This window comes from Balaenoptera acutorostrata, chromosome 7 (assembly GCF_949987535.1).
Source record: "Balaenoptera acutorostrata chromosome 7, mBalAcu1.1, whole genome shotgun sequence".
Classification (NCBI taxonomy): Eukaryota; Metazoa; Chordata; class Mammalia; order Artiodactyla; family Balaenopteridae; genus Balaenoptera; species Balaenoptera acutorostrata.
In genome coordinates this window covers 52,448,616-52,716,614 of record NC_080070.1, presented here as the reverse complement: position 1 = coordinate 52,716,614, position 267,999 = coordinate 52,448,616, and the positions used below count along the sequence as shown (strand labels likewise).

Genomic DNA, 267,999 nt, shown 5'->3' with positions numbered 1-267,999 from the left:
TAGTTGTGGAGCACGGGCTTAGGTGCTTCACAGCCTGTGGGATCTTCCCGGACCAGGGCTCGAACCCATGTCCCCTGCATTGGCAGGCAGATTCTTAACCACTGTGCCACCCAGGGAAGTCCCTCAGTATAGTTTTAAGTCATGTTATTTTAATACAAATGAAGTCAAGCACCTTTTGTTTAAAGCCTTTTTATATATCTTTTTCTTAACTGTTTGTGTCCTTAGCCCATTTTCTATTGTTTTTTTCCTTTATTCCTAGGATCTTTCAACAGAATAGAGAGATGAGCCAAAGTACAATATATGCTAGAAATTTAATACAATACAGTTTATCATGTGGCATTGGGAGACAATAAGCTGTTGTCTGATTCTCAAACTTCTAAAGTAACTGTCCAGCCAGGAAAGATTAAATAATATGTCCAGGGCCCACCAAAGGATCTAGAACCCAAGTTGCCTGGCACAGACAAGCACAATAATGTCTCAACTAGAAGTTAGACTTCAGATTCAAATTTCCAAAATGCTCCAACCTGGAAGTAGACGAAAATGGCCTCATGAGAGACCAAGCTCAAAACGCTCATGGCCTAAAACCCCACTGCACTTCACAGCTGTACCGAAGATCCTGGGCTCTCTCATTTGGGGCCTGAAAAATTCCATTAGCAAACAGTTCCTACTTGTCTGCCTATGTGGCGTCCCAGCTCGAAGCAGATTAGAACTCAGAGAGCCAAAGTGAAGGTGGTAAGGATATACAAGCTCGAATGAGACTCCTGGACAAAAGACATAAGAGGAAGAGACCAAGAAAGCAAGACAACAACACAAAGTCAGAAGAGTACATGGCCAACTGGGACCACTGGCTCCTGGGAACAAAGAGTAAAACAAACACTCGTAAACAAACACTCGTAAAAATAGTTGCCAAGGTAATGATAGCATAAGAAGATACTACAATCACTCGTGTCCATCCTCAACACTGATTCAGAGTGATGGAATGATCACATCTTTGAGTTGCAAAGGACCCGCTTCTTCCTAATACCCAATTCAGGATTCTTCTCTGGAGCAGCTCTAGTTGATCACTGGGCCTCTGCATGAATAGTTCTAGGAAAGAGACCTGAACATCGAAATCCACTAAAAGGGCAGGGGTGGGGGTGGGGGGGGCGGGGCGGCAACTGTATATCGAGTACCTGCTGTGTGCCAGGTACTGGGCTAAGTCCTTTCTACACATTTGCTCATTTAATCTCCACGACAACCCCTGAGTAGGCACTGTCCACATTTTACAGATGTGGAAACTAAAGTTCAAAGATGTTAAGTAACTTGCCCAAGATCACAAGAAAAAAAGCAGCAGCCCTGACATCCAAGAGCCTGCCTGGTACCATCAGCTAGCCCTGGGGTTGCTGGCACTGGCCTGGCGTTTTCCTGGTGAACATGAACGACACCACAGAACGTCGACAACTGGCAAGGGCACTCTGTGGTCATGATAAATCAAGACCAAAACAAGACCTCTCATAGTCTTATCTGACCACAGACAAAATATGAACACTGCCCAAACCACAAAAATGACCAAACACTCCCACCATCCCCACCAACCCTAAACACAAGTGACTGTGGTTCTCAGCCAACCACAGTTTTAGCCTCACTCCTTTCAGACAAGATTTATGAAGATACTCCAGAGAATCTCCCCCACTTTCTGACAGCATCCAATCCAGAGCAAAGTCCTATCTCCTTAAACTCTCCCCCAAATTGCCTACAAGCCCAAATTCTGTAACTCCTTTCTGCACTCAGTTACGGAGATGCCCAGGATTCCCCATGGAGCGAAGTCTCCCTCATTCAGCAAGCAATGACCCATCCCCTTCAACTCCACCTGTGTGGCCAGAGGTCTTTGACGAGAAGGCACTGAATGTCAAGTAGAGAGATAGTGCTGAGCCCAGATTCCAACCGAGGTCCACCTGCCTCCCAAGCCTAAGCCCTGGACCACCCTGCTCTGCTGACTCCCCAGTCAGGTTTTGTTTGTTTGTTTGTTTGAATTTGGACTACATATAATTTGTTTTATAAAGTAAGAAAATGTGCTCAAAAGGGTAAACTTCAGTTATGGTGGAAGCAAAAACCATGGCTGTAAAACACGTTATTTCTTCATTATCTAGGAAAATGAGACACCGCTGTTAGTACTTATCTCCTAACAACTTCAGCACATTTTTAATTTAGTTTTCTAAATAACAAAGTGAAATTGAGTCTATTAAATTAAAACAGGTGTCATCCTTCTGTATCTTCCCGTGCTTACAGCCCAGTACCTTCATTTTTATAATAAGAAGGCAAATTAAAGACAAGGTACTCCATCATTTCTTTCTAAAATAAAAATCTGAAATAAAAAACAAACGATGGTCACAAGACAGGCATGAGACTGAAAAAGGAGTCAGGGCAAGGCAGCAAAGGCTTTTAGGAAGTGGGGTGGATAACAGGAGACTGATTAAGAATAAAGAACCCTCTGGTCCCCTTGAGGGTTCAAAAAGAACAAAAAGAAAAGCACTTCTGAAAACCATAAGGCTTCCTCCTAAAGCAGGCGAGCTAAGGGCAGCAGATGGGGGCTTGGGCCGCATTTCTCAGATCTCTCTAATTGCCTGGGCTCATCTTCTCCCGGCTGTTTTCCTTTTTGAGAAGAGTTCATTGGCGGTGGCTTTGGAAAACGATTAATTTACTCTACATTTATTCAGCTGTTTCTCTGACCTAACAGCAATATTTCATTCCACTCCAACTAGACTGTCCATCTCTTAAAGGCATCTATCCCAAGGCATCTGTCCCTCTGAATGGTCCTCTGAACAGAGTAGACTCTCAATGAGAGGTGTTTTTGAACACTCTACAACCAGCGCCTTTCTAAGACCGCCCTCTGGTCTTTCCCGGTCAGGTGCAGATGGGAAGGGGTCTGGGATCCGCACGTTGAGGCCCCGTGAGCAGCGGTGATGTCATCCCACCCAGGCCGAGAACTCCCGAGGGGCTTGGCCTCCTCCACAAGCTCGGGGCCCAGTATCCCGTACCCCAGGGATGGGGACTTGGTCCGCCCCAGAGAGTGAATTCCACGCTGGCCCCCGCCTTCCTTCCACGCACATAAGCACCCCAGCGCCCGGCCACGGAGAGCCTAGCACACCCGTAGGAGAAACGGGAAGACAAAGAATGAAGTGGGGAGAGGGCGCAAAGGGTGGGGGGGAGGACAGTAGGTACCCGCTGCCCTAGCAACAGCCAGGGAAGGAAGTGGCAGTGGGAAGGGGGAGGAGAGGGGATGGGAAAGGGGTCGGGGGGACAGAGACGGGGGCTGGGAACGCGGACGAGGAGGGGACGCCATGGGGCCGGCGGTCCAGCTGCGGGCAGCCCACCCATTCGACCCCCATAGGACTAAGGGGCAGACGGGAGGGTGTCCCCTAGAGAAAGAGCCGCGCGGGCTCGGCTCCCCAAGGTCAGGGCCGGATCCGGAGCCGAGCCGAGCCGCCCGCACTTACCTCCCTGCAGCCTCGCGTCCCGCGCCCAGCGCCTGCCGAGTCTTAGGAGCCCCGCGAGTTGGGTTGGGCCGGGCCGGGGCGGGGGATCTCCAGGGAGGAGGGCGGGCGGCGGGACCTTTGCTTCGTCCCCGCCCCCTGGAGCCGGGCGGGGCGGCCGGAGGAGTGAGCTCGGAGAATTTGCGCTCAGGAGTATTGACTTCTTCAGCAGGGCCTGGAACGAGGCCCCCATATGCCCTGGGCATATCCTTAGGTTAGTTACCCCACCTCCTTATATTTTTGTCAGTAAAGTTGTCCCTAACTATTCAAATTAAAAGTAGAGCCAGTCCACCACCCTACAGGAAAACGCCCTAGTTCCTCACCTGCTTTATCTCCTTTGCACTAATCACCATCTGATAGACGATACACATCATACTTATTTCATGCATTATGTTTCTCTTCCCTAGAATGTCAGCTCCACGAGGGGAGGAGCTTTTGTCTGTTTTGTTCACTATACCCCGCACCTAGCATAGTACCCGATGGATGGTTGATAGTAAATAATTGTTGAGTTAATTAATGCATCCTCTTGTTTCTCCTACTGGACTGTAGGGGTCTCACTCATCTTTGCAGTACTTGGCACTGGGTCGGTCAACAATTAATTAATGGTTGTTGGATGAATGAGTGATTTGAAATGGTCAAGAGAGAAGGTGGTCCCCTTTTGGTCCCCTGCCTGGCCAAAGAGATTAGACAGTGGAAGAAAAAGAGAATCACTGTCTTGGCCCTGTCAAGAGACATTAATCTATGCTATTGGTTCTCTGTCCTCAAAATTATACAGTGATGACTCTGACTTGTTACACAGATTATTGTCTCCTGACCTTGGCCATTAACCTCAAGAACATCCTTATAAGCAGCATGTTCATGAAGTTCCTACCAATAAGCCCAGCCCTCTGTCTAGATAGGTACCACTTGTAACTCAGAGTACCTAAGATTTTTGGTGCAACAGTTACTCAATGGCTTCAAATTCTTCACTTTATTTTTTTGTCCTGTCCACTGGCTTTCAATTAAATGCTTGAGGAAGATAGTATAAGATCAGCAGCTAATATTTATGTAGCACTTTCTAATTACTGTCACCAAGCATGGTTCTAAGTACCTTACATGCATTGATGGATTCATTTACTTCTCAACAGCAACTGGTTGGAGGTCCAAGTTACAAATGAGTAAATTGAGGCAAAAGATGGGAAGCCCACCCAGCTGAAAAGAGATAGAGCCAAGATTTAAACCCAGATCATTTGACACTGTAACAGAGCAGGATCCTATGGGGCCTTCCCGGGATAGACCCCCCCCCTACCCCACATCGTCTGCTGTAGCTCCTCTCAGCAGTATTGAAGGAATAGTATCTGACGCACATTTCCTGAGTTGTTTTACAGATGCTTAAACCACCACCAAATGGAAGAAATTAACTACTTGATGACCATGACCAGACCTACTGGCAGCTAAGGATTGATAACGTTAACCCCTGTGACACCACCCTGTTACCTCACCATCACATACCCTGGAACACCCCTCCCTCACCTGGCCTTTAAAAATGCTTTGGTGAAACCCATCGGGGAGCTCGGGTGTTTTGAGCACTAGCTGTCCTGAACTCCTTGCTTTGTGCCCTGAAATAAACACTGCACTTTCCTTCACCACAACCCAATGTCAGTAGTTTGGCTTTACTGCGTGAGAGTGAGTGGATCCAAGTTTGGTTCGGTAACAACACCATCTGAGCTTTAAAACTACCAGACGGTACAGACTCTTCGGAAAATAAGAAGCACAATAAGAGTTACCCCACCAAGCAGTGTTTGACCATGTATGTGTTGGGAGAGAGCGATGAAATGTGTTTAGGAAAGTTCCCTCCATCCCCTTCCCCACGGCTACTTTTCCTGTCCCTGATGGGTGGGGTCAGGAGGATTCTGGCGCAGCCCAAACTGAGAGTCTCAACTTTTCTCTTGTATTTTTTGAACAGTTGTGCTTATTATTATTACTATTATTATTATTAAAGTATTTGAAGACTTCAGACAGACAAATGCAAGATGGGAATTTTAGCCCAACTAGGAAAAAAAAATGAATAAAAAGATAACATCCAACCCCAATGCTCTCACCCCATTGTAGATGTATCCCTTTAGGAAAATGGAGCTATGACAGAATTCTGCAGGAGATGAATTGGGGTGGTCATAGTGATGGAAGTGTTTGCTTTTAATAAGATTCCCTCTATGAACTAGGTTTCAACTTATAGAACCCGCTGAAACACATCTATGGGGTGTTGTGTATTTCCTACTCTTTTCCCAGACCCTTACTGAATAAGCAACTTGTAAAGGTCAGCAAAAATTGATAAAATTTATTACTGGGGTGTATTTCATAAATGAACACGCTAACAAACCAGCTGTGCACGGCTCTGCTGTTAACTACTTCCAAGTTCTTTGGGAGCCACTTTTGAAGAGACCTGCACTCTTTTAGATAAATAGCCTCCATGGTGGAGAAATAACACACAGGTTTTGGATCGGTTAGATGTGGGTCAAGTCCAGCCTACCACTTACCAGCTGAGTGACCTTGGGCAAATTTTTAACTTCCCATTTAAAAATTGCCTATAGTGAGATTAAAAGAGAAGATGTATGAAAAGCACTCAGCACATAGTAGACCCTAAATAAAAGTTCATTTCCTTTCCTTCACTAATTACTTTTTGGTTAATGTCACTTTTAAGTTGAGCCTAAAAATTTTCACCTATGTATAATTTTGTCTTTTACCATATTGACTGCTTCCCAGAGGAACATCGCTACTAACATAACTTAAAATAAAATTTGGCATACATTGATATATATTTTTAAACCAATTTAATTTACTTCCCTGAATCCCAAAAGTGTTTTTTTTTTTTTTTTTTTGCAACTGGAGACTGCATTGCCAATGCGTATTACCGGTTACCACTCTAAAATAAAAAGCTTAAGGAAGGTTAAATATGGCCCAGAATTAACAGCCCATTTCTTTCAATGTCCCAACCATCTCTTATTCAATTGCAAGGTACAGATACAGACAGAAGAACTGAAATTTACTTGTTGGCCAGCAAATGATCAACCAAAATTGTCCAAATTTAAAGTCTCAAGGCAAATATGATTGGACAAATAAGGAAATAAAGTAATTTGTTGTTCAGTTATTATTTACTGCACTACAAACTACCCTAAAACTTAGTGGCTTGAAACAACAATCATCTTATTACATTTCACGATTTTGTGGGTCAGGGCTCAGCTCAATGATTCTTCAGTATCATGTGGCATTGACTGGGATCACTCAGCAGAATTTAGCTAGTGAATAGCCTAGTCTGGAAGGTCCAGGATGGATGACTGCACCCACATGTCTAACGCCTTGGCAGGGAGGGCTGGAAGGCAGTGCTCAGCTGGGATTATCAACCACACCCCTTACATGTGGCCTCTTTATCGTGGTGATCTAGGGGAAGTCTTACTTGGAGGCTCAGGGCTCCAAAAGCAAGTATTCCAAGAAACAAAACAGAAGCTATGTCTTATGACTTAGCCCCTGAAAACCCAGAACGTAACTTCCACAGCATTCTATTGTTGAAGCAAGCCCAGATTCAAAGACAGGGGAATTATACTCTACCTCTTAATGGGAGAAAGAGTGAAGAGTTTCCAGACATCTTCATTCTACTATACTTGTTTTTATGAAAGAGAATGCCATTAAATAATAATAATAAACAAATAATAATAAAGTTAGTTTAAAAAAAAACCAACTCCTATATTTTCTGTTCATTGTTCATGTAGAAACACATACCATTGTCAGCATAAAGGAGATTTGCAATGAAGACCAACAGTCATCCACCAGAGGTCAGGTTTCTAGAAACATTCAGGAATAACATTATTGCTGCACAAGTTTTTCTCACCCCATTATCATTATTCTAAAAGATTACTCAGCGTCCAAGTTTGCTATCCCCAGCATAGAGAAAGGCAAAGTCCGTGCATCTGACATTTTGTTAATTTAACAAATATTTATTAAGGACCTACTATGTGCCAAGCACTACATTAGAAACTGGGGATATACTGGTGAGTGAGGGAAACGTGGTCCATGCCCTCATGGAGCGTGGGAGACTATCTGGGAAGGCAGACAGATAAACACTAAGGAGGAAGTGTGGGAAGTTCCATGGTCGGATGCCACGGGAAGGCTTGGCTAGAGCATGTAACGTGGTGGAGGAGGAAAGGTAGCCGGGTCAAGGAAAGGCAACGGGTCAGGGTAAGCGAACTGCCAAAACAGATAAAACCCCACATTACAATGGCTCAAACATCACAGCAGTTCATTTTTTCTCAGTGAACAACCTAAGGTAGTTCCTGAGTGTGGGAAAAGGGGATGGAGGAGGGTAGTCTCTGTTCCTTCAGGAACCAGCCTGGAGAGGCTCTGCCATTTGCAATTCAAGGCTGCCAAGTGTGCCAGGCATGGGCATCTCCAGAAGGCTGAGAAGGAAAGAACCTGGAGGCTCCCTCGTGGGAGAGTTTCATGGGCCTGGCACTTTGCCTGTGTACCTTCCTCTGCCTAGAAATCAGTCCTGCTCATCACAAGGGAGGCAGGAGGATGTAGTCCTGGTGCCCAGGAAGAAAGAGGAAACGGGTTTCTGAGAGCAGTAGTGGGCTCAGCTTCAAAATGCTTTTAGAGGACAAATAGGCATTGGACAAATAGGTATAGGACAAGCTCAAAGCTTTTATAAAAGAATCCCAATTAGGGCAACCCAGACAGCTGAACTGTTTTTAGTTTAAATCATTTATTTTTGGATTATATAACGCATACTATGAAAAAATTAAAACTTTTAAAATCCTGTGCCGGGTTTAAAGGATATCTAAGAAAACATGGAGAAACTGATGCTAGAGTGGGGGAGGGGTACTTTATCTTTAACAATTATTACTGATACAACTTCTTCGCTGAGTTTTAACTGGAGGGGGAGAGTGGGAATTGAATACACATTTGCTATTTGGTGAGGTCCTTAAAAAGGCTAATTGCAATGGAAAAAACAATTTGGCAAGAAAAAATTATCTTGGCACCTGATTCAATCTTGACTGATTGCCAGAAGCACCAGTGCAGTAAATTTGTCAGTCTGAATGATGAGAAAACGGCTTCAGAAGTTCAGCCCCTGCCACTCCTGGGCACCTTTGACACCATGAAAGATTTTACATTCTTTCAAACTGCTGGTAGAAGTGGATTTTTTTTTTCTAATAGCATACTTTGAAATCTTCAAGCTTCTCTTTTTTTTTCCAGATGACCTGCACCTGTCACCTCAATGCAAGGCTGGGTTTCTCTGAGGAATCTAGACAGCCAGTAGGAAATGGATACACAAGGACTTCAGAATTCAAGTAGGCTTGCTTTCTGAAAGTAAATCCATCTTTCTCTGCTAATGTTCACATATTAAAAGCAATAAAAACATCAACACTGTGATGGTTAATTTTATGTGTCAACTTGACTGGGTTAAGGGATGCCCAGATAGCTGGTAAAACATTGTTCTGCATGTGTGTGTGAGGGTTTTCTGGAAATAATTAGCATTTGAATCTTTAGACTGAGTAAAGAAGATCACCCTCACCAATGCGGGTGGGCATCATCCAATCTCTTGAGGGCCTGAATAGAACATGAAGGTAGAGGAAGGGAAATTTGCTCTCTTTACCTGAGTTGGGACATCTATCTTCTCCTGTCCTCGGACATTGGTGCTCCTGGTTCTCCAACCTTCAGACTCAGACTGAACTATACCACTGGCTTCCCCGGTTTTCCAGATCATAGATGGCAGATCTTCGGACCCTCAGTCTCCATTATCATGTGAGCCAATTCTTATAATAAATCTTCTCATATAAAGATATAATCTATATATCTATATATAGAACCAAACAGAATCAATAGGCTATATCTCTGTATATCTATATAGGTATACAGAAAATTTTTCCCAGAAAATTTTATGTCTATATGGATATATCTGTATATCCGTATAGATATATCCTATTGGTTTTGTTCTCTGGAGAACCCTGACTAGTACACACACTGAAAACCAACCAAACAGGCAAATCCCAGAGTCACTTAGGTGGCTGATTAAGACTTGGCAGTTTCATGATTTTGGAGCTGGCACAAGCACTAAGTTTGGGTCCCATCTCTGCCTCTTACTTGCACTTACTACTCCTCCAAGCCTCAGTTTTCTCATCTGTAAAGTGGAGATGATAACACCTAACTCACATGATGACTGTGATTCATCTGGCACCCAGTAGATACTTGAAATGGTAGCTGTCATAATTTTCAGGTTCCTTGGAATTCCATTCCATTTTACAAACATCACTGAGTGCCCACTATGTACCTGAATAAAGGCATTCTCTGCCCTTAGAAAGCTCACAACTACTAGAGGAGTGACCTGCTGAAAAAGTTTAAAAAGAGCCCAGTAATTCTGACTTGGGAGGGAAAATTGTCGGGAAATGTGTCCTGGAAAGACTAGCCTTTGATCAAGGACCTTGTGGCAAAGGATCCAGAAAAGAACAACAAACATCTTTGAAATCTCTCTAGATTCCATTTCTCATTGCTCTCTCCTCACCAAAAAAAAGCCCTGCCCACATAGGGCAATGCCAAACATTCCCCCCAGCTATGAAATAAGCCTCACATTCTAGAATCAGAAATATGCTTGAAATGTAGATATCCCTAAAGGAAGTCACAGGTGGAGGAGACAAACAATCATGTTAAAGCATAAATGTTGATATCCTTTCTGGAGAGCAGTGTTTGATCAGGCAGTTGAAAGATACATGGGAGGTTTACAAAAAGGAAACCACTATTTTGCAACTTTGCTACTTTTAGTTTAGTTAGAAGAGCTGGCAGCAGGTTCTGATATCTATAATTGCTACATTTTTTTTGAATGCTTACTTTGTGTCCAGCATGGTCCTTAATAAACATTATTTCATCGACTCTTTGTACAACTCTATAAAGTATTATTATCCCTATTTTACAGATGGAAAACAAAACAAAACAAAACAAAACAATCCTCAAGAGTCAGCCTACAAGTCTGGCACAATTGATACTAGGATTTAAGGTCTCAGGTCTCAATCCAAGCCTTAACTTTTGATTACTGCCTGACAGGTGAATTTTGGGAGAAGTCAAACATTTAAACACAATCCTGAAAGTTCAACTTTTCACCTTCATGTTAATTAATATTCACTCACTCAAAATAGTTATTTCTTCTGTTCTTGAAAGCTGTCTGGAATAGTGATTCCTAAAACAACCCCTGCAATCCAATGTAATGATTTCTAGTACCCTGATATTAAAATATATTATTTTTATGCCTTCTAGAAATCTCTTTTTCTAAGAAAGTGAGGAAGTTTGCTTGGGCTGGATTTTCAAGGGAGGACGAAATTGTAGGGACCTCCTTTTGTTTCTACTAAAGCTTTTGTCATTTCTTCTAAAATTGCCACAAAACAGTCATTACAAGGCTAAGAAATCTGAGATAAAATTACATTTAAAATCTTTTACTAGCCATAATATGCACAAGAACCTAAAACATTTTCTCAGATCACAATTTAGAGGCTGATTTCCTCTTTTATGTCTTGTCTGACAATTCTCCACTATTAGGGAGTCCAGAAAAAATGCTTTTGATGGCTCTCAGGCATGTTTATATAATACTTTATTAAATGCCATCTGCTTTTGCTTTATTAATGTTTTATTAAGGACCATCTGGCTGTTGCTAGATCATATAGACTCTCCAGTGAGTCAGTTCTCACCTCTCAATAAATTATCAAGAGTCATCATTAGCATAAGAGAGATGAAACTGGGTAGTGGAAAGAGGAGGAAACCAGGACACCTATGTCCCAAGGCTGCCCCCAACTGGTTTTGTGGTCAGCATGGTCCCTCGACCTGTCTGGGCCCATGTGTTTCACCTGGAAATCAAAGGTTGCACTCAATCTCTGAGATGACTTCAAACTTTAAAATTCTAGGTCAGAAGCTCAAATGCAGTGCTATGGGCCAAAAACCCCAGGAGCATGGGGGAGGGCATGTAAATACCTTCCTGGCTACAGCCTGGACCTAATGGACAAAGAACTGGTAAGATTTAGGACAGGTGGGAGAGGCACCAGCATATCCTCAGCCAGGTGGAGACTTCTGTAAGGTCTGGGGCAGGAGTGGGGGACCTGAGAAGGGAAAGACAGGCTGAGAGCAGATTGGGGAGGGCTTTTCCTGATGATGGGAAATTGTCGATTACATCTTTTCTCCACATCATTTTTTTCCCTTCTTGTCCTCAGCAATCTATAGTCCTTGGAGCCAGCCATTCAAATAGGTCTAGGCAAACAGATTGGTCTCTTTAGTGCTTTAAACATTACGCTTAAAGCAAGAGTTTCCCAAATGGTGCAGCATGCAGTTGACAAGAGGACCTAGAAATTGAAGCCTTCAGCCCTGGAGATGTGCACTCACTGGCTGGTTCTTGTATGAATACTTTTATTTTCTTATTTTTTAAAAAACTTTATTGGAGTAGAGTTGATTTACAGTGTTGTATTAGTTTCTGCTGTATAGCAAAGTGAATCAGTTATACATGAATACTTTTATTTTCTACGTGTGCCATGATATGACAAAGATTGGGAGTGCTACTCTAAAGCAATCTTATCCACCAAATTAATTTGCTTAGCTAATGTTACTTATCAGCAGTTCAAACATAAACAGCATTTATATTAAATTGTTTTTATATACTAATATATAAAACATATATATTTAATGATATTAAATATAATTATGTATATTTAATATATATTAAATTCATATTGCTATAGCCTTAATGTATCACCCCAACATTCATACATTGAAACCTAATCCCTGAGTGTGATGGTATTTGGTGGTGGGGCTGTTGGGAGGTGATTAGGTCCTGAGGGCAGAGCCCTCATGAATGGAGTTAGTGCCCTTTTAAAAGAGGTCCCAGAGATCTCCCTTCCCCTTCTTGTGAAGACACAGCAAAAAGAAGTCCACCATCTATGAGTCAGGAAGTGGGTTCCTCCTGAGGCCGCACTCCTTCTCAGATGTGACTCGAACCCAGCTTCACCTCAGGTTGGGACTTGAACCCACAACCCCTGACTTAGGAGGGGACTTGAACCAACTGTCTTTTAATTGAAACCATTCACCTGGTGTCAGGACTTACTGAAGCTCAGGTTCTTTTATCTCGATGAAGAAAGAATTCAGTGTGAGGCAAAGAGTGAGTTTATTAGCATAGGATGCTTGCGACAGATACAAGCGGGCAGGAGAGGGAGCACAGCCAGAGAACAAAGAGGGCTACATTTTTATAATCAAAAAAACGTGGGGGGCTTCCCTGGTGGCGCAGTGGTTGGGAGTCTGCCTGCTAATGCAGGGGACACGGGTTCGAGCCCTGGTCCGGGAAGATCCCACATGCTGCAGAGCAACTGGGCCGGTGAGCCACAATTGCTGAGCCTGCGCGTCTGGAGCCTGTGCTCCGCAACAAGAGAGGCCGCGATAGTAAGAGGCCCGCGCACAGCGATGAAGAGTGGCCCCCGCTTGCCACAACTAGAGGAAGCTCTCGCACAGAAACGAAGACCCAACACAGCCAAAAATAAATAAATAAATAATTTAAAAAAAAACAAAAAACGTGGGGAGGGGAGAAGACCACCTTCTTCCTCATTCTTGGGCAGACATCAAGGCTTACATCATTAGTCCCTACTTTAACCCTAGATCGTCAAACTGGGACTGTCATGGTGCTATTTAAATCATATGGATATTAGCAAAAGGGTGGTGACATATTCTAAAATATGGTAATTCATCTCAGGTTTCGGTATAATGTCCCCTTTCACCTAGTTTCTTTCCCCTTTCACCTATATTCCTGTCTTGGCTACATGCAGAAATGCTACTCTTCAAGGACAATTAACTCCCTGACTTCATGTAACAAGATGTAGACCCCATATCTATTTTCTTGCACTTTAACTACATATGTAGATTGTTGCTTGGTTACTGGGTTCTTTTCTTGAAATGACAATTAATAGGGAAATAAAGAAAATACACGTGCTGTCTGCAGTCTGGCACTTAAGGAGCTTGAAAATCACTACTGCATCCTAACAAGTAAAAAGCTGAACAAAGTGAAAAATCAACAACTCTTCTTAGACTTGCTAGAGAGGTGAGGCCACAGAGCAAAATGCTATCTTGGAGAGACAGACATGCAGGTACAAAGAATCACAACTTACCAGAGCAGAAACCTCTGCAGGAACCAGTGCTGAGGTAGGAAAACCTGAACTGTAATTGACAAATTGCTGGAGGCTCAGAGGGGGATGAATCTAAAAGTTAAAAACTTTCTGCACTGGTGAGTTTTACCTCTAGGACCTCTACAAGGTTCTCACAGTTAATATCGGAGGAAAATCTCCTCTTGCATCCAGAAGGGGGAGGGAAAAAGTACTCATTTTGAAATTTACCACTGCATCCATTTCTTCTTAATAAGGTCTGTCTTCAAGAGAAACTATTTCACCAAAGCCTAAACCTATTGAGATTTTATCAAGACACTGACCTGGAGGAAGGGAAATACCCAACTTCAGCCCACTCTAGCCGCCCTGTCCTACCCAAGGGAGGAGAAAGAAACTGACATACACTTGTGCAATCCCAAGTCCAGAGGGTCACTAAGGGTCTGAGATCCAATCACAGTCTCCCAAGGCAAAGGAAATAAAAGTAAAAATAAACAAATGGGACCTAATCAAACATACGCTTTTGCACAGTGAAGGAAACCATAAATAAAATGAAAGGACAACCTACGGAATAGGAGCAAATATTTGCAAACGATGTGACTGATAAGAGCTTCATTTCTAAAATATACAAACAGTTCATACAGCTCAAACAATACAATCAAAAAATGGGCAGAAGACCTAAATAGACATTTCTCCAAAGAGGACATACAGATGGCCAACAGGCACATGAAAAGGTGCTCAACATTGCTAATTATTAGAGAAATGCAAATCAAAACTACAATGAGGTATCGCCTCACACTGGTCAGAGTGGCCATCATCAAAAAGCCTACAAATAATAAATGCTGGAGAGGGTGTGGAGAAAAGCAAACCCTCTTGCACTGTTGGTGGGAATGTAAATTGGTGCAGCCACTATGGAGAACAGTATGGAGGTTCCTTAAAAAACTAAAAATAGAGTTACCATATGATCCAGCAATCCAACTCCTGGGCATATACATGGAGAAAACTCTAATTTGAAAAGATACATATACCCCAATGTTCATAGCAGCACTATTTCCAATAGCCAAGACATGGAAGCCGCCTAAGTGTCTACCAACAGATAAATGGGTAAAGAAGCTGTGGTATATATACAATGGAATATTACTTGGCCATAACAAGGAATGAAATAATGCCATTCGTAGCAACATGGATGGACCTAGAGATTGTCATACTAACTGAAGTAAGTCAGACAAAGACAAATATCACGATATTACTTATATGTGGAATTTTAAAAAATGATACAAATGAACTTATTTACAAAACAGACACAGACTCACAGACATAGAAAACAAATTTATGGTTGCCAAAGGGGAAATGGAGGGGAGGAATAAATTAGGAGTTTGGGATTAACAGATACACATTACTATATACAAAACAGACAAACAACAAGGACCTACTGTACAGCACAGGGAACTATATTTAATATCTTGTAATCACCTATACTAGAAAAGAATCTGAAAAAGAATATATACATATATCCAATATATATATATCCAAATCACTTTGCTATACACCTGAAACTAACATAATATTGTAAATCAACTCTACTTTAAAATTTTTTTAATTAAATAAAAGACTGAGATCTAATCATAGGTCTATAGAACTCTCTCCTTCCCTGACACCTTACTACCACATCACTGAAGGCCTAGTTACTGTAGTTTCTTTACCCAAGACATACATCATGCACAGCTTTCAACAAAAAATTATAAGGCATACTAAAAAACAAAAACACAATTTGAAAAGACAGAGTAAGCATCAGAACCAGACTCAAATATGGCAGAGATGTTGGTATTATCAGACCTGGAATTTAAAACAACTGTAATTAATATGCTAAGGGTTCTAATGGGTAAAAGTAGACAACATGCAAGAACATGGATAATTGTGATATAAAAAAAAAAAATTTTGGTCTTGTCCCTGGCTCCTGGCACAGAACTTGTAAAACTCTTGGAATCTCCTGGGTGATGATGGTGTCTTTGGTGTGTTAATAAAATGACTTTTGGCTGAGGGACGCCTAGATAGCTTCAGAATGGGGGCTGGGCACCAGAAAGACCAAACCATGTGATCAGAGGGCTGGAAATTTCAGTCCCATCCCTGACCTCTGGCAAGGGGAAGGGACTAGAGCTTATGTTCAATCACCAATGACCAATAGTTTTAAACAATCATGCTTACGTAATGGAACCTCTGTAAAATCCCAATAAACAACAGGGTTTGGAGAGCTTCCAAACACATTGAGGTGCTAGGCAAGTGGTGCACCCAGAGAGGGCATGGAAGCTTGGTGCCCCTCACCTCATACCTTGCCCTATGCATCTCTTCCATTTGGCTGTTCCTGGGTGGTGTTCTTTATAATAAACTGGTAATAGTAAGTAAAGTGCTTTCCTGATTTCTGTGAGTTATTCTAGAAAATTATCAAACCTGAGGAGGGAGTTGTAGGACTCTTCAAATTTGTAGCCAAGTCAAACAAAACTGTGGGTAACCTGGGAACCTGATACTTGTGATGGGTGTCTGAAGTGGAGACAATATTGTGGGACTGAGCCCTTAACCTGTGGGGTCAGTGCTAAATCCAGGAGTTGGTGTCAGAGTTGAACTGAATTACTGGGCACCCAGTTGGTGTCAGAGAATTGGAGAACTGGTTGGCATTAGAAAACACTCCTGAAAGAACCTGAGAGTAGTGTAAGCAGAGAGATGGAAATTCTAAGAAAGAATGAGAAAGAAGTACTAGAGATCAAAAACGTTGTAATAAAAATTAAGAATGCCTTTGATGGACTAATTAGTAGACTGGACATGACTGAGGTAAGAATCTCTGAGCTTGAGGATATGTCAATAGAAACTTCCAAAGCTGAAAAGCAAAGAGAAAAAAGACTGAAAAAGAGAGAACTAAATATTCAAGAACTGTGGGACAATGAAAAAAGATACCAGAAGGAGAAGAAAGAGAGAAAGGGCCAGAAGAAATATTTGAAACAATAATGACTGAAATTTTCCCAAAATTAATGTCACATATAAAACCACAGATCCAGGAAGCTCAGAGGACACCAAGGCAGATAAATGCCAAAGAAACTATACCTAGGCATGTCATATTCAAACAGCAGAAAATCAAAGAGAAAGGAAGAAATCTTGAAAGATGAGAATATAAAGCATGTTAGATAGTGGTAAATGCTAAGGAGAAAAAATAAAGAAGGGGCTAAGGAATTGTACTGGGTGGGGGGTGGAGGGGACTGGGGTTGGGGGGCAGGGCGAAGTTTGGAATTTTCCATAGACTGACCAGGGAAAGAATCCCTGGAAAGGGGAGCTTACAGTCAAATTACTGTGAGCTCTTGAATTCATGGTGGACACATTAATAATGCCTTTCTTTATTTGGAGACTGTAACAGGCTCCCTGGTGCAGTAGAAAGGGTATATAACTAGGCTGGCATCCTGTTCTGCCACCCACTGACTGTGTGAGCATGGGCAGGTTACCTGACTGTCTGGGCCTCTGTTTCACATCTACAGCTGAGCTTCTTCCTAAAGGACCTAGATCTGCAGGGACCCCCCTGTCCCCAGCTCAGGATGGCTGCCTCGTGCCTATCTTCAGGTCTCAGCTTAAACTTCACTTTCTCTTGGCAGCATTCCCCAACCCACAGGTTTAGTAAGGTCTCTCTTATTTAGTCTCATATCTTCCTTCACAATAGTTTTCTCAATTAATTAGTTGGTTGTGTAACTATTTAATGTCTGTTTTTCCTGCTGGGATGCAAGCTCTGTAAGAGGGAGAGCCATGCCTGTCTTTGTTCACTGTTACATCCCTAGCACTTCTCACAATGCCTAGCACAGAGTAGGTACTCTGCAAGTATCTATTGACTGCACAAATGAATAAATGAACAGTCGAGTGGTTATGAATTAGAGATAATTCTAGGTTAAGTAATTGGCACAGTGCCTGGCATATATTTGGTGCCTAGTAAATGATAGCTGTTGATTTCATGGACATATTTCTCATCAGATGTTAGTAGTTTCTACGACTAACTTGGTTTTATGTCTTTGCAAAGGCTGTTGGGATTTTAGGGATGGGTTTCCAAATAGTTCAGTAATTTTTCAGAAATACAATCACTAGAACTTAGAGAAGGTTTTTGTTTTGTCTTTTTCATTCTTTGGGGTTTTTTTTCCCCCCTCTGGCCAGTTGCTTCTCCTTCTATATGGTAATGCCTCTTTTACCTATGAAAGAAGCTATGAGATGAGACTTGAACTTCAAAGATGAAGAATCTAATTGCCGGGACTTGGATTATTTCAAGCAATGAAACACCCAATAACTTTTAAGGACCTGTTGGAATGGGGCGGGCAGACATACCAGGTGCTGGCTAGGTTATGGGATTGCATTGTCATGGAACACCAAGCTTTTCACCTGAACTGCCTTCCTGGTCTGAGAGGCTGTAGGTGGAAATGGTGTACAAGATAGCACTCAGCAACAGCATATGCTTTTCTTTCTCCCACCTTCACTCCTGACAGGTCTGTCCTTGGTCTCCTGGAAACTCATCCATGACAATAAAATTTTTTTTCCTTCTACAGGCATACCTTGGAGATACTGCAAGTTCAGTTCCAGATCACGCAATAAAGTGAATATTGCAATAATGTTAGTGACACAAACTTTTTGGTTTCCCAATTTGTATAAAAGTTATGTTTACACTATACTGTAGTCTATTAAGTGTGCAGTAGCATTATGCCTAAAAAATGTATACACCTTAATTAAAAAATACTTTCCTGCTAAAAAAAAATGCTAACTACCATTTGAACTTTCAAGAAGTCATAATCTTCTTGCTGGTGGAGGGTCCTGCCTCGATGTTGATGGCTCCTGACTGATCAGGGTGGATGGTTGGTGGAGGGTCCTGCCTCGATGTTGATGGCTCCTGACTGATCAGGGTGGATGGTTGCTGAAGGCTGGGGCGATTGTGGCAGTTTCTTAAAGTAAGACAACAATGAAGTTAGCTGCACCGATTTTCTCTTCCTTTCATGAACCATTTCTCTGTAGCATGCAATGCTGCCTGATAGCATTTTACCCACAGTGGAATTTCTTTCAAAACTGGAGTCAATCCTCTCAAACTCTGCCACTGTTTTATCAGCTAAGTTAATGCACTATTCTAAATCCTTTGTTGTCACTTCAACAATATTCACAGTATTTTCATCAGGCGTAGATTCCTTCTTAAGAAACCACTTTTTTTTTGCTCATGCATAAGAAAATAGCTCCTCATCTGTTAAAGCTGTATCACAAGATTGCAGCAATTCAGTCACATCTCCAGGCTCCACTTCTAATTCTAGTTCTCTTGCTGTTTCCATCACATCTGCAGTTACTTTCTCCACTAAAGCCTTGAACCCCTAAAAGTTATCCATGAGGCTTGGAATCAACTTCTTCCAAACTCTTGTTAATGTTGATATTTTGGCCTCTTCCCGTGAATCACAAATGTTCTTAAATGGCATCTAGAATGATATACTCTTTCCAGAAGGTTTCAATTTACTTTGCCCAGATTCATCAGAGGAATCACTATCTATGGCAGCTATAGCCTTATGAAATGTATTTCTTAATGAAACTCGAAAGTTGAAATTACTCCTTGAGCCATGGGCTGCAGAATGGATGATGTGTTAGCAGGCACGAAAACAACATTAATCTCATTGTACATCTCCATCAGAGCTCTTGGGTGACCAGGTGCATTGTCAATGAGCAGTACTATTTTGAAAGGAATCTTTTTTTTTTTTTTTTTCTGAGCAATAGGTCTCAACACTGGGCTGAAAATATTCAGTAAACCAGGTTGTAAACAGACGTGCTGTCATCCAGGCTTTGTTCTTCCATTTACAGAGCACAGGCAGAGTAGATTTAGCATAATTCGTAAGGGCCCTAGGATTTTTGACATGATAAATGAGCACTGGCTTCAACTTAAAGTCACCAGCTGCATGATCCTCTAATAAGAGCATCAGCCTGCCTGTCCTTTGAAGCTGTGAAGGCAGGCACTGACTTTTCCTCTCCAGCTATGAAAGTCCTAGATGATTATCTTCCTCCAATAGAAGGCTGTTTTGTCTACATTGAAAATCTGTTTAGTGCAGCCACCTTCATTAATTACCTTAGCTAGATCTTCTAAATAATTTGCTGCAGCTTCTACATCAACACTTGCTGCTTCTCCTTGCGCTTCTATGTTATGGAGACAGCCTTTTTCCTTAAGCTTCATGAATCAACCTCTGCTATCTTCAGACTTTCTTCTGCAGCTTCCTCACTCTCTCAATCTTCATAGAATTGATGAGAGTTAGGACCTTGCTCTGGATTAGGCTTTGGTTTAAGGGAATGTTGTGGCTCGTTTGATCTTCTATCCAGACCACCGAAACTTTCTTCAGCAATAAGGCTGTTTCACTTGCTTATCATTCGTGCGGCCACTGGAGTTGCATTTTTAATTTCTTCAAGAAGTTTTCCTTTGCATTCACAACTAGCTGTTTGGTGCAAGAGGCCTAGCTTTCAGCCTATCTTGACGTTCGCTCGACATGCCTTCCTCACTAAATTTAGTCATTTCTAGCTTTTGATGTAAAGTGAGAGACATGTGACTCTACTTTCACTTAAACACTGAGAGGCCATTGTAGGGTTATTAACTGGCCTAATTTCAGTATTGCTGTGTCTCAGGGAAAAGGGAGGTCCAAGGAGAGGGAGAGAGATGGGGAAATGGTCGGTCGATGGACACACATTTATCAAGTTTGCCATCTTATATGGGTGCAGTTTGCAGCACCCCAAAACTATTTTAATAGTAACATCAAAGATCACTGATAGCAGATGAGCATAACAAATATAATAATAATGAAAAAGTTTGAAATCTTGCCAGAATTACCAAAATGTCACACAGAGACACAAAGTGAGCAAATTCTGTTGGAAAAATAGTGTCAATAGACTTGCTTGAGGCAGGGTTGCCGCAAACCTTCAATTTGTAAAAAGCACAATATCTGTGAAGTGCAATAAAGCGAAGTACAATAAAACAAGGTGTGCCTGTATTTTCTTCTTAAACTCAATTCCACTCAGGCACTTATACACTCTTGGGTATAAACAAATTCAGCATTTAGTCTTATGTTACTGTTTAAATCATTTGAGCTATAATTCTGTTTTACGATTTAGACATCTCAAGTTATATAGCCAGTACCTGAAGCAAATTGAAAAGAAATTAAGTTGGATAGCTTAAGATAAAATGCCATTATTCTTCTTTCATATTTTAGTGCAAATCATAAGTCCACAGATCCGTGGCCTTCATTTTAATATAGTTTATGACTAATTCATTTTAATTGTTCATAGTTGATGGCAATTCATATTGTTCTTCCATTTGCTGATCTGTAATCGGTTCTTATTTTCATATATTTTATGGAGACTCTCACCTTTAGATATACTATGCAGATCTAAAGAATTTTTAAGACCAATTAACCATCATAATTGTTGTCATTTGTCACCAAGCTCCCTCTCTTGCCCACCTTTATAAGAGCCTTTCTGTGTCTTCTAAAATAGTGATGGCACAGGTCCTTGGGTTTTGCAGAGCCAGAGAGCTAGCATATCTGTATATATAGATGAAAATATCCCTTGGAAGAAACTCTTTCTAGGAGCCAGCACTCTCCATCCCTTTGTCAGCTATGGAAAGCTCTGTGGCTATCTACTTCCTGGCGTACCAGAAGACTCAAATGCCATAACCACGTCTTCCCTTGTTCCCAGTACAGCCAGGTCCTTGCTTTTTTTCATGGCTTCTAATCCCTTTTTATCTTGAATTTCCCCATGTTTACATAGATGTGTGTCTCTCAGATCCACAAATCCTTTGGAAAGTATGTGGGGTCTAGGTTACAACAAGTCATCCTGCTTTCTTTAGGAGGGGAAAGATCTGTCTTTCTGAGACACTCTTGCCTGGGACTAATCTGAGTTCTGAGGGACTGGCAGGGCCCGTTCATCCTCCATCTCCTCCATCACTCCACCATGACTGCTGCAAAGAAGCCATCTCTCCCTGTTACTTCCCGGTGACACCACTCATTTGCACTTAACACAAACAGGATCATGGTCACCTGCTTGACATTTTTTCTTTTACAATGTGTATTTCACCTTGAGCCCTCAAACTAGAACCAAGACCACCCCCAAAGATTTCATGCATTTCCCAGGACTTAAATCTCATGCTCACCTGTAGCTTTAAGAGCCCAGGTCTGCAAACTCACTATGCTCATCTGGTCCATCCTCTCTTTGGAGGTGATGCAACTATGGAATCCAGTCTCTGCCTTTCATTTACACAAATACTACCCACACAGGCATATGTGTGTGGAAGATGTTCCCGAACGCTTGGGAAAACAAAGTGTTTATAAGAAAGCAAAACAAGTGACTAAAAATTATATAATAGGTGGCCCTGGGATTTTGCCATCTCTGTGGTTTGTCTTCTGCCAAGCCACACTCTTGGATTGTCATTTATCACCCCCAGTGTTTTATCAAATTAGTTTTCCCAATGAAGACAAGTTATTTTCCTAAGTGGAAATCCGATACCAGGTTTTATGGTGATTTTTTTCTCATCCTGTTACAAAATATGACATGGACACAATATTTTCTAACTCTCTAGTAAGTCTAAGAAGGCAAAGACCTTCGTTTAGATTTCTTAATAACTCAGGAGAAGGGAAGAGGATGAATGTTGACCATCTGTTGTGTGTTGTGTTGAGATGAAATAATTTACTTAAAAATCACATTGCTTAGAATGCAAAATCAACACAAATTTGTGAAACAACCAGAATTCCCTGATATTTCAAGCTCACAAAGGGCTACTAGGGACTCCTTGACGTTGCTGCCTCCAATTGCGGCCTACCTGCCCCGACCTGCCTCTTGGAATCTTTGCTAAGGATGCATGGTGGTAAGGAAGAGTGGCTGGTCATGGTGATTAATTTCACCATGGTCATGGTGCTGGTTATGGTGATTAATTTCATGTGACTAAGAGAGTGTTCATCATGGTGGTACTGAGAAAAGTGAAGTCTCAGAAATGGGAAGATGGAAAGGCTTGAGTCAGACTTTAATGAGCCGTGAGCCAGCGCCTGCGTATACTTGTTGCTTAACTTTTTGTTATCAAAAATGTCAAACCTATACCAAATAAGATAGAGTAGTATAATACACGTCCCTGTATCCATCATCCAGCTTCAATAACTATCAACTCATGGGAAATCTTGTTTCATCTGTATCTACTCCTTGCCCCACAACCACCATCATTTCATTTTAAAGCAAATCGCAGGTTTTATTTGATAACCAGGTCTTCACCACCACACTAGGATTTGCTTTTATGTCATGTAAAATTTCAGTTAAAATTTAAACATGAATAAATCACCTTAATTGAAACCTCCTAGATCCGATATAAACTGCTATTCTATTACACAAATGAACCTGATGAGATGGCCTCACTTTATCATTTCTTAGGTCACTATTTTCACCTCCTGCTGCAAAGATCATTTATTTCCCAAACCAATCTGATGCAAATTGTGTCCTTTTATTTCTGAAAAGACCAGAGATTCATTTGTATGTGTGATATAGAAATGTGTATAATGGAAATAATGCTAAAAAGTTAAAAATTATATGCCAAAATATTAGCACTATTTTCTTGGGGTGGTACGATCTCAGGAAGTTTCCATTTTATTCTTTCCTTTTAGCTTATAATTACTTATTTTCTGTTGGTAAAAGTAATGTATTAGGGCTTCCCTGGTGGCACAGTGGTTAAGAATCTGCCTGCCAATGCAGGGGACACGGGTTCGACCCCTGGCCTGGGAAGATCCCACATGCTGCGGAGCAACTAAGCCCATGCGCCACAACTACTGAGCCTGTGTGCCACAACTACTGAATCCCGTGCGCCTAGAGCCTGTGCTCTGCAACAAGCCACGACAATAAGAAGCCCACGCATCGCAACGAAGAGTAGCCCCTGCTTGCCGCAACTAGAGAACGCCCACACACAGCAACGAAAACCCAACACAGCCAAAATAAATTTATTTAAAAAAAAAAAAAAAGTAATGTATTACTTTTATGACTAAAAAATGAACAAAAACATCCACCATGAGTATAAATTTCAAAGAAACTTTTATGGAAAATAACACATTTGCCTTCCCTACACAGGTTGAACTCTTGAGAATAAATGGGAAAATGGAAAAAACATTTTCACCAGTCAACAAAATTTGGACACCCTGAAATTGCCCACATAGGCAGAGCCTCGAAATCTGGCCCTGCATATTAGCGGAACCAAACCCATACCCATGACTGCACCCAGGCTTTTAGGGTTGCTTCAGGGAGCAGGAAGCAGTGTAGGAAGTGTAGCTGAGGAATTGAACAGCTGGAAGTCTGGTGGTTTTAGATGGCTCTTAGGGACAGAGGGTAGGATATCTGAGACTAGGGCCCTCCTGGGAAAACAGACATGCAGAGAGTCACTGACTCCTCTTGGGGCCATCGCTGCAGGTGACTTCATGGAGAAGCGAGGCCATAGCTTGCCTGTGAGCCTGAACTCCTCTGCTTCCAAGAAGCTTCCCCTCCCTCTCCTGAACGCCCCCCCCCCCCATAATCAGATCAGTTCAAGTGTCCTTTGTTATGAGAGTAGTGTCTCTTAGTGTGACTAAAGGGGATTAAATCCTAATGAGCTATATTTATTGTTCTCATTTAGTTTGCCTTAAAGGAAAAAGTTTATGAAACTAAACTCCATTTTCTAATTCTTCTGCAAGGAACATATATTGTGTGATTTTAAAAAAAGAAAAACAAATCTACTTTGCCCTTGAATCTACTCCAGCTTCCCTTATGACCTCCATAAAGGCTTCCTCTAAAAGGCTGAGTATCAAAAAAAGGGGCAGAGTCGGGGGAGAGAGAGAGGAAAGAGAGAATGTGTGTATGCGTGTGTGGATGTGTGTGCGTGGATGTGTGTACACGTGTATATTTATGTTTGTGTGTGTTTACGAAGGGGTGTTAGCATGGACTAGTCAGTAGGTTTCAAAAGTCACCTCCCATTCGGAAAGGGAACGAGAGATCCAAGGAGAGGGACCAGGTTAGAGCTAGGAGGCAGTTAGGTCTCGGCCTCCCCTGAAGCCCCCCATTATGAGAGGTTGGAACCCAGACACAGGCAGCCCCACCATGGGCTCTAGAAGCCTGGCTGAGGAGCTCCAGACCTCAGCGTCAGACCTCAGGCTGAGCAACAACAAAAATGTGGTCACCAGCCTCTTTAGACCAAATGTATTTGTATTAATTAGGAGATAGGATAGGGTGATGTAAACAAAGAAAAGGGTTTGGGTTTTGTTTTTTGTTTTTTGCTAACAAGAGTTCAAGTAGATGGTCCAGAGCTGGTGTAGCAACTCGACCGTGCAGGGCGAGCAATTGTCCGGTTTGTCCAGGACTGGTTCCTGGTTTGTGCGATTTTCAGTGCTAAAATCCAGACAGTTCTGGGCAAACCAACACAAGCTGGTGACCCTAGGTGTTGGGTCCCAAGGTCTACTGACCTTGTTGGCTTGCCAACACGCAGTTTCCATCTTGAGGTGTAAGAAAGCTGCTCCCGTTTCCATCATTCCATCCATATGCAGCCAGCAGGGAAGGGAGACCAGGATGGGGAGGGTACATTCCTTTCATTTTAAAGGCATATCCCAGAAGCTGCACATTACACGCTGCTCGTGACATTTCAGTAAGGATACAGTCACACGGCCACACCTAGCATGAGTCTGGGAAATGTCATTCACTGGCTAAGCACGTGCCCAGCCAAAGCTTCTATGATTTTGGAGTAATACGAGAATTAATTAATACAGGCGGGACAGCTGGCAAGCTGCCGTAGTACTGAACAGATAATACTTCACGATACTCCCCAGACTCCACAATCCCTAGTTTCTACCTGGTTCTTTCTGCATAAATTGTCACACTGGTACAATGTGACCCTCCACCTAGGCCTCCACCAGGGGGACTAGGGCTGGACCTATGACTCCAGTGCAGTCAACTAACAGTGTTGTCAGCAGTTGATGACATGGCTAACACGACAGCCTTACCCACTGGGATGTGACACTTTTCTAGAAAAACTGAAATGTAGATACATTAAGTTGTCAGTTGCAGAAGCTGAAAGATATCCAGAGAGAAATTAAGCAGCAGAAACTATGAACAAACAGAAGCCACGACAGAGAAAATATCATCTGATAACAAAGTTGTTGGTAACTGCAGAATGGCAGACAGAGCGGCAGAGAGGTACACAGGAGGGGGATTAACCTGTCCTTGTGCCGGAAAAGATAATCTTATTGATAGAAGTAGGTGGGATTCTGAATAATCTTCTAGTTCCATAAATATTTATCAGTTTCTGGAGGCCCAGCAGTAAGGCTGCTCCAACATTCCCTGTGACACCTTAATTTCAGTTCCCACGTTGGGGAAGTGATAAGTGGTATGTTGTGTTTGTGTGTGTCTGTGTCAGAGGGGTACCATTAGTGTGCATTCAGCTGAAAAAAAAACTAAACTAAAATGGCCTAACGAATAAGGACACCTGTCATCACACATATCAAGATGTGCACAGGTAGAGCAGTTTCAGGGTGGCTAATTCTGAGACTCAGTGACGTCATCTACAGCCCAGCCTCTGTTTGCCATTTCTCACTGCCATCCTCAGCCCCCTGGTATTGCCCTCAGACTTGCCTCTTCCTGGTTTCAGGTTGACTGTAGAAACAATCCACACAACAGCTCAAGGCTGGAAAGGAGATGGCCTTCTCCTCAGTCCCTTTGTGAGACTGTGGAAAACATTTCTCAGGCTGCCAGCAGATTTCTTCCCACATCTCATCCCAAGCCCATTCCTAAGTCAGTCATTGGCAGGAGGAGGAACTGCCATATTGGTTTAGTCTGATTGAGATGCTGGGGCCAGGGAAGGGGCGTGGTCTCCCTTCAAACACAAGGTTGTCCATATCTGAACAGAATCAAAGTGCTGTTTGTAAGTAAGAAGGAGGCTAATGTGGTGGCTTTGGGAAGCAAACTACAGTGTCCACTACAAGAGGGTTGAGAGGTCAGCTGGCTCTTCTGGCTGGACTCATGGGGCGCCTCACACCTTGTGAAATCACATTTAAGGCCTCAGTGTTACAGGTTAGAAACTGAATTTTGCCACCTGACACATTCTGGAGTACTGATCCACCCTAACCAAAGGTCAATTTACAAATCAGGATTTCAGTTTATTGATTAGTAGTGCAAGATGCACAAATGTCTCTCCAATGGCTGGAAAGCTCATGTTTACCACCCAGCACATAGCAGCTAAGTAGCCAAATTAATATCCGAAAAGTTTCTTGGTTGTACATAACATCAAAGCAAAGGATGCAGAGGGTTTTGTGCCTTTCTCTGTCTGTGCCACACGCTTTCAGACTTCTTTTCCATTACACATGACCTTCTCCTTGGCTGGAATACCCTTGTTGTCCTTCTCTGCCTAAAAATGCCCAGTCAAACCAAGTCCAACGTCACATCTTCTGTGAAATCCTCCCTGACCCCCTTCCCAATAGAACCAACTCCCTTTAATAAGTTTCTATACGTGGTAAATATTCATTGTAGGTTATTTCCTTTCTCACCATAGTATTATTCTTAGTCATCTTTCTCCCGAGTCGACGGCACCTAGTAATACCTAGAAGAGTGGTTCTCAGACCTTTGTGCATATAAGAATCACCGAATCAACATAAGACTTTTGTTATTAAAAAAATCATATTCTCCATCGACAGAGGAATGGATAAAGAAGATGTGGTATATATATACAATGGAATAGTACTCAGCCATTAAAAAGAATGAAATAATGCCATTTGCAGCAACATGGATGGACCTACAGATTATCATACTAAGTGAAGTAAGTCATACAGAGAAAGACAAATATATCACTCAGTGTGGAATCTAATTTTAAAAAATGATACAAATGAACTTATTTACAAAACAGAAACAGACTTACAATATCGAAAGCAAACTTATGGTTACCAAAGGGGAAATATGGTGGGGAGGGATAAATTAGGAGCTTGGGATTGACATATACACACTACTATACATAAAATAGATAACCAACAAGGACCTACTGTATAGCACAGGGAACTATACTCAATATTCTGTAATAACCTGTATGGGTAAAGAATCTGAAAAAGAATGAATATATGTATAACTGAATCATTTTGTTGTACACCTGAAACACAACATTGTAAATCAACTATACTCCAATAAAATTTTAAAATCAATCAACTAATAAAAACACAGAGAAAAAAAGCTTAACAAAAATTTATATTCTCAGGGAGTGTGACTCAGTAGGTCATGGATGGGGGCAGGAATACACATATTAAGATGCACCTCAGTGATCTGGTAGCACGGGGTTTAGGCCACATTTGGGGAAGCACTGGCCTAGGCCATGATCTTTCTTGCAACTATTGTTCTAGTGACGGGAAATGGCTATGTTCCAGGAAGAAGACCTCTTTCTCAAGTATACTGAATGGGTGGTAACAAAAATCTTCCTCTCCAAGGAAATTAACAAAATCCCCAGGACTTTCTGCCCAAGTCAGTACATATGATGGGCGGGTCCTGGACAGGGAGTTAGGGGTGTAGAGCCCAGCTCCAGGAAGCCTTCTAAAAGGTGGAGATACTTGAGCTGAGGCTTGAGGGGGGAGAAGGTGTGAGTTCGGTAGATGTGGTGGGAGAGACGTTTCTCTAAGAGGAACAGAGTGTGCAAAGGCTTGGGGATCTGAGACTACAGGCAACTCAGTAAAACATGGGAGAAGAGGGCATCCGGGGAAGTGAGGAGAAGTGAGGTGTAGAGTAGTCACGGGCCAGTACATTTATTATTCATTTACAGCACCGTATAAAATAGTAAAAAACAACCATTTATTGAGCCCTTATTCTCCACTAGGCACCATAATAAGCAATTTACATATTATGTACAGCTTAGTGCTGTGTGTCTCACACTATTTGGTCTCAAGATTAAATACGCTCTTAAAAACTGTATGCTCTTTAAAAAACTTCATGCTCTTAAAAATTATAGAGAACCCCAGAGAGCTTTTATTTATGTAGGTTATATCTACTGATATTTACTGTATTAGAAGTTCTAACTGAGAAATATGAATTCATGAAAAGTATGGAAAATAAACCATTATATGTTAACATAAAAATATACTTTTAAAGAAATACAACCAGAGTCTCCAAAACAAAAAAATTAGAGGGAAGAATAGCACTGCTTTATATTTTTGCAAATATCACTACTGTCTGGCTTAAAAGAAGACAGCTGACTTCTCATGTCTGCTTCTGCATTAACCTTGCACACTCACGTCATGTAGCTTCTGGAAAATCCCACTGTACACTCAAGAGAGAAAGTGAAAAAGGCAAAGAGTATCTTAACATTATTATGAAATTATTTCAGACCTTGCCCAGGGGCTCCCAGACCACTTTCTGAGAACTGCTGGTTTAGAGGCTGAGAGCATCTGAATCCTGGCTTTATCGCGTTCGAGATTGTGACTGTGAGCAAGTTCCTCAGCCTAGGTCTCCACTTTCTTCTTGGTGATGCGGGGACATTGAGGGAGCCTTGGGGACAGTGGTTAGCACAGTGTGAGCCAGCAGTAAATGGCAGCAACCGGTGATCCACATGACATTGCTTGGGGCAGAACTCCAGTGCAGAACTGAGGAAACAGCAGAGCCAGGGTTCAAACCCAAGTCTCTGTCTCCAAAGGCTGGGCTTGTGACCACAGTGTTACATACACACAATGCTGAGGTGTTCTGAGCAGAGACGTATTGTAATGAGATTAACGTTGTGAGCAGAGCTTAGAAAAATCACTCTGGTTGGGGCTTAGAGGATGGATGGGGAGGAGTTGGGACTGCGGACAGAGGCTCCATTCGGCCAGGCAGGAACCATCGAGGGTCTGGCTGGAGACAGGGCTGTGGGTAAGAAGGAGGAACTTCTCAGGTGTACTGGGCAGGCCTCAGGTCCCACGGACGTGGGGATGAGGGAGGCGGAGGAGTGTAAAATCTCTCCTGCATTTTTCGCTGGAGGCATCCCAGTAACTATGTGTGGCCACGTGTTCAGAGTGTTGTCAACCAGGGAAGCCTCAGTGTCCAGCACTGGTCACATAGGCATGGAACATCCAAGTGGCTGACCACAGTTACTTAGTTTCCAGCCCTTCCAGAGGTCAAACTGATACAGTGTGGCCCAAAGTCCCCACCATGACCACATTTTTACTATAAACTATCTGGCATGGCCCAAGGTCCCAGGTATATAAAAACACTCTTATCAGGAAGGATATTCCAAGGGCTTAGAGGGTATCTCCCAAAAGACGGTCAAGGTCCAGCCTTTTCTGTGTTCAAATTGCAAGGTTTGAACAACCCAAGCCTGCTGCATTACCCTCTACTGCGCTCGTATCCAGCTGCCTACATAAGAGGACTCTCAAAAAAATCACCACCTAATTTTTTCACCAGGGCACCCAAATCTGCTCTGCCCATAGTCTTCCTTATCTCAGTTCATGGTAACTTCATCCTTCTAGTGGCTCAAGCCACAGACCTTAAAGTCATCCTCGACTTCGCTCCTCCCACATCCCAAATCCAACTCTTTGGCCAATCTTGTTGATTCTACCTTCAAAGTACTTCCAATTTCTTTCTGCTTCCCTCCACTACTTCCACTCTGGTCCGAACCTCCACCATCTCTCTCTGGATGAGTCCAATAACCTCCAAACTGGGCTCCTTGTTTTTGCCTGTGACTCCTACAATCTCCACCAGGCAGCCAGATGACCCTTTAAAATCATAAATCAAATCATGTCGTTCCTCTGCTCAAAACCCTTTATTGACTTTTAATCCCATTCAGTAAAAACCAAAGTCCTATGACCCCAAGTACCTCCCTGCCCTAATTTTGATTTGCCATCCTCTCCCCCACTCACACTTCTCCACCTGCACTGGCTTCCTTGCCTCAAACGCACCAGGCTCAACGCTGCTTCAGACTTGTATTTGCTATTGAAATATTCATCTTCCCTGACCACAGACCTTGAGGATTTTCCTCCACAGCACTTTCACATCTGTCACACCACACATCTGTTTATGAGCTCATTGTCTCCACCCCTGGCCCCCACCCTCTGTCCCAATAGACTCTAAGCTCCACAAGAACAGAAACTTAATTTTTAAAATCTCCCCTGTATTCCCTGTATTGTTGGCTTGATGAATGTGTAGGCAAAGGACCATACCAATAGGCTTTGATGCCTGTTGTTCACTCTTGGATCATTTTGATTTCACAAAACATGATTCAGAAGCTGACAGTACTTTCTAAGTAAGCAATGTAATTCTTCCACATGGTCAAATATTTCCCATTTTCAGGATAGAATAGAAAAGAATAATTTAGGGCAGGTTCTGCAATCTGTAGGTAAACTCCGTGAGGGCAGGGATTAGGTCTGGCATGTGTTTGGTGCTCATGAATATTTATTGATTGACCAAAGAACATTTCTGCCTAGTCTTGAGATCACAACATGGCAGCACAGAGAGAAATTTAATAGCAATCTGTTCATTTGATGTTGGGGCCAAGTGAGATTTGCGGAGGATAAGTGACCTACGCAAGTTCTCACCATTAACTACAATTAGGTTCCCAAGTCCCATCCCAGGGTTCCTTTCCTGTCCAATGAGCTCCCTGTGTCAGCTTCAAAGACCTAAGGAAACCTTTGGGACTAAAATTAGAGAACAAGTTCCTGGAAAGGAAAAGGGTGTTGGGATCATATATCTCATTCTGTAGCAGAAGAAGCTGGGTTTTGAAACACATCAGACACGCACTCATATTCCCACTCTATTAAGGAGTTGGGAGAGTTTGGTCAAATTGCTTAACTTCCAGTCCTCAGTGAACACTTCTTTTAGATGGGGATTGCCTAAATGGGGTTGTGGTGAGGCTTTGGTAGTGAGTTTGCAAAATTATCACACACTATAACTCAGAAGTGAGAGAAATGCAATTCTTTCATCTTGTCAGTAACTGATCTGGTCTTCCTCACGAGCCCTTCACCTACTGGTTAGCAAGAAAAAAATTAACTCGACGGGAGGAACCAAGATGGTGGAGTAGAAGGCCGTGCTTTCACTCCCTCTTGCGAGAACACCAGATTCACAACTGGCTGGTGGACAATCATTGACAGCAAGACACTGGAACTCACCAAAAAAGATACCACACATCCAAAGACAAAGGAGAAGCCACAATGAGACGGTAGGAGGGGCACAATCAGAGTAAAATCAAATACCATAACTGGTGGGTGGGTGACTCACAGACTGGCGAACACTTATACCACAGAAGTCCACCCACTGCAGTGAAGGTTCTGAGCCGCATGTCAGGCTTCCCAACCTGGGGATCCGGCAACGGGAAGAGGAATTCATAGAGAATCAGACTTTGAAGCCTAGTGGGAATTGATTGCAGGACTTCGACAGGACTGGGGGAAACACAGACCCCACTCTTGGAGGGTGCACACAAAATAGTGTGTGCATCAGGACCCAGGGGAAGGAGCAGTGACCCCGGGGGAGACTGAACCAGACCTACCTGCTAGTGTTGGAAGGTTTCCGGCAGAGGCGGGGGTGGGGTGGGGTGGTGGCTCTGTTTCACCGTGGGAACAAGGACACTGGCAGCAGAAGTTCTGGGAAGTTCTCCTTGGCGTGAGCCCTCCCAGAGTCTGTCATTAGCCCCACCAAAGAGCCCAGGTAGGCTCCAGTGTAGGGCTGCCTCAGGCAAAACAACCAACAGGGAGGGAACCCAGCCCCACCCACCAACAGTCAAGTGGATTAAAGTTTTACTGAGCTCTGACCACCAGAGCAACAGTCAACTCTACCCACCACCAGAGCCTCCCATCAAGCCTCTTAGATAGCCTCAACCACCAGAGGGCAGACAGCAGAAGCAAGAAAAACTATAATCCTGCAACCAGTGGAACAAAAACCACATTCACAGAAAGATAGACAAGATGAAAAGGCAGAGGGCTATATACCAGATGAAGGAACAAGGTAAAACCCCAGAAAAACAACTAAATGAAGTGGACATAGGCAACCTTCCAGAAAAAGAATTCAGAATAATGATAGTGAAGATGATCCAGGACCTCGGAAAAAGAATGGAGGCAAAGATCGAGAGGATGCAAGAAAAGTTTAACAAAGACCTAGAAGAATTAAAGAACAAACAAACAGAGATGAACAATACAAAAACTGAAATGAAAACTCCACTAGAAGGAATCAATAGCAGAATAACTGAGGCAGAAGAACGGATAAGTGACCTGCAAGACAGAATGGTGGAATTCACTGCTGCGGAACAAACTAAAGAAAAAAGAATGAAAAGAAATGAAGACAGCCTAAGAGAAATCTGGGACAGTAAACGCAACAACATTCGCATTATAGGGGTCCCAGAAGGAGAAGAGAGAGAGAAAGGACCCGATAAAATATTTGAAGAGATTATAGTCGAAAATGTCCCTAACATGGGAAAGGAAATAGCCACCCAAGTCCAGGAAGCGCAGAGAGTCCCGTACAGGATAAACCCAAGGAGAAACACGCTGAGACACATAGTAATCAAAGTGGCAAAAATTAAAGACAAAGAAAAATTATTGAAAGCAGCAAGGGAAAAACGACAAATAACATACAGGGGAACTCCCATAAGGTTAACAGCTGATTTCTCAGCAGAAACGCTACAAGCCAGAAGGGAGTGGCATGATATACTTAAAGTGATGAAAGGGAAGAACCTACAACCAAGATTACTCTACCCGGCAAGGATCTCATTTAGATTTGATGGAGAAATCAAAAGCTTTACAGACAAGCAAAAGCTAAGAGAATTCAGCACCACCAAACCAGCTCTACAACAAATGCTAAAGGAACTTCTCTAAGTGGGAAACACAAGAGAAGAAAAGGACCTACAAAAACAAACCAAAAACAATTAAGAAAATGGTCATAGGAACATACATATCGAAAATTACCTTAAACGTGAATGGATTAAATGCTCCAACCAAAAGACACAGGCTTGCTGAATGGACACAAAAACAAGACCCATATACATGCTGTCTACAAGAGATCCACTTCAGACCTAGGGACACATACTGACTGAAAGTGAGGGGATGGAAAAAGATATTCCATGCAAATGGAAATCAAAAGAAAGCTGGAGTAGCTATACTCATATCAGATAAAATAGACTTTAAAATAAAGAATGTTACAAGACACAAGGAAGGACACTACATAATGATCAAGGGATCAATCCAAGAAGAAGATATAACAATTATAAATATATATGCACCTAACATAGGAACATCTCAATACATAAGGCAACTGCTAACAGCTATAAAAGAGGAAATCGACAGTAACACAATAATAGTGGGGGACTTTAACACCTCACTTACACCAATGGACAGATCATCCAAAATGAAAATAAATAAGGAAACAGAAGCTTTAAATGACACAATAGACCAGATAGATTTAATTGATATTTATAGGACATTCCATCCAAAAACAGCAGATTACACATTCTTCTCAAGTGCGCACGGAACATCCCCCGGGATAGATCACATCTTGGGTCACAAATCAAGCCTCAGTAAATTTAAGAAAACTGAAATCATATCAAGCATGTTTTCTGACCACAATGCTATGAGATTAGAAATAAATTACAGGGAAAAAAACATAAAAAACCACAAACACATGGAGGCTAAACAATACGTTACTAAATAACCAAGAGATCACTGAAGAAATCAAAGAGGAAATAAAAAAATACCTAGAGACAAATGACAATGAAAACACGATGATCCAAAACCTATGGGATGCAGCAAAAGCAGTTCTAAGAGGGAAGTTTATAGCTATACAAGCCTACCTCAAGAAACAAGAAAAATCTCAAGTAAACAATCTAACCTTACACCTAAAGGAACCAGAGAAAGAAGAACAAACAAAACCCAAAGTTAGCAGAAGGAAAGAAATCATAAAGATCAGAGCGGAAATAAATGAAATACAAACAAAGAAAACAGTATCAAAGATCAATAAAACTAAAAGCTGGTTCTTTGAGAAGATAAACAAAATTGATAAACCATTAGCCAGACTCATCAAGAAAAAGAGGGAGAGGACTCAAATCAATAAAATTAGAAATGACAAAGGAGACGTTACAACAGACACCACAGAAATACAAAGCATCCTAAGAGACTACTACAAGCAACTCTATGCCAATAAAATGGACAACCTGGAAGAAATGGACAAATTCTTAGAAAGGTATAACCTTCCAAGACTGAACCAGGAAGAAACAGAAAATATGAACAGACCAATCACAAGTAATGAAATTGAAACTGTGATTAAAAATCTTCCAACAAACAAAAGTCCAGGACCAGATGGCTTCACAGGTGAATTCTGTCAAACATTTAGAGAAGAGCTAACACCCATCCTTCTCAAACTCTTCCAAAAAATTGCACAGGAAGGAACACTCCCAAACTCATTCTATGAGGCCACCATCACCCTGATACCAAAACCAGACAAAGATACTACAAAAAAAGAAAATTACAGACCAATATCACTGATGAATATAGATGCAAAAATCCTCAACGAAATACTAGCAAACAGAATCCAACAACACATTAAAAGGATCATACACCATGATCAAGTGGGATTTATCCCAGGGATGCAAGGATTCTTCAATATACGCAGAACAACCAATGTGATACACCATATTAACAAATTGAAGACTAAAAACCATATGATCATCTCAACAGATGCAGAAAAAGGTTATGACAAAATTCAACACCCATTTATGATAAAAACTCTCCAGAAAGTGGGCATAGAGGGAACCTACCTCAACATAATAAAGGCCATATACGACAAACCCACAGCAAACATCATTGTCAATGGTGAAAAACTGAAAGCATTTCCTCTAAGATCAGGAACGAGACAAGGATGTCCACTCTCACCACTATTATTCAACATAGTTCTGGAAGTCCTAGCCACGGAAATCAGAGAAGAAAAAGAAATAAAAGGAATACAAATTGGAAAAGAAGAAGTAAAACTGTCACTGTTTGCAGATGACATGATACTATACATAGAGAATCCTAAAGATGCCACCAGAAAACTACTAGAGCTAATCAATGAATTTGGTAAAGCTGCAGGATACAAAATTAATGCACAGAAATCTCTTGCATTCCTATACACTAATGATGAAAAATCTGAAAGAGAAATTATGGAAACACTCCCATTTTACCATTGCAACAAAAAGAATAAAATACCTAGGAATAAACCTACCTAGGGAAACAAAAGACCTGTATGCAGAAAACTATAAGACACTGATGAAAGAAATTAAAGATGATACAAACAGATGGAGAGATATACCATGTTCTTGGACTGGAAGAATCAACATTGTGAAAATGACTATACTACCCAAAGCAATCTACAGATTCAATGCAATCCCTATCAAATTACCAATGGCGTTTTTTACGGAACTAGAACAAATCATCTTAAAATGTGTATGGAGACACAAAAGACCCCGAATAGCCAAAGCAGTCTTGAGGGAAAAAAACGGAGCTGGAGGAATCAGACTCCCTGACTTCAGACTATACTACAAAGCTACACTAATCAAGATAATATGGTACTGGCACTAAAACAGAAACATAGATCAATGGAACAAGATAGAAAGCCCAGAGATAAACCCACGCTCCTATGGTCAACTAATCTATGACAAAGGAGACAAAGATATACAATGGAGAAAAGACAGTCTCTTCAATAAGTGGTGCTGGGAAAACTGGACAACTACATGTAAAAGAATGAAATTAGAACACTTCCTAACACCATACACAAAAATAAATTCAAAATGAATTAGAGACCTAAATGTAAGACCAGACACTATAAAACTCTTAGAGGAAAACATAGGAAGAACACTGTTTGACATAAATCACAGCAAGATCTTTTTTGATCCACCTCCTAGAGTCATGGAAATAAAACCAAAAATAAACAAATGGGAGCTAATGAAACTTCAAAGCTTTTGCACAGCAAAGGAAACCATAAAGAAGACGAAAAGACAACCCTCAGAATGGGAGAAAATATTTGCAAACGAATCAACGGACAAAGGATTAATCTCCAAAATATATAAACAGCTCATTCAGCTCAATATTAAAGAAACAAACAACCCAATCCAAAAATGGGCAGAAGACCTAAATAGACATTTCTCCAAAGAAGACATACAGATGGCCAAGAAGCACATGAAAAGATGCTCAACATCACTAATTATTAGAGAAATGCAAATCAAAACTACAGTGAGGTATCACCTCACACCAGTTAGAATGGGCATCATCAGAAAATCTACAAACAACAAATGCTGGAGAGGGTGTGGAGAAAAGGGAACCCTCTTGCACTGTTGGTGGGAATGTAAATTGATACAGCCACTATGGAGAACAGTATGGAGGTTCCTTAAAAAACTAAAAATAGATTTACCATATGATCCAGCAATCCCACTACTGGGCATATACCCGAGAAAACGATAATTCAAAAAGACACATGCACCCCAATGTTCATTGCAGCACTATTTACAATAGCCAGGTCATGGAAGCAACCTAAATGCCCATCGACAGATGAATGGTTAAAGAAGATGTGGTACACATATACAATGGAATATTACTCAGCCATAAAAAGGAACGAAATTGAGTCATTTGCTGAGACTTGGATGGATCTAGATACTGTCATACAGAGTGAAGTAAGTCAAAAAGAGAAAAACAAATATCGTATATTAACGCATGTATGTGGAACCTAGAAAAATGGTACAGATGAGCCGGCTTGCAGGGCAGAAGTTGAGACACAGAGGTAGAGAACAAACGTATGGACACCAAGTGGGGAAAGCGGCGGGGGCGTGGGGATGGTGGTGTGCTGAACTGGGCGATTGGGATTGACATGTATACATTGATGTGTATAAAATTGATGACTAATAACAACCTGCAGTATAAACAAACAAATAAACAAAACAACTAATACTAAACTTTCATTGGGTTATTTGTATGGAAATATGTTAACATAAATGTTTCAGACATTACATGAAATTTCTAAAAATCTTATATATTCTGGTATAATGTTATAAGTCATAATTCTAGTTATTACTTTAAAATGTATATCTCAGAAATAACTAAATTTCCTTGTCAATTGCATTATTATGAACTTTCATCAAATCTTCAACCGTGGTCATTTTTAAGTCTTTTGTCATTTACAGACAGTTCTGGGTGTACTCTGATGCTTTTGCAAATATGTTCCTATAAAAGGGTTTCATACAGATGGCCTACAGATACAGATGGCCTACAGACACATGAAAGAATGCTCAACATCATTAATCATTAGAGAAATGCAAATCAAAACTACAATGAGATATCATCTCACACCGGTCAGAATGGCCATCATCAAAAAATCTAGAAACAATAAATGCTGGAGAGGGTGTGGAGGAAAGGGAACACTCTTGCACTGTTGGTGGGAATGTAAATTGATACAGCCACTATGGAGAACAGTATGGAGGTTCCTTAAAAAACTACAAATAGAACTACCATATGACCCAGCAATCCCACTACTGGGCATATACCCTGAGAAAACCATAGGTCAAAAAGAGTCATGTACCAAAATGTTCATTGCAGCTCTATTTACAATAGCCAGGACATGGAAGCAACCTAAATGTCCATCGACAGATGAATGGATAAAGAAGATGTGGCACATATATACAATGGAATATTACTCAGCCATAAAAAGAAATGAAATGGAGGTATTTGTAATGAGGTGGATGGAGTTAGAGTCTGTCATACAGAGTGAAGTAAGTCAGAAAGAGAAAAACAAATACAGTATGCTAACACATATATACGGAATCTGAGGGAAAAAAAAAAAAAAGGCCATGAAGAACCTAGTGGCAAGACGGGAATGAAGACATAGACCTACTAGAGAATGGACTTGAGGATATGGGGAGGGGGTGGGGTGAGATGTGACAGGGTAAGAGAGTGTCATGGACATATATACACTACCAAATGTAAAATAGATAACTAGTGGGAAGCAGCTGCATAGCATAGGGAGATCAGCTCGGTGCTTTGTGACCACCTAGAGGGGTGGGATGGGGAGGGTGGGAGGGAGGGAGATGCAAGAGGGAAGAGAAATGGGAACATGTTGTATAGGTATAACTGATTCACTTTGTTATAAAGCAGAAGCTAACACACCATTGTAAGGCAATTATACTTCAATAAAGATGTTTAAAACAAACAAAAAAAAGGGTTTCATCTTCAAGGAATTCATGGAAAAGACTCTGACAGGTACAGGTTTCTGGTAACTGACTGTACTGCTGAACTGAATGAATAAGCATTTTCAGAACTCTAATGAAAAACTGATGAACTCATAAAAGTGCTAACAAAAGATCAAGATGAAAAAAAAAATTAATTACATGGGACTGAGTGAACTGATGAGGATGATTATACTTTTTGTGACTTTCTGTTAAAAAAAAAATCCCACAAGGATTCAGAGGCAAAAAATATACAAGTCAATTTTCAATGCAAAGTAAAGGAGCTGTTACAGTGGAGGATTACTGGACTGAATGTCAATATTATGACATAGTTATGAGTGTGTTTCGTGTTCGGTAATTGCAATCATTGTTGCTTTTGTTGTGGTCATCCATTTACAATGCTTGGTGCCAGTTTATTTACCTCTTGTAAAAATAAAATCCAGTGTGTGTGTGTGGGAAAAAAAAAGAATGAGGTAGTTAAAAAAAAAAATTGCATGTGTATGTGGGGGATTTATAGAGGTAATTTGCTTTCATTTAATAGCTAAGAAGATCGTGTATCAAACTTAAGTGGTTTCTGTGTATCTATAGTTATGGCAACTTTGGAATTAATCAGATCTAGCTCTATGATCCATATTGGAGTTTGGCCCTATTACCCTGGGGCCACATTACCCTGCTGCCTGACTTTGTAAATAAAGTTTTATTTGAACTCAGCAACACCCATTAGTTTACATAACAATGGAGTTGAGTAATAGCCACTGAGGTTGTATGACAGGAAAAGCAGAAAGTACTATGAATTTTACAGAAAAAAACTATGTTGATTCCTGATCTACATAATCTCTTTCAAGAACGCTTACATTATAGAGTTGTTCTAATGATGAACAAATATTGAGATATGTGAAGAAGTATTCTCTTGGAACACAGTTGGCATTCAGTAATTAGTAACATTGATATCAATAGGCATGGGATAGAGGATGTTGCTAAAAAGGCCCAAATAATGAGAGTTCAGTGATCTTGGGTCTCTTCTGTGGACCAGCAACCCTCATCATCTGTGTTAGAGATGCATTTCCTATACCATCCTTCCAAGATTTGGTGGATTATAAACTAACCTAACAACATGATATATGCTCTATTATCTATGAGTCATAAATATTATTTTATCTTTAAATGGGTAACATATTTTTAATTTAGGGTAACTGCTGGGCTATTGCATTAAAGTGATACTTTCTAATTAATATTTGAATTTTATTTAAACATCACTTTGTCAATCACACTGAGTTTATGGTATCTCCAATTTGTACCTCTTTCACAGGGCCACTACCAAAATTATCCTGACATTCTGTCACTAAGGATAACCTACATTTACAGTAAAATATATACCTGTAAAATGTATCAATGAAATTATAAGCAGTCAGTCGGGTGTACCAGTACAGACTCCCTGGTCTTCTGAGTGCTCAATGTTTTGCATTAGTTGTAATATTGGCTTGCAATATTAGAACAACAATATAACAGAGCTTGTGGACTGAGCCTCAAAATAAGTGCCCATTTCTGTATAGATGTGCCAAGTGATTAGCTACATTGTATGATTTGAGGGACATCAGGCGGCCATCCTGCAAAAAATAACATTAGAAATATATAACAGTCTATCAATCATTAATAAGTGAATTACTTTTGTGTATGGCTTACTCTTTATGAAATGTAAAAATCCAGACATGGCAGTGAAAATAATCTAACCTGAATAAGCTTAATAAATGCCTTCCAATGAGGCAAAAAGCAGAGAAAAGAGTCTTGGGCAATGGGGTAAAAAGTGGATATGTTTTATAAAAGGATATTTGGAGCACTGGAGAGATCCTTGTAATCTTAGAAATGCTGACCTAATTGACATATTACATGTTTGGGGGTTTCTAAGAGCCCTGGAGAGTTGAAGGCCATGTTACTTCAGCAGGGACACAGTCACAGGAGGGGAAGGAACTGAGCAGAGAGAGAACAGAAGTCAAATGTCACAAGAAAATCAACTTTGGTGAAGATGGACGTGCAAACAATTTGTTGAACTTTGTTCATACTTTTCTAGAAAATAATATTTTAAATTAATTTTATTCCCCAAATTTTCCTCGATCAGAAAGTTTTGGTTAAAAGCAAAGTATTCTTGGGCTTCCCTGGTGGCGCAGTGGTTGAGAATCTGCCTGCTAATGCAGGGGACACGGGTTCGAGCCCTGGTCTGGGAAGATCCCACATGCCACGGAGCAGCTGGGCCCGTGAGCCACAATTGCTGAGCCTGCGCGTCTGGAGCCTGTGCCCCGCGACGGGAGGGGCCGCGATAGAGAAAGGCCCGCGCACCGCGATGAAGAGCGGTCCCCGCACCGCGATGAAGAGTGGCCCCCGCTTGCCGCAACTGGAGAAAGCCCTCGCACGAACCGAAGACCCAACACAGCCAAAAATAAATAAATAAATAAATAAGAAAATCCTTTAAAAAAAAAAAAAAAAAAAAGCAAAGTATTCCAAAATCACCAAAATTCCCTTTCAGACATGCCACAAGCACAAAAACAAACATATTTTTTAAAACTTTTATCTTCTTTTGATGCATAAAAATACTGGATCTATGCCAAAAGTGGTGACAGTCTTAGAACTTGTGGAATTTTGTCATAGAAAAATTCTTTTTCTAAGTGCTACATTCTACTTTTCATTACTTTATGTGATTCCAGGCCTCAATCAATCCTAATTTGAGTTCTGCAGGATGTCTGAGGATCGAATGAGGTCTTATTTTGTAATGCCTTACAACCCTAAGAATGGTGATAACAATGACATTAATAAGAATCATTTCAATATATCTTATTTCCTCACTCTCTCTTTATGGTGAATATTTTTCAAATTAACAAGAGTTTTGTTATAAAGAGAAGTGAGAGTCAGGTGTTCAAGGCCAAAAGGAATGCTGCTTTGGTCAGGCAAGAAGGGAATTGGTTTGACTTTGCTCCAAGCAGGCAATTAAGGGATGATGAATTAGAATCCCCTCAAAGCAGGAACCTTACTACTCTCAGATATGTCATGCACTCCGAAGTGTAAAATGCCTGATCATAAATAATAATGTCACGAATTGTGTGGGAAAAAAAAAAACCCTGAAAACAAATACTGTTGCTATGTGTAAGTGGCATCACTTATTGAAAAAAATGAACTCATCTCATATTTTCTCACTGCGGTTGTAAGCACATAATTTTACTCGTAAAATACTAAAGTACAAGTGGAGGGACATGACATGATACTAAGACAGTATCTGTTGCTTTATCCAAAACTTCTAATAGACTCCAAACATCCTTGTTGTCTGAGATATGGATCACAGTAACTTACTGAAAAATCAAACTGACTGCACTAATATTAAACTCAAAAAAAGCCTAGCTGAAATTTGTACAAGTAGGATATGAATATATGTTATATTTGATATTCATTATGGTCGTAAGTATCTGAGAACATATATAAGTACAGTATGCATGCCATACATATTGACTAAATCAATAAATAAATGATTAATGTTTACAACAGATACAACTATTTAAAAAATTAGTAATTTTGTTCAAATTGCTATAATTAATAAAAATATTTTAATGTGAAAAAAAAATTAACTCAAGGTCCAATGTTGTTTAGTCTAAATAGGTACAGAATCTCAGTATGGGATGATGAAAAAAATTCTGGAGATGGAGAGTGGTGATGGTCGCACAACAATGTGAATGCACGTAATGCCACTGACCTGCACACCCAAAAATGTACAAACTTCCAGTTATGAGATAAATAAGTATGGGAATGTAACATACAACATGATGACTAGAGCGAATGCTGCTGTATGGTATATTTGAAAGTTGTTAAGAGAGTAGATCGTAAGAGTTATCATAAGGAAAAAAAACATTTTTTTTTCTTTTTGGCATCTATATGAGAAGATGGATGTCAACTAAACTTAGGGTGGTGATCATGTCACAATATATGTAAGTCAATTATGCTGTACACCTTCAGCTTACACAATGCCGTACATCAAACATAGCTCAATAAAATTTTTTTTACCACAATAAAAAATTAGAAAAAAAACTTAATCTAATCTGATAATTTAGAAAGTCTGCTCTGGTAATTCTCAGTCACTTCTGGAGACATGGTGAACCTCTTAGATTTCCCAGGCTTGGCCTCCGTTTCCCTCACTACACTGTGTTTGGATGTATGGGGAGGGGACACAGGAGGTGGAGGCTTATGTGACCCTGCCGCAGAGGTAGAAGAGTGGGGTCCTCGGGCGTGATTTCCTCGGCCCCCTTGGATGCCTGGGCGCTGCCTGCCTCTTCTCCCCACCCTTGTCTCACGGCTCCAGGCTGAGGAAACACCAGGTATTGTGACACATCAAAACATTTCACTGTGACGCTGGTTGGGAAGCGGTACCGTGGTCTAACTGGCCGCGAGTCACCCATGCCTCCTCTCCCCCCTCCCCCAGACTTCCCTGGCCACCAAGCCCTCTCCTTCCTTCACTGGCTCTGTGATCCGGCCCTCCTCTCAGGCCACGTCTGCAGTGTGGTTGAGCCCCGTCACCTCTCCCCTCATCACGTGGGCATCCTCTTACCACATCCAAGAGCCTTCTTATACACTGCAGTTTCTCACTGACCCACTGGCTCCCAGCAGACTGGAAGCTTCTCAAGGAGGAAGGCCATATATTGCCCGTGTCTGGGACCATTCCTGGCTCAGTCAATACTTTTCAAAGAAAACATCCATCACAGCAGCCGCTCCTCGCTCCCTGTCTGCAGGCCCTTGTTAGAGCAGCGGTCCCCACCCTTTTTGGCACCAGGGACTGGTTTCGTAGAAGACAATTTTTCCACGGACGGTTGAGGGGTGGAATGGTCCAGGCGGTCATGCGGGCGATGGGGAGCGGCAGAGGAAGCTTCCCACGCTCACCTCCTGCCATACGGCCGGTTCCTAACAGGCCAAGGAAGGTACTGGTCCGGGACCTGGGGGTTGGGGACCCCTGTGTTAAAGTACCCACGAGTGTCAAGGCCCCTAACTTTACATCTCAAATAAAGTGCAAAAGCAATGAGCGAAATGTCATGAAAAGAAACACATAGTTCTTTCCAACATGCCACTTTCTAAGTCCTAGAACAATCATGAAATTAGAAAGTGGTGTTCCTGCTCTGTGGTGAGCAAATGCTGGTCAACATACTGTGTGAGGCTGTCTGGGTCTGAACCACCCAGAGGGGGGGGTGGGGTGGGGTGGTGTGGTGTGGTGTGGTGTGGTGTGGTGTGTGTGTGTGTGTGTGTGTGTGTGTGAAACCCCCCAGGACATCAGCCAAATTTGAGAATCGCTGCTTAAGCTGACATGTTTTTCCCAGTCTGATACCTGTTTAAAGTATGGCATTTAATAAAGAAGAGAGGCTGCCCTTAACTCATTAAAAGTGTTACAACAACAATAATGTCATGGAGAACCAGTTTTTAAAAAGCACAGTTAATTGTAATTCATCCTTGGTAAAATAACTGGGAGCCCAAATAAATTCTATCCTCTCTAAAAAAAATTGGCTCTGAAGCCTATTTACTTACTGAAAATTCCTCTGAAAGCTCAGACGTGAAGATGCCGGTGAATATGAGGTCCAGGTGCTTGTTTCTCTGTTGGCCCGGGGCCGCCTCCTGCATTTCGGGGCTCCAGCCGCCTCCTGCATTTCGGGGCTTGTACCCACTTGAGCTCAGTCACCAGGGAGAATGGCGGCCAGAGGAGACCGAGGTTGGGAGATCTCTTCCTGACGCTGGACTGGATTTTCTGGCAGAGGCTGAATGTCCCTCCACTACAGCTCCTGACCACCCTTCCCTCCTCAGAGCTCCAGCTCCTGCAGGGGCGGTTACAACTTCCAGCTGTTGCTAATATGCCTTAATCCTGCTAATAGCCCTGCAAGTAGCCCTTCATTTAAATCTCCTGAGCTATGGAGTTGGATTCACTTTCCTGCAGGGACTCCAACTAATTAGTCCATAATAAGAAACTCCTGGCTGGTGTCAACTCGGACCATGATGTCCTGATTTGCTGGTCACTGATGGACATTATATTAGTGCAGGTATTCCATCAGTATGACTAGAAAATAATACGACTGAGTTCCTAAACTAAAGGCCGAAAACCTGTACCTTCAAATTTCATTGCCTCCTCAAAGTCGACACCTTAGGATGCTTTAATATCTATTCCAATAATGGCCAACACGTTAAAATGGTCTGAGGTTGCCCTTTAAGATTTCCTTTAGTGTTCATATTATTTGGAATAATGTCAATCCTTCTTTGATGGCAGATTTGATACAGATCAACAGGCAATATCATATACATATATGGAAATTAGCAATAATTTCACGATGTTTATATGCAAATGTCACTAATTGCCCTCAAAATGTCTTTTATAGCTTGTTTTTCTTTTCTTTTAAGCCAGGAGCCAATCAAGGTTCATGAATTGCTTTTGGTTGTCTCTTTAGCGCTTTGGGGGAGGCAGAGATGTGACCTTATGTGTGTATCTGCGATCCAGTGCGTGCGTAACACCATAAATATATGAACTGACTCGAATGGGACTTCAGGGAAGGTTAAGTGTTTGGGGCATTGCAAAGGACACAAGTTGGGTGTGGGAGGAGATGAGTCAGCCATTCGTAAGGGCCATTAAATCAGTGTGACTAGTCGGCATTTTCCTTTTTCATGTTAGGACACACAGAAAACAATATTTCCAAAGCACGCTGGGTTGAACAGACGGGGCTTCTTTGGGGGCTGTCTGGGGCTCTAGCTGCCTCAGGTCCCCTGTCCCAAAGGCTGGGGGACCTACATTTGCAGTACACCTTGGAAAGTTCAGACCAAAAGTATGGCAACTTTTGCCAGAGTTTCCAGGCTTCTTTATGTCCTGGGGTATTTTTTATTTCCAACCCCATCACTTGAGCTAATCTTGTGTGTTTCTCCCTCAGCAAAGTCTCAGCTAGAGTCTTGCTCTGTCCGTTCAGCAGTCACATATGCCCATTAACCTGGAAACACAATGACAGGAGCAGCCTTTTTCCATGTTATTTATTCACAGTCAACTAGCTTCACGAGGGGGAAAACAAATTAGTCAGAGCTTTTGGGGGAGGCATAAGGGGATGGGTGGAAGGCTGGGATTTTAAACAGAAAATAATCTTATAAATGGTTAGATGAAAGATTTACAAATATCCATTAAAAAAAATAGTATCCTCTGAGGGTAAGAGAGGAAGATAAAATCATCATGAATAAAATAAATTAACAACTCCTGATCATTGCATTCCTCAAAACCAAAGTCTCTGAAAATGGTTTGCATTTCAGACTGCTGCAATTTGCAGATACTTATGTGATATATATATTTCCAACACAGAAAAATAAAGACAAACACTAAGCAACAGATGAATACAATGTAGGGAAAATTGAGCACATGAAAATAGCTATGATTTGGTAGCAAAAATAGAGGTATGCCAATGTTAATATCAAAATTAAAGACATTCAAATAAATTATGCCAATACATTGGAACTATTATTCCTAAGATCATAAGAACAACTGCTTATTGCTCCTACTCATAACTAAAAGCTCTGAGGAAATTCTATGATAGCTGGAAGGCATCACTTACAGAGTATGCAGTAGACCTACAACAAGTTTCAACAGCCAAATAAAAACTGTATACTTTATCATTTTTCTTTTAGGGTCGACGTTGTTAATAGTAGGATAAGACCACTCATCATAAATCTGGAGAACACAGATGAAGGATCGTGCTCGCGAAGCCCAAGCCAATGATTTACTGGAAGTAGTTAAAAGTAGAATGTGAGAAAAGCAGCAGCCCAAATGAAGCAAGTAGTTTTTTTTTAAAGTTGGTTTGTCTACTTTTCTCTCCCAGAGAACCCCACAGGAAGCACATGAGGCCATGGGGGCCTTCTGGGCATTCTGTGGGGACCTGATACATAACGGACAGTTGTCCTAAAGTGAACTCCATGTGTTTAATTAGTACCAGAACCAGCCCGGCTTCTGGGAGGTGAATGGCATGGAGGAGCTGCACTGAGACTTTGATTATTGAGTCTGACTCCAAGAAATGCCAGCCTAGGCTGTGGGGCCTGGGGAGGGAGTGACCTGCTGCCGGGCTTACCCTGGAGACTGTGGTTCCTTCCTGAAGCATGTCCCGCAGCTTCGGGGAACTGGCAGGGGCAACAGAACACCGGAAGTGTAACGTGGCCCACTGTACAAGGTCCCATTTCCAAGAACAGCTGTGCAGTTCACCATACATTTGGGATGGGATGATAAGGAATAAAATGGAGGTTACAACATGTACCTCAAGTGATGCACTGATTGGCATTATGCAATCGGGAGATTCAAAATCCAAAGTCAATTCTACCTCAGTTCTTCCCAAACAATGCCATGTTTCTGTTTTCTTCATCCTAAGAATATAAAATGTCCTTGAGATACAAATTAGGCGAGAGGATGCTTTCCAGCATAGAGACTGAAGGAAAAAAGAAGCCATTTCCCCCTCAAGGGAATTTGAGGATTATAATAGGATGCATCACCAAGCTGCTTAAATTTCAGAAAAGCCCTTTATAGACGTTGGTACTAATAGACTTTAAAATTTGCATACATATTAAAATTCAGCCCCACTCCCATCTCAAATAAGATGACTACAAAGGTGATATTTGGTCCCTTGATCCTCGTGATTACAAAATGAAACCTAAGATCAACTGAAATAACAGCATCGGGACAATTAAAGACTTTCCAAAGACTGCATGACAAAGCTACATCCATTCAGGCTGCATGTTTTCTTTCTGTTGTTGTTTTGAGCCAACCCCTGGAGCAGGCCTACAACAATCAGTATTACTCAAGTTCTACATTTACCTTCACACTGTGAAAACTAGATTTGTTTTCCCCTGGAGTATCCTTAAAATCTACAGCCTGCTTCTTCCCGTCTGTGAGCAGAATTTAGATACACACGCTTGAAAAGAAAAGAACAAAGCACATAACCAAAGAATCTGATTGGGTCAGTTAACTGCTTAGAAATGGAAATGATATTCGAACTGTGTTCATCTTGACATCTTGATACAATGGATTGGATGAAAGCAATATTTAATGAGTCATGTATTGTTTTAAAATGCTAGTCACTTGCAGATTCCAAAAGGTTACTGACCCACTTTAAATAACTCTCCATTTTGAAAGTGCAATACTCTCCAACTAGTTATTTGGTGTGACACTGAAAAATCATGCATTCTTTTTTCCATTATTTATTCTACTTTTCACTCATAGCATTCTCTGAAATTATTTAAATATCTAGAAATGTTTTCTGGAGAGATCCTTTTACCACACCATTTTACTTGATATTAACATAAAATCTTCATGGACTTTAGAGGAAAAGGCTTCAAACTTAGGCTTTGGTTTAAAGTAATCTGGGCAGAAGTTAGAATTGCTTTGATCACACAATTCAACTACTGCACAAATTCTATTATAGTCATTGGAAATAACACATTTAAAAAGGCAAAGTTTCTCCTTTAGTTGTTATACTCTGTATTATTCAAGACTGCTGCAAAACTCACAAAAGAGTGATATGAGTAAGAAGGAAGCGTAGGAAAGCAATAAGAAGACACTTAAAGCTTTACCAGGACACAACACAAAGGAAGAACATCAATTCTCTACATTTGTCTATAAGGCAGGTGGTCAAACTTTTCATACAAGATCTAAAATACGGTGCTTATTGAGAGGTAGAAAATACCAAAACAGTATTTAAGAAAAACATGTTGAATTATTTAAAACAATCAGTTACTTTGCTAAACTTTTGGAAAGTCAAACTGCCATGTTGAACGCACCTATGTTTTACACTAAATTGGGACATTCCATAGTCAACAGAGATGTGGTCAAACAGGGGAGGAGGCTAGCGGGGGGGTGGGAAGCAGAAAACAGTTTCTTAACTTGTAATGGATTCAGCTCTCACTAAGGAGAAATTTCCTACTATCCGCCTGGGATTTCATTTTGATATTTAATTAATAGGGGTTTCTCAGATTATCAACAATTTTTCTGAGTAACGGTACAATTTTGCACATAAGGCAATGAAACTATAGGGAGGGATGAGTTTGAATGCTTCCTCTTCGAGAAGCTGCCATATCCATCTTATATAAAAACATACATCCCACTAATTGTATACCATTCCCCCAAGCACTAAAACGCAAATGCAAATATTCTTCAGACTCCAGTACCAGCAGAACTGTTCTGTGTGAGCAATTCAAAAGCTGTCTGAGGCAAAAAGATATTTGAGCTACCAAATTAAACCTGGGTAGCTTGCACACAGGTGAGTAACCCTCCGTATTCTTTCTTAACGCACCTGGGAAAGATGGATTCTTTTTCCAACATAATTTTATAAGGCATAAATTTAATTAGAATTTTCCTAACCTTTGGAAAATTAGTGTTAAAGCTTCTTTTTTAACCCACATGTTAACATTCAATCTTTCATTTTTATTAAATAGTTTAGATATAAAAAGAAATATCAAGGTGTTCTACATTCATATAAACAATTGTGATAACATTTGAAATTGTAAAGAAACCTATGGAAGAAAATATATACTTAAATACAGCACTAAGCTAAGAAGCACAAGTGATCGTTCTAGATAATGTTGTTTAAATATACAGACACAGGTTTGTGGCTTCAGAAAGCAAACGCGGGAGAAGTACAAAGATGTATCGTTCTTTCCTCTTTTACCACAAGACAGGATGGTCCAGTTTGGAAAAACCAAGATCTTTCCTAAGTTCCAAATAGGTGCCACTGCTCACCCAAGAGTCATCGCTGGATTTCCTGTGAAAGTGAAAGAATTTGCTGAAGGCTCGTGACAAGACTGTCATAGTCTCTGTCTCCTTTTCACCCCGTTCCTCCCCCGCCCGCCCCTCCCCAGCTTATCACTGGCACCTGCACCCGCTGTCCCTGTGGTCCAGTACTGGACCAGCGAGGCAGCAGGAAGCCTGGAAACCGTTTTGCTAGTTCTGACTTTGACTTCTCCAACTTAGAGGCTGTGAGGAATGGGTGCTTCTGAGAGAAGTGGGTGACGGCAGAGTCTGTCCTACAGAGAACAGGGCTGGGATGACAGCCACCAGCTGGGGTATGGCCATGTAAAAGTTACAAATCAATCACGTTGTTCAAATCAAGTGATCAATTCACAGTAAAAAGGAAAGGATTTGTAAGGAATTGGAATCACAGCCTGGAGTGAATAGCCTTGGTTCACTATTCTATGCATAGATAATATACTAACGTAGATCCAAATTCAAAAGGTACCAAAGAGTGGAGAGCTGAACGTTTTCTTCCTACCCCCAACCTCCCAGTTCTCTTCAGAGACAATGATCTTAGCAGCTTCACTCAGAGAAATTCCACGTGTGTGAGCATACACGCATGCACACTCACACTCCTCTATTTTTCATTCAGTGGTAGCCCTGGATGGTCTCCCACCCCTTGAGGTTTTTTTTTTTTTTTTTTAATAAATTTATTTATTTATTTATTTTTGGTGCATTGGGTCTTCATTGCTGCACGCGGGCTTTCTCTAGTTGCGTTGAGCAAGGGCTACTCTTCGATGCGGTGCACGGGCTTCTCACTGCGGTGGCTTCTCTTGCTGCAGAGCATGGGCTCTAGGCCCATGGGCTTCAGTAGTTGTGGCACGCGGGCTCAGTAGTTGTGGCTCGCGGGCTCTGGAGTGCAGGCTTGGTAGTTGTGGCGCACGGGCTTAGCTGCTCCGCGGCATGTGGGATCTTCCCGGACCAGGGCTTGAACCCGTGTCCCCTGCATTGACAGGCAGATTCTTAACCACTGCGCCACCAGGGAAGCCCACCCCTTGAGTTTTTGACATAACATATATATTAGAGATCCTTTTCCATTGTCACAATAAGGTCAGCAAACTACAGCCCAAGGGCCAAATCCAGCCTTCGGCCTATCTCTGTAATACCATTTTACTGGAACACATCATGCCCATTCATTTAAGTAGTGTCTATGGCTGCTTTCACACTGCACAGCAGGGTTGAGTCATTACTACTGAGGCCTCATGGCCTGCAAAGCTAACAATATTCACCATTTGCCCTTTGCGGGAGAAGTTTGGTGACTCCGGCAAAAAGGGCTTCCTTTTTTTCTTTTTAAACAGGTGCATGATAGTCCATTGTGGGGATGGACCACGATTTAACAAGTACCCCACTGGTGGGCATGAGGATGTTGTTTTCAACCTCTAGCTATTATAAACAAAACACATGTTATTTTGTATGTGCACGAGATTAGTTATATTAAACATTCCTATAAATTGAACTTCTGAGTCAAAGAGTATGCGCACTTGTAAGGTTGACTGATATTGTCATGTGTTTCAGAAACAAAAGTGAGGAGTGCCTATTTTTCCACATTCTCAGGAACATAGATTTTTATCACAATTGTTTTTCTCTTCCAATAAAGGAATGTGTTTACAATAAATCAATCTGCCTATCAGATACTTTACTATGAAACAAAGATGACTATCGCTGCCAGAGCTGTAGTTTCCACTTGAAATTTCCAGTGATGTTTTCGTGGCTCCTCAGTGAGTGTCAACGGAAACGTCCAAGTCCCCTCTGTCACCTCTGCCAGCTTCTAATTGGAACAGTTCCCGGACTGCTACTGCTGAACAATTCCCACCTTTTCCCACAGTTTTACTTGCCACATCTAATACTCTGATAATTTTATAGACAATCAAAAGGAAAAAGAACTGCAGCTGTGTTCGGTCCTTGTCCGTTCCAGACATAATTCTTATATGGTTGCAGTGACAGCCCAGATAACATTTTATAGTTTGCATTTACATGTTAGTTCATTTCCCACAGAGCTCCACAGACTGTGTGAAGTCATTTTTGAGGTTTTTACATCAGATCAAGTTGATAAATCTCCTTATCTAGTTCTGGAGACAGTTTGGTTATCCACAATTTTTAACGATCCTAAAAATACTGTAATGAACCTCTTTAACAGATATTACCAAAATCAAATGATCAGTCTGTTAGTCTATCCATTTACCTATCCCTTGCCTTTATCAAAAAAAAAATAATTTAAGGTGTCTTATTTTTTAAATGTTTAAATGAAGTTAGGAATATTCTGGGATAAAACTCTGGCCTACTGATCTTCAATCACTCATATTCTGAGTTTGTGAAATGATCAAAATCCACATCAACTTGAGGGGAAAGGACATAATACTTTGGGGATAAAACATAACTTGTTGCTATTTTGCTGTTTGGGAAATATATAATTTTATTGATGCAGCTGATAGATTCGTTGCTAAATCCTCCTAAAAGTGTTTCTGTTGTCCATTAAAAAATAATAACAACCAAAAAATCCCTGCAAACAACAACAAAATCCTGAAAAGAAGACTGGGGGGAATAGGTAGGGCAGGAGCTGGCTGCTTTTCTACCTGTGATTGTTCCATTGCTGATTTAAAAAAAAATGAACAAACTAAAAACCCCTAAAACCATATCAAGCCCTGGCCTGTAGTCAAGAGAGCCAGGCCCCAGTCTGGGACATTCCACTGGGTCTTTCCTCAGATCACCCATGTCCCCTGGGCCTTCGTTTCTTTGCAGTTAAAATAAAAGAGGGGGTGAAGGGCGGATGATCTCCGACGCCCCTTCCAAATCTTTCAGTCTGTTCTTGAGACCCTCCTAGCAAGCTATTTTTAAAATAATACTAAACGTTCCAAATCCAAGCCCCAGTATATTGGAACTTTTGCAATTCAAGAATTAGATTACTTGGAAGTTCTAGTTTGGTGAAGAACGGGGTGATAGCTAATTATCTCCATCACTGTGTAGAATCTACCCGTTTGGGGGACCAACCTTAGACATGGCTTGCATAAGCTGGCCTGGTACTGGGAGCTGGGTTTGGTTGGTCTCGTTGCTTCTCCCACAAGCACTTACTGAGCACCTCTCTGCAAAGTCCTGGGAGAGGCCCTGGGAGAGACCAAGGAACGCAAAAAAGGAGGGCTGAGCGGGGCAGCCTGGGGGCAGTGTCCCCACAAAGTCGGGCCGTCACAGAGGAGGGACGTCACCACTCTGAAGCAGGAAAAGGGCCGAGAACACTCTCTCGTGGGGAGGGGACACCCCAGTCTGTTCTCTTCACGCCAGAAGCATCAGGCGTCGCCAGTGCCTGCCAACAATGACCCGCACGACCCACACACACCTGAAAAACCGCGGCTGGTGCTCCACCTTATTTTCTTCCAAGACCCGCCGCCTTTCTCTCTGCAGCTGTTCAATCCTCTGCTTTTGTATTTCGGCCTCTTCTAAGCTCCCTTCTTCTAGAAACCTGAGGCATCGAGGACAAAGATAAAGGAATAGGAACACCAAGGAAATGTAACAATCATTACTATTAGAACTGCATGTGTGCAAGACTGGATATTCAGAATACTCTCCTATACATAAGCCCCCTCCTCAACCCTTAAAACATTATTTGGAGGTAATGAGGGACAATACTGTGTTCTGAATTGGTGATACAGACATGGTTCAAAAAATTATATCTGTGAAAAGGAATCTGGGGCAAAATCTCCTTCTCATTCCCGTCTGCAGTTCTACCTGTTTCCTCTCCATCCCCCCCACGTTCACACCCCCCACCGCAGGTAATCCACCGTTACCAGTTTCTTGTGCATCCTTCTAGAGATTCCTGATTCGTATATAAACACACATTAATATATATTCTTACCCCTCCCTCCCTTTTAAGAACATAAATGGAAGCAGGAGACACATACTGTCTATACTTTAGTATCTTGTTTTGTTTTCCTTTTTACTTAACCATATATCTTGGAGCTCATTCTTGGTAGTACACAGACCTTTTCACTTTTAATAGATATATAATATTCAATTGTGTGGATATACCTGCATTTATTTAAACAATTCCCTATTGATAGACATTTGGGATGTTCCCAATTTTTTACTGTTAAAATTAATGCTGCAGTGAAGGACTGTATATATCTATCATTTTGCACATGTGTTAGTATATCTCTAAGGAGACGGTTCTAGAAGTGGAATTGCTGGGTTAAAGGGTGAGTTTGTAATATATTTATTACCAAACTGCCCTTTATGGGGATTATAGCAATTTACATTTCCACCAGCAATGTTACTGTAGTGCCTCTTCCCCGTAGCCTCAGAGTGCATCAAACTTTTGAGTTTTTGCCATCTGATAGGTAAAGAGATGGTATGACAGCGTGGTTTTAAAATTTTGCAGGTTTTTTTGAGTAAGACTGAGCATCTTTTCATATGTTTAAGGGCTACCTGCATTTCCTATTTTGTGAACTGTTCATTTCCCTATGTCTATTTTTTTTTTTAATGGATTGATCTTGATTTCTAGAACCAATTCATGAAGTAAGCTGCAAGTATAGATTTCTCAGTCATTAATCTTTTGACTCTGGGTATACATTTTATTTACTTTACCATGAAGAAAGGTGCTGGGTTTTTTAAAATAAAGTCAAATTTTATCAATTTTATTTTATTTTTTGCCTTCTTGGTTTTGAGTCTTAATTAGAAAGGCCTTAGGAGAGAGATTATTCTTTCTGTTTTACAGAGTTGGAAACTGAGGCTGAGAAAGGTTAAAAGACTTAGCGTATGCGACACAGCTTGTCAGCAGCAAACCTAGGATCAGAAGTTAGATTTCAGTGCACCAAAATAATTTAAATTCGAGGGGTGGGGAGCTGGATGCTTTTACTCTTTCAAATACAGAGTAAGTTTTTCTTATTGCTGTATGCAGTGAAACTCTTTAAAAAAAAACTTTTTTTTTTTTTTTGTATTTCAATAGAAATGGGGTTCTACTGACGAACAAAGGTCATGCCACACACAGATCTAAGCTGGGCTCCGTTCCTTCCACAAGATGGCTTAAAGTCTCCCTAGATCTCTGCTCTTGATGACAGAATCTCTCTCTCTTAGGCTCCTTTGGTGGCCTGGGAGATGTTACCAAGACTTTTTACAAAGAGTTTCACATCTCTAGAGATAAAGATCTGAAAAAAATCCTTACCTTTGGTCTGGCCTGAATCGAGTGTCAGTAGGTGGTAATAAAGACTTTAACAATGGATCCATTTCATTCAATTCCAGGGCAAACTGTGTGAAGCCATAATATTGCTCATAGCCTTTTGGCATGGGATCTAAAAGAAAAAGAAATCATTCATCTCTAACTCGCACTGCATTCACATCACATCTTAATTCCTTCACCTTTTTCATCTCAGACCAGCTACAATTTTTCTCTCTCAGCTCTAAACTCTTCCATTTCTATTAAAATATTCTGGCTCACAAAGAGGTGCTGAATTTTTCTCTATAAATTTTCTTCTCTATAAGCTTCCTTCTACCTACAAGGAGAAGGTCTTCTTTGTGTGGTCCTATAGCAAATTTATTAAATACCAAGAAGTTTCTATAGAATTTAAGTTATAAAAATAATTTGTTACTAAAATAAACATGCTAAAAAGAACTCTAGGTCCATTTTTCCTGACTAACAAGACTTTCACTCTAGAGAACCCGTTTTTCATTTAAGAGATGTCAAATTCTCCTGAAACTCTGTCTAGTACCTAGAATAGTGTTGGACCCATACCAAGAGGTCAATAAATATTATTCTGTACTTCCAATCCTGCTCTTCTTTTCACCAATGCTTGGCCCCTCCAAATCTTACATATTTTAATTTTAAACCACCTCAGCAGAAGCCAGGAATAGAGATGGGATTATAATGGCGGAAACACTGCCAACTGGAACCAAAGGGGACGGAGAAAACGGGACTGAATGAAGCAAGGCTGCCGGACTACTGTTATTTTACAGATGGAACCAGAGAGCTACGCAGCTGCAAACATGCATTGCCTTCAAGAAAAGGGAGGAATGACTCTGAAGGTGATTCAGAGATCATCAGGCTGCCACTCCCACCACAGGCCCAGACTACACAGACTCAGGGGGCAAGGCCGCTTCTACCCCTCAAATGGCAGGGCCGCTGTGCAGCTTCCACATGCCCGGCGGCCACCAGCCAGAGCCTTGGGGGGCTTGGGAGCCAGGCAGAGTCCCAGTGGGCCCAGAGGGTGGGGCATCGAGCCAATGAGGATGATCTCCAGTTTTTAGATCAACGGCCTTTGCCGTGCTAGGTCTTGGACTCACTTAGGCCCCGTCATCCCTTTCTTCTTTCCTCTTTCTCCCTTTGGAATGGGAACGTCTATCCTATGCCCATCCCACCACTGTGTTTTGGAAACACATTTTGGTTTCACAGGCTCACAGCTGGAGAGGATGAATCATACCTCAAATCTCACCCGTACCTGATTTAGATGATATTTGGATGAGACTTTGGACTTTAGAGTTGATGCAGGAATGAGTCAAGACTTCTGGGGCTGCTGGGGTGGAATACACACACTTTGCACGTAAGAAGGACATGATTTGGGGAGGCCAGGGGCGGAATGTTATGGACTGGATGTTTATGTTCTCTCAAAATTCATATGTTAAAGCCCCACCCCCAGAGTGGCTGCCTTTGGAGATGAGGCCTCTGGAGTAACGAAGGTTAAATGGGGTCAGAAGGGTGGGCCCTGATCTGGCAGCCAAGCCACGAAGAAGACTCCCACCAGGATCCGAATTTGCCAGCACCCAGCCTCCAGAACTGTGAGCAAATGAATTTCTGCTGTTTAAGCCACACAGTCTGTGGTGTTTGTCACAGCAGCCCAAGCAGATTAATGCAGGTGTATTGCCCTAACTTTAATTAATTGTTAACTTTAATTTAACTGTTAAGTGCATAGCACATATCCTAATGCTTTAAGCCATTATGAAGGTTTGACTTCCTTCCCCCTTTTCCCTCAGCTGCTTCAAGCACTTAGTATCACTGTGCACTCCCTAGGGGATGAATCCAGCGAAAAGTCAAGCTAAAAATACCCAAATTTACGTATTGGATAAATCAAGTGTAGACTAAGCCAATCCACTCGTAGCCTTAGCTCTAGCTGTCCACATATACAAATGCTTTCCACGAACTTTTCTGAAGACCCATTTTCTGAAGCTTCAGAAGTCCACTTTGTCTAATTCTAATTCTCTGTGGATCCTAAGCATAAAAATAATAGCCAACTTCCTACTCTGCCTTCAAAAATCCATCCCAGTCTCCCAATCACCAGAGTGGAGACAGTGGTTTTTCTTGCAGACAGGCCAGGGATGCTCATAGCCAAGGCAGAGACATAAAGTCAATGAATAACAACAATAGCAACAAGAATAACAGCTTACACACTGTTGTCAAGGTACTACTTTAATAACACCCAGGGCAGATGGTAGCTCTCATCTGTGATACATTCTTTAAGCAAAGGAGAGCAAGTGTCTCATTCATAAAATGCCATGCGTGCCTCTGAACCTCTGAAGCTAGGAAGGCGGCCATGGTGCCAAGTCATTCTAGCTTCGTGGCAACCTCTGCGACAGTGGAAGATACGGCTGCTACCCGTTGAAAGAGACATTGTTGCTTGCCCACTCTACAATCATCTCCCTTTCTTACTTGCTAATGGCAAACTCATCTGTTTGGATGTCACTGTACACTCCCTTAGGGGATGAATCTAAACTCATCTGAATCTCTCCTGCCGACCCAGTTGCCCAGGATCGGTTAAGGGATGGGTTTGGACCCACTTCAGGTTGATGAGATATAAAGACACATTTGCTGCAGGATCCTAGGAAATATTTCATTCCTGAGAAAAGACAGTTACAACAGAAGAAATCTCTTCTGTCCTCCCTTCTCCCCTGCTTAGTGAGCTGTCACAGGGGGATATGATATTGAATCGAGGCAACCATTTTGCATCCATGGGAAGAAACATCACCGCCATATTGGAAGTGGCAGATGGGTCCTCAATGACCTGTGTTCTTGACACAGGTAACCTGCCTGTGTAACAACCCTGGGGCCACCCCCTGCCATTTGTTGTTAAGTGCATAGCACATATCCTAATGCTTTAAGCCATTATGAAGGTTTGACTTCCTTCCCCCTTCTCCCCCCAGCTGCTTCAAGCACTTAGCATCCTTCTAGAATTACAGGAGAGACTGGAGTGGCTTATGGTATTGGGAGAGTTTAGGGGACTCCTAACTCTTGTACGTCATTCTACTTTTCCAGTAAGAATTTTCCCTTTATCTTTACTCTTGAACGACTTCTTGTACCTCACTGGTATTCCTTCATAGTGCCCAGTATAGGTGAAGGAATGATGTGTGTTGACTGGAAGACAGAGTGACCACGGATTAGCAATGGCTTTGTTCTGGGATTAAGAACCCAGGACCTATCAACCCAACAGAGGTACTGTTAAGCATGAGGATGAGTCTGAGATATAACTAGGTGAATGAAAGATGGGCCAGTAGCTCCAGCATAGTTCAAAGCAGGTAGAGGCTAGATACACCGAATGGACACTGACGCCCACCCACGTGCGGTTCCTCTGGCCACGTCCCGCCTCCTTTTGCTTGGGGCTGATTAACCCAGATACTAACTCGCTCTCCAGATACAAGTGGATGAGGAAGAGCCACCGCAGTAGATGCTCTCATGCCATTTCCCAAACAGCCGATGCACTGCTTTTCCACGCTTGTCAAATACTGTACCTTCAATCTCATGGGCATTAGTGCTCCAGTATTTTGCCTAGGAGTCAAATGAGAGTCATCTGTTTAGTGTTTTGGGGTCAATTTATTACAGATATTAAGAGAAAACAAAAGAGGAGAGAAAAAGTACCATAAGAATGATTCTATGCTACATATATGGTTTGCTGGTTCTGTTTTTTTTTAATCATACTTTTAATTATTTAATGAAAAGTAAAAAGCTAGCACTTTATTTACAGTTTGTAACTCAACCACCAACATTTGTGTAAGACACAATTTTTTTCGACTTTCACTACATGCACAGTAGAAAGGAAAGGCTCATTTCTCACACATCCACCTAGTAGGGGCTGGCCCTTAGCACCCCCCTCCGGAACAGTTATTTCCTGGCTGTCACTGTGGCTCTGACTACTGCAGTTTAAAAGAAATGTAACTCATGTAATTTTTTCTCTGAAGGAACTAGACAATCCTTTGTAAACCAACGTATTTTTTTAACCGAGTTTGTAAACCAATCAATTTTCAGTTCCTCCTATTAGTTTCCCCCCCCAAACCAGATCTGTTCACCTAACTTACAGGAAACTTATACAACCCGTATTCCCACTATGAATTGGTCCTGGTCTGAGACCAGCTCATCTTGGCTCAGCCTTGTGCGTTTTACATATACAGTACCACATTGCAGCCAGCAGAGGGAGCTCTAACTCCCTAGTGTTGATTTTTAAAATTCTCCCAATTACCTGGCTGCCCTAAAAAATCTCTGCAAAAGACCAGAAGGCATTACTCCATAAATCAAAAAATCCTACTACTATTTTCAGCCAAAACAGAATCCACATTTGGAAACCAATAAACTTGAGTGACATTTCCAGGCCACATCTGGTGGACTGGTTTCCCCATTCCAACCAAGTCTGTGGTAAACATGGGAGGAAGGGCAGAGCACAGCAGTATCCCAGAGCTGAATCAGAAAGGTAACAGTGAGTTCTCTAGTCATGTAAAGATGGGGGACAGGGAAACAAACACTGTCCAGGCCCTTCAGTTTATTCTAAAGCAGGAGTCAGATTTCCTCTTTAGAGATATTTGCCAACAAGTCCAATGATGGGAAACCACAGAGGGAGGCAGTCATGTTCCACAGGCAACGGCTGCCTCTGCTTTCAGATTCTCTTTCAACACCAGAGGCACGTCCAGCGTTCTAATTCTGTTCATCTCTCATCGCTATGAAAATTTGTTCCCTGGTCCTCAGTGGACGAGTACCAAGTGGTTGGTAGAAATGGGAGTGGAGCACACTTCCTTGGGGAAAATTCTGAGAACAAGGCAGCTCTCACCTGGATATCTATCTATCTATCTATCTATCTATCTCTCTATCTATCTATCTCCCAGTTATATATGTCCCTGCTCCAGGTTGCCTTTGCTTCTTTTTGTAGAGAGCTTAGATGAAGCTTTCACGGCAGGGTCATTTGTATTTTACGCCAAGTAACTACCAGCTTATGTCTATCTACAACCCAGTTTGACTTATAGGATATAATAAAGACCCCCATCCACCTCTCCATAACGTCCCCCACCTGCTACAGGTGGTACAGAGAGGTACCGTGTGAAATTCCACAGTTAGGACCTAATATCTTGGCTTATGACTTTGATCTTAATTAAATGCAAATATTCCTTGAGGAGGGTAGCACTTTAAGGCCATTTTGTATACATGAGATTTTTAAGGACAAGAGGGAATTTCAGGGGGAAGAGAAGTTGGGGAGAAGGGCTCAAATCAAGGAAGTTGGACAGTTGAAAAGGTAAGCAGAGTATTCCAGGCTCTCTGCCCCAGGAGAATCTGTGAATGTTCATGAGCCTCTGCTGTGTGCCGGGCACCACTGCCAGGCATTGGCCACAGCAGTGGGCAAGACAGACCAGGCTTCTGCTTTTCTGGAGTCAGGAATGGCAAGGAGGGTGTGGGGAACAGAAAATAAGCAAGTAAAGCAACAGCGAGCAAGCTAACTGCAGATGGTAATGAACACTCTGAAGAAAACAGGGTATGATAGAGGGTGACTAACAAGGTGGATGGAAGGATCTGGGGAGAGGGGCCCGAGCAGAAGGAAATGGAGAGAGAAAAAGAAGGACAGTGCAGCTCGAGGATGGTGAGCAAGAAAGGGAAAGAGGGGTGGCAGGAGCTGAGGTTGGAGAGGAATGAGGGTGGGGTGTGTGTGTGTGTGTGTGTGTGAGTGAGTGAGTGAGTGAGGGGTGGTGGGGGTGAGGAGTGCAGACTCTGTAGGGTCTCATGGGCCATTGGAAGGATGCAGGCTTTTGCTCTGAGAAAGAGGGAAGTTGTCAGAGGAGTTTGGTCAAACATGGCGTGACCTGCATTTTTAAAAATTGTGGTAAAACGTATATAACATAATATTTACTGTTTTAACCATTTCTAAGTGTATAATTGAGTGGCTTTAAGTACATTCACAATGTTGTGTAACCATTGCCTTATATATCTCCAGAACTTTTCATCTTCCCAGACTGAAACTCTGTACCCATTAAATAATGACTCTCCATTCTGTCCAGTCCCCAGCCCTTGGCAACCACCATTCTACTTTGTCTTTATGGATTTGGCTGCTCCAGGTACCTTATATAAATGGAATCATATCTGTCCATTTGTGTCTGGCTTATTTCACTTAGCATAATGTGTTCAAGGCTCATCCGTACCGTAACACGATGACATGTTTCAACAGGGTCCCTCTGGCTGCCACACTGAAGATAGACCATAGGGGAGTAATGGTGGAAGGAAGGAGGCCAGGGGGGGCCATGGCCCTGGTCCAGGTGAGAGAGGTGGGGCTGGGACCAGGGAGCACCTGGCATTGCTTGTCTACTGGCACAAAAGTGAAGGTGAAAAATTTCCCAAGACACCCTGTGCCCTCAGGTCCAGCTCTGCCGAGGCCTGTCCGGGGCCAGAGCTACCAGGCCACCCAGGTTACCTTTATAAAGTTCACTTTGCAGTGGCAGGAATCATCATTCAGGTTCTTGATAACAATCTCTCCATAGTGCTCGATCCACCTCTGCCCACTTAAGATGTTATGGACGCAAGAGGTCACTTTGTTCCACTCAAAATGATCTCCAAAACTAAAGGAAGAAAAAGTGAAAGTAACAACTACCAGAGCAGCCAGCAGCAAATGCAAACAAGCACTGCTATTTAAAAAACGAGTCCTGTAATGAATTACTCATTCCTTCATTAATGGAACCAACACTGATTGAGCCGTGCTGGGCAGTCTAAGAGCTTTCACCCTCTCAGGAGGCTGGGAGGTGGGTGAAGGTCAGACCCTGGAGGCTCCCAGAGGCTCCACGAGAAGCTGGGGGTCTCCTGGAACAACCCACTCTGTCCTTTGCCAGAGGAGACGTGTCGAAATTCACCAAACTATGAAAGGAGAGTGGCAAGGGGAGGGTAGAGGGGTTTTCCACAGTGTGCTCTCTACACACATACATATGTGTGCACACACGAATGTGTACATACAGGCACACACGTGTACATATATACTTATGTATATACACGTGTAGGTGTGTATATTTAGGCACATATGTATACAGGCAGATCTCGCTTTATTGCGTTTTTTACAAGTTGAAGGTCTGTGGCAACCCTGTGTAGAGCAAGTCCATTGGCAGCATTCTTCCAACAGCATTTGCTCCCTTCATGTCTATGAAGTATATAAAACATAACTTTCATAAGCAATGGGAAACCAAAAAATTCATGTGGCTCACTATATTGTAATATTTGCTTTATTGCAGTGGTCTAGAACCAAACCCGCAATATCTCTGAGGTGTGTCTGTATACATACACACACACATATATATTTTACATATTAATCTTAAGATACATATATCTTAAATCTTTTACAATGAGAAGGTATTCAGATTTGATTTATGGAGTTAAATAATAATTATGAGGATAATGGTAACAAGACCAAACACTTAAATGACACATAATATGTGCCAATTACTATTTTAAGTGCTTTCCATATCTGCTTAACCTTCGCAACAGTCTTATGAAGTAGATGGTTTATTATCCCTGTTTCATAGATGAGGGAACTGGTGATCAGAAAGGTTAAGTAACCTGCCCAAGGATTTGCAACTAGTAAGTAGTGGTGTAAGCACGAGTCCCAGTAGCCCAGAGGCCATAATGATTACCATTTTGCTTTATGAATAAGTATCAATAATTCCTGAAGATCAAGGCCATAGCTTTCTTTAAAAATTTTTTTGACAGTGAGGCAGGACAACAGTGTTCAAGAAATATTATCATTCTTAATTGTGTTAGAAAGTAGAAATGTATTTTTTAAAGCCCCTACTTGGGAACTTTGGTGTCCAGGAAGCATTTCCATTAGAGAGAACAAAAATGTGAGACTGTCAAAATGAAGAACATTTGAAGCTACTGTCAAACACATTAACAGAAAGAAACACACTCAGCACCATGGGGGCCAATGGGCATCCTGCTCCTAATCCTTGGCCCTAAATTCTATAAAGCTCCTAACCACAGAAGGAGAACTTACGCTGGCAGAGTCACATGGGTTGTGCCAATGGGAACAATTTCCATGGATTTGCCCCAGAATTTGTTCTTCCATCTCATGTCTGAAATGAAGTAATACCAAATATTACATATTTAGCAGGAGAGCTAGGTAGATCAAAGTGTTCTTAGGCTGGATAAATGATCAATCACAATATAGGACAATCTCTTCATAATAAAATTCATTATTATTCAATATAAGTAGCAACTGAGTACCTGGAACAGAATCAGAGAAACTAAAATTATAAAGTCCCTCCCTTGGAAGAACTCACAGTGGGAAAGGCATACAGAAGTGAAAACAAGTAAGGCCCCCCAGAGAGGCACGGGCCATAACTGGGTATGTTGTAAGGTGAAATGGAACCAGAGAAGAAGGAAAGCCCAACATGCTTGGGGAAGGCATCAGAAGAGGCTTGTCTAAAGGGGCTGCTTAAACTGGGCTTGAAGAATAAACAGTTCACTAGGCAGAGAAAAAGCAGTTTAAGGCAGAAGACACGAGAAGACACAAGAGAACAGGGTGTGGTTCTGTCCTCTGGGTCTCAGACTGTTTAGAGAGAAGAGTAGAAAAACAGCTTGAGTGCAAAACACAGCGGGCTCTACAAGCTTGGCTAAGGAGTCTGATTTGGGTGCACTGGAGGAAATAAGGTTTCGTTTAGACAGAGAATTGAAGTGATTAGATACAGACTTTGCCAAGATAATTGGCAGCAGTATGCAGAATGGAACAGGAGCAGGAGAGATGAGAAGCAGGTGACCTGTATGCTCAAGGGATAAATGAGGATGAAGTGAACCAGGACAGTGGTGGTAGGAATGGAGTAGAAGGGAATGATCCTGGAACCATTAAAGAAGCAGAGATAGAACTGGGTGACAAATTAGATGCAGATTGTGAAAGACGGGGAGAATTTGTGGATGATTTCAGATTCTTCCAACTTGCATGAATGGTAGTGCCATCAGGGAGACAGGGAATAGAAAAAGAAGGGCAGAGGCAGACAATCCCTCTGGCTGCTGGGTGACAATACACAGACCATAGGGGAGCAAACGTGAATGCAGGGAGGCCAGGAGGGGGTCATGGCTGTGGTCCAGAAGAGAGGTGGGCTGGGACCAGGAAGCTCCTGGGCACATATTACATGATTCTATTTATATGACATGTCTGGACTAGGCAAATCTATAGGGACAGAAAGAAGATCAGTGGTTGCCTAAGGATGGAAGAGCTTGACAGAAATTGGAAGGTGGGGGGTGGGGAGCCATTAAAAGGTGGGAAAAGAGGTTTCTTTTTGGAGTGATGAAAATGTTCTAAAATTGATTGTAGTGATGATTGTACAGCTCTGTGAATATATGAAAAACCACTGACTTGTACCTTTTAATTAGGTGAGTTGTATAGCATATAAATTATATCTCAATAAGCTGTTACCCCCCAAAAGATAATTGGTTGTTTAAAGCAAATTAGTAACAATGTATGACAGGGTTTATAACATATGTAAGTAAAATGTTTGTCCACAATAGCAAAGGTTGGGGAAGGGGAAATAGAAGTACACTTCTGTAAGCTTCTTTTGCTATATGTTAAGTAGCATAATACCACTTGAAAAAGAGACTGTGATATGTTAAAGATATATAATATGAATCCTAAAGTAACAACTAAAAAATGGAACAAAGAAGTACAGCTAATAAGGCAACAAAGGATATACAATGGAATCACAGAAAATAATTAATCCAAAAGAACGTAAAAAAAAGAAGAAAAGGGGAACAAAGAACAGATGCAACAAACAGAAAACAAATAACAAGAGGCCAGATTTAAATCCAACTATGTTGATAATCACAATAAATGTAAGTGATCTAAACAACCTAATTAAAAGGCAGAAAAATGTCAAAGTGGATTAAAAAAAGCAAGATTTGGCAGTCGTGGGCTTATGGAGACATGGGATTGCCCAGGAAGAAGCTGATGAAGAAGAAGCAAAGGGAGTGGAGGAGAAAACTGATTGATGTAAGGAGCACACAGGAAGTACTTGAAGAAGACCCCTCCCATTACCTAATACCTAACTTAAAAAAATAATAATAAAGTGTTAACAAGGTCAATGACACAGCAATTAGGAGGTTAGAGATCTTATGGGAATTATTTCCAGAGGGTTTTGGTGAAAGAGAAGTCTCCAGTCAAGCTGCAATTTTAAACTTTAGTAGCGAAGACTCAGAAAGGAAACCATGGTACTTGTAACCTAAACTGGTAATATTGTGTCCAGAGAGAGAAGCTGGATGGCTCCGAACTGGAATGGGGGAAGGAAATTTTTTCACAAAATACTCTTTCTTATCTTTTAAATTTTATAGATGCATTAAAAAAAAGGCAGTGTGGCAAATCAGGTGTTAACCAGTTAGCAGAGAAAAATCTTTAAAAAAACTAGCAAGTGCTCATTGTTCAAAAACCTGGGATGCTCAAATTTTCTTTCTATAGCACCTTCTGACTTTGGAATAAATAATTTAACAAAATTAATTAATCCATTTAGGAAATATTTGCAGCCTTATTTATTCTTCAGAGCAAGCCATCCCTTCCCAAATTCAAAATATAATAAACTGAATACAGGAACAACCCCAAACTGAAAAAAAAAGTCAGTAACGTAAAATTTCAGAAATAAAATTTAAAGCTTTCAAAAGCAAAAGAACCCTCTGCTGTCTAGAATCTGATAAATAACTGTAAATATTTAACGTCTTGAAATACATGAGGCATTTCAAATGGCCGTGGAACGCGATAAAGGAAAAATTATAGCAATAAACAATGGTGGTGGCCCAGATAAAGACTGAGGATTTTTAAAGAAGAGAACAACTAAATTATCCTCCAGAATCTTGAATTATGAAGTCGACAAATGGCAGTTATTGTTCAGAGGTGAGAGGCAAGAACATCAAGTGGTACAGTTTCTTCCAATAAGGCCCAAGTCCAGGGCCCACTTTTGATCTTAACAAGCATTTACAGTAGGTTCCTGAATAAAATAAATTATACCATTACACAAAATGATAGACGTCAAATATATTAGGACATTACCTTGCCAGAAAACAAAATTTCCAGACTCAGCATGACATGCAGAAATAGGTGGATGGTGGCTGACCTGATGGAAACAAAGGCGAAGAAACAAAAAATTAACTTTTGTGTCTCATGAAATCCATTCTTTCTCCCTTACACTGAGATGTAATACAATTGCAGCGTCTAACTGAATGGAAACTTGTTTAGTTTCCCTTCAGTAAGTCTGTCCTCAAGAGGGTGCTCCTGACATAGTCAGCTCTGTCTTGCTCAAATTTGTCAGGAAAAAGCCTGTGAATGGAAGCCTCCAGAAGCCTGGGGAAAAAGCAGCCAAGTGGTGAGTGATGAGGGTAGACACGTGTTTTGAAAGGCATGAAAACAAAAGCAGAGATGCAAGGGCTGCCCACTTATAAATCATCTAATCTGACATTAGCTACCAAGGTCAAAATCAATGCTATTCTGAAAGTACCCACAAATGTTTTAATTAAGATGTCAAATAGTAGAACCTTTTAAATGTTACGTAAATATTCCTAAGCAACACACAAATGCTCTTCGGCTCAGCAGATTTTACTCTTTTGAAAACTCTGCATCACATAGTCCAGCCACTTTCTAAATCACTGACAAGAAGATGAATCCAAGATAGTTTTTTTAAAAAAAGAATGTTTTTATAAAAAAAGAGCTAAACAATTATGGAAGAAATGTTAGTCAATTGCTAAGAAAAAAATTTTGTTCATTTTTGTTCCTTCTTTGTTCATAAAAATATCTTGAGTAAATATGCAATTACATTCTAGAAAAGAGAGTCCTGTGTAACAGAGACTGTAGCTCATTTCCCTGCCTTTTATCACTGAGGTCATTACTTCTGTTTTATTCACTAATGAAGAAGCTAAAGAGAAAATGACTCCTTAGTTAATTTCCTCATCATCTCAGTAACATGCAAGGCACGAGAGCAGTATATGTGCTGTTATCATAATTCAGTATTAGTAAAACCAGAGTAATGCTGCTAGCGGTGTTTCCAGAAATTTCTCTGACTTAGCTGGTTCTTAGCAAAGGTATCTTACATTTAGGGCATTTGAGCCAAAGCCATCATATTACATACGAGGAGACTGAAACTAGAAAGACTAAGTAACAGTAACGTTTCCCGAACACACTGATAGGGAAGAAGTAGAGGTAAAGCCCAGCATTTTTGGTTTACAGATGGTTTTCAAAAAAGTTTCAAAAAAAAAAAAAATCCGTAAGCAGCCACACCCTGTTTTCAAACATATCTTATCGAGAACTCAATATACTCAGAGCCCGGCTTGAGGTGAACAGGTGTGGCAGGAAGTGAGGATGACCAATCCACAACCACTCGCCTTGCTCTGGACCCTGGACTGCAGTGAGGAACACGGTTTAAGAACCACTTCTGTGGCCCTCCTCCAGGTGGAGAACGGCAGGGACAGGACAATCGTGAGTCACGCCACACACACGTTCAACTGATGGGAGTGCAATGGTGCCAGCTTGGCTCGGAGAAAAGTAGGGACAAAGATGTCAACAGGGCAGGCATCTTTCAGATCTTGATGAACATAAATCCCACATCCAGTATGAGGTGGAAGGTGCACATTTACCGTCCCTTGATGGTCTTAATTCTCAGAGGCCTCTTGAGAATGTGAGCCCCCATCCCATGCCTATGGGCTTTTCAGCTCAAACACAGAATTAGAAACCTCACTCCTAAAATGCAACTCTCTGCTTTCCTTCATCGTCTTCTTTTTCAATCCAACCCCCTGAAGATACTTCATATCACAAACCGCTACACCCCTGTTTTCCCTTCTTTTCCCACTAGCTCTCAACAAAAACAGTGGAGTTAACTTTTAAACCTCAGGATCATAAAAAACTAAACTAGGGCAAGACAATACCAACCCCTCACTTCTTCACTCCACCTGCCCTATCCAGCCCCAGTGGAGGGGAGAGGAGCTATGGAATGTTCCCCTGCCCCATAATGTGGGCATATTTTAAAGTAGATTATTATAAAGTAGATCATATTCATTCCCACAGAAATTATGTAGTAAAAAATGTAAAGATCACAGCCTTTATCAAGAATTTGGCATTCTATAAGTCTGGCTAAATATAAACATCAAAGCAAAATATAATACATAAAAACTATAAATTCTTCTGTAATAATTTAAAATCCCATAATACAAGGATAAATATACTGTTCATATGAATTATAAAAGAAAGCCTATCATACCATAAAGTATACATATGTCCCATAAAATGCTTATTTGACCTTTTAAAATGATTGTGTCAGATTAATGAATCAATGTTTAGCAAAGCGCCTTTAGATGGGGTCCAAGGGATGTTTTCTGAATGCATTAATCTCAACATTGAAATATCAGTGATTTGGCTTATTTCTTTCTGGCTTAAAAAGGCCTTTGGGAGTGATTTATTTGGCGCACATGGCTTTTCAGAAGTTTACAAAGCTTTCCAGGGAAATTAAATTGATGCTTTATTTTTCTTTGATATATTTCCTCACAACAGGTTATTTATTCACGAAACACTTCTGAAGCCTCTGCCATGTGCTGCATGAGTGTCAGAGAGTGAGGGAGAGCTTCTGGAGTCCCACAGATCTAGAACCTAACTGTGCAATAGCATCTACTGGCTGTATGACCTTGAGTGTGTTTTAAAACCCTCTGGGCCCCAATTACCTCATCTGTAAAATAGGGCTAGTACCACTGACTTTGCAAACCCAAAAAGACAACACATGGAAAGTGCCAGGATCATATGCTGGTATGGAGTAAGCAGAGATTAAATTTTAACTTTTTGTCATGAGTAGTATTTCCACTTAGCTCTCACGGTCACCTTGTGCCTTCATTACCCTTATTTTATAAATTAGGAAACGGGTTCTTTCCAGTGAAGAGCCTGCCCAACGTTACACAGTTAATCAGTGATGAGGGTAGTGTTTTAAACCCAGGTCCTCTGACTTCAAATCCAATGCTGTTTCCTGCGAAGCCTCTGCTGCTCCTCAATGGCTGCTCTCAAAGTTGGGCTCTGGTCCCTCCCCAGAGCCTCGGCACACCATTAAGGTCCCATCTCATGGATACTTGGAGAAGGAATCTTCTGAGTCTGACCTTTCCAACCTCTCTCTCATTTATTTCTTTGTAAAATGAGGTCTGAGAATCCCTCTGGCTTCAAAATGCTATCATTCTAACATCTGTTTTCTTTGAATCCTAGCATCAGAGGCGGCAGTGGATGCCAGCCAACTGGAGAAGATTCTATTAAGTCTTTGATTAATTTTAATACCCATGGAAAGGGGTAATTCACAGTTAACCATTTAATCTTTGTTGATGGTAATCTCTCTAAAATCTACTGGAATAGAGAATAATGTGCACAATCGAACCTGTGTTTGCTAGTATGGGATTTGGTTGAGTTTCTCTTCTCATTACATTGTAACCCAGGCATAGAAAGGCACTAGATTTTGAGTCTGAACTGATTCAGCCCCGCAGTAGACACTGTCTGTTAGCCTGCTAGCTAAAGCCACTTTAGACTAGTTTTTTTAGTATCTCTCTCTATCACTTCCTCTCCATTCCAATCAAATAAGAGCAATTTCTGACTGGTAAGGATTCTCAAACATTCAGGAAATTAGTTTACATGGTTTTTATTGTGCAAATATTTGTATGTATCTTTTTTCCTACAATCCCAAAGTCAATGAGTTCCCATGGTAGTTAAGAATTCTTGTAATTTATTTGTGTATCTGAGGTCTTTCTTCACCCTGACCTAATCATTTTTGATTTATGCTTTGAGAATGCACTTTATATGAGGTGGGTGGTAAGGAGAGGAGAATACGGGTCAAGAGTGCATTTCAATATGTGTGTAATTTGTAGGTTTTTCTTCTTCAGATTTAGAAAAATAAACCCTTAAATACATCAATTCTGCAGCGGTCCAGAGACATAACTATAGAGTCCTCCTAGTTCTGGACGCGTCTCTAACCATGAAGCGCTGCTTGTGGAAAAGAGAACAAGTGGCAGGTCAAAAATCACCCATGGAGGGGACCAAGGCATTCATCAAACATTTGCTGATTGCCTGTGATGTGTCAGGCACTGTCTTAGTCATTGTGGATACAATGAGAAACAAAAGAAACAAAAATCTTTACCCTCCTGGAGTTTACATTTTAGTGCAGAAGTGGGTGAGACAGACTATTAAACAAATAAGCACATAATTTGTCAGTAGTAACACATGAAGGAGAATAAAGCAAGGATGAGGATGGAGGATGGGGGATGGTGAGTGGAAGGATCATATCAGACAGGGTGGTAGGGGCAGGACTCTGTGATAGAAACCTCTGAGGCTAAGAGAAATAAGGCAGTTAACCACACGGATAGCTGGGGGAAGTATGTCCAGGTCAGAGGACACAGGCACTACCCAGGGCTGGCAAATGCCCGATATGTTTTAGGAGAAGCAAAAAGGCCAGCATGGCTAAAGCTGAATGAGTCAAAGTGGGAGGAGGCATGACATCTGGGGGTGGCATCTTGGAGGGCTTTGTGGGCCACAGCCAGGACTTGGGATTTGATTCCAAGTGACTGGGGAAATCGTTAGAGCAATCACTCTGGCTGCTGAGTGCAGAACTGGCTATGGAAACAAGAGACCAGTTGATGAGTCTGTCGCCACAAGCCCAGTCACTGATGCCGATGGCTTGGGCTTGGTGGTCAGCACCAGTGGGGTGGCAGTGAAAATGGCTGGTTTTGGAAGGAAGATCCTAGGATTTGCTGATGAATAGGATGTGGATTATAAGAGAAAGCTATTAAGGAGGATGCCAAGGATACTGGCCTGATTTGGGGGAGAATACAGCTGCCAATTATTTTCTCTTCCCCTAAGTTCAGAGTTAAGCACTTATTTGATAAATACACGGTTTCTTTAAAAGAAAACAAAAACCAAAAACTACATTAAGTAATGACTTGACCTAGAAATGCAGAAGCACTGGTTTAGTCACCTTATAGTTGATTTATTGCTTATTTTATTTGAACAGCTTGAATTTCCCCTGATAATGTCTTTAAACAAGCTGCCACTTTAATCAGAAGTAAATAACCCTGCCTACTAGTAGATAAAAGAACTATTCAGACGGGTGATGTGGGTGTGCACGGGGGGAAGTGATAAGTATGGTATTTTTAAATCCAGCCAAGAATGTTTGTTCAGAGTTCTGATGAGTAACAGAAAAGGAAGAAGGGCTGAGCCCATGAAGCAGAAGAAAAAAGACTTCATTTGACTCTCTTACATTTTAGTGACTCAGTAACTCTGCTCAGCTTTTCTGTCAGAAACTCAACAGTAGTGGCTGGGTGGGTAAATGGTGAAAATGGCTTGAACAGTGACCTGACAACTGAAGCTCCAGGTAATTAGGAAAAGCCACTTTTAGACAATAGCTTAACTGCTTATCCTTTATAGATACCAACTTTTGTACTTTTGTTCCCAAAGGTACAGAACACAGAAGCAGAGCAAACTGAAATGAGTTTTCTCACCCGTCCAGTCCCTGATGAAGCTCCACCCAGGCTGCCCGAGAACCAAGGAGGAAGAACCTGCAGGCAGGATCCTAGGTCCCTGACAAGGGAAAGGAAGTCCTTTCCTTCTGGATTCCCTTGGAAAAAAAAGGGAACTCCTCCCCTGAGAAGGTGGAACAGTCAGAGGTTAGCACATATGCTGGGAATGTTTATGATGGATTCCTGAATGTTCCTTGTTCACAAAGGCCACTGCCCAGCCCACAATGGGAGTTGAGAACAAAGTCCTACGTGAGTTTGGAGGATGAAAGGTTTACGTGACAATGAGAGGCAAAACCCCATAGTCTGAACAGTGTACAAAAGGCTGTTTTCACATCGGCAGCTGATGACTCCGGCAGCTCTGAGCGCTAAACCCACACAAGAGACACCAAAACAAGGTGAGGGAGAGAGGATGCTGGAATAGAAACCGAGGGTGCAGCTGAGGGCCACTGGAAGGCACTGATGGGCCTAGGCGTCGGTTTCCTCACCTGTAACTGAACCTCACCCCACGTGCCACACAGCGGTATTGCGAAGATCAAATAAGGTCCTGCACAAGTTTGAAAAGCATAAAGCACCCTGCAAGCATAATACTAGTTAATTGTTAGGAGGAAAACTTGAACAGCAAATGCTTTCTCTCGTTTCTGACTTCACGAGTCATTTTGCTCCTGCATTTTTGGGTCTTCTAGGTGAGAAACAAGGTAAAGGGGGCAAGCTTCCACGTAGCTGAACTCTGTGCAGTAGCACTTACTTCAACTTCCTGAATCACCGACGACTCCAAACATCCCCATACCCACCAAAACCACAAGCCATAAAACCTAAGGGCTTGGAGTAAAGGGATAGACATCACTTTCCAAATCACCTGACTCTGCTGTCTAGAAAACTCAGTAGAAAAGCTGAGTTATCTTTGTTTCTTTCCAGGTCCTTTCACTTGGAGAGAGGATTTCCATCAATGTCCTCCTTAGAATAAAATTCCACCCCAAAATCTTAATTCGGGGTCCTGTCCAGTTTATTATATTAGTCATTCAGCAAGCTCTACTCATTGTAGAGAGATACACGAAAGCAAAGAAGCCCCAAACTCTGAAAGCAGAAATCCATCACCTACACCTAATGGACAAAGGTAGAGTCATGCTGTCTCCATAACAGAACGTCTCCTGGGTCAGAAGCAGGAGAAGCCAGACTGGCAGGTACCAGCATGAAACAGAATAAATGCTCTGGCACTCTCTTTAGATGTGTTAAATCAGAAAGCCTTCATGCACAACGGGTCGCCAGGTCAGCATAACCAACAAGGGCGAGAGAGGGAGTGGGGGAGGCTGAATTGATGTTTCTCCTGCTGGCCGGGAAAGGAGGGCCCTGGTCAAAACCCTTTTCACTTCTGCGGCAGTGGACAGCCTGCCACATTGAATTAAATAGCCACCTCTCCTTCTCACCGTACACTTACCTGATGACTACAATTTTCGCTTCCTAAGTAGTCTATGGGGAAAGCATCACTGGTCAGGCTGACCAAAGCCATCTGGTCCCCATGGCAGGTCTATTTTTCATGCTAAAGGCATATAGTAGCATTCTGGTTTACACATGTCTCTTATAACCTTAGCTAGTGTGATTCTGTCCCTGAGAGGCTCATCCATTCTCAGGTATATTTAAAGAATCAACTATCTAGCCCATAAGGCTAAATTCAAGACCGATGAAATGGCTCCCTCACGATCAGGACTAGTGGTATCCCCACGGTGAAGCCGGCTGTGAGGACTCCTGGGTGCCTCGTGGCTGGCTTTGTGTCAGAAGACTCACCAGTGACGTTATGCCACCTTCAAACCACTTGAATCAGTAGAGTAGATATCGCATATCTTATTTCAACACTCCTCTAAATGTTCTTAACACTGTGTATTAAAAAGCACTTTAAGAGTTGCCTCTAAATATAAGAGCAACAACCAGGTACTGAATGTGCTTTATAAATCAATGTGTTATTTCACTTAGCCTTCCTGCAACCTACGATCTAAGCATGATCATTCCTATTTTACAGATAATGAAACAACTGAGTTTCAGAAAGTTTAAGTAGCTCATACAAGGCCACACACAAAGTGGTGGGGTTAGGATTTTAAAGCAGGTCCATATTACACCCAGCACGCCCTATGCTACTAACAACGACCAGATCTCTCTCTTGCTTATTTCCTTGGGATCCATTTCATGGAACTAAAGACTAGGTTATGTAATGCTCTTTCCGTCTCTGTGCACATGCGCCCAGGAGCTCTGCTTTCTCTCTCCCTGTCACCACAGTGGAACCACGTGCAGATCCTGAATCAGCCCTGCCCCATCAAGGGCTTGTGGGATTGAAGCTCAGCTTTACACAAGCTCACGTTACTACTCTTTTCTTCTACCTATTCATCCTGTCCTGATTGTCTGCTGTAGTTTGGAGCTATTTTTGGCCTTTGTTTTTTCACATGAGTGCATGTAATACCATGGAAACCAAATTATATTTTCATTTATTCACATCCCATTTTAGATTTAGTACTTAAATAACCCAGTTGAATTTGAATCAGATTATCTTACCCTTTAACTACTGATTTAACCCCCTACCGCCCCACTATCAGTGTTCAACTTCTCGTTTTAGCTGTTAACTGGAAAGCGATTGAAAATGTGCTTTGGGATTATCGTATAGTCATTTTCCTTTGAGTTTCAGAGAACGCTGCTCATAATTCACAGTTAAGACAACCATCGTCTTCCTAAGTCTCTCAGCCACACCACCCTCCCCTTCCTACTCCCATAATACCAGTCCACTGATAAAGAAGGCAGCAAGATAACAGAAGGCAAATAATGTTTTAGCAACCCATCCCTTTTTCCTCAGTTTTCTAAGAATTGAGAGGGGAGAAATGTATTAATGATGTTTCATGTTCCCAGGCTGACATTTAGGGATATACAGACGGTAGACACATTCAGGTGCTGCCTTAACCAGATGGGAGAGAAATGGTCTTTATTTTCAGGCAGGATGCACTCTATTTTAGCTAAACAATTCCTTACTGACAGAGGTTTTCGATGTCCCCAACATTCCACTATGGCAAACCATGCTGTCATACGTCCGTAACAACAAACCTTCATATAACACTTTATACTTCAAGTATAAGTGCTCTAAGTGCTAGTGAGAGGGAGAGCTGAGATTTGAATCTAGGCTGGCTGACTCCAGAGATACTGTTCTTGAATATTATTCTCTGCTAACTCAGGTGGGAAGGGTCTTGTGGAACTTCCTCAGGGAACTCAGGCTGCGTAGGCATAAGGTATGTCCATCCACTGGATGAGGGACAGACGTTCTTGTCTGCCCCCAGCTCCCACCCACTGCAGTATCCCAGCACCTGGAACAGTGACAGGCAGGTGGTATAGTCTCGAGAAATATTTATGGATGGAATGAATAAATACATGAATGAATGATTACTCTTAAATCAAAATCAAGAATAACGTGTTTATTTGGTGCTGCCTCTTCTGATTGGGGTGCTCCTGCTCTAGAAGGACGATTCAGCAAGCTAGGGTGCACACTTTAAATCTCTAAGCTGCAGTTGGGCAAATGCTTCGTGCTTTAAAAGTCCCTCCCCACACACTTATACCACAGAAGTCCACCCACTGGAGTGAAGGTTCTGAGCCCCACGTCAGGCTTCCAAACCTGGGGATCGAGCAACGGGAGGAGGAATTCCCAGAGAATCAGACTTTGAAGGCTAGTGGGATTTGATTGCAGGACTTCAACAGAACTGGGGGAAACAGAGACTCCACTCTTGGAGGGCACACACAAAGTAGTGTGCGCATCGGGACGAGGGAAAGGAGCAGTGACCCCATAGGAGACTGAACCAGACCTACCTGCTGGTGTTGGAGGGTCTCCTGCAGAGGCAGGGGGTGGCTCTGTCTCACCGTGAGGACAAGGACACTGGCACCAGAAGTTCTGGGAAGTACTCCTTGGCGTGAGCCCTCCCAGAGTCTGCCATTAGCCCCACCAAAGAGCCCAGGTAGGCTCCAGTGTTGGGTTGCCTCAGGGCAAACAACCAACAGGGAGAGAACCCAGCCCCACCCATGAGCAGTCAAGCTGATTAAAGGTTTACTAAGCTCTGCCCAGCAGAGCAACAGCCAGCTCTACCCACCACCAGTCCCTCCCATGAGGAAACTTGCACAAGCCTCTTAGATAGCCTCATCCATCAGAGGGCAGACAGCAGAAGCAAGAAGAACTAAAATCCTACAGCCTGTGGAAAAAAAAAAAACACATTCACAGAAAGATAGACAAGATGAAAAGGCAGAAGGCTATGTACTAGATGAAGGAAGAAGATAAAACCCCAGAAAAACAACTAAATGAAGTGGAGATAGGTAACCTTCCAGAAAAAGAATTCAGAATAATGATAGTGAAGATGATCCAGGACCTCGGAAAAAGAATGGAGGCCAAGATCGAGAAGATGCAAGAAATGTTTAACAAAGACTTAGAAGAGGGCTTCCCTGGTGGCGCAGTGGTTGAGAATCTGCCTGCCAATGCAGGGGACACGGGTTTGAGCCCTGGTCTGGGAAGATCCCACATGCCACGGAGCAGCTGGGCCCGTGAGCCACAGTTACTGAGCCTGTGCGTCTGGAGCCTGTGCTCCGCAACAAGAGAGGCCGTGATGGTGAGAGGCCCGCGCACCGCGATGAAGAGTGGTCCCCACTTGCCGCAACTAGAGAGAGCCCTCGCACAGAAACGAAGACTCAACACAGTCATAAATAAATAAATAAATAAAAGAACGTGAATTTCTAAAAAAAAAAAGATTGCTATAAAGTAAACTACTTAGACTCTTAAAAAAAAAAAAGACTTAGAAGAATTAAAGAACAAACAAACAGAGATTAACAATACAATAAGTGAAATGAAAAATACACTAGAAGGAATCAATAGCAGAATAACTGAGGCAGAAGAACGGATAAGTGACCTGGAAGACAGAACGGTGGAATTCACTGCTGCAGAACAGAATAAAGAGAAAAGAATGAAAAGAAATGAAGGCAGCCTAAGAGACCTCTGGGACAACATTAAGTGCAACAACATTTGCATTATAGGGGTCCCAGAAGGAGAAGAGAGAGAGAAAGCACCCAAGAAAATATTTGAAGAGACTATAGTCGAAAACTTCCCTGAAATGGGAAAGGAAATAGCCACCCAAGTCCAGGAAGCGCAGAGAGTCCCATACAGGATAAACCCAAGGAGAAACACGCCGAGACACATGGTACCCAATTGGCAAAAATTAAAGACAAAGAAAAATTATTGACAGCAGCAAGGGAAAAACGACAAATAACATACAAGGGAACTCCCCTAAGGTTAACAGCTGATTTCTCAGCAGAAATTCTACAAGCCAGAAGGGAGTGGCATGATATACTTAAAGTGATGAAAGGGAAGACCCTACAACCAAGATTACTCTACCCGGCAAGGATCTCATTCAGATTCCATGGAGAAATCAAAAGCTTTACAGACAAGCAAGAGCTAAGAGAATTCAGCACCACCAAACCAGCTCTACAACAAATGCTAAAGGAACTTCTCTAAGTGCGAAACACAAGAGAAGAAAAGGACCTACAAAAACAAACCCAAAACAATTAAGAAAATGGTCATAGGAACATACATATCGATAATTACCTTAAATGGGAATGGATTAAACGCTCCAACCAAAAGACACAGGCTTGCTGATGGATACAAAAACAAGACCCATATATATGCTGCCTACAAGAGACCCACTTCAGACCTAGGGACAGATACAGACTGAAAGTGAGGGGACGGAAAAAGATATTCCATGCAAATGGAAATCTAAAGAAAGCTGGAGTAGCAATACTCATATCAGATAAAATAGACTTTAAAATAAAGAATGTTACAAGAGACAAGGATGGACACTACATAATGATCAAGGGATCATTCCAAGAAGAAGATATAACAATTATAAATATATATGCACCAACATGGAGTACCTCAATACATAAGGTAACTGCTAACAGCTATAAAAGAGGAAATCGACAGTAACACAATAATAGTGGGGGACTTTAACACCTCACTTACACCAATGGACAGATCAACCAAACAGAAAATTAATAAGGAAACACAAGCTTTAAATGACACAGTAGACCAGATAGATTTAATTGACATTTATAGGACATCCCATCCAAAAACAGCAGATTACACTTTCTTCTCAAGTGCGCACGGAACATTCTCCAGGATAGATCACATCTTGGATCACAAATCAAGCCTCAGTAAATTTAAGAAAATTGAAATCATATCAAGCATCTTTTCTGACCACAACACTATGAGATTAGAAATCAATTACACAGGAAAAAATGTAAAAAACACAAACACATGGAGGCTAAACAATACGTTACTAAATAACCAAGAGATCACTGAGGAAATCAAAGAGGAAATCAAGAAATACCTAGAGACAAATGACAATGAAAACATGACAATCCAAAACCTATGGGATGCAGCAAAAGCAGTTCTAAGAGGGAAGTTTATAGCTATACAAGCCTACCTCAGGAAACAAGAAAAATCTCAAATAAACAATCTAACCTTACACCTAAAAGAACCACAGAAAGAAGAACAAACAAAACCCACAGTTAGCAGAAGGAAAGAAATCATAAAGATCAGAGCAGAAATAAACGAAATAGAAACAAAGAAAACAATAGCAAAGATCAATAAAACTAAAAGCTGGTTCTTTGAGAAGATAAACAAAATTGATAAACCATTAGCCAGACCCATCAAGAAAAAGAGAGAGAGGACTCAAATCAATAAAATTAGAAATGAAAAAGGAGAAGTTACAACAGACACCGCAGAAATACAAAGCATCCTAAGAGACGACTACAAGCAACACTATGCCAATAAATTGGACAACCTGGAAGAAATGGACAAATTCTTAGAAAGGTATAACCTTGCAAGACTGAACAAGGAAGAAATAGAAAATATGAACAGACCAATCACAAGCAATGAAATTGAAACTGTGATTAAAAATCTTCCAACAAACAAAAGTCCAGGACCAGATGGCTTCACAGGTGAATTCTATCAAACATTCAGAGAAGAACTAACACCCATCCTTCTCAAACTCTTCCAAAAAATTGCAGAGGAAGGAACACTCCCAAACTCATTCTATGAGGCCATCATCACCCTGATACCAAAACCAGACAAAGATACTACAAAAAAAGAAAATTACAGACCAATATCACTGATAAATATACATGCAAAAATCCTCAACAAAATACTAGCAAACAGAATCCAACAACACATGAAAATGATCATACACCATGATCAAGTGGGATTTATCCCAGGGATGCAAGGATTCTTCAGTATATGCAAATCAATCAATGTGATACACCATATGAACAAATTGAAGAATAAAAACCATATGATCATCTCAGTAGATGCAGAAAAAGCTTTTGACAAAATTCAACACCCATTTATGATAAAAACTCTCCAGAAAGTGGGCATAGAGGGAACCTACCTCAACATAATAAAGGCCATATACGACAAACCCACAGCAAACATCATTCTCAATGGTGAAAAACTGAAAGCATTTCCTCGAAGATCAGGAACAAGGCAAGGATGTCCACTCTCACCACTATTATTCAACAGAGTTTTGGAACTCCTAGCCACGGCAATCAGAGCAGAAAAAGAAATAAAAGGAATACGAATTGGAAAAGAAGAAGTAAAACTGTCACTGTTTGCAGATGACATGATACTATACATAGAGAATCCTAAAGATGCCAGCAGAAAACTACTAGAGCTAATCACTGAATTTGGTAAAGTTGCAGGATACAAAATTAATGCACAGAAATCTCTTGCATTTCTATACACTAACGATGAAAAATCTGAAAGAGAAATTAAGGAAACACTCCCATTTACCACTGCAACAAAAAGAATAAAATATCTAGGAATAAACCTACCTAGGGAGACAAAAGACCTGTATGCAGAAAACTATAAGACACTGATGAAAGAAATTAAAGATGATATCAACAGATAGAGAGATATACCATGTTCTTGGATTGGAAGAATCAATATTATGAAAATGACTATACTACCCAAAGCAATCTACAGATTCAATGCAATCCCTATCAAATTACCAATGGCATTTTTTACGGAACTAGAACAAAAAAATCTTAAAATTTGTATGGAGACACAAAAGACCCCGAATAGCCAAAGCAGTCTTGAGGGAAAAAAGTGGAGCTGGAGGAATCAGACTCCCTGACTTCAGACTATGCTACAAAGCTACACTAATCAAGATAATATGGTACTGGTACAAAAACAGAAATATAGATCAATGGAACAAGATAGAAAGCCCAGAGATAAACCCACACACCTATGGTCAACTAATCTATGACAAAGGAGGCAAGGATATACAATAGAGAAAAGACAGTCTTTTCAATAAGTGGTGCTGGGAAAACTGGACAGCTACATGTAAAAGAATGAAATTAGAACAGTTCCTAACACCATACACAAAAATAAACTCAAAATGGATTAGAGATCTAAACGTAAGACCAGACACTATAAAACTCTTAGAGGAAAACATAGGAAGAATGCTCTTTGACATAAGTCACAGCAAGATCTTTTTTGATCCACCTCCTAGAGTAATGGAAATAAAAACAAAAATAAACAAATGGGACCTAATGAAACTTAAAAGCTTTTGCACAGCAAAGGAAACCATAAACAAGACGAAAAGGCAACCCTCAGAATGGGAGAAAATATTTGTAAATGAATCAATAGACAAAGGATTAATCTCCAAAATATATAAACACCTCTTGCAGCTCAATATTAAAGAAACAAACAACCCAATCCAAAAACAGGCAGAAGACCTAAATAGACATTTCTCCAAAGAAGACATACAGATGGCCAAGAAGCACATGAAAAGCTGCTCAACATCACTAATTATTAGAGAAATGCAAGTCAAAACTACAATGAGGTATCACCTCACACCAGTTAGAATGGGCATCATCAGAAAATCTACAAACAACAAATGCTGGAGAGGGTGTGGAGAAAAGGGAACCCTCTTGCACTGTTGGTGGGAATGTAAATTGATACAGCCACTATGGAGAACAGTATGGAGGTTCCTTAGAGAACTAAAACTAGAACTACCATGTGACCCAGCAATCCCACTCCTGGGCATATACCCTGAGAAAACCGTAATTCAAAAAGACACATGCACCCCAATGTTCACTGCAGCACTATTTACAATAGCCAGTTCGTGGAAGCAACCTAAATGCCCATCGACAGGTGAATGGATAAAGAAGATGTGGTACATATATACAATGGAATATTATTCAGCCATAAAAAGGAACGAAATTGGGTCATTTGTAGAGACGTGGATGGATCTAGCGACTGTCATACAGAGTGACGTAAGTCAGAAAGAGAAAAACAAATATTGTATATTAGTGCATACATGTGGAACCTAGAAAAATGGTACAGATGAACCGGTTTGCAGGGCAGAAATTGAGACACAGATGTAGAGAACAAACGTATGGACACCAAGGGTGGAAACCGGTGGGGGGTATGGTGGTGGGATGAATTGGGCGATTGGGATTGACATGTATACACTGATGTGTATAAAATGGATGACTAATAACAACCTGCTGTGTAAAAAATAAAATGAAATAAAATTCAAAAAAAAACAAGTCCCTCTCCACTACGACTTTCAACAGGAAGGGCTCTGACTATGCATATGGCCACACGAGCCTCAGCCTGGCTAGTGCATTTTTGCCCACGGGTGGCGGAGAGGTTTCAGTAGAAGGAAACTGATCCCTCTGTTTATGTGTAAAGGCACTGTAATTATCTCAGTTGCTTTGAAGCCAGTGAAAGGTGGAATATAAATATTTCAAAAGCACATTTAATGGGAGGCATAAGCAACTTCTCCCAATAAACAAAAAGGGTGTATACCCACCTGTTCTGAAAAAAACTGGAAGCCCTTGTCCTCACGAATACACTCGTATGTTTCTCCAAGAACTGGATTAAAGGGCTTGCTCCCAGCGCGGAAGTAGCTAGATGCGTATGCGGACACGGCGAAGGCTGCCACGTACACCTAGCGAGAGCGGAGAGAACCTGGTTATTTCTCCATCACCAAGAAATTTATGTTTTACGAACAAAGACATAAACAAAATAAAACCTCTCTTTCTCTCTTTACAGTTTATCTCGAAAAGCCAAAGATTTGTCCCTGGTTTAAAGACACCCAAACCGACTCTGGTTTCAAGTTGTAGGTTTAAATCGTGTTCATTTTGGCCCAGGCACAAGTGGACTAGGCCTTTTCAGATTGTCCATTTGGTCTGATGCCTGCAAGCGGGTAGAGGCTTTCAAGATGGTGAATCAGTCCCTCTAAACCAGCCACTATCTGAGAATCCTGAGGTCATGCTAAGGCTTTTGAGGAGGAGAGGGATGAAGAGTATTAAAAAAGCTAAACTTCCCTCAAAATTCAGGAATAAGCCACAGGGAACTCTGCTCAATACTCTGTAATAACCTAAATGGGAAAAGAGCTTAAAAAAGAATTGATACATGTATTATATGTATAACTGGAATCACTTTGCTGTACACCTGAAACTAACACAACATTGTTAATCAACTCTACTCCAATATAAAAAATAAAAATTCAGGAATAAGCATCCTAAGTTTAATCATTCAAAATTTGATATTGTAGAAACCAAAAAACCCCTTCATTTTGACCAAAGAAATCTGTGGGAGTCATTTCCTGAGCCTGGGACAGAGCACAGTACCTTTTAAGAAGTTCTGCTTTTCTGGGGGCTTCCCTGGTGGCGCAGTGGTTGAGAATCTGCCTGCCAATGCGGGGGACGCGGGTTCAAGCCCTGGTCTGGGAGGATCCCACATGCCGCGGAGCAACTAGGCCCGTGAGCCACAACTACTAAGCCTGCGCGTCTGGAGCCTGTGCTCCGCAACAAGAGAGGCCGCGATAGTGAAGAGGCCCACACACCGCAATGAAGAGTGGCCCCCGCTCGCCGCAACTAGAGAAAGCCCTCGCACAGAAACGAAGACCCAACACAGCCATAAATTAATTAATTAATTAATTTTAAAAAAAAAGAAAAAATACAGCCATAAAAAAAAAAAAAAAAAGAAGTTCTGCTTTTCTGGGAGGAAAAATGAAAACTCAAAAAGGAAAAGGAAGGAAAACTATAGGTGAACACGAAATGAGCAAAACCCTTTAATGGCCCTGGCTGTGAGGGTCTCAGCCTTTTCCAGTTCCCCTTTCAGGGCACCAAAGAGCCACAGTACAGGCACACCTCGTTTTATTGTGCTTTACTTCACTATGCTTTGCAGAAACTTCTTTTTTTATAAATTGAAGGTTTGTGGCAACCCTGCATCAAGTAAGTCTATTGGCACCATTTTTCCAAGAGCATTTGCTCACTTCGTGTCTCTGTGTCCCATTTTGATACTTCTCACATTATTTCAAACTTTTTCATTATTATTATACTTGTTATGGTGATCTGTGATCAGTGATGTTACTACCACCACTCAATGAAGGCTCTGGTGCATTGATGGTTAGCATTTTTTAGCAATAATGTATTTTTTAAGTTAAGGTGTATACCTTGTTTTTTTAAGATATAATGCTATTGTACACTTAATAGACTATAGTATAAACATAACTTTTATACGCACTGGGAAACCAAAAAATTCATGTGACCCAATTTATTGTAATATTTGCTTTATCGCAGTGGTCTGGAACCAAATTCGCAATATCTCTGAGATGTGTCTGTATCCTTTTTGGTCTTTTGAGGGGCAAGGGGCAAAAAAATTAAACCTAAGTAGCAATAGCAAATTTTCCTTTCTAATACAGGATAATAATCTCAATATTTCCTCTTCTCAGCTCATTTCATTAAGTTTCTTATATTGGAAAAAAAAAGCTGTGTGCCTTTCATAAATGTTTAGTCACATAACTTTCAACAGCCTTTTGCAAACTGGTCCCACCTTACCACCTCACACTAAAGCTGCTCACTCTAGAGCAGCTGGAGAGCTTATAAAAATCAATTTGCTGTGCTCAATTCAGTCTGTTCTTGAAACCTGGGTATCTGTTCCTCTGTTTCCTCAGATGCCTGTTGCCTGATAAACAGCAAGGTCACACGTCTACATGGAATGCTGAATCAACCTTGAATCACCTCCACAATTTAACATATAACACATTTATAAAAGAACCTGGTATCATTCATGATGTAGGGGGAGAAAGGAGGGAGGGAGCAGGCAAAATGAAGCATCCTCCTTGTGGGCTGACAATATGAGAGAGAATCTCTGCAGGGGTAGAGTTGACCTTCATACTCAGAGCAGTAAACACAATCCATGGGCTAGGTTCGTTCTCAATTCTTTCCTGAACTTTCCCTTCCTAATGTACTGGTGCCTTTCCTCAAACTTCTTCTCAAGGTCAATGACACCACTCAATCAGCTGACATCCTAAGGGTCTCTAAATTGCTACAAGAATGAAACACCTTTTAAGAATGCTTTCATCTTCAGAGCTAATCATTTTCTTTAAAGAAAAGCACTGCCCACGAATGATAACTTTTAACACTTGCCTTGGCAGCTATTTGCCTCCCTTTGTTCACAGAAATTCTCTGGGGAAGAGTAACAAAGAAGACAAAAAATAAACAGCTTGTTTTTCTCTCCTACTCTGATTATCATTAGTATCAAGAAAGAAAATCTCTTTGATGGGAGAAGTCCCAGGAGACAGTATGGGATGAGACGGGATGTCTCTTTCAACCAGTAGTTAAGATTTTCCCTTAATCCTCAAATCACTGAAGAAATTGAAGTTTTAATGAGGGTTTAAACTGCAGAACGTGTACAATTTAGAAAACAACTGCGTCCTCCAACAGTGAGACGGTGATGTATAGCTGGGTCCCTGAGGCTGGGGGCGTGCTGTCTCACTTAGCCAATCAGCAGATGCCTAGGGCAGAGATGCTGCATTTGGGGGAAGACACTCATGTCCCAGCATCCCACACAAACAATGACCTTTCTGTTGAGCAGGTAACATACCAGGAGGCAAAAAGAGGAAGAGACACTCAGTTTTGAAGAACAAATAGCCACAGTCACAGAAAGGGCTGATTTGGCCACAGTCTTGCCACTAAGGTACCCCTAACCCCATCCCCACAAGACAGGGGAAGGATGAGAAATACTTGGAGACCCCGTCATCAGAAGCCCCATCACTTGATTAGAATTGATACTGAGTAGAGAACAGAAGGTTAATCTTTCTAGGGTGAGGTTTTTTTTTAAAAAACTTATTCTATAAAATAAGAAGTGTGTGCGTGGGATCAACTATACTCCGATAAAAATTAATTCAAAAAAAAAGAAGTGCGGGGGGGAGAAGAATCTTTCTGATGTGAAACCTGTGAGTGAATGATATTTTCTAAAAATTTAGGGGCTGATAAGACAGTTCCAAAAATAAACAAAAACATTCTCAAAGGAAATTTACCCTGGATGAAACAAAACAAAACAAAACAACCAGCTCCAAAAATTAAGTTCTATCCACTCAGGGTAGTAAAAATAAATACTCAGACAGCCCTCAAGACATGTCTTCCAGCCAGGCAATAGCAGAACAATCCCATGGGAAGGTCCTGGAGAAAGAGGAAACCACAAAGCAGAACTACCCCCAGGCCGCAGCTGTCACGGGGAAGCTGCACCCAGTGGCAATTCCTGACCAGGTGACTGAAAACAGCCAGGCAGAGGGGAAGCGGAGGTGGCTGGGAAATGAACCGATCTGACGGGCAATCCAGACGGGAGCCGGAGGCACAGGAACCCTGGCTGTGCCCGTCTTGTCTCTGCCGGGCCCTGTGAGTGGCCGCCGCGCCTGCGGTGAAGGGGCGGCTTGCGCGCTCACCATCCTCTCCAGGGCACTGGGCGTCCGGGCGGCCTTGTCCAGGAGCTCGCTGTACTCCAGCTCCTCACACAGCCTCTGCAGCGTGTTGAGGGGCTCATTGAGCTCCACCGGCATGGCCACCTTAGACAGGTCCTTCCCGATGTTAGTTCTCAGGATGTTCCACAAGCTGAGGTTACCGGACTTGGGGCACGGGGCCGGCAAGCACGTTCTTCTTTTGGACTTGGCTTCCCCTCCGCTTGGGAGAACGGGCCCTGAAAGGGAAATAAGTCTGGTTGCCTTACAAGGATTTTCATTTTATTTTACTATTAAAAAGGAAAAAAAAAATCCACCTTACTGAGCAAGTACGCCATGATACTATTAATCTCAGTTATCCAGATTATGGCTGAAGTCAGAAAATAAAAAGAATTCTGAGCAGCTAAATGAAGTACCAAAAATTATAAGCACTAAAACTCGTGGACCTTATTCATGGGGAGGTCTTCATACTCCTAATCAAAGGCTAGTTCCTCGTAGCTTATATGCACTTAGAATAAAACTGGAAACTGGATTGCTATGCCCAGAGCAGGTTACTTTTAAACTCTTTATAAAAGCACTTCAAGTTCTGATAAAAACTTTTAAAGTCTTTTAAAAAAATCGTTTCCAGGGCTTCCCTGCTGGCGCAGTGGTTGAGAATCTGCCTGCCGGTGCAGGGGACACGGGTTCGAGCCCTGGTCTGGTAAGATCCCACATGCCGCGGAGCAGCTGGGCCCGTGAGCCACAACTACTGAGCCTGCGCGTCTGGAGCCTGTGCTCCGCAACAAGAGAGGCCGCGACAGTGAGAGGCCCGCGCACCGCGATGAAGAGTGGCCCCCGCTTGCCGCAACTAGAGAAAGCCCTCGCACAGAAACGAAGACCCAACACAGCCAAAAATAAATAAATAAATAAAGCCAGAAAACCTCTTAAAAAAAAAATCGTTTCCAATTCTGGTAAAACAATTGTGTTTATTATAGGAAAATTATAAAGGAAACAAAAGTCATCCATTATCCCACTACCCAGAAATAGTAGCCATTTATATTTTGGAGTATTTTCATTTAGTGTTTTCTCCATATAGCTGACAATGTCTGTATAGTTGAATGCTTTGCTTAATCAGTTAACATAAATATTTTTCCATGCTATTCAAAATTCTTCTAAAATACCATTTTTAATGACTGTAAAACAATTCCATGCTATGGATAAGCCATAATTTATTGAATCATTCATCTGTTGTTGGACTTTTAGATTTGTTTCAATGTTTTGCTAAAAAAAAGTAGTGAATATTCATATTCTTAGATATTTAATTATATCTGATTATTTTCTTAGAATATACAGAAGTGGGAATCATATACTGATTCATATGATCATACTGCTCTTCAAAAAGGCTGTAACAGTTTCCCATTTATCAGCAAGCATATACCAGTGTCCATGTTCTGAGACCATTCCAGGCTTGTCAGCATTCGTTCTGAATTCTTGGCAAATCATTAGGTGGACAGCGCTACCTCCTTGTTTTAACCTACATTAAAAAAATTCCTAGTGTGGTCTGGAATGCTTTCATGAACACTTCTTCTTTTCTGAATTGTCCACTTTCCTATTTACATATTAAGACATAATCTTTTGTTTTTGTATTTGTTTTACAATTTAATCCCCATTTGACATTTATCTTTACATTTGGTCTATGCAGTTTTTTAATGAATGAAACATTTACATCTTAGGTTTTTACACCTATCAATCTTTTCCTTTGTGACAACTTCCATTACCTCATGCTCTGGAATTCTTTTCCCACCCCAACATAGCCTATTTTCAAATGAAATCTTTTGCATTACATCAACATATGAGAAAGTGGTATTTTATTATAAAGCCGATCACTCTGAATAACGAGGTTGCTTTGATGAACAGGAGAATATGAAAGTGAGGTCATACTTTGAAGTCTCATGTTAAGCTAAGCAACCAATTAAATTCTGAATTTGTTTTAATTGCTCAACACGGGCAAAAATCAAGTAAGTAGCTGCAAATGATGACAGTCTTTAAAAACAGCATTCCATGTAATCTCAAAATACTTTCTTTGATTACACTAAATTTTGAAAGAATACTATACTACTACTACTACTACTAATGGCTAATACATACATAGCTTTTACTCTGTGACAGCCTTTCAAGAATTTTACATGTATTATCTCACTTATCCTTTGCAACAACCTCTTGAGATAAAAAGAATTATTATCCCCATTTTACAGATGAAGAAACTGAGGAATTAAGAGAATTCCTCAGAGAAATTAAGTAACTTGCCCTAGAACACATAACCAGTGAGTGGCAGGGCTGGAGTTAACCAAGGAAATCTGGTCCCTGAAGCTATATTCCTAACCACTGAACCTCCACACAGCACCCATCACAGTGACAGATCCTATTATGTGCCTACTGATTTGGGTTGGGGGTAAACTAATAGGAAACATTCTAAATACCTACCATTTACTAAGGGCTCAGAGAAATTCTAGTGTGGTAATTTATCAAGACCTGGATAAATCCTATTTCCTTATGTAGGCAATACTGTGTCCTAAGATGCAAAGTTTATTTCTACATGCAATCTTCTCAGTAGAGTACTGATGTGTAGAAATCTAATCTTCCAAATACTGCCAAAGAAGAAAGCTAGGTTTGGCCCAGTGTTTGTTCAAGCTAAGAAAATGTTGGTCAGTAATCTAGCAAAATGGCTGTGGAATAAGATAGAGAGAACCAGCCTTCACCTCTTACATGCTTTCCCTGGCTGGTGTCAACTCAGCACAGATGTGGTCTTAGGTTCGGGGGCAAGTCCTCTGTTCCCAACTTTGACCTCTGAACCTCTATCCCTCTGTTCCTCTTGGCCCCCTCCCTAAGGCCTCAAACAGAAGGAGGACTTCAGCATTTGTTCGTCTTCTTCATCCACAATAAGAGTTCCCATTTACTGTGTGTGTGTGTTGTTTGCCAAGGGAATAAGTGATGCCTCCTCACTTCTCTTTCAATTCGCCTCCTTGTTTTTCTACAAAAACAAGTAGCACATGAACTTGCTCCTATATTACTGGTCTTTGCCTTTAAATCACTGGTTCTCAGACTTTTCCACCAAAGGGTTAATCTCTCCAGAAACAATTCAAGAAAGATACAGAGCATAATAAGCTTCTGACTTCTAGCAGGTGTGATGCTGAAAGGATATTCTTTCAGAGAACAGTAAATTTACCTGCCTTTTCTGTAGTCCCCCAAAGAGTAGGCTCTTTGACATTGAGATAACAACTCATCATCATTGTATTTCACATACACACTGAGCTGGCAAGCACTGGTACATCAAAAAGGAACTGACACGGTCCTTGTCTTCCATGTAGATATAAAAATATGTGGTGTTCTGGCATAGATAAATCTAGAGACCCCAAGCACACTGAGTACCAAGACTGGGAGTATTTGATGCTGCAGGACTCATATAGAGACCTGTCCAATGGGCAGATTCTTCTTAAGGATAGGTCATCTTCCTAAACAGGCTTCAGTCTGCTTACTGAACTCCTAAATCAGAGCTGTTTGGAGATAGCAGACATTCCAGGTACCTGCCACGGTTCCAACTAACATTTCCTGGGCATCATTTTCAGTCTTGGGATCAACCAGTAATAAAGGGACATCTCAGGGTACCTTAAGCCCTACCCCCACAGGGGGAGCAGTTTGTTACTCTCAAATGTGTTATCTTGAAGAATCGGAAGCTAAATTACCGCTTAGACCAGACCTTTTACAACATAAGTGCTACTGAATTCCTAAACTATGAAAACCACTAGAAACCTAAAGGAAAAAAGCTATATTCTAATATGTTTGCAGAGAGATTGTTGAACCAAGTAAGGAACATCTGTAGTATTAATTTTTGATATTTATATGATAATTGGTATAACCTTACTTTATAAAATAGAAATTTGCACTAGCCAACAAATGTATTTGAATGAATAAATTTTTCACATGTGAGTGCCATGTCCCACCTAGATTATAAAACTTTGAGGGTGGGGACCACGTCTTAAGTTTCTGATGTAGAACCTGCTAAGTTCTCTGTTTGCAGCAGGTACTCTATGTATGCTTATCAGTATTCTGTAAAGATCCAAACACGCAGATCAAACAATTTAAATCTTACCCAAAGTCTGTCTCTCATTATCTAAATCATTACTGAGATTATCTAAGGAAAGGTTGTCACTTATGTCACTGACATATGAATCATCTTCAGAAATCTATGGGAAAGAAGAAATAATACACATTAGAGTAGACAAGCCAGATTTCATAAAGCCTTTACTTCAAATGATCAAATATCTTAGACCCCACATTATAAACCTATAGAAATAATTTTGGATGCCGTTTTCTTAAAGGCCCATACACCAGTCTGCCTAGGGGATGTTCACGGAAAATATGTTATTAAAATTCTTATACATTCCTGATTCATTCTCACAAGGAAAACACACGTAAACTCCAGATTTTAGTTATTATAAAAATTCTTATTAATTCAGACTGCTTTTTCAGAATTTGTTAGCGTTTGACTAGAATGAGTTACAAATTGTCTTTTAACTATTTGTGAATAAAAGTATTTTCTATGGAAATTAATAGATAAAAAATATTAGTACTTCTATCCTGAAGGGGTAAAATTATCAGTACTCATACTCAGAACATAATTATAAATTAATTGTAACAACCATATTATAATAACTATAATAACCATAATTATACTATAAATTACTATAGAGCAAATTCAATGATGAGAAAATATACAAGGTACTAACTTCTGACCCTGTAGTGGAAATAATACATTATCAAACAGCTAATAGTCAAAATCATTAACCTACAATTGAAAAGAGGTAAAACAAATCAAGTAACAGAAACCAGGATGTGACCAACACCTACTTTCATAATCTTTTTTCCCTAAGATCTTGTATCTTTTTATGCTTTTTGGGGTATGACTTATAAGATCCTCAGAATGTAATGATAAAAAGGAGCCACTGAGTTTAGTGTTTCTAAATATGGGTATTTACTGAACGGGTAAAGCAGCAAAAGAGATTTTGGAGGCACCTAACTGAAAACAGTGGTCAAACCTCATTTTCTGAAGAGCTTGGAGACAACAGAACTTCCTGTGCATCAAAAAACTCTGAAAGAGAGTCAGTGATGGAGAGCCTGCTTTCGTTGGAAAGCTGATGGACCAGAGCTCGATTGTCATCTCTGGAGTTTTCCTATTTGAAACACAAAACCAAAAATGCATATATTTAGAAACAGTCTCAAGAGAAGCAAAATAAACAACTGATTTTGCTGCACAATACACACGGTCACAGGCCCAGGCAAACAAGCAGCTCAAAGCAGAGGGCAGGTTCAAAGTTGAGGAGAAGCAAACCTCACAGAAAACACGGTGAAAAGCCTAGGTCTCCCCCAAATGGGCACCTTGTTTACAGGCACTATCACGGCTCAGGCACACACAACAAACCTCAAAGCAAAAAAAAGACTGTGCAGGTCAGTTTTTATTCCACTTAAGACGGGAAAAATTCCAACACTCTCTGAATCATATCCTCTTATTCTCTACCACTGCAGGATGTTTCTTTTCATCCTAAAATTTCCTCTGAATTGTACTCAATGCATGTCCTTGCATGGCTGGTTCAGAGCAACACAGCTTTCTTCTGCCTCAGTTCTCTCGCAGAGGCCTGTGTGCTGCTCCTGAGGCACCCCCTGACAAATAAACAGTGTGTTTCGGTCCAGAAGTGCCCCTTGTGGTAGATCATTCATTATTCATGGATGAATGAGATAAATTCTCTTTGTCCGTCTCTCTCCAACCACACTGACTGCAAGGGAAGGAAGTCCCCAATCCCCTTTACAAGCCTCTCTGCAAACAACACAATAGAATATCGGGATTTTTCTCCTCTTGCTGGCCCTCCATCCCTTGAGTCACTGAGTCTGGACTTTTCCTCTGGAAAGGACCTAAATACTTTGGGAATATGTTTTGTATGGTATTTGCAAGTGAAAATTCAATTTAACTCAAGAAATTGAGCAACTGCACTGTGCCGGTCATGGCGGGATACGATGATGAATAAGCCAAGGTTTTTGGCCCGAGTAAGTGGGGTAGAGGACACACCCAACACACATGAGCCCAAGACTATGGAACACAAAGCGCTACAGAAGCGGACAGGAAGGAGAGGTTGGTTCTGTTAGGGGGGCTTTGGTTGGGGAGGGCTTCACAGAAGAGGTGATGCCTGACTAGACCTTGAGGAACGAGAACATACTGAGGACGACATGATTTGATTCCTTTGAATCAGAGAAGACTGTCACCTGAACTTCCTGACAGCTCACATTTCTCACGGGGCTGATAAAGGAGCTGCTTATATATCCTTATGTATCTGATAAATGAGTCCCTCTAGAATAATTTGGGAAATAAAAGTTAACGCATGTTATGTCTTTCCCAGAAGCTTTATGAGTTCAGGACACACGCCTCAGTCTCATAAAATGGAGATGCTATAACAGGAGGACCCCAGCAGATGTTCATAATTAATAAAGGTCAAATGGTCTCTTTATGGAATGTTTACTTCAGGAACACATTTAAATGTGTATCCCTTTCTCTTCTAGCCAAGGTATTCATTGAAAGATCCTACCCATTTTATTATCCCTACAGCCTTTTGAAAAGCAGGCTTCTTCTCCATGCTAACAAACAAGATAGATCACTTTAAGATCTATAAATAAGCATCACATCTGTCACCTTTAAAGGAAAGGTCTCTCTCCTCAAAAGAGGAGACATGGTAATGAATAACCGAGCTCCCTTAATGTTCACTGAAACAACAGAACAGTCCTGTGTCTTTGCTGTCACTGCCACATAAGACTCTAATGATTTATTTACTTGTTCTCCTCATTAATTTATTAATAGTCACTCTGGCTCTTTCTGTATTTCTTCTTCCTAGGCTGATGGGTCAGAAGGATTTCTTGCCTGATCAACGCTGAAAATAGCACGCCTGGCCCCAGCCCTTTCTGCTGTTCCATTACTCCAGCAACTTCCTATTGATAGTCACCGAAAACTAAACAGGACTGCAGGAGCCTCCAGCCCTCAGCCCAGTGTCCTGCACAGCCCAGGACCTCATGTATTAAAATATTAATCTAGTCACTTCAATTCAATCATATCCCCTCAAGTTTGTAAGGCATAAGTGGTTGTTCATCTTTTTTTACATTACAAAAAAATAAATAGAGAAAAAGGAGGGAAGGGAACACACATAATCCCATCACACTAAATAAATCAACCGCTATAGGCATTTTGATACATTTCTCGCCAATCCTTTTTATACATATAGCTTTGCTTTGTTTTGAAATAACTGTCATCTATCTATCTATCTAATTTTATAAATTTCCTCCAAACAACATTGCACGGTAACTTCAGTGACATGGACATATATACACTACCAAATGTAAAAGAGATAGCTAGTGGGAAGCAGCCGCATAGCACAGGGAGATCAGCTCAGTGCTTTGTGACCACCTAGAGGGGTGGGATAGGGAGGGTGGGAGGGAGACGCAAGAGGGAGGAGATATGGGGATATATGTATATGTATAGCTTGTTCACTTTGTTATAAAGCAGAAACTAACACACCATTGCAAAGCAATTATACTCCAGTAAAGATATTAAAAAAAATAAGATTAAGTTAACACTTGTTCTGATGATAAAGGTAATACGTGCTCAAAATAGAAAATACAGAAAGATGTAAATAAAATAAATATCACTTAAAATCCATCACCCAGATGTGGCCCCTATTAACCTGTCAGTGTATTTTTTGTATTAAAATATTTGTATATAGATTTTTTTTTTTTAGTTTGAAAAACTGGGATCACACTGTACGTAGTCTTTATTTAGTCTGCCACATTCACTTAGCATTATATTGTGAACTTCTCCCTAGGCTGCTAAAATTTCTCTGAGACAATGAACTTTACTTGATAGATTTACTATATATGCGTGTCACAGAGTAACCATTTCATTTATTGGAAATTAAGGGTGTTTCCAAATTTGTAAAGATGGTGAACACGTTTGCAAATATGTCTTTGCTCGTATGTCATTATTTCTTAGAATCAGTTCTCAGAAGTAATTATTAAAAATGTTTAAGGCAAAATGTATATTACCTAATTACATCAAGTAAGAGAAGCTTTATTTTCTCTTTATCTTTACTGCTACAGAATACTATAATTAAAAAAATTTTTTTTACTCTAATTGTTTTAATTTGCATTTCTTCATTAAGAATTAGGTTGAACATTTTTTTCCTTTTTAAAAAAACTAGCTCTATATGTATAAATGAATCGTTGTGCTGTACACCGAAACTAACATGATATTATAAATCAACTATACTTCAATTAAAAAAACAAAAAAACTAGTTGTAGAGATGGGGGAGGCTAGGTCAGGATGCATGGGACCTCCCTCTGCATTTCTTTGCACCTTCCTGTGAATTGATAAATATCACAAAATAAGAAGTTAAAAAAAAAAAAAACAATTTGTATTTGGTATTTTTTCGTGAATTGTGTCTTTTTTCCCATTTATTTGTTGAGGACTTAAGTTGCCTGCTCTTACTCATTAATTATTTACATATTAAAGACACTACCACCTATTTAGCATTATCTAAGTCTGTCATTTTCACTGAAAATATTTTTTCCTAGTCGATTATTTGCCTTCTTATTTTTTGAAACAGACCAATTTTTTTCCTTTAAAAAAAAATTCCAAAATCTAGTCAACATTTCTTGTAATTTTTTCTATTGCTTCCACATTTAGGAAGTCCTCCCTACTCTAGCCATTTGTTAAACATTTAAATCAATATTCTTCCGTTTGAATTTAATTCATTAGTGATTCATTTTAGTGTGCAATGGAAAGATTTATTTATTTATTTTTAATTTTTTGGCTCCGAGGGCCTAAAAACAGAGCACCCTGGGCTGACCCCAGTGTGGGAACTGTCATTCCCACAGTGTTTGAGGAGCCTGTGAGCTACCCAAGGAAAGGACACTGGAGTCGAGCTTTCAGGCTCTGGGGCGGCCATTTCCACTCACTCTCTTATTTCCTGAGGGCAACAATGGCTTTTCCCTTACTGGGAAAGTCAGCCTTTCCTTTTCACACTCTGTGAAAAGCAGGATAAAACAACGGAAAACAGAAAATCACTGAAAGAGGAACTAGATCAGTGAGACAAGTGAATCATCAATTCAAGACTCTAGCAGGTTGTTTTGGAAGGTGTGAGCTCGAGGGATGTTATCACTCCTCTTCGAAGACAATGTACAGCATTTAAGCCTTCAGGTGCATTACTTGTGAGATCAATTTAAAAACATGCATTTTAAAAGACCTGTGATTTTGGTTTCCTTTCCCAAATGCAAATAGCCCCAAGGGTACGCATTGAATATAAATTCACAGAACCATAAATGAAGGGTCAATTCGCCATTTATCTATTTAATGGCTTGTTAAATAAACTAATGTAATTAGGTGATAATTTCAAAGGTAAGTGCTGCCTGGAAACGGGCACCAAACCCCACAGAACGCCATGGCGTTTGGCAGCAAGCCACCCTGAGTGACGGCTGGCCTCAGTGACTGAGCCCTGCTACAGCAAACCTGCAGATTCAGAGACAGCCCTCCTGGTAAGCATGTTTCTTTGCCCAGGCCTGAAATGAAGGCCCCTTTAGGTAATGTTTAGGTGCTCAGTCTTGCAGGGGACTAAGTTTGGGTCTGGGTTAAAGGACAGATGTATATGTACAACCGATTCACTTTGCTGTACACCTGAAACTAACACAACTTTGTAAATCAACTCTAATAAAAATTCTAAAAATAAATAAGGTGATTGAAAAGATCTCTTGGGGGCAGGAAAGATGCAGAATTTCATGGTCAACCACTGACATGTATCTCAGAAGTAATAAGAGGCCCTCCAGCCCTGTGGAGAGAGGGTACCACCCTCATTAGAAGAGGGTCCCATCAGCTCAGGACACAGCCTGTGCTTCACGTGAAAGTGGATGCCTAGGCCTTTCAGTCTGATTGATTCCAGCATCTAATCTTCCCATCGCCCGACACAACAACTTTCCAAGGAGTAAAGGAATTGTGTCAGGGTTTTGTTTTCTTTGAGGACAGAAAAAGGAGGACGAATTAAGACTAAACATTAGAAACTCCTTTAAAAAATTTACAATGCCCACCTCTTGTACCTGATCTTCCTTTTTTTTTTTTTTTTAAATGCACTCAGTCGAATACATTTGTTAATGAAAAATTTAGCACAATGGAGGCAGGCACATAAACACAAGAGATTGCTAAAAACAATTTTGACCTTCACTACCCTTTTCTACTGACTTTTTCAAGTAATCCACTTGTATTTTTCTGAACTTTCTCATTTTAAACACAGTCAAAGAATATTTTGGATAAACATCCCAAGTCTTGAGAACAGACATTTTTAACATACTATGAACTGACCAAGACACTCAACTGTAATATTTCTCCCCCTCTGAGGGTAATCACAGGAAAGGGAGAGGGAAACAGCCACAAAGAAATAGGAGAGTGGTTCTCAGAGAGGGAGCAAAAAGAAGCTGGCTGGGAACTGGGATGCTATAGGTCGGAGAACGTCAGGTGTTTTCAGAAGTAACAGGAGAAAACATTTGTCTCTCTACAGTCCCCACTCCGGTAATATCAAGAGAAAAGGGTGATCCTTAGGAGGAAAATGGGGTAAAGAAATACCAAGGGAGGAAGAGTTCTAGGTGGAAAAAGCAGTTCAGAAATGCAGCTAGCAGCATACTTTCAAGGAAGCCTTGGGAATACTCAGCCGCCCGTGGTGAGGGGAGGACCACTCCCAGGGGCAGCAGAGAGGCCTGCGGGGACGAGGCGCGGCGACATTACCAGACGAGAATCTTACCCACCTCTGCCAGACCATCACCCGACTTGGCAGCAACTGGGAGGTCGAGGACCAGAGACTCAGCATGGATTCTGCATAAGCGTTCTTTAAGGTCTGTGTTTTGTGCTAGGGCCTGGAACACGTTAAAAATAGTGGGGCTCTGTTAATGAATGGATGTTTCAGAAAAGCACGGCAGTGGGCCCAGTGTGGCGGAGCCCTTGGGGGCACTTCCTTGACTATTTTTCTTGAATGTTATCCAACAGGATACTCCTGAGATGCCTGGCAGATACAAGATATTAAACACTGGAAACGGAGGCCCTTCTCGAATCTCATTTCCAGGGATGGAAGTGGGGTTAGTAAGGCTTTCCTTTCGGTGGAGAAGGAAATCACAAACACCTACAGCTCTTATTACTCGAGGTTTCTCAGCCCCTCCTCCTTCCCAGCTGCCTTTAGAGTCTGACTAGCTCCCTCTAAAGATTCCAAGCTTCCCTCTCTCATCTTCAATAAAAATGCTGCTCTCACCCCTTATGATTGGACATAGTTTAATGTTATTTAATTATCATACTAGTTGAATTGGATCTTAGGAAGTGTGCTGAGAAGATTTTGTGGAGGACTAATTTTACTATTTTACAATATAGGTATTGATTGCTTTATATTCATTCTTCATGACTAAGATAGTTATTTAAAAAAAAAAAAAAAGCTTACTTACCTGGGTAAGGGCTAAGGACCAGGGCCCTGGGAAGGGGGTTGTGAGATGTGAGCTCATCTCAGCCCGCCCAGATCTCTTATTTCTCCCTGGACAGGTGTGATTCCCTAGCCCATCCTCCCAACTAGGAAAGTAAAGGAAGGTGTTTCTTTCATGCTGGTATCCCCTGTGCTTCATGACCAACTGTTCTCCAAATGATCTGTTTTTAGAAAGGGACAACTTCACCTGATTCACCCACACACACTCCCACAATCAGCTCCCCAGGTGCTTGTACACAGATCCATCCTGTCTGTCTGTCTTCCTGACTCTCTTCTGAGAAGCTCAGAGCCTTCCCCATCCATCAGGGCCCACAGGGTCTAGCTGCTGAGAGCATAGAATGATGTCTATATTTAAACCACTGCCTGGATCTCAGACAAGAATTTTGGCTTTATATTTTAGTACTCACAGATGGAAAGGGTTATCGGGAAATTCTCAAGGGTCATTTAGGAAACACCGAGTAAATGTTGCTTAAATCACACAACTACATCTAATAACCTCTATGGGGCACTCACTTTGGCCAATATGTTGCTGGCGTCTTAGTATAAGTGGCTAGAATCTATACCACTGGCTAGAATCTCCATATGGTCTGAAAAATGTGCTATTTTAGTAGCTTCTCTTTCCTTTGTAAGCCACAGGCAGAAGAAAGAAAAACACAAAGATTGCACATACAGCACAAACATATTCATTCTGATAGCCCTGAGATAACTCTAAAGTTCTTATTTTTAAAAAACAAGTCTTGAATCTAATCAGGAATCCAAGACAAAAAGGAAAGGATCAATCCGTTTTATCTTAAGTTTCTAAAATCCTTACCATGGGTGAGGGAGAGCTCCTTAGAGAAGGTAATGACTCTGGACTAGGATACCATGGCCAGGTGGGTCTCATGGCCTCTACCAGACCAGCAGATTAACAAAATGAGGCCAGACCTCCAGAGGAGGAGGGCAGGGGACAGGAAGACCACAGTGAAAAGGACTTGGGGGAGCCCATCAGAGGTACCTTCTAAGTGCACTAAAGGCCAACCTACTGGGAACAATAAGAAATGCTTTTACCACTAAAAAATAAACTTAAAAAAAGAAAAAAACCACCCTGCTTCCCTCAAACCAAAGCAGCACCCAGTGTGTGGCTGGCTGTCCAATACAATCCAAAAGGGGCATTTCTATCTCTGGGTCTACAACATTAAGACTCTAAACATGGAGTAAATCTACGTTATTTTTTATTTCTTTCAAAGATAACATACTGGAAATATTCAACTGAGCGAATATTCCTTAAGTATCTTACGATGACAGTATGTACCACTGGTAATGTATTTACCATTAACGTTACACCAAAAGCATTGCTTTACTTTTCTCAGTAATATGATGAGTAGAAAACATGGGTGGGTATTTTCTAGTTCTCTCACTGCCTGAATTGGCTTCTGAAAACAAAATCCTAAAATTCATCTCCCCTACCTGACCCTACATAGAAAGTTCAGTACTGCTTCAGGTGGTAATTTCACATGTGTGCACACACTCTCTCTCTTTTCACAATAAGGGTTCCACATACAAGCAAAGAGTAGGAGCAAATGAGTATGTTCTTTTAAAAGTTCTCCAGCTTTTTGACAGATACAGAGATAACAGCCAGACATTGTCAGCTATTCAAAACAGAGTTCTAGGATATTGCACTTCAATGGAGTCCAGCTCTTCTGAGGAATAAACTGGAATCGATGAAAAAAAAGGAGAGAGAGTGAATGACAGGACGGCTTACTGAAAGACATCTGAGGCTTGGCAGTGATTTTTCTGTTGTTATAAAGGCACAATGATTGCCTGACACTCCTCATGACTCATCTCTTTGTGCCCATGGGGGGAGCATGGGAGCTGAACGTTTGTACTATCAAATCAAATCACTTTTCTGTCTTTGAAAGAGACGTGGTATAAACAGGTAGATAGGATCAATGCTGGGCAGCAGAGAAGAGTGTGAATTCAACATTTCACTCTGTTGCCTGTACCTGTCAATTTGGAAAGTCAATCTAAGCTTGTGAAGTCTTAGGTATGGAAATCTGCAAACTGTCAGACTTTGTGAGCATTAACAAACAAATGTCTGTAAAACAAACATATAATGGGAGATTCCCTGGTGGCTCAGTGGTTAAGAATCCGCCTGCCAATGCAGGGGAGACCGGTTCAAGCCCTGGTCGGGGAAGATCCCACATGCCGCAGAGCAACTAAGCCCTGTGCCACAACTGCTGAGCTCTAGAGCCCGCAAGCCACAACTACTGAAGCCCGTGCACCTAGAGCCCATGCTCCGCAACGAGAGAAGCCACCGCAATGGGAAGCCCGCGCACCGCAATGAAGAGTAGCCCCCGCTCGCCGCAACTGGAGAGAAGCCCACGCGCAGCAACAAAGACCCAGCACAGCCAAAAATAAATAAGTAAATAAATAAATTTAAAACAAAAACGAAAACATATAACAAAAGCTTTACAGAAACAGAAAACTCAAGATAAATAGGAGGAAACCAAACAGAGTATCTAATGCTCAGTGAAATATTAGCAACTAAGATTTCGAGTAGGCTCAGCTTTGGTGTTTAGAATAAGCAGATCTGATGAAAGGTTAGAATGTAATTTGGATAATGTGTTTGGTTTTCTCATGAATTTTCAACACAACCTTGGAAATCATGAATTTTCAATATAACCATGGCAATGGAAAATATAAAAAGTTCAGGAGCCTGGACACACTGTCAGGCATTTCCATGACACAGATGTGTAACTTACAGATGACAGGGCGTGCTTCAGACCAAGGACCTGGGCAGAGGCGGAGACGGAGACATCCTGCTCCATCAGCTGCTTCAGTTTCTCTCTCTCCGTTAATATGGTATTAAAAGCTGACCTTAAAGTGAAGTAGACTATAAAGATATAATCATTACAAAAAGGAATAAAAGAAGAGTCATAATTAAAAACAAGATATAGAGAGATGTATTTCTTATAAAAGAACTTAGAAAAGCAACAGCCATGAATATTTTGCGTCCAGCAAATGTGTACCTATATTGACTTTAAAAAATACATCTGAAATGTAATACCAAGAGTGAATCCTAATGTAAACCATGCACTCAGGGTGATAATGATGTTTCAATGTAGGTTTATTGATGGTTAACTAATGGACCACTGTGGTGGGATGTTGATAATGGGGGAGGTTATGTATGTATGTCTGGGTGAGTGGGTATGGGAACACTATACTTCTTGTTCAATTTGCTATGAACCTAAAACTACTCTAAAGAATAAGGTCTATTAAAAATTTGAAAATCACACATATTTGTCAATTCCAAAGTCCCTATCTACTATAAAATTCCATGATTTTATGACCTGTCACCAAGATATTCTGACACTTGAAAGGACTATACTTCTCAATTATCAACATTTAGTTTTGTTTGTATCTCCAAAGACTGGAAATGTTTGAAAACAGAACTTATTGGTTGTCAGAAGGAAAATGGTAACGATGCAGAGGAGAAACTAGACAGCACCTTAACTAGGTGTCCAAAATTAATCACTAGTGAGAGTCAGATGGACTTCGTGTACCTTGGGACTTTGTGTGATACCCTGAAAAAGACACGCTATTGTTTTTGTTGTACACAAGCCAGAGATAGGCCATCTGAATCTGCTCAGGAGGAAACATCAGACAACCCCAAAATGAGGACCATCCTATGTTTTCAAATTGGCCTGTATTCTTCAAAAGTGTCAATTTCATCAGAGAGAAAGACAGACTCAGGAACTGTTCCTAATTATAGGAGACTGAGGAGGCAGGATAACTAAATGCACTCTATGACCACGGACTAGAGCCTGTACTGAAGGGGAAAAGAGCTATTAAGGGATGTTATTTGGATAATTGACAACATTTGAATATGGAAGGCAGAATAGGTAAAAGTACTGCTTCAATGCTAAAATTCCTGAATTTCATAACTAAACTATGGTTAAGTAACAGAATATCCCTATTCTTAGGAAATATACACTATAGCATAAAGACATAAAAAAGACATGATGTTTGATTCCTATTCTCACAGGGATGAGAAAAAATAAATGCACACACATCTGCACGTGTATATATATATATGTCTGTGTGTGTGTGTGTGTGTAGAAAGAAAGAGATAAATGCAGCACAATATTAAAAATGGTGAATTTGGGTAAAAGACAAATGAGAGTTCTTTGTATTATTCTTGCAACTTGTCTATAAGTTTAAAATTATTTCCAAAAAGGTGTTACCTACCCTCTTCTTTGTTAGTCCTTCCAGCTGCCTGACCCAGAATTCCCCACCTCTCAACGTGGCATTCCACAATTGGTTCACTTTAGTGAGCGTTCAGGTACAATGAGAGCTCAGTGTTATTAGGCACTCAGGTGCCTGAACTGAAGTTTTAAAAACCCTTATTAGGTACAGCAAAAAATTCACCAAGTTTTGATCACATAATGTACAAGTTGCCTCCTAGGGATAAGGCAATTGTCATCCGAATTACTGATCATGGAAATCACGTGTGAATATTTCCAATCTCCTTTATTCTATTTTGTTTTAGAAAGGCAGGAAGAAGGAAGAGGCTGAGACATACTTCTACTCCAATGGCCTGGCATAATACTGAACTGCCTGGCGCTGCACTTTTTGAGGTATTGTTATTCCAGAGTGGCCGATTCAGTATCACAGAAACTAAATATGCATGACTGAATTACTCCCTTCATTCCACAGCCACGCAGACAACTGAACCTCTCTCGGTAGGCTGTCCCTAACTTGTCTGAGGTTGTGGTGTTAAGCCATAGACTTAGAGCATCTTCACAAAACCACAGGACAAATAAGTAATTTGTTTAAATGCACACACAAATTATGGTGCTTCTGTTGACAGAAGACAGGGGTCAAGGGTCAATAGGTACTGAATTTTCTAATAGTGTCTGTGGAACATGCTTAGCTCTTTGATTTAAACAATTCAATTGAGCACAATAACAGAGCCACCAATAGTGTGAGTTCCCACATCAGCCCTGGATTCTTCCCAGCTCCATCACTTACTCACTGCAGGACTTCAGGCAAGTATATTATGCACCTGGGCCCCAGTTTCCTCACTTGTAAATAGGGATAATAATAGCATTTACTTCAAAAGATCGTTACGGGGATTAAATCAGATAATGTAGGTAAAGCACTTAACGCAATGCATCGCATATAATAAATAATAAATGCTACTGCAATAATAATAGTGGTGGTGATGAAAGAAACATATGAGGCTGAAAGTGGTGATGACTGCAGTCTTTTGAAATATGGGCAGCAGTTTTAGGATACTTGAGTCTCTTGCTGGAGCATCATTTATAAATAAACGCACACAGGGTAGAAGTTCTATGAATGAGAGATTGACCAGAATCTACTGAGCAGTAGAAGCAGTGGAAGCGCTCACCCGAAAAGCAACAAGCCCTGCGGTTAACTCACTCACTGCATTTTAGGTCCTATTAGATAGGCACCCCTACCCCTTGCAACTCCACAGGATACCCATGCCCATCTGAGTGGGTCGCTGAGGAAACACCTCGTCACTGTCATTTTTTGGTAAGTTTACTTAGTATTTTACTACAATTCTTTTCTTAATTGAGGTATAACTGACATACAACATTATACTGGTTTCAGGTATACAACATAATGATTCAATACTTGTATACATTTAGAAATGATCACCACAATAAGTGTAGTTAACATCTGTCACTTTACATAGTTACAAAAAAATTTTTTTTCATTATCATGTTTATTGCTCTAAATTAAACAGATATGGCACTCAGCTGGCTGCCACTTTACCAAATCAATTCCCTTGGCTTTCAGATGGCCTGCAGGAAAGCAAGGCATTCAACCAAACTAGAAGATTACTATTACTATTTGTAAATGAAGATTTCTCTCACTGCAAAGATTTTCCACAGGTTGCAGGAGATGTATCCCTAAAACCTCACTTTTCTCCCTTCCAAGGCAGAATGTGAATATCCACTTCCATCTGGAGTACCCTGACCCCAGTCCTATACTAGTCCTTGCTTTCCCATCCTAAATCTGCTCACCAAATATGGTAATTTTTGCTTGTATTACTAATAGACCACTCTCTCACAAAATCTCCTTGTAACAAGAAGCAGCAGCATGATTTCCGTTCAGTGGAAAACAATTAATCATAGAAGATAATTACAGAATTTGAGAGGCCGAAGAGTCAGGACAACTATTTTAGGACACTTAACAAATGAGGCAACTGAGGCCCAGAGAAGTTAATCAATGAGGTGAAAGTCCCACAGCTAGTCATAACAGAGGTGGCCTAGTTGAATGCAAGTTTTCTGACTTAGCTTGTATAGAGGGTTAGCTCCAAAAAGGCTTATTATTTACAATGTTTGCTGACATATGTTTCCAGGAACTTTAGTTCCAGAGTGATAATAGCTGACAGCAGTTTGGGGAAGAGGGAGGAGATTTTCCCTAACAACGTTGAAAATTTAAAAATCAGTAAGTTAAACAAAGCTAACAGGCTTCTCTGCTGCAGGACTTCTCAGGGCCTTTAATATTTACTGCTTCTTGTGTAAGTGCAAAGCAGACTATAGTCAGCAGTGTTTTCCAAACATTTTAAATCATGGAATTCTTCTGTTTTTTAAAGTGTTGTATGGGCAAAGTGTTCCATGAAACACATTTTGGGATATGTAAAAGCTAATATATGTAAGGCAAATTACTTATGACTTTTAGACTTTAGTACATTTTGTTCTCTGTTTGCTTATATGTATGTCAACATAGACACAAAGCCAGACACATGAACCAATGAGAATTAGTTCAGTGATACACCATAAAAATCAAATTTATAGTCTAAAATATATAACAAAGACTTTTTAGGATGGGTGTATATTAGTTGCCTACCATTTGATCCAACTTCTACGAGACAGGGAGAATTCAGATGCATTTAACAAGCTGAAGAAAAAGTAGATAATATAAGACTATTTACAACAACAGTGGAATTCTTGCCTTGAGCTCAGCTGCTCTGAAGTCAATAGAGCAATAGATCTATTGGTCAACAGATTAGTGATGCAGTTAAGAAAGTACAATAAAAACTGTCAGTAACAAAATCAGGCTTACAAAGGAAGAAAAGTCAAGATGCTTCAAAAGTTTGAATGAAAGTGAGAAAGCAGGCAAGGTCACAGGACACAGGGAGAACCTGAGAACTGTCTTCATTTCATGAGGCCTCTGAGTTACAGCCTCTGTAAAAGGGACTCCCCGACATCTTGCAGTCTCTGCAAGTACGCTCTAAAACCACAGGAATGAAACAAAGCTTGCTGGGCTCCCTGGGGAATTCACTGTTCGCAAGCCCGTGGGGCGCAGGCTATAGTTGAATAGGTGTTCCTGGACTTTTCTCCGAGCACAAATCTTGACCTAGTCTAGGTATGCGGCAGCCCTGCAGCCAGCTGGTTTTCACAAAGCCCGAAAGGCAGAACAGCTGGCTGAGGCCCGTTATAAACCTTGCACAAGGTCAGGCCCTCTGCAGGAGGACAGGATCAGGGGATGAACTCAATATAGCAAACTCTGTCCTTCTGAGGAAGCAGCTTCTTCAAGGCAGGTAAAATCAGGATAGTTCCCTTCTGCAGGAAGGCACTATCTTCTCATTTTTAAAAAGACAGTGCATATTATTAAAAAGTAATGGCACTGTATAGGAATTTCCTCCCACAAAACCTAAAATGAAACAACCTAATTACAAGTGGGTACCTTTAATACTAGAGAACCACACTGGGGTGTGTGAAGATCTTTAAAGGGGTGGGGCAGGTAATTCTTCCCATTTTACAGATGAGTTGTACTGCCAAACATGGACAAGGTTCTAACGGTCACTTGGACAAGAGTTGGAGGTAAGAATCTGTAAAGAGAATACAATGGTTTCCTCATAACCAACGTGCTTTATGTTAAGTCTGTAGGGTTAGGGAAAAGAGCCAAAGGAATCAGTGATGTAAAGGAAGGAAAATGCAGGGTGACGAGAGAAGAGCAAAATAGGAAACGTCCTCTCTCCTCCCACTTCAAGTACTGCCCTCCCATTTAAAAATTTTTAACTCATTTTCTCCTTTAAAAAATGATAAATCTGTGATACTTTTTTTAAAAAAGCAGAATAAGTACTCCCAGTCTCCATCACTAAAATGCTGGTATGTATCCTCTCAGACTTTTTTAATATGCCTATATATGCCAGATTTATATAGTTTATTTATTTATTTATTTTAAATTTTATTTATTTATTTATTTATGGCTGTGTTGGGTCTTCGTTTCTGTGCGAGGGCCCTCTCCAGTTGCGGCAAGCGGGGGCCACTCTTCATCGCGGTGTGCGGGCCTCTCACTGTCGCGGCCTCTCTTGTTGCGGAGCACAGGCTCCAGACGCGCAGGCTCAGTAGCCGTGGCTCACGGGCCTAGTTGCTCCGCGGCATGTGGGATCTTCCCAGACCAGGGCTCGAACCCGTGTCCCCTGCATTGGCAGGCAGATTCCCAACCACTGCGCCACCAGGGAAGCCCTATATAGTTTATTTTTTCCCAAAAAAAAAAAATGGGATCATACCTTATATTTTTTGCTCAATATGTTGTGTCAATCTTCCAATACCTATAAAAATAAAAATAACCCTGGCTACCCCATCTGTAAGGGCAGTGAGACACCCGGTGAGGAGCACAGACTCCGGGGTCAGGCAGGTTAGGATTCAAGTCTCAGGTTGGCTACTTTCTACCATGTGACCCTCACGAAGTTCTCTGGCTTCTCTAAGCCTCAGGTTTCTTACGTGTGCACAGATAAGAGGTTACAGTCATACGTACTCTGCGGGTTGCTGCTAGAATTCAATGAAATACTGCATGTTAAGTGCTTATTAGCAAATACCTGACATGACACTGTGTTCGATATAAGGTAGGTATTATTATTGTAGCTGTTGAGTATTCTAGTATATGATTACATTGCATTTTAAAAATCCAATCCCTCTACTGTCAGGCATTTAGGTTATTTCTAATTTTTCTTTTTTAACTTTCTATTGTGAAATTTTTATAGACTCACAGGAAGTTACAAGAACAGTACAGAGAAGCCCTGGGTGCCTTACATCCCGTTTCCCATGGTGGTAACATCTTACATAACTTTGGTACAACATCAAACCTGGGAAATTAACATTGGTATAACCTACAGCTCTTATTCAGATTTCACCGGTTTGACAGGCTCTCACTTGTGAATATGTGTACACGTATGGTGGTCAATGCAATTTTATTGTATGTCTAGATTCATGGACCCACCATTAGAATCAGGATATAGAGCTTTCCATCACTACCAAGATTCCTCTTACTACCCCTTTATAATCATACTTTCCCTCCTCCTTGTCCCTGACCCCTGGCAACCACTAATCATTTCTCCATCTCTATGCTTGTATCACTACAAAAGTGTTAGTAAGTTCAATCATACACTATGACACCTTTTGAGATTGGCTATTTTAGGTCAATATGATGCCCTTGAGATCCCCTCCACTGTGGCGTGTATCCACAGTTCATTCCTTTTTACTGCTGGGTAGTGTTCCACCGCATGGATGCACCACCTTTTGTTTAACCATTCATCTGTTGAAGGACATTTGGGTTGTTCCAGTCTTTGGCTGATACAAATAAACCTGCTCTGAACAGTTGTGTATAGGATTTTGTGTGGACTTAAGTTTACATTTCTCTGGGATAAATGCCCAGGAATGTGAATGTTGGGTTGTATGGTAAGTACATGTTTGGTTTTATATAAAGCTGCCAAACTCTTGTCCAGAGTGAGTGTACCATCTTGCATTGCCACCAGCAATGGAAGAGAGATCCAGTTTCTCTGGATCCTTACCAGCTGTCAGTTTTTTAAAAAATTTTAGCTATTCTAATAGGTGCATTTTAATGTCTCACCATGCTTTTTTTTTTTTTAATTAATTAATTAATTAATTTATGGCTGTGTTGGGTCTTCGTTTCTGTGCGAGGGCTTTCTCTAGTTGTGGCAAGCGGGGACCACTCTTCATCGCGGTGTGCAGGCCTCTCACTATCGTGGCCTCTCTTGTTGCGGAGCACAGGCTCCAGATGCGCAGGCTCAGTAACTGTGGCTCACGGGTCCAATTGCTCCGCGGCATGTGGGATCTTCCCAGACCAGGGCTCGAACCCGTGTCCCCTGCATTGGCCACTGCGCCACCAGGGAAGCCCCTCACCATGCTTTTGATTTGCATTTTCCTAATGATGTTGAAAATCTATTTCTAATTTTTGATATGATAAACAATGCTACGATGGATATCTTTGGATAATTTTTAAATTAATTGCTATGAATGAATTCTTCAAAGTGGAATTGCTGGATAGGCAGACTTTTTAAAAAGTTGAAACATGATGTCACATGCCCTCCAGAGAAGTACCAATTTACACTCTCATCTGCAGCATATAAATTGCTCAGCCTTTAAAGTATACTTAAGGCTCTCACTTTCTCCCCTACAGAGTTAAAAAGAAACTTCTTGCCAATACACTCTGTACTACCAGGGAAATAAAATAAAAATTAGATTGCCCGAAATCCTAATAGAGCAGAAAACGAACCAACTAAGATTCCCCTCTCCAAGGACATCCCACATTCAGACAAACATTTAACATTTTCATCAAACACATTAGGAAGAAGGAAAACTCATTTACCTTTATGGGCAATATGACACAGATCTTCTTGCATTTTAGAAAACTCTGATGAGGTTTCAGAGCCATCGGAATAATTTTTTTCTTCTCCAAAATCTAGTGTTGACAAATTAGGATTGGAGGAATGCAGTCTTACTGGGCCAGAAAAAGGTTTTGGGACCTGAAGTGACACCAAAGGGAGATATTTCTTTTTAGATACGAATCGCTTAGAATATTTACTTGTTTCTAGGACTGGAAAGTACTAAGAAGAAGAACATTCTATAGAAAAGTCTTTCTATTGAGTGATAACATATGAAAACTCAGGAAAACACTTGTCACAGAAACTTTCACTGGCTTCTTGCAAAATAAAAATGGGTGAGAAATCACATTTTCCTTTGGAGGTGATCACAGCATTAAAGCTACAGGTTGAAAATGACAACTAAAGCAGCCGGACTGTTTCTCGTTTATATTCATTTCCTTCCTCCTGGCAATAATCACCCAGGATCTAGGTTGCTAATAGTTAATGGGGTAGATTTAAAAATGTTTTCTTTACTTGCACCTGGTGCTTCTACGAAACAAACCTCCTTCTCACATGTTTATACACAAATCACTCTTTGCTTTCAAAGTATTTAAGTTCAACTCGTAAAGTGCTGTGAACCAGAGTTATTAATATATAAGAGTATAACAGTTTCTGTAAGTTTCTGATTTATTTTGACCCTGACAATGCTGCAATTTAATATGCAATGGCTGAGCTGCAAATCATGGCTTCTGGCTTAGCCGCGCATTGGGAAAAGTCAGCGGCTAGCATTATGCAGTGAACTTCTGATGTGGGATTGGAAGGTTGGAGACAAGAGGCAAGAGAGAGTCTAGTCTGTACAATGTCCTGCTCCCAGAGACTCCAGCCAGTGGGCTCAGAGGGATGGTGAGTCCACTGAGTTGCAGCAGAAGAGGTGAGTCAGAGCACACGACCACAGCAGCCACAAATCAAGGCACACACCGAAGCAGGGAAGAGAGCAGGCAGGCTAAGCATTAAAGAAGGGGAAACCAAAACCCTTTACCCAATATTCATTACATGCTTATTCTAGTATTCAGAAAATCTTCCAGAAAATCTAAGTGACTGAATTCCTCTCTCTGCACAGGGTATTTGAGAGAATAACTACAGAATAGTCACTTGTCTATTCTTCTCTTTGAGTCCAAGGAGTCCCCAGCATGTGTCCATGAGGAAACCAGCCCGTGGAGGGAAGCAAGGGTTACCTGCAGCGTTCCTTTAGCGTCTTTGCCAACAGCTCTGGACCGCCATCTCCTATGTGATCTTTTTTCCTTTTTGGGACTTTCAAAAGCTCCACCCTTTGTTTCAAAACAGGAAAGAGAGCACAGACAGTAAGGTCTACCAAACCAATAGGGAAAGACACACACCAAAGCGACCACCTCCATCCCCTTGAATCTGGCTGAAGCAACCAACAAGACAACGTCCCTGTTAGTGAAAGGCTGGGAGGAGAGAGGAAAGCGGAAGAGTGCCAGAATGAAACAGAAGCGGGATCTGGCTAACCTGGATGACGTTGATAGCCGGAGCCGAATATGTCCGATGCAGGACATCCATGCTTTGCAGGAGCTGGCTCATCTCCACCAGGCAGGCTTGACAGTGTGCCAGGTCTGTGGGAGAAAAGCAAGAGGAGGAGTCAAACACACTTATCTTGCATTCAAGCGTCCCTATGCTAGTGCCAGCTACTTTTCTCATTTATCTCTACTTGCTTTTACATCTTACAAGGATAGGAAACTTCACTTCCCTTCTTACAGGAGAGGCAGTCGACCATTGTGGTTAAGGGCAAACATCTGGAGAACCACGTTGCCGCAGTTTGAATGTGCTTAACGAACTGTGAATCTTGGGCAAATTACATAACTTCTCTGTGTCTCAGTTTCCTCATCTGGAAAATGGGGGTAATTATATACCTATCTCACAGGATAGTTGAGTTAAAAATGAGTTGATAAATGTAGAGTACTGTTAGAGTACCCAGCGTATGGTAAGCACTAAATCAATCAGTCTTCGTCATCATCACCATCACCACCACCATCATTGTTACTTCTAATCTTTCAGGAACAGGCTGTCACTATCCGATTGTAGGGACCCAACACAAGTTAAATGAATGAAATTAAAATGAAGGGTGCACTGGTCTCTAAGGATAACGTTGTCAATCATGGACCTGCAAGAGGACCATGATGGTCCTCTGCAGATTGACCTGAGAGGACCTACGAGCATCCTCAGTCCAGTTCCTGGGTCACTAACTCAAAAGCTAGTCCTCAATGTGCTGTGCACTGGATGACGGTGGCTGTTTCTTCTGAGAAATCAAGGTCCAAAAGCCTAAAGATGGCGGCTCTCAAACTTTGGTATCATCAGAATCACCTGGAGAACTTGTTAAATCAGATTGCTGGGCTCCACCCCCCAGTTTCTGATTCAGTCTATCTGAGTTGAAGCTGAGAATTCATATTTCTAATAGGTTCCCAGGCCAGGCCAATGCTGCTGGTCCAGAGAAAACACTTCAGGGAGTACTGTCCCAAAATGTCACTCAGTGAAGCTCATATTTATTGGGACGGCAACACTTATATGGCTCCAGGTGTGATAATATCTGCCTTCAACAGGCAAAAATGCAATTTTCAGGCATCTTTCTCTGATAGTGATTCTCAATTGTGGCTACACTTTAAAAATCAACTGGTGAAATTTTTAAAATCACCTATGTCCAAGTCCCATCCCCAGGCAATTAAATTAGAACGCCCCCAATCCCACTGGTGACTTATTTTTTTTTAGTTCCTTGGGTGATTCTTAGCTAATTAAGGTTGCGAACACAGAGCTTCCATACGGTAAGTGTTCTCAACCCTGGCTCCTTATCAGAATCACTTGAGGAACTGCGGGAAAACTAGTGATGCCAGGGCCCCATCCCACAGTAATTTAGAAAGATTCTTTGGGACAGGGGCCTGGGCATGTGTATCCTGCATTTTAAAAGCTCTCTTGGCGATTCTAATGTGCAGCCAGGGTGGAGAACACCTGTTTGGTGGGGATCTCCATTTGGTTCACCCACTCACCTCTGGAACAGTGATTTAAATTCTTGGATGTGCATCAGAAGCATTTTTGGCACTTAAAAAAATATAGCGAACTGTGCAGACCCCATCCCTGGATCCTGTGATTTAGTAGGCCATATGGAAATCAGGCATCAGTGCTTAAAGAACAGAAAAGGAAACCTGTCTGCACGCACACCCAGGGGAAGACATAAAACTCTAAAGGAAAGTGCTTTTTGTTGATCACGAGTGCAGACTTCATAAGCAAAATATGACAGGGGATGTAGACCAGTGATGGGGGAGGATACAAATTCACCTGGGGTCTGAATACCAAACCAGTGTAATCTGAGAGCAGAGGTTTTGACAGAAAGCAGAGGTTTCGAGTCACTCTACCTTTAGAGCATTTTTCCATGTCCTCTGAAGACTGTAACCATAATGGAACTCGAGTCTCACCACCACAAGAAAATGATAAATTGCTTCCGGTTTGAAACGAATTCTGCTTTGATATACTGCTACGCTGTTCCACAGATGACAAAAGCACATTACAAATGAAAACAGAGCTCGGTGGGAACACTTTAGGGTAAAGGATAATCAAGTGGGCTCGTAGCTAATGAAAGCCATCTGCCCATAGTAAGGAAGAAGCTTCTAGCAAAGCACTCCGCTGGAGACCCTGAGACCTCCAGCTATTACCCGCGTGGCCACACCATGCTACGGGCCCCTGATTTCTCCTCCTGTCAAATGATAACCACACTGAAATAATGACACAAATGTAGGGAAAGATTTTGCAATTCTGTATGACTGTAAGTGTACCTCTTGCATGTTACAACCAGAAAGCCAACTGAAGTCAAACTGGTCAAGAGAAAGCTGGAGCTTTCAGGGATATTAAATCCCTCCGTACATGCTGTTCTCCAGTTACACTCTCAGCATTAATAGATGCCCTTCTGGCCCTCGTTCTGACTGAGTGGACACACAGACTAATGAAATCCCAGCTCAAGCTTACCCTGCTCCTCCCTACAAACCCTTCCTTCCTCAGACACAGCCCCCGAAAGCAGACTCCCGCCGCACAAGCCACCTGCCTTCAGATTCATTATCGGCAAATCATTACCTTCTTACTCGAAATGGTGTCCAAGACCCCAGAACCAGAGTCTGTGACAGTAGATCCTGGGAAAAAGTGATTAACTTCGTGTGGAAACATGGCGATTTCATTCTGACGATACATTCTGTGGTGGCGAAGTTTGGATACCCACTCATCAAAGACTTCCTCTGACTTTACCTAGATTATGTTGGGTTGAAAGGAGACGAGAATGTCAATCACTCTAAGGAACAATTAGTCATCACACTAAGGTCACTTCTAGCACCTCTTCATGCTGTCATGTGTAGAAATGTGGAAATACCAGTTTATTGACTTCATTTACATTTCTGTAGTCTATGGAACAAGCTGGAGAAGGAGATGGAGAGTAAAAATGGTCTTCATAAACTCTACATTTAGGCATTCTATGAAAGACTCCAATTGTTATGTTATTATTAGGAAATATTAAAGAACAAATAAGCTGAAATTTATATTTATCCATCTCTTAAAGCAGTTCCAAGTTCTCTTGTCCCAGTTTCTCCTAACCCTACTGAAAATATTAGCACCATTTTAAAAAAAAACTCTTTTATAATTCAGACTTTTCAGATCAATCTTCTCTGAACTGGAATGAATTCCAGTAAATTCTTCCTAAAATACTTAATCTTGTTAATCTTCTCGGACAAAGAATATGTTGCTGAGCAATATATGTTAATGAATGTGAAGGTTACTTAAAAGAACATTTCTCCCACTCTTAGAAAACAAAAATCTGAAAAAGTTTTATCAGTGATTTCCAGGATTTTTCAAACACACATACACAAACTTTTAGCCATTCTCTACAGGAGTGACTATCAATGTATAATTTCTATGAAGAGTAATGTTTGTATCTAGTAACTTTTATTATAAAGTATTTCAAATGTGCATAAAAGTACTAAAAAGAATATAACAAGCACCTATGCACCATAGATATTTCTTAATAGTCAATATTTGTGTGTGTATGATGGTATATTAATATTTTCAAAATGAAAAATGGTATCTATATACGAGAACACAGAGACTCATGAAGTGGCAATTTAAAAGACCCCAAAAGGATGTTAACTTCCAAGAAGAAAAATCCAGGTCAATCCAGTTAAAATCTTTACTAATGCTGCTACTGAGAGCAAGGATGTGGAAATAAATGTCAGCAACATCCTTCATTTAGCAAGTGTTCGGTTGGCGTTTATGTTTGTTATGTTGAGTCTGTCATACAGAGTGAAGTAAGTCAGAAAGAGAAAAACAAATACCATATGCTAACACATATATATGGAATCTAAGAAAAAAAAAAAGGTCATGAAGAACCTAGGGGTAAGACGGGAATAAAGACACAGACCTACGAGAGAATGGACTTGAGGATATGGGGAGGGGGAAGGGTAAGCTGGGACAAAGTGAGAGAGTGGCATGCACATATATACACTACCAAATGTAAAATAGATAGCTAGTGGGAAGCAGCTGCATAGCACAGGGAGATCAGCTCAATGCTTTGTGACCACCTAGAGGGGTGGGATAGGGAGGGTGGGAGGGAGGGAGATGCAAGAGGGAAGAGATACGGGAACATATGTATATGTATAACTGATTCACTTTGTTATAGAGCAGAAACTAACACACCATTGTAAAGCAATTATACTCCAATAAAGATGTTAAAAAAAAAAAAAAAGAAGTACACACAAGACTTAAAACCCCTCCAGGTGCTACTGGATGTGTCGTTTACAGGTAGAAGCAACACCAACAGACTCACATCTATTTGTCTCCTTTAAATTATGTTCTTGAAATGTACTTCATTTCCCAGATGTTGTTAACTGACTGCCCAGGACAGTCAAATCCGTATTATTCCCCAAGCCTAAGCCCCTATGCCTGTGGCTGTAGGTAATTGCGTACAGCAGGGCTTCTCACCCTCGGCACATTGACAGGGTGGGCTGGAGACGTCTTTGCCGTGGGGGCAATCAAGCCCATGTATGTGCTAAGCATGTATTTGCCCAAGTACCACGACGAGCTATGGGGAGGACAGGGACACATTAAGATGGGGAGTTCATAATCTCATGCTTTTATTTTCCCAAAGCACAGCCCCCATTCCCAATATTCCAAGTAATTTGTCCAAGTAAGAAAAGACTCAACATTTTCTCAATTAATTTCTAACACTCGGGTACCACCTAATAGTTATATGTAATACATAAACGTATTGAGCTTACTGTGGGTCAGGCATTACGTCAAGTTTTCTACATGCAGCCCTACAAGATGAGCACTGGAACTCCCACTGTTGGGGTGGGAGGGCGGTGAGAAAACTGAGACTTTCAGAGATTAAATAATTTGTCAAAGGCTGAAAGCTAGTAAGTAGCGGCAGTCAAGATCTGAACCAGATCTTTATCTCCAAAGCTCTTGATTCATGCTTTTAACTATCTATACCACCTGCAGGAGAAGGGGCAGAAGAGGGTAGTTAAGCAGCTTTCAGAGATACTATTTGGAGACCCATCCTTTAGAGGAAAAATTTTTGACATCATTGTGGAGAAGGGGCAGAAGAGGGTAGTTAAGCAGCTTTCAGAGATACTATCTGGAGACCCATCCTTTAGAGGAAAAATTTTGGACATCATTGTGGTATGAGAATTTTAATGGAATCCCTATAAAATTAGTCAAAGTTATAAGATGGGGCCTCTCAGACTAAAGATCATATTTTATTTCAGGAAACATTTTAACCTATGGTAAATGGTTCTTCACTAAAGATGGTACTGCCTGGGGGTAGAGGGGGTTTGTATTTGGAAACATGAAGTTTTTTGTTTTTTTGTTACTGATGTCACAATCACAAGGGAGGGGGGGGATTTAGGGGATAAGAGACAAGGAGGCTAAATGTTCTGCAGTGTAAGAGACAGTCCTACACAATGAAGAACTGTCCCATCCAGATATCAATAGATATATCCTTAGAAATACTTTCATAATGAAGATCTTCTACATGTTGGCTGGATGTTTTGAAATTCAAAAGGCATCACCAACGGTACTATAACTGACAATCCCTTCACAACATAAAGGAACTCTGTGCAACAGGAGACAGCATCTGGGAAGCAGTGTCACCTTCAGGTGGTAAATGTGCTCCTCGGTGTCCAGATCTATGCACTTTGACGACTTCTTCACAGACATCACCGAGAGCCCGACATCAATGCAGCCATGCAGCTTCTCTCTCTCTATCTGCAGAGGCACAAAGGGGGCTCCTTGAGAACTACGCTGTTAAAAACCATCGGAACATCCTTAACACTCTTTCCCTCTACCCACCCCCTTCCACACCCACTAACAGTAAACACAATAACTACGCTTCTCCAGTACTTAGGGTGAACTAGCACGGAGCTCAGTGCTATACACACATCATCCTATTTAACCTGTGAGGGAGGAAACATCTCCCCTTTTACAGACAGGAGACTGAATTGCAGAGGGTTAATTAAGTAACAAGCAGTTTGCACATTGCTAAGTGAGGAAGCAGGAAGGTGAAGAAACTAGAAAGTTAGCCCCATGACTCCTATGACAGTGAATTCACCTGTTAACTTCACCGCCTCCTGCAGAAATAGTTTCCGGTGTCTAAATTCATTTGGAAGTGACTTAAGAGGAGTAAGTTTGTTTTCTACATCTGTGACTCCATTTGTTTGGTAAATAGGTTCATTTGTACCATTTTTTAGATTTCACATATAAGCGATATCATATGATAGTTGTCTTTGTCTGACTTACTTCACTCAATATGACAATCTCTAGGTCCATCCATGTAGCTGCAAATCGCATTATTTCATTCTTTTTGATGGCTGAGTAATATGGTTACCAAAGGGGAAGGGGGGGATAAACTGGGAGACTGGGATTGACATATACACACTACTATATAAAATAGATGACTAATAAGAACCTACTGTATAGCACAGGGAACTCTACTCAATACTCTGTAATGACCTGTATGGGAATGGAATCTAAAAAAGAGTGGATATATGTATAACTGATTCACTTTGCTGTACAGCAGAAACTAACACATTATAAATCAACTATAATCCAATAAAAATTAATTTAAAAATTTCTTTAAAAGCTGAAGAAACCAAAAAAAAAAATTAAAAATAAAAATAAAAAGAGGGGTAAGGAAGCTAATACAGGCCACGGCCACTGTGGGTCAGGCACTACGGCACGTTTCTGCATTCGCCCCAACAAGGTGAGCACCGTGAGAGAGGCGAAGAGAGGAAGACGGGAGGAGAGAAGTGCTGGGTGAGAGAGGAACCCCTACGAGGGCAGGACCAGCAGTCATTCCGAGTCCTCAAGGGCTGTCTGCCTGGTGTCCACACACAGGGGAACCTCCCGTCACCTCCACCAAGGGCCTTCTCCAGTAAACCCCTCAGTCCCCATAATAGTGGGAGGGACACGCTCTCTGTTTCGTTCCTGTTATCTCACTGTGAAGAGGTCTCCCCCACCCAGAGAACACCACAGCACAACCCTAAGACCAGAACCCATGCCTGGATACCCGGTAGGGTGTTGATAGGGGCTCCTGCACCTCTACTTGGTGGGTGAACTGAGCCCACCCAGAACCCAGAGCAGCGACAGTGGGCAGCAGGCACCTCTGTTCCCTGAGAGGGAACCGCCACCCCTCCCTGATTTCCAGTTTAGGGAAATGCAATTCCCAAATATGCACAATCTCATCCATGAGCTGACAACCACTAGCCCTTTAGAATTCTTCAACAGCATACTGGATTAACAAGACGACTTACATCACTTTGGTTCTTGGCATATTTCAAGATTCCTTTGTCCAGATAGAAGAATCTCTGTGGGGAATAAAGAAGAATTCATTAAGACATTTCCGGGACTTCCCTGGTGGTGCAGTGGTTAAGAATCCACCTGCCAATGCAGGGGACACGGTTTTGATCCCTGGTCTGGGAAGATCCCACATGCTGCGGAGCAACTAAGCCCGTGCGCCACAACTACTGAAGCCTGCGAGCCTAGAGCCCGTGCTCTGCAACAAGAGAAGCCACTACAATGAGAAGCCCGCGCACCGCAACAAAGAGTAGCCCTCGCTTGCCGCAACTAGAGAAAGCCCGCGCGAAGCAACAAAGCCCCAACGCAGCCAAAAAGAAATTAAAAAAAAAAGACATTCCATTTAAACATCCTTCTCTTGGTCTCCATGCTCAACTTCAAATTAAATATAAGTGCCTAAGAACCGGGTTCTGAGTGGGGAGCGTAGGTGCAAACGAAGGTGCGTCCCAGGCCAGTTCTTACCTTGTGCCAGCCTTTCAAGGGCCATTTCCTTTTTTTCAGCAAAAATCCTTTCTGAATTGGTGGCTCCTGGGTGTAATTCATCTCTCCCCTCAGTCCTTCCACCACTTCCCAGCTGTCCTGTTCCAACAAAAGAGTTCAGGCTCAATGGCTATCTTTAAAAAAAATAGTAATGTTAAGAAGCACTCGATCCCATCAGTAAATCCATTCAAGATGATGAGATTGGCTGGGTGTGTGGGGGAGAAGAAATTCAAATTTAATTTATGTACAGTTCTTTGACTTTACAGATTTAATGCTATAATTTAGTGGCATCAAATTTTTTGTTGTTGTTGTTTTTGAAAAGCTCTCTCTCAGAAGGGAATGTCTCTTGTCTTTTTTGGTGCTTGAACCTTGACAACCACAGCTAAAGGTAAAGACTTTCCTGTAAGTTCTATTTTTGTTCCCTTTGACATCATCAGTCATTTTCACTCACCACTGGACTTCAGTCTGAATTTGAACCCAAAGCTACAGACATCAGGATGGAGGCTGGGCAGGAGGGGTAGGGGTGGCTGGGAAAATTGGCTGAAAAGTGTGAGATTGCATGCAAATTGGTAAACACAACACGTTGGTCGAAATGATGATTTAGTCACACTACCTCCAAATTCTAGGTATTTAAATGTTGGAAATCTTGAAGCATCAAAAAGGTGGTTCTGCAACAAGTATTTTCATCCTCTTACCCCAGAAGTTTTGTTTTCTCCTCTTTTCTTTTGTTTCACAAACTTTGGTGGGGGGAGGGTGCAATTATTGCTCTACTAAGCTGTTTGCAATTTTGAGGTACAAGTAGTTATTACTATAAATCTTCCACTGTTAGCTATTTGGGTTATTTCAAGTAATTGACTAGAAAAGAATTTTAAAAGGAATACTAAAGAAAAACACTAAAAATTTACTTTTTAAATGCTTGAAAATGCACATACCATTGCAAAATTACCCCCGGATAGACCAAAACTGGCAACACTTCAGTGGTTTTTATTATTATTATTTTTACATTTTTTGTCGGGATATAACATACATGAAATGCGCAAATCTTAAGACTGTAACTTGAAGAATTTATATACCTATACCTACCATCCAGATCAGAGAGAAAACATTTCCAACACAGGATAACTAAGTTTTGACAAACATGTCTTTCCCCTCCTCAGGTTTACCGAGATATTACTGGCAAATAACATACGTAAGTTTAAGATGTACAATGTGATGATTTGATACACCTCTATTCCCTCACAGAATATACTATTTTTTTGTGTGTGATGATAACATTTAAGATCTACTCTCTTACCAGCTTTCAAGTATATAACATTGTTAATTATAGTCACCATGCTATACGTTAGATCCCCAGAGCTTATTCATCTTACAGCTGGGAATTTGTACCATTCGACCAACATCTCTCCATTTCCCCCACCTCCTGCCCCTGGTAGCCACTATTCTACTCTCTCCTTCTATGAGTTTGGCTTCTTTAGATTCTGAATATAAGTGATAACATACAGTATTTATCTTTCCCTGTCTGATTTGTTTCACTTAGCATAATATCCTCAAGATCCATCCATGTTGTCACAAAACGCAGGATTTCTTTTTTATGGCTGAATAATATTCCATTGTGTATATGTATATATATGGAATATATGGAATCTGACATTTCCAGGGGATACATATACATCTTACATTTTCTTTATCCATTCACCCATCCAATGGGCACTTAGATTGTTTCCATGTTGTGGCTATTGTAGATAATGCTACAATGAAAACTGGGGTGCGGATATCTCAAGAGACAAACATGTCATCTGGGCCAAATTTCATGTTGAATAACTTGCTCTTAGTCAAATCTCCAGCCTGCAGTAAGTGGTACAGGCAGAGGCCAGAGGGGCTGGGAGATGGACCTTAATAACCTGGGAGCAGAAGCAGTTAGACCCAAGTCCCAGGAAACAGACGGCCTAACGGGGAGGGCATAGAACCACAGCGAGTCCTGGGAGCTCTGACGCGGTGTCTGCATTGTCCTCAACTTCAATACATGGAAAACACCTGGTAGCAAGACCATTTTCCTACCTTAGTGGCTGAACGCTTTGTATAACCATCCTGACAGATCTGCCTTATGTCTGATTGCACCTTACTCTCAACAAGGCTTAAGGTACATCCCGGAGTTTTCAAACATAGCACTGGTTGAAATCTGGAGTTGTAAAAGTTGAATTCTTCAATGGAAAAACCAAAGCTTAGATTCATCTCTTAAATAAGAGGACTTTTTCAAAAAGGTAAAAATGTCAAATGAGATTCTTTGTAGCAGTTATTACCAATTATTCAGTCACTTAATTACATCCAGACAATAAATGGAGAATGCATAATATTAAGGGATGGGAAGCCGCACACACACAAAAATTCTGCTCACATTTATTTCAGCTCAAAAAAACCAGTCCTCAAAAAGTGTCTTGCTTGTCAAGACTTTAACAAATCGTTAAAATCATCAAGTTAAAAATTTCACCTCCTCCAGGAAGCCTTCTTCACAGGAAAGTACTATTTCATCCCTAGAGACTCCATCAGTATTTCACCTCACCTTCTGCTTATGATTGTATATGTGAGGTTTTATCATCCCTGGACTGGATAATAGACTCCTTGAGGCTCTAAAGTGTCTGTTCACTTCTGATTTCCTCAATGTGCCTAACCTGTTATCCTGTGAATAGTATGCATCTGATTAACACATGGATAAACTTGGTCCTGGATAAGGCTGCAAACAGATTTATGTTCTTGGAATATCATTCACTGGCTTGCATTTGAAGTATGCCCAATATCTTTGGGCTAAATGACTATTTACAAATCAAATACAGCACATTCACACTTGTGAAAGAAGGTGTATGCGTGTTATCACTGTTAAATGAAAATCTAAGGCTCAAAATCTTCTAAAAAGTACTCTAAGAAAATCAAGCCCTTTTGATTTGTTTAAGACTCCCAAGCAAAAGGCAAGAGGCAGAGTGCTAATACTAGACCATAGTGCACATCTGCTGAAGACATTCAATTGTGCAAAATGCAAGTGCCAAGAGGGATTAGACGTTATTGCGTACTTTACAAAACTGAAAAACAAATGGAATGAGATCACACCTATAGTTTAAAGGATAACAAGGCTTAAATTTCAAAAATGTTTCAAGGATTCATGTTAGAACTAGATTTCTCCTGAACTCCTGAGACACAGTATATGCCTACCGATGAGCCAATGTGGAGGGCAGGGGATTAGACTGGGTTTCTTGGCTCTTAAGGTAAATAAGTCAAACAGGGTTTGCACTTATTACTACAAAATATCATCTTTTTTCCCTCAATTTATCTTCTATCTGGGCTCAGAACTTGAAACTCTTACGAGGTTGGAAGAGCCAGATTTGAAGAATTTAAGAAAGTGAAGGCTCTCCTTGACTGAGGAAGAAAGCACTGCGGCCAACTCCTTGTCTGGCTCAACATCCAAATCCTCTCCCTCCCAACTTCCTTATCTGTCACCGTCCTTGAGTCATGAGGCTGAAAGCTAAGAGCCAGCATCCAGCCAGTGGTTCTCAGTGGGTACTCTTCTCTCAGGCTGTGAAACCTTGGGGGCACTTTTAGTTGTCACAGTGATGGGGTTGGGGGTTGGTCTCTGGCATCTAATGGCTGGGGACCAGGAATGTTAGATGTCCTGAAATGTCTCAGTCTTGCACAATAAAGAAGTTGCCCCAGGCTTCCCTGGTGGTGCAGTGGTTGAGAACCTGCCTGCCAATGCAGGGGACACGGGTTCGAGCCCTGGTCTGGGAAGATCCCACATGCCGCGGAGCGACTAGGCCCGTGAGCCACAATTGCTGAGCCTGCGCGTCTGGAGCCTGTGCTCCGCAACAAGAGAGGCCGCGATAGCGAGAGGCCCGCGCACCGCGATGAGGAGTGGCCCCCGCTTGCCGCAACTAGAGAAAGCCCTCGCACAGAAATGAAGACCCAACACAGCCAAAAATAAATAAATAAATTAATTAATTAAAAAATAAAAATAAAAAAATAAAGAAGTTGCCCCATATCCGCAAGATTTTCCAAAGTGCCAAGAGACATTTTCATAGGTGAAACCCGTTTATAATTATTCAAGCACAGAACTTAACTCTGTTTCATTTACTTACCGAAGTATTTTTGCATGGTTTTTAACACACTCTGAATTCTTGGGAATGCAACTACTGAATAATTGAGATAAGATTGTACTTCCTCCTGTTTGGGTCTTTAGCAAGAGTCACCCACCATTTTGCAGAATCATGTCACTGAAGCCCGTGCCACTTGCGGTATGTGAGTTATTAACACATCTCTATGGGTCTGCATTAGTAGCCGTCACCCCACATATAGGTGTATCTGACCACTTCATTATGTCTTCTGGTATAGTCATGTCTGGGCTTTTACATATTATAATGTATACTTTAACCACTTCTCTGAAGTTTCCTTTATTCACAGTACAGTGTTATGTTGATATTTTCAAAATTATGTGGGCAATTATATTAAATTAATAATGAATTTCATTTGAGGAGAGTAAAGGCTTCACTGAAATACTGGTCACAAAAAGGGGACATTGGTATGATGGGGTTAAGAGCCACTGCTGATCCTGACACCAATTCTGTGAGAAGGAATGCCAGACCAGGACACAATATAGTGAAATCACTTTGAAACTGTAAGGGCTTGATTATTATAAGTCAGTCCTGTTGGTTTCATCTTCAAAATGTGTATCTTCCCTGTCCCTTCTCCTCTGTTTCCCCGCCACCACCCACCGATCTCATCAAACCTGATTTCCCAAGACTCCCCACTTCTACAATCATTTATGGGACCTCACTAGGTCCTACTCTCCATGCAGTGTAAAAATGAATACAACATAATATTTGTCACTTCCACTGCTGTGGTTTACTTGTATATTTCCAAGCTCCCAGAATCTTCTCTTGTTCTTTTCCACCCGTACAAACGCTTCAAGATTTTAGTTCAGTTTTCTCTTTCCATGAAATTCCTAAGTTACCCAAACGACATCAATCATGTATTCCTGTAAATGATAGCAGTATTGCTGTCCATTACCAGGTAATTTAGTATTTTATTATTTTTTTTTCCATTTTTATCCCCAGTGCTTTGATCTTCTGTCCCCAAACAGTTGTAGAGGGGCCATCTTTTTAAGTTGTTTAGAACCCCAGCAACGAACTGAGTATATAGTAGGAAAGAAAAGAATTCTCCTGGGTTTATTCATTGTTGGGGTCTCAAACAAAGAACATAGATTAAGGTCTCAAACCAAGTAAATGGCACTGAGTGGTTGGTCAACAAGGAGATATTAAAATGTATCCACACTTCTAGACAGCCTGCCATTCAAAACACAAAAGAATAGTGCCTCAGGAAACACTATCCAGTGGGGTAGATTGAAACAATATATAAATACAAAAATATAAACAAAAAGATAAAATGATTGAATACTTTCTAGCCCCATGAAAGCAGGAACCTTTTCTGTCTTGTTCACTACTTAATAGTGCATAGTATATGAAAGTGGTTAAGAATAAATCCTGGGCTCCCCTGGTGGCGCAGTGGTTGAGAATCTGCCTGCCAATGCAGGGGACATGGGTTCGAGCCCTGGTCCGGGAAGATCCCACATGCCGCGGAGCAACTAAGCCCGTGCACCATAACTACTGAGCCTGCGCTCTAGAGCCTTCGAGCCACAGCTACTGAAGCCCGCGCACCTAGAGCCCGTGCTCCGCAACAAGAGAAGCCACCGCAGTGAGAGGCCTGCGCACGGCAATGAAGAGGAGCCCCTGCTCGCCGCAACTAGAGAAAACCCGCGAGTAGCAACGAAGACACAACACAGCCAAAAATAAATAATAATCAAAATAAATAAATTTAAAAAAAAAAGAATAAATCCTAAGAGTTCTCATCACATGGAAGAAAAAATTTTTTTCTATTTCTCTAATTTTGAATCTATCTGAGATGACATGTTCACTAAACTTATTGTGATGATCATTTCATGATGTATATAAGTCAAATCATTATGCTGTACACCTTAAACTTACACAGTGCTGTATGTCAATTATATCTCAATAAAACTGGAGGGAAAAAAATGGTCCATGGTAGATATGAATAAATATGTTGACCAAACTAATGAAGCAATTACAATAGCTAACATTATTAATAATGTTATTACTTATTATCTATCAGGAAGTGTTCTAAACACCATGTGTACATTGTTGCGCTTAATCTTTTCACAATCTTGCAAGGTTGGATTTATTAGTATCCTTTTTTAAATGTCTTTATTGCACCTTCATTTTTTTTTTTACATTTTTAAAACTAATCGACTATTTTTAGAGCAGTTTTAGGTTTATAGGAAAACTGAAATTACAAAAAGTTCCATACACTTCCTCTCTCGCCACACACAGTTTTCTCTGTTATTAACATCTTGCACTGATGTGGCACATTTTTAAAAAAATAGATGAACCAATATGATACATTATTAACTAAAGTCCATAGTTTACACTAGGGAGTCACTCTTTGTGGTATACAGTTCTATGAGTTTTGCCAAATGCATAATGTCATATATCCACCATTTCAATAACATACAAAATAGTTTCACTTCCCTAAAAATACTCCTCCCTTAACTTTCATCCCCTCTCAGTCTTCCTGGAAACCAGTATTTTTGGAATGTGGAAACCAAGGAAGAGAGAATAGGTAACTTTCCCCATGCTATAAAGTCACCTGACTACAAAATCGATATTTTCAATCATTCTGCTACATATTATAGCACATTGTATATTCTACTGTAATTTAAATATGTACATTCTGATGATGAACAAAGAGTAATGCCATGGGGCAGGGGGACGGTGGTGGGTAAGTCCAAGATCCGAAGCCATGTGAAGGAGTCAAGAAGCCCTGCCCTATAGACAGAGAGAAGCAAGGCTGGGATCCTGAGCAGAGCTGCCACGTCTCCCATCCTGCATTCCCCTGAACTGGGGTGGGAAATCAGCCTGTGCATTTTAATGCTGCCAAGTCTTTGCTCATTCGCTGTCTTACATCTGGAACATCTGCCCCACCTACTTCTCAGCCTGGTGAATTCTCACTTAGCCCCACACCACCTCCTCCTCGGGGCAGAAATTCTCTCCCTCCTCAGCACTTGCAGACATCACTTGCACTCTCTGTCTCCCTAGCTAGAAGGTGGGTACCGTGAGGACAGAGACTGGGGCTTATTTCTTATCACCTCACTACCTGTGACATAGGGGCCCTAAATAAATATTTGCTGAACGAATGAGGCTATAAAAAGGGCCTCACAGAGCCCTTGGGGTCAGGGACTTTAATAATATGTGCTGGATTGGAGTGAACTGGTACTCAGGACAGAAAAAAGCAGAGATGCCGCTTTCTCTTGGCTAAAGGCACCGGGTGGCAGGAAGTGGTTTCTACTGGGCTTCACATACCAGTGACCCAGGAGGAGGACATGCACCCTGAGCTGAGCGCCCTGAGAAACACAGTGCAGGTGGACCTGGGCCCAGGGGAGATCAGGCCCTGCTGACTTAGCCCAACACAGCTGGGCTGATATCTGCCCTGGGGGCGTCAGGCTTAAAGCTCCCCATGAATATCAGGTGGAGAGAGAAATATGACAGGGTAGGGGGAAGCGGCTTCTTAAGGTCTTTGCTTGAGTTTAACGGAAGACAGTCTGGCACTGTCATCTGGCATTAAATTCAGTCTGTTTCACTGAACATCTAAAAGTGCCAAATATAGAAAGCTGCTTTGTGGTGGGAAAGGCAACTAAGGATTTATTCATGCTCATGAGCTGGCAAAGTTCATTTCCATATTGCTGAGTGCACAAATTGAAGGCACTTCCCTCCAGCACAGCTGTTTCCACAGCATACATCTCCTCTGCACCTTTCAAATGCTGGGTTCTCAGTCACTGCCTTGCAGTGATGTCAGAAATAGAAAACGATTTAAAACTTTAAATTCTTCCTGCAGCTGAAAAGTGTTGAGAAAGGAAGCTTTGTGGTTGCTTCTGTCTGCCATGACTGGAAAGTGGGTTGTTCTGATTATTTATTTAGTCTGTTTATCAGGTTTTTAAAAATCACAAGGCAATCCCCAGCATTAAATCACATGGAACACAATTTAACATGACTTTAAAGGCATGGGTAATCTTCTAAAGCCTCAGGATCATCAATATCATCTTTTATGACTGTATCATGAACACATGGAAATGCTTGCCAACAGATTTCCAGTTAATATAACGATAGCTTTAACTGATGTCAGACCAATTCTGGACTTATATTTCAATCACTGACACTTGGAGTTGTTGCTTCTTGTCAATTGTTTCTTCCTCCACTAAGAGTTTTTGAACACCAACAAACCTGATAGAAAGAAAAATTAAAAGAATAGAGTTGGGGTGGGGTGGATATGCAATCTAACGCAGTGCTTCTCAACTGTAACGTACCAATCACTGAAGATCTTGTCAAAACACAGAGTTCAGGTTCGTAGGGCTGGGGCGAGGCCTGAGCTCCTGCACCTGTACAGGTGAGGCCGCTGCTTTTGCTGGACCACAGAACCACTACAAGCAGCCACACTCTAGGAGACCAGCCTGCCTTGAAGAACTGGGATTTGACTCAGTAGGCTCTGAGGGTAAAACCAGGGCCAATGGGTGAGAATTATAAGGCCCTGGATTCCAACTCTGCATAAAGGATCATGGTCTGATAATACTTAGTGCTATGAAAAATAACAGAAACGACAAGGGCTGTGAAAGAGTACGTTCCCTAGTCACTGGGGAGCTCTGTCAGAGGCTGGCATAGGTGCTGCAGAGGGATTCCTAGACTAGGAAGGAGGTCAGGATAAATGAACTTGAGACCCCTTCTAAATCTTATATCATAACCTCATGTCTATTAACTGGGTATAAAGTCTCAGTTATGCGAGGTAAGTTCTAGAGATTTGCTTACGACATTGTGCCAACAGTTAACAATACTATTGTACTGTGCACTTAAAATTTGTTAAGATAGTAGATCTCATGTTAAGTGTTACCATAATAAAAATAAATAAAATGAAATAAAAGAAAAGAAAATATTGGCTGATAAAGTCTTCCAAAAAACAAATTAAAAATGAGTAGTATTAACTTCAGTCTAGTAACTTCAGGTTCAATCCCTGACCTTAGGATCTAAGTGAGAAGATGAAGGAAAAAAAAGGAAGACTGAGCCGTGAAGAGCCTGCTCAGACTCTGAAAGCTCCGTGGGGAGCAGCACGTGACCTGCCAACAGCCACTGTCTTGCCTCTCCCTTCACACACACAGCCGCAGTTCACCAACCCACACCGGGGTGGAAAGGTGAACACTCAGATGACTGAGGCCCCCAAATGTCTTAAGTCTTAATCACTTGGGTAGTCCCAGACCAAAACCCTGGAGACTTAACAACTTAGATAATAGAGAATATGCAATTGGTCTTTGGGGTAAACCCTTGAGAAAACACCGGAGGCGAGGATAAGAAAAGGAGAGTCATTGGCAGCAGTAGACACTGACAACGGGGAGAAAAAGCATGTGAGTTATCAGGTCTGTCGGTGACTCCACCTGAGGCCATTCCTATCTTGGGTACCAAATAAGAGAAAACTGCTTTCCAATTGGGTTGACCACAGGTGGATTCATAATTAAAAGAGTATTAACAAAAAACTTTAATGCACATATAATGATGATTTCTATCCTGTTTATCACTCACTTAGCATTTATGGCTATAATTACATTGGTACTTTTTAAGATCCTCAAATAAATCTGTGGGTTATTAATATTTGTTAAATATCCCCCAATTGTATACAAGACCTTCAAGACTATGGACTGCATCTTCTATGCACTTTTCTCTCTGTAATGCTCTGCTCTGTAAATAAGAGCCTCTGAAGAGCTGTAGCTACTGTTAAAGATGGAGACACCCAACCCCATAGATGTCATTCTGCTCTGGCCATGCAGCCCATCAGCGTGGTGGCCATGTTTTTATAGTTGCTATTGTGGTAGTGATTATAGTGATACAAGTAACAACTACTATTTGGTGGATAACTTCTATGTGCCTCACAATGATTCTGTAATGAAGGTATTATTATTCTCATTTTACAGACGAGGAAAATGAAGCTCCAAAGTAGTTTGCCCAGGATCACAAACTACTGAGTGGTGGACCCCATCTGTGGACTGGAGACCACACACAGAACTTCTCTGGTCAACATCAACTCTGGACAAGACGACCTACAAGTGTATTAGAGTCCATCCAAGGCCACTTACTCCCCTTCCCCAGGACTACTTTCTCCCCAAGCAGAGTCTGTCTCTGACAGCACGTTCTGGCACTTAGCATGCATGTGTGTTAGCCAATGATGACAGGACAGCTCTCTCCACCCAAGGGACTCAAGAGTCTCTTCTGAGTTTTTTTTCCAGGGAATACAGTAATGATTTGTTTTATCCCATAGAGTCATGAAATATTTCTTTTAAACACCAGAGTTTGAGAGAGAATGTGGAAGTTACCCAGCTCTTTCATTTTAGAGATGAGGAATCTAAGAGAAACGATCTTAGTAGGGCCACAACAAGGAGTGAAGGACTTCTGAGGACCAGAACCCAGTCCTTTGACCCCAACTCAGTACCCTTTCCACTACCCCTTCCTAAGAATTACCATGTTTCCATAGTGGCAGACGGCCTTGTGTAGGAGATCCTGGGCTAACTCACCATATGGACACACACCATGGGATAACAGGGAAAATCTCTAATACAGACTCTTATGTGAGTGGGACTAGACCAGAGGCACGACGGTGGGGAGACTTCCACTTGGTTTTATACCTTCCAGCACTGTTCAGTGTTTTATCTTTACTACCTTTAAATTTTAAAAAATCATACCTCTTTTGGCATATCATAGAGCTCTGCCCTCTGGCGTCTGAGCCCTGGTGAGAATCACTGACTCTCCGTATTCAGATATAACACTTTTGTAGTCCAAGCACAGGGCAACCACAGCTCCTCAAGAAAACCCACCCCACCCCCTTGCTGGATGGTGCTAGCGGACGACAGTACTCTCTCTCACAGTGCTCTCAAAGCTATTTTTTCAGAGCTAATTGAAATTTACAATTCAAGTAGAGGTACATTCTGGCTAATTAATGCATATATGATTGAAAAATCATAGGAGAAGGTGGCAGAAGTTTAGCACAATGAACGTCCAAATCATCAGTGACTTTCTTTCACCTCTCTATAAGAATAACTGGTTCTCATCATGAGAACCTAGCAACAGGTTAAGATCCCGGAGAGCCTCATGAATCAAAAAAGGAATGGCTTTTGTGTTATGTAGGCTATATTCTAGTTATAACTGAGCTTCTATCTAACGGGGTAGTCTCTAACTCAAAGGTCTAAGGCTTAGCACCAGGTAGGTACTGGAGATGCAAAGATGTGAAACCAAATGCTGGCCTTCAAAAAGTTAACGTACATTAAAAATAGAGACACGGGTTTCCCTGGTGGCGCAGTGGTTGAGAATCTGCCTGCCAATGCAGGGGACACGGGTTCGAGCCCTGGTCTGGGAAGATCCCACATGCCGCGGAGCAATTGGGCCCGTGAGCCACAACTACTGAGCCTGCGCGTCTGGAGCTTGTGCTCCGCAACGAGAGGGGTCGCGAGAGTGAGTGGCCCGCGCACCGCGATGAAGAGTGGCCCCCACTTGCCGCAACTAGAGAAAGCCCTCGCACAGAAACGAAGACCCAACACAACCAAAATAAATAAATAAATAAATAGCGTTCCCTTTAAAAAATAAAAATAAATAAAAAATAAAAAGTAACAATAAGTTTAAAAAAAAAAAATTCAAATATAAAAAAAAAAAAAAAATAGAGACACCACTCGGTTGAAAACTTGTAAATGCCGAATGGGAGTCTCACAAAAACCTGCTACAGACTCCTGTTCCGGGGTAGGCACAACCTCACATAGGGCTAGATCCACCTTAGCGAAATGACTTGAGCTGGGATATGAAGAAAAACTGACACAGCGTGAGAAGCAGGGTTTCTGAGGCTACCCTGACAAATTACCACGACGTTGGTGACTTAAAGCAACAGAAATTTATCCTCTAACAGTTCTGGAGGCCAGAAGTCCAAAATTAAGGCGTTAGCAGGGCTATGCTCCCTCCAGAGACTCTAAGGGAGAATGTGTTTGTCTTAACTTGGGTTGCTGTAACAAAATACCACAGACTGGGAGGGTAGTCCAAGATAAAGGTGCTGGTAGATTCGGTTCCTGGTGAGAACCCGCTCCCTGACCCGTAAACAGCTGCCTTCTCGCTGTCTGCTCTTCCTCCACGCCTAAGAGCAAGAAGCTCTGTCGTCTGCCCTCTTCTCATCAGGGCATTAATCCCAGGATGAAGGCACCACCCTCATGACCTCATCTGAACCTAACTACCCCACAGAGGCCCCACCTCTAAATGTCATCATATTGGGGGTCAGGGCTTCAACATATGAACTGGGGTGGGGCGGGCACAGACACAAACATTCAGTCTACAATAGCATTCCTCGCCCCTTCCGGTTTCTGGTGGCCTTGGCGTTCCTTGGCTTGTATTCCCATCACCCAGATCTCTGCCTCCGTCTTCACACACATCACCTTCTCCTCCATGTCTGTCTTCTCTCTGTGTGTTTCTTATAAGGACACCGGTCACTGAACTTGGGGCTGACCCGGATAATCCAGGATGTTCTCCTCATCTCAAGATTCTTAAATTAATTACATCTTTTACCGAATAAGGTAACCTTCACAGGTTCCTAGGACTAGGATGTAGACATATCTTTGGGGGTGGGGGACCATTCAGCCTACTACACAGGGCAAGAGGGACCACTAGGCCAGAGACTGCCAGGAAAGTGACTCATCTGGAGTGAGAAGAGAGAGGAGGTGATTTTGGTTGTGGTGGGAGCTTGTGTAGAGGTGCAGAGGGAGACACAGCTGGACTCGATGGTAGGGCCAGGGTGTAGAGGACCTTAGAGAGATGTCAGATTATTCCAGGGAAGTCTCCCGTTTTGCCTCTGTCCTACTTACACTGTCACTTCTCGGCCTTCAGTATCAATATTTTAATAGCATCACATCACTGAAGTAGACTCAGACTTTCTCCTCCCTGGGAAAGAACTGTTGAGTCACTTTGGTTCACATTTGCATCTATAGCTCCTAGAAAAACATCTAATAGCTGCAAAGCTAGTAAGCTGTGCTCTCAACAAAAGCATCTGAATCAGTTCTGCCTTCCTGTATCCTGCACTACGGCCAATGCCAAGTGAATAAATACACTGATTCTCTTAAGGTATCCATGTAGTTTCTATCAAACTAGTGTTTCTAAAACCCACCAAAATATATTTGCTACGTGTGTTATTCTGGAATTGCAAAACAGTTTGGATGGTTCAGTAACTTCCAGAAGTGTTTTAAGAGTTTGGTTTCTTGTGCTCTTCAGAGTGTGGAAGGCAGCTGTCATTTGTAGACATGCAAAGTGACAAGGAAACCCTGACAATTCAAATACATCATTTTAGCTGAAGTTTTCATTTCTTCCTGTATCAGATGTTTGTTTTTTTCTTTACAAGACTTACTCAGAGTAGAAATATATTGAGAATTGAGTGTTGGGTCTTTGCCCTTCCTACTTTCAGTGCATAATGTCACAACCATAGGTGTGACCAAAAGGTAGGCAGTAAGGAGATGTAAAAGGCTCAGAAAGGGGGGGATCTGAAAAACGAAGATGGAACTGTATAGTTAATTATTTTTCTCTGTTGGAGCCACCAGAAAAATAACAGCTCTGGACAAACAGACCTGGGGGATCCTTATGGCTGCTTCCCTCATCTGTGTTACTCTTGCCCCTGCATTCACAGAGTGTTGGCTTCTGGAGGTTTGTTTAAACAACAATCATTTGTACATAGGGCACGTGGAACTTGAATTAACTTCTAAAGAAGCTTTCTAGCATCTAAAGAAACCTAGTGTTCTTCAAATAGATGGCTGCCTGACCCCCTACCACTTCTTAGCCATGTGACTCTAAACCGGCAGTTAATTGGGCCCTGTTTTCTTTCTACAGCGTAGAAAAAATACAGACCTCGTTGGATTGTTTTGAGACTCCAAAGGAGAGTAGGAAAGGATCTCACGAGCTGTAAAGGTGCTATCAGATGCTTGTTAACTTCTAGAGTCCCTTGCTGACCCTTTTCAGAGCAGCCTAGACAGAAGCCAAGCCGTCTGCCTCTGCGTAGTGCCACCAGCCTCACAGCTGAAAGGATGAAACAGGGAATCAGTCACCATGTGGTACTGCTTGAGGGCTCCTGGGACTCCTGCTTCTGGAAGGTGAATGGTTTATGTGCCAAACACTTACATAACACTACGTGCTGGCTCTCTTCTAACTGAAGCAACTGTCACAACCTTATGTGACACAAGGCACAAGGGGATTAAGGACCTTGCCCAAGGTCAAACAGCTTACAAACAGCCCAAGATTTAAACTCAGGCTATCTGGCTCTCAAGCAACTTCATGCTCGTTGCCTTTTATTTCCTGTGACCATCATAGAGCCATGTGACACAGTCATGCCATTCCCAAGCCACTCTTCCTTGACGGGTCTTTCTTGTGGTGTTTATTCAGCCCATACTTACAAAAGGCAGCTGGTAAATCTCAGTGTCTAAAGACACAATGAATTAAAAGAAATAAATGGAACTACATATTTTCAATACCCAGAGAGCTGAAATTATAAACACCTGAACATTATAGCTTTAATTCACTCTTCTTGGCAAATTCTCTCCCATTCAACTCCTGTGTCTTAAGGGTTCTGGCAGCAAGCCCAGCCACCCTGGGCTCCCTGGAGTACAGCATAATCTAAGAGCCTGCATAAATAAATTCTCATCAGGTGACCCTGGGAGAGCTCAAAGGCCACCTCAGATGGCCCCAGGGACAAGAGGGTGACAAGAATAAATTGCATAATTGTATGGAGACTTACATAGCAATAGATCTCTCCATTTCAAATCCCCTGCAATAATGAGAGAAGCACTTGTTAATTATTTTGGAAGGATTCAGTTCCAGATTTCTGACTTACACAGCAAATTAAAAAAAAAAAAAAAACGGAAGCCATGCTCTCTTTACAACCCACAGTCTTCCCAATCAGAGTTGATTTCTTATTTTTAGTGATGTGTTCAGCTGTCCTATCCTTAGTAGCTTCACATCCCCCTGCTCATGGTCTCTTAGTAATAGGTTCTCAATGGATATTGGTTGAAGAAATAAAAATTAGGGCATACAGAACTCTTTCAAAAAAGACAAAACCTATTCATTCATCTCTAGCACAATCTGGCTTCTGAAATGTGTTACTTTGAAAGTTCTAGGAAGGAAATGTAAGGGGCAGTGGGAAAAAGACAAGAGGAAATTACTCATATTTTACAGGTTTTGAAATAGCAATTCTCTCTCCCACTTAGACATCCCTTAACCTACTTAATATATGTATAGAGCTTTGTGAATTGCACAAAGCTAGCTTTCTACCTAGCAACCGCATGTTTATTCATTCATTCATTTAATCCACACTTATCGAATGTCTACCATGTGCAGCATAGGTACTCTGTATTTATTATTTCATTTAGTTTTCAAAAGGAAGCAAAATTATCTACATTTCACAGCTGAAGAACCAAGACTCAGAGGTTTTCTGTAACATGGCAAGGTCATCCTGCTAGCAAAAAGCAGAGCCAGTGTGAATACAGGTCAGTTAAAACAAAGATAGTCTTTACTTCTGTTCCATACTTTCCAACAGAGCAGTTTGTCTGGAGACCCCAGGTTTAGAAAGTATTTAGGGATTTCATCATTTGCCAGGAAAAACTCAATGGAGAGGTCTTTGTTCATTTTTTGAAATCCTCATATGTCTGTCACCAGCGTGAGGGAGCTGGGGAATTTGTGGCTTTTTGCTCCCATTCCCCACATGTACCTGCCCATGCATTTCAACCTGCCCTCGATAGAGGGATATTTGCTGCTGGTGTGCAGTAAATTCAGCCTGGTAATTTGCATCTGCCATGTGCAAAGCCCCGTGCCAGTGCTGTGAGAGCTCAAAAGATGTGTAAGTAGGACCCAGAACTCAAAGAACCACACACTCTTTCAAACCAATGAATTAATCAAAAGAGAGGAGAGAACAGGGCTGTGTTAGGCATGGCATTAGCCAAACTGAAGGTTCCCAAACAGAACTTTTGTGAAAGCCTCTCTCAACTCCTGTCTGGTGCCTGGCAGAACTGGGGTACCCTCTTCCTCTGTTCCTATTTTCTCATGAACGGACTTAAACCAGACTTTCATGCCCACCACTTCAAGGAAGCAACTCGGCAATGTCACCAATGACCTCCACAACCAACGGTCATTCTCAACTTCACTTTATTTGACCTATCAAGCAGCCACTTAAAACTAAACTATTGCAATTCACATAGACTGCATATATGTTGGAAATGATCTACAGAGAGCATATATTATTTTTTATAAAAATTATTTTTAAAGGGCTAAAGCAATAAATGAAGATTCTTTTCAAGAAAATCGCAAAATTCAAAAGGGCAGAACAGTTTCATATGATTTAATCTAGCTAAAGGGGATAGCTGAGCCAAAGCCTGGGGTGGGGAAGAACAGTGAAGCAAAGACTGACTTAGAACACTACAAGGAATGGGGTGTGACGAAGACAGTCAGAAGGGACCAACAACCTATTCTCTGTGTAAGCTGGGTTCCTTTAGTTGGAGATTTCCTGCAAGGAGAATAGATTCCTATCCAGTAAAGGTGCTATATCTAAAGGATGGTCTATTTCAAAGAGATCTACTTCTCGTGCAGAGAATCAGAGTTCTTGAAACAAGGACATCTCACTTCTGGCTCCAGAATTCACCAAAGTAAAGGGAGCTCATCAGTAATTGTTTCTTAAATTTACAGAGGACCTTTCTCCAATGAGCTTCAATGGCTTTTAGCCAGTGAAAATACTAAATTTTCTCTCACGACATCCCTGCAAAGGAAGCAGAAGATGGAGAACTGAGGTGAACTTCACTTGCCAGAAGCTCCTCCAACAGCAGAATATAAAGACTGTAGCAGCTTTCTCTTGATTTCAGCCCTCTAATATCACTAAGGGGTGACAAATGTGGCACCCATGCTGCCACTCACCCTGTGTATGCCCATGAGCCATTACTGAAAACATGGCACTCTTTCCCACTGAACCCAGACTCAACTGCAGAATCCTTCTCAACACAATGCTCTAAGCAGCTACTACCAATAGATAGGTGAATGCATGGGGAAAGGACACACAAGGACACTCATGCAAGGACAAAACCCAGCAGAACAGAATGGGATAATAATTTAACGCCTGGGACTCCCCTGGTGGTGCAGTGGATAAGACTCCGCACCCCCAATGCAGGGGGTCCGGGTTCAATCCCTGGTCAGGGAACTAGATCCCACATGCATTCTGCAACTAAGAGTTTGTACGTCACAACTAAGGAGCCCACGTGCCGCAACTAAGGAGCCAGTGAGCCGCAACTAAGGAGCACACGTGCCACAACTAAGGAGATGCAAGCCGCAACTAAGATCTCACAAACCAAATAAACAAACAAACAAACAAATAAATAAACGAATTTAACACTTTTTCCACTTGCTTTAGGTACAGGTCATGTTGTATGTTCAAGATATCAAATGTAGCTCATATATTAAACATTCTGTTACATTCTTCCCTAAAAGTACTTTGTTAATATGTATAAAGATACATTTTATTTTAAAGTATACATTCATATATACATTGTATAGTTTTGTGGACCTCTGTACAACACTAACGAGGTATGGGTAGGTACACGTATGATGCCTGCAAAAGTTTCTGGGGGCAAAAAGTAGAACTACTCACTATGAAAATTTAGGTTTTCCACATATAGGAATGAAATTCAAATTAATGTTAACTATAATAATAAAAATAAACGTTAATATTAACTCAGCACCTACTATGAGTCTGGCCCTACATTAAATGCTTTAGTTCTAATCCTCACAATAATCATATGAGAAAAGAACTATTATTATTCCAATTTTATTGATGAGAAAACTGAGGCTTAGAGAGTTTAAGGTTACAGAATTAATTATTGAGTGGAACCAAGGTTGGAGAGTTCAAGTTCTAATCACTAGGCATACCTTCCTTCTAAAATTATCTTGATAAAATTATGTTTAAAGGCTGTTTCCACATTGACAAAATGAGGCATAGTATATTTAGAATTTCAAAAGCCCTAGTATTTAAGTTAAAAGATGACAGCACCCTTCTCCTTGGGTTTTCAAGGCTGTAAGTTGTAAACTTTGTCTTAGGTTCAATTTGTAGAAATGAAAAACACAGATCACACTTAACACCTAGGTCTCATCATTGTGTCCATTAAGGAAGCAAGCTCTTCTAACACAGATATTTGGAAAGGGGAGTATCCACACATAAATGAGGGCTTCTTGAGATTTACATGAGGAGGCTCTGGGATAGGAAAAACAAGTTCAAGTTCAGTTCAAGAAACAAGGACAAGGGCAAATTCAGTGGGAGGAACTGAAAGAAAGCCAGTGTGGCTACAGTACAGAGAACCAATGTCACCTGGCAATGGTGGATGAGAATTTAAACGAAAATGACTCCAGAAGACCAAGTCTTTCAGCCAAGGTTATACTGCAAGTTTATGCATTTAGTGCCCCTTCCCTGTCACCTCACGAGCTCCAAACAGCAAAAATATATAAAAATATAAACATGTAGGGTTTTTTTTTTGATATGTCTGTGTGATTTGGAAAACAAACAAAACAAAACAAGATTCAATATCTCATGGATAAGACACAAAACAGAAATGCAAAGGATACTGCAGACAGAGGCGTCCAGGAGTCCTACTTCAGTGGGCTAATGAAGCTACAACCATCCCCAGGAAAAGGCTGGGACCTGAGCTAGCTTATTGTTGGAAATCAGAGAATGTGGAGGGGGAAGCCCCACACCATGATGAAAGGAGGCTTTAAAAATCTGCCTATCCAGAGAGCTGGTAGGACGCAGACAGTCTCACAACCAGGACCTGGCCATGCTGCACGCTGGTCTGGTGGTGGCTCTTATATACTCCTGGTTGATGTGGAACAGAGGCGCCAGCTGCAAATATCAGACTTGGCTCTGGGCTGGGGTCATCAGAGGTAGGAAGTAGGTAATAGAAAATCACAGGTGAGTGCAGAGAAAGGACACAGGGAAAGCAAGTTCAAGATGGCGCCCTAAACTGTAATTCCAAAGTATGTGAGAAAAACTAGCATTAAGGAAGATGGCCAATAAACTTAACATCAGACTTATCTCCTCCAGATGGAATGAATAGAACAACCTAAACATGACTTTAATCTGGAGCTTTAAAAACAAGTAGGTTGGGCTTCCCTGGTGGCGCAGTGGTTGAGAGTCTGCCTGCCAATGCAGGGGACACGCGTTCGAGCCCTGGTCTGGGAGGATCCCACATGCCGCGGAGCAGCTGGGCCCGTGAGCCACAACTACTGAGCCTGCGCGTCTGGAGCCTGTGCTCCGCAACAAGAGAGGCCGCGATGGTGAGAGGCCCGCGCACCGCGATGAGGAGTGGCCCCCGCTTGCCGCAACTAGAGAAAGCCCGCGCACAGAAACGAAGACCCAACACAGCCAAAAATAAATAAATAAATAAATAAATTTTTAAAAGAAGACTACTATCTTAAAAAAAAACAAAAAACAAAAAAACCCAAGCACTCTCTAATGCCAAAAAAAAAAAAAAAAAGGAGGTTTTTGCACAGATTATCTTCATCGGTTATATGTGAACATTCCTCAAATTAAATAAATTATATAAATCTTGAAGTTTTAAATGGTGAACTTGTACTTTCCAGAAAAGTGACTGGAAACACAGCATGGTCGCTACATTTAGCACCCAAGAGACCCCTGGATATGGCTGTGTTCCCTAAGAGCCATGAAGTAAGAACTTCCAAGGTCCCTGTACCTCTGTGGCACCTTCAGAAACTAAAAGACAGTCTTGGGACAGTGTGTGATGTGGGATGGACATGGATTGCCAAGGCGGACAACACAGAGGGAAAAGCTGAGCCAGTCCTGCGACCGAACACCTTTCTTTGATAGAAGGATGGGAAAGTGGATTGAATAAGAAAATGGTTCCTGAAAATTAAACTTGGCCTTATAACTAGACTCAGGCTAAAGCGGGAATGAACTTATTAAATTCTCCATCTTCTCTGGCACAGAGGGAAAATAAGTGTTTATGTGCATAAAGCAACATTACATGCAAATTAAAGTGAGAGATCCTAAATATAAAAGATGACCAATTGACGAATGAACGGCTGAATGACCAACGCGTTCTAAGTCAGAAAAAAGTGAGGCCTCAAGCATATTCCTCTTACTCTTTATGATGTAACCTCAAAAATAAAAGTTCTGTGAAAACCAAATCAATCAATTTCAAATGACACATCAAAAAAAAGTTTCTATGGTATTCAGTCCTAGAGTTTCATTCATTGCACTGCTCCAGTTGCTATGGTGTTATAAGCACTGGCTGTTTGAATGAATCACGTGTTCTCCCTTTATCCAAGGAGGACATGGCAATAGATGTTACTAAATGCAAAGGGCTGGGGGAAGATCACATACTCGGCTCTAACCCCAACCAGATTTTTGGCTTAGGGAGAGAAACACTCCCGTGGAAAGCTGACAAAGTGGGTGAGATTAGCTACCCTCATGAAACTAGAACTCCCACGGAGCCATGATACGTTAGCCAAGGAGTAACCTTAGTCATTTTTTTTTAATCCCAGAAGGAAGTGATAACAGTGATGAAAAAATTATTCTTCCTAACCCCTCAGGGGAGATCTTGGAGAGCTCCCCAAACGCCCCTATGGCAAGATCTAATTTGTCTAGAATTATAGATTCTAATGCCACGAAGCAGTACTGAGAGGTGGCAAGCTCCCTGTCCCAGGCAACGTTGGAAGGGAAAGACCCGTGGTGATGCGTCATAAATGTGTGGACGTGCCTGAGGCGGGAGGCTGCTTGGCTGTTGCTTCCAACCTGGAACCAAGGACTCAGAGCCAACTTAGGCCAGTGCGTCCCATGGAGGAAAGGCAATGCCAACACAGCCAGCTGACACTCAAAAGGCTCCAAGACCACTTCGGTTGTAAACCCACAGCTTTTGGGCAGCCCACTCTCTTTTGACTTAACTGAAGGTGAAAGAATTATAATAATTAATGTGCATTTACTGCCATGGATCTAAAACGAGCAAATTCTGCTAACAGAGATTTTTTAGAAAGGAAATCAAGGAGCAACATATAATTAGCTGATAGTTATTTAGGAGTTAACTATTCAGTCCTTTGTTTCACTTCTTTCTTCTTCCTACTTAATTCCTTTTGACCACTTCTCTGTTGACTTGCTTCCCTTGCCCGTTAGAGAAGTAAAGCAGGTGAGACCCAAAGTTATAACGGGGCATTCTGTGGTTGGAAGCTGTCATAAAAGGTTTGGTAAAGTGAAGGAAGAAGAGGGAGGGAGGATATTATAATAACTGGAAAAGTGATTGTTAGCTTTTTTGTTTTGGTTAGTAGGGTATAAAGGAAAGTGTGGGCTCTGGAGTCAAACAGAACGAGCTTTGGTTTCTTGTCTCTGCCACTTAATAGACTAGCTATGTGTCCTTGGGCAGATAACTCAGTTGGTCTGACTCAGCTTCCTCACGGAGAAAATAGGAATATCAATATCTGTGTTGGAGGACAGTTGCAACAATTTGAGTAAAATAATCCAAAGAGACAAATACATTTCTTCCCATCCAGTAGGCTCTCGAGCTGCATTATTAAAATTATCTAAAATTTACTCTTCTTAGATAATTAAGATATGACTAAAAGCAAATGCTCTTAAACTGAGAAGCAGGAGTTCCCAAGTAAATGTACAGATTTTAATGTGCAAACTTCTTGATTTAAATTTGCATCTTAAAATTTGCATTAAACTTTACCTGTCGACTTCCCTGCTTGGAAGAGCAACTACTTGTGCTCCTTGAAGGTGAGACCAATTTTGGGGACACCCCAAGGCTCTTCTCATCACTCATCATGAACAGTAGGTCCTTGGCCTTGATGTAGTCAAAATGCCATAGAAGACAGTGGAACAGAGAGTATGGAAGTCAGACACAAGCAGGTGGCTCAGCTTTTATCCAATATGTTTTAAAAGCATTTTGGATGACCCAGAGGAAATCCCTAAAACAAAGAGAAAAGAATTAGAGAGAAGGTACAAGGCATCAGACATCATCTATAATTAGCACTGATCCCACAAGTGGTTTATCTACACTACAGATTACAGAGCCACGATGGTTACTCACATCAGGGGCTGTGAAGGAAAAGACGCATTATGCCTATCTCTTATTGGAAATTATGTATAGGCGGTTTTTCGTGTAACTTTGCAATATAATAGGCTTAAGAACGTGAGTAAGAAAATTTTGAGTCCAGACACATACAAAAATCTGTACTATAAAAACCATCCCAAACCACGAGATACCACTTCATACCAACCCTGATAGATACAATCAAAAAACTGAAAAATAACAAGTGTTGGAAGAAACTGCAACCTTCAGGCATCGCTGCTAGGAATGCAAAATGGTGTAGCCGTAGTTGAAAACAGTTTGGCAGTTTTTAAAAAGTTAAACATAGAATTACCATATGATTCAGCAACTCCACTCCTAGGTATATACCCGAAAGAACTGAAAACAAGTATTCTAACAAAAACTTGTACAAGAATGTTCACCGCTATGCTGTTTATTCACAAGAGTCAAAGGCAGAAACAACCCAAATGTCCATCAACTGATGCATGGATAAACTACATATGGTATATGCTATGGTCTGGATGTTTACACCTCCCCCCTAACCGCCACCTCCACCCAAATTCATATGTTGAAATCCTAATGCCCAATGAGATAGTATTAGGAGGTGGGGCCTTTGGGAGATGTTAGGTCCCGAGGGCAGAGCCCTCATGAATGGCATTACTGCCCTTATGAAAGAGACCCCAGAGCTTCCTGGCCCCTCCCACCACGGGAGGGTACTGTGATAAGCCTGCCACCCGAAGAGGGCCCTCTGACCATGCTGGCATACTCATCTTGGACTTCTAGCCTCCAGAACTGTGAGGAATAAATTTCTGTTGCTTATAAGCCACCCAGACTGTGATATTTTGTTATAGCAGCCCAAACAGACTAAAACAGCATATTCACACAGTGGATTATTATTCACTTCTGTTATACATGCTATAACATAAATGAACCTTGAAAACATTATGCTAAATGAAAGAAGCCAGACACAAAAAAACCACATAGTGTATGTTTCTATTTATATGAAATATCCAGAGTGGGCAAATCCATAGAGACAGAAGGCCAATTAGTGGTTGCCAGGGGCTGGGAGATTTGAGGAATAGAGTCTAGCTATGGGGTTTCCTTTAATGGTGATTAAAATGTTCTGGAACTAGATAATGGTGATGGTTGTACAGCATTGTGAATGTACTAAATGTCACTGAATTGTACACTTGAAAGTGGTTAAAAAGTTAATTTTATGTTATGCATTTTACTACAATTAAAAAAAAATCCCGGGCTTCCCTGGTGGCACAGTGGTTGAGAATCTGCCTGCCAATGCAGGGGACACGGGTTCGAGCCCTGGTCTGGGAAGATCCCACATGCCGCGGAGCAACTGGGCCCGTGAGCCACAACTACTGAGCCTGCGCGTCTGGAGCCTGTGCTCCGCAACGAGAGAGGCCGCGATAGTGAGAGGCCCGCACACAGCGATGAAGAGTGGCCCCCGCTTGCCGCAACTGGAGAAAGCCCTCACATAGAAACGAAGACCCAACACAGCCATAAATAAATAAATTAAATTAAAAAAAAAATCCCTTTCTGGTTTTTTGGGGGATAGAGGTTGGTAATTTGTTCTACCAAAGGTTTCTGGAGACATCTTATAAAAAAAAAACTATAACATGATGTGACAAAAACTATGGGGGAAAGCAGAATTTTCCATACCATCTATTAGCATATTAGTAATTAAATCAATGATCATTTGTTGAGTCCATACTACTTACTGCCAAGCACTATAATATGGGTTTCCCACACACAGTGTCTCATTTAATCAAAGTCTGATGGGATGGGTATTATCTGCATTTTACAGAGGAAACAGCCAAGTTTCTGAGAAGTTAAGTCAGTTGTCCAGTCATGCAGCTGGCAAGAGACTGAATCCAGGCTAGGTCCCAGGCCTTTAATCTTGGTGCTGGAAATTAGCATGCCTTGATGGCCAGGTCTGGTGATAACAGCTACTGCCCCATCTCTGGGACCTAAGAGAACTGAGGAGCTGAACTAGGAAGACTCAGGAGGGAGCACATCATAAGCCAGCTTTGAAGAGGCAATGCCGCATTCCCTCCACAGCACAGTGCGGATCTCCAAGGTGGCGAGGATCTCTGGCGGGGAAGGGGATTGACCAGGGCATTGGCAGAGACCCCTTTATGAAACTGAGTCTCTCTGCTGACTTTAGGATTAACCTCTCTATCCAAAACTTTATTCCCTTTCTTGTTTTGCAGCTGTGCCTCCTCAGCAGCGAGGAGCAGCAAAGTAACAAAGCAAGAGCCCATGGCGCCTTCTCAGGACAGACCCCGCTCCCCATGTCCTCTGCCTGGCTCTTGTTTATACAGAAAAGCTTAGTCTCCCAGGCCTCCGCTGAGTCTCAAAAGGCTGGCTCAAGAGTTAGTGATTAGGAAATGTGAAGATGTAGAAACAAAGAATAGCTGCTGTGCCAGGAAACTGGTAATAATTTAGACCATAAATCAGCAGTCCCTGAACTCCCGGTTCCTTGAAAGATACAAAGGCCTGACACACAGTCCTGAGTTGCTTCTACAGGAAGCAGACCCTCACCAGATGAAAACTGCTGACCTCAAGCACAGAGACCCCAGGCCTGTTGAAACTGGAAGATTGATGGTGCTCAAAACTTCACCTTGATGCCAACCAACCCGAGGATTGTGCACGAGCTGGTCATGCACCCTGCAGCCCCCTCACTCACACTGTCTTTAAGACCTCTGTCTCCTAACTGGCAACTTGGAGACGGTCTTAAGACATTAGTCCACCACCTTCCCAGATTGCTGGCCTCCTGAATAAAGCAACTTTTCCATTTCCACCAACCCTTATCTCTTGAGTATTGGCCTTTCGAGCAGCGAGCAGCCGAACTTGGTACCTGCCTCATCCGGTTACATTTACAAGTAGTTGGCTGGGCTGCCACCCTTGTAGCTCTTTAGGGGTGAACCACTGCCTTTACCCACAGCCCTGAGTTAAGGGTGACTAACATGTTTAGGTTTTGCCTTCAGACTTTTATTTGACACACTAAGTAAATTCTACAACTTTCCCAAGCACGTTAACAACAATAAGAAAAAATGTTTTTATATCTAATTCATTTGGTTCTTAGTGTTCACATAGTCTAATTTTAAAAGAAGGATGTTATACAGCTGTCCAGGAAGCAGCTAGTTAAATATTATATCAAACTTTTGGTTAATTATTAAGTACTCAAGTCTCCTATGCCTTTCACTAACACTTCTTAAATAATGAGCATGTTAAGGCCATAAACTAAAACCAAGACAATGCAGAGAAATAACAAAATCTCAGAAAATAAAATTAAGGAACCTGTAGGCATAGAACTCAATTCCCACGTTGCTTTCATAGAACCACCCCCCTCCGCCACACACACACACAAATCTCTGTATTCATTATGTACTGAATCCAACAATAAATAAGACTAAAAGCAAACCAACACCAGCATCTTCATAAAGTTAGCTTTACTTATGAGACATGACTAATTGTACCTGAAATTAGAAGCAAATGCAGTCTAGTTAAAAACTGCCAAGAGAGGCTGTTAAGCTATATTAATAGTTTGTTTAATAGCAGTGTTGGCTGTTGCTGTTTAAGAAAGAGAAAAAAAGAAACACCTGATGGAAACCCCAAATGATGAAATGTCTGTGGGGACAACCATTGCTATGACAATTGGTTCCACAGTGGATGAGGAATATCAACAAAGGGACTCTGCTTGTGTGTGGAAGTTTTTTGTTTTGTTTTGTTTCAAGGCTGAGATTCTGACAATGAGAGCATGGGTTGAGAGGTGGTGTGTGACATGTGCAAAAGGGACAAAAAAGAGCATTTGGGCCATAAAGTAAGAGTCATGGGAATTCTGAAACTGTGTCAGAACAGAAACACCATAATCCTCTCCTAGAGGCAGTTGATTAAAAGAATGATCGTTATCTTTTAACCCTGCCAAATTTCACTTCACAGGCAACGGATATGAAGGCCAGGGCTGTGAACAGGCTAAATCCATACTCATTTAAATTGGTACTTTGAGTTAAGGCCTCTGAAGGTACCACCTGCTGTGACCCTCACCCCTGTCTCTTCTTCTTCTTCTTCTGGGAAAAGAAAGGGTGAGAATCTACAGCCCTTCCCACATCCATCCCCAGGTAAGTTTAAGATTATGCCTACGGAAATATATCTGTTTCATCCCCCAGAACCTTCCGGCCTAGCTTCATCAGAAATTCAGTCAAAATTACCAGGGGCAGCTTAAAGGGCAAAAGAAGTCAAATTCTAGGGAAAGGATATGATTAAAACAGAGCAGAATAAAGAATAAAGAATGAAGGCAGCAGTAGCCCAAGACTAAGGTACTGGAGAGGTAAGGCAGTCACGTGGAATGAGGCAGCTATTGTGTCCAACCTAGGGGACCCTGCAGGCTGGCCTGGGGGCGTCACCATAGGAAAGACCTTCACAGGAGTCCTCAGAGGACCCTGACAAAGGGGAATCACATGAAAGTCTGGTGTCCTCTACTCCAATTAGCTGACTAAGTAAAATGGCAAAGAGAAAGCCCTGCAGGGAGACAGACACTGGCCAGGGGCCAGGCCATGGATCCAGGGGTGTAGGAGATGATGAAGCAGGTACACATGAAAGACCCTTGGTGCTTTCACCCCTCCCAGTGACCCTTCCACGGACAACCTCTAACTAAAGAGGATTACTGCTTCGAACAAAATACAATAGTTTCGCTGCTCACAGACTGTGAACAACCTAAGGACAATAATTTATTTCCTCCCTTATTTTTCACTGAGGCATAACTTACATACAGTAAAGTGAACAACTCTTTTTTTTTTTTTTGGTAACATCTTTATTGGAGTATAATTGCTTTACAATGGTGTGTTAGTGTCTGCTTTACAACAAAGTGAATCAGTTATACATAAACATAAATCCCCCATATCTCTTCCCTCTTGCATCTCCCTCCCTCCAATCCTCCCTATCCCACCCCTCTAGGTGGTCACAAAGCACCAAGCTGATCTCCCTGTACTATGCGGCTGCTTCCCACTAGCTATCTATTTGACATTTGGTAGTGTATATATGTCCATGCCACTTTCTAACTTTGTCCCCTTACCATTCTCCCTCCACGTATCCTCAAGTCCATTCTCTAGTAGGGCTGCGTCTTTATTCCCATCTTGCCCCTAGGTTCTTCAAGACCTTTTTTGTTTGTTTGTTTAGATTCCATATATATGTATTAGCAGACGGTATTAGTTTTTCTCTTTCTGACTTACTTCACTCTGTATGACAGACTCTAGGTCCATCCACCTCACTACAAATAACTCAATTTCGTTTCTTTTTATGGCTGAGTAATATTCCGTTGTACATATGTGCCACATCTTCTTTATCCATTCATCTGTCAATGGACACATAGGTTGCTTCCATGTCCTGGCTATTGTAAATACAGCTGCAATGAACATTGTGGAACATGACTCTTTTTGAATTATGGTTTCTCAGGGTATATGCCCAGTAGTGGGATTGCTGGGTCGTATGGTAGTTCTATTTGTAGTTTTTTAAGGAACCTCCATACTGTTCTCCATAGTGGCTGTATCCATTTACATTCCCACCAAGAGTGCAAGAGGGTTCCCTTTTCTCCACACCCTCTCCAGCATTTATTGTTTGTAGATTTTTTGATGACGGCCATTCTGACTGGTGTGAGGTGATATCTCATTGTAGTTTTTTTTTTTTTTTTTTTTAAATTTTATAGCTACTTTATTTATTTATTTATTTATTTTTGGCTGTGTTGGGTCTTCGGTTCGTGCGAGGGCTTTCTCCAGTCGCGGCAAGTGGGGGCCACTCTTCATCGCGGTGCGGGGACCGCTCTTCATCGCGGTGCGCGGGCCTTTCACTATCGCGGCCCCTCCCGTTGCGGGGCACAGGCTCCAGACGCGCAGGCTCAGCAGTTGTGGCTCACGGGCCCAGGTGCTCCGCGGCATGTGGGATCCTCCCAGACCAGGGCTCGAACCCGTGTCCCCTGCATCAGCAGGCAGACTCTCAACCACTGCGCCACCAGGGAAGCCCTCTCATTGTAGTTTTGATTTGCATTTCTCTAATGATTAATGATGTTGAGCATTCTTTCATGTGCCTCTTGGCCATCTGTATGTCTTCTTTGGAGAAATGTCTATTTAGGTCTTCTGCCCATTTTTGGAGTGGGTTGTTTCTTTTTTTGATATTGAGCCGTATGAGCTGCTTATAAATTTTAGAGATTAATCCTTTGTCAGTTGCTTCATTTGCAAATATTTCCTCCCATTCTGAGGGTTGTCTTTTCGTCTTGTTTATGGTTTCCTTTGCTGTGCAAAACCTTTTGAGTTTCATTAGGTCCCATTTGTTTAGTTTTGTTTTTATTTCCATTTCTCTAGGAAGTGGGTCAAAAGGATCTTGCTGTGATTTATGTCATAGAGTGTTCTGCCTATGTTTTCCTCTAAGAGTTTGATAGTGTCTAGCCTTACATTTAGGTCTTTAATCCAATGTGAGGTTATTTTTGTGTATGGTGTTAGGGAGTGTTCTCATTTCATTCTTTTACATGTAGCTGTCCAGTTTTCCCAGCACCACTTTTTGAAGAGGCTGTCTTTTCTCCATTGTATATTCTTGCCTCCTTTATCAAAGATAAGTTGACTATATGTTTCTGGGTTTATCTCTGGGCTTTCTGTCCTGTTCCATTGATCTATATTTCTGTTTTTGTACCAGTACCACACTGTCTTGATTACTGTAGCTTTGTAGTATAGTCTGAAATCAGGGAGCCTGATTCCTCCAGCTCCGTTTTTCTTTCTCAAGATTGCTTTGGCTACTCAGGGTGTTTTGTGTTTCCATACAAATTGTGAAATTTTTTGTTCTAGTTCTGTGAAAAATGCCAGTGGTAGTTTGATAGGGATTGCATTGAATCTGTAGACTGCTTTGGGTAGTATAGTCATTTTCACAATGTTGATTCTTCCAATCCAAGAACATGGTATATCTCTCTATCTATTTGTATCATCTTTAATTTCTTTCATCAGGGTCTTATTATTTTCTGCATACAGCTCTTTTGTCTCCTTAGGTAGGTTTATTCCTAGGTATTTTATTCTTTTTGTTGCAATGGTAAATGGCAGTGTTTTCTTAATTTCACTTTCAGATTTTTCATCATTAGTGTATAGGAATGCAAGAGATTTCTGTGCATTAATTTTGTATTCTGCTACTTTACCAAAATTCATTGATTAGCTCTAGAAGTTTTCTTGTAGTATCTTTAGGATTCTCTATGTATAGTATCATATCATCTGCAAACAGTGACAGCTTTACTTCTTCTTTTCCACTTTGGATTCCTTTTATTTCTTTTTCTTCTCTGATTGCTGTGGCTAAAACTTCCAAAACTATGTTGAATAATAGTGGTGACAGTGGGCAACTTTGTCTTGTTTCTGATCTTAGTGGAAATGGTTTCAGTTTTTCACCACTGAGGACGATGTTGGCTGTTGGGTTTGTCATATATGGCCTTTATTATGTTGAGGTAAGTTCGCTCTATGCCTACTTTCTGGAGGGTTTTTATTGTAAATGGCTGTTGAATTTTGTTGAAAGCTTTCTTTGCATCTATTGAGATGATCATATGGTTTTTCTCCTTCAATTTGTTAATATGGTGTATCACATTGATTGATTTGCGTATATTGAAGAATCCTTGCATTCCTGGGATAAACCCCACTTGATCATGGTGTATGATCCTTTTAATGTGCTGTTGGATTCTGTTTGCTAGTATTTTGTTGAGGATTTTTGCATCTATGTTCGTCATGATATTGGTCTGTAGTTTTCTTTTTTTGTGACATCTTTGTTTGGTTTTGGTATCAGGGTGATGGTGGCCTCGTAGAATGAGTTTGGGAGTGTTCCTCCCTCTGCTATATTTTGGAAGAATTTGAGAAGGATAGGTGTTAGCTCTTCTCTAAATGTTTGATAGAATTCGCCTGTGAAGCCATCTGGTCCTGGGCTTTTGTTTGTTGGAAGATTTTTAATCACAGTTACAATTTCAGTGCTTGTGATTGGTCTGTTCCTATTTTCTGTTTCTTCCTGGTTTAGTCTCGGAAGGTTGTGCATTTCTAAGAACTTGTCCATTTCTTCCAGGTTGTCCATTTTATTGGTGTATAGTTGCTTGTAGTAATCTCTCATGATCGTTTGTATTTCTGCAGTGTCAGTTGTTACTTCTCCTTTTTCATTTCTAATTCTATTGATTTGAGTCTTCTTCCTTTTTTTCTTGATGAGTCTGGCTAATGGTTTATCAATTTTGTTTATCTTCTCAAAGAACCAGCTTTTAGTTTTATTGATCTTTGCTATCATTTCCTTCATTTCTTTTTCATTTATTTCTGATCTGATCTTTATGATTTCTTTCCTTCTGCTAACTTTGGGTTTCTTTTTGTTCTTCTTTCTCTAATTGCTTTAGGTGTAAGGTTAGGTTGTTTATTTGAGTTGTTTCTTGTTTCTTGAGGTAGGATTGTACTGGTATAAAGTTCCCTCTTAGAACTGCTTTTGCTGCATCCCATAGGTTTTGAGTCGTCGTGTTTTCATTGTCATTTGTTTCTACGTATTTTTTGATTTCGTCAGTGATCTTGGTTATTAAGTAGTGTATTGTTTAGCCTCCATGTGTTTGTATTTTTTATAGATTTTTTCCCATAATTGATATCTAGTCTCATAGCCTTGTGGTCCAAAAAGATACTTGATAGGATTTCAATTTTCTTAAATTTACCAAGGCTTGATTTGTGACCCAAGATATGATCTATCCTGGAGAATGTTCCATGAGCACTTGAGAAAAATGTGTATTCTGTTGTTTTTGGATGGAAATGTCCTACAAATATCAATTAAGTCCATCTTAAATGTATCATTTAAAGCTTGTGTTTCCTTATTTATTTTCATTTTGGATGATCTGTCCATTGGTGAAAGTGGGGTGTTAAAGTCCCCTACTATGATTGTGTTACTGTCGATTTCCCCTTTTATGGCTGTTAGTATTTGCCTTATGTATTGAGGTGCTCCTATGTTGGGTGCATAAATATTTACAATTGTTATATCTTCTTCTTGGATTGATCCCTTGATCATTATGTAGTGTCCTTCTTTGTCTCTTGTAATAGTCTTTGTTTTAAAGTGTATTTTGTCTGATATGAGAATTGCTACTCTAGCTTTCTTTTGATTTCCATTGGCATGGAATATCTTTTTCCATCCCCTCACTTTCAGTCTGTATGTGTCCCTAGGTCTGAAGTGGGTCTCTTGTAGACAGCATATATACGGGTCTTGGTTTTGCATCCATTCAGCCAGTCTATGTCTTTCGGTTGGAGCATTTAATCAATTTACATTCAAGATGATTATCGATATGTATGTTCCTATTACCATTTTCTTAACTGTTTTGGGTTTGTTTTTGTAGGTCTTTTCCTTCTCTTGTGTTTCCTGCCTAGAGAAGTTCCTTTACCATTTGTTGTAAAGCTGGTTTAGTGGTGCTGAATTCTCTTAGCTTTTGCTTGTCTGTAAAGTTTTTAATTTCTCCATCAAATCTGACTGAGATCCTTGCTGGGCAGAGTAATCTTGGTTGTAGGTTCTTCCCCTTCATCACTTTAAATACGTCTTGCCACTCCCTTCTGGCTTGCAGAGTTTCTGCTAAAAGATCAGCTGTTAACCTTATGGGGATTCCCTTGTATGTTATTTTTTGCTTTTCCCTTGCTGCTTTTAATATTTTTTCTTTGTATTTAATTGTTGATAGTTTGATTAATATGTGCCTTGGCGTGTTTCTCCTTGGCTTTATCCTGTATGGGACTCTCTGTGCTTCCTGGACTTGACTAACTATTTCCTTTCCCATATTAGGGAAGTTTTCAACTATAATCTCTTCAAATATTTTCTCAGTCCCTTTCTTTTTCTCTTCTTCTTCTGGGATCCCTATAATTCGAATGTTGGTCAGTTTAATATTGTCCCAGAGGTCTCTGAGTCTGTCCTCAATTCTTTTCATTCTTTTTTCTTTATTCTGCTCTGCAGTAGTTATTTCCACTATTTTATCTTCCAGGTCACTTATCCGTTCTGTTATTCTGCTACTGATCCCTTCTAGAGAATTTTTAATTTCATTTATTGTGTTGTTCATCATTGTTTGTTTGCTCTTTAGTTCTTCTAGGTCCTTGTTAAACGTTTCTTTTATTTTCTCCATTCTATTTCCACGATTTTGGATCATCTTTACTCTCATTATTCTGAATTCTTTTTCAGGTAGACTGCCTATTTCCTCTTCATTTGTTAGGTCTGGTGGGTTTTTACCTTGCTCCTTCATCTGCTGTGTGTTTCTCTGTCTTCTCATTTTGCTTAACTTACTGTCTTTGGGGTCTCCTTTTCGCAGACTGCAGGTTCGTAGCTCCCGTTGTTTTTGGTGTCTGCCCCCAGTGGCTAAGGTTGGTTCAGTGGGTTGTGTAGGCTTCCTGGTTGAGGGGACTAGTGCCTGTGTTCTGGTGGATGAGGCTGGATCTTGTCTTTCTGGTGGGCATATCCACGTCTGGTGTTGTGTTTTAGGGTGTCTGTGACCTTATTATGATATTAGGTAGCCTCTCTGCTTATGGGTGGGGTTGTGCTCCTGTCTTGCTAGTTGTTTGGCATAGGGTGTCCAGCACTGTAGCTTGCTGGTCATTGAGTGGAGCTGGGTCTTGGCGTTGAGATGGAGATCTCTGGGAGATTTTCGCCGTTTGATATTACGTGGAGCTGGGAGGTCTCTTGTGGACCAACGTCCTGAACTTGGCTCTCCCACCTCAGAGGCACAGCCCTGACGCCTGGCTGGAGCACCAAGAGCCTATCATCCACATGGCTCAGAATAAAAGGGAGAAAAAAAGAAAGAAAGAAAGAAAAAGATAAAATAAAATGAAATGAAATGAAATAAAATAAAATAAAATAAAGTTATTAAAATAAAAAATAAAAATTATTAAAAAAAATTTTTAAGTAATAAAAAAAAGAAAGAAAGAAGAGAGCAACCAAACCCAAAAACAAATCCACCAATGATAACAAGCGCTAAAAACTATACTAAAAAAAAGAAAAAAAGACAACAAAATGTAGACAGAACCCTAGGACAAAGGGTAAAAGCAAAGCTATACAGACAAAATCACAGAGAAGCATAAACATATACACTCACAAAAAGAGAAAAAGGGAAAAATATATATATATATCGTTGCTCCCAAAGTCCACCTCCTCAGTTTGGAATGATTCGTTGTCTATTCAGGTATTCCACAGATGCAGGTACATCAGGTTGACTGTGGAGCTTTAATCCACTGCTTCTGAGGCTGCTGGGAGAAGTTTTCCCTTTCTCTTCTTTGTTCGCACAGCTCCTGGGGTTCAGCTTTGGATTTGGACCCGCCTCTGCATGTAGGTCACCTGAGGGCGTCTGTTCTTTGCTCACACAGGACGGGGTTAAAGGAGCAGCTGCTTCGGGGGCTCTGGCTCACTCAGGCCGGCGGAGGGAGGGGTACAATGCGGGTCGAGCCTGCGGCAGCAGAGGCCAGCGTGACGTTGCACCAGCCTGAGGCGCGCCGTGCGTTCTCCCGGGGAAGTTGTCCCTGGATCACGGGAGCCTGGCCGTAGCGGGCTGCACAGGCTCCCGGGAGGGGAGGTGTGGATAGTGACCTGTGCTTGCTCACAGGCTTCTTGGTGGCGGCAGCAGCAGCCTTAGCGTTTCATGCCCGTCTCTGGGGTCTGCGCTGATAGCCGCGGCTCACGCCCGTCTCTGGAGCTCGTTTAGGCGGTGCTCTGAATCCCCTCTCCTCGCGCACCAGGAAACAAAGAGGCAAGAAAAAGTCTCTTGCCTGTTCGGCAGCTACAGACCTTTTCCCGGACTCCCTCCTGGCTAGCTGTGGCGCACTAGCCCCTTCAGGCTGTGTTCACGTCGCCAACCCCAGTCCTCTCCCCGGGATCCGACCGAAGCCCGAGCCTCAGCTCCCAGCCTCCGCCCGCCCCGGCGGGTGAGCAGACAAGCCTCTCGGGCTGGTGAGTGCTGGTCGGCACCAATCCTCTGTGTGGGAATCTCTCCGCTTTGCCCTCTGCACCCCTGTGGCTGTGCTCTCCTCCATGGCTCCGAAGCTTCCCCCCTCTGCCACAGGCAGTCTCTGCCCGCGAAGGGGCTTCCTAGTGTATGGAAACCTTTCCTCCTTCACAGCTCCTTCCAGAGGTGCAGGTCCCGTCCCTATTCTTTTGTCTCTGTTTTTTCTTTTTTCTTTTGCCCTACCCAGGTATGTGGGGAGTTTCTTGACCTTGGGGAGGTCTGAGGTCTTCTGTCAGCGTTCAGTAGGTGTTCTGTAGGAGTTGTTCCACATGTAGATGTATTTCTGATGTATGTGTGGGGAGGAAGGTGATCTCCACGCCTTAGTCTTCCGCCATCTTGAAGCTCCCCCAAGTGAACAAATCTTAAGTGTACAGACAATTCTATGAAAGTTTACCTTTTACATTTGCAAATACTGACATAACCACCATGTGGATTAAGAAATAGAGCAGTTGCAGGCTCCCCGGAAGGTTCCTCCACCCCCTTGGCCACTGATCTGCCTGGTGGAGGGCTGGTCCTTCTGCTCCTGCAAGTACTTGCCAATGTGCCCCAGGGACAGAGAGCTGGGACCTCCCTGAGCTTTCAGGAACAGAAAGTATTACTGCTCTTGCACTTTCTGTCTAATACAAGTGTTTGTTGCACAGCAGAACTCACTCTGGGACCTGCTCTCACTTAACAAACCACCAAGTAGCCAAATCCAACAGGGATAAGAAGCTTGATGCATTTAGGTCAATTCAAAAATGCTCTTATTGGGCCTCTGAGATGAGCTGGGTCCTCTCTCACCACTGTCACCCACCTGGAGAAACAGTAGGGTCAGGCCCAGGTGAAAATGGGGTTCTAGTTACAAGTCCAATGGGCATAAGACATGCAAACATATGCCATCCTGAGGCTCAATTAGGGAAGAGAGAACTCCTATTTCTACCAAGAATGGGGAAGAATAAAAGACCAAGGCACTGCCAAACATTTGGCAACAAAGGCTATTTTAAGACCTACTTTAGAAATTTTCACTAAGAAAAGAATACACCGTTTGGGAAAAGACACAAAGAAGACATACACATCAAGACCTATGTGCCTTCATGAAAAGATGGTCAACATCACTAATTATTTGAGAAATGCAAATCAAAACTACAATGAGGTACCAGCTCACACTGGTCAGAATGGCCATCATTAAAAAGTTACAAATAACAAATGCTGGAGAGGGTGTGGAGCAAAGGGAACCTTCCTACACCGTTAGTGGGACTGTAAACTGATGCAGCCACTATGGAAAACAGTATGGAGGTTCCTCAAAAAACTAAAAATAGAACTACCATATGATCCAGCAATCCCACTCCTGGGCATATATCCAGACAAAACTATAATTCAAAAATATACATGTACACCTGTTCATTACAGCACTATTCACAATAGCCAAGGCATGGAAAGAACCTAAATGTCCATAAACAGTGGAATGGATAAAGAAGATGTGGTACATATGTACAATGGAATATTACTCAGCCAACAAAAAAGAATGAAATAATGCCATTTGCAGCTACATGGATGCAACTAGAGATTGTCATACTAAGTGAAGTAAGTCAGAAAGACAAACATCATATGATATCACTTTTATATGGAGTCTAAAATATGGCACAAATGAACGTATCTACGCAACAGAAACAGACTCACAGACGTAGAGAACAGACATGGTTGCCAAGGTGGTGGGGGAGGGATGAACTGGGAGTTTGGGGTTAGCAGATACAAACTATTACATGTAGAATGGATGGACGACAAGGTCCTACTGTATAGCACAGGGACCTACCTATGTTCAATACCCTGGGATAAACCATAATGGAAAAGAATATAAAAAAGAATGTATATATGTGTATAACTGAGTCACTTTGCTGCACATCAGAAATTAACACAACATTGTAAATCAACTATAATTCAATTTAAAAAAATTTTTTTAAAAGACCTATGTGCCTTGGAAGGAGCAAGACTTAGGTTCGAACTGGCGCTCCTTAATTACAAACTGTGCACTTTGACCAATGTATTAACCTCTCCGATCTTCAGGGTTTTTTTGTTTTTGTTTTTGTTTTTTATGTAGGAAATGGGGAATTGTGAGGATTAAATGAGAAAATGAGGATAAAAGTCCTGCCTTAAAGGGAGTAGACACTCAACAGGTCTTACTTCCATTTCCTCCTCTCCCGGCTTCCTGAAAGTGGCGTATGCACCAAAGATAAGATCCTCTACTCCTCTTGCAACCAAAAACAAATAAGCACTCTACAGAATTTTGAAACATTTTTGTCTTTCAATATATTAACATTTCCCCAAATCCATAACACAAGTGTGAACAGATTTTTTAATTGTCAAAGCAGCATGCTTATTACTTTGGGACAAGACATAAATGCAGGAAGATTAAAACCATATAATTCACTGCCATTGGCTGCCCAAAAATGCAACTTAATATTAACTTGTAGGTTTGAAACAGCAGCATATAACATAGCTATTTATTGATCTGTTAGGCCTGGGGGTCTGCACTCACACACTCAGTCATGTTTTGCTTGAGAAACAGGTTTTGCTTCCAGCCTTGGAAACAACTCACATGAAGACCAGAGAGCATACAGTTCCCGTTAATTTAAAATTTCCCAGTAAGATATGTCAACTAAAGAAGGTCCCTTGTCACCCAGTTCAAGGATTAGCCACTGCAGTCATTGACCTTCAACACACGCTGAAAGGATTTCGGAACAGAATTAGGAATGAGTCACTCTGTGCTCTGGGAAAACTGGCAGAACAGGCCTTCAGATAGTTAGATATTTTATGCACTCAGTTTCTTGCATCTTCCCATAATTAGAAAAGTACTAAAACCATTAACTAAGACATATGTTCCTCGTGACTGGCAGCAACTTTCTACCAAGATGTGTGCTTAACTGCATGTACCCCTTCTCCAAAATCACATACCTACTGACCTGTCCCCCTAGCTCTTCAAAGCAGTTCCTCAGAGCTATCTGAGAGGCTGTATCTCAGGCTACAGTCCTCAGTAAGCCCCCAAATAAAACTGAAAGTCTTGGCTTTCATGGTGTGCATTTTTAATTCAGTCAACAAATATATAGGTAAATTATGTACTGAGGGGCTTCCCCGGTGGCACAGTGGTTAAGAATCCGCTTGCCAATGCAGGGGGCAAGGGTTCGAGCCCTGGTCAGGAAGCTCCCACATGCTGCGGAGCAACTAAGCCCATGCACCACAACTACTGAGCCTGCGCTCTAGAGCCTGTGAGCCACAACTACTGAAGCCTTCGTGCCTAGAGCCTGTGCTCTGCAACAAGAGAAGCCACCGCGATGAGAAGCCCGTGCACCGCAACGAAGAGTAGCCCCCGCTCACCGCAACTAGAGAAAGCCCACGCACAGCAACCAAGACCCAACGCAGCCAAAAATAAAATAAATAAATTTATTTTTTAAAAAATTATGTACTGAATTAACACCAAAATATGTATAATGTAATACCCATTTCTGGTCTTCTGGTCTTCTTTGATAAAAGAAAATTATTCAAATCCTGGATATACATCTTTTTGGAAATGATGCCCTCTGAAACACCTTGATTTCCAAAATGTTACATGATCAAAAGTAGAGCTTTGGTTATTTGGCTATAAGCTCCAAAATGATCAGAGGTTTCTGGAAGCTAGTTCTAACCATGATGCCCTTGGACAGCTGGTCCTGGCCCTCTGTGTGAAATGCTGGCCAATCTGCGTTAATGATCTGCACGCTGGCCTGATCCAGGGGCTCTGACATCTGACTGTTCCTGGGGGATGAGTACTGAGGCTCAGAGGTAAAGGATTGTTCACCCCCTCTCCCCTAAGGGCAAACATAAACTATTTGTTGTTGTATTCTCTCCCCTCTGGGAAGACAGGGGTCAAGAGGCCTAAAGATTCAAATGCTTACTGTCACACTGAAACAGAATATCCATTTCTACCCCTTCATGATCCATGCAAAGGGTGTTATATGCCCTTTGCAATCCATTTCTTCAGAGAGGAACAAGTTATTGCTCAGAGTTCAATCCAGCAACAGAAATGTATGGGAACACAGATTTGAAGTGTGGCAGCTTCCGTGAGACAAAAAACTTGACAGTGACACCAGATTGTAAGGTTTGCTCAAACCACTTATTTGCCACCACTGAATAAACAGAATGAAAAGCCCAAAAATACTAGTCAGTCATTGCACAGAATCATAGAACCTAAGAGTGAATTCTAGCCCAACTTCTCATCCAAAGCAAGAATCCCTTTGGTAAATTGCTAGGTCATCCCTGCTTGACCATTTCCTATGACAGAAACAGGGCAACCCATGTCATTTTTTGTTAAAGATGGTTTTTCACTTAGAGTTGAACTCTGTCTCACTAGGACACATGGGTCCTAGATCTGCCCTCCGTCACTACAAAGAACAAGATGAACCACTTCTTCCACCATAACCTGCATCAGAACTACCATCACTGCCACCTCCCACCCAGCAAATCTTTTCTTCTCCAGACCAGTCACATTTTTCATCAGCCATTTCTTATTTGATCCTCATGATCACAGACATCCAACTCTGATTACACTTCAATTTGTCTATACTTCCCTGAAAACAGTGCCCAGATCTAAAGACAAGCTCCAGGTGTGGTCTGGGGATAGCAGGAAAGAAGGAAGTAATCCACTTCCTTGCCTTATACACACTGCAGCTGTTAATATTGCCTCAGTTTGTCCTAGCTTTGGGGACACACACACCTCTTCCTAGCACTCACTGCCCTTACATCTAGGACTCTGATGTGGTAGGAATTGTGGAGAAGCTGCGTTTCCTTCTTTCTGAGCAGGACTCCTTTACTTCCTTTAGCTGAAATTCAGGACTTGATGCTCCTCTATTATTATTGAATTACCTCATATTAGTTTTGACCCATGATTCCAGCCTGTCAAGATATTTCTGGGGAGTGACTGTCATTCTATGTGTCTGGCTGACTTTTCCTTTGTTTGTGTCATTCAGAGACTGCATAGGCATGTGAATTCTGTCCTCACCCAAGTAAATCATACAGAGAGATTTACTAAGAAGAGTGTCAAGGGCACTGAGGTTTTCTCCATAGCTCGATGATAATTTGTTCATTAATTAGCATTTCTGGGACCAAATCTGCCAACCCACTGCAAATCCCCGTAACCATACAGTCATGTCTAATTTCTCAAAGTGTCCAGATCCACCTTCTTCAAAGTCTCATGGATCCTTGTTTCAAAGGCAGATTTTGGAAGCTCCAAAACCTTCTTTTATTATCCTAGGCCTGTGGTTTTCAAAAAGTGGTCCTCAGACCAGCAGCATCAACATCACCTGGGAGCTTGTTAGAAATGCAAATTCTCAGACCCCACCACAGACCTGCAGAGTCCGGAACTGAGGGTGGGGCCCAGTAATCCATCTTTAACAAGTTCTTCAGGTGATCTGATGCACAGGTTTAAGGACCACTGCCATAGGTGAATACTTTATCTGGGCATAGAACCTTGAGGCAACTGGTATACCTTCCATCAGGGAAATGGAGTAGACCCTGAGCTCTTTTCTAAGGAAGAGTCTGTCCCACTTCTTAGCTTCTCCTTTAAGCCACGGATGGCAAACGCCAGATACATGGGCTTCCAGTCCCCGCTCCTATGCTTAATTATCACAGCAAGTTTTCTCTAACAGCTTTCCAGAAAACTAGAAGACAGTTGGCTGGACAGATCCTAACCTGCCAAGGTCCACATGGGTGTGGTGGGGCAGGTGGAGGTCCAGGCATCCCCTCCTCCTGATCAGGAGCCTGGATTTCACAAGACATTTACAAGAGTCACCACCTACGAATCTATCCTTGATTCTCAACGCAAAGCATCAACCCTCCAGGCTCTTACCAAACATTATAACCTTGAACATTGTACTGTCCAGACTTTATAAAGCAAGGGATCTCAACTCCGACTGAACATTAGAATTATGTGGGGAACTTTCTAAAATGCTGATGACCAAGCCCAGATCTATCACGTTGGAACCCGAGGTGGGGTCAGGATTTGATAGTCCTAAAACCTCCACAGGTGATTCTGATGTGGAAAAAGGGTTGAGAGCCACCAGCAAATGATCTAGAAATATAAGATATATGTACACCTAGCCCAAGTCAGATGGACGAGCTGGTGGAACTGCACTGTTCTCATCTAGGAAGAACCGCTTTCCCCGCACTGTCCTCTGGACTTAATGCCCTTGACCTACAGTGAAAGAGATTTCGTGTGTATGTGTGTGTGTATGTGTGTGTGTGTGTAAATAACCAACCCACCAACCCACCTGAGGATACTGGGAAATTCTGTAGAGTAGTGTGATAATTAAGACTATAAGCTCTGGATTCAAACGGCCTGGGTTCAAAGCCAGCCTTACTAGGTGGCTTTAGGCAAGTTTTCAGCTTCTCTAATCCTCAGTGTTTCATCTGACAGATGGCAATAATTAAAGGACTGCCCCAAAGGGGTTGTTGAGGTGATTCAATGAGCTAATCATATAAAAGCATAGAAAAGGTGACCGGGCAGTCATCTCTAGATGAGTTGGTACAGAATATTGTGGTCACTGTCCTGCCAACATCACAGTGGCTGCTTTTCCCTTTTAATCAGAAAAATAAAAAGGATATATACAAATATCCATTTTCCTACCACCCCAAATTAATAGGTCTCCATCCTTATTTATATAAATATATCTATCATTTTTCTGACTTTTAAAAAATTTTGCATAATAAATAGTATCATACCATACATTTCTTTCTGCAACTGGCTTATTTTCACTCAAAATTATTACACACACATACATACATATACACTAGTTCATTCCTACCACATAGTTCCATGGTATGACTCTACCTTGTTTAAAGTATTCTTCCTTTAGGTTGTTTCTGATTCTTTGTGCTTAAAAACAGTGCTGCAGGATCTGCTTCTTGTGACGCTGTGGCCTGATTTTCTAAAATAAGTGGAACTGCCGTATCATGAGGTAGAACTAGTTTTAGTTTCACCAGATATTCCAAACTGCTCCTCCAAATGGCCAAACCAATCAATTCATACAAGACAAAGGTTGCTTTACAGGACCTTTATAAGCAAATATTCAGGTCTCAGTATCAGAGTGCCTCTCCTAAGTGACTGGCTTGTTCTTGGCTTTTAGACACTGAGAATTTGTATATGAGAACATATCTCGTTTTGTCTGGGGCACTAGGATGGATGAGTCAGATTCCTGGCGGCACTGCTGGTAAACTTCAGTGGCAGAAGATGAGCCTTTCCGTGTGCCTGGCTTACCTTTATTGTCCCTGCGCTTCAATTCTCTCAACTACCCACTATTTCCCGTGTAGTGTGTGTATTCTTGGAAACCACTTCAAAGACTTGGTGAAATAAGACGATGTTTAAATAAATTATCTTTTTTTTAAGCTAGAAAGTTGTACAAGTTGCTGCTGGGCTGTTGGCAAGATGTCTGACAGCGGGTAGTTTTCTACTTAGCTTCCTACTGTAGGCTGCCTTCCATTGTATCTACTTGGGTGAGCCCTAGCCTCCAACTGCCTCAAACATCCTTAGAACAAGCGAGAGGGAGGGAGGGACAGACACAAATACTAACCCCAGCACACAGAATCAGAAAGCAGCATGTCAGTGAAGAAAGGAGACGGAAGATTGGGAGAGACCCCCAAGGAGCTTACTAGTAGCCTTTCAGAAGTTTACAGACGGACAATTCAGAGCTGGCAGGATTTCTAGGAGGCAGCGCTTGCAGGCAGATGTGGAGAAGGAGGTACAGGTGATTTCCAAATGATTGTTATGAAAATTCCATGTTCCACACCTAAACAAATCCTACTCTTCACCAGAAGAGAAGCTATTGACTTAGACCTTAATTTTCCACCTTGTTCACAAGGATATCACAAGACAGATTCCTTATCAAATACTTCAAACAGACTTTTCAGAAGTCTGACATCCTTAAAAAATGGGAAGAGCTTGCTATGCATAAACACTCTCGTCTTGCAATACTGGCTGGCTGCCTTGATGCCCAGGGCTTGGCTCCAAAGCTGAGCCCCTACTCTTGGTCACATGGGCTCCGCTTTGAGCACTTACACCCACGACCCACAGCACAGATGTCCCTCGAGACAGTGGCTTTTGCTGCTGGCTCGACTTCATCAGGCTGTGTCCTCCTCACCAGCTACCATATTCTCACTAAACATTCTGTATCCCATTGGTGGTTCCCAATGTTGAAGATCTCACCTATTCTTCCCCCCCACCAGCCCTCCTGAGACAAGTTCCCAAGCTGGGGATGACTCTCCCCCAATCCTCAGGTGTCAACTAGTAGAAATAAGATCTACTGTGTCTGTGGTATTTTTATGATCTAGTAACCTAAACACAAGGGGAAACCAGAGAAATTCAGCATGTTTTGTCTTAAGTGAACCCAGACTGGCTCCTTTTCTAATGTGAACTGTTCACCTCTTTAGTAACAGTACATTCAAGAATTTTGCAGTGGATGGACAGAACTCACCTATATGGAGTGTGATTTTTTTACCCCTGGATGCTTGTCAGAATGTCCTTAGGGGTGGCATAAGGTCCTTATACCACTGTTATCATGAACTTTGGGGGTGGGATCTGGCAGCAATTTTTAAGTGCTCCCCAATAGATTTCAATGTGCACCCAGGGTTGAGAATCACTGGTCTAGAGTTTTCTGAAATTTCCTTTCTCTTTCTAATCATCTTGACAGCATCTGCCTGTCCTTAGGCTTGTGATCTCTTTCATCTGGCACAGTTTACTCTCAGAGGTCCTGTGCAGACTAAAGTAATTCAGTCCCCTGGTGTGTTCTGGGCTGAACTGGCACCCAGAACCTGTTTAGCAGAGATAGGTACATGGTTCCCACCCCTTCACCTGTCTAAGGTTCCAATTCCCTCTCCTCTGGGTGTATTCAGTTCTTTTCAGTTGGTACTTCTCCTTTAGGAAAAAAAAAAAAAAGATGGGAAACAAGTAGAATTGGAACAATTCTTTTGACTCCTGATGTTTTGAGCAGAGAAAATTTCCACACCCAGAAGATTATCTTTTACTTATTCATGTAGTTCTGGATACACATTCGCAAAGCTGTTTTAAAGTTTTTAACCACCTTTTGCAAGTCTCAGCTCATTCCTGACGTTAGTTCTGCAGACTTTCTTCTATCATGTTTGTGTAACACTTAATACTCTTAACTAAAGTTCTTCCTAACTTTAAAGTGTGGCTTACCGGCTCCTCTTTCTCCCTCCCAGTTAATACATAGGCATTTACCGGTGTTTTTCCTTCCATCCACTTCTCTCTATGAGCCTTAGCTCTTGATCATCTTACCCACGCCCATAGCTCCTAGTAAGATAGGTTTCTACTCACTCTGCTGTCCTCACCCTCCTCCAGCCCACAGCCTGGTGGATGGCCCCCAGATTTATCACTAGAACAGGAAGCCTACTGCTTACTTCAAGAGCAAACCTATCACTCCCTCATGCTGATAACCTGTGCTGACTTCCCTGGCTCTGATTAAGACAACCACCCCTCTCCAGGTCCACCCCAACTTTCTCTCGCAGATCCCCCAATACAGCAGATCCTACCTCTGTCCTGACACTCACCTCCTCACCCCAAAACTTTTTTCCTGTTCTTCCACACTTACAACCAGCAATCCATTTTAGATCCCCATTAGGGGGTCTCCACTTTTTCTTTCCCATCATTTCAATCTACTCTACATTTCCTGGCCCAGTTCATCTTTCCAGAAAGATTCCAATGTCTCTCCTCTACTCCAAATTCCCACTGGTCACTGAACTTCGTTAAAAATCCTAAGCCCTTCACAACACAGTTAAATTTAAATGGCTTTGGACTCTGGTTCTATCTACCACTTACTGTGTGTTACTAAACTTCTGAGTTGTTTCCTCATCTGAAAAGAGGGTCAATTAATAGTACTCAGTTTTTGTGACGACTGACTGAAGTAATACAGGTCACACACTCAGCACAGTACTTGGCAGACATCAGTCAATTATATTTCAGCTGTTATCACTCAAACCTCAACTCTAAAAACTCACATATACATACCTTACATTGTACACTCTCCTGCAGTCACATCGCTCTGCCTCGGTCCTTGCTAGTTCTTCTCTGCAAAGCACCCTCTAACACAATGCCTCTCTGCCATCTGTGGAAATTCCCTCCACCCTCCAAAGAGCATTGCAAGCATCATCTGCTCCCTGAAACCCTTTCTGAAACCACCCCGACCCCTGGTTTTGTTTCTCTTTTGAACCCCCGCTTTACTTTTGTGACTCAAAGTATGTCAGAAGTTGCCCACATTTTGAGGTTACTCTTTGTAACCTTACCACCAGATGTTAGGTCTACATCACGCTCAGTGACTGCATTTTACTCATCTTTTACCTTCTTGTGGGAAAGCAACTTAAAGATTAGTAGTAATGATTGTTAAGCCAGACTGAATACCCTTCATTAATCTGAGTTAACAGGGAAAAAGTCCTCTGTGTAAGCACATTGATCTATTTCCAAGGAGCTATCCTCCTTCCCTCTTCACTGGAATTACTTGGGATTACATGCGTATTTCAGAACATTTTAGCTAACCCTCCTTGTGAAGTCTCCTCACCATTTTCTTTGGCCACAAGAGAGATCATTTCTTTCTTTTCTCTGAACTGTTTGAAATGTTTCTAGTGTCCATAGCTATGCCCAAAGCATGCTTCTCTAGGGATTTCATCTCCTGGTTCCCACCACTTTATATCACTGGACAATGCTTTCTGTTGGGTCAGAAAGAAATCCAGAGATATCCTTCCTTGCATTATTTTCTCAGTCTTCTTAAAAATGAAACGATCAGCAAAACAAATCAAGAGTTTATAAGAAATTAGCAGAATAAAACTGCCAGTGGGTTTTATCAGCACATTTGGCATCCCTTCCAGAGTTACAGTCTCTGGGGAGAAAGCATCATCTGTAACCAGTCTGGAAAATCCATAATATTGACCCTACTACAACATACTTTCTGTGGTTTCTCTCTCCCCACCCCGCTTACCTAGAAATTTACCTTTAGGGTCTGGATTTCCATAGGCCTGCTTCTTTAAAGCAAAATATTCCCTTCTAGAATCATATTTTCGTCGTGAGAACCATCTTAACCTTCTTGGTGAGACAAATCGGATGATCAAATCTATGCCCCACTTTTAATGTTTACTTTGCTTAGTCCTCATAAGCTGCACGATGGCAAACAGCTACAGGTATTACTATAACCTCCCTGCTTCCCAGGTGTTTTTAAATGAATTACTGAAGTTCTCCTCCTCGGCTACTGGTCTTCTCTTAGCTATGCATATTGTTCTCTAGCCAATCAAGTTTCCATGGTTTTTCCTTCCCAGCAAATTTCAGTTGAACTCTCTTGATCAGGTTAGCAGATCTCTTGCCAAACACACTTGTCCTCAGAGATGCCAAGAGTCTTCCCTGCACACCAAACCCTGTTTGTCAACACTATCTGTGAGACAGTTATTTGTACACTTTCTGCATCCTCTTCCAGCTCATGGTCTACCTTCCCTGGAAAAGTAGAAACACCACACATCCCCCTGGAGATCTTCAGTTTCCTACCATGACATCATAGCACCAGAGATACATTTGTGGTTTCTTTTAGTGTACTTTTATGCAAACCAATGAACAGGGTGATGGTTTGTAGGTCTGGTACTTTGGCAGCTTATCACGTATGCCTTGGCTTGTTGTTCACCACTATCCATTTTCCTTCCTTTAATCACAGAACTCTCAAGTTTAGTTGGGCACGAGCTCATCTGCTACATTTCCAGCCTTCCTTGCAACTTGGTGGGGACCTATGAGATGTGAGTAGAAGCTGTGCTAAAAAGACGTGCACATTCCCTGCCCTTTCCCCATTCCTGAGCACTGAGAGATGGCAACAAGTAGACCCAGAAATGAAAGCCACTGGTTGAAGATGTCAGTGTCACTGTACAAGCCCAGGAATAACCATATCTGGACAGTTACATGAGAGAGAAATAAACTTCAATCTTGTTATAGCCACTTAATTTGGGGGTCTCTCAGTCACAGAGATTTAGTGCAAATAATGCAGGCCCTAAGAAGGTAGCATGTCTCACAATCAGGAATCTTGCGTCACCTCTGTACCCTTCAACAGGAAGTTGCCAACCATCTATCTCTTCGATGGTCAGCTTGCTGGGCCCAGAAACAGGAACCCTTGGACCATTAGCAGTAAGAATCCTCACTGTTTGAAAAGGCAAAGAAAGCTACTGTTTCCAAGTTCCAGGACAACCCCCTATTCTTCAGTAGGCCTTACGGCAGAGATCCATCCTCAAATCATTTCACCTTCTCCAGCAGGACGGGCCCCCTGCATGTTGCATGTGTCACCCACGTGGTCCTGAGAGCCACTCTAGAGCAGGAGCACTGAATGTTCTGGGTGGAGAGGGATGAGTCCACAGGGCATATGCCCATCCCTCCACTCTTGAATACGGTAAAATCAGAAACGGGCTGAGTTTGCTTCTCCTTCTGCAGTTTAGCCACCCTGACTTGTCTCTAGAGGAAGAAACACTGATGGGCAAAGGTGGGCTAATAAAGGAAGCTATAGTGAGAGACAAGAGGATGAAGGAGAATAACTACACTGATGACAATTCAACTCAATTCATATCTATTAAGTCCCTATTAAGTGTCCATAGCTGTGCTAACCCTAAATGATAGAAACAAGTGACAACTAAGCAGTAGTTTAATCCAAGGAGTCAACTGCTCTGATCAAGGAGATAAGATGTGTGTAGATGAAATGAGTCAGAACACGGTTTAGGGTGGGCTATCTAGTAGGTTTGGTGGACAGTCACAGGGAAGAGTTCAGGGGGGCTGAAGCTGTGAGCTTTGAAAGAAGTGGCCTGAGGGGAGCCCTAAAGATGTGGACAGGACTTGACGAGGTAGAGAGGAATGTGGAGGGTGGGGAGGGCACCTCACACAATATTTCCCAAGCCTGGCTGTATGACAGGATCACCCTGGGGAGCGTCTACAAAATACCAAAGTCTGGCCCCACTCCATACCAAGTCATCCAGATGCTCTGGGATGAGGCCTGGGCAAGCTCCCCAGGTGACTGTGATGAGGCACGAGGGTTGAGAACCACTTCCTAATCTTGCATCCGGAAATGATAGATTTACTCCACAAAACTTCTGTCTTTCATTTTAGCATTTAATTTCATTTTAGTATCTAATGCCAGACCTATGTCTACTGCATCTAATTTGTACCAAATTAAAATGCAGAGCAGGATGTGACTTAGTTTAAAGGGTAAGAAGAGAGAGCGCCACCCAAAAACTTAAAATAACATCTTGTGGTTTGAATTTTATCAGTGGGTGTTGCGATCCTCCCTTAACTGACAACTGCTGGCGGAAGCAGGGTAGATTTTAACAATTGGCAACCACAGACGGCATTTCATTACCGATCTAAAGAGACTATCCATTGAGTCACTGTAAAATGTGAATGTGACTTCTTAAAACTTCTCTATCTCCCATAAAAATCTACTAAAGTCTTTCCAGCAATGGAAACATTAAGCTAACAATGAATAATGCTCCATCAGCGGTACCTGAATGCTCTCAAATAACAAGAAACGAAATACCTAGTGATTGTGGTTAAGGTATCAGATGTACACACTTCAAGTTGTTTGTCTCCCTAACTAAAAATAACCCTAGGACTGAGACACTAAGCTTCAAACAAATTCTATAAAAGAATTCCCCGATATATATTTGGGGAATATTGCCAGGGCAATAGTAAACAATCCCCTGTAAGAGGCCCAAAAGAAAGCAACAAGTCAATAACTTAGCAAATGTAGGTGGGAAGGAAAAAGGACACAGGGAGTTTTCCTCTCCTAGGGGATGGACTACTGCAAGAAAATGAGCATGAGACACTTTAAACCAGTACAAACTGAAAAACAGTTATAAGGAGAAACAGAATGAAAAGGCAGAGAAAACAGGTTTAAAAAAAAATGAAGTGGGGCTTCCCTGGTGGTGCAGTGGTTGAGAGTCTGCCTGCCAGTGCAGGGGACATGGGTTCGAGCCCTGGTCTGGGAGGATCCCACATGCCGCGGAGCGCCTGGGCCTGTGAGCCACAACTACTGAGCCTGTGCGACTCGAGCCTGTGCTCTGCAACAAGAGGGGCCGCGATAGTGAGAGGCCCGTGCAGTGAGAGGCCCGTGCACCGCGATGAAGAGTGGCCCCCACGTGCCACAACTACAGAAAGCCCTCGCACAGAAACGAAGACCCAACACAGCCAAAAATAAATAAATAAATAAATAAATAAATTTAAAAAATGAAGTGGTTATTGGTAGACTAAAGCTAAAAAGGCAAGAAAAAGGTAAGAGCAACTCTGCGGCTAGTGCTAACCATTCGTGGCTGTTTTTTCCCTCCAGTAGAGCATGTAGGTCAGAAGCAATTTGAAGATTGTGTCTAACTCTTGCTTTGTTTTTCAATTTCCTACAGCTAGCACGGAACCTGGTATGTGGCAGGTTATTTGTCAAATTGATGCTCAACATCAAAAAAACAGAACAACCCAATTCAAAAATGGGCAGAAGACCTGAACAGACATTTTTCTAAAGAAGTCATGCAGATGGCCAACAGGCACATGAAAAGATCCTCAACTTCATTAATCATCAGAGAAATGCAAATCGAAACTACAATGAGGCATCACCTCACACCTGTCAGAATGGCTATCATCAAAAAGAACACAAATAACAAATGTTGGTGAGGATGTGGAGAAAAGGGAACCTTCATGCACTGTTGGTGGGAATGTAACTTGGTGTAGCCACTGTGGAAAACAGTATGGAGGTTTCTCAAAAAACTCACTACAGAACTACCATATGACCTAGCAATTCCACTCCTGGGTATATATCTGAAAAAAACAAAACCACTAATTTGAAAAGATACATGCACCCCAATGTTCATAGCAGCATTATTTACAATTACCAAGATATGGAAGCAACCTCAGTGTATATCAACAGATGAATCAATAAAGAAGAGGTTACAGGGCTTCCCTGGTGGTGCAGTGGTTTAGAATCCGCCTGCCAATGCAGGGGACACGGGTTCGAGCCCTGGTCTCGGAAGATCCCACATGCCGCGGAGCAACTAGGCCCGTGAGCCACAACTACTGAGCCTGCGCTCCGCAACAAGAGAGGCTGCGACAGTGAGAGGCCCGCGCACCGCAATGAAGAGTGGGCCCCGCTCACCGCAACTAGAGAAAGCCCTTGCACAGAAACAGACCCAACACAGCAAAAATAAATAAGTGAATGAATGAATGAATAAATAAATAAATAAATAAATGAAAGAAGAGGTTATATATATATACACACACACACACATACACACAATGGAATACTACTCAGCCATAAAAAAAAGAATGAAATTTTGCCATTTGCAACTACATGGATGGACTCAGAGAGTATTATGCTAAGTTTAAGAAGTCAGACAGAGAAAGATAAATACTGTATGATATCACTTATATGTAGAATCTAAAAAATAAAACCAGTGAATATAACAAAAAAGAAACAGACTCACAGATATAGAGAACTAGTGGTTACCAGTGGGGAGAGGGAAAGAAGGAGGGGAAAGATAGGGGTATGGTATTAGGAGGTATAAAATACTATATATAAAATAAATAAGCTACAAGGATATACTGTACAACACAGAGAATATAGCCAATATTTTATAACTATAAATGGAGTATAATATTTAAAAATTGTGCATCACTATGTTGTATACCTTAAGCTTATAAAATAGTCTACATCAACTAACCTCAATAAATAAATAAATATAAAAACAAAACCAAATTGATGGCCTGTGTCCCCTTCCCCTAGCTTCTAGAAGATTTTATCTCAGAAATAGGAAAATAAATACTCTAAAGTATCCATTTATGAAACTGAAAAAATTTTGTACAAAGATGGATCCTAATTGTTTAGGAGTTTGTATCCAATGAGAATGTAACAAAAAAGTAATAAGTAACAGAAATTACAAATAAAATCTAAGTCAAAAGTGAGATGTAAATTATCAAAACTCTGGCTGGATTCCATCAGGCTAATATTTGAAATAATTTTCAGCAACCAGGACTCTGATCTTCACTCAATTCCCCTATTTGTGTATTCATTGTAGATATCAGTTGAACGAGGGGGGTTAGCACATTTGAGGGTGTTTCAACACACCATTTTGTATTTAGACAGCATCTGTCATCAAAGAAGTCCCAGCGCTATGCAAATGGCAACTCCCCCACCTCACACCCAAAGGCAGAGCAGCCCCAGCGCAGAGCAATGACAATCATACCATCATACCTCCTGAAAATGAGAAGCACCCCAGTTTCCAGACCCAGGTCAGACCTCAAGGTTTATTAATGGCTTAACAGGAGCCGATGCCAATTCTGAATCATCATTACTGGGTGTGGCAGATGTGTTTTTTAAAGACGAAGACACCAAAAAGCTCATCTTACAAAGTAACATTGACACTTCTCCATCAGTTGGTGGGGTCTATGTTTCCTTCCCTTGAACCTGAGTGGGCTTGTGACCATGGCCAAAGTGATGCTGTGTGACTTCCAAGGCTCTGTTAGAAATGCTGATAAAGGACTTCTCTGGTGGTGCAGCGGTTAAGAATCGCCTGCTGATGCAGGGGACACAGGTTCGAGCCCTCATTCAGGAAGATCCCACATGCCGCGAAGCGCACTACAACCACTGGACCTGCGCTTTAGAGCCCCCGAGCCACAACTACTGAAGCCTGTGAGCCTAGAGCCGGTGCTCTGCAACAAGAGAAGCCACTGCAATGAGAAGCCCACGCACCACAACTAAGAGTAGCCCCCGCTCGCCGCAACTACAGAAAGCCTGCGCACAGCAACGAAGACCCAATGCAGCCAAAAATAAAATAAATAAAATAAATTTTAAAAAAAGAAAAAGAAATGGTGATACAGCTTTCACTTGATGCTCTCTCTGTCAGGATGTTCACCTTCAACTTAGCCACCATGATGTGAGGACAGCAACGTGGAGAGAACATATGGAGGGGCCCATTTGGAAAAGAACTGAGACACCCCTCCCCCAAGCTGATAGCCAGCATCAACTCCCAGGCATGTGAGTGAGCAAGCCTTCAAATGTCCCTGCCCCCAGCCTTCGTGCAGTCCCAGCAGACACTGAGCAGAGCAGAGTCTAGCTCTCCCCACCGAGTCCTGCGCTAATTGTAAGACCGGACACTATAAAACTCTTAGAGGAGAACATAGGAAAAACACTCTTTGACATAAACCACAGCAAGATCTTTTTTGACCCACCTCCTAGAGTAATGAAAATAAAAACAAAAATAAACAAATGGGACCTAATTAAACTTAAAAGAACCCTTTAAATACACCTTTTAACACTGACCTCAAAATTCTCACTTATCACTTGGCATTTCTCTTTAATAGCTTAAGCAGTGGTTGGGAATGAGTTTTCAACTGGCAGCTGAGCCACAGAGAAATTGTCTTACTAAGGTCATAGGGTCAGTCTGTCGGGGTACAAGTAGGACAGAACCCAGGACTGTACTCTCCATTAAGAACATCCATCCAGAAGGGGAAGAGGGAATTGAAGTAAAAGTCCTAAATGGTTACATTTAAATATTTCTAAAGAGCAGTTTTATTGTTAGAGTCAAAAATCCCCAGCACCATTCAGTCCTTTGGAAAGAACACTGACTAACTCTTGGGGCTTGGCCAGAGTTGTCTGGTTGATCCTGCAGTGCAAAGATCTATTCTCAACCACACACAGGACTCCCCGGGGGTTATCTGTGCCCAGAAACCAGAGGACGCCAGCAAGGCAATATGGAGAGCAGTGCTTCATCATTTGAGTTGGAGCAGAATGATTGAAAGCAGTAGGAGGGAGGGAGAAAAGACAGGAGAGCACTCATTAAGGCTGTAATGAACCCTGAATGATCATGAAATAAAACTGCAGCATCTGAACCAGAGCTAGCCAACAGAACTTTGGGTGTTGTCTGACACTGCAGCCTCTAGCCACATGTGGTTACTGAGCACTTGAAATGTGGCCAGTGCAACTAAGAAACTGAAGTTTAAATCTTAATTTTAAATCGTTTACATTTTCATAGCCACATGTGGCTGGTAGCTACCATATAAGACATCACAGCTTTAGACCACACCATTCTAAACCACTTATTTTCTCCCTCCTTTCCCTAAGAACAAAGTGAGAACACCTCGGGATCATTTCTGCCTCCTGAAATCCTCCAGGTGTGTTCTCACTCTTACCAACTCTGGAAAAGTCAATGGCTGGTAGACAGCTGAGTCATCATAGGTATGGTGGCCAAACTTAAATGTATTCAGTCATCTGGGAAAGTTTCTTCCCCACTCCTTCCATTGTTTGGAGACAATGAATTAAAGAGTGAAAGAGGCTACTAGTTTTCTACATGAGGTGAGCAGGGCTTTTTAGTAGTAAGCCCAACTGAAACTTCCAGGTACTTCAAACTGTGTCAGTACAGAGATTAGCTCCTCCAACAGACAGCTCCAATGGAAAACCACTAGGAATGTTATGAAAAGATATGTGAAGTTCACGTGTCATTTAGGAATGGCTTATAATGCTGCTCAGTTTAAAGACAAGGGTCTGTGACATGAAGCCCAAGATCATATTTCAGAACAAAAAAAAGTATTATCAATTCAAACAAGTATCAGATGCCAATTTTTTTAGTAGATGAACATATTTACCACTTTCTGCTATCTTCAGATGGCAAAAAAACTCCGTCTTCAGCCAACCAGGTGCCTTTTCACAGAGAGTGGGGAGGAAGGGGGAGAGCCTTTTAAAAGGGTTCCTGCACAATTTGCAAAGTCCTAGAAACAGCTCCACAAAGCTGCCCAGTAGTTATCTTTTGGCCTGCAGGAAAGCTGTTGTTACTTTGGTGAGGAAATGAGAAATTCACTAAGAAAACAGCCAATTTCCCAACATGCAAGTGCTTCCATAATCTGATATTCGATTACCAGCTCAAATGTATTGCCCAATATAATTCCACCATTTCAGGCAAACAGATATTCTTAAGAGTTCCCCATTCAAAACAGGCATTCTCATAAATCACTAATAAAATATAGATCGGTATAACCTCTTTAGGAGGCAATTTGGCAATAGAAAAGTTGTCTCTCGAAAATAAAGGCAATAAGCAACAATTTCCAAAGATAAAACAACTCAGGAAATATGGCTTCCAAAAGCCTTTTCCAAAAAAACCTTAATGATGATGAACGCCACCAAACATTAAATTATCAAGAATGACAAAGCCATGGAAAAAAGACCAATGGTTAACAGTGCACTGATTGGGGTTAAATAAGTGGGGGAATAACCAGGGGAAGTAGAGCTACTAAGTGTTAAAAGTATAAATCCTAACAAAATGAAAATAAAACAAAGGACAAACATCTGATATCAGGGGAGGGTTGCTGGGCAAAAGAGTCAGATTGTTTATTACATTGTTACAGCTTGCCCAACCCATTCTCACTCCCAGGCTCTCAGAGGTTTTCATCTCTCCTCTGAATTTAGAGAACTAATCCTCTTTGGATAAAGAATAACTTTTCAGCAGACTAGCCATTTTTTCCTTTTGTTAAATTCAAGCAAGATCAAATAGGATATTTTACTTTTAAACCTATGTTTAGCTTGAGCTCAGTCTTAGACAATTATTTCTGCCCCTCATTTATCCCTCTCTCCCTCTATGCATCCCTCCCATTATATGTACAGAGCCAAGCCTGAAATTAATGTTAACATTGGTTATTTTATGGTTGAGATTTCTGGGTAATATTTTAATTTCTCCTTTGAGCTTTTTGTTTGTTTGTTTTGCTTGATCTTTAAAAGTAAGGAACACATATCATTGAAATAAATGTAAAATAGTAATTACTTTTCTGATTTGTATGGTTCATTTTCCTAAAATGGTCACCTGATCCGTGCTTCTCTTATTTCCCTGACACTCACCAATCTCAGATTCTGACTCAAATATCCTCACCAGTCCTCTTCATCCTCTGACCCTCCTTTCTCTGGTTGTGCTTCAGTTTTTAGAGGAACACTATGCTTCAACATGAGAGAACGGTCCTTTGTCATACCTCCCCACAGTCTTCAGGCCCCACAGTTCTTGGGCCTCCCAAGAACATGGAAAATGTAGATTAGAAAAAACAGCAGGTCTGGGGTCTTTTAACTGGAGGTGTGAATGGAAACTATTGACACTGGGAATCCCAACTGTGCTGTTGTTACACATCAGTGGTGACACACCAACACACACAAACTGGATTTACTGGAAGTGAAGGCGGTTATACCACTGAGACCTCTTCCAATACCTAGACAGGTTCTTTCTTTTCTTTTCTTTTCTTTCTTTCTTTCTCTCTTTCTCTCCTTTCTTCCTTCCTTTTCTCTTTCTTTCCTTCTTTCCTTTCTTTCCTTCTTTCTTTCTTCCTTTCTCTTTCCTTCCTTCTTCCCTCCCTCCCTCCCTTCCTTCTTATCTATCATATATCCTTCTCTCTCTCTTTCTATTTCTCTCACTCTCTCACACACACTCTCTCTCCTTCTCGTTCTCTCTCTGCCCCCCCTTAAAAGAAACCCTTCCTCCCCTTAAAGGAAAGTCAAATAAACAAAGTCTATTAGGTGACTTGGAGGAAGAAGGAGGGAGGGTGTTTAAGTTGAGGGAGGGAAGATGGAAGAGCCATTAGGAGTATAGAATAGCTGCATCCACATTTGTAATTGGATACAGTCTGCTCTACCACAGAACTCCAAGACTGCACTCCAGGCATGACAAGTTCATCTGACAACTCAGAACAAGGTAGCTGCTCACGTTTTGTTTACTCCATAGCAAAAGTCAGTGGTCTTGTTTGGTTTGGGTCCTCCTCCTCCTGCCTCTTCCTGGCCTCTATCTTTTAAAAGGTGCATCAGAGCAAAAGCTGCAGAAATCAAATTTTACCAGTTCAACAGATCACAGATTATTAGGTACCACACAGACCAAGCTAAACAAGTAACATATTAAAAAAAAGTCAGATCCTGGAAGGTAGGGTATAAGTTATCTAAACATATATGCAATGTTTCAGGAGTTTGATTTTAGCTTCTAATTTAAGCTTTCACTTTTTTGACAAGTGAGACAACAGACACAGTCAGCTTCTATGTAATATAAAAGCAGTCATGACCCTTCCTAGAAACAGCAGCTCAAAAAGACAAAGAAATCAAATTTCAGGACTGAAAAATAAAGTTGTTATCCTGGGTCATAATTATTCAAAATGTGCTCTGCCAAATAACAGTCTCACAGGGCTGTCTGTGGGAGAAAAAGCAGGTCCTCACAGACCGGTCCCCTCGGGAAATACTGCTCCTATATTCCCTCTTGAAGACACAGTGTAATATGTATTGGCACATTGAAGGTTCTGAGAGGTCCTGCAGTTAAAACAAGCAAACTACAATAAAAGCCAAATGGGTTAACTTTGTTCAACCCATTCCAAACCTTTCTATGGTATCTATTCTCTGAGGTAATACTTTGACATTCCTTCAGCCTGATGATCCAGTCTAGCTTGAAAGCTCAATTATCCTATGAATCCATGAAATGAACTGAACTCTTAACCTTTAAAGGCTGGTTTATCTGTCACACAGATAATAGCCTAACATGCACAGGCACCATTTCTTGGCTATGAATCAGGCTCACAACAGCCAGTAGTAACATTTGGATATCCTTTGCTTAAAGTTTCATGTCTAGACTTGAGAGGTCTAGAGAATCACGAAAAACCATGATTGTTGCATAAAAACCATAAGCAATGTTCAGAGACTGGGAACATGCTTCCCTATTTGACCCAATCTTCCCTAAAAGTCCCTCCATGGTCTCTCATTATCACTTAATCGTCCTCCAAACCCAACTTCCCCACTCCCCTTCCTCCTTGCTTTCTGTAGTTTACTACTCAGACTCGATGCTTCCCATTTCAGTCTGAAATTACCCTGAAGAGAAAACATCTGCATAGGAAGTCCAACATCATTTGGAGGAAAGAAGTACCACGCCAGGGAATGACATTCTCGGTTAACTGGACAAAGTGCTCAAAGAAATCTTGCGGAAAAGATCTCAGAAATTACTCACACAACTGTTGTGCAGGACTACCTAAACACGTAGCTCCTAGCAATGTGTGCTATATTTACCCAAGTACACAAGAAATGGGATCAACATTTAATATTCACTTAACAGATGTTTATTCATCACTTACTATTGGTCAGGCACAATTCTAGGCATTGGAGATAAAGCAGTGAAGAAAGTCGAAAACACTATACTAGAAACAACACCACAGAACAGACTAGCAAATTCAGTAATACCAATGCATATGATGACTTTGGGGAAAACAATTTCTAAATGGAAGAAGGCTGACTTTAAGAATTCAGAACCGCCTCCGGGGCGGGCGGGGCTGGGAGCTGAGGTTCGGGCTGCGGTCGGATTGCAGGGAGAGGACTGGGGCTGGCGGCGTGAACACAGCCTGAAGGGTTTAGTGCACCACAGCTAGCCCGGAAGAAGTCCGGGAAAAAGTCTGCAGCTGCCGAAGAGGCAAGAGACTTTTTCTTGCCTCTTTGTTTCGCTGCGCGCAAGGAGAGGGGATTCAGAGCGCCGCCTAAACGAACTCCAGAGAAGGGCGCAAGCCACGGCGATCAGCGCGGACCCCAGAGACGGGCGTGAGACGCTGGGGCTGCTGCTGCCGCCTCCAAAAAGCCTGTGTGTGAGCACAGGTCACTCTCCACACCTCCCCTCCCGGGAGCCTGTGCAGCCCGCCACTGCCAGGGTCCCGGGATCCGGGGACAACATCCCCGGGAGAACGCACTGCGCGCCTCGAGCTGGTGCAACGTCACGCCGGCCTCTGACGCTGCAGGCTCGCCCCGCCTCCTCCGTACCCTTCCCTCCCCGCGGCCTGGGTGAGCCAGAGCCCCCGAAGCAGCTGCTCCTTTAACCCCGTCCTGTCTGGGCGGGGAACAGACGCCCTCAGGCGACCTACACGCAGAGGCGGGTCCAAATCCAAAGCTGAACCCCAGGAGCTGTGCGAACAGGGAAGAGAAGGGGAAATCTCTCCCAGCAGCCTCAGGAGCAGCGGATTAAAGCTCCACAAACAACTTGATGTACCTGCATCTGGTGAACACCTGAATAGACAACGAATCAGCCCAAATTCAGGAGGTGGACTCTGGGAGCAGGAGATATTAATTTTTCCCCTTTTCCTTTTTTTTTGAGTGTATATGTATATGCTTCTGGGTGAGATTTTGTCTGTATAGCTTTGCTTTACAATAGCCTTATTTTACTTCACTATATTATAGCCTCTTTCTTTCTTTCTTTCTTTCTATTTTTTCTCCCTTTTACTCTGAGCCGTGTGGACGAAAGGCTCTTGGTGCTCCAGCCAGGCATCAGGGCCATGCCTCTGAGGTGGGAGAGCCAACTTCAGAACACTGGTCCACAAGAGACCTCCCAGCTCCACGTAATACCAAACGGCAAAAATCGCCCAGAGATCTCCATCTCGACATCAAGACCCAGCTTCACTCAACGACCAGCAAGCTACAGTGCTGGACATCCTATGCCAAACAACTAGCTAGACAGGAACACAACCCCATCCATTGGCAGAGAGGCTGCCTAAAATCATAATAAGGCCACAGACACCACAAAATACACCACCAGACGTGGACGTGCCCACCAGAAAGACAAGATCTAGCCTCATCCACCAGAACTCAGGCACTAGTTCCCTCCACCAGGAAGCCTACACAACCCACTGAACCAACCTTAGCCGCTGGGGACAGATACCAAAAACAACGGGAACTACGAACCTGCAGCCTGTGAAAAGGAGACCCCAAACACAGTAAGATAGGCAAAATGAGACGACAGAAAAACACACAGCAGATGAAGGAGCAGGCTCAAAACACACTGGACTTAACAAATGAAGAGGAAATAGGTAGTCTACCTGAAAAAGAATTCAGAATAATGATAGTAAGGATGATCCAAAATCTTGGAAATAGAATAGACAAAATGCAAGAAACATTTAACAAGGATGTAGAAGAACTAAAGAGGAACCAAGCAATGATGAAAAACACAATAAATGAAATTAAAAATACTCTAGATGGGATCAATAGTAGAATAACTGAGGCAGAAGAAAGGATAAGTGACCTGGAAGATAAAATGGTGGAAATAACTACTACAGAGCAGGATAAAGAAAAAAGAATGAAAAGAACTGAGGACAGTCTCAGGGACCTCTGGGACAACATTAAACGTGCCAACATTCGAATTATAGGGGTACCAGAAGAAGAAGAGAAAAAGAAAGGGACTGAGAAAATTTTTGAAGAGATTATAGTTGAAAACTTCCCTAATATGGGAAAGGAAATAGTTAATCAAGTCCTGGAAGCACAGAGAGTCCCATACAGGATAAACCCAAGGAGGAACACGCCAAGACACATATTAATCAAACTGTCAAAAATTAAATATAAGGAAAACATATTAAAGGCAGCAAGGGAAAAAAAACAAATAACACACAAGGGAATCCCCATAAGGTTAACATCTGATCTCTCAGCAGAAACTCTGCAAGCCAGAAGGGAGTGGCAGGATATACTTAAAGTCATGAAGGAGAAAAACCTACAACCAAGATTACTCTACCCAGCAAGGATCTCATTCAGATTCGATGGAGAAATTAAAACCTTTACAGACAAGCAAAAGCTGAGAGAGTTCAGCACCACCAAACCAGCTTTACAACAAATGCTAAAGGAAATTCTCTAGACAAGAAACACAAGAGAAGGAAAACACCTACAATAACAAACCCAATACATTTAAGAAAATGGGAATAGGAACATACATATCGATAATTACCTTGAATGTAAATGGATTAAATGCTCCCACCAAAAGACACAGGCTGGCTGAATGGATACAAAAACAAGACCCATACATATGCTGTCTACAAGAGACCCACTTCAGACCTAGGGACACATACAGACTGAAAGTGAGGGGATGGAAAAAGATATTCCATGCAAATGGAAATCAAAAGAAAGCTGGAGTAGCAATTCTCATATCAGACAAAATAGACTTTAAAATAAAGACTATTACAAGAGACAAAGAAGGACACTATATAATGATCAAGGGATCGATCCAAGAGGAAGGTATAACAATTGTAAATACTTATGCACCCAACATAGGAGCACCTCAATACATAAGGCAAATACTAACAGCCATGAAAGGGGAAATTGACAGCAACACAATCATAGTAGGGGACTTTAACACCCCACTTTCACCAATGGACAGATCATCCAAAATGAAAATAAATAAGGAAACACAAGCTTTAAATGATACATTAAACAATATGGACTTAATTGATATTTATAGGACATTCCACCCAAAAACAACAGAATACACATTTTTCTCAAGTGCTCATGGAACATTCTCCAGGATAGATCATATCTTGGGTCACAAATCAAGCCTTGGTAAATTTAAGAAAATTGAAATCGTATCAAGTATCTTCTCCGACCACAACGCTATGAGACTAGATATCAATTACAGGAAAAGATCTGTAAAAAATACAAACACATGGAGGCTACACAATACATTACTTAATAACGAAATGATTACTGAAGAAATCAAAGGGGAAATCAAAAAATACCTAGAAACAAATGACAATGGAGACACGACGACCCAAAACCTATGGGACACAGCAAAAGCAGTGCTAAGAGGGAAGTTTATAGCAATACAAGCCTACCTCAAGAAACAGGAAACATCTCGAATAAACAACCTAACCTTGCACCTAAAGCAATTAGAGAAAGAAGAACAAAAAAACCCCAAAGCCAGCAGAAGGAAAGAAATTATAAAGATCAGGTCAGAAATAAATGAAAAAGAAATGAAGGAAACAATAGCAAAAATCAATGAAACTAAAAGCTGGTTCTTTGAGAAGATAAACAAAATTGATAAACCATTAGCCAGACTCATCAAGAGAAAAAGGGAGAAGACTCAGATCAATAGAATTAGAAATGAAAAAGGAGAAGTAACCACTGACACTGCAGAAATACAAAAGATCATGAGAGATTACTACAAGCAACTATATGCCAATAAAATGGACAACCTGGAAGAAATGGACAGATTCTTAGAAATGCACAAACTGCCGAGACTGAACCAGGAAGAAATAGAAAATATGAACAGACCAATCACAAGCACTGAAATTGAAACTGTGATTAAAAACCTTCCAACAAACAAAAGCCCAGGACCAGATGGCTTCACAGGCGAATTCTATCAAACATTTAGAGAAGAGCTAACACCTATCCTTCTCAAACTCTTCCAAAATATTGCAGAGGGAGGAACACTCCCAAACTCATTCTACGAGGCCACCATCACCCTGATACCAAAACCAGACAAAGATGTCACAAAGAAAGAAAACTACAGGCCAATATCACTGATGAACATAGATGCAAAAATCCTCAACAAAATACTAGCAAACAGAATCCAACAGCACATTAAAAGGATCATACACCATGATCAAGTGGGGTTTATCCCAGGAATGCAAGGATTCTTCAATATACGCAAATCAATCAATGTGATACACCATATTAACAAATTGAAGGAGAAAAACCATATGATCATCTCAATAGATGCAGAGAAAGCTTTTGACAAAATTCAACACCCATTTATGATAAAAGCCCTGCAGAAAGTAGGCATAGAGGGAACTTTCCTCAACATAATAAAGGCCATATATGACAAACCCACAGCCAACATTGTCCTCAATGGTGAAAAACTGAAACCATTTCCACTAAGATCAGGAACAAGACAAGGTTGCCCACTCTCACCACTATTATTCAACATAGTTCTGGAAGTCCTAGCCACAGCAATCAGAGAAGACAAAGAAATAAAAGGAATCCAAATCGGAAAAGAAGAAGTAAAGCTGTCACTATTTGCAGATGACATGATACTATACATAGAGAATCCTAAAGATGCTACCAGAAAACTCCTAGAGCTAATCAATGAATTTGGTAAAGTAGCAGGATACAAAATTAATGCACAGAAATCTCTTGCATTTCTATACACTAATGACGAAAAATCTGAAAGTGAAATTAAGAAAACACTCCCATTTACCATTGCAACAAAAAGAATAAAATATCTAGGAATAAACCTACCTAAGGAGACAAAAGACCTGTATGCAGAAAATTATAAGACACTGATGAAAGAAATTAAAGATGATACAAATAGATGGAGAGATATACCATGTTCCTGGATTGGAAGAATCAACATTGTGAAAATGTCTCTACTACCCAAAGCAATCTACAGATTCAATGCAATCCCTATCAAACTACCACTGGCATTTTTCACAGAACTAGAACAAAAAATTTCACAATTTGTATGGAAACACAAAAGACCCCGAATAGCCAAAGCAATCTTGAGAACGAAAAATGGAGCTGGGGGAATCAGGCTCCCTGACTTCAGACTATATTACAAAGCTTCAGTAATCAAGACAGTTTGGTATTGGCACAAAAACAGAAATATAGATCAATGGAACAGGATAGAAAGCCCAGAGATAAACCCACACACATATGGTCAACTTATCTTTGATAAAGGAGGCAAGCATATACAGTGGAGAAAAGACAGCCTCTTCAATAAGTGGTGCTGGGAAAATTGGACAGGAACATGTAAAAGTATGAAATTAGAACACTCCCTGACACCATGCACAAAAATAAACTCAAAATGGATTAAAGACCTAAGTGTAAGGGCAGACACTATCAAACTCTTAGAGGAAAACATAGGCAGAACACTCTATGACATACATCACAGCAAGATTCTTTTTGACCCAGCTCCCAGAGAAATGGAAATAAGTACACAAATAAACAAATGGGACCTAATGAAACTGAAAAGCTTTTGCACAGCAAAGGAAACCATAAACAAGACCAAAAGACAACCCTCAGAATGGGAGAAAATATTTGCAAATGAAGCAACTGACAAAGGATTAATCTCCAAGATTTACAAGCAGCTCATGCAGCTCAATAACAAAAAAACGAACAACCCAATCCAAAAATGGGCAGAAGATCTAAATAGACATTTCTCCAAAGAAGATATACAGATGGCCTACAGACACATGAAAGAATGCTCAACATCATTAATCATTAGAGAAATGCAAATCAAAACTACAATGAGATATCATCTCACACCGGTCAGAATGGCCATCATCAAAAAATCTAGAAACAATAAATGCTGGAGAGGGTGTGGAGGAAAGGGAACACTCTTGCACTGTTGGTTGGAATGTAAATTGATACAGCCACTATGGAGAACAGTATGGAGGTTCCTTAAAAAACTACAAATAGAACTACCATATGACCCAGCAATCCCACTACTGGGCATATACCCTGAGAAAACCATAGGTCAAAAAGAGTCATGTACCAAAATGTTCATTGCAGCTCTATTTACAATAGCCAGGACATGGAAGCAACCTAAATGTCCATCGACAGATGAATGGATAAAGAAGATGTGGCACATATATACAATGGAATATTACTCAGCCATAAAAAGAAATGAAATGGAGGTATTTGTAATGAGGTGGATGGAGTTAGAGTCTGTCATACAGAGTGAAGTAAGTCAGAAAGAGAAAAACAAATACAGTATGCTAACACATATATATGGAATCTAAGGGAAAAAAAAAAAAAAAAAAAGGCCATGAAGAACCTAGTGGCAAGACGGGAATAAAGACACAGACCTACTAGAGAATGGACTTGAGGATATGGGGAGGGGGTGGGGTGAGATGTGACAGGGTAAGAGAGTGTCATGGACATATATACACTACCAAATGTAAAATAGATAGCTAGTGGGAAGCAGCCGCATAGCACAGGGAGATCAGCTCGGTGCTTTGTGACCACCTAGAGGGGTGGGATGGGGAGGGTGGGAGGGAGGGAGATGCAAGAGGGAAGAGAAATGGGAACATATTGTATATGTATAACTGATTCACTTTGTTATAAAGCAGATGCTAACACACTATTGTAAGGCAATTATACTTCAATAAAGATGTTTAGAAAAACAACAACAACAACAACAACAACAACAACAACAAAAAAAAAAGAATTCAGAACCATCTTACAAGGTACAAGGTAAGTTTTTGCATCCATGAGGATGTGGGAAAGGCAACAGATATTTATTTTCTATCTATCATTTCTCAGGCATCATGCTAGATACTTTTATAAATGGTACATTTTTTAATTCTCAGGACTATCCTTTGACTTAGGTCCTAAGCTTTATATTACAGTTAGAAAAATGAGACAGAGCTAGTGGTCAAACTTTTGTAATCTGTCTGACTCCAAATCCATACCTTTTATACAAGAATAGTGAGGTTAGACCTGAAACTGAATTCATGGCTACTTCAAAGTTACATTTCTAATGTGACTTCATGATGGCAGAGAAAAGATATCTCAAAGTACGTGGGGTAGAAGAGTAAATATCAACATCACATTAAAAAATTATCTTCACATATTTGTTGAACTCACACCTCCCAATTTTAAAACTAACTACAAAGCTACAGGAATCAAGACAGTGTTTACTGGCAGAAAGATAAACATATAGCTAAAAGGAGGGAAGTAAGAATGCAGAAATTAAACTCTCACTCTTATGGTCAACTCATTTTGACAAAGGTACCAAGACGATTCAATGGGGGAAAGAAGAGTCATTTCAACAAATGGTGCTGGGAAAAGGAGATATTCACATGCAAAAGGATGAAGTTGGACCCTACTTCATACTACATACAAAAATTCACCCAAAATTGACTGAAGTCCTAAATGTAAAAGCTAAGACTATTTTAAAAGAAAACACAGGGGTAAATTTTCCTGATCTTGGATTAGGTCAGAGTCTCAGATATAACACCTAAAGCAAAAGCAATAAAGAAAAAAAAAAATAGTAAGTTGGACTTTATTACAACTAAAAACTTTTATGCTTCAAAGGATAAAATCAAGAGTATGAAAAGACAAGCCAAGAACAGGAGAAAATACTTGCAAATCATATAGTTGATATGGGTCTATTATTTACAGAAATAATTCTTACAACCCAACAATGAAAAAATAACCCAATTTTTTAAGCGGGCAAAGAACTTGAATAGACATTTCTCCAAGGAAGACATACAGGTGGTCAATAAGCAGATGAAAAAACATGCTTAACATCATTAACCATGAAAGAAATGCAAACCAAAATTACAAAAAAAAAAAAAAAAGAGAGAGAGAGAAGCAAACAAAAAGGCAGAGAATAACAATGGTTAGCAAGGATGTTGAGAAATTGAAACTCTCATGCTCTTTGGTGGCTATGCATACTTTGAAAAACAGTCTGGCAGTTCCTCAAAATATTAAACATAGTTACCATATAAGGCAGCAATACCACTCCTAGGTATATACCCAAGAAACTTGAAGATGTATGTCCACACAAAAACTTGCACAAGAATATTCATAGCAGCAGAATTCATAATAGTTAAAAGGTAGAAAACCCCAAAATATCTATCAACTGATAAATGGATAAACAAAAATAAAATACCTATATGGTATGGACTGATTGTGTAGTCCCAGAATTCATATATTGAAGCCTAATCCCCAGTGTGATGGTATTTGGAGATGGGGCCACTGGGAGGTAATTAAGTCATGAGGATGGAGCCCTCATGAATGGGATTAGTGGCTTTTGGCTTGCTTCCTGTCTCTGCTCTCAGCCATGTGAGGATACAACAAGAAGACAGCCACCTACAAACCAGGAAGGGGGTGCTCACCAGACAGCGGATCTGCAGGCACCTGGTCCTTGGACCTCCCAGCCTCTAGAACTGTAAGAAATAAATGTTTGTTGTTTAAGTCACCCAATCTATGGTAATTTGTTATAGCAGCCTGGACTAAGATACCATACAATGAAATATTATTCAGCTACAAAAGGGAATGAAACATTGAGTCAAGCTACAATGTGGGTGAACCTTGAAAACATTATGCTAGGGACTTCCCTGGTGGTCCAGTGGTTAAGACTCTGAGCTTCCAATGCAGGGGGCTCAGGTTTGATCCCTGGTTGGGGAACTAAGATCCTACATGCTATGAAGTACGACCAAAAAAAAGAAAAAGAAAATATTATGCTAAGTGAAGGAAGCCAGATAAAAAAGGCCACATATTGTATGACTCCATTTACATGAAATGCCCAGAATAAGCAAATCTATAAAGACAGGAAGTAGATAAGTGTTTGCCAGGGCTTGGGATTTGCTTTTTGGGGATGATGGAAATGTTCTGGAACTAATTCCAGTTGCACGACTTTGTGAATGTACTAAAAAATATATCACTGACTTATATACTCTGGATTCTACATATAAGTGATATCATATGATATTTGTCTTTCTCTGTCTGGCTTACTTCACTTAGTATGATAAACTTATATACTCTAAAAGGGTGAATTTTGTGGTATGTGAATAATATAGCAATAAAAAATATCTTACCCTCCCAAAAATAATCTTTGAATCAAATAGAATCTGATATTAGTTATCTAGTTTCTCCCACAAAAACCACTGGCATTGAGGTGAATCTACTTTTGCTGAATCAGATATGTAACACTGGGATCTAGTCTTAAGATTCAAAAAATAAAGGACTATTCTGTGCATTGAAAGATAAATAAACTTCAATAGGAAAGTTCTGAGAACTCCACCATGACTAAAATAGCATACTCAATTGAAAACAAATGAACAAAATTATATCAACATGGGAGCTTATAACTTCAGATTGGGCTCTATGAAGTCTTCAGAATCCATATGCTCTAGTGACCTCATGGAAAGGAAAGAATGAAATAGCAAGTCAAAGGTCAAAGTCAACTCCAACACATGGAAACACCAATATGAATTATGTCAAGACTTGTCAATCCTGGCTGCCACATTAGTCATCCTAGAACTCACAAATAGATTGTGGAGACTCCTCATTTGAGAGGCTGTTGACAATCATATCCAAAGATGAAACATGGGTCCTCCAAGACCTCAAAGGCTTTCTTCTATCGTGGTAGGCAGTACTGGCTTAGGTCACTGAGGGCCTATTTACAAGCAATCAGGGGTCTAATTAAAACCCTAACAGAATGACTAAAAGCCAAATCTGGACATGATGTTAAAATGATGACCTTCAAGCTCAAATCTGGATGTGACGTTAAACTGACCTTGAAGCTCCAAAACAGTTGGTTGATCTTTGATCTGTAGGCTTGCTTTACATTTAGCAATGACTCAGGCCCACATTAAAAAAAAAAAGTTACTACATCTCTAATTTTCAGAAATACCACCATGTAGGTTAAAATTGATATGCACGTGTACACACATACTCACACAGACCAACCCATCACAAGTCAAAAGAACCACCCAAGCTAACGAAAAGCCTGCAATTCATTGTCTGCAGTCAAAAGAGCAAGATAGATGGAGCAATCACAGATAATTCCAAGTTTTGAGAGGTTATATTCCCAAGAGGTAGTTATAAATCAGCTGTTTGAAACTTGAAACACATTTTCTCATAGAAATCTGTTAGCTTGTGGTCACATACCCAGGTGAGACCAGGGAGACCAATGCAATGCATGTGAAGCAGAAAGTTGATGACACTTCCTAGAGGGGGAAAATGTCTTCCAAGTTCGACTCCTAACGTAGCTCAATAGTGGCAGTGCCCCAGCTGCAGCATGGGGAAATAGGGTGCACACTCTCTGGTCTTGTCCTTCCCCAGATATCCTAAACTGGTGAACAAACAGGCCCTGGGCCACATGGGAAACCCACCCCACTCCCATTCAGACATATGAATCCTTCACAGGGGATCTCTCTGTGACTGCGAGGGCCTGTGGCTTTTTGCTGCTCTCCCAAAGTTTTAATTTCAGTAAGTGTCTGCCTATCCAGAAGTGAAAGCAAACAAGACTTCTCATTACAGAATTTTTTAAAATATTTTTTTGTTGAAATACAACATGCATACAGAAAGTCAAATTACTGGATTTTCAAAAAATATATTTCATAGGGAAGATACATGAAAAGTAGTGACTTTCAGCAACTTCTCAATGTCTCTTGTGGTCAATACAAATTCTGTTTTTCATCACCCTTGTGTCCTACACGCAGCACAGAGGCTGTACATAGTGGGCACCTCGAAGACATGTGGGATCTCTGTACCTTTAACTTCATTAGTATTGTGGATGTAATTTATTTTCAAAAATACCTTAGAATAACTTACATACACTGTGATAGTGACCTTGAGCGATTTGCCTCTTTGTGCCTCAATTTCCTTAACCAGGGAATCATTCTCGCCCAGGGAATTGTGTGGCTGAGTGACCAGGGTAGGAAGGAAATTAAATTTTCAGTGGATACCTTGGTGCCTTCAGAATGTGGTTTCACAAATACATATCACCCATTAAACAATCGAAGAAACGGAATGCATTTGTGAGTCATCATTACAGTAAACCCCAAATGAGAGTTGGGAGTGTGTAATAACTCGGGACGCCCTCCCTAGCCCCTCTCTCGCCATCTCCTTGTCCCTCCTCCGGCCCTCCTCAGACTTACACTGAGCTACTGGCTCAGGCCCCATCCTCAGTCTGACCTCATTCTAGCCTGACCACCTGGTTCTGATTCACAGCCTTGCTGTCAACCCTGCTATTTGTGCTTCACTCCCCAGTCCTGCTTCAGAATTTCAGGTCAAGGATCTCGGTTCCTCCTCTAACAACCGGCCACACTCTCACTGACCCAGAGCTTCTTGGGTGAGAGTGACGGATCATCCTCCTTACAGAAAACCACAGGGCTAATTCTGAATTCAAAGTTCCCTTATTACCTTAGGGTCAGTACAGAACAGGGCTTGGGGTGGGGAAGGAAGGGTTGAGTGACAGTTTGAGAACCAGAAGAAAAGAAAAAGCAAACATGTAAGTGTGACCATCAGGATACTCTGCAGTATTGCTCCACACCCCCTTCACACACACAGTATCAGAGAGGGACCAATTAAGCCGATTCTTCACTTTAGGGACAGCAAATACATTCCTAGAAGATAGTTTCTGTCAATCGTGATAGACTATCAAGAGAGGGTCTTCACTAATCTCACTTCTTTCTTTAACAGGCCCACAAAAGAACACAGGGCACACTTGCAGGAGACAGCTCATCATGTCTGGGGGGTCAGGACTACAGTCTTAGTACAGGCACTTACAACAGGGTTCCTCTCCTCAGCACCCTTCTCTCTGAGAACCAGCCTCGCCCCGTGCCCTGCCCCTCCCTGGCCACTGGGATGACCCACACCAAGGGCAGCCACTGAACTAACCAAGCTGAGCCAACCAGATTCTCTCTGTCCAGAATTCATAAGTAGACACAGGGACCAAGGCAGCCTCTGATGGCCACTGAACTTAAAGACAAGTGGGACCACTGGGGACAGGGGTCGGGGGGCTGGGGGGAGGTGCTATTTTTCACCAGGTGCTGGGAAAGCAGAGATGAGAGGGAAAAAGCAGGGAAAGCAGGATGGCAGGGCCTGTAGACAGAGAGAGGGACTGACAGACGAGCAGAGACAGGCAGACCAGAGACACAGAGAAAGGCAGAGTGAGACACACAGGAAGACAGACAGACAACACACACATGCAGTGAGACAGAGCCAGAAGCAAAGTAACAGATGCACAAAGAGAGACAAATCAGATGGGGAGGCCAACGGGGATGGGCGGCCTGGTGGGGAGAATGGAGGACCGGATGGATCTCTGCCGTGTCTGAGGCCCTGCCAAGTTCCAGCTGTGCCTCCAGCTTCCTGCCCAAGGGCTCTGTGAGCTACCCCTGCATCAGTCCAATAAAATCCCCCCTTTCCTGATCCAGTTTGAAACACTATTTTTCACATATGAAATAAGAAAGTAATTTTGAGTATCAAAACCCAATGAGAGGGGCTTCCCTGGTGGCACAGTGGTTGAGAATCTCCCTCCCAATGCAGGGGACACGGGTTCGAGCCCTGGTCTGGGAAGATCCCACATGCCGTGCAGCAACTAGGCCCGTGAGCCACAACTACTGAGCCTGCGCGTCTGGAGCCTGTGCTCCGCAACAAGAGAGGCCGCGATAGTGAGAGGCCTGCGCACCGCGATGAAGAGTGGCCCCCGCTTGCCGCAACTAGAGAAAGCCCTCGCACAGAAACGAAGACCCAACACAGTCATAAATAAATAAATTAATTAATTGAAAAAAAAAAACCCAATGAGAGGAGGGACTGGCAGATTTTGACACATATTGCTGATAGCGATATAAATAAATAAAAATGTTTGGGAAACCTATTTAATGACTGTTATCAAAATGCTATAAAATAGTCTTACCCTATTATGAATCTTACTCAAGATTTATAATAGGGGAAAAGTGGATACAACCTTAATGCCCAACATTAGAGGATAAGTTGAGCAAATTGGGACTAGAATATATTATTTTATATAATGAATAATATTGTTTCTAAAGATATTTGTGAAGAATATAACATGTAAATTATTCGTGTTTAAAGAAAAATACTAACTCTCTGTGACTGCGAGGGCCTGACAATATTAGCAAGGAGCTTAACTGGGTGACCTTGGTTCTTCAAGTTGGCAATTCTGTGTAGGAATCCATACTGGATACTACAGTAACTATGTAAAAATGCATATTGAAAATAAAAATCACAGGAAATGCTCAAAGAGATAATAGGGGCTACATTTGGATGGCAAATCAAAGGGGGTTTTCCCCTCTCTTTTGCTTATTAATTTTCTGTACTTTCAACATTTTTATAATGAGAATATATTCAAGATGATATATTTAATCACTTAAAATCAAATGGTAGGGGGAGTAGTAAGAGTCTACCCCTTACACTTTTGTACTTGTTCTTCTCGAGTTGTAACTTTCCTATTACTGTAGTATCCAGTATGGATTCCTACACAGAATTGCCAACTTGAAGAACCAAGGTCACCCAGTTAAGCTCCTTGCTAATATTGTCACTCTGACATTAATTTCCTAACATTTCCTCAGTGCCTGCCTACCTTGTGTCAGGCTGGGTTTAACTGATGTGGATACTCTGCTGGGCAACTTATGACTTTCTGAGGCAGCCAATTCCATTTTTAAATGTTCTGATGATGTCAATGATCTCCAGCTTAATCAGCTGCTCCGAGGCCTATCTGAGCATTCACCAACCTGATGGTGGTCAGAAGACTGTTCCATGTCCAAAAAAGATCCCCTTTCTCCCGGGATACTTAGATCTATGGCTGTGCTGCTCAAGGTTCTGCTTGGGAATCAGATTTGTCCTGTCGCAGGTTGGTTGGTTGTTTCCTTTCTTTAGGGATGATACAAATCAGCTATATAGATTCTCTTTCTCACTTCTTTTTTATGTGCATATGTATGTATATGAAAAGGGACAAGGGAGGGGGCATAAAAATTTATCACTTTTATATATGTCTTCGGATATTTATAACATAAGAACACAGTGAACCCATACATATAATGAATGTTCAAAAAATGTTATTAAAGATTACTAAATGGCATGAATACAGAGTGTGGTGTTTTAAGTTCCATATATATGAACACAGGAACCAACAGCTGAATCAGAAATTATCCTGGTAGGCCTTTCACTGACCTATGGCTACCATAACAAACTGCCCTCGGTTTCCCCTTTTAACATAAACCCCAGAAGCATGTGGAGAAGGTGAGGTCGGTATATTTACCTGACTTTGTTATTTGCCGTCTGGACCTTGGAACACTAGGAAGGATGCCCACCTATAGTAATATGTGGTCAGACACCTTTTCAAGAACAGAAGAAATAGTTCAATTCCAGCCCAAATACTCTAAGACCCAAGATGGGTTCCACATCTCTCCTGGCCGGGCCTCTCAATTCATAACAAAAACTTTCTTCCTTCCAAATGGCCAGTAGGCAGGCCTGCTTGAAGGGAGAGGTACTGAATGTCTCAAATGAGTTCTACAAGGATGGCTTTCCTTCCAAGTTAAACTCCTGAGGAAGACATCCCTCCCTGCAAGAGCGATCTCCAGCTTCTCAGAGCTACAAATGCACTCAGGGCCCCCATTCAGATGGGAACGTATCACTGCCTTTCTCTTTCACTGTTTGTAGCAAACAGTATCACTGGGTTACATCCAGGAGGAGAAAAGCGGGAAGAGAGGTGGGTTTCTCCTAACGGTGTGTTTAAGTCAGGCTTCCTCCTTTACACTTTACTGTGGTTAGAGCTCAGAGAGCTGGCTCAGTAGACAAGTCCAACTGCACAGCCATTACTGTACCCATCTTTGTGACATGGAAAGGTTGAGTAGAATAACTGTTTTGGTTTCCGTGGATCACTTTTAAGACAGGATGGCAGAGCTGGAGTTAGAAAGATAAAAAGCTTATTCTGTTTCATTAAAGTGATCCTTAAATAGCTGTGGAGGGAAACCTTATCAGCCCTCAGTTTTGCACTTGTGTGACGAAGAGGAAGACACAATTACTAGATGTGCTCCTATCACAGGGATTGGTATGCAGTGGTAACTAGAACCTATTATTTCTTTATATCTAGAACAATTACCCCTTAAGTGTAATCTGAATTGAGGAAAATGATAGCGACCTATTTGCAGCTACAGAAGCAGTGGACAACAGTTCATAAAAAGCTCTCTAGCCTGCAGTTTGAACAAGTCAGGTCATGTCATGCCCCTGTTCAAATTTTTTCAGTGTTCACTCATTACCTACAAATAACAGATGTCTGGCTGCAAATCAGAATCATCCATAGATTTATTTCATTTCATTTCATTTTAGGCTGTGCCACCGCACGCAGCTTGTGGGATCTCAGTTCCCTGACCAGGGATTGAACCCAGGCCACAGCAGTGAAAGCCCGGAATCCTAACCACTGGACCACCAGGGAAGTCCCATCCATGGATATTTTAAAGAAAAATGCACACTCACGTCCTCTTCCTGAAGATGGCAATTCAACCGTCCTGGGATCTAGGTAAGAACATTTTTAAAAAATCCTTCCAAATGGAGCTGGAGGAATCAGGCTCCCTGACTTCAGACTATATTACAAAGCTACAGTAATCAAGACAGTTTGGTACTGGCACAAAAACAGAAATATACATCAATGGAACAGGATAGAAAGCCCAGAGATAAACCCACGCACATATGGTCACCTTATCTTTGATAAAGGAGGCAAGCATATACAGTGGAGAAAAGACAGCCTCTTCAATAAGTGGTGCTGGGAAAATTGGACAGGTACATGTAAAAGTATGAAATTAGAACACTCCCTGACACCATACACAAAAATAAACTCCAAATGGATTAAAGACCTAAATGTAAAGCCAGACACTATCAAACTCTTAGAGGAAAACATAGGCAGAACACTCTATGACATACATCACAGCAAGATCCTTTTTGACCCAGCTCCTAGAGAAATGGAAATAAAAACACAAATAAACAAATGGGACCTAATGAAACTTAAAAGCTTTTGCACAGCAAAGGAAACCATAAACAAGACCAAAAGACAACCCTCAGAATGGGAGAAAATATTTGCAAATGAAGCAACTGACAAAGGATTAATCTCCAAGATTTACAAGCAGCTCATGCAGCTCAATAACAAAAAAACAAACAACCCAATCCAAAAATGGGCAGAAGACCTAAATAGACATTTCTCCAAAGAAGATATACAGATGGCCAACAGACACATGAAAGAATGCTCAACATCATTAATCATTAGAGAAATGCAAATCAAAACTACAATGAGGTATCATCTCACACCGGTCAGAATGGCCATCATCAAAAAATCTACAAACAATAAATGCTGGAGAGGGTGTGGAGAAAAGGGAACACTCTTGCACTGTTGGTGGGAATGTAAATTGATACAGCCACTATGGAGAACAGTATGGAGGTTCCTTAAAAAACTAAAAATAGAACTACCATACGACCCAGCAATCCCACTACTGGGCATATACCCTGAGAAAACCATAATTCAAAAAGAGTCATGTACCAAAATGTTCATTGCAGCTGTATTTACAATAGCCAGGACATGGAAGCAACCTAAGTGTCCATCATCGGATGAATGGATAAAGAAGATGTGGCACATATATACAATGGAATATTACTCGGCCATAAAAAGAAATGAAATGGAGGTATTTGTAATGAGGTGGATGGAGTTAGAGTCTGTCATACACAGTGAAGTAAGTCAGAAAGAGAAAAACAAATACAGTATGCTAACACATGTATATGGAATCTAAGGAAAAAAAAAAAAAAAGGTCATGAAGAACCTAGTGGCAAGATGGGGATAAAGACACAGACCTACTAGAGAATGGACTTGAGGACATGGGGAGGGGGAAGGGTAAGCTGGGACAAAGAGAGTGCTAGTATATATATGGACATATATACACTACCAAATGTAAAATAGATAGCTAGTGGGAAGCAGCCGCATAGCACAGGGAGATCAGCTCAGTGCTTTGTGACCGCCTGGGGGGGTGGGATGGGGAGGGTGGGAGGGAGGGAGATGCAGGAGGGAGGAGATATGGGAATGTGTGTATATGTGTAGCTGATTCACTTTGTTATAAAGCAGAAACTAACACACCATTGTGAAGCAATTATACTTCAATAAAGATGTTTAAAAAAAAAAAAAAAAAATCCTTCCAGACGACTAAAACGCACAGGATTGAGAACTATCGACTTACAAAAGGAAGTCTCAGGTCTTCTGTGCTACACAGGAGCCTTGATTCCCGTAACTATCCACCTCACATTTCACCTTCCAGCAACACTAATCCACTTGCAGTTCCCCACAAACCGCCCCTGAGCCTTTGCAGCAGCCGCCCTGCCCCCAATGTACACATGGCAGAGTAGTCCCCCTTGAGGTTGCAGCTCCAATGACGCTTTCTATCCACTCCTCCCTAACATTCCCAGACACACAAAAGAAAAAGAGAAAGGAGTATCAGCACACTACTACAGAAAATCATCAAATCACAAAGGAAGCGAGCAAGAGAAGAAAAAAGGAACAAAGGAATTACAGAACAGCCAGAAAAGAATTAACAAACTGGCAATAAGTACATACCTATCAATAATTATTTTGAATGCAAATGGAATAAATTACCCAATCAAAAGACACAGAGTGGCATGGCACAATGAATTAAAAAAAAAAAAAGACCCATCATTACTCTGCCTACAAGACACTCACTTCGTATGCAAGGACACACACAGACTGAAAGTGAAGGGATGGAAAAAGATACTCCACGCAAACAGAAACCAAAAGAAAGCTGGGGTAGCAATACTTATATCAGACAGAACAGACTTTAAGACAAAGGCTGTAATAAGAGACAAAGAAAATCATTACACAATGATAAAGGGGTCAATCCAACAAGAGGATACGATATTTGTAAAGGTTTATGCACCCAGCATAGGGACACCTAAATATATAAAGCAAATATTAACAGACCTAAAGGGAAAAAGAGACAGTAACACATTAACAGCAGGAGACTTTAATACCCCACTATATTAATGGATAAATCTTCTAGACAGAAAATCAATAAAGAAACACTGGCTTTAAAAGACACATTAGATCAAATGGACTTAACATTCCCAGGCTGGCACACACAACAGGCTGCCCTTGCACATACCTTATTCTAGCAACTGTATTTAATACAAAGAAAAATTCTGTTTGCACGTCTGTCTCCTTACTGAATTGTAAGCTCCTGGAGGGAAGACACTGTTCTTTTTCATCTTCATACCCTGCAGCCTCACAAACTACTTGTCATACGGTAGGTACTCAATAAATTTCCAGTGAACTAACTAATAAATGCACCATGTGAAGGCAATGTAGCCAAAACTATAACAAGGAATACTGATGACATTATCTTGTTTTAGTTGAGCAAAAGAAAACTTGAATGAATATAATCACTAATGTTTTCTCAATTATAGATTCTCCACTGTGTGCCTTGGGTTCTAAGAGTTACTTAATAATCCTCAAGTACACTAAAGAGAAAGCTCTGGGGAATCTTTGATTCAGTTAGAAGCAATGCTGCTCTCATCTTATGTCTAGAACTTATTTCAAGGGGAACCACATGACTTCAATTCCAGCCTTAGATATTGATGAAAGAAATCTTTGAAAGAAGCTGGCAGGGGAGTTGGCAAGACGAAGATATATTGTATATGCAGTTTATAGAGTTTTCTGAATAGCATTTTGCAAAGCTACAGGCTTACAGGATTTAAAATATGACTCAGAATACCAACTGGGATGCCAACGCTTTCATTTTTAGATTTTTCTAGCAGAGAATATGGCTATAAATTCAACCTACTCAGTCTACAAATCCTCTAAACTTCCTCCTAGAGAACAGAAAAACACTTGGCATTTCTCTGGGTATTATTTTATTTGCATATATAGTTATACTGGTAAAATTTTGGTAACTAAGGAAGAATTAATAATGGAAGCTCTAAATGATTCCCATGATTACTGCTTAAGTTGGCAAAATATCCTCAAGCACAGAAGAAACTCGCTCGTGGAAATGTGCATGGGCAAGTTGTTCAGTTTTTTCCACAATGGTATGCTGGCTTATAGTTATATGTGTTCTCAGACAAGTGGCAAGGGGACAGTAACAGAAGGACCACAATTGTGAGAGAGAAAATGGGACCAGAGAAAATTCAATGGCATGGTAAAAATATTTTATGCTTTATACCATCTGTGCTTTGCTGTTCAGCACCTTAACTTCTCATTATCCTGTCCCTTTAAAAAATCACTTTATTGAGGTATAATTTACATACAATAAAATGCCCCCTTTTAATGTACACTTTGATGAGTTTGGACAAATGTATATGCCTATATAACCACCACTTCAAGCAACATATAGAATATTTCCCCCACCCAGAAAGTATCCTCATGCCCTTTTGCAGTCAACTCCCACACTCCCACCTCTGATTTCTATCACTAGGATTAATCTTGTCTGTTTCAGGACTTCATATAAATGGAATCATGCAGAATATGCTCTTTTTGTTTCTGCTTCTTTCTCTCAACAATGTTTCTGAGTTTCAGCCACCAAGTTGCTTATATCAGTGGTCCCTTCTTTTTCACTGGTGAGTAGTATTCCATGGAATAAATAAGTATACCACAATTTGTCTCTTTACCAGTTGATGAACATATGGGCTGTTTCCAGCTTTTAATCATTCTAACAAAGCTGCTATGAACAGTTATATATAGGTCTTTCTTGGGTAAATGCATAGGAGCAGAACTGTTAGGCTGAAGGGAAGTGTGTTTAATGTTAGAAACTGCCAAATTGCTCTCCATGTGGCTGTGCCTTTTTACACTCCCACCAGCCATCCCACCAGCCATGCTGACAGCTCCAGCTGCCCCATATCCAAGCCAACACATAATAAGTTTCAGCCATGTTGGTGGGTGTGCAGGTATACCTCACTGTGGTTTCATTTACAAGGTTATGAAATCTATGTCCTTCAACTTTCAACCTTTTCCTCTTTCTATAGAACACAAGCAATATGATATAATAAAAGATCACTGGGTCCGTTTCTGGAGTCTTGAATTTTATCACCAACTTTGTCACTAAATAGTTGCATAATGCTATAAAGACCATCTATCCTGACCTCAATGTTTTCCTATTGATAAAGTGGTTAAGTCAGGCCAAATGAGACTTATATTCTTGTTCTAAACAAAAATGAACATAAATGAGTTCTGTCGAAGGCAACATATTCCTTTCATAATAGTTAAGCATTATTTTTGCATAATGTCCCAAAGTTTTCAAAGAGATTTTGTATATATCCTATTTAATGCCAAAGGAATAATTCTCTCAAAACACCACATATTAACAAACAAACAAACAAAAAAAAAAAAAAAGGAAGAAGAATTCATCAAGAAAGGAGATTTTATTTAATGTAAGGCTCCCTCCTCTGCCTGGTGTGTCAGATCTGCTCTGCCAAATCAGTGAAGCTTAATGAACTCCCTTTCACAGTCATCGGAGCTTAATTCCAAATTGCACCTGTTTTTAAAAAACCTTTATGATCCAGGAAGCATAAATAATCCCCTTTGGTCATTTATGTTTTGCTCACTAAGCTTTAAATTGTATGGAGTGAATCAAACAGCAAATCATTGGGTTTCACTCGCTATTTTGCCTTACGCATATACAATACTCCTTGACTCTTGTTAAGCTTCACATATCTAGCAATGTATGGAAACTAAGCAAATTCCAAGTTAGTCCTCATCCTTTGGGTTCCCATAAGGCAAGGTGAGGCAAAGTTAATGATAAAGGCAGGAAAATACCACACATTCTTTAAGAGGAAACTTAAGGAGTCAGAAGAAAGGGTAAATGGTGATCAAAGGTGAGAGGGAAAGGCATGGCAAGACATTAAAGGAAATTAGTTTTCAGTTCCAAAGAAATACGTGCTGAAAAAAAAATGCCAATAAAACATCTGGTGTTCAGGGGGGTTTGGGGGTGGTGGGGGGAGAACAATACTTTTTATCTTCAATTCCTGTCTAAACGAATTATATATTGCCTATTCAAGACACAGATGACACTTAACAAAGGTTTCCCATATCTTGCTCCAAAGATATCTCGGTATATGCCAGAAGAAATAGAATAAAACTTTTATTGCTGACAGCAAAAAAGACATGGGCTTCAGTGGGATGTCTATTTCAATATGAATGGGGAAAGTTGAGTTGCAGCTAAAAAAAGATCACATTACATATGAAAAAATATATGCAGTGTACTTCCAAGGGCCTTTTACCTATTGGGGAAATGGAAAGGAATCCACCCACCATCAATTCAGTTGGTCATTAACCTTTCCTGGGTCACTAACTTCTTTAAAAATCTAATGAGAGGTATGGTCCAGTCTTTCCAGAAAAACAATCATACGGCTTTTCACAGCCCCAAGAGATCTAGCTCCATGAAGGCCTTCCATGGAGCCCTTAAGGGACCCTAGGTTTAGAACGACCCCTGATTAAACAAATTCACCAATGATATTTCTGCTAACAATAATTCAAATATGACCTATAGCCAAACAGAGGCAGGCAAATCTCTCCTAATCCAAATCCCAAATACATACATGGTAGAATCTGAACTTGACTTTTGCAAATTCCAAAAATTATTTAACATTCTCACAGGAAGCACATGTTCAGAGGTACAAAGTGGGCTGTGGAAATGCTCCCAGAAATCCATTCCCCAACCACTGCTGAGAAGTATGAGCAGTCATCTGAGTGGGTGATGTCAGTGCCTCCCATTTCTAGAATAGGTCTAGTCTAAAAGAAGAAATTCCTTATGGGACACAGAGGGAGGAGAGTAAATGGCTAGCAAAAATGTATGTGAGCAGACTGGTAAATGTGACTTAATTTGGAAACATTCAGAACTAGAGGTGAAAAAGAAGGACAGTTTGGGAATTCTGGGTCGTAAGGCAGGTGTCTGTCTGTAGTAGGTAGAAAAATGGCCCCCAAATACATCCACATCCTAATCCATGGAACCAGTGAATGCTACCCTTTTATGGCAAAAAGAACTTTGCAGAGATATTATTAAGTTAAAGCCCTGGAGATGGATTATCCAGGATTACCCATGAGGGGCCAGTGTAATCACAGGGTCCTTATAAAAGAGAAGCAGATCAGAGTTAGTAGAATGCAATGTAATGAGATGTGATGATGGACAAGGAGATGTGATGTGGGACCTTGAGCCAAGGAATGCAGGTAGCCTCGAGAAGGTAGAGAAAGCAAAGAAGAAGGTTTTCCACATGAGCCTCCAGGAAGAGTACAGCCCTGCTGATACTTTGATTTTAGATTTCTTAGACTTTTGACCTCCAGAACTGTAAGGGAATAAATACTTATTGTATTTAGTGGTTTTAAGCCACTAAACTTGTGGCTTAAAACAATTTAGTTTGTAACAGCAGCAACAGGAAGCTAATACATTGTCTGCTATCTTTCTTTTTTAAAGGGTTAGGAAATGAAGAGAAGTACAAAACAGCATCTGATGGAAAAAGTATTTTCTGATGAATGACAAATACCTCCATCAATAAGGCTGAGAACAGTTCAAATATGGCCCTGAACCAATAACATATGGGGAAGTTATGTGGTATGATGGAAACACGTTGGACTCGGAGTTAGAAAGGCTGAGTTCTCACCCTTGCTTGTCCATGTAGAGCTATGTGCCATCAGGCAAGCACAGCCTCCTTGCATCTGAGTGACTGATCTTTAAAAGGAAACATTTAAACTACATGAATTATAATGCCTCCTTAACACAGGCCAGAGGACTTCCCCTACTGATTAGTACTGACTGGTGGTCAGTTTTCCCATTAACTAGTTCTTACATGTCTTATCTTCATCCCTATAACAGCCTGAGGTTGGCCACACTTTGCCTATTTCAACCTGAAAGAGGTCATTTGCCCACCATTGCTGAGATTCAAATGCAGGCGTGTCTGACTGGGGGCCTCCTCCTTATCCACTGTGTTATGCTGCCTTTCCTGGTCAAGGTTTGCACTGTGGGTCTATGGATCTGAGGCAGTTCAGAATACAAGAGCAAGAAGACTACCAACCCAAACCAGGATCGTGGACATGCTAGAGAAAGTGAAAGAAAAGGGGGTTGCGGGTAGGGAGACCAAACTGCCTTACAGTCAAGCAGTTTAAATGCTAGATATTCAAAACTAAACTTTTCTTTTGAAAAACAAAAGAAAAATGTCAAGACACCAAGTGGCCTCAATGGGCAGACACCCTGCTGTTCCGTAAGGTGGGATGCTGTATTACAAACCAGTGACCCTTCCTTCCTTCACATTCCGATTCCACACTGGGACCATGCTGCTGCAGCAGCTCCAGTCTTCATGGTTCACGGGAGGAGAATGGAAAGGCTGCTACCCAAAATAGTTTAATAAGGCCAGCAATGATTCGTGGAGTAATAACAGGCCAGGCAGGCAGCTGCCTGCAGAATTGGGCCCAGCTGAGAGGGGGTTTCACAGCTCAAGTTTAAAATGGAGACTAAAGAGGACATTCATTACACGTGTTCAAGGAGGGAAAGCTCATTAGTACCATCTGCAAACTCCCAAAAAGGGAGTCAAATATGAGGCAATTCAGCTTGACAATTTATTAACACTGTCCCAGAGTTCAAAAGCAACAGACGTGTGAAGGCAAAAAGCAACCATGCAAACACAGCCCTTTAGAACATTCTCTCTCTCAATGGACTCTGATTTATTCCCAAAAGTTATGGAAAATTTTCATGGGCAAAACAGCATCTGAAGTTTATGAATAGTTTAAAAGAAGCAGAACATGTAAAGGAGAAGAAAAACATGAAGAAAACTATAAAGACACTGACAAGCGTAGGCCACTCTAAAAACCCAAACTAGGTTTACCCCACAATACAGAACACTTAGGTTGTCAATGATATTTCTGATTATACTTTTGTTCCCAAAGAAAACTAATAGTTGAGCAAAATTTTAAGGATGTTATGCAAAAGAAAATTTGCTTTTCCATAAGTCATTTATTTTAAATTCCAGTTTAGGCAAGTATTTGCAAATGCTCCCAGTTCTTATCCGAGGTCAATGGTTACATAATTAGTTATGAGAAGAGAAAAGAAACAGATGGGTAATTCATAAAGTTAATAACTATCTGCTTTTGCTATCAAAATTTGGAATTTCAGCCAAAGATACCTATACAAAAATATATGTAAGAGTTACAAATGGCATAAATAGAAAGGGTAAAACAAATTCTAAGGTTTGTTGGCATTACATTGCTTTAGTCTGTAAATAGCTCCATGGATAAAATGAGAAAAGCAAAATTTAAAAGAAGGAAAGGACAGAATGCAATGGGGCTGATGAGAAAAGGCAGACCATATGTGTAATTGCTCTAAAAGGAGAATATGAGAGACAGTCCATTTTTCTCAGCTGGAATCAAAAGTAAGAGTGTGAAAGTGATAGAAAATAAGGTCATGTGAGAGCAGTTTTTTATGTGTAAAAAGTTAAATCTCACCACTTCAATGCAGGTCTCATTTGAAAAGCGTCAATATCAACTACCTCAACAAATTTTTATTCAAATATTACACAAATAAACACAGCATGCTCTTCACCAATCTTACTGACAAGTGTTAAGTCTTCTTTGCTGGATATGAGAAGCAATAATGTTTTCATTATAGTCTTCTCATGTGTCTGAGTTAGAAGCTTTAATGACAAATAACCGAGTTCCTTGGATCAAAGACAAAATTGTCAGTAATAAAATATAAGTGAAATGAAAACTGTTGTCAAAAAACAGCAACAAGAAAAAATAACTTCAGCAACTGTTAGAGTATAAGGTACCTGCAGGGTCCAAAAGGGAAACAATCTTCATTTAACATATGCTTTGCCAAAAACATACCTATCTTTGCCCTCGACCACTGAGGAGTAACGTAAAGCACATTATGGTTTCAAGAAGCCTGTGTCCATGCTGGTCTTCTCAAAATCAGATTAGAAATTTGGATGAACAATACAGGAAAACTTGGCATAACTACTCATATGGCTTTATCCTTGAAATAAAGACTGTAAAACTGAGTTTGCCATGCAGCTTACCTTTGAATGAATCTTTTCTAGAAATATTTTACACTTACATTGAGAAGAAATGTAAGGACCTGTGTTTGAATTAGGCGGCACTTTCATTTATATCTTCTATTCCTTGGAGCAGAGTTCAACACCCCTCATCCTTGGCAACAGGCAGATGGAAAAGCCAGAAATTATAACAGCTGAAATACCTTCTACCTAGGACACTTAATTATCCCCACTGGACAGGCTTTCCTCATTTTATTTAACGCATGATCTTGAAAATTGTATATAGTCATTGGAAAATGACTTAAAAGAACCTTACAGTGACTCTTTTTTAAGATAAGAAAATACGTAAAATATTTTTGAAAAATATGTACAAGGTTGCTCATCACAAAGTTGCTTGTACTAGTCAAAACTCTGGATAGAGAATTGGTTAAATAAGTTATTGCATATTTATACAATAACCTATAAGACATCCATTAAAATAATAAAACAGGAATAAGGGAATTTTTTTTCTAACTTAAAAAAACTACGGAATCACAAGAAGTTGCCAAAATAGTGCAGAGTGGTCAGCGTAAATTTCACCTAGCTCCTACCAATGGTAACGTGCTATATATATAACTGTAGGCAAAACCAAGAAATTAACATTGGCACAATACAGTTAACTAGACTACAGAGTTTATTTGGATTTCACCAGTTTTTACGTGCACTCATTTTGGGTGCATGTGTACCTGTGTGCATGTATGTGTACTGTGTATTTTTCTATAAAATTTTATCACATGTACATTAATTCACGTAACCACCACCAGAACTGTTACATCATCACAAAGGAACTAAAAGAGAGCCTTCTGCAGTAATAGAAATGTCTATAACTTGCTCTGGGTGGTGGTTATGCTGTACACATGAGATTTATACAATTTAGAATATAAGTTATGCCTGAATTTAAAAAGAATGATGATGAAGCTCAATTGCTTGGTATGGATACATGTTCAAGACAGATCAGGTTTTTTAAAAAGTTACAAAACAGTATTTATAACAGGATGATCCCATTTTTGTACAATTATATGTCTCTATGTGACCAGAAAAAAAGTCCAAAAACGCCAAAGTTTAATATTCTCCTAAAAATTCTATTTCATTTTTCTGATGTTTATTTTGCAGTGAGTAAGAATTGCTTTAATAACTCAGGGGGAAAGACCCCACAAAAGTATATATATTCTCAAGGAAGGAATTTTTTTTATCACCACCTAATTCACTCTTAGGTTTCTCCTGGCTGAAAAGTTAGCCTTGAAATCCCCAGTATAATCCTTCCTATCACCCCCCTAAAACACAATATCAATCATCTTTATGGTTCTTGTAAAAGATGAACTTGAAAACGCCTTCCCCCTGAAGTTCAGTGTGTTAGAATATGTGTACATTTTTCAAAGGAAGCTGAGACATGAGTACAAACTGTATTCAGGGCTAACTTTTCCTCTCACAATTTACACACACACACACACACACACACACACACACACAAATTCTTGTAATACAACCTTCAGTGACCATAGACCCTGTGCTAAAATTATGCAAAAGGGTTCCAGGGTCCTCGAGATGCACAAGACAAAGATCCTGCTCTTAACAAGGTCAAAACTGTAATATGCCAAGCCACATCCATATACCACCGGTGAGCACAGAGTCCTGGGAGTAGATGCAGGAGTCAATAACCAATTCTGTCTAGGAGCGGGAAGACGGAAGGATTCTGGACAAAGAGTGACCCTGGATCTGGGGCTTGAAAGCTTATATTTGAGCTTCTGCCAAATGAAAAAGGGGAAGAGTCGAGAGTCACTTCAGTCAGAGAGACTGCCTGCAAGCACAGAAAATTTAAGGACCTGCTGGAGAACAAGTTCATACAGGACAGGGAAGAAATGAAGGGAGATGATTCTAGAAACAATCTTGAACACCATGCTAAAAGCTTGGACTGCATTATCCTACACATGGTAGGAAACCCAAGGGTTTTTGCAGAGGATTAGATTGGTGGCAGTGTTGAAGGTGAGCTGGAATGAAGAGAATGGAAAAGGAAGATAAAATATTGAGCTCTTAACAGTATATACCAGCTTGCCAACTACTGGGCTCTCGCTGCTCAAGCCATCCATAAACAGTTTCCAAAATAATACTCCTGGAGCATCTCTCCAATCACGTCACTCCTCTCTGCAAAGATCTGCAGTGACTCATCACCGCCCAGAGCACTGGCTTTCAAGTCCAGCTCTTACAGCGCCTACATCCCATGAGATGGGTCAAGGTGTTCCCACCACAAAAATCAAATGAGGCAATCGGTTCTCGAATTGCAGAAAGAAAAAACATAGATGTAATAGATACTTTTCCTCCATTTTGTTTCTCTCCCTTCACATTTTCATAACTTTTGGCACCAACTTTCACTTGTCCATATCAGCATCTAGTAGAAGAGATAGCTAATCTAACATAACATAATACATTTAGTTATTTGAAGTGTAACACATATCATCACATGGAATTCTTCTACATGCAAAACTCGTGTATATCATTTGATATACAAAATAAAGTCCAACTCTGCAGTAGCAACATTCGAGGCCCTCCCCAATTCTGACCCAACCTTCCTTTCCAACTTTCTTTCTCACACTTTACTCCACTTGTCGTAATTGCAAAGTTAGACTGTCTTAATAGTTACTTGTATCCACATCTATGGCTCTATGGACACTAGGCTGTATCTTGCTCACATTTCTCTATGTAACACGTAATACAACAAGAAGGAGTAAGATTTGTTCCACAGGCCCATTGCTTATCTGCATGTACTTTGGACACCACCAGAAACAGATGTCGAGTCCATCTGACCCAAGTAACCTTCCCTTTATTTTTTATTTTTTTTGCTTTTAGCATCTTTTTTTTTTAATCAGTCATCAATTTTATACACATCATTGTATACATGTCAATCCCAATCTCCCAATTAACCTTCCCTTTAAAATCTCAAGGTTTTTTTTTTAATGGAACTTTATGAAGAAAATAATGAATTATTTGAAAAGAAGAGAAATCACACAACATGGAAAAAATTATACCAAATTTGCTAAGTAGTCAATCTAAGTATAGACATTCTTGTATACAACTAATATAATGAATACATAGTTTTAAATAAAGCTAAGAGGCACCCATCCTGACCAAAGTACTAAGTCCACTTGAAGCTAAGGATGACTAGATCCATGGCTGCCAGCCCTATCCAGACACTTTGTTCCTTTCATTTCCTGGATTTATAATTTATAATGGGATAGAAAGAGGCCATTATAATCCACATATTCCACACTGATAGTTATCAGAATAGGAACATCCCGATATCAGGTCTCATCTACTTAACAAGAGAGAATTCAGAGTCCCTGAAATATGAAATTAGGACAAATGCAAATTACAAACATTTCTGTGTTTCTATGTTGATGGCCATTTTTCTTCCTGTTAGGTGCAAGTCTTAAGTTCCTTTTCTGAAACATTTGAGGCCAGAAATATTTAGAATTTTTTTTTTTATTTTAGAAAGGTAATATGATACATACATCATATAATAACAGCTCTAGCAGGACATGGAGCAGCATCTCATAGTTAAATACATCAATATTTTTGTAACAAAATGTATGAACATTCCTATTAACTTGAATAAAGACCATAAATACCTTCACGTCAGTTCAGATCAGACTCAGCCATTAAATGAGCTACCAAAAAAAAAATTTTTTTTTAATTAAAATAAACAGAAAAACTCACCAAAACCCTGTTGCTACTCAGATTTCACAATTGTGGTAAGAGACTGAATTACAAATAACTGTGCAATCGCTCCTTCTGCAAAGATAAGAAGCTATGGCAATGACTGCCAAGAAAGGCCGTCCTCTCTGTGAATCACAAGCTAGAATAAACTTCTGGGTGAAATGTAACCTCAGAAAGTCTTCCCCCCTAACTTACCCAATTTCTTCAATTTACTGGTTATTTGAAATGCCACTAATTCCTTATCATAGTCTATCCCAGGTATGGCAGTATGGCAATGTACTGTATGGCCGCCCAGGGTTATGTGATTTAACCAATTTACGCCACTTCCACGGTTGCGTTCACACAGCCCATGCCCAGTGTTCTACAGCAATATTCACGCTGAGGAATCAGACCCTCTGGGTCCGACCACAGCAAATCATGACACAGTGAGGGACACAAGAATGCTCATGACGTAGAGGCAACTTTACATATCTGCTTATTAACCTTACATAGGTTTAAAGGAAAAGACAGGATACATTTCAGTCTGTTCCTTCAGTCATTTCATACCAAAACAAAAGTAACACAAAAGGTTTCTAGCTTCTACATTGGGCCCCCTCTGCCCAAAGATTCTGAAGCAGGACAGGCCCACTCAGGATGTTCCTGAGACCCAGTTTCTTGGCCCTCTAGGAGTTGGTGTTTAGTAAACAGCAAGTTCATCAGCATCAAGTTAAAAAAAAAAAAAAAGGAAGTGAGCAAAAATGAGCCAGAAAAAAAATGGGGCATATGCATACCCAGAGATGTAAATTAAGGAGTCTGGGGCTTCCCTGGTGGTCCAGCGGTTAAGACTCCATGCTTCCACTACAAGGGGCACGGGTTTGATCCCTGGTCAGGGAACTAAGATCCCACATGCTGTGAAGCGCGGCCAAAAAAAATTAAAAATAAATAAATAAATAAATATTTTTTAAAAGAAGTCTGAGTACACATTTTTTGAAACGCACAACTAAAGAAAACAGCCTGAAAGCTGTAAAAATAAAGTGTTTATGTCAGATTGGTCCCATTATGATGTCAGTTTGCATTTCCAACTGATTAGGTTTCAGCCTAACAAAGCACACCTGTACTTGGCTTAGTTTGGAGGTATCATAGCCCAATATTAAAAAACAAAAACACAACCCAAGCTCAGTTCTTCTCTGAGCAAGATGTCACAAATTCGCTCCCAGGCTCCCTCTAAACTTCTCTAAAGTCTTCAAAGTTTTATAATTGAGAAAACAGAATCCTTTTTCTCTCATCAGTAATTAGAAAATGTCAGTCATATGCTCACTGTCTTTCAACAGTCATGAATTCCTTAAGTTGCTGGGATGGAGACTGGGATTTACCAGGTACACTGATCCACATGGTCTGTTCCTGTTGGAAGACCTATCTGTAGTGACACCTAAAAATGCCGTTATTTCCCCTAGTCCTCACCTCCACCTTCAAAATCACCCCTGCAGCAAAGCAGGAATTCACAACCAGAAATTTATCACCTCAAATCTTATTTCCATAGCTTCTATATTTGCTTTCGTGGAATCTTTTAATTACCTAAATAAGAACATACTTTTCTAAGAATTCCATTAAGCTAGATAAGATCAGGGATAACACTATAACTCTATATTCATGCATATATCCAAGGAAACCCATCTAATATTAGAGCCACGCTAAGAAACAAATTCAATTTTGAAAGAAATCACGCCAGCAGAATTTAGTAAAATGGAAACTTGACTCTAAGAAGAGCTTTCACGTTCCCTGATGCTGCCAATATCTTCACTATGACACAACTAAATTGGGATGGACTATTGAAAATGTCACTACCTAGAATAAATATCATAAACATATGTGACTTTGGTTGGTCCATTCTGAATCTTCCTTGACACTTATCATTGTACTCCACGGAAGTCAATTTATGAAGTTTACCTTGTGTTTCAGGTTAACCACCAACTAAAAGAGATAATAATAGTTAAATTAATTCTTTACTCAATCAGTCTTCCCAGCATGGACAAAAGACTATAAATAGCCAAAAATCTTGTTTAATACACAAAAAAAACAAGGAAGAAATTAAAGATTCATCAATATAAAGTCTAGAATAATTTAAGAATTTATTGGGGAGAAACCAAAGATTAAAAAGTGATCTTGACTTTGAGGGATGATCAGATTCTATATATCCTAAAATATGACACTCTGGTTACAAAAGTGGCTGTAACATCTCCTAAACTTATTATGAAACTTGGAGCAAGAGCTTCTGTTTTCTTATTTGCATTAAGCTTGACCTGACTCAATTACTGAGACTACGGTGGTGATGCTGAGAAGAAACTCCACGTGTTAAAACTGCCATGACAACATTAAAGAATTAAAAACCTCAATAAATCAAACCCTCTCCCTCCCAAAAGAGAAGGAATGCCAAGGGATCTTCTGTATGCTCTACTTTATCCAAAGGTTTGTACCACAAAATGGTATTTGTGTTCATATTTTTCTCGTCTGGCAAGGGTACCTAACCCCTCCATGTGGCCCTTCTTATTCTCTGTAATAGTGACATTTCAAATGAATTAACAACCTGCATCTACATCGTTGACAAAAATGTTTTAGAAACGATAAAACATGAAGCAATAATTCTGGCACAATGAGTCAACGTCTGATTTTTTTTTTTCCTGATGAATTCCATCATTAGCTTCTTTCTTGTATTTGAACAAGCAACATCCTTAAGCCACAACAGCCACTGCCAAGTTATCTGATAAACCCCACCTAGGCACCATTTGATAAAAGACAAAAGAAAATCCACTTTATTTCAAATCTAGCACTATTTCTTTTCCACATGATACTCCTTCCCTCCTTCAAGCAACTCCTCTTTTTTCCAGGCTGAACATCTCCCTTTAATTCCCTCACTCTCCCACAACATGGTTTCCTGCCCCTTCTCCATCCTGGTCACTCCCCTAAGGACAAGACTCCATTGTGAGAACATGCTCTGACCATCCAACACAGTGTCCTGTATCTATTCATTCAACAAAGGCTTAGTGAGCACCAGGTATGATTCTAGGAACTGGGGATACATGATTGACAAAGTCATTGTCTCTTGAAGCTTAGCACCTCATCTTGTACCTAGAACAATGCCCAACACAAAGTAAACACTCACTAAATATTTGTTGAAAATATCCCTCATATAGTACCTGAATGTGAACACAATGATTCTAAATGTGATTTAATGTGTTAAAAGTGGCACATTCAGATGTGGTGAAATGATACTGGCAGCAAGGGAAAAGGAAAACCTTGAAGTATGCATAAGACTTTACAAGCTGAGCAGTCTACAGCTTCTCTGCAACTCACTGTGCAGCTCAAAGACATAACTACATTAATCACAATGTAAGATATAAGATGTTCACTGTCCTGAAGATGTTCAAATTATGTCTACACTCTTTAAAAAAAAATGTAGATAGTACATTTTAGAGAGATGCAAGACCCAGTTGATTTATACTTTATGTCTTAGTACGTGTTCCAACTACTAGTACTATGTAACAAATCACAGTAGCGACTTTAAACAACTATTTTTTTTTGGTTCACAATTCGGGGTGGCAAGAACTTAGGAAAGGCTTGGCTGAGAGGTTCTGGCTCAGGGTCTCTCAACTGCCTGCAGTCAGATTCCAGGTGGTGCTGGAGTCATCTGAAGACCCAATTGGGTGGGTGTCAAGATGGCCCCCTCACAAGGCTGGCAGTCGATGCTGGGTGTCAGCTGGGAGCTTGGCTGGGGTTGTTGACTGGAGCGCCTACACATGGCTTCTCCAGCATGGAAATCTCAGAGTAATCATATTTCTGTTTAGCAGTTCACTTTCCCATAACTAACATTCCAAGAGAAGCAGGCAGAAGTTGTATGCCTTTTATGACCTAGTATTATAAGTCATATAGTGTCATTTCTGCCATATTCTATTGGTTGAAGCAGTCACAAGCCCATAGACCCACATCTATCAATGTGAGGAGATTTCTGGCCATTTTTTAAAAACTGCCTCAGTTTTTAAAGGGGTAAGTTTCAATTATTTTAAAAATATGTTTAGGGCTTCCCTGGTGGCGCAGTGGTTGAGAATCCACCTGCCGGTGCAGGGGACTCGGGTTCGAGCCCTGGTCTGGGAAGATCCCACATGCCGCGGAGCAACTAAGCCCGTGAGCCACACTACTGAGCCTGCGTGTCTGGAGCCTGTGCTCCGCAATGGGAGAAGCCGCGATGGTGAGAGGCCCGCGCACCGCGATGAAGAGCGGCCCCCGCTTGCCACAGCTAGAGAAAGCCCTCGCACAGAAACGAAGACCCAACACAGCCAAAATAAATAAATAAATAAATAATTTAAAAGGTGCTAATAATTTAAAAAAAAAAAAAAAGAAACCAAGCTAAATCTCTCCGACACAAAATAAATTAAAAAAAAAAAAAAAAAAAATATATATATATATATATATATATATATATATATATATATATGTTTAGGTAGACTGCTGCATTCTAAATAAGAGTCGTTATGAGGGAAATAATTATCTGTTACTTTGTTTAATCCAAATATCTTCTTTTGTTAAATAAACTAAGCTTAACTAATTGATTAGCTTAACAAGAGAGTCACAGAACAGCTTTTGGACTTCTGGACTCTTAAGCAACAAAAGGCCACGTAAGCACAGGAGTCCTGCCCGTTTCTTAAGGGCAGGCTCGGGGCCACCTTACCCACTCCAGGTGCAGTGAATTCTCCCTCTGCTGCTCTGCTCACTGGTCATCATACACCTTGAACTGGTGAGCTGTAGTAGCAGGTGAGGGGAGGGGGCGATGAGAGAGAGAGAAACTGACTCCATCTATATGGTTAGCTTTGTGAGGATAAGAACGGTCAATTCTTTCCCTTTCCCACAGAACCCAGCAGGGACCCAATAAAGGTTTGCTGTTTGGCTTGTGTAAAAGTAAAAAGGATGAGCCTTACTGTTCATTATTCTTGCCCCATTCATACCTTTAAATCACTAAAACAAAGAAGACAAGCTGTATCACAGGAAGCTGGACTGCTGAGTTCGAGGGAGACTCAGAGGTATCCAAAAACAAAGACAGGAGGTCCCCATCCCTGATGATGGTCAAGCCAAGGTGTTTAGGGAAGATTAAACCATCAGACAAAGGCTGGACTTGAAGTTTTCTAAGGTCTCTTCCAAGTAAGACTTCCATAATTCAATAATATAGGACTTATAAAATAAAGGCAAAACTGAATTCCTATACATGTGTGAAATGTTATCATTCACTATCCTCCTTCCAAAAATGTATTAAAATAGAGAAAAAGACACCTAGGAAACTCTGAATAAAGCCCTTCAGGTGTAATGCAATGGTCTACAGAAGGAATCCACCCACAGAATATATGCAACCTGGCTTTACCAGAAACCTCTGGAACAACCAACTGCTGCTCTCACTCCCCCCGTGGCTACTCCTGAAAGTTAACATACTCTGATTTCACAGAAAATACCTTTCCACAGTTACTATCAAGGAATGAATCTCAAAGTCACATTTTAGAACTAGGTTTTATCCCTAAATGTACCAACAACTTATTTATACGTGGAGGGAGGAGGTCAAGTATTGCCTAATCCATCTAGGAGTCACAATTTCTGAGTAGATACAGAATGTTTCCCCATGTGAAGCAAAGGATATTTCAAAACACAGTTTGAACATTAAAAATAAGCTAGAAACTAAACCATGACCTGAACACAAGTAATACACCAGGTTCTGTAATGGGTGTTGGTGATTTGACAGTGGACACGCAGACACTATAACGGCCCCAAAGAACTCTATCCACTCATGGTGCATCAAAGATGCAAGAGACTGTATCACAGATTAAACTTTAAGAATAACAAGGGGGGCTTCCCTGGTGGCGCAGTGGTTGAGAATCTGCCTGCTAATGCAGGGGACACGGGTTCGAGCCCTGGTCTGGGAAGATCCCACATGCCACGGAGCAGCTGGGCCCGTGAGCCACAATTGCTGAGCCTGCGCGTCTGGAGCCTGTGCCCCGCGACGGGAGGGGCCGCGATAGAGAAAGGCCCACGCACCGCGATGAAGAGCGGTCCCCGCACCGCGATGAAGAGTGGCCCCCGCTTGCCGCAACTGGAGAAAGCCCTCGCACGAACCGAAGACCCAACACAGCCAGAAATAAATAAATAAATAAATAAAATCAAGTAAAAACTTTAAAAAAAAAAAAAAAAAAAAAAGAATAACAAGGAATTTTTAAAACTCCAATGTTCGCTCACTTCTAAATCTTTTACTGGAAATAAGAAAATCAAATGTCACATAGCAAACTCACAGACCTACACAGAAATCCCTTGAGCCAGAGCTAGAAAACAAGGATGGATCACAGAGAATCACAGTCTCCAATAGCTACCAGAGAAACAGAAAACTCTCAAGTGGTTTCAAGTCTGGAAATGTCACCTAAAAAAGAAAGTCTTCAGAGAAGACAAGGTAGCTATTTTCAAATATTTGAAGTATTGTTGCACCGAAGACATCAAACTCATTCCACTTCAGAAGGGAGACCCAAGGGTTATGGGTAGAAGTTAAGCAGATTTACCTTAAAAAAAAAGACCCTTCTAACAATTTGATAGCTCATAGCTGGAATGGATTTCACAAAATGGTGCTGAATTCTCTATCACTAAAGAACCTTTCAGAATCTAAATGGTGTCTGTCTGCAAAGTTGTATACATTACAGAATCTGATGATGTACTGGATTGGAGGATATTTAAGATCCTTTATTGCAACTCTAAGACACTATCACCCATTTCGTGGAAGAGGAAGTCTCCATCTTTCTTTGAGTAGATAATCCCCAAATCATCTAATAAAACTCTTGAGATCCTCAATTCTACATCTTTATCTGGATATTTGTCTGCATAGGTCAATATTGAAGCCAGCTAGTGTCACTGAGCCCTTATCATCAAGGGTGGGGAAGGGGTCAGAAGCATTTTGATTGGGAGGGCATAAGAGGGACTCTCTGGGAAAAAGCTTTTCTGAGATGTCTATACAAAGCGTATGGCTGCATATGATGCAGCAAAGGAGACCAGTTGTTCCTAGTGGCAAAGCTGCTCCCCAGTCAGCAGAAACAGTTATTAATTGAGCAATATTTAGAAGAAGGTTTTAGACCTGACTTTCATGATCTGTCAGAGACTTACCAAGTCATGATTTCTCTGGGCCACTACGTCCTTATTTCTTTTTGTCAGTTTCATGGTACCACATATATTCTCACCATGAAAATATCATCAGTCACCTCACCACACTGTGGAGAATTAATGTTATCAATTTGGTGTGAATCCACCTAGACTGTATTGATCTGTTTATTTACAAATTAATGGAATAGTCTACATATTGCTGCATGTAATGTATTCTGCAGTTTTCACTTAAAACACATTCTGGAGAGGGCAGACAGCAGAAGCAAGAAGAACTACAATCCTGCAGCCTGTGGAACAAAAACCACATTCACAGAAAGACAGACAAGATGAAAAGGCAGAGGGCTATGTACCAGATGAAGGAACAAGATAAAACCCCAGAAAAACAACTAAATGAAATGGAGAGAGGCAACCTTCCAGAAAAAGAATTCAGAATAATGATAGTGAAGATGATCCAGGACCTCGGAAAAAGAATGGAGGCAAAGATCGAGAAGATGCAAGAAATGTTTAACAAAGACTTAGAAGAATTAAAGAACAAACAAACAGAGATGAAAAATACAATAACTGAAATGAAAACTACACTAGAAGGAATCAGTAACAGAATAACTGAGGCAGAAGAACGGATAAGTGACCTGGAAGACAGAATGGTGGAATTCACTGCTGCAGAAGAGAATAAGGAAAAAAGAATGAAAAGAAATAAAGACAGCCTAAGAGACCTCTGGGACAACATACAACGCAACAACATTCGCATTATAGGGGTCCCAGAAAGAGAAGAGAGGGAGAAAGGACCAGAGCAAATATTTGAAGAGATTACAATTGAAAACTTCCCTAACATGGTAAAGGAAATAGCCACCCAAGTCCAGGAAGTGCAGAGAGTTCCATACAGGATAAACCCAAGGAGAAACACGCCAAGACACATAGTAATCAAACTAGCAAAAATTAAAGACAAAGAAAAATTATTGAAAGCAGCAAGGGAAAAATGACAAATAACATACAAGGGAACTCCCATAAGGTTAACAGCTAATTTCTCAGCAGAAACTCTACAAGTCGGAAGGGAGTGGCATGATATACTTAAAGTGATGAAAGGGAAGAAACTACAACCAAGATTACTCTACCTGGCAAGGATCTCATTCAGATTTGATGGAGAAATCAAAAGCTTTACAGACAAGCAAAAGCTAAGAGAATTCAGCACCACCAAACTAGCTCTACAACAAATGCTAAAGGAACTTCTCTAAGTGGGAAACAGAAGAGAAAAAAGGGCCTACAAAACCAAACCCAAAACAATTAAGAAAATGGTCATAGGAACAAACATATCGATAATTACCTTAAACGTGAATGGATTAAATGCTCTAACCAAAAGACACAGGCTTGCTGAATGGATACAAAAACAAGACCCGTATATATGCTGTCTACAAGAGACCCACTTCAGACCTAGGGACACATACAGACTGAAAGTGAGGGGATGGAAAAAGATATTGTATGCAAATGGAAATCAAAAGAAAGCTGGAGTAGCAATACTCATATCAGATAAAATAGACTTTAAAATAAAGAATGTTACAAGAGATAAGGAAGGACACTACATAATGATCAAGGGATCAATCCAAGAAGAAGATATAACAATTATAAATATATATGCACCCAACATAGGAACGCCTCAATACATAAGGCAACGGCTAACAGCTATAAAAGAGGAAATCGACAGTAACACAATAATAGTGGGGGACTTTAACACCTCACTTACACCAATCGACAGATCATCCAAAATGAAAATAAATAAGGAAACAGAAGCTTTAAATGACACAACAGACCAGATAGATTTAATTGATATTTATAGGACAATCCATCCAAAAACAGCAGATTACACTTTCTTCTCAAGTGCGCACGGAACATTCTCCAGGAGAGATCACATCTTGGGTCACACATCAAGCCTCAGTAAATTTAAGAAAATTGAAATCATATCAAGCATCTTTTCTGACCACAACGCTATGAGATTACAAATGAATTACAGGGGAAAAAACATAAAAAACACAAACACATGGAGGCTAAACAATACATTACTAAATAAGCAAGAGATCACTGAAGAAATCAAAGAGGAAATCAAAAAATACCTAGAGACAAATGACAATGAAAACACGGCAATCCAACACCTGTGGAATGCAGCAAAAGCAGTTCTAAGAGGGAAGTTTATAGCTATACAAGCCTACCTCAAGAAACAAGAAAAATCTCAAATAAACAATCTAACCTTACACCTAAAGGAACTAGAGAAAGAAGAAGAAACAAAACCCAAAGTTAGCAGAAGGAAAGAAATCATAAAGATCAGAGCAGAAATAAACGAAATAGAAACAAAGAAAACAATAACAAAGATCAATAAAACTAAAAGCTGGTTCTTTGAGAAGATAAACAAAATTGATAAACCATTAGCCAGACTCATCAAGAAAACGAGGGAGAGGACTCAAATCAATAAAATTAGAAATGAAAAAGGAGAAGTTACAAAAGACACCGCAGAAATACAAAGCATCCTAAGAGATGACTACAAGCAACTCTATGCCAATAAAATGGACAACCTGGAAGAAATGGACAAATTCTTAGAAAGGTATAACCTTCCAAGACTGAACCAGGAAGAAATAGAAAATATGAACAGACCAATCACAAGTAATGAAACTGAAACTGATTAAAAATCTTCCAACAAACAAAAGTCCAGGATTAGATGGCTTCACAGGTGAATTCTATCAAACATTTAGAGAAGAGCTAACACCTATCCTTCTCAAACTCTTCCAAAAAATTGCAGAGGAAGGAAAACTCCCAAACTCATTCTATGAGGCCACCATCACCCTGATACCAAAACCAGACAAAGATACTACAAAAAAAGAAAATTAGAGACCAATATCACTGATGCATATAGATGCAAAAATCCTCAACAAAACACTAGCAAACGGACTTCCCTGGTGGCGCAGTGGTTAAGAATCCACCTACCAATGTAGGGGACACAAGTTCAATCTCTGGTCAAGGAAGACCCCACATGCCGTGAAGCAACTAAGCCCGTGCGCCACAACTACTGAGCCCACATGCCACAACTACTGAAGCTTGAATGCCTAGAGCCCGTGCTCTGCAACAAAGAGAAGTCACCACAATGAGAAGCCCGTGCACTGCACCGAGGAGTAGCCCCCACTCACCACAACTAGAGAAAGCCCGCGCACAGCAACAAAGACTCAACACAGCCAAAAATAAATAAATAAATAAATAAATTTATTAAAAAAAAAACAACTAGCAAACAGAATCCAACAACACATTAAAAGGATCATACACCACGATCAAGTGGGATTTATCCCAGGGACTCAAGGATTCTTCAATATATGCAAATCAATCAATGTGATACACCATATTAACAAATTGAAGAATAAAAACCATATGATCATCTCAATAGATGCAGAAAAAGCTTTCAACAAAATTCAACACCCATTTATGATAAAAACTCTCCAGAAAGTGGGCATAGAGGGAACCTACCTCAACATAATAAAGGCCATATATGACAAACCCACAGCAAACATCATTCTCAATGGTGAAAAACTGAAACCATTTCCTCTAAGATCAGGAACAAGACAAGGATGTCCACTCTCACCACTGTTATTCAACATAGTTTTGGAAGTCCTAGCCACGGCAATCAGAGAAGAAAAAGAAATAAAAGGAATACAAATTGGAAAAGAAGAAGTAAAACTGTCACTGTTTGCAGATGACATGATACTATACGTAGAGGATCCTAAAGATGCCACCAGAAAACTACTAGAGCTAATCAATGAGTTTGGTAAAGTTGCAGGATACAAAATTAATGCACAGAAATCTCTTGCCTTCCTATACACTAATGATGAAAAATCTGAAAGAGAGATTAAGGAAACACTCCCGTTTACCATTGCAACAAAAAGAATAAAATACCTAAGAATAAACCTACCTAGGGAGACAAAAGACCTGTATGCAGAAAACTATAAGACACTGATGAAAGAAATGAAAGACGATACCAACAGATGGAGAGATATACCATGTTCTTGGATTGGAAGAATCAATATTGTGAAAATGACTATACTACCCAAAGCAATCTACAGATTCAATGCAATCCCTCTCAAATTATCAATGGCATTTTTTACAGAACTAGAACAAATCATGTCAAAATATGTATGGAGAAACAAAAGACCCCGAATAGCCAAAGCAGTCTTGAGGGAAAAAAACAGAGCTGGAGGAATCAGATTCCCTGACTTCAGACTATACTACAAAGCTACAGTAATCAAGACAATATGGTACTGGCACAAAAACAGAAACATAGATCAATGGAACAAGATAGAAAGCCCAGAGAGAAACCCACGCACCTACGGCCAACTAATCTATGACAAAGGAGGCAAGGATATACAATGGAGAATAGACAGTCTCTTCAATAAGTGGTGCTGGGAAAACTGGACACATGTAAAAGAATGAAATTAGAACAGTTCCTAACACCATACACAAAAATGAACTCAAAATGGATTAGAGACCTAAATGTAAGACTGGACACTATAAAACTCTTAGAGGAAAACATAGGAAGAACACTCTTTGACATAAATCACAGCAAGATCTGTTTTGATCCACCTCCTAGAGTCATGGAAATAAAAACAAAAATAAACAAATGGGACCTAATGAAACTTAAAATCTTTTGTACAGCAAAGAAAACCATAAACAAGATGAAAAGACAATCCTCAGAACGGGAGAAAATATTTGCAAATGAATCAACGGACTAAGGATTAATCTCCAAAATATATAAACAGCTCATGCAGCTCAATATTAAAGAAACAAACAACCCAATCCAAAAACGGGCAGAAGACCTAAATAGACATTTCTCCAAAGAAGACATACAGATGGCCAAGAGGCACATGAAAAGCTGCTCAACATCACTAATTGTAAGAGAAATGCAAATCAAAACTACAATGAGGTATCACCTCACACCAGTTAGAATAGGCATCATCAGAAAATCTACAAACAACAAATGCTGGAGAGGGTGTGGAGAAAAGGGAACCCTCTTGCACTGTTGGTGGGAATGTAAATTGATACAGCCACTATGGAGAACAGTATGGAGGTTCCTTAGAAAACTAAAAATAGAATTACCATATGACCCAGCAATCCCACTACTGGGCATATACCCAGATAAAACCATAATTGAGAAAGACACATGCACCCCAATATTCATTGCAGCACTATTTACAATAGCCAGGTCATGGAAGCAACCTAAATGCCCATCGACAGACTAATGGATAAAGAAGATGTGGTACATATATAGAATGGAATATTACTCAGCCATAAGAAGGAACGAAATTGGGTCATTTGTTGAGACATGGATGGATCTAAAGACTGTCATACAGAGTGACGTAAGTCAGAAAGAGAAAAACAAATATCGTATAATAACGCATGTATGTGGAACCTAGAAAAATGGTACAGATGAACGGGTTTGCAGGGCAGAAACTGAGACACAGATGTAGAGAACAAACGTATGGAACACCAAGGGGTGAAAGCGGCGGGGGGGTGGTGGTGGTGGTGTGATGAATTGGGCGATTGGGATTGACATATATTCACTGATATGTATTAAATTGATGACTAATAAGAAAAAAAAAAAAACACATTCTGAATATCTATCCATGATAAGACATATAGACCTACAGCATAGCTTCATAGTATTCATTATATACTGTTTCATCAATTCTAGAAAATGCTTTTTCCAACATTTTAACATCTCTGATATTAGGCATGTCTCACAATTAATGGCCATCACAGTTTACTTAGCAGCATATTTTCCTTCCTTAGTGCTACATTTTCTTTCTTAGTACTACATAAATTAATGGTGGCTCTTCCAATTAATAGTCTTTGATTCAATGATACAGTTGGCTGTACTTTGTGTAATCAATCCACTTTTGGTGTTGGTGTTGGCAGCAGAAACTCTTTTTTTTTAACTTTTTATTTTATATTGGTGTACAGCCAATTAACAATGTTGTGATAGTTTCAGGTGCATAGCAAAGCGACTCAGCCATACATATACATGCACCCATTCTCCCCCAGACTCCCCTCCCATCCAGCCTGCCACATAACATTGAGCAGAGTTCCCTGTGCTATACAGTAGGTCCTTGTTGGTTATCCTTTTTAAATACAGCAGTGTAAACATGTCAATATCCCAAACTCCCTAACTATCCCTTCCCTCCACCCTTCTCCCCCTGGTAATCATAAGTTCATTTTCTAAGTCTGTGAGTCCATTTCTGTTTTGTAAATACGTTCATTTGTATCATTTCTTTTTAGATTCTGCATGTAAGCAATATTGTAATACATTTCTCTTTTTCTGTCTGACTTACTTCACTCAGTATGACAATCTCTAGGTCCATCCATGTTGCTGGCAAATGGCATTATTTCATTCTTTTTTATGGCTGAGTAATATTCCAGTCTATATATGTACCACATCTTCTTTATCCATTCCTTTGTCAATGGACGTTTAGGTTGCTTCCATGTCTTAGCTATTGTAAACAGTGCTGCAATAAACACTGGGGTGCATGTATCCTTTCGGACCATGTTTTTCTCCAGATATATGCCCAGGAAGGGGATTGCAGGATCATATCGTAGCTCTATTTTTAGTTTTTTAAGGAACCTCCATACTGTTCTCCATAGTGGCTGTACCAATTTACATTCCCACCAACAGTGCAGGAGGGTTCCCTTCTCTCCACACCCTCTCCACCATTTATTGTTTGTGGACTTTTTGATGATAGCCATTTTGACCGGTGTGAGGTGATATCTCACTGTAGTTTTGATTTGCATTTCTCTAATCATTAGCGATGTTGAACATTTTTCATGTGCCTCTTGGCCATCTGTATGTCTTCCTTGGAAAAATGTCTATTTAGGTCTTCTGCCCATTTTTTGATTGGGTTGTTTGTTTTGATGATATTAAGCCACATGAGGGCAGCAGATAACTCTTGATGTCCCTTGTCACACTCCCTCAGCCCAGCCCTGGTTTCAGGCTTAGCCATGGTGGGGAGTTCCAAGTAGGGTGAACTCAGGCTGACAGCTCCCACCACAGGCAACACAGGTGTCTCCTTTGTTCTCCGGGGTCTTCTCTGAAGCTAAGCATCAACTCAGCCTAAAGGCAAGGGCAGCCCAGAAATGTGGAAGCATTAATGGCCAAGGTTACAACCTCAACCAGGGGGCTAAACGGGCAGCTGTATCCATGCTCTGGCCTCCTATCTTTCCAAAGGAGGAATCTGGGTGCAGAACGGAGCCCCAAATGCCTACGGCACCAACCTTCATAACACATTTTTATATTGGCTTTTCCTCCCTCCCTGCCTTTCTCCCTGCTCCCTCACCCCTGCTTCCTGGATCCTTCCCAAATAAACAACGTGCACTCAACTCCTTGTTTCAGGCTATGGTCTCAGGGGAACCTGAAATAATGCAGTGGTCATTTAGGTTATTTCTAGGTCTCAGTTCCTCTATCTGCAAAATGAGAAAATGGAAATAAAGTCCCTTCAAGCTTCCACATTGTAGGACTCCAGGGGATCTCCTCCTTTTATACATCACAATGAGGGTGACCTCTTCAACACAGAGAAGCAAACTGCCTCTCTTTCCTGAAGCTCGGTAATCTATCACACCAACAAGCTCTGATATTATAAGACTAAGTCATTAAACTTTATGGTAAGTATAGGACCAGGCCTTTCAAGTGGGACAAAGAAGAAGAGAGAACCACTGAGAGATGCCATACTTGGTGGATGTTCTGCTTCAGAATGATGATAACACATTAATGAACTCAACTGACATGTCCTTATCACCGAGATACAGCCCCAACTGGAGGGCCCTGTCTTCTTGAACTATTTAAACAGCTTTCAGTTTTCCAGTACTTTGGCACCCAAAGTATGTTTGTAAATCAACTGCTTGGTATTTCCAATTAGTTTTTCCCACAGAAATGCTATTAGAAATGGTTATGTTCCCAAGCCAGGCCATTAAGAGTATTTAGTCTATAAAAGCCCTAAGTACCAGCACAAAAGTTCCTAAGAAATTACGTCACTTGACCACATTCATTTCTTTACGAGAAAATATTTAGTAATGCAGTCAAGACTCCAGGAACAAATATTCACCCACGCCAACACATACACACAAAGATACATAAAAACACACACAAACACACATACTGGTGAAAAGGAATTTCTCAAGAATCAAAATGCCTGCACAGATGTTCACTTAAGTCCTTATAACTAGTCTTGATATCAACATAGACCAAAAACAACGACAACAACAACAGAACCTTAAGCTCACCAAAGCGCTCAAAGGTTAAAGTAGAAACAACTGAGTTCAACATGCAAAGCATGTAAAATTTCTTGGCCAAGGATAAGAGTAAAAGGAGGGAAAGAGGGCCAATCAGAACAAGTTTGCTCAGAATTAAAGTGGTTATGTGATTTGGAACTCAGATCAACACAAAGGACGGTTTAAAACCAATGCCCAACAGCTAAAAGTCAAATTGCAAAATCACAAGAGACCAAACTTGAGCTGAAAAAAAAATTTGTTTCTTATTTATATAAAGCTAAGCCTTAAACCTTAATTAACAGATCAAAGTTGCATTTATATGAAGTTGTATCAAAGCCCCACAATTAATATTTGTTCATTTAATATTTAAATCAACCACCACCACCAACCCCCAATAAAAAGAAAGACTCCCCTAATATTTGCAAATCATATATCTCATAAAGGGTTAATATCCAAAATATATAAAGAACTCATACAACTCAATAGCAAAAAAAAAACACTCCAATTACAAATGGGCAGGGGAACTGAATACATATTTTTCCAAAGAAGACATATAGATGGCCAACAGGTACATGAAAAGATGCTCAGTATCGCTAACCATCAGGGAAAAACAAATCGAAACCACAATGAGATATCACCTCACACCTTTCAGAATGGCTATTATAAAAGATGAGAAATAACAAGTATTGGTGAGGATGTAGAGAAAAGGGAACCCTTGTGCATTGTTGGTGGCAATGTAGATTGGTACAGCCACTATAGAAATCTATGGAGGTTCCTCAAAAAAATAAAAATAGAACTATCATATGATCCAGCAATTCTACTTCTGGGTATTTTTCCAGAAAAAATAAAAACACTAATTCAAAAAGATATATGCACCCCCATTATTTACAATAGCCAAGATATGGGAACAACCTAAGTGTCCATCAATGAATGAATGGATAAAGAAAATGTGGTATATGTATACAATGCAATATTATCCAGCCATAAAAATGAAGGAAATCTTGCCATTTGTGACAACACGAATGGACCTGGAGGGCACTATACTTGTGAAATAAGTCAGAGAAAGACAAATACTGTATGAGCTCATTTTTATGTGGAATCTAAAAAAAAAGAAAGAAAGAAGAGAAAAAAGAAAAAACAAGAATAGATTAGTGGTTGCCAGAGGTGGAGAGGGGTGGGCAAATGGGTGAAGGGGGTCAAAAGGTACAAACTTCCTTCCAACTATAAAATAAATGTCATGGGGATGTAACATACAGCCTGGTGACTATAGTTAATAATAGTGTATTGCATATTTGAAAGTTGCTAAGAGAGTAAATCTTAAGAGTTGAAAGAAAGAAAGAAAGAAAGAAGGGGGGAGGGAGGGAGGGAGGGAGGGAGGGAGGGAGGAAGGAAGGAAGGAAGGAAGGAAAGAAGGAAGGAAGGAAGGAAGGAAGCCTCTCCTAATACCAATTATTGATGATTGTGGCATCAAGGACTGGAAAGTGGGGAGGAGAAATGAAGAAATCTGGGATTGTAGAAATAACTGTCAAATCAATCAAATCAATAAAAACCTCATGTAAAAAATTTTAATGACCCAACATAAGTGGATCCATAGGTGATCTTTTTTCAAGTTTCCTAAAAATAAAAATGCCTTTAAATAAAAGCAACTCTTTGCTCAAGTGAAAAGTAAATCATAATTACTTTTTCAATTGCGCATAGAGGGTTCATATTTAATTTCATATCCCTTCTGGTCAAAAAAGGGAAAAATGAAAAGTAACTGCAAACCAAAAAGGTCACTCAGTAATATTAAATATATACATAGAGTCCATGACCATGAATATGGATACAAAAAACACAAAACACTTTTAGAGCCAGCTAAGAAATTTGGTTTACAAAAGCCAGAAGACTATTAATGTTTATGATCTGAACTTTAGTACTGTATACACACAAACACACATACACACACACACAGAGGATTCTGTCATTTTCTTTTTCCCCAAGTTCCCTAGTTCACTGGCAAAGATGTACAAACTGAGATTAAAGAAAAAATATTCTTTCACATTTTTCTCCATGGAAGGGCTGACAAAAAGCACCACAGGGGAGAAACCTGTATTAATTATCCTCATGGTTTGCAAGAAAAGCTCTTTATTAATTTCAGTCTAAACAAATATAAATAAACAGACAAAACACTCTAGACATAAACCTGTTGCGAAAGCTCTCCAAAATCAGACATAACACCCATGGTACATCTTTGAGCTTGAATAAATAAACCCTTCCAGCGAGACCTCCAATGGTTTCATTTTTTTAAACATAAAAGGGAATCATTTCATTCAAGCATGAATGAGACTGGAGAGAGCTTTTGTATTGTTGATAGCAACACTTCTTGGGGATACGATTAACTGGATTATATCACCTAATAACTAAAAGGAAGAACAGGAGTGAATGTAGCGGGGCATTTCATGCTTTGAAAAAGGAGCTCAGACATGGTAAAGTTTTAGAATGCAATAGTCAAGAGGCACTTTAACTACCCAGGCACCAGTATGACACACAAAGTTCTATTCGACAAGACTAATATTTGATTTGGGTTAGGATCAATAATCTAAACAGAATTAAAGGAAAGAATTTAAGTAGCTAAGCAAAATAGAAGTGTCCCTTTTATTTTAGGGACAAGGAAACTAAGGCCCATGGGCTCAAGATTTGCCCAGTGTCATGTTACCACTAACCGTATACCCAGTCACTTAGGTCTACCTGGAGAATGCCTTGAGGCTCAATACCATGCACTGTAGCAGACTGAACCTCAGAAGCTTCAGAAGGCGTGGTCTTATCTTCCGTATCTGAAAAATCATTATTAACATCCTTAAACAAAACATGAAATAGGATGAAATTTTAGGTGTTGCTCTACCAGTAAGGAAAGCCTCATATGAGCCACCTAAAGAGATTAGGTACTAAATTTTTTCATCCAGTTTAATGTAATTCATGCCAGGCATTTGTAGAATCATAGACAAAATCCTACTACATTTATTTATTTATTTATTTATTTATTTATGGCTGTGTTGGGTGTTCGTTTCTGTGCGAGGGCTTTCTCTAGTTGTGGCAAGCGGGGGCCACTCTTCATCGCGGTGCGCGGGCCTCTCACTATCGCGGCCTCTCTTGTTGCGGAGCACAGGCTCCAGACGCGCAGGCTCAGCAATTGTGCCTCACGGGCCTAGTTGCTCCGCGGCATGTGGGATCTTCCCAGACCAGGGCTTGAACCCGTGTCCCCTGCATTGGCAGGCAGATTCTCAACCACTGAGCCACCAGGAAAGCCCTCCTACTACATTCTTAACTCTGTGCATTACATCAGCCCTAAGGGGATTGTGGTTAGGTAATTTCCAGGATGTCCCAGCCGTTAAAATCTGTAAACCATTAGCTGAATCTATTAACAAGAGTACGATCAGGATTCCCAGATTTAAAACATTTCTCCACCCAATTCCCTTCCCCTCCTCCACCTCACCTAAAATAACTCTGAGGTTTTTCAAACGTAATATTATAATATCTTAAAAGATGAAAACCTTCACTTCAATAGTTTCATTTCATCCCTCTAATTGTTCTGGTGACCCATCTACAGCTGGATTCCTGATAACCAACCATTTGTCAGCTTTGCCAGGGAGTTAGACCATATCTTTCCAAACCAAGCAACTCTTCCCTGAGGTTTCTTTCAAGTAAGATTATACGAGCAGTTTCTAATTTCCTATCCCTGCAGGAAAGGTTGCTCAGAACTTGATTTTAAATATCTCTTATTAAAGTATTGCGTGGCTGCTGAATTATGACCAAATTTTCAATCTTCATCCTAAATGGGACTTCATTAATTGGGCACTTGTTATTATTCTCAGTATGAAAACCAAATAGATTAATAGAAAAAGGATTAGGCACATTAAAAAGCAGTCAGATTGTATTACTGAAAGTAGTTCACAGCCAAGGAAGGAAGCTCACTTTAAACAGAAACTGCAGATTTATATCCACTCCCTATTTCAGGACCTGGCACCAGAGATGTTCAATAAATGTTGAATGAAAAGCTTTTTCCCAACCAAGACCTTTCTTCTCTTTCATAGTATTCCACTATTCTGCCTTCCGCAAGAATTACAGCTTTCATGTAAGCAAACAAAGGAGCTATAATGTCCAAATATACAGTCTCTCAAGCCAAAACATTGTCCCAAACCCCAGGAGTCATCTAGCTGCTTTATTAAGTTATGAAAAGTCTTTCTAGTCAAACACTTGGATTAATTTATTTTGCAAATTAAGATATCTTTAGATATGAAGTTATTATTTATTCTCTGCACCAAGAGAGACTGCTACTTTTTAATCCTTTCTCCATAAGGATGTCAAAATTTTTCAGTCACAAGGTAAGACATCAAACCAAAATAGCTTTAAAAGTTCTGTATAATTATAAATGTCATTACAGTTACTCTATGTCAAGAATCATTCATGCTATTTGAATTCATATAAACACATTCACTAGAGACCCATTTAACCGGGGCGTTTCTGCCCCAAAGAAAGTATGTAGACAAACAGCACTCTTACCATTCCAACCATATTATTTTTCAGTATTTACTGGACAATTCTCTTACACAGATCAGAAAAAAAAAAGCAGGGGTGGGGGGGGGTTGGCAGGAGTGAGGGGTTGGTACAAAGAGGCAAGTCCTACAAATAAACTTAGGTTCTGTCCAAATAATTAAAAGAATTAAAATTTGGACCCTAAGCAAACAAAACATCATTCTGCATTGATAACTCTTTTTAATTTCAAACCTAGAAATTTTTTTTAGCAGGAATATGGTGACCAAACTATGTTACCTAGAAATTATAAGGGTGGAAGACACTTTGACAGGTTTTTTTTTTAAAAGAGTGTAAGAAATATCATACTGGGTCAGATAAGCGGTTCCTCTGGCCAAGGGTTCTTGCCAATGGTACTAAAGGGATGGATCGAAATAGAGTGAAGGATAAAGCAATTGGGCTGTTACGGAAAATGTAATCATGTCCTCCATAATCATGACTTCTAAGACCCATGATGTCCCTTGGTCACTAGAAGTTTCAAGAGAGCAGGGATTTTATTTTTTCACCGCTCTACATACCCCCAGTACTTGAACAGCATCTGGCGCATAAGAGGCCCCAAACAAATTGTTTTTGAATTAATACATTGTTACAACACGATCATTCAGGCATTTGCTTAAGGCTGGTAGCACATTAAGTTACCAGTTAGTTCCCCACTAATAAAGCAAAAAACACTTAAACCTTCTCCATAATCAGACTGGGTGCTGCCTGTCATTCAGGGACTCATTTATTCCAGCAACGAAAATTTACTGAGCATCTGCGATATGCTAGGAATTGTGTTGGGGCTGGAGATGCAGTGGTGGACAAGACAGGGAGTTCCTGCCCGCAAAGGGCATCCATTCTAGTGACTCTCCCTGGCTGCTATGTGGAGGACAGGCTGTTGAGGCGGAGAAGAAAAGCAAAGAGGCTAGTTAGGGAACCTGTGCGGACTGAAGGCGAGATGATGGTGGCCTGCACCAGAGAGGAATCGGTGAAAAGGAACTGGACTCAGGCTATATTTTGTACATTTATAGGTTGATGGAGATAATCCAGGAGGTGAAGAAATTAATGACATAGGAGAGAGGAGATAAATCCATAGGCAAAGAAAGAGAGGTTGAGACCTGTGAGCGGGTGCATGGCCTCAGACAGGGGCCAGGGGCAAGTGATTCACTGTAACAGGACAGAAGGCAGAGTGTGGGTACCACAATTTCCTAGTACCTAAGTCTGCAATAAAGGAAATTCTCATCTAAACAAAACCCATTAGACTGCAGGGTAAGCCCATTCTCTTACCTGATTAAGAAATGTAATACATGTTCACTGTATTTAGAAATTTTAGAAAATACAGAAAAGTATTAAAAACACACATTGATATCACCTGGAATTTCACCATATAGTGGTAACTATTACAAACTTTCGTTGCATTTCATCCCCAAATAAATGTTTTCTAGCTACCTATTTTATTTATTTTTGTCATTGGGTTCAAACTGTATAAAAATGATTTTATATCCTGGTTTTCTCAGAAGCATTTCCCATTTCACACTCATACATTTCTTGATTTAATAGAAGGGCTGACCCAGAATCACAAGTATTGCTCTTGAGTCTCAGCTTTGCGGTGGACAAGCCTTGGACTCCACAAATGGCGTCACGGCTCTGGCCTTTGGGACAGCTCTGGTGACCTCTGGGGTACATGGGGCAGTCCTCACTCTTGTCCTCTTCCTACCGCTCTGGAGAGAGGGGTCAGTCTCCATTACCAACCTCTTTTCCTTCTGCACACACCTAAATGGTTCTCAGTCATGTTCCCATGCTACATACGCTCCCTGGGTCTCCTGCCCATCCCTCAGTTTAAAGATGCTTCCAGACAAGTACTCTCTTTCCGTGGACTCGACTCTCGTTCTGAACGTGCCAGGGGATGTCTCTTTTCTCTACCTGTATGCACTTCTTCCCATAAACTGCTCCTGGTTATGTGATTACTCAAGCATCACCCATCTAATTACTCTGCCACATTTTCTAATATATGATCTCTCACGTGCATTCTACCTGCTAAGTCTACTTTCTCTGGCCCCTCCTCATATTCAACATTCTACATTTCTTTTCATACTTCTTTTATCTCCTCTGCTACTTCTCCCCACTTCGTTCCAGGAAGCTACACTGGGCCCCTTGTTATTCTTCAAATATTCAAGCACCCTTCTGCCCCAGGGCCTTTGCACATCCTGTTTCAGCTACCTAGACCACTCTTTTTTTTTTTTAACATATTTATTGAAGTATAATTGCTTCACAATGGTGTGTCAGTTTCTGCTCCATAACAAAGTGAATCAGCTATACATATACATATATCCCCATATCTCCTCGCTCCCGCATCTCCCTCCCTCCCACCCTCTCCATCCCACCCCCCCAGGCGGCCTAGACCACTCTTTCCCCAGACATTTATGTAGTCTGTGCTCCCTCTGTCTCTTCAGGTCTCTCCTCAAATGTCGTCTTATCAGAGAGGCCTCTGACTACTCTATATAAAATCAAATAGCAACCTGTCCTGAATACTCTCTAACCCCTTAGCCCTGCTTTCATGTTCTCCATGGCACTTAACATCACCTGGCATATATATATAATTTGTTTATAATGCAAACTCCTCAAAGGCAAGATTTTGTTCACTGTCATATCCCCAGGACTCACAAGGGTCCTGGCACATTCATGAGTGTTCAGTAAATATCTACCGAATGAATGTTTTTGAAAACACACAATCATTAAGCTGCCTCAGCACATCCATTGCCGTGCAGCTTCATCACTGTGGCCTCACAGATCTTCTTCGCTCAGACTAGCTCTTGGCCCTGCAGGGAAAAGCCTGCACTTGGAGCTTTGAGATCAGGCTGTTGCCCAGCCTCCAACTTACCAACTGCATGCACCATGTGAAAACTCTAACAGCTGTTCCCACTTCGTATCCCAGACCACTAATAAAAATGTCCATTTCCTTGAGGACACAGGGAAGGGTAAGCTGGGACAAAGTGAGAGAGTGGCATGGACACATATACACTACCAAACGTAAAATAGATAGCTAGTGGGAAGCAGCCTCATAGCACAGGGAGATCAGCTTGGTGCTTTGTGACCACCTAGAGGGGTGGGATAGGGAGGGTGGGAGGGAGGGAGACGCAAGAGGGAGGGGATATGGGGATATACGTATATGTATAGCTGATTCCCTTTGTTATACAGCAGAAGCTAACACACCATTGTAAAGCAATTATACTCCATTAAAGATGTTAAAAAAAAAATCCTTTAAAAAAAAAAAAGTCCATTTCTACCAGGTGTTGAATCAATCTCCATGGAAAATACTGACTGACCCCCCCAGGGTGCCAGGGGCCTACAGCCAACACCTGAGTGTGAGCTCAGTGCTGACTCCCATCATCCGGAAACCCACTCGGTCATATAAAGGCTTTACTAAAACTGTTGTGTGACTGAAATACTGCAAAGCCTGTTCCAGGGAGACCCCTGACCCAGCCTGGAGGGTACCAACTGGGCTCCCAATTAACCAGCCCCTTTTCTGTTCTTCTGAGCTATTTCTACCTCTGCACAAGATGCCAATGGGTAGATTATTTTATCAACTAAAGCATCTAGCCACTCAGATTAGAATATAGCTAATTTTTTAAAATATCCTTCATCAGTTTTCCCGGCTCCAGCTCTCCCACCTGCCCATTCCATGTGTTTGTCGCTATGAAGAACAGAATGGTAAAGCACTAGAATATCTATTGCTGTTTTCACGTCTTCTCTTAACCATCAGATGAGCATCTTCCTTCATCTCTGTCTTGTGCACACACTGCACACATTTCTCATAGAAGGTTTTTCTGTTTATAAAGTTGGTCTCATTATTAGAATTAAAACTGTTGGATTTTTTTTTGCATTCTTCTTTGTGAATCTGGTCTTTTTCTACATTTGTGATTTCCCCACCTGTCTTTTAGCTCCTCATGTAATATCATGTTAACAATCAAATTTCAGTTTTCAATGAAGATACATTGTTTTGTTCCTCTATTGTTTTTTGTTTTTTTAACTCTTTCACCCCTCAGCCATTACTTTCTTCTCATGGAGCTCCTTTGGTGTGGTAAAATTCCTTTTTAAAATAGGTTCTCTTTGTTTTACTGAATTTCTAGTTCCCAACTTCGTGGTCAGCTCCACTGATTGTAGCGGGGAGATCTGGGGCCTATCTGTTCACATCCTTTCACATTTTTTGTCTTTCCTCATTGACGCCTTGCCCCCAGCCCCCACCAATATTAAATACTCAATAGAGTGGCCTAACTGCTCATCAATAGAAATGTAATAAGTCATATTCTATCTGCCTTGCCTGGTGCTGTGAAGGTCAGATAAGATCAAGTGGTAATCAAACCATTCTAGAAAGTTCCAGTCTGTATACTTGAATAAGCCCTTTGCTTTTGATAAAAGAGGAATTTAACACTCTGAAAGGAAAGGCTATTGAAGCAACATAATGCACTCATGGGGTCTTTGCCAAGATCCTGGCAGAACAGACACAAAAAGAAAAAATTCACCATCATCAACTAAGGTTTGTGAGACACAATCCTTCCCATCAATAAAAAAGATTACTTTTCTACACTTCGAAAACAAATCCAGTCTGCATTATGCAAAAACTTGTCAAGCCTTCAACCACCTCTTTCTTAATGAATTTCACCTTTTTCACTCAGTGATCGAGTTTGAAAACAAGCTCTACTCTAGATTGAACAGCTGAGCCTTATCACAGTGCTAATACAGTACGAAGGTAAAGATCTAGATAAAAATTGCTAATAAACACTTCTCAAATCACTAAGCTTCAACGACTTTTAATCAGTACATATTCATTCATCCTAAAAATTCTCTAGTATTTTGCCTCTTGTCCTTTAAATAAAATTCTAGTAAATGATGTTATTTCTTAAACAATACACTTGATGTTCTCAAATCTAATATCAGCCACTGAAAGATTCTGTGCAAATTGCTTAAATACCTGAGTCTCAGTTTTCTCATTTGTAAAACAGAAATACAAAATGCTTTGTCAGTTGGTTATCGTGAAGGTTAAAGGAGGGAAAGCACTTGAAAGAATTTATAAACCCTAACAGACTACACAAAAATATAACTGTTAGACGGCAATTCAAAGTCCTCTATGATCTCATTTCCTAATTTTTTTTTTTTTTTTGGAGGGGAGCAATTTTATTTACTTTGATTAGGTAATACATTCACATGGTTCAAAATTCCAAAGTTGCAAAAGGGTATTCAGTAAAAAGTCTTTCATTCCTTTCTGCCAACCACCTAATTCTCTTCTCAGGAATGTAATCAACATCATATTTATTTTTCAGATGCATGTGGATTTTCAACATCATATTTATTTTTCAGATGCATGTGGATTTTCCCTCAATTTTTATACAAATGCTATCATATTATTCACTGTTTTACATCTTTTTTTTCTGATTTAACAATGTATCTTGGAGATTGTTTCATATTCATATATCAACAGAGAGGGAGCTCCTCCATTCTTTTCATTGGCTGCCTGAAACGCCATTGAGTGGAGAGACCATGATAGATTTAACTGTCCTACATTTAGGTTATTTCCAATCTTTTACCGTTAATAGTCTTTGCTCATGTATAAGCATATTTGTAAGGTACATTTCTAAAAGAGAATTGCTGGGTCAAAAAGTATACACACTTTCAATTTTGAAAAAGAATGCCACATTGTCCTTCATAGAGGTTTACAGCAATTTATTCTCCTTCCAGCCATAAATGGAAACTATTTCTCCACAAAATTGTCCATATAATCTCTTGTCAAACATTGTTGTTAAATCTCAGCCAATAGGATAGCAAAAAATGGCATCTCCATGTGTGTTTTTTTTGTTTGTTTTAATTTATTTATTTATTTATTTATTTTTGGCTGTGTTGGGTCTTCGTTTCTGTGCGAGGGCTTTCTCCAGTTGCGGCGAGCGGGGGCCACTCTTCATCGCGGTGCGCGGGCCTCTCACTATCGCGGCCTCTCTTGTTGCGGAGCACAGGCTCCAGACGCGCAGGCTCAGTAGTTGTGGCTCACGGGCCTAGTTGCTCCGCGGCATGTGGGATCTTCCCGGACCAGGGCTCGAACCCGTGTCCCCTGCATCGGCAGGCAGACTCTCAACCACTGCGCCACCAGGGAAGCCCTCCATGTGTTTTAATTTGCTTTATCTAGTGAGTTTTTGGGCCTTTTTTGCTTGATAGTCTCTCTTGAGTAGCAAGAAAATTTAATTCAGTCCCTTTTACTTTCTTCCTCGACATCCCTCTGCACATCCTATGATCCAGCCATCCTGAAATACCTACTATTCTCCAAATAGACCACATTTTGGAAAATGCCCATTCCTTTCACCTCTAGTCACAAAAATGTTTGACAGTCAAATTCAAAGGCATTTCAGTGCTTATGAAATGTTCCTGTATTCCTCTCATAGGACTTAATCCCTCCTTTTTCAGGGTGTCCAAGGCACACTGCTGAAGCTTCAGAACAGCATCATTTCACTCTGCCATGTACATATATGAGCTTCTTAAAGTCTGAAAGCAAATTCTCCATCTTAGCACCCTTTATGATATCCAACACATTCACTCAATTAACGTGGAATGGAAGACTGAATTAGAAATAAAAAACTGTGACTTTCTAATAATTGCATATATGTCCTTAAACTTCCAAAATGCTGTAAATCTAGTGATGGGGATAATAAAATATAGTGAAGCTCTGGAGACTTGCTCTTTGGCCTAGAAGTTCATATTACAATTTAATGCTGATAAATCCTTCTTCTAAGTTTTTTGTTCAACGTTTGTTTTAACACTGAAATCCTGGTTGTGACTTAAATGACTAAAGAACATAACTAAGATCAAAGCATTTTTTAAAGCCATGTACTAAGGTCTAGTAAACCCATGAAAAGGTGGTTGACTTTTTTTTACTAATCAAGGAAATGCAGTTTAAAAATCACAAGATACCATTAGACGTCCAACAGAATGACTAAAATGGAAAAGACAGAAAATGTCAGGTGTAGCTGTCGATCAACCAGAATTCTCATAAACTGTTGGAGGAAAATGGTATAAGCATTTTGGAAACCTGTTTGGGGTAACCAACTAAAGCCACACATATGCCAACCCTGTGACCCAGAAATTCTACTCCTAGGTATATATTCGATAAAAAAAAAATTGTTCACACAAAGCTATGTACAAGAATGCTGGCAGTGGCATTAATTATAACAGCATAAAATGGGGAAAACCTAAATGTTTATCAATAGTAGAACAGATAAAGTATGGTATCCATACAGTGGAATTCTAACAGCAATGGGAATGAACAAACTATACAACTTCACACCAAAATGTGAGAGAATCTCACAGACCCTAAGGGTCTACACACTTCTATTTACATAAATACAAAAGCCAGCAAAGGTAACCGGATGGTGTTAAAAATCAGGAGACCCCTATGGAGTAGGCATGGGGACTGGGGACCACTTGAGGAGGCTTCTAAGGAGCTGGTAATATTCTCAGTTTGGTTACACAGATGTGTTCATCTTGTGAAAACTCATTAAATGATACAATTGTGCTTTGTATACTTTTCTGCATGTATGTTACATTTCAGTAAAAAGTTTACCTAAAATAAAAGAAAAGCAATAGGCTAAACCTCCAAAAGGGAATATATTCCTTTAAAAATACCTTTCATGAATAAATGTTTTTTAAATGTCATGGTGATTATTAGCCATTTTTGCAAACCCAACTGACTTGTACTGGTTTGACCCAAGAGCCTACTATCAAAAAGAGATCCAGGGCTTCCCTGGTGGCGCAGTGGTTGGGAGTCTGCCTGCCGATGCAGGGGACACGGGTTCGGGCCCTGGTCTGGGAAGATCCCACATGCTGCGGAGCAGCTGGGCCCGTGAGCCGCAATTGCTGAGCCTGCGCGTCTGGAGCCTGTGCTCCGCAACAAGAGAGGCCACGACAGTGGGAGGCCCGCGCACCGCGATGAACAGTGGCCCCCGCTCGCCGCGGCTAGAGGGAGCCCTCGCACAGAAACGAAGACCCAATGCAGCCAAAAATAAAATAATTAATTAATTAATTAATTAAAAGAAAAAAAATTTAAAAAAAAAAAGAGATCCAAAGAAAGCAGTTTTCTATTTCTAAAACAATGCAGGAGCCACAAATGGTATTCAGGATGGTTTGATTAAGGAAAAAAAATGAGGTGACCAGAGATCAGCTCTAGGGAATAAGCAAAGATTGCAGAAAAAGATGAAAAGAAACAAAACCTCCTTAAAATGGTACCAAAATATCAATTACTCTTAAATAAGCCTTCTGTTGAGCTACTAAGGAAAAAAAAACAACTATTTATTCCAATGCAGATATGTGCCTCAGCCCCCAGCTTCCCTCCCCATATTATTTCAAAACACTCCACAAGAGACAAAGAGAGAGCACCATGGGAGTAGTAATTAATGGCGAACGCAGGTGTCTGAATAGAGGGAAACCAAGGGAAATGAAACACAAATTCTTCCACCTCATTAGTCTTCTAAAAATACTCCCATAACACAAAGGCATGCCCTGCTTATGTAGTATATAAATGAATGAGAAACCTAATCAAAATGGTTTTTGTGAATCTTGACCATAGCCCAGATACAAATACTTTGGAGATTTAAAAAAGGAAAAGAAAAATTGATGGCACTGAACTAGTCGAGCAGTGCTTCAAATAAACACAGAGATGGACAAAATAAAATCAATGTATAGTAAATTCAATTATCAGTGTCAATGGAGACAGATGTTTAAAAAGCTCTTCTATTGGCAGGGCAATATAGAAATAACAGGCACTCCAGGGCTGATGACCAGACCCAAACACTTATTCTTTTCTGAACCTGGCATTAACTCATTTTTAACTTGATCTCGATTGGACTCAAGAAGGCAGCAAAGGGAAAAGATCAGAAGTCAAGGCAACCACCAGAGAGAGGTGACTTTGCAGCCAACTTTCAACTTCCTGTTGTAAAAGGGTATACCAAAAAGATAATTAACTGAAATTCACAGATAATCCATCACAGTTCACTGTTAGTCCCGGTACAAAACTGGTTTTGCACAGAAACATCGCCAAGTAGGCAGCCCCTCCAAAAAGAAACAAGAAAAAAAGGTGGGATGCTGTCAAGGTTTTAATTACAGCTCTTGATCTTACATTGTCCACCTTCAGGTAAAGATGCTAATAAGCAGTGAAATTTGCAGAAGGCAAGTAGCAAGAAGGAAAACAAGCAAGAGATTTGAATAATCAAACTTTCAAGTAAATTTTTAAAATCTGGAACTAATAATTATTGGCTCATGTAGTGATTAAAAAAATTCTCTCCCCTTATAGAAGGTAGGATTAGAATTAACCACTAATGATCCAAGCTAGGAATGGCATCAAGGGAAAAAGAAAGATCAGAAGTTGCCTCCTTTCCCTTAATATTGCAAAGCAGATTTATTAAAGACATCTATGCAGACCATTCAGCCAAAACCAAACATAAGTTAACACTGACCTGGTTAAACAGGTTCAAAGAGAGGATCACCATCAGCTAGCCATCACCTGAAATTAGACTTGAAATCAGCAATAGGGACAGCAAGAAGAGCATTTGCTGAGGGCCTAACAAGGGCTGGCGATTCAAGTGAGTACACTAATCAAGGAATGACTAGAAGGTCTCTCTAGAAGAACTCACAAGTCCAAGAAATAAATGAGTAGCTTGGGAAGGGGATAAGTAAACAAACCTATGGATAGCATCAGAGATGAGTATTTATTCATTCATCAAGCATTTACCCTGAGTGTTCACAACACTGCAAAAGACAGACAACCATTATTTTTGTTTGTCCATCCAACTCATCCTTCTGGTACCAGCACCTCATTCTTCAGAGGAAACATCCCTTCCCCTGGTTCCACAGGGAACACCTGACCCACACCTGGCCAGTGACAGTCCTGATAACTCTGGTCCCAGTAACTGGTTCAGGGTTAGGGGCATGACCAAAGGCAGGGACAATCAAAAGCAATAAGCATCTGCAGAATAGAGTTGTTCAGTGTAGGAAATAAGCCCTCTGCTCTTAAGAGGTTCTCACATGGAGAAAGTTGGCTTGAGAATGAGGCCAGATGAAAACAGACTAGGAAATGGTAAGAAACAGGGCCCTGATGACATGATTTGAGCCCCTAGATCCAGCCATGCCTGAAGCTAGCATTCCTCTTGGACTTTTTAGCAACATAAGCCAATAAACTTTCTTTTAAATTGTCCTTAAACTGGATGGGTTTTTGTTGCTTGCAAACAAATTCCCTAATCCATGATTACTGCCTTATTCCCTTAAATCCCTTGACAGCAAGGGTCCCCAACTCCCCCACCCCCAGGCTGCACAGCAGGAGGTGAGCAGCAGGCAAGTGAGCGAAGCTTCATCGGCTGCTCCCTATCGCTCGCATGACCGCCTGAACCATCCCCCAACCCCACCCCCGTCCGTGGAAAAACTGTCTTCCACGAAACCGGTCCCTGGTGCCAAAAAGGTTGGGGATCGCTGCTTTACAGAAATAATTCTTCAGCCAGAGTACCCACCGTCAATTATTAAAAAATCAAAAAATATCTTTTGAAGTGGGACACTCTGAGAAATTGATATGAAATAAGTTTGTCTTTATTACTCCCTGCATGTTAGGAACCTTTTGATGACAGAACGATTTCTTCCCACAAAGGAAAATAAGCTTTGTTGGTATAATTGATTATTCACACCAGATCCTAATGCAGGGTTGGTTGGGCCTTTAGAACACCAAAAACCTGTCTGCTCAGCTCTTTGTGGATGCCAGGAGTTCATAGGACAAGGTGAAATTTGAGGGTTTTGCTGCTTGAATTCTGCCTCCCCCATGGAAAGGAGAACCCAAATGAAGAGTGTGTGGATTCTACAAGCCTCCCTCGGCCCCCACTTTCCCACAAAACAGAGGCCAGTCATGTGGTCAAAGCTCAGTTACAAAGTGCTGATAGCAGCAGTTACATTCTGTGGGTTTGTACTTCTTCACCATTACAAAACCCCATTCTGATGGGAAAACAGACTTGCTGAGGCCACCTCCACAAGGAATCTGGCCAGTACCCTTTGCCCCTTTTTGCTGATCTCTGTCCTGAGTAGACAGTAGCTCATCCAGGTGAGTTCACATCAGACTGCCTACACCCAAGGATGTGAGTGAGGGGGAAGTATGCTGACCCAGGTTCTGAATGTAGAATGTGCCAGCACAGAATGGTAGAAAAGGCACAAGACTAGAAGTCCAGAGGACCTGGCCCTGGTCCTGGCCCCGGCTTTGCTACCAACTACATGTGACCCCAGATAAGCCATTTCACCTTTCAAGGTGCTGATTTCCTTACTGTGAAAGGGACGGGTGGAAATGGATCTATGTTTTTCCACTGCGGGTGGTGACTCAGGTGGATGGTGAAACCAATTTAGTGGATCAAGACCGACGTTAAAAACTTGATTCTAGGGCTTCCCGGGTGGCGCAGTGGTAGACAGTCTGCCTGCCAATGCAGGGGACAAGGGTTTGAGCCCTGGTCTGGGAAGATGCCACATGCCGCGGAGCAACTGGGCCCGTGAGCCACAGCTGCTGAGCCTGCACGTCTGGAGCCTGTGCTCCGCAATGGGAGAGGCCGCGATAGTGAGAGGCCCGCGCACCATGATGAAGAGTGGCCCCTGCTTGCCGCAACTGGAGAAAGCCCTCGCACAGAAACGAAGATCCAACACAGCCATAAATAAATAAATAAATAAATATTAAAACAAAACAAAACTTGACTCTAGGGCTGAGCAGGAATTATACAAGATGAATCTAGGGCATCCTGTAGTGCCAGAAAGTAAGAACATGCTCAAAAAAATCAACAATGATAGGCTTATGTCAAAGGGCCACGGGAGCCAAATTAAAGGGCTCCTACTGGCCAAAGCTGGAAAAATTTGAGCACTAAACTAAATAAAGTACTACTGGATTACAACCCACAGTATAAAGTAAGAATCCGTGAATCCACATCGATATAAATATTGATTAACTGAATACATCAATAAATGGGGGAGGAGAGACAGACCTGCCATACAGAAGAATGCCAAATAATCTACGTAGGAGGTAGAACATAACTCCCCACTACTTAGGTGTGGGCTGCACAGTGGGCAGTAGAAAGAGTAACTTTGCAGTGAACAAACCTAACAAACACTACCTCAGCCAAAGGATCAAGGTCAACATGAACAGTGATAAAACACATTGATAGTATGTACTTTCAACATAATGTGATAAATGGCACTTTACCTCTGTGGTCTTCTGCCCCAAAACCCATAACCCTAGTCTAATCATGAGAAAAACATCAGACAAATCCCAAGCGAGGGACATTCTACAAATGCTTGACCAGTATGCCTTGAAACTGTCAAGGTCAACAAAAACAAGGATAGTCTAAGAGACTGTGACAGCCAAGAGGAGCTGAACGAGACACGATGACTAAACATAATGTGGAACGCTGGATGGGATCCTGGCATAGAAGAGGGACATTAGGTAAAAACTAAGAAAACGTGGATGAAGTTTAGACTTTAGTTAACAAATCAGAATGTTAATACATTCGTTAATTGGGACCAATGTACCTTACTAATGTAAGATAGTAACAGTAGGGGAAACTGAGTGTGGGGCATATGGGAACCCTCTGTACTATCTTCACAGCTTTTCTGTAAATCTAAAAGTGTTCTAAAATGAAAAGCTGTCTTTGTCTTGGGGGGTGATTAAAACAAACTTTGTTATGGGAGAAGATGATCGCTAGGCTTTCACTAGCAACGCAAAAGGAACACTAAACCTACGCTAAGGAAATCTGAAATCTAGATGCAAAGGTCCGCTCTGACATTTGCCCTTTGGGTAAGTCACTCACCTTACCCGAGGTCCTCAGTCTGATTTACAACAAGGTAATACCTGTCCTGCTACGTCACAGGGTTGTTTTGTTGTGAGAAGCAAAGTATACCAAAGTAAGTTACAAATGTGGAAATGCTATTTAAAATATGGGGCTTATGATAACCTAATGTGAACCAGAATTCTCTGGTTCCTCCCCAAATCAGAGTGGGCTCAGGGCTGCTTGAGACTGAGTCTTCTGCCTGCTGCAGCAATGCTAGGGTTTTCAAAGGGGTCCTCGGACCAGCAGCATCAGTATCACCTGAGAACTTGTTCGAAATGCAGAATCTCAGATCCCACCACAGATCCACTAAATCAGAAACTCTGGGGTGGGGCGCGCAATCTGTTTTAACAAGCCCTGCAGGTCATTCTGGTGCTGCTGAAGTTTAGAACCCCAGAGAGACTGACAGGTAACTGTGAGTCCCATTCACACGGGCCACACTCCTCCAGCTGGTTTGGCTAGCAATCATGCAGCTCTCAATTCCTCCAGAACCCCCTTCACATCTATTGACACTTGGCTAATTCTCACCCAACTCCTCTGGGGGCGGGGGGTGGAGGGGAACAGTACCATCCACAGGAATGTAGAGAAGTCCATGACACGCTAAACCTCAGCATGAGTTAACTAGCTAGAGCAAGACCCAAGAACATGGTTATTTTGCCCAACTCATGTGTGAAGTTCTCAGCAGTGGTTGTTGTATGTGACCACCAGTCACACTGATGAAAGCACGTTCTCTAGCGCAAACACTTTCGGTGGGTCAAAGCCTCGCTCTATTAACATCCCTCCCAGAAGCTCTCTTCCATTTATTCTTTGGAATTATCCCCCTTCCCCATTCACCAGCAATCAGGGAGTGGCTGTGAGAATTAAATCAGGTGATGTTCTCTCAAAAAGAACTGCACATAGTGGCTCACTTTTTATAGACAATCCATGAAAGAAAGCTACTATGATTATCGTTATAAGGTCCTCCTACCTTTGTGACTGCTTACCCTTCCCCTACCTACCTCTTGTTTGGCATTCCTCAAGGTACCACATGCATCCCCTTTCCTCTTCTGGGACCTGCCCAAAAGGTTGGACAGGTTGGGCCTCCCTTGGAAACCTCCTCAACTGCTATAATTTCAACTAAACTGCCGACTCCCAGGAGTGATCCCCAGTTTCGCCCTCTCTTCTGAGTTATCTGCTGGACATCACTGATATCACCCACACACTTCAAGCTCAGCATGTTCAAAACCAAAAGCATCCTTTTTCCCTAAGATCTATTCATCTTTCTATTTTCTTCCATGGCATAGTCAATGGCACCTTAAATAACAGTCACATAGGCCTGAAACTCTGGAGTTACTTCTTGGTTTGCTTTATATGTTTACTGCAGAATAAGTAACACCTTAACTTGGAACAAAATTTCAAAGATGCAACTTAAACCTCACAACTGTCCTTTTATCTCCCATTCTCCCCTCCTTGGGGAATCTGACGTTACCCACTTCTTGTATAGCCTTCAAGAGATATTTTATAGGGCTTCCCTGGTGGTGCAGTGGTTGAGAATCTGCCTGCTAATGCAGGGGACACGGGTTCGAGCCCTGGTCTGGGAAGATCCCACATGCCGCGGAGCAACTAGGCCCGTGAGCCACAACTACTGAGCCTGCGCGTCTGGAGCCTGTGCTCCGCAACAAGAGAGGCCACGATAGTGAGAGGCCCACGCACCGCAATGAAGAGTGGCCCCCACTTGCCACAACTAGAGAAAGCCCTCGCACAGAAACGAAGACCCAACACAACCAAAAAAATAATTAATTAATTTTTTAAAAAATAGCTCTTTTAAAAAAAAAAGAAATATTTTATATTTATGATACACAGGGGGTACTAGTAAATGTTTATCAACGATCTCCCTGGAAAAACAAAAACAAAAACCCCGATTTGTTTCCTTTGCCAATTGCCATGGTGTAAATACTCCCACCTTGGCCAATTTCAAACGACCACCACAAAGTCATTGACCAAGGAGTTGGGGAGAGATATACACAACTGGTCTCACAAGCCAGTGCGAGCTGCCTTCAGCCCACACCCCCCAGTTTATGAGTATGTGTACCTATGCATAATATGTACATGTTTACATATATAAACATATAAAATATATATTAGCTATGAATATATTTTTTCTCACATGGAAGCATCCCATACATACCTTGGTATATATGGTATGTATGCCATAAATCTATGTAGTCTACACTTTGTTTTTTTTTTTTAACTTAACTCAGAGATTGTTACAAATCAGTAGATGTAGAACTGCTTCATTTTTAACTGCTCCATTACTCGTTAACCAGTTCCTACTGAGTTCCTACTGATGGACAATTAGGTTATTTGTAATCCTTTTATTCAAACAATGCTTCAATAAATAACTTTGCACATATATCATTGTGCACATTTACTTATCTGTAGGATTAAATTCACAGAACTGTTATGGCTGGTTCAAAGGATGCATGTGTTTGCAGTTTTGATAGATACTGCCAAGGGCTCTACACAGAGCTTGGACCAATTCACATTTCCACCTACCATGAATACCTGTCTCCTCAAACCTCTGCCAACAGTTACCACATTTTCTGACATTTGCCAATCTGATAGGTGAAAAAATAGCATCTCACTAAAGTTTTAACTTACCTTTCTCTTTTTATGAGTGAGGTTAAAGTTTTCACATGTTTAAGCGTCATTTGTTTGCACTTTAGTGAACTATTTGTTCAAATTCTTTGCCTCTACAGTAATTGTTCTTTCTCTTATTGATTTGTTGTAGTTCTTTATATATTGATGGAATTAGATCTTTGTGACATGAATTGCAATTACTTTTCTAAATTTATTGATCACCTTTTGACAGTTAAAAACATTTGGCCCTGCAAAAATCATATATAGTCAAATAAATCAATAGTTTGTTTTATATCTTAAAAGGCTTTTCTATCTCCATTATTATTAAAATGGTATTCTATTTTTTACTAGTTGTTTTAATGTTAAAGTTCTGACCCATTTGAAATTTATTTTGATGGAAGGCATGGTGTAAGGCTCCAACTTTATTTTTCACCTGATTGTACCAACACCATTTATTATCTCCCACAGAATCATCTTTGCTTTCTCTCTCAACCCTGGACCCCAATTTCCTAGTGCCTAGGGGCTGTCATTCTAACTTTCCAATATTTTTTGCTGTCTTTCCTTTCTTCTCCCACTGTGATCACCCTAGTTCAGGTCTCACTGTGCTTATACTCCCAGCCTCTGACCTTCTCTACCACCCTTAGAATACTTTCTCTAAGACAGCTCCCACCATGTCACCTCCTTGTTCACTGTCCACAGGATAAAGTCCAAACCCTTACTATAGGATTCAGGATCCACTCCATTTGTGCCCCAACCTACCTCTCCATTCTCATATCCTGTCACTTTTCCCACTTAAAACAGTCTTTCTCATCAAACTGGAGGGTTCGTCATTCCTCAAAATGCTATGCCTTGAGTAAAACAAACGAATGTATACAGCAAAACAGAAACAGACTCGCAGATACAGAAGACAAACTAGTGGATATCAGTGGGGAGACGGAAGCGGGGAGGGGCAAGAGAGAGTATGGGATTAGGAGGTGCAAACTACTATGTATAAAATAGATAAGCAACAAGGATATATTGTACAGCACAGAGAATTACAGCCATTATTTTGTAATAACTGTAAAAGGAGTATAACCTACAAAGAGACTGAATCACTACAAAAAGACTGAATCACTATAACTGTAAAGGAGTATAACCTACAAAAAGACTGAATCACACCTGAAACTAACACAATACTGTAAATCAATAATACCTCAATAAAAAGAAATGTGGGGAGGAGCTTCAAGATGGCGGAAGAGTAAGACATGGAGATCACCTTCCTCCCCACTAATACATCAGAAATACATCTACATGTGGAACAACTCCTACAGAACACCTACTGAACGCTGGCACAAGACCTCAGACCTCCCAAAAGGCAAGAAACTCCCCACGTACCTGGGTAGGGCAAAAGAAAAAAGAAAAAACAGAGACAAAAGAATAGGGACGGGACCTGCACCTCTGGAAGGAGCTGTGAAGGAGGAAAGGTTTCCATACACTAGGAAGCCCCTTCGCGGGCAGAGACTGCCTGTGGCAGAGGGGGGAAGCTTCGGAGCCATGGAGGAGAGCACAGCCACAGGGGTGCAGAGGGCAAAGCGGAGAGATTCCCACACAGAGGATTGGTGCCGACCAGCACTCACCAGCCCGAGAGGCTTGTCTGCTCACCCGCCGGGGCGGGCGGAGGCTGGGAGCTGAGGCTCGGGCTTCGGAGGTTGGATCCCAGGGAGAGGACCGCGGTTGGCTGCGTGAACACAGCCTGAAGGGGCTAGTGTGCCACGGCTAGCAGGGAGGGAGTCCGGGAAAAGGTCTGGAACTGCCTCCTCATCCAGGAAGCACAGAGAGTCCCATACAGAATAAATCCAAGGAGAAACACGCCAAGGCACATATTAATCAAACTATCAAAAATTAAATACAAAGAAAAAATATTAAAAGCAGCAAGGGGAAAACAACAAATAACATACAAGGGAATCCCCATAAAGTTAACACCTGATCTTTCAGCAGAAACTCTGCAAACCAGAAGGGAGTGGCAGGACATATTTAAAGTGATGAATGGAAAAAACCTACAACCAAGATTACTCTACCCAGCAAGGATCTCATTCAGATTTGAGGGAGAAATTAAAACCTTTACAGACAAGCAAAAGCTAAGAGAATTCAGCACAACCAAACCAGCTTTACAACAAATGCTAAAGGAACTTCTCTAGGCAGGAAACACAAGAGAAGGAAAAGACCTACAATAACAAACCCAAAACAATTAAGAAAATGGTAATAGGAACATACATATCAATAATTACCTTAAATGTAAATGGACTAAATGCTCCAACCAAAAAACATAGACTGGCTGAATGGATACAAAAACAAGATCCATAAATATGCTGTCTACAAGAGACCCACTTCAGACCTAGGGACACAAACAGACTGAAAGTGAGGGGATGGAAAAAGATATTCCATGCAAACGGAAATCAAAAGAAAGCTGGAGTAGCAACTCTCATATCAGACAAAATAGACTTTAAAACAAAGACTATTGCAAGAGACAAAGAAGGACACTACATAATGATCAAGGGATCAATCCAAGAAAAAGATATAACACTTGTAAATATTCATGCACCCAACATAGGAGCACCTCAATACATAAGGCAAATACTAACAGCCATAAAAGGGGAAATCGACAGTAACACAATCATAGTAAGGGACTTTAACACCCCACTTTCACCAATGGACAGATCATCCCAAATGAAAATAAATAAGGAAACACAAGCTTTAAATGATACATTAAACAAGATGGCCTTAATTAATATTTATAGGACATTCCATCCAAAAACAACAGAATACACGTTCTTCTCAAGTGCTCATGGAACATTCTCCAGGATAGATCATATCTTGGGTCACAAATCAAGCCTTGGTAAATTTAAGAAAACTGAAATCCTATCAAGTATCTTTTCTGACCACAATGCTATGAGACTAGATATCAATTACAGGGAAAAAAATCTATAAAAAATACAAACACATGGAGGCTAAACAATACACTACTTAATAACCAAGATCACTGATGAAATCAAAGAGGAAATCAAAAAATACCTAGAGTCAAAGGACAATGAAAACATGACGACCCAAAACCTATGGGATGCAGCAAAAGCAGTTCTAAGAGGGGACTTTATAGCAGTACAATCCTACCTCAAGAAACAAGAAACAACTCAAATAAACAACCTAACCTTACACCTAAAGCAATTAGAGAAAGAAGAACAAAAAACCCCCAAAGTTAGCAGAAGGAAAGAAATCATAAAGATCAGATCAGAAACAAATGAAAAAGAAATGAAGAGAACAATAGCAAACATCAATAAAACTAAAAGCTGGTTCTTTGAGAAGATAAACAAAATTGATAAACCATTAGCCAGACTCATCAAGAAAAAAAAGGGAGAAGACTCAAATCAATAGAATTAGAAATGAAAAAGGAGAAGTAACAACTGACACTGCAGAAATACAAAGGACCATGAGAGATTACTACAAGCAACTATATGCCAATAAAATGGACAACCTGGAAGAAATGGACAAGTTCTTAGAAATGCACAACCTTCCGAGACTGAACAAGGAAGAAATAGAAAATAGGAACAGACCAATCACAAGCACTGAAATTGAAACTGTGATTACAAATCTTCCAACAAACAAAAGCCCAGGACCAGATGGCTTCACAGGCGAATTCTATCAAACATTTAGAGAAGAGCTAACACCTGTCCTTCTCAAACTTCCAAAATATAGCAGAGGGAGGAACACTCCCAAACTCATTCTACGAGGCCACCATCACCCTGATACCAAAACCAGACAAAGATGTCACAAAGAAAGAAAACTACAGGCCAATATCACTGATGAACACAGATGCAAAAATCCTCAACAAAATACTAGCAAACAGAATCCAACAGCACGTTGAAAGGATCATACACCATGATCAAGTGGGGTTTATCCCAGGAATGCAAGGATTCTTCAATATATGCAAATCAATCAATGTGATACACCATATTAACAAATTGAAGGAGAAAAACCATATGATCGTCTCAATAGATGCAGAGAAAGCTTTCAACAAAATTCAACACCCATTTACAATAAAAACCCTCCAGAAAGTAGGCATAGAGCGAACTTACCTCAACATGATAAAGGCCATATATGACAAACCCACAGCCAACATCGTCCTCAATGGTGAAAAACTGAAAGCATTTCCACTAAGATCAGGAACAAGACAAGGTTGCCCACTCTCACCACTGTTATTCAACATAGCTTTGGAAGTTTTAGCCACAGCAATCAGAGAAGAAAAAGAAATAAAAGGAATCCAAATCGGAAAAGAAGAAGTAGAGCTGTCACTGTTTGCAGATGAGATGATACTATACATAGAGAATCCTAAAGATGCTACCAGAAAACTACTAGAGCTAATCAATGAGTTTGGTAAAGTAGCAGGATACAAAATTAATGCACAGAAATCTCTTGCATTCCTATACACTAATGATGAAAAATCTGAAAGAGAAATTAAGAAAACACTCCCATTTACCATTGCAACAAAAAAGAATAAAATACCTAGGAATAAATCTACCTAAGGAGACAAAAGACCTGTATGCAGAAAATTATAAGACACTGATAAAAGAAATTAAAGATGATACAAATAGATGGAGAAATATACCATGTTCTTGGATTGGAAGAATCAACATTGTGAAAATGACTATACTACCCAAAGCAATCTACAGATTTAATGCAATCCCTATCAAACTACCACTGGCATTTTTCACAGAACTAGAACAAAAAATTTCACAATTTGTATGGAAACACAAAACACCCTGAATAGCCAAAGCAATCTTGAGAAAGAAAAACGGAGATGGAGGAATCAGGCTCCCTGACTTCAGACTATACTACAAAGCTACAGTAATCAAGACGGTATGGTACTGGCACAAAAACAGAAATTTAGATCAATGGAACAGGATAGAAAGCCCAGAGATAAACCCACATATATATGGTCACCTTATCTTTGATAAAGGAGGCAAGAATATACAATGGAGAAAAGACAGCCTCTTCAAAAAGTGGTGCTGGGAAAACTGGACAGCTACATGTAAAAGAGTGAAATTAGAATACTCCATAACACCATACACAAAAATAAACTCAAAATGGATTAAAGACCTAAATGTAAGGCCAGACACTATCAAACTCTTAGAGGAAAACATAGGCAGAACACTCTATGACATAAATCATAGCAAGATCCTTTTTGACCCAGCTCCTGGAGAAATGGAAATAAAAACAAAACTAAACAAATGGGACCTAATGAAACTTAAAAGGTTTTGCACAGCAAAGGAAACCATAAAAAAGACAAAAAGACAGCCCTCAGAATGGGAGAAATATTTGCAAATGAAGCAACTGACAAAGGATTAATCTCCAAAATTTACAAGCAGCTCATGCAGCTCAATATCAAAATAACAAACAACCCAATCCAAAAACGAGCAGAAGACCTAAATAGACATTTCTCCGAAGATATAGATTGCCAACAAACACATGAAAGAATGCTCAACATCATTAATTATTAGAGAAATGCAAATCAAAACTACAATGAGATACCACCTCACACCAGTCAGAATGGCCATCATCAAAAAAATCTACAAACAGTAAATGCTGGAGAGGGTGTGGAGAAAAGGGGACCCTCATACACTGTTGGTGGGAATGTAAATTGATACAGCCACTATGGAGAACAGTATGGAGGTTCCTTAAAAAACGAAAAATAGAACTACCATACGACCCAGCAATCCCACTACTGGGCATATACCCTGAGAAAACCATAATTCAAAGAGAGTCATGTACCACAATGTTCATTGCAGCTCTATTTACGATAGTCAGGACATGGAAGCAACCTAAGTGTCCACTGACAGATGAATGGATAAAGAAGATGTGGCACATATATACAGTGGAATATTACCCAGCCATAAAAAGAAACGAAATTGAGTTATTTGTAGTGAGGTGGATGGACCTAGAGTCTGTTATACAGAGTGAAGTATGAAAAACAAATACCATATGCTAACACATATATATGGGATCTAAAAAAAAAAAAAAAAAGGTCATGGAGAACCTAGGGCCAAGACGGGAATAAAGACACAGACCTACTAGAGAATGGACTTGAGGACATGGGGAGGGGGAAGGGTAAGCTGGGACAAAGAGAGTGCTAGTATATATATGGACATATATACACTACCAAATGTAAAATAGATAGCTAGTGGGAAGCAGTCGCATAGCACAGGGAGATCAGCTCGGTGCTTTGTGACTAGCTAGAAGGGTGGGATAGGAAGGGTGGGAGGGAGGGAGAGGCAAGAGATATGGGGATATATGTATATGTATAACTGGTTCACTTTGTTATAAAGCAGAAACTAACACACTATTGTAAAGCAATTATACTCCAATAAAAATGTTAAGAAAAAAAAAATGCTACACCTTGGCTCATCCTGCATTCTCTGCCTGGAGTGTCCTTTCACCTAGCTCTCCATTCCCTTCTTTCGTCTCAATCCTACACATCCTTCAAGGCTTGGCTCAGATGCCCCCTTCTCTGCAAAAGCGTCTCCCATGGCCTCTCTGTGCTCCCACCACACCTCAGCATCTTGTTTGCAGCAAGTGTTACACCCCTCCTTGTCTCTCACATTGTGTGTTTATAACTGTCCCTCCCAGCTGGAGGGAATGTTCCTTGAGAGTAGGGGCTGTGGCTAATCCATTATTATTATACATAATAAATAGTATTTAATAAAATGAAAATGCCTTAGCCTAGTGGTTCTCAGACTTTAGTGAGTATCAGAATTACCTGAAGGGCTTGTAAAAACAGATTGCTGGGCCCTCCCCTCAGTTTCTGATTCAATAGGTCTGCGGTGGGGCCCGAGAATTTGCGTTTCTAACATGTTCCCAGGTGATGCTGATCAGCAACTTGTGCAACCACACTTTGAAAACCACCGCCTCAGACTACACCTCAAACCCCAGACTGCAAGCCTTTGAAAACGGGGACACAGTCACACGTCCAAAAATCTCCTGCAGGAGGAAATCCTCTGGAGCTGGGTGTCCTTTACATTTCATCTTGTCCAAACAGTTCAGCCTAAGAAGGCAGTGATCAGCTCAAGGCCACAGAGGCAGAAGCACTTCCGGGGCTGGATTCATCCTCTGATTCTCTGACTCCCACTTCTGTGCTCTCCACCACACGGAGGGGCCCTCTGGTCAGTGACCCGACTACACCACAGCTCTGCTACCCAGTCCCTTTGTGACTGTGAGTAGACTACGTAAGCCCCCCTAGGCTTGTGATAGTCTGGGGTTCTGTGAGTGGAAGCAAGAGAAAATATTCCGGCAACTGAAACAAACAAAAAAATGTACTGGGAAAATATCAGTTTCAGGAAGTAAGGCGGGGCTGGAGGGGCAAGCACGGGCACAGCTTCATGGGACCTGAAGCCAGACTATAACAATGCCGTGCGGACAAGAATGGTTGGGTCAGGACACACCCTTGGCAACAGAATCTCCATGACCCTCAGCATTGAACCCAGATTCCAGCCAGAGGCATCTGACTAGTCTGGCTCCCAGGGCCACCCACAGCCCAGGAGAATGGGGCTCCTCGTTCTAGACCCCAAGGCAAGAAGTGATTCCTCAAATGGAAATCAGGAAGGGTAAATGGATGCTGGACAACCAAAGAGCAAGTAATTGCTCCTCAGCCTCTGTTCGGTCATTGGTAAACTGTTATGCTGAGACCCACCACATACATTATTGGAAGATCTAATGAGATAGTATAAGTACAGCACTAAACCTGGCACAGAGTAAGTGCTCCACAGTTAACGGCTGCCGTTGCTATTATTACTGTTCTTTGCAATTACCATCACCCCCTTTAAAGTCAGGATGGTTCCCCATTCCCTAAAGACCCCAACAAGCTCCAAAGGACACTTCAGTTAATTCTATATACACTAGAAATCTGCTTGAAGCAATTCTGAACCCATAAGAAAAACCCAAGTGGGTCTTCCCTGCATTCTTTGAGGTCTTCAAGTACCCCTTGTCCACTTCATCTCAGATGCTAGACAACAGAACTACACTCGAATTGGAGTCAGCAAGTTATTTTAAGCTACTTCCATGGCCATGCTGGAAAACAGGTTGTTAGATCTCATTCGCTCTCAGTTACAAAGCTGGTAAAAACTCAACTTTGGATTCAGTTCCCACTAGCAAATAAACACACCTGTGTGTATCATCACAGCAATTCAAAACCTCGGGAGAGGAATTAAACCCCTCCTCCTACTCAGTTCCACCTGGCCTCCGGCAATCAGCACAAAGACACAGAAAGGGCAGGACTTCACTCCTGTCGTCCCCCTCTGAGGATTCCCTTTCCTCCTCCTCCTTCAGACCATCAGCAGCCTGAATCATGACCTACAGAAAAATAGAATTTTTCTCTCCAGGGTCCCAATTAAAATCCAGACTCATTCCCTTGGAGCTACAGATCCTCACTGTAATTAACAAATTCTCTGTGACTGTTTAGTATCTCCTTGAAGGGAGGTTCCACATCTGTCTCAGTCATCACCATATCCCCTGTACCCAGTCTGGTGTCTGGCACATAATGCGTGCTCAACAAATACGCATTCAATGTATGGACAAAAATCATACTGCATGCTTTCCTTCTAGAGAGGCATTTACTTCAAGTTTAATCATGTTTGTGAGATTAATAAAATATATTATTTAGCTTTTGCTTCTAAACATTTCAGATCACTGCCCACCACAAATGATTCAGAGAGGCATATTTGTTTTATAAGACTTAAAGTATAACTTTAAATTTCTTGTATTACAGCATTTGATATCAAGATAGAAAACAAGTATGGGAATCTTTCACAGTACTATCTTTTAATACACAAGTGGAGAAATGTTATATTGAGAAGTGTTTGACCCACACAACATTAAAAACAAACAGATTTTAATATTTTAACCATAGAGAGTAAACAAAAGAGTAAACTTGATTTTATATTGGCAGTCACAGATCCTCTGATGATCTCTTGTTGGGCTCCTCACTGCAATTTAATTCTGTTCTACTTTATATTCAAGCTATTTTTCAATTCAGGTCCACTGTCTCACGATCTCCGAAATCACAGATGAGGAAGAATATCCTCTGGGGTTGTCCATCTAGCTTACACTCCCTCAGAGAGCTGGGTTTATTAACTCGGCTATTCTTTTGTGAGTAAACACAGACACCTAGACAGCGACAGAATACTCATCTAAAGAAATTTTATATGAAAGCAATTTGTTTCTCAGCTTCAAACCCACACATTATCATTATTATTTAAGAATCATTTTCCACTCATATTCCAGGGGTCTTGGGGTGTCTAGAAACAATCATATTCTGGCTCCCAAACAAACAGATTTAAGCAGACTGATTATAAAGCAAGTCCAGGGAAAATTCAATTTCAGGGTATAAACAGTGTGACTAAGAACAATGAAATTACCAATGCACTTTCCATATTTTTCTAAGATGAAGGAAATATTTCATCAACTTCAAAACAAAAGAATCAGACAAATAACTAAAGGAGCAATTCTTCTACTCCTTCATGTTGCTATTACATTTATTATAAAAGAATTTTTAAATTTTCACATAGATGAAGTAAGCCCAGGAATGACATTGGAAGGCTACAGTCTGCCTGCTATAAGCTTCTACAGAGAATCATCTTGGAACAAATCAATATTTTCCAATCTTTTCATATAAGAGGAATTCTTTGTGAAAAATATTTTGCTCCAGACTTTTAAGAAATTCAGATATCTTTGATTTTTTTTAACTTACTATGAAAAAGTTCAAACGTATATAAAACTATACGGCAGCACTGTCCAAGAGAAATGTAATATGAACCATACACGCAATTTTAATTTTTTAAGTCGCCAATTACAGTCAAATAAAACAGGTGAAATTAGTTTTAATTATGTATTATAATAATCCAAAATGTTACCATTTCAGCATGTAAGCAAACAATAAAAAATTGAGATTTTACATCCTTTTTCGTATGAACTCTTGGAAACTCAGTGTGTATTTCATACCTACAGTACAGCTCACCAAGGATTAGCCACACCTCAAGTGCACCACCGCCACATGTAGCCAATGGCTGCCCCAGGGGCCAGCAGAGATGGGGAAAAGCATTAAAAAGCCCATGAACTCACCACTCCGCTTCAGTCAACTCACACACAGCCTTGTTTCCTCTATTCTCCCTCCCCACCCCCAGGATATTTTAAAGCAAATCCTAAAAATAGTACCACTTCATCCATGTTTAAATTTCCTTGATTGTCTCCTAATATTTTTTTAACAGTGGATTTGTTCAAATCGGGATCTAATCAATCAACTATGAGGATCTCTTTTTAATGGCAATGTTTTTTGATGACACCTGCATAACAGGAGTTATATACTTTTAGTAAAATGCCTTATTCATTCAGATGTTTATTACACATCTATCTTGTGCCAGGTACTGTTCTAGCCCCAAGACACAGCAGTGAGCAAGACTCAAAGGAACTTCCAGTTTAACTCCTGCCTGCACAGTCGGATTGTTTGGGGAAGCTTTAAAAAAAAATTCCAGTTCCATCTGGCAAATGGATAAATAAAGCGTGGTCTATACAAACAATGGGTTGTTATTAGGCAATAAAAAGGAATGAAGCACTGATTCATGCTACAACAGGGGTGAACCCAACTACAACATGCTAAGTGAAAGAAGCCAGACATAAAAGCATGACTCCATTTTCCTGAAACGTCCAGAATAGGCAAATACATACACACTTAAAGTAGACCAGTGGTTGCAAGGTGAGTAGGGGAACTGCTAAAGGGTACAGATTTCTTTTGACAGTAATAAAATGTTCTAAAATTAATTATGACATGACAGTTGCACAACTGTGAATATACTAAAAACCATTAAATTGTATACTTTAAATGGGTGAATTGTATGAAATGTGAGTTATAACTCAATAAAGCTTTTATAAAAAAAAATAAGTAACTGGATAAAGTATGTTACATTCACACAATGGAATACTATCCAGCTATAACACAGAATGAGAAAATGTCTTTAAAAAAAATTCCAGGGACCAACCCTCTTCACCCCATGCCACTTGATTCAGAAACTTTGGGAGTTGGGCCTAGGTAGGGAAAAGCTTTTTAGATCCCTAAGTGATTCTAATGTAAGCCAAATGAGAGTCAGTGGTTTCATGGAAGATTCAGTCAAGTGACCAGCAGTTACACAACGGTACGATAACTGCTCCCTCCAAAACAGATAGGCACAGAGTGCCACGCGTGTTTTCCAACTTCAACTTGGAGGCAGCAGAGGAAGTCTTCCTATAAGTGACATTCAGGCTGAAATGTGATGGATGAGTGGGAACCAGCCAGGTGAACATGGGTGAGCAGGAAGACGTTGTAAAGAGGACATAACTTTATGTGGAAACTGGGAGGCCAGAATACATTATTCATGGCCCTGGAGATACAGGTGGGGAGCTGAATTTAGTTCAGTGTGACTAGAACACACAGAGCAAAGTGATGAGCTATGAGCCAGAGGTGATTCATAGAAGATCTAGTAAATCAGGTTTAAAAATGAGAAATATTCATTGATCAATAAAACATTGATGAAAATTTAGTTTCAATTCCATAACAGTTTTAATATACTTTTAATAACAACTTTACCATATATATGAAAAAATAGTGTGTATAAGATGCAAGATATTTACCCTACAGACAATGCTTGTTTTTTTTAATGGGTTTGAGATCTCCTTACAATATCTGCAAGGTGAAAACAACTAGAATAAGTGCTTTTCGTGGATTTAAATAATTAGGATTTCTATTGCTTCATCATAAATTGATGAAGGTATTACAGTATTGTGGATCAAAAAGTAGGAAACAAAATGCCACATTCCAATTACTTTTTTCACAACATATTCTAACAGCATATAACCACATATAGTTGTTTCTACTCTCTTTTTAATTGTGCACCTACTATGGATAGCATACCAGGCTTAGCGATGTGGGGATACAAACAGGAGGAATAGATACTAGTCCTGCCTTCAAGGCATCTACAATGTAGTAAGGGAGCCAATACAACTGAATAAATAACTAGGCCAGGAGGCACTGGGGTGGAGGAATGTGTCGGGTGGGTATGAAAGAAAGTGCTGAAGAGTGTGTGTGTTTTAATGCTATGAGAGACTGAGTTCAGAGAGATGATTCTGGCAGAACTGGTTTATGAGTTCAGCCTTGAAAGACTTGAGGTTTCACAGGTAGAGGCAATGAAAGAGTTTTCTAGGCAACAGCAGTATAAGAGCAAAGGCAAAATGCCCTGTTGCTGAATACAGTTCAGGCTGGGGAACAATGGGTGAAGGCAGACACTGAGCCCAGGCTGCCGGATCCTGACTTTAGGCTAAGGAGTCTACCTTAAATGGGGAGAGAAAGGACCAGGGGTTTGAGTCTCAACTCCACCTTGTATTAGTTGTAAAGTAGTTGCAAACTTAACTTCTCCTGGTCTCATCTGGAGATTGGGGGTATAGTAACAGTGCCTGCTTTGCTGTTGCTCTGAGGATTAAACACAATTTTAAATTCACATAAGGCACTCATGACAGTACCTGGCAAAAGAAGGTCAGCAGCTACTGCTGCTGTTATTAATATTATAATTATTATTAACTATATAAGCCACTCAAGAATTTTTAGCAATATAATGACAGGATCTAGAGAATTTACCTATGATATGAAGGCGGGGCTGAGGGAGACAATGTTAAGCTATGTTAGAACAGAGTAGAGAAGTCCCTAAGACCCTGAGCTAAGATGCTGCAGGGGCAGCTGGAAGGCATGGATGTGAAAGACAAGAGGGAGGAGAGATATGAACTGGGGCGAGTATAAACGTGGTCTAAACAGTAGTGACTGGGAAGTTAAGAAGGACATTTCCAGAGAAGGGGGCTAAAAGTTGACGAATGAGATGTAGACAGGAAAGGAATTCACGGGCAACTATAAACAACTCTCAGTTCTGAAGCTTCCTCCAACTTAACAGCCTCCATGTTCCTCAGTGCCCCAGAGTTCCATCATTTCTGTGGGCGTTCTGGGTTGAAGGATTCTCCAACCCTCCCTGGAGTACTCTCTTCTTTTTATAAATTTATTTATTTATTTATATTTATTTTTGGCTGCACTGGGTCTTCGTTGCTGCACGCGGCTTTCTCTAGTTGCGGCGAGTGGGGGCTACTCTTCATTGCGGTGGCTTCTCTTGTTGCAGAGCATGGGCTCTAGGCACGCAGGCTTCAGCAGTTGTGGCTCACGGGCTTCAGTAGTTGTGGCTCGCGGGCTTCAGTAGTTGTGGCTCATGGGCTTCAGTAGTTGTGGCTCGCAGGCTCTAGAGCACGGGCTCAGTAGCTGTGCCTCGCAGGATCTAGAGTGCAGGCTCAGTAGTTGTGGCGCACAGGCTTAGTTGCTCCACAGCATGTGGGATCTTCCCGGACCAGGGCTCGAACCCGTGTCCCTTGCATTGGCAGGCGGATTCTTAACCACTGTGTCACCTGGGAAGTCCTGGAGTACTCTTGAAATGGAATTAACAATTAAGAAAATAAAGTACTGCCAAGAGGCACAGTATAAATAAAACCGTGGATTATCCAGGTCATCATGCAAGAAAAAACATTATACTACCCCTAAAACTGGAATGAAGTAGAAGAAAAAAGGGATCTCTAATTTCTTCCCATCCTCTATTTTGCCATTAGCTCTTCAGGTGGTAACCATGACATACTTAGCTAACTTCTTGCTCTCAGTTTTACTACAAGAGAACAAAGAGTCGAAATGTAGTTATTTTGCTAAAAGGTTGCTGCAGAAGCTTCTGGAACTAGCAGTGGTTTCTAACTCTCCATTCTACATATGGGAACAGAGGTACTAGCTGGTCTTCCAGTACTTTCCTTAAGAGGCAGAAAGTATTACTGTGTTCAGAGTTCATTTACCACAGTGGGTTAAAACCCATCAGATTTCTCTTTAGATTTAGGTGAAAGTAAATTTAAATCCAGGTGAAAGGAGAATTTCCTTTCCTCCTACATTAAATGTGCCTCATCTACCAGGCCCACAAACCATAAACTCATCCACAAATATCCATGGCAGTAAGAGTCTCAACAATTCAGAAAATAGTACAACTAGACTTGTTATTGGCAGTGGAAAGTTTATAGCTCAACCTCAGGTGGTTTTAATATGCTGTAACATTGAACTCTATCATAATGAGTTAACATCTAATTAAATAGTGGGAGCAGGAGAAATTTCAGTCTAGTGGAAGGAGCTAAAGATTTACACTCAGAAAGACTATTAGTAAAAATCTAACTCAGCAATCTACTATTGACCCTGGGCAGATTCCCGAACCTAGGCTGCAGTTTCTTCATCTGTAAAATGGAGATAACCTCACAGCACTGCCATCAAGATGGTGAAGATGAAAGAATACAGCCTATGGCAGCCTGGTAGTATCTGGCTTACAGCATAATTATTAGCTATTATTGAAACTAAATCTCGGTAATGATAAAATCTTTTAGTTAAGCAATAGCTTTTGTTATAAATAAAGCTAAATGTCTACTGGCTGTAATGGTGGAAACCACATTTTAGTTTCTTGGAAGCAGCCCAGCACAATAGAGAGAAAATGAGCTGGAATTCTAGTTCTGCCAGGATAATCTTGGGAAAACTGGTTAACCTGCTGGAGCCTCAATTTCCCATCTGGTTAGAAATACCTAGCTAATAAGACTATTGTAATGTTTAACGAGGTGATCTATATACAAAGTTCCTAGTACATATCCAGCTCTTAGTAGGTGCTCGATTAATAGTAGCTATTGGTATTTGTTCAATTTCCCAGTAGAAAAAAAAAAGGATAAATAAACAGGAAAATCAAAACCAGCTATGAGATCATCATTCCTCATATTTCACAAAGAAGTTTTCATCATTCATTCCATAAATATTTCTTTTGTACCTACTGTATGTCAGGCACTGTTGTTGACATTAGGGGTGGAATGATGGACAAGACAGTTAAGGTCTCTGCTTTCTGGAACTTCCATTCTAGTGGGGGAAAGCAGACAGTAAACAGCCCAAGGAGATCATTTCAGAGAGATGAGTGCTATGAGGAACACCAAACAGGGTGGTGTGCTAGTATGTTGATGGAGGAGATGGTCATTTAGCTTGGGTGCGTTTCTGCCCAGGCCTGCCTGGTTGGTCTCCTTGGGCCAGAAGGGCGACCTCACCTTGAATGATGCTTGGAGGTAGAGTGTGGGTGATCAAAAGTTAGACCTACACCTTTACCTGTCTATGGATGGATCTCTTTTGCAGCTGCAGCTTAAAACATTTCTAAATGCCCTCATCCCAGTACTCAAACTCTGAGGGTCAGGGCAACATTGTTGGCCGGTGGGGTGGGGGTGGGGGGGGGGCGGGGCGGGTTGGTCGGATGCACCTCAGCGCAATCCCCAGACACATCGACAGCGACAACTTCACAGCTCCCCTCATCTTAGAGTCCTGACTACAGAGGAGACTGGTAGTTCGTGAGACGGAGGAGAGAGAGTACAAATGTGCAGAAGGTGGCTGGCAAGTTGCATTTCCGAAAGAGGGAGGCGCGCCCCGACCTAAGAAATATCTGGACGATCTAGGACAATGCCCATTAGTGACTCTAGAAGCTGCAAACGCTTCCCAGGCCGCTGGGAAGCCCGAAGGGACAAGTGCCCTCAGACCTCAGCCTGGGTGCGGGAGAGTAGAGCAGGCCGGGCGCGGGGAGGCGGGCGAGCCCGGAGCCTGCAAGGCCAGCGTCTCCCGGGTGCCCCCGGCGCGCCCCAGCCCGCGGATGTGGTGAAGCCGTGCGCTCGGCCCAATCAAGCCGGTTTCCTGTGCCTCCCGCCCCGGCGCCGCGCCTCCCGGCTGCCCAGGACAACCCCTCGGCGCCGCATCCTCCGGCGCCCCGACCCAGGCTCGGCGGCTTCTCGCCGTCAATCCTGGCCAAACCGTGCCTCTCAGGACAGCACTCCAGGGTGGGCAGCACTCGGGCCCTAACTCCCGGGAGGCCGGCACCGAGGGCGACTTGGGGCTGCCCCCACTAACCCGGTTGTTCCTCGGCGACAAGAGGTAGACTCCAGGCTTGCTGAGACCGGCGGCACCCCCCATACCGCAGCCCTTCCGAGCCCGCGCCACGGCCCGGGGCCCCACCACACCCCAGCGCCATCCTGACGGGCGTCCCGACTCTTACCTGCACGCTCTGCCGCCGCGGACGCCGCCTAGCTCCGGGGTTCGTCCACACACGCGGGAGGAGGCAAACCCGGCTTCTTCGGTCCCCCAGCAACGCACAGCTGATATAGTTCCCGCACCAGCCGCAGGAGACAGGGGCGGGGACGGCTACTCGCCTACGGCCGCCCGGGCCAGAAGCCGCGCCGCGCACTGGCCGCCTGGCTCTCGGCTCTCCTTGTTCCTCCCGGCTCGCGTGCGCTGCTATTGCTCAGCCAGTTCGCAGTACTTTGCCCAGAACTTCTCCGCGCGCGCCGCCAGGCGATTAGCTGGAGTGGGGAGCGAGGGGCGGGAGCGAGGAGGAGGAGCCAGAGCCAGCTCTGGGGCGGGGCCACGCGGGGAGGGCGGGAGGGATGGCAGAGTGACCCACACTCCCACCAACCAGGAGTCGTCCCCGGGGAAGGAGGTGGGGCCATGCACCTGGAAGAAGCACCGATTCCATGACGCAGTCAGGGGAGTTGGGAAGCAGGGTTCCCGACTGGTGCGAAGGGTGGAGGGAGGTGAGAGTTGCCTCTGGGCGGGGGTAGGAGTTCCCGGCGGCCCAGCGCGCTATTTGCGTGCCCTTGACACTCAATAAATGTTCGTGGAGCGGTGTTTCCGGGCCAGGGAGGGAGGAAGAAGTGAGGGCGGCGCGTGAGGGGCTGGTTAAAGGACAAGGTTTCAGAGGGCACACTGGTCGAACAGGCAAAGAGGATTCGACCTCTTGAGGAACTCAGACCGAGGCAAAGGGATGGAAAACGGAGAAAACACGTGGAGAAGGGAGGATTGCAGGCACGGGATGACGAAGGACAGAATCCCCATGGGATCCGGCGGAAGGCTGTGACCCAGACATCCAGAGGCAGTCATGCAGATTGGTGCCGGGTCCCAGGAGGAGACATGAGGGGAGCGTGGTTGTTTATTGTACGCAGTTCATGTGCGAAGGGGAGGGGAGAGAGCCTCACAGTTACAATTAAAATGCAGGAGCTCCGTGATAGACGAGAAAGCCCACCCTAAAGCTCCTAAACCGGGGAGCTACCACATAACGTCTCGGAAAGAGCGTTCCAGGCAGAGGGAGCGGCAAATGCAAGGTGTGTAACCTCGCTGAAGATCCTTCTAACCTACCTCACCGAGCTGGACCTTGAGTGTGGCTCTCTAGGCGCGCTGCCTGTCACAGGGTAGGGGCTCCAGAATATTAAATTCCAGTGCCGCCCACCACCTGCGGCACTCGACACATTTCCAGCCTCCTAGACGACCCCGAATAAGGTTTCTGAGGTTCTTGCCGGGCCACGCTATCCGCATTTCATTCTTCGCGCTCGGTTCTCCGCTTTCTGGGGTCGCGGAATGTCTGGGATTGTCTGTCTTGGATCTGGCAGGCGGCGAGCGAGGGCGGGAGGACCCAGACAAGCTGCCAAACAAACCCACCGTTATGCTGCCCGCGCTGGCACTCGGAGAACCTTATTGGAGAAGATTTAAAATCCAGTGACTTGGAGGTTCTTAAATCATCCCCCTGCACCCGACCAACGCCGGGTGGATGAAAGCTTCTGGCAGGCGCCCGGACCATTCATTCTGAACTCATGGAGTCACCCGGCCCACGCCCGTTGTTTTCCAGCCCTCCTTCCATTTTTCGGTAATTCCTCTCAGAAAGAGAAGCTCAATTACCCCCCCCCTCCACCCCCCTCCTTCAAGCTCTTTTATTTCTCTTTATTTCTTTAACTTTGTCCATCACCTACCCTCACCCTGTTTCATGAGCATTGCTTTTTCTGCGGGAGACAAGCCTTAAATCCGAAAGGAAGTTATTTGCATAGGGCTTTATTGTTGAAACTACCATCCCCTTCTTCGCTTTTTCTTCAATTTCTTCCAAATAACCAAGTGTGTATTTTTTTTTTCTATTTGTACTTGAGGCAGTTAATTGGACAGCATGAGAATTATTCATATTCATATTGTGCCTTGCTTGCAAGAAAAAGAGGAATCTTACTGTGTCTTTTCAGTTTCATTTCCTCTTCCTAAATAAGCTTCCAGGCTCACCAGCTCCTAAAATCAAAAGGGAAAACATTAAAGTTGAATACAACACAGAGCTAATTATTCTTGAAAAAGATTGTTATGTCCTAAAATTAGCTTTCTCTTCAGAGTTTTATTTTAAAGCAAGGATCTGAATGTCTGCTCCAGCGAGATCCGTGGTTCTATAGTAAGAGCTTCTAAAGACCTTCTTGGAACTGTTGGAACAAATACTTTTTATCTTTAGAGAAACACACACCACGGTGGAGATTGTTCACACTTGGCTGAAAGTTCCTAGCTTCTGAAATTCGTAATAGGTGAGCAGGTGTTAAAAGAGTTGACATGTTTTGATAGTAGAGGAAGATGATGATAAAGGAGTTTAATGGAGGCCTCTAGAATCTGACTACCTGGGTTCCTGTCTTATGGTGACCACTTCTTGATTCTGAGAGCACCTTTCTTTTTCTGCAAAAGAGAGGCAGTAATTGTACCTATTGGGCTCCAGGAAGAGTTTCATCCTCAGTCTGAAAAATGACTTTCACATGGCTTAACTCAGAGTTCTCAGTCCCAGCACTACTGACATTTGGGGCCAAATACTTCTTTGTTGCGGGGCACTGTACTGCGTGGTTAGCAGCACCTCTGGCCTCTACCCACTAAATTCAAAGAACCCCCTCTCCTCCCACAACCAAAAAATTTCCAGACATTGTCAGATGGCCCCTGGAGGGCAAAACCACTCCTGGCTGAGTGCCATTAGCCTAGCACATAGTAAGTGCCCACAGATTAGGAGGCAGTATAAGGAAGTGCTTAAAGATATGGATTTCCAGAATGTAAACCTCAGGCAAATTTTGCTCCCATAAACCTCATCTTCAAAATAGGAATCATAATAATGCTAAGTTCTTAAGACTGGCTAAGGATTAGATGAATGTGTGCATATAAAAGCAATTTGGATAATGCCTGAAACATGGTAAACTTAAGACATGAGCTTCTATTCTCATTTTCTTCCTGTGGAGTGAAGGCATTGGGACTAGATCAGAGATGACATGGCTTATTTACTGACACTCCCCTCCCTGCCTCATGCCAGACATCACAATGAAGTCAAGGCTGTCGGTTCCACTTAGCCTAAATAAGACCTCAGAATCCTTCTCAACACAATGCTTTAGGAAGCAACTACTCATAGAGCAGGGTCAGCAGGTGATTCAGGTGATGCTGAATCACCATGCTGAAGCTACATAAACCTCAAGCCATTTTAAGAATAAGATCTTAAATCATCATAAGATTAGAGCATCAATCTTCTTGAATGGTGACTACAAGACAAATGTGATGAGAAGGAATTATCACCTCATCAATCGCTTTTATGAAGGAAGGGGAGAGAGTTCCAGTATCTTGACTATAATCACACAGCCTATGAGTGATTAGAGGTTGGGTCTCCTATCCTCTTAAAGTGTTCTCTTTTGCCACTGCTACCACTTGTGGAGCAAACACTTGTCTGAAGCGGTGATGTAACCCCCCATCCTGTATACCCTTAATTCATTTTTGTTCTCCTTTGCTTTTATCTGGAAAATGGATCAAAGTATTTAGTTGCATAGGAACACCTTGTAAGCATTCTCTCAAAAGTGTTAGTCCTCATGACTGAGGAATGCACATGAATTCACCAATTCCTTCATTAAATAGAGAAGACTCCTCCTTTGTGTAAGGGATCATTGTTAGCAGGCATTTTAAGAGATCCAAAGTTGAATCAGTGGGTGTCCCTGCCCTCAATGTTTTTACAGTTTCATATATTGGGCAGACCAGACATGGATATAAATAACTACAGTACGAGCTAAAAAACAGAAAATGTCCTAGGAGAGGTACCAAAAATGTGTTCAGAGAAGGGAGAAATTATTTTGGGGATTAGGAGCAGGGAGTCACTTCCTGCGTGTCTTCGTTGACATTTTTAACTTTTTGATCAAAAATTATTATTTACTACAATCAAGTTGCAACATCATTAGGCTTTTCAATCAGACACAGCTCCTGCTTAGTTTAAGTGGAAACTATCAGTGCAACTAAAGGTCACAGTTCATTCTAAGAGTCATTTTTTATCAGATGTTTAAAATTTCTGGAATGTTCTAGAGGAAAATTGCTCACCTTTAGTGACAACAGACTGACTTTCTTCCAAGCACTGACAGAACCAGTTTTTAGCACATTATACTGTGGGAGCATAACGCATACATATACCTTATACATAAGGTATATATTTTATAAAAAAAGGAACAAAATTGGGTGAAAGGACACCAACGTCATATTCATTAAGCTATGAAACAATATTTCCTTGAGGACTGAACTACCTCAGACGTCAGGCTGAGCTCTCCATTATCTTTTAGCTGTACTCTCCATAGCACATGAGCATCCTAGTACTATTTGTGGTAAATACTAGGTATTATAATAGCAGCCCACACGTATTAAGCATTTATGTGCCAGGCACTACCGAACTGGGCTGCCAAGATTACTGCCACTCTGCCACCATCAGGAGGCTGCCTGTTAAACCAGAAAGACTTGGCAGAACTGCCAGAACCACACCCCTCCTGCTACAAACCACCAGCAAAGTGTATGCTTCGAATCCTGATTCTCCTTCATTACCACATTTCTGAGTTCACACCTTGCATGAATGCGTCAGATTGGTACATTACAAATCACACCTGCAAGTCTAGCTGCTAGGAAATGTGATTTTCAGCTTTCCAGCCTCTGCAGTAAGGCACATTAGAGAGAAGTTGGGTTTGAAGCTGAATGAGCCAAGCCACAGCATTCACCATATCTTTTCCTTCAAATCTCCAACAAGTATGTTGGCAGAAAAAGGTTTTATATGTTATGTCCTCTTTGGTGTGTTTCAATTTTTATAGGGTAAACCAGAAGGCCTTGTCCTTCATTACTTCCCCTAAATTCCCCTCTCAGTTTCCACCAGCAACACCACTATAGTCCAAGCTGCCACCATTTCTTGCCTGGAAAACTTCAGCTGACTTAAGAACAGTTCCCAGGAAATCACTCTTGCTCTCCTGAAAGCCATTGTCCACTCCGCAGCCAGAGCAATTTTTTAAAACCCATATCTGATCACTGCTCTTAGGATAAAGACAAAACTGCTTACATGGTTTTCAAGGTCCGGTGTGGTCTGGTGTCCACCAACTTCATCTTGTGCCATGTTGCCCGTCCCACTCACCCCTTTCTCTCACACTGACCCGCTTCCAGGCCTTTGCGCTTTCCTGACACAGGATATTAGGCTTGGAATGTGCTGTTCCCTTCTCTTCATTTAGTTTACACTTCATCTGTCATCTTTTCCTCAGGGAAGTCCTCCTTGACTTTCACAATTAGGTCAAATTGTTCTATCTTACACTCTTGTTAGAACTGAATTGTGTGTGTGTGTGTGTGTGTGTGTGTGTTAGCACTTATCACAGCTGTAATTACATTTACTTTTGTGATTTTTCTGATTAATTTCTGTCTCTTAACTGGATTATAGATTCCACAAGGTGAGGACCATGTATGTTTTTAATCTCCCATTGCCTGTCTCAATACCTAGCAGCCTTAGGCCTTCAAATATTTGTTGAATAAAGGGAATCCCAAAGAAATGAGCTTTAATGACAGTAGTGGGGTGGGGGTGAGGGGTGTGGGCACCATCACAGGCCCAGGAGGCAGAGACCGCTCAATTGCCCAGATCATACAGATGACCTTATAGCAACTTGACATCAGAAAGATGCTGTCCCCTTAAGTTACCGTTTTGCCAAGATCGTAAGTTAACTAACTTTATGTTACCTTCTTCTCCCTTATAATATATTTCCCTATTTGTTAGAATGCCCACATCAGCTCCACCAAAACACATCAAATGACACTTTAGAGGAGGGCTTAGTTTGGCTGCTTCCACCCTGCCATAGCCCAATTCCCAAAGACCTTTCCCTACTTATAGAAATGAACACTAGGAAACCTCAATGGGTGTATATTTTTACCTTTTCTTAGAGTGGGTTTTTCACCTTTGTGTTAACCTCTTCATTTCTCCACAGTGTTGTTAGGACTTGTATCATGTGGCTTTCACCAAAGACAGTGCCCTGTTCACTGATCCTTGTTACTTACACACGATTCTCTATCGATCCACAGCAACTAGGAATATCACACTCTGAGGAAATTAGCAGTTCAGGGAAGAAACTGTAACTGTCTTGTGCTGTCTCTTATAGACTGTTAATTTAATGAACTGAATTCCTGAAACTGAAAATTAAGTTGTCTGAAGAGTATGTACTTAGAATAAAGCATATCAATACCTGGAGTCCATGTTTTTCCTCCAAGTGAGTGTGATTTGCTGGGACTATGAAATGGAGGACAAGAGAGGAAGAAAGTCAGATTCTGAAAGAATTTGCTCTACATCATTATCTCTTGCAAAAACAAAAGTAATAGAAGCTAAAGAAAGGGAATTAAATTGCCTATAATCCTACCTACAAATAATAACCCCAGCTTATACTATTATTATTGAATGATTCCTTCTAGTATTTTTTCATGCAGTTGTAATTTGGGGGTAAATACAAACTTAAATTGTATTTCTGACTTGAAACATATAATAATATGTTTTCCTAATTGCTGCTTCGTAATTATCAACAGAATATTATTAATTCATTAAAATGATTATTGTGAAAACTACAAAAACCCCTGAGAAATATGTATGATATCAATTAAACTTGGACCATAACAGAAAGAGCTAAATTTTGAATGAATACAGAGAGCTAGATTTATATACTGCCCTTTCCATTAAGTAGTTTTTTCATCTTGGGCAAGTAATTTAAACTTTCTAAATTTTTGCTTCTTCATTTTTACAGTGAAGTTCATAATACCTGCCTCATAGCTATTATAGAGATTGAAAGTAATAATGTGTCAGCTGAAATAGGTCCCCAAGGAAAGGAAGATATTTATAAAAATTTACTTCTGAGTAATTTCCCTTTTAATAAACTTCTCCTCCCCAAAGAGATCTAATATGATCTCTATTTTATTCATGTTGCAATGAAACATCTATCTTCCTCCTAGTTCCCTTTCAGGGAAATTCCTTTAATCCAGTAGAGTTACTGGATTAAAGGATATGACATAGCTATGGCTCTGCAAATTGCCTTCTCAAGCCTCATGCCAGTTGACGCTGCTGTAGCAATGTTGGAACCTGTCCCCTTCACCCTGTCTCCGCCCACACTGGAGTCACATTTCTAAGGGAAATGTAGAATAATGATATACTGAACAAATAAGAACCAGAAAACCTGCTTGTTTGTCCTGTAAGTGGAACCATGTATTCACTGATTAGGATGGTACCTGGGCAACCTCTTCCCAACTAAGAGTAAACTGAAAATCATAATACATCCACGTGCTCATCCACATGCAGACGTAGCCTAAGCTCTAGGAGGCTGAACCGTCTTCACTGGATTGTCCATTTGTGTCTAGCTGCTAAGGCTGGAGTGTGTTTGAAGCACAAGTAGCTGTTACTTTAAGGAGCCTGGAACCAGGGCATTCCTGATCCTACACTCCCCTCAGGGTGGGAAGCAGATCAATAAGACCTTGATTTTAAACCGTCTGTCCCGATTGCTCCCAGAGGCTCAAACTCTGATGGTGGACATTTGCCTTTACTAGTGACAGCTTTAAGTATGAATAGGCATGTGTCCCAATTCTGGCAAATGAGACATGAAAGTAACCATCCTAGGGGCTTTGGAATGACTTGTATCCCAAATAACGTGAACTGCGAATAACTGGTTATAAAATGATCCACGTAACACCAGCATTGTGTTGTGGCATTTCAAGTGACTAAAGAAACCTTATATTATATTTAGTTGGGTGTCCATCTGATATTCCGTTCTGGGTTATAAACTCTTTTTCTTATTCTTCTCGAATGTCTTCCCCTCTCACAACACAGTGCTCTGCACATAAAAGACATTTCATCAGTTGTTCATTGAAAAAAATGCATAAATACATTTTCCTCAAAACTATGATCTCAATTCACTTGTCAGGATAGTATAATTATATTCCTTTTGTCTGCTAGGATACTTTGGTTGCAAGTATGAGAAACCCAATTAAATCTCACTTAAACAAGAGGATATATTATCTCACACAAGAAGTCTGCAGATACAGTGACTTCAGTGTTGGTTCATTCAGTAGCTCAAACATGTCAGCAACAGACCCAGGCTCTTTCTGTCTTTCTGCGCCTCCAAGTTCACTGTGAGGGTTTCCTCCTCAGGCTGGATGTGATACAGATGGAACAGTTACCAATATCCTGTCTAGAAACGGAAAAGATTATCCCTTCCTGGAGTCATATTCTGTAAGTAAGGAAGCCTCTCCTGTAAGCCCCCCAGCCAGGTGACCTTCATGTTTCTTTGACCAGAGTTGGGGCACATGCCCATTCACACTTAAAGCACTCACTGGCCAAGGCAAATTTCTGCCATGACTGATTTATAACACAAGTTCATACCTGAAAAACAAAACAAAAAACGAGTTCAATTAGCAAATGTGGTGGACTATTTTACATTTCACCCAATATCTACTTTTCTCCTAAGGGGGGATTTATACTCAGCCTTGGCTGTATGACTTACTTTGTCCAATAAAATGTCAGTAGAGGCTTTAAGGGCCAGTCCTTGCTTTGCTATGCTAACATCCCCTCTACCATAGTCACCAGCAGTATTCCAGTCAGAGTCTGCTCCATCTGCCTGGGTCCCAGGGTGAGAATGATGAAGATGCAGGAGTACTGACCCCAGTGAGTTGAAATGCACTCTTAGCACAAATGAGAAAAAAACTTTTGCTGTTACAATACAGAGATTTTGGAATTGTTTGTTACTATGGCATATCTTAACCCATTCCAACTGATACAGCAAGGAAAAAATGGGAAATAGGTTTTGAGAATGCAACCAAGAGTGTTGCTGGGACTTCCCTGGTGGCGCAGTGGTTAAGAATCCGCCTGCCAATGCAGGGGACATGGGTTCGATCCCTGATCTGGGACAATCCCACCTGCCACGGAGCACCTAAGCCCGTGGGCCACAGCTACTGAGCCTGCGCTCTAGAGCCCGTGAGCCACAACTACTGAAGCCCACATGCCTAGAGCCTGTGCTCTGCAACAAGAGAAGCCACTGCAATGAGGTGCCTGCACACCGCAACAAAGAGTAGCCCCTGCTCGCTGCAACTAGAGAAAGACCACATGCAGCCACGAAGACCCAATGCAGCCAAAAATAAACAAATAAATAAATTTTTAAAAAAAGAGTGTTGCTATGAGTGGGAATGAGTGTCCCTTCATCCATACATAGAAAGTAAAATCTGCATGAATATAGAGGTGAGTGACATGACGCACCTGACATCACTGTGTCAAAGCAGTCCCTCCTGCCCTAACTCAGAGCAGCTCCCTTTCCAACTCTGCAATCAGCATTCATGGCATCACTGCCCTTTGCTTCACCAGAGCTCACAGCATTTGCTCTGAATCTTCCCTTTTCTTGCCAATCTCTTCCCATTTACTATCAATTTTTCATACAAGGTGCCTCCCAGGAACGTTGCTTCTTCTTCATAAGCCCAGCCACCTCTCAAGGATAATACCTCAACCCCTGTACAAGTGTCCATTCTGGTCTTCCTGCTTCCACTCAAATCTCCTGGGCTCGGAAGTGCTGGCCTGCTCTTCTTCATCCTTAATTTTTATCACGCAATTCTACTGCTTGAGAAATAGCACTCCAAGGCCCTTATTATCTGACTTACCCACTGCAAACTCATAGCTCATTACTTTTAAAAAGATATTCTGTGGCAGGTCCCTGTAAGGCTGTATTGTTTATCATACCTAATGCTAAGTCTTGATGGAAATCCATCGACATGGTATCATACTCATCCCTGCCTTCTTAACAGAAAATAATGACCATAATTTCACCGTTAACCTTTCACTTATGATTTGGGGTCACTATTTCTTACCTTAATTATTAAAGGGGTACAGTGATGACCTCAAGCATTATTGAGACGTGTAAATTATCTGCCCTGATACAAACTGACTCTTGATGGTTTTTGAGTACTTATGTACTAAAAAAAATTAATAAAACAGTAATAATAAGGATTTATTGGCTTTGATCATGTTCTAGACGCCATTCTAAAGGCTTCGTCCTCATTTAATCCTAAGAATCCTCTGGGATAGGGGCCATTATCATCTCCATTGTAGAGATGAGAAACTGAGGTGGCAAAGGTCAGGGAATACACAAATTTTCAAAGCAGCATTATTCATCATAGCACCAAAGTGGAAAAAACCCAGATGTCCTTCAACCGATGAATGGATAAACAAAATTTGGAATATCTATACAATTGAATATTATTTAACCATAAAATGGAATGATGTACTGATAGTATGCTACAACATGGATGAACCTTGAAGAAATCTTATGCTAAGTGAAAGAAGCCATTCACAAAAGACCATATACTGTATGATTCCATTTATATGAAATGTCCAGAATAGATGAATTCATAGTGACAGAATGCAGATTTGTGACTGTCAGGGGCTAAGGGGACAGGAGAATGGGTATTTACTAATGAATATGGAGATTTACTTTGGAGTAATGGAAACGTTTTAGAACTGTTACAGAACCTGGACTTGGGTCCACTCACCCGACGCACAGCAAAGCCAATCTACTGACACCGGGTTTGGTGAAGGGAAGTACAGCACTTATTGCAGAGTCAAGCAAGGAGAACAGGCAGCCAATGCTCAAAAGACCTGAGCTCCCTGATGGCTTTCAGGGAAGGGTTTTTAAAGGCAGTGTGAGGGAGGGGGCCACAAGGTATGTGAACTGATTGGTATCAAGGTGAAGTTTCAAGCATCATCAATCTTCTGGTTTCAGTCGGTCTGGGATCTACGTGCTTGCAGTCAGCAGTTTTCATATGGTAGGGGTCTGGTTTCTGAAAAACAACTTTGGAATGTGTGTCAGATTTTGTTATCTATATCTTTCAGGGAACTGGGAGTTAGGTGATGCTGCTACCGGGCTGACTTACAGTCTAAATTGTTACCAGTTTCCTGGGCCAACAGCTCTTCTTTGTTTCTACATGTTCACAATTCCTAATCATTAACTCTTGAGCCAGCCTTCTGAGTCACAGGGGAAGCCTGGGAAACTAAATAAAAAGCCTTTTACTTCAAGAGACAAGGACACAGGGGCTTGTATACAGTTTCAGAACAAGATAGAGGTGGTGGTTGCACAACACTGGGAATATTCTAAATGCCACTAAATCTCTCACTTTAAAATGGTTAATTTTATGTTACGTGAATTTCACCTCAACAAATTATGTAACTTTTAAAAAGTCAAGGGAGAGGGAAAGAGAAGTCAGCATTTAAAAACTGCTGCCTAGAGAATCAATTCATAAAAGAAAGAATGTTATTTTCCCAAGGAAGGCATTGATGTCCATTGAGGGCAGTTTTAGTGGAGGCTGAAGACAGATTCTTTTTTGGTATAAAGTAAGAATAAATGTATTCTAGACAAGGACCAAAGCAGCAGTGCTATGAGGAAAGCATATAGGCTTTGTGACATCCTATCTTACTGTACAGAGACCTTTTGTGTTTAACATTTAAGTTTTTTTTTCTGGGTTCCAGGAAGTTGGGATTATTAGATAACCAATCCTTCAATACACAGTTCACACTTCTGGATAAAGCCCTTGTATACACATTTCAAATTGTACACAGCTTGAAGGCCAAGAATGGTTCCTCTATCTCTGCTGGCCCCTGCTTCCTCAGGCCAGGCTGTGGCACCAAAGACTAAAAGTAATGCATTTCCATTTATTGCAACTGGATCTGCCCTCCTAGCTAATGCGAGTGCAGTCAGCTCTCTGCCCATTCTTTAGTGAAAGCTAATGTGTCACACGAAAGCCAGAAACATTCTGGGGTCATCATTCCCAGAGATGGACAGCAGAGAATTGCCCTCATTGCCTGAAGCTGCCAAGTTCTGTGCAGGGTGGGCTCTGCCATAGGCGAGGGAATATGGGAGGAGTGTGGACCTTTCATTAGCATAGCTGACCCCAGACCATTTGGCTTCTAGATCTGTCCTGAGAATGATCTATTTGGTCAGGAAATGCACTGAGAAATTCCAGAGCTTGGCACTCAGTTCCAACTTCTGAAAACACCTAGGCTGGATGAGAGACTCACTTCTAAGGAATCTCTGAGAACCACTTATTAGATATCAAAGATTCAGCAAACCTTTGGTTCAGCACAACTGTCCCTGAGGACAGCCATCCTGAGCTTCCTGCATACTCATTATTCATTTTTGTGTCCCTTTCTTAAAGTGCTTTTTTGTTGTGCTCTAAAATGACATCCATCTAAGAGTTTTCTCCCGGGACTGCTTTCAAGCTTCAGATAACAACATTTGTATATGGTATTTCTGCAGTACCTGTCGCTACAGTAAAGAAGGGCTTGGGTCTGAGTCTTTGAAAGAAATTTGTATTTCCCAAGTGATGACCTGAGATTGGATGCTACTTCAAGGTTTAGGAGAAAAAAAAGTCTTTCTAATTAATGTCAGCTGGTTGGTCCCTGCTTCCAGCTCTCTTGTGGTTTTCTTAGGAGAATCTTCTACAAAAGGTAAAAAGGGTCTCCCACTTGTTTGATTGCTTTTTCCTGCTTCTTATTTGGAAAATTAATTTTTATATAATAAATTACATTCTATAGTAATTAATTGAATAATTTAAAAGTTGCAATGATATCAAGCATCAAGTTTCTGTAAGCATTTCACTTAAAGAGTCTTTTATTTCTGCTAACAGCTGCTTTTCTGTGTCGAGGACCCCTAAGACCACCTTCACATTGGAGGATTCATCAGGAGATACACAGGACTCAGCACACAGTCCCACTCAGGGCGAGGATCTACTCCAGCAAAAGGATACAAAGCAAAACCAGCAAAGAGAAAAGGCACATGGTGTGACGTCTGGAGGAAACCAGGCCCGAGCTTCTGAGTCCTATCCCTGTGAAGTCACACAAGACAGGACATGCTTAATTTCTCCAGCAAAAAGGGTTGTGACAACACATGTGAAGTGCTGCCAACCAGGGGGGCTAAGTGTCCAGGGTTTTTCTTGGGGGCCGTTCCCATTGACACACTCTGCCTGGCATGTACTAAAACTCCACACTCCCAGGAGGAAAGCAGGAATTCAGCGTAAACCACATTGTTTGCAGACACTGTAGGCACAGGGGGCCGATCTTGCCAGTTAAAGAATTGTGCAAACCCTCCCTTTATCTAAGTCCCCAGATGTCAGCCAAGGGTCAACCCTGCAAGCAGGCCTTTCTAAGGATAGCAGTCTTGGTCCTGTCACTAGCTCTTTTCTGCACACCTTCTCTACACTTGAAGGGTTGCTTGCCTACCCACTAACCTCCTTAAAATAATGAACTTCATTCTTTGCTTCTCAAGACCAGACTGACAGGTGCATTTTCAAGGATCTCTTTACTGTCTTGGCTGTGTATTCATGGCAGGACCCACATGGCTTCGCTCAGGGAAATGAAGCAGTTTTGCTGGGAAATGTGTGTAGTTAGACTGAGGAGCTGGTATGGAAATTTTCTAGGGCTACTCAGAGAATACCCACAGCATATCAGTGAGGTTTTGGTCAAATCAAATAATAATGAATCCAGGTATTCAATATTTTTTAAAGCCGTACTCTTCAATGGCATATATTATTTTCACACCCATCTTGTCAGTTCTCTTTTCCTTCATCAGGGTCATTAGTCATCACGAAATGTGAATCCAAGTGGTTGTGTGTTTTCTTTTTTTTTTTGATAAATTTATTTTTATTTATTTATTTTTGGCTGCGCTGGGTCCTCGTTGCTGCGCACGGGCTTTCTCTAGGTGCTGCAAGCGGGGGGCCACTCCTCGTTGCGGTGCGCGGGCTTCTCATTGCTGTGGTTGTGTGTTTTTAAGCACTTGACCTTCTTTTAATAATAAGCAAGAAAATAAGTCCATCATTGCCTTTGCTAATAGAGGGAGAAACCACATTTTCAAACAACGTTAATATCAGAGAAATGACTTCATATTGTCAGCAAACATGTAGAGACATCTTGCAGTGTGGAGGGGGATTTTGACCACATCAGCACAGAAGGCGTTACCCCTGGTTTGGGGAGAGGATGATCACCGGCAATCATACGGAGCCTTTCTTCAGAGTGGTGGTGGGTTTGATTTACTTTCATAAGTGAGATGTTGGATTTGTGTTATTCAAGCTATAGGTTGAGAGTGGCAAGAATCTAATGCACTTCACTGTGCAGGGAAAAATCAGTAATTTCTTGGCCATAAGTG

The 267,999-nt window shown here is 41.2% G+C and overlaps 1 protein-coding gene across 6 annotated transcripts; it reads right to left on the bottom strand.

Annotated features, from left to right (window-relative positions):
- Window positions 1-45,862: 45,862 nt before the first annotated feature.
- Window positions 45,863-254,031, bottom strand: OSBPL3 (oxysterol binding protein like 3). 6 transcript variants are annotated; one of them, XM_007171498.2, is made up of 24 exons: window positions 253,743-254,031; window positions 181,672-181,722; window positions 138,647-138,884; window positions 116,755-116,871; window positions 116,250-116,303; window positions 114,592-114,705; window positions 111,532-111,699; window positions 110,820-110,943; window positions 108,925-109,028; window positions 108,630-108,722; window positions 107,400-107,556; window positions 99,515-99,645; window positions 96,055-96,162; window positions 90,267-90,401; window positions 89,321-89,414; window positions 85,180-85,430; window positions 81,256-81,393; window positions 65,901-65,964; window positions 62,865-62,943; window positions 61,302-61,446; window positions 58,261-58,405; window positions 54,818-54,944; window positions 52,997-53,119; window positions 45,863-49,636 (listed from the first exon to the last, which is right to left on the bottom strand). In XM_007171498.2, exons 3-24 carry the CDS (start codon window positions 138,740-138,742, stop codon window positions 49,540-49,542), a joined length of 2,664 nt encoding a protein of 887 aa, XP_007171560.2. In that variant the 5' UTR covers window positions 138,743-138,884; window positions 181,672-181,722; window positions 253,743-254,031; the 3' UTR covers window positions 45,863-49,539. The 6 variants fall into 6 exon arrangements, with proteins under 6 accessions (XP_007171560.2, XP_057406318.1, XP_007171561.2 ...); XM_057550335.1 differs by lacking the exon at window positions 138,647-138,884; XM_007171499.2 differs by lacking the exon at window positions 181,672-181,722.
- Window positions 254,032-267,999: the final 13,968 nt, after the last annotated feature.

Bases quoted from the DNA above. Each gene is read 5' to 3' on its own strand.
- OSBPL3 (XM_007171498.2), bottom strand. From the start codon at position 138,742: ATGATGAGTGATGAGAAGAGCCTTGGGGTGTCCCCAAAATTGGTCTCA. The intron at 116,304-116,754 runs GTAAGAACTGGC...TATTCCCCACAG, and splicing joins CCTTGAAAGGCTGGCACAAG to AGATTCTTCTATCTGGACAA. The intron at 58,406-61,301 runs GTAACCTGGGTG...TTTGACTCCTAG, and splicing joins GCAAAGTGAACTTTATAAAG to GCAAAATACTGGAGCACTAA.